Source organism: Poecilia mexicana, unplaced genomic scaffold (genome assembly GCF_051168715.1).
Source record: "Poecilia mexicana isolate PSO_F unplaced genomic scaffold, ASM5116871v1 scaffold_2, whole genome shotgun sequence".
Classification (NCBI taxonomy): Eukaryota; Metazoa; Chordata; class Actinopteri; order Cyprinodontiformes; family Poeciliidae; genus Poecilia; species Poecilia mexicana.
Genome location: NW_028263371.1, coordinates 36974450 through 37262807, shown reverse-complemented (window position 1 = coordinate 37262807; position 288358 = coordinate 36974450). Strand labels below are relative to the sequence as shown.

The 288358-nt window shown below is 39.1% G+C and overlaps 5 protein-coding genes across 7 annotated transcripts; 3 read left to right on the top strand and 2 right to left on the bottom strand.

Annotated features, from left to right (window-relative positions):
• Positions 1 to 8997: 8997 nt before the first annotated feature.
• rnaseh2b (ribonuclease H2, subunit B) lies at positions 8998 to 15945 on the top strand. 2 transcript variants are annotated; one of them, XM_014988276.2, is made up of 11 exons: positions 9154 to 9400; positions 9725 to 9793; positions 11024 to 11131; positions 11822 to 11898; positions 12706 to 12820; positions 13935 to 13999; positions 14086 to 14191; positions 14972 to 15053; positions 15141 to 15186; positions 15456 to 15533; positions 15774 to 15945. In XM_014988276.2, exons 1-11 carry the CDS (start codon positions 9337 to 9339, stop codon positions 15882 to 15884), a joined length of 921 nt encoding a protein of 306 aa, XP_014843762.1. In that variant the 5' UTR covers positions 9154 to 9336; the 3' UTR covers positions 15885 to 15945. The 2 variants fall into 2 exon arrangements, with proteins under 2 accessions (XP_087871650.1, XP_014843762.1); XM_088015524.1 differs by lacking the exon at positions 15456 to 15533 and having other exon boundaries at positions 8998 to 9400.
• Positions 15946 to 18611: 2666 nt separating this feature from the next.
• Positions 18612 to 23151, bottom strand: c9h13orf42 (chromosome 9 C13orf42 homolog). The gene is made up of 3 exons (XM_014988281.2): positions 22026 to 23151; positions 21453 to 21597; positions 18612 to 19148 (listed from the first exon to the last, which is right to left on the bottom strand). The coding sequence occupies exons 1-3, from the start codon at positions 22428 to 22430 to the stop codon at positions 18880 to 18882; spliced, it is 819 nt and encodes a 272-aa protein (XP_014843767.2). The 5' UTR covers positions 22431 to 23151; the 3' UTR covers positions 18612 to 18879.
• Positions 23152 to 24162: 1011 nt separating this feature from the next.
• Positions 24163 to 26632, top strand: LOC106918465 (TLR adapter interacting with SLC15A4 on the lysosome). 2 transcript variants are annotated; one of them, XM_088015508.1, is made up of 2 exons: positions 24163 to 24349; positions 25546 to 26632. In XM_088015508.1, exons 1-2 carry the CDS (start codon positions 24295 to 24297, stop codon positions 26472 to 26474), a joined length of 984 nt encoding a protein of 327 aa, XP_087871634.1. In that variant the 5' UTR covers positions 24163 to 24294; the 3' UTR covers positions 26475 to 26632. The 2 variants fall into 2 exon arrangements, with proteins under 2 accessions (XP_087871634.1, XP_014843766.2); XM_014988280.2 differs by lacking the exon at positions 24163 to 24349 and adding an exon at positions 24359 to 24563.
• Positions 26633 to 49463: 22831 nt separating this feature from the next.
• nr0b1 (nuclear receptor subfamily 0, group B, member 1) lies at positions 49464 to 51276 on the top strand. The gene is made up of 2 exons (XM_014988286.2): positions 49464 to 50495; positions 50655 to 51276. The coding sequence occupies exons 1-2, from the start codon at positions 49820 to 49822 to the stop codon at positions 50894 to 50896; spliced, it is 918 nt and encodes a 305-aa protein (XP_014843772.2). The 5' UTR covers positions 49464 to 49819; the 3' UTR covers positions 50897 to 51276.
• Positions 51277 to 58162: 6886 nt separating this feature from the next.
• il1rapl1a (interleukin 1 receptor accessory protein-like 1a) lies at positions 58163 to 261004 on the bottom strand. Its single transcript, XM_088015492.1, has 13 exons — positions 260749 to 261004; positions 260134 to 260299; positions 227071 to 227174; positions 172933 to 173218; positions 158890 to 159076; positions 156586 to 156739; positions 119642 to 119716; positions 80442 to 80574; positions 73327 to 73472; positions 69623 to 69769; positions 66042 to 66212; positions 64339 to 64383; positions 58163 to 60534 (listed from the first exon to the last, which is right to left on the bottom strand). Exons 3-13 carry the CDS (start codon positions 227150 to 227152, stop codon positions 59813 to 59815), a joined length of 2148 nt encoding a protein of 715 aa, XP_087871618.1. The 5' UTR covers positions 227153 to 227174; positions 260134 to 260299; positions 260749 to 261004; the 3' UTR covers positions 58163 to 59812.
• Positions 261005 to 288358: the final 27354 nt, after the last annotated feature.

The window sequence follows — 288358 nt, the reverse complement described above, 5'->3', positions numbered from 1 at the left end:
CCTTAGAAATTACTGAAATAATTGAAGTAATAATTTTGGTAATCCTAGTAACAGTGAGTTCATTTTATATGTAGCATATGTAAATGTGTGGCTTAACCTGTATTTTTATAGCTAATAAAATGCTGCGGTTCATGAATAAAAACATTATCATTCTGAATTATTTTACACTGATAAAATCCCCTAAAACAGACTCAGATTGTAACAATCTGCAAACAGCAGATTGTTACAATCTGCTGTTTGCAACAAATAAAATAACAAACTGCTGATAATATTTTTAGAGAAGCTCCCTGCTAAAACTTCAGCTTATCCTTTTAAGTCAAATTGGGTTCCAGAGACACTTACTTTTTTAAATTGAAACAATTGCCCTCGTCTTATGTGTACACTCTTTATGAGAGATTAAAAGCTAAAGGCTAATTGAAGAAATGCGTAAAGTGGGGGGGGGGGAAGCTTCTTTCTGAAGATACTGAATGGATTTGTTTTCCTGAGAATCCTATAAGTACAGTGAAAACATAAAAAATATATATATTTCAGTGAAAGCATCAGATTCCTTTGAAGTCGAGGTCTAAATGGCCATCCCAGCGTGGAGTCTCTCTTCTCTGTGCGTCAGCGCTCGGTATGAAGCCATATAGCGATAGCTAGCAAAACTACTACTAACCCTGCACACACCACGAACTCTAACTAACACACGTATAGTCTAAAAAACCCATCGAAACACTCTTAGTAAAATCCACAGCATCGCTGTGCCCTAGTCTCTTGCCGTATCCAAATCCCCCCCCCCCTCGTCTCTTTCCGCGTGTCTCCATTCTACCTAGCAACAGACCGTCAACACATTTTCATTGGTTGTTTCGAAATGTGGTACATTTAGACCCCACAAAATAAGGCGGAAATGATCAATCTTATTTCTGGCTTTATTTTGAAGAAAATAACCACAAAACCAATATAAAAACACCACTTTTATAAAGTTTGAAGTCCGTGCTGCCCAACAGAGTCGAAATGAAAACTCGGTATGCGTCCATGTTATTACGAAGCCTTATTAATGCGTCACATGCTTGTACGCCGCACGGCGGGCAGCGACTCTTAAACGCTCAGCAATTTGTTGCTGCAGAAAAATCCTGCAGATATGTTTTTCCTCCAGATCCCCGATGGGAGCGTTTCAGCCCGTACCCCCTGACAAGGACCCAACTTTAGAAAGCAGAATGACAGAGTGCTGCAATTCTGGGGTCTCATAAATGAACAAATAAACACTTTTTATTTGTTGAGTACTCTAGTTTTCTAATTACAGCCTTGAACTTGCGCAGCGCAGCCTCTAATTTTTCTACCGAGCACAGAAACTCTCGGAGCCGTCTGCGGCGGCCCAGTCAGTCGGCAGATGTAATTACCACATCATCTCTGGTCCCTTGTGCACTGGGAGGGATGAATAAACAGAGAAGGACTGGGAGAGAGGAAGATGGATCCTGGTAAACAATAATTAGGGTTGGGGATGGAGTATTGTGGGACGTCAACGAGGCGGGATAAAGTGAAAAGAGGTAAAGCAAAGGGAGAATCGAGGCGGGCAGAGATGTTGGACAGGAGAAAGTCTGCCTGAGGTTGAAGCTTAAAAAGAGCTATTATATCCAACTGTGTTTCATTTGGGGGCTGGCAGAAAATATGGTTTAATTTCATAAATGATCCCTGGTCTGTAATTTCTTCTAGATTAATAGTGAAATTTATAGCAACCAGTTTTAAGCCTAGGGATAATATATGAATTGTTGAAGCGCTAACAAGAAAACTGTTTTATGGCTTATTCAGGGCTAAATGGCTAATATTTTATAGCTTATTAAAACCCATGTGTAGATACGTTTTAAAAAGAAAAAGAAATCAATTTGTATGTGATGACGTTTGCTACGCTGCACCCGGTCTGCTTCCTCTAGTTTGCCCCTCCAGATTTCATTTTCTTGGCGTGTTTTCATAACCTGCAATTAGTCCTCTGGTGTGAAACCAGTAGTAGGAATGGTTAACATGTGACTCCTTCCCTTTCAAAACATTCCCGACAGACTTCTGTCATTCAAACATCAGAATAATGCACCATTAACTCACTCCTGAGGAAACACATTTTGCTTCATTTTTGTTTCTTGAGTGACATTTGAACACATTTTAATTAATCGTGTCGTTTCTGACCAGCAGCTGCACTAAATAGTTTATTAAAAGTGAGACCAGCTTTAAAGTGCAACGAAGCACAGCTCCCTTTGTTAAATCAGAAATTTACTGTGATTAAGAGTATTTTTGAGAGAGCAAAGTTCAATTACTACCACGCTTGTTGAATCAGGAGATCACTTTACTAGAACCTGTCTAGCAACAGGAAGTAGATTAAAAGATGTCAAGAAGCAACACGTTCACATTTAAGGAAAGTCAAGATAAGGATCCATGCGAAGCAAATCACTGACGAAACTACTCAAAGAGCGTATCAATGACTCTTCCAGTAGGTCATAGATAAACCCAGAGCAAGACTGAAAGCATTGCAGACTTCAGTTGCCTCGGCTAAGGTCAAAGTTCACGTTTCAACAATAAGAAAGAGACTGAGCAAACTGTGGACCGATGAGACGAGCTGCCTCGTCATGTTGCCTCCATGGCACGCTGCATTGATGCGGTTTATTAATGCAACACCCATAAACCGATCAATAGGGGCATAGAATTATATACACATTTTAGAGCCCATTTCTGTTTAAAATATATTGTTTAATAATGGTTTGTAACATTCTACGAAGACAGCATTTAGGGTTTTCAGTACCTGTGCAATAACCAGAATTTAAAGAAATTGTCATGAGGTGTGGTTGGTGATGGTGAGAACGAACGCTGAGACCCAGATGATGATGATGATGATGATTTAATAAAGAGAGCTCAAGCACAGTCCAACACAGGCGGCGCGGCAGAGAGTTTGCGCACAGCTAATACCGGTAGCTACTAATAGACAGGACTGAAAACGAGAGCTGACGCAAACCAGGACTTAGCAGTTCCACTGGTGAGCAGACACGTGAAAACAACTGACATTAGACGTACGACGTACGACAACGATGCGACAAGAGACAAAGACAACAGGTGGACTTAAATACACAGGGAGGGTAATCAAGGAATGAGACACACCTGGGAAGCAATCAACGGAGAAGACGCAGAAACAGAGACTCACAGGAAGGAAACTGAACACAGAAAACCCTAAAAATAAATACACAGAAACACGGATCATGACAGAAATGAAGGCTTAAAATATTTTACTCTATATTTAATCAATGTAATATAAAAGTGTCACTTTCTAAAATCAGTGACAACAAATATTGAACTTTATTCTAACTTTTGGAGCTGTGCTTGTGTGCAGAGATGTGATTTTGGGATGGTTGTAAAGTCCTTTTCCACAGCAAATGTATTTGACTTCTCACAGCAGGACAACACTTTTACAATTAACTTAATGATGGTTGAGTTCACTTTAGCTTCCCTGACAATGAACTGCAGTGCACAACAGCACGACCTCCCCATGGAACAATGTAGATATCATTAATACACTTGTTCATTTCCAGTTGTGACATTTCACAATGCCCCCATGGGAGAAAAAATACTTCCCATTTTAAAAATATGTAGTAGAATAAAATAACATGTTAGTGTTCTTAGTCTTTTTTTTTCTTTTTTGGTGTTACAAGCCAGTGATTGACATTGTTTTTGAAATATTTTCTTTGTTTCACACGTCATCTTTAAGTGACTCTAATGTTGTTTTAGCCACGTTTTACACACTACGCCTTTGCAGATTTGTCAGTAAGCATTTAGTCACAATTTAAAAATGTTCCCCATGTGACTCTGCAGCCTCCTGACCGATCAGCCCACGTCATCGACAAACTTTCTCATTACTTTGGATCCGTACTGTCATGGTTCTGGCACCATGATCAGCTTCTGGTTTAGGTGAAAAGATCTTAGACTTGAGATCAAGATTTGTAAACTAACATTTTAAGAAAATTCATGTTGCAATACATATTTTTCTTTTCTGTACTACTTTTTTTATCATAATTTCCAGAGTCAAAATTTCTGTAAATCTTAACTTCGCCTTTTTTTTTTTCTACTAACAACTTGTTGAAGTGGTTAGACTTTAGTCAGACATGTTGAAAAGTCAATACTTCCCAGGCTCTTCCAATTAAAATTGCATTTTTCACTAAACATATCCAGTTTTTTACAGATAAAACCAGGGGAATTAGGAGTTGTATGTCATCAACATAAAACATAAAGCCACTCTGTTTTACATGCATTACTGGCTATGGGACACCATAAGACATGTTTAAAACATGGTTTTGTCCCTGAGTGCATTTACAAACTAATCAGTTCCTGTGGTTTTGGAGTAATGACTTCTTCCTTGCTGAGTGGACTTTTAGACAATATCAGAACATCCCTGGTTTCACCATCTAACTTTTGTTTTTAAGGAATTTAGAAAATAATTTTGTCAACCTTCACTCACCAAAAACAAGAAAAGTTTGGTCTTATTTAATATCTGACTGCGTGACAAGAAAAAAGTATAAATATTTTCATACATAACGGTTTCAACTGTATCTAACCAGTTCCCACTGTATCTAACCAGTTCCCTCCACCAGCATTCAAGAAACACACCGTCACAAGGTTAAGAAGCTGCAGGCCTGTCGCCCTGATGTCTGTGGTCATGAGTGACTGGGGTTGAATCATCTGAAGGACATTACAGATCCCTCACTAAACCCCCTGCAGTTTGGCCACAAATGATGCAGTCAGCTCAGAACTACACCTCATCCTGCACCACCTCGACCACCCAGGGACTTGCACCGGCTTTCTGTTTCAGGACTTTAAGACCATCAACCCAGAGGTTAGCCTCCTGAGTAATCACCAGCTTCCTGACTAACCCGGTAGGAGCGGGTGAGAATCTTCTTCTCCTTGGTCTGAACTAGGACGGTGATCTTTCTGTTACCAGAAAGGAGGTGGATCAGAACCAAATGGAGCAAAACCCACTCAGGTTTGTAGAGATGTGAACTTTTCTTGTGTCCTTTGGGACCTTTCTTGTGTTCTCACTATTTGGATCAGAGACCTCAGGAAGTGCAACCTGCCACAGATGCTGCTTCTACACTGGCTGCATTCAATCTGCCCTGTATTACTTCATCACTGTGTGGTTTGGCTAATCCACAAAACAGGACAGGTGAAAACTGCAATGAATGATTAGGTCCCCGGAGAAGATCACCAGGACTGACTTTCCTTCCATTCAGGACTTGCAGCTAACATCTCTGCAGACCCCACACATGCTGGACACAAGCCGTTTAGCCTTTTACCTTCAGGTTGTCGCTATTTGTACAAACCAGCCGTCACAGAGACAGTTTCTTACCCGAGGCTGTCTCTTAGCAGCCAGGAAGCACAGATTGCTATCGTTCGTATTCCACTGTACATACACATAGTTACCTGAAAGAAACTGATTTTTAGTTTCTATTTTCCCTTTTTCATATATGTTTATATTTTAAATGTCTCAAATCTGGTGAATAAATCTAATTTTGATTCTAAGCAGAAATACAAAGACCGGAACAAATTTTCAATTTAGCAGTTACTACGACCTCCTTTTTTTTTCCTATCGTTTTTGGAACGAATCAGTTTAATTTATTCTTGATCTGCCGCTTGCTCACAACTGTTGTTTCGAAACGCATCTGTCTAGCAGGAAACGGTTAATGTAATCACACAGTTCTCACACAGGGAGAGGGAAAACACCACATTTACCCGGGGGGCCTCGCACAGAGCACCCGATGCTGGGAAGAAGGACTCACCATTTCAAAGTGGGAGTGTGAGTGAGGGGAATAAGACTTTACGGGAAGAAATATCTCCCCAGTGAGAGGATTGGTGAAACACGCTACATGACTGCGTGTGTGTACGTGTGTGTGTGTGGAGGACAGAGCAGGAGGTGTGTGTGGTGGTGGAGGTGCTGCTGCTGCTTCAGAGATTTTACAAACATGCCTGAGTGAAAAGCATTGCTGCTGGAATTCCTGACATTCCTTCCTGCGAATTTCCAGGCAGTGTGAGGCTCACTGCTCCGTCTGACATCACTTGGGGGGGGGGTTCCACTGCTCTTTCACATTCTTCCACTTGCTTTCTCACAATCCCACCCATATTTGGAAGTGAGAGGAAGGGAATCCCAGATGATGACTCAAAACGCTTCTGCTGCAGTGGGAAACACTCCACATCTGCTTTTCTTATCCCCTCTGCGTGACTGTGTCAGAGCATCTGTCTGGACATATATATAAAAAAGGAGATCTTAGTGTGTCCTAAATTACAAATGTGGCTTTAAAAATCAGCATTAAGAAGAATAGCCGCCGAATTATCTGTGTGGAGTAAGTGACGTCTAAGTGACGTAGCACTTCTATTTTGATCCCACAATCTCTCGGCAGCACCGTCAGATAAGAAATGCCAGTTTTTGTCCAAAAACGCTCGACCCAAATGAAAAGGAGCATAAAATAGACCCGCCGTAAAGCCCTCGCAGAGGGCATGAGCGCTCCAGGCTGGGTTGATGTGCAAGCTGCAACCAGTCACCCTGCATCGGACCACCACAAATGAGGCCACGGTGAATGACAGGACCCTTGGATGTTCAGTCTGCTCAGCCGAGTGTGAATAGTCACAGGAAACTCTCCAGAGAGGTTTAGAGAAATCACCATGTTTTAAAAAAAAAAGAAAAACCCCAGCAAACTTTAAAAAAAAAAAAGAGTAGAAAAACAAGAGAAAGGGAAGGAGGATGGAGTGGTCTCGGACTGTGTTGAAATTCTCTTTATTGGAAGCAAGAATGATACGGATCGCGGAACAAGGTTTGGAGGAAGATCAAGAGGTCCACAGCATGGGGGGTCCAAAGCCACAGGCCTAAATTTAGACCCACTTTGTTCTCGCGTGCTGATGACAGAGCGCTTGGCTCTTGGGGGCTGTCTGTGGTCCACTGCTCCAAAAAAGGCTGCTGTTGTTCTGTCTGACCATCAAAAACACAGAAGCCCCCCCAGCACCCCACCCCAGTCCAAAAAAAGATATAAAAGAGAGCTTTCATGCAATGTTCTGTTTAAGCTGGTCATACTCTTGTGTACGGGGCTCCGGGGTCCCATAAAACGAATAATTCACAGACAATATCTCACCCCACGTTCTTTTTGCCACAGACTACAGCGACATAAATCTAAGTGATTTGTAGGTGGAGCTGAGGCAGCGTTCAAAGGCTGCAGAACATGTGTTGCTCAAATTCAGGCAAGTAGGCTTGGAAGGAAAGGCTGTTCTAACACGGACAGAGAAAAAAAAAGAGACAAAGTGGTGAAGACATGAAAAGGAGAAATGACGAGAAAATAAGACGGCCAGAGAAACAAAACTATAAGTAGTCACGCGCAGATACAGATGTGGCGTGGTGAGCAACAGTGCTTCACAAAAGAATCAATATCCCTTGAACTTTTTCACATTATCCTTTCATACATAAATTGTCAACATATCTCCCAAAATCTAGCTGCTGCGGACAGTGAACCACGGCTGTAAGAAGTCGACTCAGTCATAGCTGGGAAACATGGCAAATGTGGAAGAATGTGCTCTGGTTGGATAAGACCAACCTTTTTGGCATATGCAAAATGTTATGTGTAGCAGAAAAAAAAAATTCCCCATCACCCTAAACACATTAAGAAGCAATGTGGTGGTGGCATCATGTTGGTGTGAGGCTTTTCCTTTCAAAGGGACAATGAAGGTAGTCATAGCTGAAGAAAAGATGAAGTTTTATGAGTTTTCATTAGATGAAAAAGAAATAAGAAACTAATCAAGTGTGATTAGAACTACAGCGACATGACTGGTCGTGAATGAAAAGAAAGAGATATATTGAAATAAAGTCAGATGGGATGAGTTAGACTTTTAAAAATGTTACCATAAAGTCAAATCTAATTAAAGCTATTACAAGGGAAAAATAAATCTGCGCCTCTGCATATTGCAAAAGAAAACTTTAACACCAATCTCGAAATAAGATTTTACCTAGGTGCACAAAAAAAAGTATTTTCTGAAAAATAGAACATTTTTCTATTACTTCATATTTTACTGCATACCAAAACTGAATTATATTTTAATCTAAATACTGAAATGACTAAAGCTAATAAAAATGTGTGCTCAAAATTAACACTGGATGATTAGATGGATAGGATCTGGTACAGTCAAAGTCCAGGCATGAAAATATGTGACAATCAGTCAACTATTTCTTCCAAGAAAAATGGGTAATAATAAATAAATGTAAACTGCTAGAGCAACACAGACTTTTAACTCAAATCGAAAGTGAGCCTGAAACTTTTCTGATTTTTTTTTTTTTGAAAATTAATTTGAAAGTCAAACCGTAATTTTATTTTCATTTTCATAAAATCCTAATAAAATCCTTTAACATTTTCTGTCATAATGTTGACACAATGTGAAAACGTTCAAAGGCGCTATATTTCACATAAAACACTCATCCATCTGTGCTGCACCTATTTTTAAAGAGAAAATACATGGAAATATATAAAAGGTGGTCATGAAAGAAAGGTTCAACAAATTGATAGCACAGTCATGCAAAAGGTTTGAGTCCAAGCTTCATACATAACCCCATTCCAGGCATGCACATAAGCAGTACAGGAGGAAAAAAAATAACAAAAAAAACAAATGAGTCACTGAAAACCAACTGGGACGCACAGTGTCACATCCTGAGAAAGAGAGAGAGAAAGAACGATGCCCTCCTCTCATTAAAGCACAGATGGATCCCTCAATCTGTTAAATGCCGGTGTGCCAAAGGACAAATGGCCACCAAATCTGAAAGACCTCCGAGAAGAAACCTTGAGCTCTAATCGACAAAAACTGATTAGTTCAAAGAATACATATATATTTTAAAAATATATACATAGCTATATAGAGAGAACGCTCCAACAGTTTGGCACAATTGAATGTTAATAAAGGCTCTTGGGTGACCTCTAGTGGCCGTTACAAGGAACACCCGGTGGTGTGACGTTAAACTGGCGCATACCACTGCTTAAAAGCAGAGGTAAATAGGTCAAATTAAAAGTGTGAAATTGCGACTTTTGCTCTCGGTTTTGAGGACACACCAAAGCCAAAGCATTTTATAAATTCAATAGTATTTTTTTCAAATAAAAGAAGAAAAGAGTCGACTTAACAGAGCCGCTATCAACGCCGTGTTGACTTGTATGTGACCGACGCAGGAAGTGGTCACACCGAAAGGCGCCTTTTCTGAGCTCATGTTGTCAGGCAAAAAAAAAAAAAAAAGAAAAAAGAAAAAAAGAACTAGCTACCCCAGGATGGGAAAAGGCAAAGTTAGGCTAAGTGTAAAGAAACAACATGGCTGCTAAAAAGAAGCGCACTCCAAACACACAGAATGACAGCTGGGTTGTTATCGCCGCAGGTAGGCTACTAGCAAAGGAAAATAACACAACTAATAGTGTTAACTTGCCATTAAACAAAACCTACCAGTAGTTATTAAAGCTTAATAGCTGTGTCTACTGCATAGCTTAGCTGACTCTAAGTAGTGGTGCTATTCTTAGTCTTTAAGCTAGATGAAATACTTGTAAGCTTATTTAAAGAGGAAAATATCCTCTAATTCCTGGCTAATGCTACGTTATGAACGTAGCATTAGCTACGTACTGTTGTCAATTCTATCGATCTATCGATTTTATCCTCTTGTTGGTTCTTTACCTGTTGTGACAATGTTTTTATTTTCTGTCCACAGACTCAGTAACTGAAACACAGAAGCAAGACTGTGATCCAGATTTTGTGAAGCTCAGGAATCCCTCTACAGGTTTTAAAGTCTTCACTGTTAATCAGATCTCTTGGTCTGCACTAATGGTTAATTTATTTCTGGTTTGTAAACTTCAAAATGATGGTTCAGTCCCTATTAGCATGAAAAACAAATATATGCATGCCATCTAAATTTAATGAGATTATTTTTTTTTTTCAATTAATATAGCTCTTTTAAGGTGTTCATACAACCTTAAAGTAAATTCATAATTATTGAATCTGTTTCTTCCTCCCTGTTCAGTTCATACATCAAAACAAAGAACTGCTTGTAATCTGTAAATGCATCAACCAACATTATGCACTTTGGTGCACTTTGTTTTGAGTTGAATAAAAATCTGATTAGTGCAGTAATGGTGATAATCCTTGAGTTCCTCAATTTCTGTTGGATTAAAACTACTTCCTTTGTCAAAGAACCCTCAGCACATTTTTTCTCTGTCGTGTTGTATAGTCGTAAAAATAAACCAAACTGGGTTAAAATTGGGATCATCAGGTTGAACCTGTAAGAAAACTGGTAAGGAAAATTGGCCAGTAAAAAAACGATTGGTGAATTTTAACCTGGTTTTCTCGTATCTTGGGTTTATGGTGAGCTTTTTCTATGTTTGGATTATTATGCAGTAGAAAGACCCATGAAGACTTGTTTTTAGTTCAGTGGAAGAGATGTCCAGATTTTTATTTAAAAGTTCCTCGTCCTTGTTAAACTAGACTATGCTGTGGGCTGCAGCAGGCCCAGAGCATCACAGATCCCCCATGACGCTTAACAGAGGGCATTGGGTGTTTTCTGACATCCTTTGTTTTGCACGACACCCACCTGGAATTTGTGTTGCCTGAAAGCTAAATGTTTGTCTCATTTGACCACAGTTTGTAGTTCCAGCTAAAGTCCTAGAGATGTTTTGGAAACACCCCATGTTTATGATTGTGATGGTAGGACAGAGAACACTTTTTCTGCCATGTCCCCCAAATCTGTTCCCAGAATAATATTTATTATCTGTTTTTTTTAAGGCAGCACAAAAATATTTGTTTGATCAGTGACTACAAGTGTTGATGAACATGCAGATTTAAAAAAATGGATACAACATAAACTCTATTACGACAAAAAAAAAAAAAAAAAAAAAAACCTTCCCGAGTTCCTGCATATTTCCCAGAATGTTTGAGGGCGACTCTTTCTATGTTTGTTTACTGCTGGTGCAGAAGTGAAAGTAACGCTGTTCTTCATTGTCCCCTGTTCTTGCAGAAGAGGCGTCTCTGTATTTGCTCGGTGCCGGTGATGCGCAGCTGTACGAGGTCAAGGCGTTTGAGGAAGACTTCCACTCCTGGTTCGTTGGACAGACCGTACAGAGAGGTGTGTCGCATTTCATGTCAGCGTCAGAGTTTGACCGTCTTGTCTTTCATCAGAGTTCGACTGAAAAAGAGTAAAACAGCGAAACGACAGAAAAGTTTAACTGGACTTAAAACACTTAAAGCATCCATTTAGAAAGAGCCCGTTCTCACAAGCACTTATAAAAACCTCGAAGTGTTTTATAAGTTCAAAACCGCTAAGAAACTTATTCCTCCATCTACACATTTCTTTTGTTTTACGTCTTTTGTCACACATTTCATACCAGCAAGCAAATCTTCATATCAGACCAAAAAAATTTCCGAACGTAGTTTCAAATTTTGATTTTATTTATTAAGAAGCCAAAACCTTTCTGAACTATGTCACCCCATATGAAAATATTATTGCCTTCCCTTTTAAATAATTATTTTTATTAACCACATCCAGGGTTGTGATTGTAGCATGAAGAACTCACCTAAACTTAACTTGTTTGACAACATTACACGGGCAAAAAGATCTCAAAAAGCAAGACACAATTTCCTATCAGTGTTTCCCATTGTTGAATTTAACATCTTAAAGTTTCAATGTGTTTCCTCTGTTCATCTAAAAAGTTAAATAAGATGTCTTGCTGTCGTTTAACCTGTTTTTTTTTCTGTTCTGGTGTAAATCCATGTCTAATCCAATAATTGTTCATGTTTTGTCTCTGTTTATAATCAGATGGAAAACTTCTCTTCGTAACACAGATGGACCCTCTTTATCTGATATTGCCCTATATGATTAAATCTGGCCAAGAGGTAAAGAACCACAATTTGTACAACTGTACAAACTTATAAAATACAGGTTGAGCGTGAAAGATTTGAATATTGTGAAAAGCTCAATTTTTTTTCTGTCACTAATTTCAGAGTGAAACTCTTTCGTTCTGTAGATCCGTCGCGTGAGGAGTGAAATATTTCCAGCCCTTGTTGTTTGTAATCTTGATGATTGTGCCTTGCAGATAATGAAAACTTTAAAAACAGTTTCTCAGAAAATTTGAACATTGTGAAAAAGTAAAAAAAATTAAAAATCAATTAGTTGCTCAGCTCAAAACATCTGCAAATGTTTCTGAGCCCCTAAATGGGCTCTCAGTCTGGGTCAGAAGGCTGTGCCGTAAGTCGCACAAATGATCATAGTTTAGGAATCTTGTGGTTCACGCAGTGCCGAATCCAAGCATATTCAAAGAAAGTTAAGTGGAAGGAAAAAGTGTGGGAGAAAAATATAGCACAGTGTTTACACAGTGTTCTAAATTGTTGACATACCTGTGCGACATACTCAGCTGTTGAGCCGTGTTCAGGCATTTTTTCGGGATGTTTTTTAATTTTAAATATTAATCTGGGAAAATCCTGAAACCTTTGCGCAAACGTTCCCCCCTCAGTCTGATGTTCTATATTTTGTCCACTACTTTGCTACAATTTCACGCATATGAAATGTTTGTTACCTCATAAGGTGTTGAATTATTTTGCATGTAGAAACAACAGAAGCAGAGATTTGTCTGACCCGTTGGGAGTATGTGAATTTCCCCCACTGAGCTACGGTAAGGGATATTTCTGTTTTCTGCCGCTCAGGGGAAATTCCAGCCTGTGGATCAAGTTGTTAAGGATGATGAGTTTCCAGCGAGCTCCAGGCTGCTCAGATGCACACGCTCCCTGACCAGCCTGCACCACATTGCAGAGGAAAAAGGTGACGTTTCCTTGAAGGCAGTGAGCGACAATCTTAAGTTACAGCCTTTATTTCAGCTGCTCATTTAGCTGATACAAAGTGGCCGTTGTAGTAAGAGCCTCTAAACCAGGGGTGTCAAACTCATTTTGGTTTAGGGGCCATACAGCTTAATCTGATCTGCAGGGGGCCACACAAGTAAACTCATTGCAAGATTAAATAGAACCAATAAAAGTGGACTTGTTGATTTTTATATTAAACGAATTTCACTTTTACAAAATATATTATGAATAATCTCAGTTTTTAAGAAAGGTATCTGCAATTTCAACAATACTTTTACTCAGTTAAGCATTTATTTAAGTGCATTATGCATAAGAACTGATCTCAGTGATTGTACAATGTTGCAAAACATTTATTCACAGTTTTTGGAACTTAAAAACACTGTCCTGCATCACAAAATACAACAGACAAAAATTAAGAAAAGATTTAAAATCAATTTTCAACATCTGGGAAGCAATTTGAACAAATTATCTGGCTTCACACATTTGAAATCTTAAGTGTCAGCTGTTTTAAACAGACATTTGATTAAGTACATTTGTTGATGCATAAAATGCATACATATAGAAAAACTTCCATACATAACATGTATGTATGTTAGCATGCACGAGAAATATGAGGTTGCCAGGGCCAAAATAAAAAGCTGGTAAAGCATAGAATCGAACTTGTTTACAGAACCTGAAGCTCAGTGCTGCCATCTGCTGTTGCATCATGTTGTGTGCTCTGAATAAAACACAGCGCCCCTCGTGGACAGTATAGGAACTGCAGATTTTCAATTAAACGAAGTATATGTTTTTTTCATGAATAATGATAATGCATTTTGGCCCCGGGCCAGACTAAATCGTTCGGCGGGCCGATTCCGGCCCGTGGGCCGTACGTTTGACACCCCTGCTCTAAACTATGAAACAAACTGCTCCTGCAGCCACTAACACTGCTTGTTTTGTTTGTTGTTGTATTTTTTTCGTTTTTCCTGAGACACTTCTCTCCCCTGGCTTTTTAGTCAACCTTTTTGTTACTTGATTGTTTTTGTGTCGTTTTAAAAATCCCTCGCAAATGGACTTGACTTGTGTGCCGTTTACAGAGGTCGGAGGCCTGAAGTTTCATCGCTACAGTCAAGAACGAACCATGAACTGGTTACAAAAAAAGGTAAACACAGCGCAGGATGTTGAAGCAGCAAGAGAAAACAAAAGCAAGTGGAAAAGTGTGAAGATGTTTTAATACTTGTGCCGTAGGTGGAGAGAACCATCGTTGCCCTGAAGAAGAAAAATATCTGTGTGGGAGAAGGAGTGAAATCCACAACTTATGTCAGAGTCAAGTCTGAGTCAGACGACCGGGAGGGTAAACCTGCATCGCTGTATTTCCCTTTTTAGCCGCGCTTTGCAAACGTATTCAGGCCCTTCGACATTTCGTGCGTGTTGTCACGTTGCGGCCACAAAACTCCAAGTATTTTGCTGGGATTTTATGGGATAAAGCGAGAGGAAGCGGTGTGTAAATGTGAAGTGGATGTAAAATGAAGACGTGGTTTTCAAAATATTTTACAAAATCTCCCACCTTTTGCCGCAGATCCAGCTGCAGGCCTTATGGGATATGTCTGCTGGCTTTGCACGTCTAACATTTTGTCAAATTTCAAGTGTTTCTGCTGGTTCTCAATGGATTGGGGTTTACTTTATTGTTTTTCAATTAAATTGAACTCAATTTGACTATTTTAAATGGTACTAGTTTAATAGAACTAGTTAAACAAGTTAAATTTAACTAGTTAGATAGTTCTATTGAAGTAATCAATCTTTATGTTGATTTATTACATACAATTCCTATAACAGATTAAAGTTTGTGATTGCTGTGTGAAAAAATACAAGGGATATGAATATTTTTTGCAAGGCACCCTTAGTAAAATGCTCATTTTGATACACTGATAAAAAAGAAAACATTCATAAACCTAAATGTACTTTAGCTGCAGGTGCTGATATCAACCAGTAGATGGCAGTAGTGCTGTATTATTTTATGGCGACTTCATTACAGAAACAAGCCTTCAACTTTTTTTTTTTTTATCTTTACATCACAAACTATTTAAATAAACGATCAGAATTTGATCGGTCATCTCTTTTCTTTTCGATACAGAAGACTACCTTCGCTACGCTCACGGTCTGATATCTGAGTACATCAGTGAAGAACTGAGCAAAGCTCTCCTTAAACACTTGGGGCAAGTTAAATTGAATGGAAAAAAAATCTTATTTGCATGTGTTTTTGTGACTTTGTAGACAAACTCATCTCTTTCTAAATGCCACAGGTTACCAGAGCTAAAAAGTCCAAAGGAAACAGAGCCTCCGTCTAAGGTATGTTGGTTTCATTGAAGAAGCTTGAAGTATTTTCTCGGCTCTTCTGTCTTGCATGATACTAAAACCACCGTGCGCTTTCTTTGAGTCTTCAACCCTTCTCTGCTTTTGCGTTCTTTAATGAACCGATCGCCCTCGGTCACTGTTTGTGTGGTTTAATCCTGCGGTTTTGCGGGCTTCAGCTTGTGGTCGGTGGAGCTGGCAGCGGTGGAGTCTGTCTTTTTGTGCTTCTTGTCATGAAAAGCGCCTCTCACTTCCTCGTTTGGCAGAAGCGGAAACTTTCCGACAAGCCGGTGGAGGCTGGAGAAGACTACACCAAATTCAACAGTGCAGACTTTGCCCGGAAAGTGAGTGCACGCGTATTAGGAAACATCCTCAGCAGATTCAGACCTCATTTATTTCATTTTAAATCAGTCAGCTGTTTAATTCCTTTCCAGAACCTCCAGTCGTTGTGTAAATTCGCTTATTTACTGCTGTCTTTAAGCTTTGTGTGTAGCGCAGATGGGCTACTATCATGGTCCCATGCTAAATAATTGCGTTATGCTGTTACTTTATTTTTGTTTTGTCTCTTTTTTTTGTATTTCCAGCCACCCAAGAAGATGACAGCTGCTCAGAAAACATTGGCTAAAGTGGACAAGAGTGGCATGAAGCCAATGTCTTCTTTCTTCAGCCCAAAGACCAAAGCTGAAAAGAAGTGAATGTGTTGTGCTTTTTGGATTCGCCCGACTCATGTTTTGTAATAAAGGAAAGAAAAACCTATCCGAAAGGCTGTTTGTCTTTTTAATTGTGGGAAGGAAAAGGGATTAAAGCGAAGGGGATTTGTTTTCCCAAGTAATAAATAATACACCATAATAAACTTCTTAGTGCTTGTAGACTGATAGTTTAGCTTTCAAATAGCTACAAGATGGCTTGTACAGAGGATCTCTGTATAAATCATGATGTGCTTATAAAATGTATTTACCCACTTACAGATTGATTCTAGTTTTGCTTTTATGTCGCACCTAATTGTTTCTGACCGTCAAACTGATTTAAGATAACGTGAGTAAAAACAAAATTGAGGTTTTCAATTGACTCGATGTATTGACCGTATGTTAAAAAGTAACCTAATAAGTGACTTGAAAGGCATTTCTGATAACTAAATAAATGGTTACGTGAATTAGTGAAAGTCGTATCAACAGAGCAGGCCCAGAACGTCACCCTGCCACTGCCATCTTTGCCGCTCTGACGTTCTTTTCTGCAGCGGTCGTATTTGTTTTACTCCACTTGCAACAGAAAAGGATGCATGGCTTTCAAAATGTTTCACTTTTTTGTTTTTATCTCTTTAACTTTACAAAATGCTATTTCAGAGCTCTTGAAGACGTTGTTTTGGGAAAACCGAGACAGACCTCTTTGTTCTTTTCCGTGAACAGCGAGGTTTTGACCTTGAAAGTTTCCCATGGATGAAATTTTTACCCAGTTGAAGTTATTTAACCTCGGCTGGTGTCAGTGAGTTTGTTTCTTGTCTGTACTTGAATTTCTTTAGTTTGGGACATGAGTTGTTGCTTTGTAGATCTTTTATCCTACTTCATAGCATCAGGTTATATTTTGTTGATTTCTTGATTCTACAGGTCTCCATATTATTCAGCCCTGGGTAATGAAAGCAAACTCGGCTCTCCAGAAAAGTGTAGTCAGTCATGGGTAAATCCTTTTTTTTTTTTTTTTGAAGAGGTTCAGATGATTTTGGAGAAATCCTCATTTAAAAAATGTGTCTGATAAGTGCAAATAGGCTCATATGAAGCATATAAAACATTTAAAAACAGAAAGGGGGGGAGGCTTTTCACAGCTTTGTACACCTAAATAAATTGACGACTCTTAAAAAATTGGTTTATAAAATGAAAACTGAGCCCTAAGTATTTACCGTGTTAGAATTATGTAATAAATCTCCGGTGGGCATAAAAACACAAACCCCAAAATATCTGAAAAGTCAATAAATCTGTACAGCGTTTAAGCTTTCCATCTTTATTTATTCACCCTTCTTGTACAAGGCCTATTTACCTTTAGCATGGATTATTGTGCTGTATTTGAGCTGGTATGAAGCTTTTCACGCAGCCGGGAGGCCTTGACCTCGCCCTCACCGCGTCCACCTGTTAAACGAAACTTTAATTCATGTAGCCGTCTCTGACTTTGAGCTTGAAAGGAAGCATTGTTGCTTTTCAAAAATCCTCTTTGATACCCCGCAGAAGCACACACTCGCGAGTCTGGACTGCAAACTGCAATCAGCCAAAATTCGACATTTGCCGACCCTATTGAAGGTTTCTCTTGCTCAGTTCAGCTCGAAAGCCATTTAGAAAGAAATGCGATGAACCAGGCGGTCAAATTGATCTCAAGATGACGGAAGAAACGGAGAACTTTTAGAAAGGATGTACGTTAGGCCAATGGAGAGTCTTCCAAGTTATTCTCTTGCTGTGCAGCACAGCTAGAAGGTTAAATGATTGTAGAATGTTCATGTAAAACAACCAAATTTGCAGCTTTAATTACAGGTTCCTGTCATCCACGGGTCCATGACTCAAATATTCAGTGGTGCTTTTGGTATAAATAATTAATTACTAGCACAAAAATATTTCTGGACCAAATTTTGTCCCTTTAGAAATTGGTTGACCAGTCCTGAATTCTTGCTTTCTGTTTGCCCAGTTAATCTAACTATTAACCAGTCACTCCAGGAAGTTGTGATGTTTTGATTCAGTCGTCCGAAAATTTTGGGCATGCTTGCAATATTTACCAATCATGTCAGCCTTCAGGGAGTCATCACATCATCTTCTCTGTTAGCCCTTCAACAGCATTTTTTACCAGCATCACTCTGAAAAGTAGCTTGTATAACGAGCTCAGCAGATGCACAGTTTGACCAGTTGTTTGCTAATTGCTGCTGGCTAGTCTGAAGGAGCTGAGTGGGGTAGTTGCGAGGAAGGGCTGCTCTGTGACTTGGAAGCTCTGAAGATTCAAAACTGCAGCTCCGAGGAGGAGATGCACCTTGATGGAGACACTAGATCCAACCAGGAGTTAGACCTAGAGCTAAATGGTTGCCATGGGAGATTAAAGTATTTCTCAAACATGCTTCAAAAAAATGTTTGAGAAAACATTTTTCTCATGGTATGAGGGAATAACATCCCTCATGTTTTTGATGAGGGAATAACATCAGAACGTGATGTAAATGTCAGAAACGTCAATTTTACTTAATACTGTACCCTTTAAACTGTTCCACATCCTGCTGTTTCTGTTTCTTGATCTTCTTTTGTTCACCAATGTTCTCTACCAAACATCAGAACAGCTGGATTCATACTGAGATTCATTTACACAAGGGTGTGTCAATTTTAGTAAGTCAGGTTTCCTCTCAAACTAATTGGTTGCTTTTGGTTTTATTTATCGGCGTCAGAGTGAAGAGGGAAGAATCAGGGTCATTTTTTGTTTATTTGCAAAAAGATCAGCATTGATTTTCTCTCCACTTCATTATTATGCACTACTTTGTGTTTATCTGCCGCATACAAACCGCATGAGACAAAATGTGAAAAGGTCGAAGGGGTACGAATACTTTTGCCAGCCACTGCGTTTGCTGCAGCGTCAGTGTGTGTAGCAGTCTTAAAAAGATGCAAAAACCATTTAGTCTGAGCTCAGTCAGCGTCACGGCAGTGCTGCTGGTTTCACGTGTCCACGTTAGCCTCACTGCTTTTTTAATTTGGGCTTAAAGCGCAGGGTCTGGAAGGCGCTCTCCACCACTTTGGGCAGGTGGATCGGGTTCCTCTGCAGTCGTAGTCTGCTGCTTGTGGAACCGGTCTGCTGCTGCTGCTTCTTCTTCTTCTTCTTCTCCTTCTTTGAAGCGCTTTCCTTGGCACTGTCGGGAGCTTCACTCGGTTCGGAGTCGTCTGTGACCCGCGGGACCCTCAACACCCAGTTGGAGTGAAGGTCGTGCTCGGCCGAGCTGGAGGCCACTGAGGCGGGGCAGCAGAGAGAGAAAGCACGAGGTGAGGCTAAAAGTGGCCAACAGCTTTAAAAAACACAGGATATGGTTTAGTTACAGACCACTAAAACAGTTCAGTTTTAATTCAATGCAAACATGTGAAGGTGCCACATTTATCGGCTCAATCAGTTATTGTGGCAAAGGTTATACAGCAGAGAAAACTTTTAATCCTCAATGGCAGGTTTGGGTTCTGAGAAATCTCTGACGATGTTGAGGAGTTTGTTACTGAGACAAGTTCAGTAGCAAACAAGTTCAGCAGGATTAACCTGCTGCAGCAGGCTAATCCTTCACTAAAATGTTGTTTTTTATTTAAGTTGAAGGTTAAGGAGAGAGGGATATTTGAACCAATACCTTTTGCATAATCTATGTACATTTTCCATAATCAGGGTACTTTTTATGACCGCTTGGTTCAGATCAGACTGAAGGATTCCTAAAGGATTTAGATCTGAGAACTGAGATGAACTTTGTATTTACTGCTGCCTCTTGGCCAGGACTCCCTTAAAAAGGAGGTTTTTAATCTGAATGAGTTTTAATCCTGGTAAAATAAAGATGAAAAATAAGGCAGAACCAGTCGTGCATTGCTTCCAACAGATGCTGGTGTAAAATTTGTTGGGTTCCTGCCAGCGCATTAGAAAAAAAAAAAAGAAAATATTGAACTTTTCACTGAAGAGGTTTGTTGCACAGTTAAATTTGATGTGCTAAAAGTCAAAAAGCAATATATTATACATATACATCTGTTCCCAAAGCTGTGGAGCAAATATCCCAAACCATTACCTGTTCCAGATTCAATCCAAAACTCAGACAAAACAAAGAAACTACAGAAAAAAGCTAGCAACACTGACTTTGACCTAACTTGTAAATAGTATAAAAGCAATGATAAAAACAGGAAATTGTTGAGTCTGTACTATTGCTGTGCATAACAAGATTCTTCAGGTATCCATAATAAATTCCTTCAGATTTACTTTCAACAAAAGCTTCAGTGAGGCAAGGTAGCACATCTGGAAAATAAGCCTGCCTCACAGATCTGGAGCCATGTTTGTTTCTCCCAAATTATGCACACAGGTCTCATTACGACTCAAAGAATGTCCGACCTTGATGTATCCTCTTTATTTATCAGGATTATGAATAATACCTTCAGTTTTCTTGCAAAAACAATTGTGTTCGAATATTCCCCCACCAGGCATTTGAAACTGCTCAGTTCTCGGATACACAGCCATACTGTCTGATCCGGTGTTAGAAATTACAGATATGTAAACCTTGGGGGGGAAATATTTTATTGAAAGTAATTTGTTTTCTTAGGATAAAATATGAAACGTACACTTTGAAGGTAAAACAAACAAACAAACAAACAAACAAAAAAACACACACAGAAGAAAAGGGGTTTAAAATTATGCCTGATTTGCTTTTGAAATCCATATTGTGACCCGAATAAATTGGCTTGTTTTGCCTTATTGTCATATATGTCAAAACATTTACTAAAATCTATGTTTTTGCACTTTGCGTGCACATACATCAGACTGCTCACTGCACTTAAAGGAACGTTTCAAGTAAACTCACATTTCAGGAATGCCTTTATGTAATTGCACATTGAATTCACAGGGACAAGCCTGTTGTAAAAACTGCAGGCACACAATGCAGTGAACGGTTCGTCCCTCAAGTTGACCTCCGTTATGTGAACGCACACATTTTTACATTAACGTGAAGATTTGTCTGCTCGGACACAGTCGACTGCCTTCATTTTCAAAAACGTATGAGGGGTACGAATACTTTTGCCAGCCACTGCGTTTGCTGCAGCGTCAGTGTGTGTAACAGTCTTAAAAAGATGCAAAAACCATTTAGTCTGAGCTCAGTCAGCGTCACGGCAGTGCTGCCGGTTTCACGTGTCCACGTTAGCCTCACTGCTTCTTTAATTTGGGCTTAAAGCGCAGGGTCTGGAAGGCGCTCTCCACCACTTTGGGCAGGTGGATCGGGTTCCATTTCTAACATTCTTAGAAATGTTATTTCTAAGAATCAGAGTAAGGAACGATGCTATCAGTTCAAAAACATTTATTAAAACTCGTTATTAGAAACACGCTGGGTCAACCTACGTAATAAAAAAAATCTGTCTGTAGTCTTAACTGTAAAATCAGAAACATCGAGCACGTACAAATTAGATTTTATTCCTCAGACTTGTTTCTTTGTGCCTATGTCACCGCTCACATTCAGAATTCACAGAACCATCCCACTGGTTCCCAGGATGGGTCGGTCTCTCTCTCTCTCTCGCTTGCTCGCTCACCTATGAAGTCTACGTCTGCGTGGCCGTCGTCCTTGTAGGGTTTACGCAGAGGTTCGCTGTCACAGCTGGCGATGACCTCATCAAAGAACTGCAGCGTGTCCTCCTCTGTGGGGACCGGAGGCGTGGATGGTTTGGGTCTTAATATCTGTGGTTGACAGAAGAGGAATAATTGGCTCTTTCTTTCAGTACGCAGGTGTTTTGAATTTTGACATGTTACAATGACAAATTTGAATGTATTTCATTGGGATTTTATGCGATAGAGCAAAACAAAATAGTTTTGAAGTTCGTGGTTTACAACAAAAAAAGAGAAAAGTATCTTTACGCAAATAAAATCTAGTGAAACTACTTGCTTTCAAAAGCCTCTAAATAATAAATAAAGTCACCATGTGTGTAATACTCTTTGAATTTTTTTTCTAAGTTAAAACATTTTTTATTTTTAATTTTCCTTCTATTTCACAACAAAAATGTTCATGTGCTGATCTTTCTCACCAAACCTCAATCAAAGCCATCGCAGTTTGTGGTTGGAAGACGATAAGGGCCAACATAGAGTACCAATACTCCTGCGCATCTTACCGGTTCCTCCATCTTTGGAGGTGGAGGTGCGGGTTTCCTCTTCGGACACGCTGCGGCCTTGGCATCGTTGCTCTTCAGGTCGCTGACACTCTTCGTGTACTGCCTCCTGAGAGCCACCAGGGCCTCCAGGTACTCCAGACAGTTCTGGTTCTGGGAGTACAGCCAAATCCTGTCCTCTTGCCTCTGGTAATAGTACAGAGTCGACTCGATGCTCACGCTGCTCTTGCTCCGCGTCAGGGTCGACCCCTCGGAGGAGCGGCTTCTCTCCCCCACCACCAGCATGGAGGTGCTGCGGACCAGTCGGACCGTGCAGGCGCTGTGGTAGTCGCCGTGAAGCCCACCGTCACCTCGGCCTCTGTTTCCGTGATGGTTGGGTCGGAACACATTGTTGAGCTTCTTGAACATCCCTCTGAAAGGACTCTTACATGCTTACAGACCTGCTCTTGTGTTCCTCACTTTGTCTGCGTCTTCTCTCCTGGCTTCAAGACATTGTGAACCTTCCAAGAAAACAAGCCAATAAAGCTTCTTGGCTAACTCTGACTGAGCCGTTTCCTGGGGCCAGTCTCTGTCCGGGGTGCTGAAGCAGCCAAACGAAAAGCAGATCTGAAAACAGGTGTCTAACTTGATCTCGGCGTGTCTTTAATGCTATCGGATGTTGCTCAGCAACACTGCTGCGGAGTCGGGTTGGTAACTCTACACTTGGTGTTATCGTTACAGCAGTGAGCTGCTGCACGCCTGGCAGGTATCATTACCAGCAGCAGACTGAGACATAAACTAGGCAAGGCTTCAGATCTTGACTTCGATCACATGAATCCATCTGTTTATAAACATGCATTATAGATGGGAGGATAATTAAACTTCACTCAATATAGAAGAATAAACTCCTTGGAAGTTTTGATAAATTTCTTCTTTCTTTTTTTAATTTGGAGATCAATATGTATAAGGCAGCTTGTCCTAATTGTTTTCACAAACTTTAAAAGTTAGGTGATGCTATTTATGTATAGTGTTACCTCTGTTAATTAATAATAAAGCGTTTTCCTCTTGATTTGATTGGCTGCTGTTGTTGGGCTCCTCCGTCCCCAGCAGAGGAAGTATGTAAGACGCTGAGCTGACACCGATACACATGTAAAGACAGAGGGGCTTTTATGTTGGGAAAAACCCCACAGGCTGACAGCATCAGTCACTTTCACTGGGTAACTAATATCCACCTAATGATGTTGTTCTGGTGAGACACTCAATATTTGGATTTTGAGGTTTGGAGGTTTCAGTTGAAGCATTTTTCTTTTTTTTTTTTTTTTTTTTTTTTTCCAAAGGCGAGATGGTCATGTCACAAATAACTTGAAATATTTTAAACAGAGAATTTGAGGCACAAGGTTGAATTTGTTGTGCGTTTTTTATTTTTTATTTTATTTTATCCATTATACTTGAAAGTTAGGGTCATCGGCTCAAATAGAGAAATGTTCATCTCCCTTAGCAACTTGAACTACAATCACTTTGCTTTGGTAAGATGGATTTAAATTGATTGGCTTGATATGTCAATAAGGTTTATGTTTTTTTTTTTTTTTTTTTTCATTCTTGGACACTTGATTTGTCCACTGAAACCAGCTATGAAGTGTGTTTGTGATTAATATTTCTATCCAAACTTAAACCATGTGACAAAAACTTTCTCCACCGGATGAAACGAACTGTTCAGAACAAAAACCAGGAACCCTTAAAACTCAAATTTGCTGGAACAGCAGCAACACTGCCAGCATATTGGAAAACCATTCAAAATTTGATCATGTTGCTGGATCTGACGATAACATAAACACGTCACTAAACAGCGTTAAGGTAGAAGGAAACTTTAAACCTCTGAATTTTAAAGAATTTTAAGCTACAAGCTGTAAAAACCAACCATCCAGATTTACCTTGGAACCGTTAGCCGCCTTTTTAGAAAAACGAAAAGAGGAATCAGCGTCCGCCGGCTCTCACTTCGTGATAATATCTGTGTTAAATTAGACTTTCTTCTGCTTTTAAACACCTGCTTCCTTTGCATAGGAACAGAACATCTGTGGTTTCTTTTTACAGCTCATATGTTTGTTGATTTCTTTGACAGAAGCTTTAACTTTTGATGACGCAAAACCAAATGCATAGATAGGAACACAAATCATAGATAGAAAACAACAAGGAAACAAGACACTGAAGCTATCAAAGAGCATCGTGGGTCAACATCAATGTCAAGCCTGCATAAGTTAGAGAGATGCTGAGTTGAGAGTTGCACTGAAGCCAGATGCGAGAAGTGAGATGCGAGAGAAAGACGCTAGCCGTCCCACTTCCTCTAACAGGTTGTATAAAACAGCATTCACATACATGCAGACCTAATGACACCGACTGGGAAGAACAATAGGTTTATATAAATGTCCAATACTTATTTTGAAAACATCTGAAATTTTAAAAACCTGCTGCATGCTTCAACAGAAGAAAAAAAAAAGTACATCATCATCTAGGATTAAAAAGCTAAAGCAGATTTCCAGATTGGAAGTTTGATTCTGGTTCAAGGTAGGAAGATGTCTGATTCTGATATATTTGTTGCTATTGTTGACATTTTGCTCATTTTAACTTTAACATTTTAGAGGCTACAGATTGTCTCTGCTGGAGCGATGATGGTTTATTTATATTTCTGTGAATGTGCTTTTCACGAAAATATATTTGATATATTTAAATCAGAAATATGTTCCAGTGCAAAAGTACTCACACCCACTGAACTTTTTCAGATTTTATCATGGTACAAATCAACTTTTTCTTCCATTTTATTGGGATTTTACGTGACTGGTCAACACAAAGTAGTGCGTAATTATTAGGTGGATTGTTTTCTAAATTTTTTGCATATGAAAATCTGTAGTGTTTACTCTATTAGCAGCCTAACCCTAAAACAGGGCTCCTCTCTCACCGGTTGCACTAGCTTACGTATATTTCAGGTTCTTCTACATCCTCAACATTGAGGTGAACAAAAAAACGAACAGACAAACCGGACAACAGTGTGTTAAATGTTACTGACGCAGCATCTGCTGCAGACAGAGTGAGAGGAGGCGGCAGGTGGAAGTGGAGCAAATAACTCACTTTGCGCTCTTTCCTTCTTCTGATTGTTGCATAGACAGAAAAAACATCTATTCATTCGCATCGGAAAGTGTTTTCCCTCCGGTTTTCTCACGTCTTTCATCTTCTCTACCTCGGCCTCCAGGGGTCTTTATATCAAGACCTGTCTGAAGTTTCACAAAACTACTCAAGTTAAGCTCCTCTACGGCTATGTCCCTGACCTATGTGGTGGTCACTGTGACCCCTCTATCCAGGCCGTTACACAAAAGCTTCTGGTTAAAGCGTTGATGTAACGCAAAAAGATTCACGGAGTATTTTGAAGACACAGCAGATGCTGAACGTTTTCCTTTTAGTCCTTTAGTTGTGCTATATTTCAGACTGTATTTAAAACAAACTGCTGAGGTTTTTTCGCTTCCATCTCAGAGTATTTATAATTTTCTTCCAGTGATGCTGTGTGAAGGGAGACTGCTGAGCATGACCTACGGTGAGACGGAGGAGATTGACTCGCTGCCTCCTCCTCAGACTTTCCGTTGCGCTGGTGGGCGACCCAGAGCCTCCCTAACACCCAGCACCTCCGACCCCGCTCCGCTCGTCTCCTACAGCTCCTGGAGGGAAACGGGAGAGACAGTCGACCTGTACATCTCTCCGCTTTCGACCTCGTCACATCTCCAGGGAGTCTATACGGGGAGGCAAATATCTGCAGACATGGAAATTCCCGCACAGCCTCACTGTGACGGGGGTGACGCCGCCCTCTTGGTTCCCTCCTTCTGCCAGACCATCTATGAAAACTACAGCGACCTCCATATTGGAGGGGAGCAGGTGCTGCCTCTGTCAGCCAACGACGGCGATTTGAGGGCGTGTGCCGAAGCGCAGGCCGTGAGGCCGTTCCTGCAGTCCTGCGATGTCCCGCTGGCGGTGGAGGACTCCCCTCCAGGACAGCGAGGTCTGCAGAACCTGCTCCAGAGGGGATCCAACCACTGGAGGCAGGCGAGCGGCCGCGATCGCAGCTTCTTGTTCCAGGGTCGCGAGGGCCCCTTCTCCAATTCCCTGCTGAATCATTACCTGGAGCAGAAGCTCTTGGATCTGTACCAGCAGTACATGATGGAGAACATGGCGAGGGAGGGAGTTCCGGGTCCAGATGGCAGTGCCATTTGCCCGCTGCTGGGTTCGGAGCTTGTTCTGACCAGCCTTGACCAGATCACCCAACAGCTCAGCCGGGAGGGCAACCTGGAGGCCGGCCTGGCCAAGGACATGGTTCTGAGCTGCTTGCTGCGGGTGGCCAGCGACCTGCAGTCGGGTGAGATCAGCACGCCCTTCCTGCAGATTTCAACCGAGGCCTCCGGGGAGCAGCTCACAGAGAGTACGCAAGAATAACCACAAAGCTGAAAAGCTCACTTTCTGTTCTCCTTTACAACTAAGCTCGCTTATTGCTGTTCTGGAGAGTGAAAACCTAGAATTGACGTTGATAAGCAACTTTCCACGTGTTGTGTTTGTCTTTCTAACTGTCAATAAACAGGAAATGAAAACTGAAACTGGAGTTTCCCCTTTTTTTTTTTCCTTTAGAAAACAATCAGACTGATCAACACAGCTTATAGCACCCCACCTTCAATTAAAGCTGCAACTGTTCAAACTGTAAAGCACAGCATTGTGAGATGAAGTGAAGCTAATGAGCCTCTACCCTCGTGCCCAACTAATTATTTAAAGCCATGTATTCAGTTTTATGATCACTAAATAGTAAGTGTTGCACAGCCTCGCTTCAACTGGCCTTCACTCTTTGAAACAATGAGCGGCATTGGAAAAAAAACAAAAAAAACCAGTGCATTATTTACATTTTCTAAAAAAAAAAAAAAAACTTACAATGAATCATAAAACTTTAACTAACAGAAAAATGAAACAAGTTACTGGACCTCAAAGACATCATGTGCGTCAGCATGAATTGCCATGCATCAAACATAATAACATTATTATTATAAGACCGCAACAAAAGTGTTGAAAAGGTAGTCATAATAAAATAAATGTTTTCATAAAGATATACAGTTGATCCCCCTGCCTCTTTGTGATTTAGTATTTGTGGATTATGTGCCTATTTAAGTGATATTTAGTGAAATTTTAATCTAAATTTTTTAGAAATACGCCTATTCAAGGATTTTTTTCCAGAGAACATAGAAAATATTCAAAAGGAAATGCAAATTATAAAGCAGAAGTGCCTGGCTCCAAAGCTACTTGACACGCTTTCACCTGGAGTTTGCAAAGTTGCCAATCCAGAAGCGCCAATATTTTCCTTGGGGCTGATTGGCTGCACCTCTGAGGGTGGTGCACGTTAATGTAGGTGAAGGTATATTTGGTGTTTGAACTTCCAAAATAGGGAGTTATAAGGACTTTTAGATCCAGTGGCAGTTGCGGTCCCTATGCCTTGCAAACACTGGTGGTCCACTGGATATTCTCTTTTTTTTTGCCTAATGATTGTTTTTATGAGTTTGATTGCATCCATTATCTTTTGCTTAATAAAGACTCAGGTTGCGGAGGCAGATTAAGCAGAGAGGCCCAAACTTCCCTCCCTTTCTCTCTCACTTGGGGCAGTTCCTCTGGGGGAACCCCAAAGCGTTCCCTGGCCAGGTGGGAAACATAATCCTGCCCTGGTTCCGTCTCTGGGTCTCCTAATGGTGGGACGTGCCAGGAACGCCATGGAGGCGTCCAGAAAGCATCTTAACTGCACTGCGTTTTCTTATAAGATAAATCTGATGGTTTGATGATGATAAAGTGTATGACACAGGTCTGATAAGAAATGTATAAATACTAATTATTGAAATCAATATTCATTTCGGGGATTTTATTATAAAATTAAACTTTTTTTCTCTTGTGACTGAGGATACAGCAAGTAACTTAATAAAAAAAACATGAACTGGCTGCTCAAGTTTACATTTATTGCAGGTTTTCCAAATTCACATAGATACAAAAATATGTATACAGGCTAATAATAATAATAATAATAATAATAATAATAATAAACTTACTACCCCACAAATATTGAGATAAATGTGCAATGGCAAGTTGTTCAGAAACACATTTTCTGCAATCAACAAGGTCCTGGTACTGTTTATTTTTTGTTCTAATAGATATTCCTCATATCAGAGATGGTAAAGCACATTTAAATATTTTGGTTTTCTGGCGCAGCAAAGATAAATAAATAAAGACTAAAAGTTAAGACAAAAAGAAAAACCCTGTTTATCTATAAATACCTTCAACGTTGACTAAACGTGCTGCTTTCCATATAGACAAGCCAAACGCCTCCCAGAAAACATGTTTATGGTCAGATGAGACAAAGATTAACCACAAGTCAAGGTTAGGTTTCCAAACCAAGAGCACTGATCTGAACTGATGATTAAAGACAAAATTAATGAAATCCAAACTGGGGAAAATATTTTACTTTTTTTTTCTATTTATCTTTGCTTGATTTGTGGCTGGTTTGTTTGGAGAACTGCCTAAATAAAAGTCATGATAAATTTAAAAGGAAAATAATAACAGCTTCGTGGATTACTATTGACCTTTCATAAAGATCAAAACAAAAAGTCGGTCAATGCACAACCAGTCCGAAATGTTTTGTTTGAACAGATTATTTATTATTATGAACAGCTTAAAAAAAATCTGTAACTTCAGCTGTGAGTTAAGCAAAACTTTTGCTTGAGTTGTGCTAAAAATACTCTCTGATCCACAGTGCGTGATTCATTTCTGACATTACTTTGCTTTTTCATGGAGTCAAAAATGTTGTTGAAACGTTTCACTTTACCCATTTTTGTTTGTGTCTATATGACTGTCTACCTAGATTAAGAAAGTTTACCAAACATTTTTCTTTCCAGCGCTTTCTCATTTTCCATAAACTTTGAGACGCTCATGACTTTCTGGTAAACTCTGCAGTTTGACAAACAGTCACAAGGGGGGAGCATTACCACCTTACTTATTAAGCCTCATGATTATGACAAACACCCTCTGCTTCTTCTGCCACTTTTATTCCTCCTCCTCTATCAGCCGCCATCCATTCATCCGGTTAATGCTCCTTATCTTCTGTCGGCGTCTACTCGGAGACTATGATGTCATCCGGGCCGGGCAGTAAATCTGGAGCATGCAGGCGGTCGGGATCTGTGTTTGTGATTCTGGCATACATTTCAGATTGGCAATATCTAAGGCGTGGGAACGTGTCTGGGGAAGACGTCGCACAAATTGCACAAATGAGGCTCTCAGTGGGGTACGTCTGCGCACTAAAAGTGACATTTACTCCTCCCAATTCTGTTTAAAGTGCTTTTGAGGGACTTGCAACCCTATTCCAACTCGGTTTGGCCGTGGCCTTCTGGAGTCGGTGTTTGATCAGCTTCCTCGTTTCCTGTCCAAACAAAAAGCCCGCAGGAGGAAACTGTGTTTACCGAGCCGAGCGCTGCGCAGCCTGAGAGCCGTGTGAAGTCTCAAGGCTGCAAAGACACATGTTTGGTATTTCTGCTTCCATCCGGATTGAGCATTCCAGGTAAATGTTAAAAAGAGCCGAGCCCTTACAGATCTAAACACAAATGTTCAGATATAAATATGATTCACCCAATGCCAAACCGAGCACATTCAAATGAACTGATTTCCGCAGACCTTGGGCAAATGAAAAGCAGACCTGTTGTTCCAGCGCAGGCTGTTTACCAGAATTGTTTAAAAGGGCTGAAGGTAACGCTGCACGCAGCAGAGTTTCTCCTGTATTTATTTGCAAAACCCCAATTTCACCCAGTGTTGACAAAATGAAGCAAATTTCTATTCAGGAGGAGTTTCATTCTCAACAAGTTGTTTATGTAAACTAAAGAAGGGTCAGGGGCAAAGGTCTGAAAATTATTAGCGTTTTAGTAGCTGTTCCTTCAAACAACAAAAACCCTTCGCCAAGTGGTGAAGGAGAGGCTGTGACAGAAGAGCAGGGACAGAGACTGATAATATAAAAGGCAAGGTGGAATGATCCACAGACAAAAAAAAAAATCTCTCTAATCATCTTAGCAGTGAAACTAGAAGGGAGGCCAAAACACTGGAGTGTCTTTCATCGGTTCATAAAGCAATTTCCTTGTCACAAAGACTTTTAACACGGAGGGCAAGCGGAGGCAAGGCCGCAAGATTTTACATCAAAACCAAGGCCTGCGTACACTCTCACTATTGTGACTTTAATTCAGGTACAAATCTGTGATTTGATTTAATTTAGAAAAGCTTTTACTCTGTAGCCTTGCAGATTACATTGGTCATGCATTCTGACTGTGGAAACAAAAACAAACAAACCCCCCCCCCGACAGATTTCAAACCTGATCTTTTACACTTCTTACATTATTAGGCATTAATACATACAAATGTGTGTATCAATGTTTAATGTTTTTAAAAAAAGATGAAAATGTGCAAGCCTTACTCATTCAAAAACCACTTCCCTCTCTAGGCCAACATTTCGCAGGCTCTGAGCCACTTGATGGGATTTACATTTGCTCAGAAGCTGTCGCTTTTCTCCTGTTTTCCATGCCCGGCCTTGGGAGTGAACGTCCTTTGTTTTCAGATTAAATCTACTAGAGTGACCTAATGTCCCAGTGGCAGCGCGCCGGAACATTTAACGACAGCCCCGCTCCGTATCTTACTGATTGACACTAAGACACATAGGTGGCGGAACAGGAGAACGCACATTTCCCGGTCAGTTAGCCTCCCAAGGTTGCAGGGAGCCTGCAGCGGAGCGGCTGACCTTGGTGCAGCCGGAGCAGACGGAGAGAGACCTTGAGAGACAGCGGAGCGGCAGGATCTGTGCTCTCAAGGAGCTGGGAAACATAATGTGTTAGTGTTTGACTATATATCAGAGCACACTGCAGCCATGTGAATGTGGATGGCAGCAGGATGGGAAAAAATATAAATTTTATTCACATGGAGCTTACTGAAAAAAACAACAACAAAAAAACCCCAAATAGTTGTAATAATTATTAAAAAATGACATATTTTATTAAAAACAAGCATATAGTCTTCATTGCAAAGTTTGAGTTGGTTTTTATTATTTTATCTCTTTTTTTTCTGCAAAAGAAACTGCAAATTATGTTGAAACAAAATATTGTAGCTTAGCTTGAATAACATCTCATGTAGATTTACTCTTAGAATTAAATTCACTTTCAGTCAAAGCACACAAAAAGCCAATTCTCGCTTACAGCACAGTCTGGGTTTTCTCCCATTGGCTTGGATTGTCTCCAGTAGATTTAATTGAATTTTTTTTTTAATTTTAACCGGGCCATTTCGCCAACAGAAGGAGAATTTGTGAACAATGATGTAAATGTTCTGCGCTGTTTTAGAATTTTAGTCTGCTTTTTAGCAATGGCAGCGGAGGAAGTGAACATAGTCATTCAGTCCATGCTGGTAACGCTTCCAAGTATTGAATTATTATTCACAGCCGCCTCGTTCATCTCTGCACTTTTCTCTGTGCGGTGAATGATGTTTTTTTTTTTTTTTTTTTTTTTTTACAGCGCAGGCAATTTCCGGTAAACTTCTTAGCATCAAACTTTCATATTACACACATCATGAGAAAATGTTAGCAACTGAGTAAAATTTAAATCCTCAACACAGTCCATATGTCCTGGAAGAAATCGTTTCTCAACAGCTGAGAGCCCAGACCCTCTGGACAAAGCAAATTAATCAAAACTAAATTAATCAGCGTTTACATTGATTATAATTTAAAATTTTGGCATTGCAACATTTTCAAGTACACCTTCATGTATCTATTGGTTATAATGCTAAGGCAAAGTTGTAAAATATGAGGACCTGTTATTACAGTCATGATGCTGTCAACCTGTCACACATGTATTAAAGCCCAGGGCTAAAGGGAAAGATTTCACTACATTCCTCAAATTCTCTGGATTTCTTGATTTTGTATCAATAAAAAATCTTTCTGCACTCATTCATGTCTTTTGTTAAGTTTTTGGGGAGGGGGGGTGAAAAATAAAATAAATCAGACCAAAATGCAAAGAGAGTGTGGGATCATAACTGAGAAAATATTCAACAGTCAACACAATGGCAGGGGAAATGAATCATGTCACAGAAAGAGACAGTACAAAAAAACAACAACAAAGAAAGAAACCAGAGAGCTATATATACACCGAAGAATACTGAAGAATGACCCTGGACGCAGGTGAGGACAGGTGATTGGGAAAATCTGAGTAATTGAAGAAACAGGCAGGCTGAAGATAAAAACAGGCAGGAAATTGAAAAATAAAGGCTCAAACTAGAATCTCAAATAGAACAAAATCTAAAAGCAAAAGAACTGAACATAAAAATAAACGAGGGAACAGAATACAAAAGAATAAACCTATGTGGGAAGATCTTAAAAGTTACAATCATGAACTGAATGGTTAGAACTGATGATAGAAACATAAATGAAGCCCAAAGCTCAAACAACCTCAGGCACTAAAACATTTTGGTTTGATTTCCAACACAAAGCATCTGGGAGACCTTTGGCCACCTTTCATTCTGTGCACTTTACACATTTACAGTCAAATTATTCTGTTGTTTTGAACAATGTCTGGTGCATCTCATTTAAAGAAGGTCAGAGTCAGTGTTAGATTGAAGTTGAAGGATATGTCCACCGCATTTTACAGTTTGAATGTATTTATCTATGAAAGAACAAAATAGTTTGTTTTTTCAGAAATTATGGGTTGTTCTTTACATTCAAGATGATCACAAAAAGCTCAATTTTTCATAAGTCGTAGAAGACGTCAGTAGCAAAAGACCTCAGCACAAACTGCATAACCAGGTAAATAAAATCTGAAAATTTAGAACAAGACACTTAAGTTTCCCATCGCTACGTCAGCAGCCAACATATTTCCGTGAAAGTGGAAAGTTGGCTTTTGCGTTTGTTTTGCACGCAATAAACGTGTCGAGATTTGTTGCGTTGCTCAGCCACATCAATTTACTCGATTCTTCCACTATTCTCTCCAGCTCCTTTGAAATTCCACAGAAAGCAGCAGACAATGAGCCACGCCGACTGGAATAAAAACTTATCCTCCACTGTGTGAAGTTCTGCACTCTGGTTAACAATACAACACTGCACGAAAAAAAGTTATTCAAAGAGAAAGACAGCAAAGAGAAGCTGGGATTCGAGATTCAAAAGTATCAGAGTAATTCCCCCCCCCCCCCCCGCTTTGTTTGGTTAATTAAATCTAGTTTAAATCAATGAAGGAACACAAGGTCTGTCATTGCTGGTACTTACCTTTTTTTGAGCACCATAGTTGCCATGACTCATTATGAAGAAAAGCCTTGTCTCCTAATTGAGTGTATTATGTGTGCAGTCCGTAAACAGTTTTTATTTACCTGATTTTTTATTTTTTACAGAGAACTTATTCACTTTCAAAGAAGCAAGCCTTATATAGAAGGAGAAATATTTTGTTAATTCATCTCAATTCAGTTCATTTCAGTTCAATTCAGTCCAATTAAATTAAGAAATACTTTAGAAATCCCAAAGGTAAATTTAATACATTATATATATATATATATATATATATATATATATATATATATATATATAAATATATATATTATTTTATTTTTTTTTCCTCATCATTCTTTAACTTGCCTATTAATGCTTAAAAATGCTCACTGAAGTAACCAGATGCTGCATTTCGTCTAAGCCTTGAAGAAAACAGAGGAGGGGGTAATGAGGTCCAGTCTTTTTAGACCCTGCAGAGATCATGGCTGGTTTACTGAAGAGGCGATGCAGAAATGTATAAGAACAACGAAAATAATAAAAAAACTCTCATTCCTTTATGCTTCTAATTGAAAATCAAACAACAATGTAAAAAAAACAAAAAACAAAGTATCTCACACACACACACACACACACACACACACCCACACACACACACACACACACACACACACACGCGCGCGCGCACACACATATATACATTTGCAAAGACTAAATCTGTGTGTGGGAGTCTCTTCTTTTCATTTATCTCACACATTTTAAATGATCATGTAAAATAAATAATTGCTAAAGGAAAGTCACCAGCAGAAAATTATACTGAATGTTTAGATGTTGTGGTTCTTTTTACGTTTGATACAAAATAATTGAAAATTAACTTCATTTATTGTTCGGTTATATCATTAGTAGCACAAGACAGACTGTATTTATATTTTGGCTCTATAACTTAAGGACTCTGTTTGTCTGTGGGTTTTAATTTCCAGGCTGATCTGTGCACACTATGATGTTTTTTTTTTGTTTTTTTTTAAGCGTCTGTAAGATTTCTGCCAGTAAATAGGAAGTACAACAACTTTTGCAGGCTTTTAATGAAGGACTTGGCCTTGGCAACAGCAAACATGTATAGGAAAAGCACCCTGAAAAGAGGTAAAAAAGATTTACTGGTAAAAATGAATTGTGTGGAAGAGGCAGAATGATGTGCAGAAGATTTTTCTTTTAGTTAAGCAAGGTCAATGTATAAACTTGAAACGGTAAAAAAAAGTAGACGGCATAATTGGAAAGCAGTTCTTATTACAAAAGAATCAAGGATGCCTTTAATAAAAGTGAAGTTTGACGTACTTTCAAATACAGTTTGTTGTTATCGTAGACGATCCTCATCTCTCCCATTTAGTCGAACAATACTGGTAAAAATGTCACCCGAACTGGTCCTCACTGTCAATCGTCAAATCGCATGTGTAGATGTGATCCACTCCTCCAAATTTTCCCAACGCTGTCGTGCTACTCACAAATGAAAAGAAATTATTCAAGGTTTGATGTGTGCTGTGATTACGGTAGGATCTTTTTTAAGCCTGCACAAGGAGCCTCGTGAGGCAGGTTGCAGTTGTAGTTACTTGCCAGGCAGAGATTTCAATCACCGAGCTCCAGACATGTGAAGCCAGGTCAGATTTGAGAAGCCCAGGGAGCTTACAGGAAAACCGCAGGAGTCTTAAAGTGACGTTTACTTAAAAGATAACATTTTACATGCAGCACATAACTCAACTAGGGTGCCGGTTTGTCCAAATCCAGATTAGTTAGAGTGAGCCACCAATGATTTTCCTGTATGAAACATGAACAGAGGATAGAATAGATAAAGCATTTGAAGTCTCTAAAATAAAAGTAAAAGTAAAGCAAAAATATAATAGCAGTTTAACTGAGTACTAATTGTCCTTGAACTGCCTTACTTTTGTATTTGTGGAGTCCTCTGTCCAAAAATGCTTCCATGTTCAAATTTCTGTTTGTTTCACACAGGAAGATCATCGGTGGCGCACCACCTCCAACCTCCATTATGTGTGTCAATAATTAACAATTACAGGCTTCTGTGAACAAAACAGCCCAATCCAAACAGAGCAATGATTTAACCCATCATTAGATAAACTTCTGTGATGTTTCAGAGACTGGAGTTGTTTCCACGTGTCTGTTTTGGCTTCAGCCTCCTTTGTATTGTCTCATGGACTTATGCAAAATACTGACGCCACTGCAAATACGCTGATAAATGAAGAGGGCCACCGTTTCTGTATTTTACTGACTGTCTGTCCATATTTTTGATTGAAATTGAGCTAAATGTGTTTTTTATATTTGCATTGCACTTATAAACATATTCTGTTTTAATATAGCCAGCAACATATGAATAATTTCCTCAAAATATGTTTTTAAGTTTCCAAAAATACATGTAATAATTATTTAACAGGTAATGTGCCTGGATATATTGACTTTACAGCAAAGAATATTGTGATAATAAACTTTTGCAAATTACAGTTTTAAAGTTTACTTTTTACTGATTTTTGGGGGGTCAAAGTCTTGCATTGCCCTCTGAATTCGACTACGTCATTGCAGATCAACATTTCTCAAACGTTTATCTCGGCAGCCGACATCTCCTCCTCTACATTATCTGTTTCCCCTTCATGTTTGCTCTCTCCAGTTCCTCCTCCCTTCCCCTCCTCCCCAGCATGCCGACATTGTTATTGGTGTCATAATTTACCTCCTTATGCAAACATGACCCTGTCCTCGATATGCTGTGAGGCAAAAAAAATATTCATACTGTATTTATTGAGCGACCAACAAACAATGAGATTGGGGCAACATAAATTATCGCGCCACGACTTCTTTATATTTCTGCGCTCCGTGCATCACGGTCTACCCGGCGTGCATTAATGCATACAGTCTTTGCTGTGTTTCCGGTGCAGGTCACACACACAAAACAGGTGCACTGTGTCACAGAGTGACACGTCGGATCAGCGAGGACAGGCCAAGTTACCGCGAGATAACCGGAGTGAAGGAGTGCGTTGGTGAGCCGAGGCTCACAGACTGAACGCAGAGGAAATCCTCGGGGTTTTGCTGAGGGGAGTGATGCACTGGGTGTATTTGGTAGCACTTGTAGTCTCAGGGATTTGACCTTGGTGAGCCTCTCCGTGCTTTCCGCCCTCCTACATGTCGACCCCCCTCTCCTACCCCTTCGGTCCCACTCAACCTTGGCTAATTAGCTCACATCCCAGTGGCTCATGTTCACCACAACATATCCACAACAAGGACAACACAACTCCAGCGTCCCACATCCGTGCTGCTCCTCTCCTTTTTATTTATTTATGTATTTTTTACTGTTAATGGCGTTTTACCTCCTGCTCTGCATTGTTCTGGAATAAATCTAGCAATTTTCTCTGAATTTCACTGCTGCGTTGCTGCACTATGTGCTCGTATCTGAACCGCTTTGTGTCGCCGCCGTTGCGTTCGCTGTAAATCGAGCAGCGCAGTCGGTCCCTCTGACAAACAGAGAGTTTTCAAGTTCAAGTTTAAATTTAGCGAGAAAAAACAAATACACTTTCGGAGTGATGTGAATAGAACTTAATAATCGTGTTAATTTAGGTTTTGGGGGCAGGGCCACACCTCATTGCTGTCTATTTATACTCTGATCTCCTGTTGAGTTCTGTTTGTTGGGCTCTTTCTCTACCGTTCATTTTTCATTGTGTTATCCCTCACACCTTTTTCTTTCATTCCTCATCCCCACTTCCTCAGTCATTCTCATCCCTACCTTTCTCCGTGTCTTTGCTTCACCCTTTCGAACCCGTGCATTCTTTCACCTACTCGGTTTTCTCCATAATAACAGCATCTGGATCGCTTTGCAATCCCCCGTTCTCAGTCCCGGTCGCCGAAGTCTTTGACATTTTTGTCCAAAAAAACCATTCCTGGTTTTGTCAACGTCTTTTTGTGACAATTTTCAGTCCTAGAAATCAAAGATTTTCTCCTGGAATACTTCTCGTGTAAATTGAAGTTGTGAAGTCTCTTTCTGTTTCCACAGGCACGCACATTCAGATCAGCACCAAAGGCCTGCTCCGGTCGTGACCTTGGAAGGTTTAGATTGGGTTCGGAGTGGAAAAATATAAAATAAAATTGCGGTTCCAAGTTTTTTAATGAAACACGCCTTTGGTCCTAGAGCACTGGAATGTGTGTTTTTTCTGTGTGACGTGGTTGTCTGAAAATATTTTTTTAAATAAAGTATGAACTTTTACAGATTTTTATTTTTTATTTTTTACAAAATGTGTTTTAGTACCTCCAGTAGGCTAAATGCATTGCAACTGCAAACCCTAGTAGGAATAAACACTGTCTTAATTTATGGAGTACGACAAGAGTGGCGGGGTCAGGGGTCGACTTGCGTGTAGACGTCTGGAAGCACCTTTAAAGGAGAGAGAGCTGGTCTGCAAATTTCTAATTCCATCCATGTGTGTGAAGAGACCTGGCAACACCAGGATGACAGGAAGAGGGGAAGAGATTGCATGCAGATGGACTGGGCCTTTTTTTTTTTCCAACTTCACAATACATCACTACTATGTGTTGGTGTTTCACAATAAGATACATTGAAGTTTGTGACAAAATGTGGAGAAAAAAATGAGAAATAATATTTTTTCAAGGTCCATGTTAATATATTAGCGATAATATATGAATTTGATTGGGATTGTATCCTTGCTGATCATGCTTCTCACCTTGTAAACATAGGAAATGTTGGGCCTGGAGGCTCTCAGCTCAGTTTTTCCTTTCAAGTGAAAAAACATGCAAACAATAACTGTGACCAATGCAGCAAGTATCTTCAGACTTTGTGCAGATGGAGTAAGTAAAATCAGCTGTCTGGATTCGTTCAGCTTCCAGATAATTTTTGGGTGAAATCGTTTTTCAGTAAGAGCTCTGCAGGCTGAATCCACTTCCATAAATTTCTGTTGTCATGTTTCGGCGTATTACGAGTCTCAGGATTTCTTTAAGGTCTGTATTTAAAACATCACTTTTGATTTTGACACGAGTAAGAAAACAACATGGGTTTCTGCAAGAAGTGAAAAGTGGATTAAAAGCCATTTGCGTTCCTGCATGATTAATTTGTTAAAAATATCACGCTTCCTGCACTACGAGTAACTTCAATAATTTAGGTTATGCTCTCAAATCTACAATTCAAGCAGAATATTAAACAAATTAAATTACTTGGATCACAGCAAAAGCTGTCAGGCGAAGATTCAGAGGAGTTTTTATTTAATGGACATGGAATAAACTCAAATGTTGTGTAACAAATAGGACAGCTGTAGGTATGAAACATGCTTAAAACAAAACATACCTTGGCTAATTTTCATGAAATACTGAAGTCAAATGGAAACACACAAAAAAGTGAATTTCTACTTTATATATTTGCAGGAATAAGAAAGAGAGGCGTTTTGCTGAGGGTTTTTCCAGTGGCAGCTGGTTGCCAGGAGGCCTGCAGCATCTCAACACTCCCATGCCTGAGCTCAGCCTGACGGAGGGGTTTCCAGGGCACCGTGCCCCAGAGACATGTCACTGTGACTCAGCTCTCCTTGTATCCACCTAAACTGGAATTTACTTCATCATCTGTCCTAAGAAGGAGACAATCACTTGCTGCAAGACGAAAAGTATCCACTGTTCAGGTGTCAGACCTTATTTTTTCCTACATGCTAAAACAAGTTTTACTCATCTTGTTGGTAAAACTCTCGTTAAGAATCTAATTAACTTGCATTTGTGATTACCTGTTTATTTTCATTAACTACTCTGGGACCTGAGTTAGTTGCTATTCTGCACAGGATGTTGCAGTGGTTTTGTCTGTGAGGAGCGCTTAAAAGAATACAATTTACTTATTTTCTTATTTCAAATTGAAGCACTAGCTTTAATCTAAAATAAAAGCTCTTTTTCTTTGCACCAACAGCACAGGAAGAGAGTCCTTGATAACAAGAAGCTCCTGAAGGTGTGAGCTAAAAGGACTTATTGCGAGTGTTTAGTTCGAAAGTTTCTTGGTTTTACAGACAGAATAATAATAATAATGAGGACGATGATAATGATTATCGCAGTTGCCAAGAAATCAGATGTGAAACGCCCTCCAGATTCCAAGGAAAGAATATCTCATTTATGAAGTTTACAAAATGCTGTGTCCTTGGCTTATTTTAGCTTATTGTCCTTGCTCAGTTTTGTTTTGGATGATTAAAGGGAAGTGGAGGTGATAATGGTGAGAGTTTTGTTGTATAACACAAATGTAAGTCTCAAGCTGAAATCCTCCCCCCCCAAAAAAAAACTGTGGAGTGTCAAATTTAAAAATGTCTTCATTTTTTTAAAGGCAGACATGTATGGGTAGCAGTATTGAACTTGACTGGTTTAATGAATATTTTTTAGAAATAAGCACTTAAATGTGAACGTAAAAAATATGTAAACTTAAATTGTTAAGGACTTTCTTTATTTCGAACCAGAATAATCAAACAAACAAGAATCTAGCTTGTGACAGACCACTTGCAGATTTACTTTGTGCCTTTTTTTGAGATCATCAAACAGAATTTAATATCAGACAAAGAAAACCTGAGTAAATACAAAAATCCATTTTCAAAAGATTATTTCATTTTGGGGGCGGGGGGGAATAGAAATCCAAACCAACCTGGCTCTTTGTGAAAAAAGTTATCAAAGAAAAGTGAAGAACCTCTTTTCTTTTATTCAGTTTCAGTCACTCACAGCCAGACCTAGTTTACAACCAGGCGTCTAGAATCAAGACATCACTTAAATCGACTTTCTCTGACAACACAAAGCAGCATTGACGATTTCAAACGCAACACATACCTCGCTCTAAAGAAATCAAAGCGCAGACGAGAAACAAAGTCATTGACCTCAGTCTATCTCAGCCATCTCTTCGACTCCAGTGAAAGCCTTTATGCACAATGGAGAAAACATGGAACAATGGCAAATCTGGCTGGTTTAATCCAAGAGTCCAGGAACTTATCAAAGAAAAATGAACAAAAATCAAACATTTTGAAAAGCGCGTCTCCCCGTTACGTTTGTTGTAAAGCTAACCGAGAATTTCAGCTCCATCATTCTGAGGGTGAAACACAGAACTGGAAGAAAACTAGGTGGAATAGACAGAACGAAGTCCACTACTTTAAAAAAAAAAGACATAAAACAAAATGACGTGCAAATTAAATTAATACCACAAAGAAGAGCCAAAATTCCTCTATAGCCTTTTAACATAAACACTTGATGCCAGAAGGGTGGCAGAATCAATTTAGGTGGCAATTAATTTTCACATGGGACCAGGCTGGTTCCTATGTCCCTGTCCTCTTGGGGAAAAAGAAGAAAAAAAACTGAATTTTGTATTTAATAATCTGGGTGTCTGTGTCTAAAATCAAAGTTTGGTTGATGATCTAAAACATTTAAAGTGTGATTAAAAAAAAAAAAAGCAGAAGCAATCTGTCAGTGGAGCCTTTCTCATTCCTGTCACTCAGGAACAGCAGCCTCTATTGCGTCTGACCTAAAAAGTTGCATATCTGTTATTTTGTTTTTTGCAATCAGGGCGACCTTGTGCGTATATAAACCAACCTTGAGCGGCGTAACGAGAGCAGAGACAAACAGATGCTGAACTGTCCTATCACAGGCATGTATCGCATGTGCTGTTTACCCACACTCAGTGAGAGGATCACAGCTGAGGTAAACAATGAGCTCCACTGTGTTTGTTCACAGAGCGGAGCTGCGTGTCATTGAGCTGTGATTGGCTCACACCTGACACCCAATGATGAAACTGTGCAGCCAGGATTCAACTATTGGATAAATACTGTCACAAATGATTAAAATGGGTTTGGATTTGGAAAACTGATGTTTTTTTGTTTTTTTTCTAAATTTGCTGCCTAAAAGTGAAAAATGTGAGGGTGGAACTAGTCAACCAAAACATGACCAAAGGCAGTCATGTTGGCTGGCATGGCGCTGTTAAGGTAGGAAAACCAGAATAAAACAGAGGAAACTTACAAGATGGCTCATGAAACAGACAGGAGAACCGGCTGGAAACCTACGAGAAAAAAAAAAAAATGGGAATGGGTAACAGGGATGATAAAAGGAAAAATCAGTAGAGGACAAATGAGAACCAATGAACTTATGTTCTGAGGGAGATGTGGGACTGACAATAACCAGAAGGATTAGTCAGAGGTGAATGGAAACAGCTGAGGGAGACTGCAGTGCAGAATTAGGTGGCAGCTAATTGGAGTTGGAAAAACTGAACGATAAACACCGGAGAAGAACAAGAACAGAACCAAAGTGTAAATAAATAATCAAACTGACAGGCCACGATCTAAGGAACATAAATAAACAACAAAGAAATGATCAAAACAGGAAACCAAATAAAATGTCACATATTTATGTCTTTAGATCAGCCAGGCACAAAAGCCTGTCTTAGATCAGGAGTTTAACAAAAGTCATCTTTTAGTCCAATGACTGTTTTACTGTGATTCTTACAGAACTGGAGCTACAGAGGAGTGGCTTACATCAAAACATATTCACATGTTAAAACGGCCCAGTTAAAGTCCAGTTCAGATACGGTGTAAGCATCTTCAGACTGACCTTCACAGACGGTCTCCATCACTGAGCCAGAACTACTTTGCAAAGAAAGATGGACAAAAGTTTCTGTACAAATCTGGAAGAGACAAACCCAATCAGACTGAATACTTAACGCAGAGAAACAAAAATCTGCACAATATTATTTCGTTGGCATCTGCTGAACATGATTTTGCGTGTTCATCCCACATCTGGTGAGTCAAACTCTGACAGAGCTGACTTAGTCTTTTTCTGCTGCGCACTGATTCATTTTACACCGACGTTACGTGTGATGGCAGCACATTTTATTTTTGTTTGTGCTGCGAGAACTTTGATTTTCGTTTAAAAGATGCTGCAGAGCACTGGCAAATCAGCTTTGATGAACACGTGAACATAATCTGCATAAAACATTGTGCTTTTTATGAAAATAAATCACATTTACCCGTTATTTGTGTTAGTGTGGGGTCACGTCGGTTCTGCCCCACATCACTCTCGAACTGTCTTTCATGCACTTTGCTACATCCTTCCACTGTGTTGCAGGTGATATTTGTATTTGTTCTCTTACTTCCTCTGATTTATGAAAGGAGAACGTTCAAAAGCACTTTCCCTCTCATGCATCCTACAGATTTTGCGGCGAAGTGAGCTTGTTTTCTGCTGCCCTTCAAGACACACAAACAACTGGGGCGCGCATACGCATAAACTTTCACTTTGGTGTAAGTTGGTGACATGAGTCCTTGGAAAGTGCAGTATTCAATTTGTAACTATTATGGAGACAAGGACACAGTCCTTTATGTGAGCAGCCATGGAGAGAAAATGGAGGCAGTCACCATGGCAACCGCCAGAAGAGTGCCCAACAAATCAACAAACAATGCAGTACGAGACTTTTCCAGGGAAGCCATTTAATGTGAAGCCTTGAATCATACAAAGTTGTCCTCCTAAGTTTCTGAGACCTGTCTGTGGGTGTCTGAGCTCCAAGTGTTTTGTAAAAAAAAGAAAAAAAAAGACAGAAAAAAACTTGTGTTTTTCTCCCCGAATGGGTTTCAAAGCCGAGGAGACTGAATGTGCCAAAGAGCTGCAGTGTTGGGTCACGGCAACCTCGGGGTTTCATTTGCCTGATCAGCCTTCAGAAAGTGCAAAAAAGAGAAAAAAAAAACAAAAAAAAACAGAAAGTGCTCACTGATGCAAAAGCACACAGCACCAGTCATCCACTAAAACCTTCTGCATGTTTACACCAGCAACTGGCACATTTCTTTTTTTTTGTATATTTTGTATCAGTTGTAAAGTGATAAAAAAGGGAGTTGCTGAATAGCTGCCTTTGTCTTTAATCAGCCTGGTTGAGGAGGACGAAGGATAAGGGTTCAGGAGACTGACATTTTCTTTTCTTTTTGAATATATTTTCATTTTTGCCTAGCAGTTTACTTTCTCGTTTAGAACATTTGAACACACACACACACACAGACCCCCCCCCCCCCACACACACACACACACACCCCTCCCCCCCCCACACACACACGTTTGTTTTGCTATCTTTGTGGGGACTTTCCATTGACTTCAATTCATTTCTACAGCCTAAACCTTACCTTTACCCTTTTCCTAACCCTACCCATCACATACCTAACCCTAACCCTAACCCTAACCAAAACTCAATTCATACCTTAGCCCTAACTCTGACCCCTGACCCAAAAACAGGGTTTCCCCACAACGTAGTATATGTCAGGAAAATCGTCCCCACAAGGTATTACAAACAAACGCACACACACACACACAAAAAAAACCCAAGAACGGGGGGCGGAAAAGCACTTTCATCTACATATCATTTAGCATTCCCTTGCAACGTAATCCCTGTATGTCACTCTCACTTTCCCATGCCCCCCGTCTGAGTAAATATCCTCCTCGGTTCTGACCTCGCTCGAAATTTCACTGCTAGACACAAAACTGCAGCGCGGCTAATGTCGTCTGATGCGGACTGTCTGGGTGCCGCTGTAATTGTGGTTGTTTAAGAAGCGCTGATGACAGCAGACAAGTGGGTGCTTGTGGGCGTGCATTCAGAGACCAGCTGCTTTATATCTTCGGCTCTCATCATGTATATTTTTGCACTGGAGACTTTAAATAACACTCCAGCAACCGGTAGAGTGCCTGAGAAGGAAGAACTTTATTTATATTTATTAAAAAAAATAAATAAATAACAGGAAAAGTATTAGCTAAGTATATTCGCTTATTGACAGAAGCTAATACTCTGTTTAGGCACCTTTTTGAATTATTTTTGAGATTCTAACATTTTTTTTTTGGTGTCTTTCAACATGTCACATTTCAGTGTGGTAAACTTCTCTTGCTCTGTCTAACGAAGGTTTTCCAAATTTATAAGTTCGTGAGGACATCTCTTGTCTACATCCCTTTAAAGTGACCCTATAGACAGGTCAGATTTAGTTCTGGACTCTGGTTCTTTCTAAAAGTCCAATTTCCCTCCAATGAAGCCGTGAGAAACGGCACCTTGCAGGATTTCACTTAAATCTGACTCATGTAAGTGTTAAAAGTTTCATCCATCTTGACAAAAATCCCACTTCCACCCTTAAAAAGAAAACCCCACAGCATGAAGCTGCCACTGCCATGTTCTCCTGTGAGCATGGTGTTCTTTAAATATGCTTTTTTTTTTTTTTTTTGGAATAGTGACACCATTGCTGATTTTATTCAGATTTTGATGGATGTCTTCACTGTAATATTTTCCTGACTTATATATTTGTACAATCAGATCATTTTTATCCTTTGTAATCTCTCAAAAAACTACGGCTTTACATAAAAGACGCACATAAGCAAAACGTAAAAAAATCTCGGATCTCGGAAAGCTCAGAAATTAGATGACCCTAATTTCTGATTGATTAGATTCCCAATAAGTGATGATGACTGATTGATCTAATTGAATCAAAAGGTACAAAGTGTTAAAACATGAGCAATGTAATAAAGATTGAATACTCTGATGCGGAGAGACTTGCTACACCTTTTTGACTTCTGCATTTTTCACAACCACAATTACATATCTTTGTAGAATTAATGGTGAGAAAAGCTATAAAACAGTTTATAATGGCCTAGCTTCTTTTATGTCTCAAAAACCTGGCATTTTAACAGGACTCTGTGCGCTTTTGGGATTTATCTGTGCGCTTTTGGGATTTATTGTATGTGATGGGGCTGTGAGAGCTTTGGTAAACTGGGCTTCGGACCAGCAGGCACCAGGCCAGATAGAGAGTCTGCCGTGTATCAAAGAAATTTGACCTGTTAATGCTCAAAAAAAAAAAAAAAGGAAAGAGGGGGAAAAAACAGAAGAGGCATATTAGATATTTTATTTTTCATTAGAGTCCTCATCCCATAGATTTGCATCAAATAAAATGCATTATGACATCACCTTTTATTGAAGTGCAGGCCTTTCGAAGGGGATTTCAAACTAACTCAGTTGGGCAAAGTGCATTATGTTCAGAGTGATGAAAACACAGATTTAAAACTTTAAACATTTTGGACGCCCTGAAGAGTAAAGAGAACAACTTTACGACCTCTGGGCCGCTTTCATAAATAAACCGGTGGCCAGAATGACCTGATGATGTTATATTTGAGAACACACTCACAGCGTGGTTAGAGGATTTCTGTCTCGTTTAAATGACTGGTAAGCATAAAAACGGTTTGATGAATTCTTATATTTTCAAAGAAAAAATGTATGATCTCGTGCTAAAACACTTTTATATTGTTTTGACCAAAACCTTTGGCCTTTGGTTTCGTCCTGCGGAGCAACTAAAACTAATATGTCGTTTGTTCCTGTGGTTTCTTGGTCTCTCTGTCTGCAGGTTTAGAACTTCAAGGGTGTTTTCTTCTATTGTCTTTATCCTCTCCTCTATCCTCTCCTTCGTCTTTCCCTTTTAACTTTTTTTCCCACTTCTCCTCCTCTCTTTGTTCTCTTTTTCAATTTCTGTTCTGCGTCCAGTGCGTTTAAAATAAACCTAAGCCAATTTCAGATTAAGTTTTCAGAAAGATAATATATGGAAACCGCTACATGAACACTTCAGAAATCACAAAAACCAAATGTGTGTTCATGACTCCCTCTGAGAAGCATTGAGATTTTGGCTCAGCAAACAAATTAACTTTTTTTCTTCAATATCCATCCCACTTCTTTACCTGCGCATACTGCTGTAATCACAGGTAAAAGTCTCCTTTAATTTTGATTTTTTTTTTACTCTTATTTAAGGCACAAATTTACAACCAAACATTTGAACATCTCAGTTGCATTGTTGAAAATGTTTCCTGCAGAATCAAATGGGCTTCGGCTGCACACAGACTCCGTCCACGCTGTCTGAAGTAAAGATGGTGGAGCAGAACGAAGATAAAAAAAAAAAAAAAAACTCTTGCACAAATCCGATAAATAAACAGCAAAATATAAGAAGGAGCCAAGAGCGGAACAAAGGGAGAGACAAAGAGAGACAAAGGGTGACAGAGTGCTGTCTCTTCAGCTCTGTGCTTTTGCAACAAGACATAATGTAATCTCTCCTTGAGACGGAAAGATTTTTATAACCTGTGCAGGCTGGGCCTTGAGCAGGAGAAGAGACTAGCTGAGTGAAGGCTGTTTATCCCACAGTGTCCTTGATATAAACATGTGAAAAATCTCTCCTTCCCCCTCCCCCTTCTCTCAGCTAAATCAATACAAAGACATTTGGCCTCTGAACAATGTTACAGTGCTACAGCAAAAGTTTTTCATCTTGTCTGCATTCATAACTGTGTCCTTCAAAGCAACAGAGCAAGAGACACTGAAGTTGTACTTAATGCTCTTTCATGAAAGTAGAAATGTGCTCAATGGCAAAGAAAACCTTCTATGGAGAGCCTTGCGTGACAGAACGAGGATGGGTCTGACGTGGCCCGCTCGGCACGGGAAGACAGGACATCTGCTCCAAACTTTAGCGTTTGCTTGCAGATACCTTCGCTGCTTCCCGAACTCCTCCACAAACCCTTTCTGTTTCACCTCGTCCTCCTCCTCTCAGACCTGTAATCCCTCTTAGCAGCAATTAAGATAAAACTTTAATTTATCTGCTTCACCCTAACTCGTCTTCCTGCGTCTCCTTCCTCCTTCCTCCAACCCGGCTCCTCTTCATCCTCCTTCGGCGACAGAGGCAAGCGGAGCACTGAGTCATGACATCATAATTCACAAGCTCCAGTTTTCACGGTTAAATCAATATCACCGTGTCCGAGTCAAGGATGGGGGCCGGCCTTCACAGCTCAGCTCTTCCTACTTCTTTCTCATAGAAAATCATATAAATTGTCCCTTAAATAATTATTCCTTCATATCTACGGGTCTATGTTTTGTTTTTTTTGTTTTTTTTACTGGTTCCAGTCTGATAAACAGGACTGCACAGAGATGCACCAAATTGAGAACAGTGGATGATTTCCAATCAGCTTTTTATTTCTGTGAAGATTATGAAATGCTATATATTAATTTTTCAATATAAATTCCAATTAATTGTTCAACTTATTTTTGTAGATCTTACCTTTATGAAGCTAAACATTTTACAGCATTGAGTTGCACAATTAGCATGGCTAAGGAGTGCCTCCATGTCGAAAAGGTAGATTTTTGTCTCTCAGAGAGACAGATGTTGAATGCTCAAAAAGAAAGAACAGAGCAAGTTTGCTGTGCTCTGCTCAACCTTCTTGTCTTCTAAAGTCAGCTCCAGTTCAGTTTGTCCTTCATCGGTTTGACAAAGCGTCCCTAAGGGCTTTGTCCCTAAGGAGCCAACAAACTGAGGTCCAGTGGCAGGCAGAGTCAGAACCAGCTGAAGTCGAGCTCTTCCCTGTCCCAGAACTTTCTATCTTACTCTAAGCATGAATTGTGTTAAGAAGATGTTAAAGGCCTATTTATACTCAATGTTAAATATAAAGACTCAATGGTAAATATATCAATGGTGGATATTTTTGCTTGCAACTGCAAATCCAAACAGAGCAGTACCGCTGGTAATTGTGGGGGGCGCTGTGGCGCAGTAAAGCTCATGTCAAAGAAGTAGATGAAGGCAACGTCAAGAACCTATAGTTGTGTTTAACTGCCACAGAGGCTAGTCAGTCTACTGCGGCGCCTACTCTAGTCTTCATGTTTGTGCTTTCTGAGAATATTAAGAGATTTTTTCCACCATTGCTTATTTGCTGTTGTCTGAACTTTTCCTCTGGAAAGTTAGAACCACCTTCCCTACCAACCATGCCAACTAGTAAACACACAGAAAGCATGACAGCAGCGACGCTCAACAAGTTTAGAAACCAGGTGGACATATTTATGTGTGTGACCCTTGACCTCTTCAGATGATTCTAGTGAATGTGTGCATACATTTGCATTATGATGGTAAACAACAATTAAATGTAAGAAGGGCTGTTATAACTTTATGCACACGCTCTATAAAATAAAAATGAGTTAATCTGAAAGAGAAAAAAAAAAAAAATATATATATATATATATATATATATATACACACACACATACATACATACATACATACATACATACATAAAGATTAGCAGAGTCAGTCACACCAAACCTTTAGGAAATGGGACATAAATTTTGTGTCAGTGAGAAAGGAAACAAGTTCCAGTTGCCAAAATTATATTTTTGACTTTAACCTAATTGATAGTAACACTGCGTTTATAATATTGATCAACTATTGAAAAGTTTTTTCAGATGGAGTATTGTGTCTAAACAAATAAACATAGCCAATTTCGGTCAAATTAAATACATGTTTTAACTCATGGATAAACAACTGTAACTGTAATGGGATTGTAACTTTTACAGCAATGTATAATTTTTGATAATTTCACACTGGAAGCAATTTGAAACTAAATTATTATCCCTTCTAAGTCAGAGGATGTTTGCAATAATTTACAAAATGTATAATATGCACGAGTGATTGAAAATAAATGTTATTTGCAAAGGAAAGCATATCTACTATGCATGTAAGCATAGTAGATACTAGTTACTCCAGGTTAAAAAGTAAAGTTAACAGTTGGAGGAATTTAAAATGAATGAAAGAAAATGCTGGGAGTTGTCAGATAGTTTGATCACACAACCTCATACAGCTAAAGAATACAGACATTTTTGCCATAATTGCTCCAGTGTCGTAATACAGTAGAAACAACAGGGTTAAAATATGGTCCAGAAAAACCTGTAAGTCGTGAACAAGGTTCCTGTTGCTTTAGTCACAACATCCACACTGAACAGCGTTATTACATGGCAGGACTTCAGAGTGATAAGTTCACTGACTGGATAAAAGAGTGGATTTTTTTTTATTTTCTGACCTGTCAGGTGGAGTCAATTTGAAAATCATAAAACTCCATACGTCTGTTGATTTCTGGTGCATCTCTAGTTACTCAAGATTTTTTTCATCCCCAATTCAATTAAAAAATGAAAGCCAAGCTGTGACAGAAAGGCTGAGACTTTGAGGTCACATTTTGTGTTTCGTGAACTTTTCTTTCCTTGACCTTTGAGCAGAGAGGTACAATTACATTTGTAAAAAGTAATTAATTAATTAATTAATTTATTTCACACACATACACATACACACACACGCACACACACCCCCACACACACAAAATGCTTTTTATTTTTGCTTTTTTTTTTCCATTTCTGACTAGGCTGTATCTGTAGAGAGAGAGAGAGAGAGAGAGAGAGAGAGAGAGAGGGAAAAGAGGAGGTGGGGAGAGAGGAGGTGCATAAGCCGGTGGAGGTGGAAATATGCAGCAAGTCTGAGCAATCTCTCAAAGTGCGGGGACAGACGGGAGCTAATATAAACAGACTGCCCTTCACTCGGGGCTATCAGGGGGTAAGGAAGCAGTTACCTCTGTCACTGACCCCCGGCGCTTCAAAGAGGCAGCTCCGGCCCATGTAGAGCGGCCAGCGGTCATGGCCACGCTGGAGGGCTGTCGCTGTCGGAGTGCCAGCACCCGAAACAACAGCAGCATTCTCTACAGCATTCTGAAGAGCGATAGCCTTGTGACCGCCGAGGAGCCACAACAACACCAACAGCAGCATTCCCAACATCAAACCCTGCAGCATCTACTCCTCAAGGGCTCCTCCTCCTCCTCCTCATCCTCCTCCTCCTCTTTTTCCTCCTCCGGGCCGGGCTCGCTGCAGGAACTCCGGCAGCAGGCGTGCTCCTGCGGATCGACGCGCCGCCGGGGCGTGCTGCGCTCCCCGCAGGTGACGTGCAAAGCCGCGTCGGCGGTGCTGGTGAAGACGCTGCGCTTCGTGAAAAACGTCCCCTGCTTCCGCCAGTTGCCGGAGGACGACCAGCTGATGCTGATCCGGAGCGGCTGGGCCCCGCTGCTGGTGCTAGGGCTTGCGCAGGACCGGGTGGACTTTGAGACGACGGAGACCGTGGAGCCCAGCATGCTGCAGCGCATCCTCACAGGTGTGCCGGACCGGCAGAGCGAGATCCTGGCCGGTCAGACCAGGGTGGCAGTCGGGGTGTCCGTGGTGGACATCGAGGCGATCAAAGCCTTCCTGAAGAAGTGCTGGAGTGTGGATATCAGCACGAAGGAGTACGCGTATCTCAAGGGAACTGTGCTCTTTAATCCAGGTAAAAATCGGAGGTTTTAATCAGTGTGCATGGAGTAAAATCTGCAAAACAGACCGTAACAGTATAAGAAAGCTGATTCGGTCGATCGGAACACTGATGAGATTGACCCGGAGTGGTCTGCGTTTGAAAAAACTAAACTTTCCTCTCTTCTTCTCGCAGATCTAGAAGGTCTGCGATGCCTCCACTACATCCAGGCGCTGCGCCGAGAGGCGCACCAGGCTCTCAACGAGCACGTCCGGCTGATCCACCGCGACGACTCGATGCGCTTTGCCAAGCTGCTCATCGCCCTGTCCATGCTGCGGGCCATCAGCCCGCTGGTGGTCGCACAGCTCTTCTTCAGACCCGTAATCGGGGCGGTGAACATAGAGGAGGTTCTCATGGAGATGTTCTACGGAAAGTAGGTCACAGAGCAAGGATGAATCCAGACTAAAAAAAAACAAACAAAAAAAAAAGAAGAAGAAGAAAAAAATGCTCTCAACTTGTATTGTGTGGTTGGTGAAGCTGATATGGACTGGTAACAACGCATAACAACTGAATGACTGGGAACTGACCTGTGTCAAGAAAGAAAGCGTGTGTGTGTGTGTGTGTGTGTGTGTGTGTGTGTGTGTGTGTGTGTGTGTGTGTGTGTGTGTGAGAATGATAGCGACAGAGAATGTTGATGCGGAGAGATGTCATTACAAAGGAAACTTAAAGCAGCTGCTGGAATTCATAACTTATTTGTTTTTATATATATATATAAAAAACTATTTTTCTAAAATAATAAAAAAAATACATTACCACATTACCTTGTGTGTGTTTGTGTGACTTTCTGGTCTCTCAAGACTGACACACTTTCAGCTGGAGAAAGTGTGTCAGGAAATCTTTTGCAGGAGATAACATAAGATGGTAGGTTTGTAGTAGTTAGAAATATAACATCACACTGAACAATCAGATCACAGTGTTTCATGTCAGCTTCAGGTCACAGCAGAGACTGATGAACGCCTGCCACTGTCACATCACCTGCAGATTAGCTGAGCTGTGGACCAGAAAACATTTTGGGTGAAATGTCAAGTTAGGCCACCAGAGGGCGAAAGTGCACCAGGCGCATTTCGGTTCCCATGCGACGGATTGGTGACAATGTTGAAGCACCAGCAGCACTTGTGGAAAAAGAAAAATTATTTTGACAGATGAGTCTAGTCTTTAGCTATCCAGATTACAGAGCAAAGGAGATTTTCCTCATAAACTTTAAAGAACATTAAAAGAAGGAAATTTCATACGTCAAGGAAATGGTTTGGAGATGTTTTATAAGACATCATCAGTCCATCATACATCAGAGGATGCTTGAGAAAACTATCAATAACAAAAATGAAGCTGAAGGATAACTGGACCCCCTCCCACCCCACAAAACAATGATGTAAAACCTACCAGTAAGTCCACCATAGATTTGCTGAGAATTAAGAAAAAATGGAAAGTCCTGATTCCCCAGGCTTCAAAAACGAGGTTGAGAAAGTCAAGACGTCTATATATCAAGGTTTTTTTTTGTTTTTGTTAAAGAACTGAATATTTAATGGATGTTGTACATTTTTCAGACTGTATGTTTTAGGGAGTATATAAAGAGAAAATTAGGTATGGAAAAGCTTCGAAATCTTCTCAAAGTTTAAGGACCTTTACACTGTTCAACCTAATAAAAAAAACAACAACCCAAAAAACAATAGCAAATCTAATAAAAGTTATGATTTACTGGAATGAAGCATTAAATGTAAAAAGAAAATAAAAATGTACCAATCTTTCTGACTTTATCAGTAGAGTATTATTATTGTTTTGCCTCTCACGGTGAATAAAGTGAGACATAAAATCTGTTTAAATAAATATATGTTTTTTTCATTTTAGCACACAATAGTTCATTTGAGTTGGGTTAATCTTACACTGAAGAAAGTGGAAAGAGAAGCACAGACTCCTCAGATCAGACGTTTGAGCAATTCTCGTCTCGCTCCTGCTACAGCAACTAAAAGAGAAAGAAGCGAGAAGTAGAGCAAAAAACAAACAGATGTCAGGCACCTTCTGCGGTCGACACAAAGTTAAAGATTTTTTTTATTTGGGTCAGGGAACCAACGAACCATAAAATAGCGTCATCTCTCCAGGTTGACCTGAAGAGAGAAATCATTTCCATCGGTTTCAGCTCAATAGCAGCAGTAGTTTGTTGGACTGCATGTATGCGTTTCATCTCGCAGTGTATCTATTTGTACGTATATACACTCATATCTAAAAGTGTCCAGTCTAAAGTGGTTTTACAATGAACCTATTTTGACACAAGTTAAAAACTACTGTTGAATTTTTATAGGCAAGTATAATATCTAATGCATATGGACAGATCCATCAACATGACGGGGGCAGTTTTCATTTTCGAGTGGTGGGGTAGAATTTTAATGAGTTTAGACTTTTTCCACGTTTCAAACATAACATTGAGCTCTTATATTGTAGTAGTAGTTACATCTCTGTTGATTTCATATGATGACATAACATCCTGGAGATTGTTTTGTTCTTTGCTCCTGACTGATATCTTTATACAACTTGATCTTTTTTTTTGATCATTTGCAACTTTTCTAGAAATTGAGGCATTTGGCTGAAAGATGCAAATAATCGGACACAATGAAAATTTAACTGGAAAAAGTGATCTTTGTTATAGATTTGATTCACATGTGTTTGATGGCAGATGAGAAATCAAGAAGAATTTAATTAAAAGTAGCTTGAGCAAAGTCTTAGTGTATGGGTTTTGCACACTTATGCAACAAGATTATTGCATCCTTATTTTACATCCCCCCCCCAACAGATATTTGTTTGTTTGGTTGGATTGAGCAGGAGGTTTGTGTTTGTTTTTAAATATTAAATATGTGAAATTATCTGTCAATGTCATATTTTTTTGCATGGCAGATAGTTCAGCAGGAATATGTAAACTTTAGAAATGCACCGTATACTGATCTGGGAACAATCTGAAGGCGTTTCATTTGGAAGTCTGGCAGAAATCATGTCCCCCTGTTATAGACATTTACTGATTTTTGTTTTCCTACAGAAACTTCCAGGCTTCGCAAAATAGTTGATTTAACAAAACAACATAAAAATATAATCGCCTGCCATGGCTGCATTTTGTCTTTGTGTTTCTGCTGCTGTGTTTCTGCGACTGCAGTCCAGTTTTCGAAGCATCCATCAGAACTGCAGGAGCTTTGTCCTTGTGTGTGTGTGTGTGTGTGTTTTATTCCTTCTCACAGAGGAGTGCGCTCAATCAAAACTGAATGCAACCTTCAAAGGAAGGAAGGTGATGTCAGTGATAAACTGGGATTTAAGTTCTGTTTGAAGTTCATGCAAACAACTCTCACGTACGTCCTGGTGGTCTGACAAGGCATAGCAGGATAAAAGAGATGAGGAAAAAAAACAAAAGACCAAGAGATTCATAAACTGGCAACACACACACACGCACATACACACACAGTCAGACACACCGACATTTACGCATATGCCACTGTCTGCTTTGCTTTGATTATGTTCTTGTTCATATCTATCTTCTTTGCATATTCGTTCTCAATGGGCCCTATTTTATCAGCAATTAAGTTCTTAATTGCTCTGGGTAATAAAGAGTCTATTAATCCTGTGATGGCTAATAAAGCTCCAGATGTCTGGCAGGAAGCGGTGAACTGGCAACAGCCACCACCCTGTCTTGCTCTTGACAATATTTGCCTGTGTACAGGTATCCTACATCTATAGAAATGCTTATTTCTAGACTTTTAGCATGGCAGATATGTTTGTGCATTTCCACTGCTCAGTCTTGCCTTAACTGACAAACTCTACCTTCAACCCAGTTTCCTTATCTGTGTATTTTACTCTGTTTTCCTCTTTTTTTCTTTCCTCTGACCCAGTTATTTTTTCTTTCCGTTTTCTCCTGGGGTTGCCAGATATCAGTGGATCCGTTCTCAGCTCCTCTTTGAGCTTTCAAATACAAACGCTTGTAATTAGTGTTTACTCCCAGGAGATGGCAGTGTTTGGCAGCGCTTACTCATCAGCTGTGAGCAGACGACGCCATAATGTTTCGAATTAGACCTTTAAGACAAAATCTTTCTTCCATCAGCACATTTCCTCTTTGTGTTTGGACACTAAAGCTGCGATGAGAGGGGTAATGGATATTTAAAGGTACCAACACACAACAGAACATAAACAAAACCTTGACCCCGTTATTCCAACCTTGGGATTTTGTCATCGTTATGTGATAATTGCACAACTTCACAAGGTTCCGTCATTAACACTGGACACGTAAATTTAAAAGTGATTAAAGGGACAGCGTTGTTATTTTTCAAGCTTGCTATTCGAGTCAGTGTTTATGCCAAACACAATGCCCATCCAAAGCAAAATTAGTGATAGTAATGTCTCCAGTTTTGAGGTAACATTTGATGATTTGTCCAGTGAAGAGAAATCTATGATAATGTGTAGAAGAGAGTACATTGGTGACTTAAATAACCAGCACCCTACTCAGAGATTTAAAAGCGCTCTGTGGTGAGTCCAATCTCCACAATGACAAAAAACAGCTTTTAAAATAAAAATGTTTGGCAGTAATCTGGTAGATATAGTAAGATCTACTTCATTTCGGTCGTGCATCTCAAACTGTGCGATTCCAAGTTGTTTTCTAACATCAAAAAGTAATTCTGCTTATGTTCTACAATAATAGGAACTCATGATCTGCTTTTGTAGACAACACAATCACCGATATTTAGTCATTGTGTTTTAGAGGGGTGTTTTTTATTTTTGTTAAAACTAGTGACATAAAAGTACTTTCAAAGAAATACAGATTGTGGTTTATGTTTTATACTTTCAAAAATTTTAAGCTTTCTGCCTCTAACATATAATGACTCTTGTCCTTTAACATACAACAAAATGCAAACATTTGGGACTCTGCCGTTGGTGTGCATTGTATTTTAACAATCCATCGTAATTTAAAATAAATATGTGGTAATGACGGCTCTCCGTTTCCTCATTCTGAGTCTTTTGTGGTCATTTGGAAACTTTCCTGCTGCACTTTTTGCTTCTCTTTGGTCATTTAACACAGCCTTTTGTAACTGTTAATGTTTGCACTTGTCTGAAATGTATTAGCGCTTTCATTCTTAGACACTGAAATTCGATTTTGTCCTTGTCTGGGTAAATGGACTGCATTTACATAGAGCATTTTTCTAATCTTTCCAACCACTCAAACGGCTTTTACAGAGTCAGTCACCCTTTCACAGTCTCAAGCACAAAAACGTCCATAAACTGATGCACAGAATAAGTATGTAGCCTATGGTTCGATGTATTGCCCAAGGACAATATGCATCAAAGGGAAGAGGGAAGTGAACTTACCCTCCTGATTGTCAGATATTCACTCCACCTTTTCTTTTTATTGGAACAGTTTGAAGTTGCACGACTGTGTCCCTGATATATTTATGGCAGTTTTGTTAGTCATGCCTATTTTTCATAATCTTATGTCTCCTTAGGAACATGGTGCTCATTGGTTGTTTTGAGTACTGTATTTCTGCTACAACTTTTTGTTGTGATCATTAATCATCCTCTTATGTCATGTATAGTTTTCTATCTCATTTCTTTTCTTTAACAGCAATATAATTTCTACTTCTAAACTTTGAAATTTTATCTGTTTTTGCTCTGACTGGTGGGTACAGCAGGATATTTTAGATTTCTTGCCGTTATTTACATGTCTTTTATATGAAGGGGATTTTGTCTCGTCAGGGAACCAAATAGCACAAATGGGGAAAAAAAAAAAAGATTCAAACCTGTCAGGAGAGCAGGTCAGGCATTACAGTGACCTTGAACCAAACTGCAGTAGAGCAGATCAAAAACTAGTTTGGAGAGATATAATTCAATTATGTTTTATGAGGGATTTCCAGATCAGGATTTACTTCTTTTTTTTTTTTTAATCGATAAAAATTCAAGTCACGCCTGATGCTCTGCGTTACAACTCCACAAAGGTGCAGTAAAATAATCCACTAGATTTCATCAGCATTACATGGTTCAGGTTAAAATTGTGTTCATGTCTCACTTAAACCACTCACTGTTGAGGTTTAGGATGCTCTAGTATCTCCAGCTTGTCTTGATAGTGAAAGATATTTTGTCCCAGAAGGAGTTTTTGCAGGACACTCTTACTATGTTGCTTCAACAAAGAGTTAAGGAAAGCTATTACAATGTTCTGTAAACATCGTCACAAATGTGTGATATATCTACATCTTTGTAGCTTCGTCACTTGCTTCTAAAGACGTCCGACTCGATTAAGCTCCTGCTTTTCCTCTGATGACAAATGTTTTCAGCTAGCTTAATGCTAAGCTAATGTTTTAACTCTGTTTTTATCCAACATTGATAACTTGCCTTGTAAAATTATTTTGTTTGGTTTCAGGGAATTGTGTGTGAACATAACATTGGGAAAAATTTTCCGCACTATAAGGTGCACCTAAGAACCTTGAATTTCCTCAAAAGCCGACAGTTCGCCTTATAATCCGGTGAGCCTTATATATGGACCAATATTGAGCCACAACAGGTCAACAACGGTAAGCAGCAGCCGACTTCATTTTCGCCCGAAGAAGAAGAAGCGCGCGGTGCATGCTGGGATAGTTGTCAGAACGCTGGTTTGTTAATAAAGTTTCACTGACCTATCTACCTACCGACCGTCTAGAATCAGGTCGTCTGCAGGTCATTTAGCGCCACGTTCTCCACGAACATGCTGTGCGCGAACTGAGAAAGGTGACCATCGTCCGACCACGCCCCGGCCCAGTCGCGGAAGGCTCTCCTCGCCGACCGGAGTTGGACGGTTTTGTTGATATTCCCTTTAGTGCAGCTCCATCTAGTGGATGCATAATGTCACTCCAACCTCTATTGCAGCGTCTATTCTATGTGCCTTATAATGCGGTGCTCCTTGTATATGAAAAAAAGTTTTAAAATAGGCCATTCATTGAAGGTGCGCCTTATAGTGCGGAAAATATGGTAAGACTTAACATTTTTCTAGAGCCAGCGTTAGCATGTTGTGACGATTCTGTAATTTAACTTGTAGCATATCTCAGTGCAGTTACAATTAATAGTGTAAAGAATAGTGTTTTTCTGCTTCATAAATGTTTCTTAAAGAATTTTCTTCATGTGACTAATGTGTTGGCTGCTCTCTGAACATCTCTCCTTCCTCCGCAGCAGAGAGCATGTCACATAACACACAAAGATGGGGAGCAACAGCAAATACAGCCTCTCACAATAAAGCCTGAATAACTAAATATCAGATGGTTCTGGTCATGATATCCCTGATTTTAATGCATCTCATCGTAGCTTAGGAACATATCAGCACAGAGACCATTTTGTTTTTCTACAAGCTGCAGTTTTGAAAAAGCCTTTTTTGTCCTTGCCTCACATGTATAGACCTTATGTTTGGTTTGTATATTGAGTTGGATGCGTCAATCGCCAAGTGATCAGTTGAAGGCACAGATGTGAAATGACAAATCCATGTGGCACATTTTCCTGCAGCCTCACTCATTTAAATGCAGCTATGCTCGCAGCAAGTGAAAGCAAGTTATAGGAAAAACGTTTACGCCGTCTGTGAGGTTTGTAAAATGGGGTATTATAGGCGTTATGAATTATTGGCAACAATTAGCTAAAGCTGAACACAAAAGGAAACCATCCAAAGGAAATCAATGCTTTTAATGTGCAGTGAGAAAGTAAGGGCAACTGATAATGATTGTGTTTCTATAAAGATAGACATTTCTTTCCAAGTGAAAATTGTGTTTATATATTTATATAAATATCTATATTATATATAGAATACATATCTATTTGCTATGCATACTTAAAAATCACACCTTCAAATATATTTAAAAAGTCTTTCAAAACACACCTGGTTTCTTTTTCCTCTCATTAAAACGTGAACTATCTCTATGAACCAAATAAACCTGAATTTTTCCAAGATGGCAATAAAACGATGCATCAAAAACGAAAACATTTGGAAATGTTTTTTTCTTTTTTTTTTTTTTTCTCGTTTCTTTAGAACCCGGAGTAGTAAGAGGGCGTATTCGTCGGGTGGGATTCAAGAACACCGGCCTCATCTCTCGGCGAGTCGGAAACCACTTTCACAAGAGTACAAAACCAACAGAACGCTGAGACGTCGATCCCCTTTCTACATGGAAGATGGTGAAATGCAAATAAGTATGACCTCTCAAGCAAACTCTTTTCTGTTATAAAAATAGAATTCTTTTCTTCTTTTTTTTTTAAAATAATCTACAGATTTTCTTTTTAAGGTGAGGCATATCTCTATCAGTCTAAAACAGCCAGGCTGTTTGTTTCCATAGAAAAAAAAAAAAGAAAAAAGAAAAAAAACCCCGCCGAAGCGTCAGAAAGAGATCTGCCAGTCTGTCGGTCTGATTGGAGGGGACCGGCGCTTCTCTCCGACCTCTTCCGTCATCTGTGCCCCACGCGGCCGGATGTTTCTAGCCAGCTCCTCAGTCTTTTTGCATATTCTATGATTTTTTTTTTTTTTTTCCCCAAAGGAGTTCTGTTTTAAAATAGATACACCTTGTACAGGCAAACAAAAAAACAGGTTTCAGCTCTTCACATCTCCTGAAGATGTCCAGGTCTTTCAAAAAGTTTTTTTTTTCCCCCTTTCATAAAAAAAAGTTTGCTTAAACTACAGAATGATTCAAAAACAAACAAACAAACAAGATAAAACAAATAGAAAGAACACAACAGCGCAAGTACATGACATACTGGCTTTCCAATCAAGCGTGTTAAAGTAAGATATAAAAAAAAAACAACTGAAAAGAGTAAAAAATATACAACTTTGTGTAACATTTTTAAAGCAAAGTCCTACAGTAGAGAAGGCAACAGACATGATTGAATTAAACAGACTAAAGAACAAAACAGGAAAACACTGATGCTACTAATAAAATGCAAATATATGTACAGACCCTGTTTTCCTTTTGTTTTTGTTTGTATGTATGCACATTTGTTTTTGTGAGGATGTTGGAATTGTGTTTTGTCTTCCTTAAAGCGGAGTTCCTGCACATTATTTGTCCGTTTAGAAAAAAAAAAAAAAAAAACTTTTTTTTTTTATGTTTTCTTTAGTTCCACATAGAAAATAAAATCGCTCGTTAGAAGAGACCGGTCCTCTTCAAACACGGGGGGGGGGGGGGGGGGGACCGTCCCCCTCACAACCTCCTGCGTTTCCCCATCAAGCGGCGAGGCACGGACCCGAACAGATCCGACTTCTCCTTTTGGTTCTCGTCGTCTCCGACCCTGACCTCGGTTCTTCCCGAGGCCGACGTCGAGACCGCTCGTCACTACCAGATGACACTGGAGATGCTGGTTTCTCTCGGCAGCAGCGGGAGCATGGCGTTGTTGGCGTGAGCCTCTTCCAGGCTGTGCTCTCGGCTCTTCCCCGGAGGCCTCTGCCCGTTCAGCAGTGTCAACGGGATGTTGCAGTAGGTGTGCTGGTTCCCCAGAGTCGAGAGAGCTGGCAGGGTGCCCCCTGGGGGTATGTCGTACTCGTAGCTGCGGTAGTAGTGTTTCTGCCTCATGGTGGTGTGGTAGGTGTTGTGGAACGAGGAGCGCAGCTCGGGATGGGCGGTGGCCATGGCCGTGGAAGTGGCCGCCGCCATGGAGATGGCCGAGACGGTCTGCAGCTCCCCGAAGGGACCCTGCTCGCTGACGTCCAGCGCCGGCTCGTGCGTGAGCATGGGCTCCGTGCGCCTGAAGGGCATCTCGTACTGCAGCTGCTTCCAGAACTTTGAGTTGAGCTTGTTGCTTTTGGGGCCCCGCCACTTGATGACGGTGAGGGTTTTGATGGTGTGTTTGAGGGCCTCCACCTCCTGGTAGTTCATGATGCCGCGCAGCTCGGCGCACTCGATCAGGATGACTTTGATCTTGCCGCTCACCAGCATGTTGCGCAGTCGAGTCTCCAGCTCGAAGATGCTCCAGCCTCGCCGCACCACGTAGTTGGGCGTCATGACTATAATGAGGCGCTTGCTCTGGTCTACGCAACGCGCAACGTCCTCTATGTATGCTGCATGGAACAAGAGGGAAAGGCGAGTGAGAGCAGAAATTTCAAAGAAAAGAAAAGATGCTTTAAGAGTTCATCCTTTCAAATCTAGAGTCCAGAACCGCAGAACTTAGTGATGGGTGAACATACAACAAAGACGAGACGATGACAGCTGACCTGTTTTGCCTGTTCAGTCTAATTTAATCTTTACTCTAATTCCTACTATTAGACTGACAAACAAGCAACACACATGAATCTCCAAAACACTTTTTCAAAAAGATTTTCTTATGGTGCAAAAGTTAAGTTTTTATCTCATCCACAAAGGCTTAAAATTATACAGACTGGCTCAAATATATATATTATATAAAAAACCCTCCACTTATATTTGGTTAATGAACCTTTTCAAATTGCACCCTGATCACTCACTTTTTGAAACTATTAATGAGCTTATAGCACAATTGTGGTTGAACTTTTCATCAATCTTCTTGATAGAATCGGTTGTTTATGTTATCTGGTTTGTTTTTCTGGCACAGGCCGAGCTTTTAGGCATATAAAGCCCATAACATTTAATTCAGGATGAGGTGTGGGCTTTTGACAGATTATTTGAAAACCCGAATGTAAGCCTGCCTTATCAATGAAATCAGAAACAGAGACTGGAAAAGTCAAGATGGGTTTCAAAGTTAAGAAAACTAAATTATCTGTAAAATCCTTGAGGATTATTGTCACCTCAAACATGAGTTGTTTTAGGTAAAACGGACAAACCACCTTGTTTAGTGGGACGAATCGTGTACCACTAATTCCCTTTTAATACACATTCAACACATACCAAGGATTATTTTTGAAGAACATCTGGTGGTCAAAATTCTGCCAAAATATGCCGTCCTAACCCCAATTTGGAAACCACATATCTCATTTTATATCAATAGTATGTGCCATATTCAAATAAAAAAAAAATCAATGTGACAGCTTTGACAAAAACAATTAAATATGTTCAGGCAGTGAGAGCTTGAACATTAAAGCGTGATGCTGTAAGGCTGCTCCACTGCCTGGTTCAAAGTAGATCAGGAAGAACTACATCCACACACAAACCAACAGGTAGACGGTCGAGACTTGGGCACGACTGGACGATGATCCACAACATCCATCAACACTGGCTTTGAAATGAATACGGTAGTTTGGATGGCTCAGACTGCAAACCATTTGAAAATTAGCAGAACACAATTAAAAATCAGGCCTGTGCCCATGAACAGCACATAAAACAGTCATTGAGAGTTATATCAGAGCTTTTAAAGGTTACAAAAATATGCAGCTAATTAATGTGCCACAAGATGCTTAAAAAGTCTAAGGATTTTTGGATATCCACTGACATGGGTGCATGTTTATATTTGAGAGTGTCTGTATAATGTTGACCCTGAGTGGGCAAGAAGAAAACAAATGAGAAATAAAAGTTTGCACTAAATACTGTCGCTAAAGGTAAATTAACTCCACCCTGAAAATGTGTTTCAGTTGAAGCTGAAATGAGAGTAATGTAAACGTGAAAAAGGGGACGAATCCAGCAGTAGATGCTTTCAGTCTTTAAGGAATGATCTCTCAAAATTAAGACATTTTCTCTGAAAGTTTATTTCAGTTTTCCTGGCAGAAATGTTTAGGCTCAGGCACATTAAGGTGCAGAGTCTGACAGGAGACGCCTATAATATTTATAGATTTAGATTTCAACTAGGTCTGTGCAGGACTTCAGCTGAGTTTCAGTGAATATTCTTCCAGTTTCCTGTACGACTTCTGACTCCTCTCTCAGATGCCGCTGCTGAAAAATATCCCGACACCTCCGGCACGCTCGTCAGCAGGGATGGTGTCGAATATTTCATTCACAACTCATTAAAAACGGACAGATTATTTCCTTTTTCTTTTTTTGTTTTCCGTTTAGGTTTTCTAATTGGCTGATCACATGTGAGAGCTGCACAGACGTTCTGCAGTAAAGCCGGTTCTGTCACTACATTTCTCCTTCGTTTCTCTTTTCCAAAGTTTGGCTCGTTGGTTAATGGTCTGAACGAGGCCCATCGGCCCCGTCTGCTCAGTTTGACTGGTCAGACAAATGTAGAGGAGCCCTCGGCCGTTTCTAAAGGTCTTTTATGTTACCAGGAGTGAGGCTTTCGGGCATTTTAAACGACATTATCCTGCCTAAAGGTTTTGTCTTGGACATAATTCTGCCTCCCGAGCCTAATGGAACTTCTCTCCATCTAATGGCTTAGTTTTCACTCTCAGAATCTCATTTAGCTGCCAGAGTTTGTTTTAGAAACCTGACTTCCATCTAGTTATGTGCGCTAAACTCGGCTTGGCTCATGTGAGCTTTAATTGAAGACGTGAGATGCAAAAGGTTCAGAGCTGAATACTGGTGCAAATTAGATGTTTTATTTGAAACAAACTGAGGAAGGACTGATTTTTGGATTTTGATTTGTAACGAGTGCATCTCCGTTAATCAGCATATAAACAAAAAGTTTATTTTTTTTCAGTAATTCAATTCAACAAGTAAAACTCATATAGTACTGTTTATTTATTAGTCTTATATTTTAAATCTGTTTTTTATGTAGTTTTATTTAATGATTGTATTTCACGGCTAATAAAAACGTAAAATTCAGCTTCTGCCCACGTTCCTTCGAGAGCAGCTCGTCTCTCACCTTCCTCTCGACGGTATTTGACAGATTCTTCACGCGGTTCAGGTCGGGAAAATTTGTCGGCCAATCAAGCACAGAGCTATGGTAATAAAACCAAGTATTGGTACTTTTGGCGGTGTGGGCAGGTGCCAAGTCCTGCTGGAAAATGAAATCACCTTCTCCCATAAAGCTTGTCAGCAGAGGGGAGGCACACGGCGCTCTAAAACTGCCTAACAGATGGCTGCTCTGATAAAGGACATAGTTCCACAAATCACCACCAGCTGTGGACCTGCGAGCGACTCGGATTCTGAGTCTCTCCGCTCGTCCTCCGGACCCTGGGATCTTGATTTACAAATGACATGCAACGGCCTCAGTTCTGTTTCAGTTTAGTTCAGGTCAAGGCGACTCTGATGTTCTGGTTCAGGAGCGCCTCAGCACGAGGAACTGCGACAGCTGCGGCGTCCGCGATACGCCTGTGTGCTTTCTTTCTTTAAAGCTCTGAGTCCAGCTGCAGATCGCAGACGTGCGAGTCTCCCCTAAAGTCTGGCTTTGCTTCATAATCCACTGAAAGCTGGAGTTTTCCCTGTTGTTTGTGCACCTTTTTGGGCAATGCGTTTTTTTCCCTTCCAATCAGCTTTCCTGTTTAAAAAAAATAAATAAATAAAAAAATCGAGCTTGTTCAGCAATTATTGTTTGAAGCTTTGCCTCCTTGTGCAGGGTGTCGGCGGCCATCTGCTGGAAAACCTAACATGTTGACGTGGCCGTGACATGACTGCTTTAAAACCGGTTTTTGTTTTGATTTTATATACTATTCTGCTGTTTTGAGAAAATAAATTTTGTGGGGGGGTTTTCCTCAGTTATATCACTCTGTGTCGTGAATCTATACAACATATGAGTTTCATTTTTTAACAGAGTTACTGAAATAAATGAACCTTTCCGTAGTAAGTACCATCAGTTGACTCAAAAGGGACAAAAAACATGAAACCATTTTTGACCATAGAGTATACAGAGAATACATATTTTTACTGACACAATATAGGATAACGTGTGTTACATTAACCTTTTCAGGTGTGTTATATTTAGCATCAATGTCTAACGTTGCATTGCATCGCAGCATCCAAAGGTGCGGGTAAATGAAAGCAGCTAAATGCAAGAGGAAAAGATTGAGGGCGAGTACCTCCAAAAAGTCGCGTGTCATCCTGGTAATGCTCATTGGTGAGACCTAAACATAGACATTTTAACATTCAGGTCACAGGCAGTACACAATGCAGACACAAGACACACAACACTGCTCAACACGGCTGCATGAAAGTGTAAGCAGCGCTTCCTCACGCTCATCTTTTTACTTCACATGTAATTAATCACATAGCATGTTTCCCCCTGATTGGACATTCATCTGCAGCGATTCTGTTTGGCACTGATGCTGGCGGCAATTTCTTTTGATTAAAGGATAGAGGCGGCCCCGGCTCGGCGCGGCTCAGAGCCTCCCCACACTTCCCACTGATGTTTAATTCTTTCTGGACCAAGTAGGACGTGTGTTTGCGTTTCATCTGTTCCACATGAAGCCCACAGTACAAACACGCAGCATCGCTACAAAGTAGAGCACACTGTGTACCACTGGCACAAACGGACTGCTAAGCAGGCACGAGCTGGCGGGCATGAGAGTATGTTCACACGGAATTTTCGTGGATTTATTGCTGCATGGATGGAAACCAAAGGGGACGATGAATTTGCTCAATATGTCAGCGTCGAGTGCTCGCTGCATACTGTATTCCCCCCTTCAGCAGTAGCCGGTTAGGGAAGAGCCACGGAGGAGAGCTGTGATCTCCAGCTTCAGTCCAAAGAGATTTGGTACGATGCAAGAAAAAAAACAGATTCTTGCGGAGAGTTTCGAACTAAATATTTGAGATATTTGAAATAATAATGTACAATTAACTGAGATTAGCCATAATCTTATGACCACTAAACAGCTAAAACTGATTATCTGGCTGTGGGCAGGACAAGCATGGAAACAAACAAAAAAGTTTTTGACCTGTAAGTAGACGTGTTAGAAGAGCGTACACTGGAAACTTCATCAACACCGTTTAGGAAATATATGAGATGTAGTCGGCAGTGGTAAAGACTTACTCAGTAGTTTATAGGTCACAAATGACCAAAGTTGACAGTGTAGGTCTTCTCTAAAGAGTTAACAGGACCTGAATTAATAAATATTAATCTGCTAAACAGGGGTAAGCCAAAGTTTGCAACTCCATTTAATTCACAAGGAGAGTCTGAATGATTTGTTTTTCTTTAACTCGGGTATTATGTGTGTTACTAGGAAAAGACCTGCAGATATTTGTGGGTATTTATGCAACCTACAGGCTGGGCAGAGAGCATCTGACCAGTGCTGTTTTGTGACCCAGAGTAAACCATTATTGTCTACTTGAAGCAAATATGAACTGAAAAGTCAGGAGAAGGAAATGAAGAATGAAAGACCAGAGGATCAGGTCAGTCCTCCAGTCAGTTTTGTTGTCCCCTCAATCCACCACATTTGGGTCTTCTTAGCAGAATGTTGTCACATATCTGCACATTTTTAGGGGTTCTGCTCAAATGGAAACGGTAGCTTTAAATGCTGAGTGGTCATAATGTTACGGCTAAGTGGTGCGGTTGTGACAGCTTAGTTTAAATTTGTCTTAACAGCATGAGACGGTGAAGAACACTGAAGACGAGCACAAAACAAGTGTAGACCAAGACAAAGCGCAAAGCAATGTGCTAAACAACAACAACATCATATATGCAGCAAAAGCCAATGTTCTGCACACGCTACTGCAAGCTTTCACCCCACTGTCAACATGTGAATGCACACACACACACACACACACACACAGCCAGAGCGCTTACTGCCTGTTGGAATGAGGTCTCGATCAGGGATGAAGAGCTTGTAGCCGTAATGTTTTTCCAGCACGTCTGGCAGTATTTCCAAGGCGAAGCGCTCCTCCTCCCTGGTCTCCTGACTCCACTGGTCAGGGTCCACTTTGGTGTATGAAAGATATGCATCGTAGTCTTTGTTCTCTGAGAAAGCGAGAGAAACAGACAGCGATTTGTGGAGAATGTGGAGCAGACAGCTCACGGTTGGAGTCATTTAACGCGAACGTTCACAAGCATTCGGTGGAAACGTGCAGACATTTGGAGGGAATGCATTTATTAAAAATGTCTGACCTTTAGAATAGTTTAAATTGTCAACATGTTCTTTCTCAGAGTTTGAGTGCTTTGGCTCATCTCATTGGAGTTTCACATTAAAACAGGCCAAAACTGCAGCGGTCTACAGAGCGAACTATAAGATCGTCTTGATTCTGACTCACAAATATGGAGGTATTGCTTCCCCCCCCTCCCACTGCATTTATCAGAAGATATGAAAAGAAATAAATTATGCCAGGAATAAAATTGGAACAGGTCACTTACAAAGTCCTCGCCTAAGCAGCTGGTATTTACATCCTGTTTGGTATGAATATGTTCTTATGCTAATTCTTTGAAAAGATGTTGCTGCATACATGTTAAACTGACAATGTGAATTTTTTTCATATGGAAATACTAATGACCTGTAACTTGGTGCAAACTTTCAAATCTAAGCCAACTTGTCAATCAAATTCTTAATATTTAACTAATCAGGCTGTAGAGAAGCTGCAAAAGTGGCATTTTTCTTTGATTTACTTCAACGCTTAATCAGTGTCACAAATGTTTAGAGGACATCATCGTCTGTCTCATCTCATTTTATCTTAATCGCCACTTTCTTCTTTTCTCACTCCATCCATAAAACTCCACTGTGGGTTTTCCCTCCTCCTTCCAGAATAGACTCTCCTTTCCTCACTTTTCTGCCTTGCCGTCCAAGTCTGTCAGTCTTGAGACGTCACCCTTACATATTCATTTTGTCTCTGAATTGTACATCATAGTAGATCCAACTACCACGCTGTAACCCGTTCCTTTCACTTGCAGTTATCGTTCCATCACAAGCGGCCCACACACTCGTCTCTTTCACGCCTCTCGTGTGTCTGCGGCTTTGGAGGATTGAACCCGAGTATTTAATCCCTACATCTTGCAGCTTCATTCCACCTTTCTTGCCCAGAATATTATAATCTTCCATCCTTCTACAGACTTTAATTCCTCTTCACTTCACTGCACACCTCCATCTCTTAAGCCTCTCCTCCACCTGTTTCCTGCTCTTACTGTGAATCATAATGTTGTCTGAAACATTAATACTTTCAAAGATATGTAAAAAAATAAAATAAAAAAATGGAGTGGAGGTTCCTGTATGTATGCACAAAATGTAGTTTGTCTTTTTTTTTTTGATGATTATGATGGGAATCTTGGCGTCGAATTTGATGGTAGAGTCGTTTTTGTTTGCTGTATGTTTAGGTGAAGCCTTGACCTTATTTTGTATAAGTTTTTGCTTAAGCGTAAAAATAATGTATCAGTAAATTCTGGGCTATTATTTGATTTTTTTTTATTTGCAATAGCCTATTTGCAGTAACATCTTATTAATCACTTTCATTGAAAGGAAGAGTTAGAAAAAAATGTGCTAAATTATTTTTTTTATCCACCTGCATCCGATCAAAGAACTCGTATATAAACACTTATGAACACAAACATAACATTTTTCAAGTTATATTACCAAGTTTCTGCTGCTGTTGATGTATTGACAACACTGGTGTCTACATTGAGATTTAATTTAACTTTAATCAAATCAGAGCCCAAATAACTGAATTTGCGCTCTCATTGCGCAACTTCATGATTGGATGAAGTTGATTCTGTACGTCTATATGTTATTTAGAGCCGTTTCTCTGATAAAGCATCTCATTTGCTGTGAATTAGTGCTGTGTAAATACCTACACTGATGAATCTGATTTTGATTAGTTCTATAATGAAGAGAAAATCATAAAAAAAAAAAACGCTGTTTATCAAATTAGAAAATCTGAAAACACACAAAGAGGGATTTCAATTTTATTTTATTTTTTTAAACTCTTTTAGGTTTGACTCTGCTTTAAAGCTGTGGTCGAAATGTCAGCAAATAACTTTATTTTATTTAACCAGGAATGAGATATAATATCTCGTCCAGCAACATGTCCTGTTCAGGATGAGCTGCAAGCATTTTACTTTCTAAATAAAAGTTATCCATTTAATCACTACAGATTTTCTGGTTTGTGATCTTAATTTTAACTAAAGTGTGTGAGGCTAAAACTTTCTGATAGTAAAGTCAAGTCTCCTCACACTGGACTAAGTCTAAGTGGATTTTGAACTGCAGCGACACTTCTCCAAAATAACACCCAACTATTTTCTGCTCAGCAGTTTTATTTGGAACAGAAGGGCTCGTCGTAAACAACGGAGTACAAACACTGATTCCCAGTGGCGTCACATCCATTAGGCCATGAAGTGCGCTTCGGAAAAAAAAAAAAAAAAAAAAATGGGTTAGATATAAACACGACCAAATCAAGACTCAAGCAATGCACTGCTACACACCTCAAAATGATTTCTCAGAAGACAGTGAGAAGAACTGAAAAGGCAGAAAATAGAATAAAAGAAGCCCAGTGGTGGCGACATGTTCAGTGAGTGCTAGTCATTATTCTCTGTAGAACGTGAATGTGGGACAGCCAAAAAGGAGAAGAGGGGCTTTTTCAAAAAAAAAAAAAAAACTCTTTGGAGAAGCAGGCGCAGCTTTGAGACTCCCTGGAAAGGGCCAGGCCCGCGCTCGATTGGATCCGAACTTCAAACACTGCCTTCAAATTAGCAACAGACGTCTCAAATTAACCACCGAGCAAAGCTGGAGGAATCAAAACCGCTTGTATCAGCTGTCCCTGACAGTGTGACTTAATCATGTAGAAGTTTGAGTCAACAAAACTGCCTGTAATAGATAATTCATGTATGTGGAGGGGGCAAAAAAAAAAAAAAAAAAAGCAGCGAGTTTCTTGTTTCCAGAATTTTTAAGGACACAGAGAGAAAGAGGGAGAGATACTGGGACATAAACAGACAACTCTTTCGCTGAAGGAAAAGTTAACTATGTTGTGCAAAGAAAACAAGCCGCTGCTCCACAATTTCGGGCCAGTTCTGGCTCCTATTTGTCACTCAGGGAGGTCGTTTCTAGCCTGTCCGGTCCCCATGTGTTGCTACATGGCCTTCGTTGGTGCGGCGCGAGCATCCTTCCCTGACATATTGAGACTGATCTATTTTTAAATGGGCAACAAATTGAAAATCCTTCCCCGTCTTTCCCCCAATGGAGCCGTGGTAGCAGTAGTCCCTGGCCACTTAGGAAAAAGTAGAGGAAGGATTTAAAAAAATCTGCCGTGGAGTAACTGAATAAATATATATATATATATATATATATATATATATATATATATATATATATATATATATATATATATATATATATATGTAGGGAAATCTTGAGCAGATGTTTTGTTTTTTCAGATGAGCTGGGTTGTCCTTACCTCCATCCACATCCTCGCTGCCGAAGTGCCTCCTATAGAAGAGCATCAGCTCAATCTTGTAGCATTTGTGCAGGGAGATGAGGAAGATGAGAAGCAGCAGAATCGCTCCCAGCCCTCCTGCCAGCTCCACCGTGTACATGAGCTCTGCTGAGGACAAGAAACACAGACCGAAAATATGAGGAAAAACTGCTGACAGTCTCAGCTTCAGCTCCTTTCACAGTTTTGCGTGTTGGCGTATTGTCTCTGCACCAAATTGGAGCCGGGGCCCCGTCTCCCTTTTTGTTCGGTGTTGAGCTGTTGAAGTCGGGGGATTCGAGGCGGTTAGAGGGCACATTTACATTTGGCACAAAAAAGCCGGACAAGCCGCAGAAGATTCGGAGCTCAGCTCAGAACAAAGCAGAATCAATCTTCAAAGACACAGGGCTCATAACAAGTTTGAGAAAAATGAGAGAGCACATTGCAGAAAAAAAAAGAAGAAAATCTAATGAGAAATGGGCTTCATTTCCTTTTCATGGCACAGCAATGACACAGCTCTGCACTCTCGCCGTCATCCGTAGTGGGACTGCAACAATCCCGGACATGGATGGCGGCATTTTCAAAACAACGGGTTTCAGATTTCTCATCTTGCTGTCAGTCGCCTCTCCATCTGGGTTCGCTGCCGTTTTTTCTTCCCTTTTCAGTTCATTTCTCTTCTCTATTATCGCCTCCATGTCTCCCCCGAGACCTGGCTTGGGAATGAGTTATGATGTGTATTAAAGCAGCATTTACCTGGTTGGCTCAGCTAGAACACGTTCACCTTTTATCTCTGTCACACTGTGGGCTTTAACAATGCGTGGCTGCCATGCCAGCTGCAATGCTCTCTCTATTTTGTCAGAGCAAAGACACACATCTTCTCGTGCTGCAATAGAAACATTGTGAAGCAAAGAGATTTTACGTTAAATCTCGTCTGCCCTCAGTTAGGCATTCGCGTTTTGTTTAAAATTATCTAAACCCAACGTTTATCTGGACAATATTATTTCAAGAATTTAAATACATTCATTATTTTATGTTTTAATTTGAGATACGTTATATTTTTCAATTCTGTCAGTCTTAAAATTAGTATAAAAAACGTGGTTAGTGAGGTCTTACCAATTAATTTCATGGATCAATCACTTATTGGCACCCCTTGCAACCCTTAAAATAAATACATCCAATAATGCTGTGGCAAAATGTCACTGATAAATTGAAAATAAAACACACCTTTATGTTTCCTTCATTTCTGCAGCAAGGGAATGAGCAAATGGTTTACACAAAATGTCTCCTGCCAGATTTATTAAACCGCTGCTGTTGATAACATGTTCAGCCCACAGGTGTTCTGCAGGATGCATTTGTGGGACTGACACAAAAATAACAGACGGTCGATTTTGTACGTGATAAACCATTTCCATGTTGCTTTGGGCATATGTTTTGGATCATCAATCTGCTATTTATTTGCTATATCTTCAGTTTACTAAGAGATTTACAGATTTTTGTATGAAAAATTCCTTTTATTTTAACACTTTCACCAAGGTCAGGTTGCAAGGATTTTGGGTAACAAAAAAGTATCAGATATTTATCTTTACCAACCTCAATGGCGTAAGGTGTGGGGTCGTTTGCCAATGATTCATTGTTTGTTTCATGCTAGACCCTCTTGAAGTGTTTAGTCTGATCTCCACTTAAAGTCAAAATAGTTTGAGCAAAATCCAAATGTTCGTCATGTTGGACAGAGAATCGTTGTTTTTCTAGTTTAGCACCCAAACGACAAGTTGGCACGTAGAAAACGTCTAATTGTAATGGAGACGTGGTGACTCTAACAAGGCACCTTTTTAGGGAAGTTCTCCAAAAGCAAGCTCACCATTTTACTCACTTTCTGTGGCGTCAAAATAAATGTGGATTCTCATTATTTGTCACAAAGTTGCTTTGAAGCTGCAGTATTATGTATTTTCTAGACACATAGAGCACATAGAGCCATTTTCTAAAACAGTCAAGTAAGTATGCTACTTCAAGTTGTTATAAAAATGTTGTATGTATAAACATGACCTAAAAAAGAAATTTAACTGCAATTTGATGCTTTGAAATTGACCTCTGTCCCTTTAAGAAGCTCCTACTCTTCCCGACTCGCCGCTTTCAGCACATCATCACAGCAATGTTTTATTTTATTGTTTACATCCGTTCGTAGGAGTTTTGGACTGAGAAGTAGTTCCTATGATGAGTTCAGCAGACTCACAGTTTGACCTGGTGTTTGTGGAAAAAGGCAGTACAAGAGTTTATGTACCTTTTAAAAACTACTGCTCTGAACGTAAAATAGATATTACACAAAAAGTTTACTTTGAGCTCCATCCTGACTTTTTGAGATGAATATTTGCCTTTTTTTAAAGGCATATTCTTATATTTATAAGGCATATTTTTAAAGGCATATTCTCTTGTGCTTTCCATTTTGAAGAGTGGAAAAGTAAGAAAAGTCTTGGAGTCGTGTCATATTCCCCCCCTGATCCAGTTGAAAATAAAAATATTTATTAAAGGTGATTTAATAAGTGGAGAACCAGCAATTTTGTAAAAAAAAAAAAAAAAAAAAAAAAAAAGCAAAACAAGTATTTCATAGAAATCGGAAAAACTTTGTTAAAATTAAAGATTAGATTTTCCAAACATTTGCACAATACTGTGAAAAGCTTCTTACCCATCTTTACCATGGGTGCAATAGGTGCACCATTGTGTTCAACAGCCCTATACACACTCCTTTGGTTAAAAAGTAAATCCAGTGAAAGTATATTTAGCTACTTCTATGTGACGATATTTTCCATATTTCTTGTTAACTTTACATTTGAAAAGCAAAAGTATTGTTGTTGGAAATGTGTTCAAATGTGCATTCCATTGTCTTCTCCCATAATTGTAAAACATCTGGCTGATTACCACCAATTATCTTCTCTCCTGGATTTGTTAAAGTCCCACTGACCGACACTCGCCGTCAAATCCTTTGGAGATACACGGAAAGGCAGCCCGCAGTGTCGTTAGACCTGCCGCAGGACTTGTAAGTGATATGCTCTTTGAGGAAAAAAAAAAAAAAAAACAACAACCATGAAATAAATATCAAGATCTGGATGAGAGAGACAGAGAAAGCTCGACTTTGCATCCCTCTCCTTTTGCAAAGAGAGTTAAATGAAGCCATCTGCGGTCCGCAAAGACCACTCAAACGAAACTGGGCCGTCTACAAAGGATGATCACAGAGAAAGAGATTAAAGCGGGGAAACAGACGTATAAAGACTTAAAATGTAATTGTATGCTGGATGTATTGGCCTGTTGGGAAAAGCTGCAGACCAATTTGCTGTTTAAACAGCCATCAAATTACCTCTCTTGTGGGGTGACAGCTAGAGCATGAAAACAGCTTCAGACAAGTCATGCAAGAGAGCCAAAATAGCTACAAAGCTGCTGGTGCAAACACAGAAGATAAGACGGTACCAAACGCAATCATGAAGTTTGGGTAAATATACACAAACCGACGGGAAAAAAAAGGAGAAAATGTTTGATGAAATGATGCAGCCGCCTTTGATTATTTTATTTAAGAGCTGATGCAAAATATCTGGTGCAGTGAGACTGTGAGCAAAAAAAAGCAGAATTGTTTGAGGGAAAAAAAATTAGAAATATATTAGTTTTTTAATTTAAAATGGGAAATAGCCAGTAGTTCTTACCCCGCCTGAAGATCTGAATGGTGGCGTTGATATGGCCGTGACTATTTTCCACGTGACAGGAATAATTTCCTAAATCCTCCTCCTCCAAAGACTCAATAGTCAAGGAAATCGCCACTTCCTGCTCTCCGAGATGTTCCCTGACAAGCCTGCAAAAAAACAAATACACAAACAGAGATCAACAATACGTCCTTCGCTTCACACTTTTGAAAACAGATGATAAAATATTATTTAGGTAGTTTTGATTGATGGATCATCCTGGATTTTTAGTCCAAAGTTTACTGTAACCATGGAAGTAAAACGGAGGGGCCTCCAGATTATGAAACCTTGGGTTCATTTCTGAAGGGGGTCAAGTAAGTTTGCATGTGTTTTAAACATCTGGAGGCAGCTCACAAATGTGTCCCCTCAGATATTTTTGAGGGAACTGCTGCAAGAGTATGGGACCCTGGGGATTGATAATATTGGCTGTATGAATTCAAAGTAAAAGGAGCGTCTACCATCTTAGCATGAAGTTGCTCTTGTTCCCCGAGGTGTTGGACTCAACCAGATCTGCCGCACGTGGCTTATGTTGTTTGTGGTTTTCATGGGCAGGACCTCAAGATGTATTAGTTGAAAAGGCGATCTGGCCTGGGAACCTCAGGCTCACGTCCCAATGGTTTGCGGATGATTTATTTATGCCTGGATCTTCAAGTCATGCATGGCTTTCAGCCTGCATTGGAGCGGCAAGCAGAATGCCAAGTAACCAGAATGAGTTTGCCTAATGCAGAGATTGAAGAACATTAGCCGAGGAGGTTTTGGGGTTGGATGTTTGAGGTTTTGGGGTTGGACCCCAGCAGGTGAAGCCCCTGGGCAGAGGCAGAACCTGCTGAAAGGACTGTATGCCCCTTTTGGCCTGGGCATGCCTTGGGATCCCACAGAAACAGTTGGTGAGTGTTGCTTGGGAGAGCGACACCTTAGCATCCCTCCTCCACCTGTTGCCCATGTGACTTCAGACATTGATGGATGGATCGGTCCTGACCGCTACATGGATCTTAAGCTTTACGTAACATCTCAAGCTATGTGGCACGAAGGCATCCAATTGGAAGACCCCCATTTCTGTTTTGTTTAGCACTTCATGGAATGTTAATTTCTTTGCTCTGCACTAAAAATATGTGAGCAGTGAAAATCAATAAGGGATCTTCCTGAGCTTGAGTGTGTGTGTCGGGGGGGGAATCAAATAATGGCGATGAGAAGAAATTCTTTTTATAGCGGCTGCCATGGTAACGGCAAGAAGGAGAGAAAGTAATATTCCATAAAGTAAATGAGTGCCCCACCATCCTACCCCCCCACTGCTCCCCCGCTGGGCTGCTTGAGCCTGATGGAGTAGAGAAAAGGGAGACGACGCTCGCTCATACCTCAGACACACTACTTAGCCCACTTTTACAGCACCCTCAGCACAAATGATGCGACAAAGGAAACAAAGCACAAATGAGAAAGCGCGACTCCGCTGTTTGTGTGCGTGTGTGTGTGTGTACGTCTGCATCATTCGCCATGATGAGAAGGAGGAGCGGGATGAGGGCAGAGTGTTTGCGTGCCAGCTCGAGTGTATTTGGGAGGAACGGAGTGGGGGAGAGGAGAGGTAATGACTCTCAAGAATCTCACTTCTCTTGCCTTCGAGCCGATAAACCGCACACAAGGACGGCTTGTTGGAGAGATTTTGTCAACTGTAATTGAAAATGTATCACGAGTGAGGAGAGAGTTTAAGGCAGGGCTGCTGATCCTGAAGTTGTTGTGCTGCGGGAAGAAGGGTGGACTTAAGATGAAGACGTAGGAATAATTCATGTCTCTCTCAGGGGAGTGATGCCCACTTTGAAGCCTCTCATTTCACATAATCACACCGTGGGCCTGCGAAGGGAGTTTTCTGTTCTAGGAGCTGGTAGAAAATGACCACCTGGGCCTCAAATGGAGATCTTGTGGGGACTTGACGTGGGAAACAGGGTTGATGGGTTTATACAGAGGGGAGCTAAAACAAGTTTTGCTACTGCACATGATGGTGGAGGTAACAGGTGCAAGTAGGATAATTAATTTGCTCTCAAATGTATTGGTCAAATCACTCTTAACTGAATAAAAGGTGTCAAAAAATTTCAGAAACTTGCAAGAAAACATCAACCCAAGTATCAAAAAAGTTAAAGTAGGATGAAACTTTGAAGCAATGATTGTAAAAAATATTCAGAAGAATTTGATGAAATCAGAGATTTTATTCTGTCACACGCAGATGAGCTGAAAAACCAATAAGTTCTCCCAGAGAGGCTGAGATTCAGACTGATTCTCCTCTTTTTATTATCTCCAAGAGACCTCCGCCCAGCAGTTTGGCAAACACTCTTTCTCTCATATTTCAAGGACTTCTTGGAACAGCAAATCCATAATGCCACATGAAGTGAAAGGTCCTTCTGCTGCCCCCTCCTCCTCCTCCTCCTCCTCCGCAGGTTGTGAGAGCTTGCACTCCAGTGGTGGCCTTTTGAATAACTTTAAATGGTGGTTGTTGTTGCAGCAGATGTTCAAGTACCATTAACAGCACAAACACTTTTTCACAAACGTTACCGTTGAGTTGGGGATCTTGTCCTAATGCGACAAAAGGGTTAGAGCATATCTATCAATCTAAGCTGCAGAATTAACTGAATTGTAATAGTTACTTAAATAACAAGTTTAAATACATAATCCAAGTCATTTAATCTTTTTTTAAAGAGGTAAGATAAGGTAGGGTAATTTCATTTACATAGCACCTTTTTAGTGATGAAACAATTCAAAGTGCTTAATATGAATTGGAAGGAAATACAAACAAAACAACAAACCAAAAATAGACAAACAGGTAAAAGTATAGAACTAAATATCGAGTTCCCCATATTTAGCAAGAATAAGAATAAGTAGTCCGCAATTTATAAACTAATAGGAGGTCCATTCTAAGTTTGTTCTAGATTTGTAATCTAAAAGGATTTTCTATAGGCCTTACAAGTTTAATGCTAAATATTGATCTAAGGTAGTTTCTCTAGATAAACTAATAGGAGTTTCTCTGGATTGTAAGTTTGCTCTGGGTTGAGTGAAGCGTCTTCTGGATCTTTTTGGTCTAATAGGTTTTATTCCTGTTCTGGGTTGAGAAGTTGTAGGAGGGATGTTATGTATTTTTTGCATTATTTGAGCATACTTCCCCCCTATGAGTTGTTGTGAAGTGTGAGCAGCATGGTGTTGCATTGTGCGGGGGGAATGTCAGGGTTTGGGGAGAAATAAGGATTGCTGAATTTTGCTGCGCGATGGTAGGAGTAAGACAGCTCTTCTGATGTCGGAACCGAGTCGTCACGGTTTTGGAGCGAACGGTAGAGAGAGTGAGAGATCCAATTCCTCGATTACTTGTAAAAATATTCTATAGAGTACTCAATTACTAAAATATTCTTTTACAGCAGCCCTACAGATTGCTTTGAGGTGTTGAAAATGCAGCATATTTTAAAAAATGACTAAATACATTTGACTTTGCTTCACAGCCATTTTTCTGACACCTTGAAATTGGCTTCCGTCTCTTTAAAAAACTTCACCACTCACAACAATGTTTATCCTTTCTTACAACTATTTATTTCCATCCATCCAGCGGATCATTTTCTTTATGTTATGATTCATATCTTATAATCATAACCGAGGGCTGGAAAGTTTATGTAAACAGGTCGGATGATGCCGTAGCCTAAACAGGACGATTGCATGACGAACATTTTGTCAACTTCAATTTCCTTTGTTCGAATCACAAACAATACCACAGTGCTCGCTCGCTTAGCGACGAATTTCCACCTCACCCACTGCTTTCATGAGCTCACCTGCGAAACACCAACACAAAGTGCTCAATAATTTATCGACCACCTACTTCATTATGCTGAAGCCAGATTTGTTTTGTTAATTTATTAATCTCTGCATGCTATGCTAATGTCCAGCCAACCGTGCCGCGATAACGGAGGCAGTCTTGTCCTCGTGGCACAAATGAGAATTTATGGGCTCAGGTTACCACAGAAATGAACTCCCGTCTCCAAAATCAATAGGCCCTGAGTTGGGTAAATAAGCGCCTGCAGAAACCCGAAGCAGCTCAAGGTTTGACTGCTGACAAGTCAGCAATAAAACCCGACGTGTCAGACAGATGACAAGATGTTAACCCTTTCGAAGGAGACACGTTATCATATCAGGGGCACAGAGTTTAACCTCATGCAGTGTACAGATTAGTTCAGCTTTATCTTCCATCTTTTTTTCCTTCGCCCCCTGTGGTTTTCCTGGCTTCATCTCTGGCTACGTGTGTATGGAAATAGAATCAAAGCAGGATTCGAGAAAGCCCAGGGTATCAGCTTCAACAACAGAGAACGGATGATTGAATATATTATTGATCTGCTGCATGAAGTCCGGGTATGAATTATTGAGCAGAGAAGCCCTCAGCCTTTGAGTGTGGGGGGGGGGGGGGGAAATCTTGTTGTCAGGGAGTAATAGAGGAAGAGAGAAGCAAAAGGCTCTGCTTAAACTGCAATTTGTTTCTCCCGCGTGCGTGCATCAACGCAAGAGAAAACTCATCATCGCAGATGCGTCTTCGTTAACGTTGCTCCGCAGCGACTTGGAACATGTTTCCTGCATCCATCTACTTCTTCTGCTCTTACTCTGCGTTCTCTCCTACCCTGCTGTCCTCCTCCTCCTCAGGTCCTCACGGCCCATCTGCAGCAATAGGTAGTGCAGAGAAGGAGAAAGTGTGTTGCAAAAAAAAAAAAAAAGGTAGTAGTTAACAATCAGAAGGAGCTGCATCCTCTGCAAACAGCCCTGATGGGAAATATGCACCGGGATGATACACTATAGACTTCTTTACATGTTTTAAGGAGGAGGGATTGACATGAAGAAACTCTTGTTTTAAAGGAAAGAAAGTTTAGAGGCTGCAGTAAAATAAAACCAAACGGTGCGAAGCTCATAAAGAGGAGCTCGGCATTATTTTTTTAAAGATGCGATATACCACTAGTGGAGAGTAGCAAATGTGTTCTTGTTCTGCTTGTCAGAGAGAGACTTTATGACAAAACATTCATCAACGTATATGCTCTGGACCAAATTCACTACAAACTGCACAAGTATTTTTTTCCAGGTGAAAAAAGCAAAAAAACAAAACAAAACTTAAAATTTGGGATGATCTGCTTGCCAGTGTTATATTATGCCGAGATTTAGAAAAATTATAGTTTCAAAACTGCTAAAATACCCCACCATGTATTTCCTGCAGTTTAAAGTGTGAAGCATTTTCTCTGCAGTGCTGCCCCTCCCCCATTGTTTGTAGCACAATGCTAGTCAGCTGGCTTAAACGAGACGACAATTTTCTGTCACTTATGAAAAAGGAAGATTCGGCTGCCTTGAAATGCTTCTGGTCGCAAAAGAAAGTAGAAGAGCGATGAAGCAAAATCTTAAAGAACATTTATCTTATTAAAGAAACACTGCTCAAAGCATCTTTGTTAAGCTGACTGCAGGGTTACACAAGCAGATAACCTGACTAATGAGCCATCTATTATCAGTCTTGTTATACTAGAGTTACTATTTAAATAGAGGAATTGAAGAGACAAAATGTTATGAACTATTAACCTGCCTGGCTTCTAACGTGCAACTAAAAATCTTGACCGCCACCATTTTATTCTTGATCATAATTCTTGCACTTTTTTTTTTCTGCAAAATTTAATTTATGTTATTTCTTTTTTTTTTTTTTTTTTTTTAACTCCATGACATTGAGCTTTGGTCCCATATTCACAAAGAATCCTAAGACCAATATTATCTCTCAGTGATGTCATTTTAGGCGAGTTTCTGCAATTCTGAGATTTTTTTCTTTCTGAATTTTACCTCAGGAGGATAAAAGTAATTCACAAAGAATCTTAAGAGATCGTAATGTGACAAAATGTTACGAGAGGTGAGCTTTTCTGAGCCTAAGCGTTTCTTAAGCTTCCTAGACCCAGGGGAAAGCAAGGTGGATATCACTGCAATGATGCAATGGGTGTTTCCCGTCAGCCTGTCAGTTCCTGAAAATACAAATAAATAATAAAATAATATAATAAATAAATAAAACTCGTAAAAGCGCAAGTGGAGTCAGTCCGACCCCTCCGAGACTCCTGAAGGGTTAACTGGGTAAGGTAGTGAAGAGTCTGACAGAAAGGAGAGATACTCTTCGTTACCTGGACAGAACTGAGCCAACAGCAGGCACTGCTCCTTATCCCGATTGGTTTTCACGTACTTGCCACTTTTTTCTGTTGGTCGTTTCACCAGATAAACACAGTGAACTGCTGACAGATGAGCGTCGCATGAATCAAATGTAAAAAACGGTTATGAAACAGATGATGTAGTAAAATGACCAGCATGGCGAAAAGTTGCGACAAATATATGAGGATATAAACAAGACGTGATCAAAAAGTGTTGATGCTGTGTGGCAATTCATTTTATTTAAGTTTCACCGTCATCACATTTTTCTAAGTCAACTCTATGATGGGTAAATTTCCATCTACTGATTACTGCGGGTGTATTTGTGACATGAGTAAATTTAATTATTGAAAGAAAAAAAAAACACGAGTGTTGAGAAATAACTGTTAAATTATTTCTTAAGGTAAAATTTGCTCCCCACTGGAATTAAAGTTGGGATTTTCTATGAGAAATTACGCCACATTTTAAGATGTTTGACACATTTTCATCAGGATTGCACGGCATGTGACCTCAACGTGTAAGGATCTAACCAGCATGGCGCCACATCAAACAGAAAGTAATTTCCCCTCCTTATTCATGACTCTTTTTCAGTTTATAAAGAACCAAAAAAAAGTGTCAAAACAAATGAGTAATGATCCATGACGAGTTTCAAGTCTGTGCACAGAGTTCACAGCATAGAGAAACAAATTAAAAGCAGAAGCTGCTTTAAAGGCGGGGGAATAAATCTCTTGTCGGTTTACTTTGGTCTACGCAATTTAGAGCTAATGGGCTAAAACGTGCAAAAACTACTGGTATTGTCATTTAGTCCTTTGTGGCAAATTTGTCCACATCTGCCTTTAATTCCTCATTACTGCTGAGCTGAGGGAGGGGAATGACTTGGAGCAAAGTTGTGTGTTCCTTACTTGATGTCACTTTCCTGGACCCTCTCTTCGTCCAGGTCCTCTATGAACTTCTCGCCCTTCATCCAGTAGATAAGCGGGCTGGCGTCTCTGCTGTAGCCAAAAAATGCTCTGCATGTGAGGTTCAAAGCGCTTCCTGCGGAAAGAGGAGACAGGCTGTCACTTTCGAGAGTCCTGCTGTCTTGTTACAGGTGACGTGTTCATGCGCAGCCTGAAAAAAAAAAAAAAAATCAAAGACAGTGTTACTAACACAGATGCTCATTGTGATTAAGAGGTTTGACATATTTTTTTTTTTTTTGTTTACACCCACGCATGCTTCACAAAATTATTACACATGGAGACAAACTGGTGCACAAATGTCACATAACTTTCGGTGGAGACAATCTGTCTTTGGAAAATGTTTTGATTTTTCTGACGTAAAAAAGAAAAAAAAAAGTAAACAGCATTGACCACACGGGGGCACTCAAGAGCCGCTCAAATTCCCCCCTTAGAGACCGGTGTCATACGAGAAAATAGGGATTTGAGAGAAGACACACGATAACATTATTTTATTTGGAGCTGCTGCTGGGTGCGAGGGAAGGTCAAGAGTCAACAACTGCAGTTTGCAGGGAGCTGATCTGTGGAAGAGGGAGTAATTGTCTCTGGCGAGTCAATGGGATCTTTACTCTATGAATGAACGGCTAAAAAGAGAGAGGGCAAGTATTCACGCGGACTGTCACTTCAGCCCCAATTAAAAAAGTTTCACGAAAACTCCTGGTATTGTTAAGTTAGTCGGGGGAGAAGAGAGATGTTAAAATAAATAATGAGTCCAGGGTGAAGAAAATGTGATAAATTATAAAACCATATTTCACATGAAGCACCTCTGTGAGCTGATCAGAGCTGGCATTAGCAGGACTTTTTTTTTTTTTTTTTGCCTCCGCTCATGCTCGACTGTTAATGCACTTGAACTAACTATGCACGGTTGAAACAGAGCATTCGCATGTTCGCCTTTTATTCCATGAAAGGGACCTGGGGTGCAGTCAGCACATGTTGCATGTAAACAACAGCTGATGAGCATCGCCCTCTGTAACGTTTTCAGTGTAACGTTTCCCGTACTCTCCTCTGGGAAAGAGTGAGGGATCTGAAATGCTTTTGAATACATACCTTGCAAATCTATTCCTACTTCAAACCTCTTGACGTTTTGATACACAGTAGCGAGATTTCGTATGGTAGACCAACACAAAACCAGCACAACTATTGCATTTTCAGCTGCTGCTGTTCACTTTTGCACTCCAATATGTCAACTAAACCAAATCTATTGAAAAGCCCGTTTACCCGCTCACCTGGTACTGTACCAAAAACGCTAAGTGCAACTTCCTTCTTCACGACATGTAAACACAAATGGAGTAACGTCAGAGTTTTGCTTTTGGCAAAAGACCATGAGCCGTTTTTCCTGCTAAACTCTAGACTGGCGTGTTTGTTTTAGATGTGTTTAAGCAGAATGCCCCGCGCTGCAGCCCTCCTTTTGGAGCGGTCTCTCCCGTCTTCATATGTGCATTCAAACCTCACCAGAGTTCACTTCAACCATACCAAGACCAAGGATTCACACCGCCCCAAATTAACTTGTTTCTTTTAAACAATGCCTACCTTTGTATAAATAAGCTTGCTCACACTTATCACAGGTGTTTTGGATTCAGGTTTTTACAGATGCACTCCATGTTGGGCTGCAGTCAACATAAAATGAATCTTGTATTGTGCTTTTCTGAAACGTATGTTTGTCTGTTTGATTTCTCTGTCTTCCATTATTTTCTCTCTTTCTGTAAGTTTAGAAGCAGACTTGTTATATTCACTTTCATGCATTATATTCTTCCCTCTTTACAATCATGTGCTACTTTGAGTTCAATCCCAGTACAAATACTTTAAATTGTTTACTGAAATGTGACTAAATGTGAATAGTTGGGAAACAATAATCATTTTGCAAGGCACTGAATAGACATATTGATTTTACTTTATTTGCTGTATTACTTGGAATCAGTCACATAAAACAATCTATGGTGGAGATTTAATTATTTCCTTTTGTGTTTTATTTGAAGATCAATAGCAACACAACGTGGAACAAAGAGGAGAGAGAAAAATAACTCAAACATTACAAAACGTAAGGAAACATTCACAGCTTAGTTGGCAAATGTGCATATATAAATGCACAGACATTTTCACTGTGCAGCTAATAGGGCTGCTGATTCATGATCAAGTCCAGTTGTACGTTTGCCAGAAAAAAATAAAATAAAATGGGAAGAATTGTACACCTACATCTGTAGACAACACATCAGTTTAAACACAGTCTTGTGCAACAATAAAAATAGTTATGTAAACACGCCTGATGAATAATCAATAAATGTGTTCTTCAGGTCATATATTCCTTTTTATTGGTCAGTGCAGACCAGTGCAGGCTGAATGCAGAGTCGTGTGTTCACTGAAACCCAAAGGCCCGCTGCTGTAGCCCCCAAACAAAGGCAGAAACAAAGAGTAGCCACCACAAGCACCATGTGCCTGCCATGCTCTTTGAGTTATGATCACTTCTCGACTACAGAGATTCATAAAAAAAAAAAACACACACGACACACACAGTGACTGAACATGTGCACGTCATGTTACCCTTTGCTGCATGAGATATGATTTTTATTCATTTTGTTGTTCCGAGTCGTCGTAAATTAAACAACCAGAACCGCAGAGACCCCGGCCGAGATTCAAGTAAACAACACATCGGAGCGTATACCTGTGTTTAATTCGAATTATTCACACTGCGGTGAGGACTAAATGTTTAATTTTTTCTTTACAAGACTGTTCCACGGCATTACATTACAAAAAAGGGTCGGCACAGTGCTGACAGCAGCATCTTTTCCCCTCTCGCGGTGTACGCCGTGGCTGTATCGCTGGGTCAAACGCCTTCAGAGCAACAGAGGTTAGTTAAAAATAAATAAATAAATAAATAAATAAGAGTGTTCGTGTTTGAACCGAGGCCCCGTGTCCTCTGAGCTTTTCCTGTCTGCGACCAGGAGGTAGCTTCAAACGACTTCAGGAGGTCACCGGCAGAGCGGGGAAAGTTTTAAGATGTGCACGGAGGACACTCAGGACCGAAGAGATGGTACTCTCTGCGAGGAGCAAGGACTGACATTTCCAAAGTTCAACAGCCACTCTCAGCTTGGTATTTGTGCACAGCCAGGCTCTACAAAGGCTACATGCAGCACCTACAGAGTAGAGGCTCCCTGCACACGAGCACAGCTGCCTAATTACTTAACCGGACAATTAAACTGCATAAAATGTCTGATGCACGAGACGGGGTCTAAAAAAAAAAAAACCGAAACAAAACACTGTGCATCCTCTTTGATAATAAATCTGTTTGGTTTTCTCAACTGCAAATTAAGAATGTCACGCCGACAGCAGCAGCTGCTGCCTGCAGAGGAAGTCTCCACTGAGCTGCCTGGGAATCACAGGAAGCAGCAGAAACCCTCCTGCTGCCTTATTCTAATCCATACACATCACTTTCTAAAACACCCTCATGTCAACCTGTGTTAATACCAGTGGATGGTGATCATCATTACCTCTCACGAAAAACACACAATTACAGCCGGGCACTCTCTCTTCGAGAAGGTGGGTGTGCTTTCTCATAAGTCCCTCTTACTGATTCATTTCCTGTTATTCCAATTATACAGCCCAACACGAATGCCTTGTTCTTTGCATGAAGCATTTTATTTATTTATTTATTTATTTTTTTTTTTTACAGCATTTCAGAGAAAATGCTAACACGTTTTTCTTCAAGCTAATTGACTGTTTAGCTGTAGTTTAAGAACGGTGTAGAGAGAATACAAACTTTCACGCTTAACCGTAGTGAAGACAGAAAAACAAATCACTGCGAGTGGAAACCAGCTGAAGTTGATGACATGATTGTTAGTCCATACTACGAGACTGAAGAGAATAATTCAAGCTAAAGATGAGGAGGAGTAAAAAGAAATCTCTGTTGTGTCACACTGTCAAAGCCCCACAGCGGTGTCTTTATTATCATGATCTATTTTTAGCCTCAGAGCAGATCGTAACCTATAGTAACTCAGAAGAACGGTGTCTGCGTTTGCTTCGAGTGATTCTGAATTTTAATGACTTCCTGAGACTATTGATTTTCAGACCCATAAAGTTTCAGAAAGTATGCTCGGCTTTGCAAAAAAAAAAAAAAAAAGCAAGAAAAACAGACAAGTTAGAAATGTCTACATTTGTTTCTACAAAACAATCTGAAAAGAGCCTGAAGTACTGGTCATTTCACATGAAAATTTTTCTTGTGTAAGAATAACAAAAAAAAATTAAAAATAAAATATTTATGTTATGATTGTGTTCCTCTGGATGCTTCTGTGAGCATAGTTGAGTCGAACCTTTCACAGTAATCTTCAATTTCTCTTCATTCTTGTCTTTATTCTAGGCTCACAGTCGGCGTCTTCTCGTCGTTTCCCTCACTGATGCTCAGAAAAATACTTGGCAGGAAAACAGTGTGAAGAATTTAAAATTATCAGCCGCTGACTAATATAAGCACCCCAGCATGATTATGAGTTTTCAAGAGTTGGTTTTATTTTATTTCTTTTGGTGAATATCTTTGTGTTGTGTTTTTGCCCATCACACAAGCAGTGAGATGTCGAATCCATTTTGGAATTGGGGCAAAAAAAAGAAGCCATCAGATGAGGAGAAGCTGCTTGGATCAGATGATCAGATTTACAAAACACTAGGGATCGAAGGTGAGAAGCCTTGAAAACAACATTTCCATCGCCTACATGCTGTAAGGAGCCGTTCCTACAAGAGGGAAAGGAAAACTTGTCAAAGTTGATGGAAGATTGACAAATCTAAGCTACAATGAAATGGTTTTCTATACAATTATTTGCTACTTTGAAATAGTCTCTTGTATAAAATCCTGCGAAACACATTAAAGTTTGTGTTTGCAACTCGACAATCTGCAAAAAAAAAGAAGCTATGAATACCTTTGCAGCAAGAAACTATTCAAGTTATAAGTAAAGCCTGAGTAAAAAAGTGCTTTTATGCTAAAAAATTTAATTTTTATATTTGCACCTCATACTTTCAAAAATGATTATGTTAAAAGCATTTTGCAGCATAACATTACGAGTCCCACAAGTGCGGTAAATGCATGCCAGGATCTGATTTTTCCATATGTAAAACAGAGTTAACTTTGAGAAAAGCTTAAAGACGTCCACTTACTCACTTCCTAACAAAGTGAGCAATATTACGTTTCAGAACTGTAACTTTTTCCAGCCACACAATCATTGCACGGACGACTAACGAGCCTCACTTGTGTTACCTGTACGCATCCCCACCTGCTCCATGTTTGCAGGTATTTCAAAAAGCTCTCGCACCCGATGCATCTGCAGGTGTCTTATTGCAAAGAAGCCTGAAGGTTGTTTATCACAAGTTGGTTTCTTTGGATAGAAAAGCTTGCTAACTGACAAGATGAAATGTAACGTTACTAAGCAACTGGCAGCGCTTTCAGGAAGTCACCTCAGCCTGCCAACAAATAATCCATCACATAACCTTCCACTGAAACAAATACAAAAAAAAGTTGCACAGTTAATTTTTGAGTTGACAAGGAAAAGATGGTACCGTTTTTTTTTTAAATTAAATTACAAACTATTTTACCGATAAACTGTCACATAAAATTCTTTCAGGTGACAAAACCTATTTTCTACTGGCAGTTACTTTTGTGTAAAATCCATTAAATCGTGCCACATTTTATTTGGCAGAAGCGAATGTCTGAAGGGATTTACAAAAAAAAAAAGAAAAAAAAAAGGCCTGCATGAATGATGTAAACGTATTCACAGCAAACACAGACAATTTGGGCATTCATGCCAAATAAGAATATAAACAGAGAGCCGTATTATGCGCTTTAAATAACCATAGACCCTTTCATCGGATGATCCACAAAGCAATAAATGCTGGTAGAAAACAAGTGACCTCTAATGTGGGGACAGGTCTTCCCTCGCTGGAAAATAAACAGATACATTCTGCTGCAGTAATTAGGGGAGCAGGCATCCCGATCAGGTTTAGAGGCACTTTAAAATGATCATCAGTTTGATATGCATGGACTCTTGCTGCATGTTCTGCTGATTTCCCTGTATTTTTGGGATAATTAGACCTCACAGAGCTGGCGCTCACCATCCACACAGAGGAATACTTTGAGCCAAAGTGGAGAAAAACAAACCTTACACAGAAAAAAAAGGCTCTGCAGATGCTGTCCAAACTCGGCACAGATGCACACAACACACAGTGAGACTGACAGAGAGAACACCGACAGAGGAGCAGATGAATGAACAGACTGGCAGAAAGTAAAAAATAAAATAAAATAAATCAATAAACAGCGGATAGACAAACATGAATGTAGAAGAGTCCCGTGCTCACATATTTATTCTTCTTTTTTTTGGTTTCATCATTTTTTCAAAAACACTAAGTAGATTTCCAGACACTTTAACTTCAGTGCTTAGAGAAAAGTTGGATTGTCTGTAGAACCTGTAGAAGTTTCAGCAGTGAGGACCTTTTTTTTTTATATATAAGTCCTTGTACATCTAGAGTTGGACTCTGTCTCAACCCTAGTGTCCAGAACTGTCTTATCCTTCAAAAAGGATAAGACATTGACATGAAGGCAAAAGCTTGTAAAAGCTTGTCCTAGCATAGAAAACACTGAATTCCACACTGTTCATCCCAACGTACATACACTATTCAGGACAGGAGTGTATCAAAAGCAACACACATACCTCAAAGTAGTGACAGGGCTTGATGTAGCACAACATTCATCCAATTTCTTCAGGCTTTCTCATTTTTTAAATACAAAAACCCAGATGGCAATACGGTGAGAAAATTGGTTTACAGTTCTGCCACTTGAGGTCCATCGAGAGCATTACAGGTTCATCAGGCAAATCAAACTTGGAATATTTTGTACAAAGTTATTGCTCATGTTTATTTTGTCTTTAAATAGACCCAGACATGCATATTTTCTAGTTTGTAGGTATCAAGAATCCCACAAGAAGTTTGCATCACCACATTCCTGCAGTTTAAACTCGTTTTTATAAGACGCCAGAGAATCCAGTGTTTTCCAGTTTAGAGACCCGCAGATTCAGACTGATTTTAATCGACTCTTGAATAAATATCTACTGCTAAGGTTGACATAAAATCACTCTAATGAACCTATGAAGTGTCGCCCTGTTTTACATAACTGATAATTGATACTTTCAAATTGTTTTGACAATGACTGTAGCTGGATTTCTGTTTTTGAATATGAGAGCTATTGTAAACAACGTTCCGTATCTTATTAACCATATGGGCTTGTTTAGTCAGTGTACATAAATCCAGATGCCTAATTTGAAGGAGCATGTGTTTAATATGACCTGTGAAGTTGATGTTTACTTTCTTTGGAAGATCATTACACCGTAAACTGAACAGACCAATCTTTTCCAATAATACAGAAACTAATAAAAATACTTTTGACGAAACTTCCTGGTAACGTCACAAACACTCAGTAGGAAAACCTGCACATGCACTGATCATATTATATATATCAAATATAGTAATTTAATATATAATGTTTATTTTTCACCTCAATTGAGATCCCATAACCATGTATCCATTTGTGCATGTCCTCCCAGGTTTACAGTAGCGACCTGCAGTCTGTAGACTGAATAAAACGTAAAAGAGGGAATGCAACAAGTGTTTTGGCTCTTATTTGAACTCTATATTAAAGTAAGGAATATATCAGCATTACTTTTATCACTGATATGACTGAACCTTTCATCCTTTAGAAGGGAAACATACATTTTTAACTTCTGTTCTCATCGCAGTAATGTCAGACTACATAAAGCATGGGATGTCATGTCCTTGTGTCTTCAAATTGAGGACGTCTCTAATATTGTCTTTTGGAAAATGACGTGATGGCGTGTGAGCGGGCCAGCCTGACCCATAGTATAAACGGCTCTCGCCGTGCTTGATAGCTGGTATTCATTAAGTCGAATAATGAACAGTGGGCCAGCAAGTTCTGTGTTCCTCATCATCAGGGAACAGACGTTGGAACAAAAGTATTAGATTTGTGACCATGAATACACAGTAGTTGTAAACTGAGCGACATGGCACGTAGCAATACTCGGTTAGGTTGTGGTATAAAAGGTACTGAAAGGTCAAAATTATGCCACGCATCGCCCACGCCGTTACACCACCAGCAGCCGCCTGAACTGATGCAGACAAAGATAGATCAATTTTTTCCATTTTGTTTATCCCAAAATGTGACCCAGACATCTTAATTTTACAGCTGAAAGGAAAACTGAATACACCAGACAACAGATTCCAAATTATTATCCTCCAAGTTTTTTTTCTTCTTTTTTTGGTCAGCCTGGACAAATTATAACCTCAATCTCCTGTTCTTAGCAAAAGGAAGATGCACCGTGTGACCTTTTGCCACTGCAGCTCATTTACTTCAAGCTTCAACGTTTTGTGCATTCAGATACAGTCTTCCAAAAACATCAGCAGTTTCTGAAATACCCGGACCAGACACTTTGGCACCAACAACTAATTTATGCTGAAATATGAAATCATCTTTCCTTCTCACTCACATGTGCAGTTTTAATTTCAGCAAGTCATCTCTGAAACGTTTATATGCACCGAATTGCTGCTACGCGATTGGCCGATTCGCTGTTTGAGTTACGGAGCCATTGAACGGGCGTTCCCAATGAAGTGACTGGTGAGCGCAGAGCAGTGGTCTGATGGAACAACCCGGGGTAAATATATGCTTCAAGAGAAAAGTAAATTTAGAGCCATATAAAAAAAGACGGAGAGCACAGTGGTTATATGGAGCCTCAGCAATCTGCTTTGCATAGGCGAAAGTACAGCAGCTTTGTTTGCAGGAAATTTCATAACCACCAACTCATTTCATTTTGTTGAAGACATGCAGCCACAGGAGCCAACATCCTAAGTTCATCCTGTTTTATTAAAGAGTTTCAGCCTAAACAACCGATTGGCAAACATCAAAACAGGACGAGTTCTAGTTGCAGACTAGCACTGAGCAGAATCCAAAAACTCAAACACTCAATGTCCCTCAGAATTATTGTTGATTTAATGCTCCGGAGAAAGAACTTAAGTTGTTGGTAAAACACCAAAAGAAGGACTTAAATTTTGCCCACAGCAGAGCAACTCTGGTCAGCTAGCATGGAAAGTAGCCGGCTATGGGAGGCAGGATAGTCTCACCTATTGTTGAAAACTACCTCTGTTTGGTCAATTCTGACAAGATCATGCTGGCAAATATAATCTAGAGCTAGGATAGTGCCAGCAACTCCAGGTGATTGACCCGAAGCTTGGACTAAGCCATCATCCATTTCTCTCATCCCGTCATCTTTAAAATAATCAATTCATGCAATTTTCCTTCCAAACATGAACTCACTGAACCAAGACTGAGTCACAGCGAATCACACTGTGTTGTCCGGTCGACGGGTTCGACTCTAGAGTCCCCCAAAAAATACATTGAGCCCTTCAGAGAGAGAGCGAGAGAGAGAGAGAGAGAGAGAGAGAGGTCTCTATTGTGACTGGCCAAGTAAAATAAAAGGGAGTCATGCTGTGCAACAACAGTCCATTTTAGCACCTCTCTGACAAGGTTGCACCCGTTTTTTCAAAGTTGAGTGTCAAGGCAGATGACAAAACAACAAGCCCCTGGCTCGGTCAATGTCCTGGTGAGGACAATCCCCAGACAGATGGAATGTACCCTGTTGCTGGGTTGTCATAAACCATACGGTGAAGTCACTTTCTGTTGTAAAAAGGCAAAAGGAAAAAATAAAAAAAATAAACCTTCCTTTGTTTTAGCTCGGTGCTCGTTGTGAGAAACTGAGCTCGTCAGTAGAACAGAAATCTCAAAGTCAGCTGAGGGAACAGCGGCCAACATGTGCTACAAATGAGAGTGATGAACCAATGGAAGCCTAAGAAGTGAGTGATTTATGTGGCGAAGGATGGATTTACCTCTAGCATCGTCCCCTCAATTATAATTAAATATCAAACTTAAATGAGCAGTTGAAGATGTTTTTAGCAAGTTCTTACAAGAGAGTGAAATCATACAGACCCTGAGCACAAGTCAGATCATTTGAGTTTTGCTTGGTGAAATTTTCACTGTAATTTTTATCTTAAACGGTGCAAAGTCCATAATTATTACCTGCCTTTGGAGATCCTTGGTAAACTATAAATTGTGTTTTCGTGTGCATCATTTAGAAAATGTTTTGTTCTAGCGTTGATGATACAGTATGGAATGAAATATGGCGCTGCCAATACATTGCAATCCAGAGAACACAAAGGGAGAACAGTGACACAACTGGGATAACTGCACTGCAATAACAATGGTTTAAAAAAGAATAGCCCTAGGGTGGAGAAATTCAGGTGTTATAGCAGCAAGTTGAGGTAAGTGCATATTCACATCAAGGTGGAAATTATAGAAAAGTAAGAATAAAAGACTGTGCAGTAAGGACAATTTTACAATAAGAAAACTAATACTGCGCTGAGCATACTCTGATTAAAAGTTATGTGCAGCTGAGTAGGTTAATTTAGAAAAGTTAAATGTACAATATGTGCATGAATATATATATGTGTGCTACAGTTACTCTACCAACTCTCTTGTAATCTAGATAATTACATTCTTCTAATCTTCTTCACACAGGATGCCAATTTGTACAAACTGTGAAAGTTTTACTTAAAAAAAAAAAAAAATCCACAACTTTCGTGTCTGAGAAGACTTCGCCATTAGTTTCGATATTTTAGTCTCTTGTTAAATCGGCCAAGCAGGAAGCACTACCTCCTGCATCTATATATAAGACTGTGAGAGAGAGAAGAGAAGGGGAGTGTTTGTGAATATTTCCTGTGGATAACGCTGCAGGAGAATCAGATACAAGTCCTGTCAGTCATGATGCTTCCCCCACAAGGTGTGAAACAAGCATGAAAAAGTGCATGTTTCTGTGTAATCCTTTTTCTGCACACAGGAAGGCTCAGAGTGCGAACAAGACATGAAGCAAGCAGACATCTGTAGCAACGGAGAGAAGATTTAGGATGTATTTTAAACCACAAGTGGAAGTAAACCCATTTGTTTTTTTTTGGGTATAAGATGCATCAAAACAAAAAAAAGGGCCAGAGACGAGAGTCCCAACGGTGCAAGTTGCTGCATTTTTGTGTGTACTCCTCTACATAAAGCATGTAAAAATACACATGTGCACTGGCCAAGAGCAAGAAAGAGATGAGCACCGAGGAGGCAGGAAAAGATGAAAACGGAGCAATACAAAAAAAAAGGGAGATGAATGACAGTTAGTTGGCATCTACAACACGAGATTTCTTGAAATTCTCATTCCCAATCCCAGCGCTAAATGTATTGAATCGCGCTTCCTGTCCAAGCTCATCTCTCAGTGCAGGAGGAGGAATCTCCAGAGAGCCGTAAACCGTGCAGGTGTGTCTGGTGTTTTGTGGTCGTATAAGGAAGGGGGGCACAAAGCTCAGAAAAGTCCATGTCTGCCTGTTAACATTTTTTTTTTTTTTTTACTTCAGCTGCCTGCAGGTTACCATGACTACATCTACTGAACTGGCTAGCAGCAGCTCTGCAGGCTCTGTCAAGGCAGAAAGTGTAAAAAAAAAAAAAAAAAAACCTGTTACCGTAATAGATTAAAAGAACGTTCATAAAACATAAATTGAAGCTACCTATACGTAAAAAAAAAAAGACAGAACATCGTGTCCGAATATACATTTTAGGGAATTAAAAAAAAATAAAATAAGAACAGGATCCGCATGCAGGCCTTGTCCCTGATACTCTTTTGTTCCCAAACTTAGAGCTGAGCTAGTGTGAAACAATGTCGACAGACAGGACTAATGAATTTCATTCTGCATTGCGGAAAAGTGCAGGTCAGGAGTGAGAGCCAGAAGGAAGGGTACAACGGCAACTGGAAAAAGAGAGAGAGTATTTGAGGATTTTTGGTATCATGGGCCAGAATGGAAGAATAAAAAAGGGGCACAGAGAACATAAAGGGAGTTGTGGACCACCCTTTCTACCATTCTAATAATGTCCCCCATCAAGAGGTAAGGCTTTAATTACCACTACAAACTACAGCGCTTTTAACAGAGGAGAATCCTATACTTTCTCTTTTTTTGTGTTTTTCCTCTGTTGCTTCTTTTCCCCCATTTCATTCTGCGGCCGCTGATGATCAGACAGGGAAATGTAAGCCTTTAATTACCGGTAAAAATTATGGCCTTTGTGAACAGGTAGTTGGTGCCCTTGCTTTCATCACCTCTTTTTAGTGTGCTAATCGTTTCCTTTTGATGACATAATAGGTGCTCTGCCTTAGGCCACAGAAGACAGAGGCCCATTGTGTCACAGGATGTACTGTGGAGGCGTTATGACGATGTGATGGCGAACTTCATCTGCTTTTCCTCTTTTTTTCCCCTCTTTCTGAGGGATAAATGTAGCTTCGAGAACCAGAAACCTCATCTCTTTCTCAGCAATCGTTCGTGGCTAAATACAGCGCCTTGCAAACGTACATTTAGTCATCAATCGAGGCCGCAATAATTGTTTTATTGGGATGACTGGGAGTTTTGGTCCACTCTCTGTTGCAAAGTAGCTCAAGCTATTGAAAGGAGATCATTCATATAGCACAGTATTGCTATTATTAATTAATCAGTGCTCTTTGAGACATTCAAACCTCACACTGATTTAAGTTTATTATGAGTACAGCATGTTTCTTGGTGTTTGTTCACTGATTTTCTTGAACAAACCTCTGAAGCCTTCAGAGAACATCTGGATTTAGGCTGAGATTAAATTACACTCAGACCAACTATTGGCTTTTATTAATTACGGTGGTTCGAAAATCAGTTGTTTCCTCTTGTTTTTGGTCTTAATAGTGAACGATACTTCAAAAAACACTTATTAGTTTTTTGAAGTACTATAAAAACCATTTCACTTCCCAGTTGCAGTGTATTTTGCATTTATACGTCATATAAATCCCAGTTAAATATACGAGGTTTGTGTACAGCATCACATTCCTGCCAAAAACCCAAAGAGTATGTTGAGCAAGCACAAGAGCACATAAAATGATCAAGAGAGCACCTCAATTAATCAAGAGACCACATAGCTCTGATCACGGCTGCGTTTCCATTTATTCGCAGGCCCATGAACGCCGCACGGGAAGCAGTAAAACACGGTCTGTCCACCCATCTGTGTGCTCCCGCCAGAAAACTGTACTCCCTCTCCGTACTCAGCCAGTTGGAGGAGGTAACTCTTCTGATCTCATTGGCTGGATTTTAAGCTAATATTCGGTAAAAGCCTGCGCCGGACTTGGTCTCACAGGAGAAGGAGAGGAGGAGCTGGAGGAAGAAGAGGAGGAGCTGGAGGAAGAAGAGGAGGAGCTGGAGGAAGAAGAGGAGGAAAGGAATAACAAACCAGTTATTCTTTTCCTTCACCTTTTCTCCTTCCCATAGCCAATTTCTGCGATAGTTGTCGCTGCATTTTAGCCGAAAGTCTGGTCAACTAGATTAATTAAAAAAGTTACGACCCCCAACAGACAAAGACGCCCACTAAGCAAGCAGATCATATGGGTGGAGGAGGCGTGTTTTACTGCTCACCTGTTGCATTCAGAGGCCAGCAGATACATAAAAATATGGTCACAAGCAGAGCTATACATTCTCTAAATTCTCTACTAATGTTTTTGGCAGTGATGTGAAGGCATAGTTGTGGGATGTGAAAACATTAAAAGCGAATTAGCACTTTTGCAGGGCACTGTATGTCACCGTGAATTAGAATTAGTCAAAAACACTGCATCTCATCCATTTGCTCGACTTTCAGACAGACACTTCATAATTTACACTGCAAAAAAAAAAAAAAAAAAAAAAAAATGGTTGGACTTTCTCACCGAGTGTCTTTGTTGCTCATTTCATATCTGCTAAAAGCTCAACGCCCTCCTTTTCTTTTATGTTTCTGTCATTTTTAAGCCCGAGGGTTTTGGGATCACTTTTCATGCTGTTCTATGGGTCCATGTAAAAATCTTCTTTTATGGCCAAAATGAGAGTACAGATAATGTAATTTTTTTTCCTTATGTGCTGTGTGCTATCTGAAAGCTGCCTTTCAGGCAAAACTGACCTCTTTGAAAAGATTCGCCCCTCATTTTGAGTCCTTTGACAATCTCAATAAGCGTTCATTCAAATCACCACAAAGACAACAATGTGAAGAAAAGCGGAGGAAGTGGAACTGGCAAAGAACACGACGTAATAACATCATAACCGAAAGACAAGTGCAGGGTAAGCAAAGAAATACGGATTTGTAATTGGTTCCTGTCCAGGGGTCTGGAGCCTTATTAAATGGTGTGATCTGAACACTTGACAACAAACACCACTTTAACAACAATTTAACAACCTAAGAGAAGCCTGGCTGCAGGCAGCAGCCCGCTGACCAGAATATCAACTCAGGTCAGACTAACGCAATAAAGACCAGTTCTGACCGTTCAGTGAATCTCAGCCATTACTACTAAATCCACATATCCCAGATGACTTCATCCAATCCTTTTCCACAACCTTGTATCGTTTAACTTGTTAGCAGAAGCGCATTCAATAGAGTGGTACAGTATCACACATCTCACCTAAAATAAAGTACAGAGCTGCCAAAGGTTTCTTAAACTAAGTCTCTGAAAAACACTCAAACGTGGAAAAAGTTGGATGAAATGGTAGCTCGCTTCTACAGTGTGAATTTACACTTGTCTCGTGTACACAATGCACTTGTCAACGTGTCACCATCGTCATTTAAGCTCACACTTGGGGTCTTTTGAGTCTGTACTGTACTTTTGTAGAGAAATATTTTCTCCAGCTTTGCAAGTCAAATGAGCCCAATCAAGAAGTCCTAGCTGGTTTGAAAACCGCAAGTTTGTTCCAACTTGCATTAAAAATGCTGATAGTTTTACATGACCTATGGAGTTTTACAGAAACCCATAACTTGCATAATGATCATTTCAGCTCATCTCCTCATGCAACATTTCCTTTTTCTCCATTACCAAAACACACGGCCTGTTAGTGGGGAGGGTAGAAGTGAACTCAGCTTTGCTCCATTAGCAAACAATCAGTCTGATTATGCTTTCGGGAAGTTTAAGCATTTTAACCTATTCCGTTCCCATTGCACTCAACATTTTATTCAACGTGCCTCTCTGAAGATGCATTTGTTTGTACGTGATGATCAGAAAAATGTCTTTATTCATCTTGATGTTTCACAGTACAAAGTTCGTTCACCCGTTTGACGCTACAGTTCTCCGGTCGCAGGTTGCACTGAAGAGGGGCAAAAATTACATTTTGAGCTTCCACTGGTTTTTTTTTTTTTTTTGTGAATTATTTATATACATTTTTTCATGCTGGTACAAATAAAAACACAGGACACTTCAATGGTTAAAACAAACATGAGTTGACGACACATTTTCAGTAATTGGTTTCTTGCCAAATAGCCAACTTTTAAACACAAGCCATACAATTTCAACAAAAGCAGAAAGATATTGTTATAAAAGCAGTTTTGATACAAATGTATGTGAATGATGATACATATGAGCTGCAAATAATTGTTTTAGTGATTGATTATTCTATTGACTATTTGGACAATTAGTTGAATAAAAAAATGCCACTTTTTGCAGATTTTTCATTTAACCAGTTTAGCCTTTTTTTATAAATAAAAAATAAATAACAATATAGGATCAATAGGAAGTTATAGGGGTGAAATTCTGGGCATTTATGTCATTAATTATGGGTTTATGTCCTCTCAACTTTGCAACTAAAACTTTGTTTTTTGAACATGAAGCGATTTATGTTCTCTGAAGCTTGCCAAACCGCTGTTTTCACTGTTCTTCTTTTATGTTGTCCTAAAAACAGATTTCTTCACATAAATGCCCACAGACATGAAATCTTTCATTCCTTTTGCCTTCCATCACACCACGAGACGCCCAGCCCTCTTCACCTTGACACCTCAGCCTCTTATCACACCTCGACCACTCTGTCCCCACTCACCCCTCGGTTTCAGAAGCCAACTCTCAGATCTCGGCGCACCTCTGCAGATTGACTGAAGCCTCTCAGCCCTTCTTCTCGTTTTCCTTTTTCTATGTGTTTTCCCCTTACACTTACCCTCACCAAACTCCTGCACATTTCAATTTCTGACACTCGCCAACGTGCGTTCAACCCTCTCTGCCCTCGTTGCAGGATCCGCGGCGTGCGGGTCCGGTAAATTCTGGGCTCGTCGAGTGGGAGGGCAAGATTGAGCTCCCGCCACGGGGACTTGTATGTTGATAAATCTAAATCAAGGCTGACAAATGACTTGTGCCGGGGTGGGCTGGAGACACTGGGACGGGGTCACCAGGGAAAACAGCGATGTTTACACACTAACACAGGGTGATGGCGTCCCCTGGCACTCGGCAAGCATCGGGATGATTTCAATCTCGCAAAAATACCTGTGGGAACGGCTCAGAAGTGATTCTTAGGATGAGTTTCAGCCAATCAGAGAGGTAACGAGGGAACACGCTAGGATGTTAATTACCATGATGATTTCCTCTGAGATGCCAAGTGTGTTTGATTTGTGTGTGTGCGTGCGCGTCTCTCATGTGGTAGGTTAGCGCGAGGCATCAATCAGAGCCTCCTTGTCTCCAAAAGAGATTAAATAAGCTGCACTGCATAAATTCATGCCGGATCGACACATCCATCACTTTTCCCCAGTCGCTGTCACTTTTTGACCACAACCACAGCCTTTAATGTCCCCTAAATACAATGATGTCACATGCTCTCACTCAGAAATCTAACAGTGCCTTCGTCTGATGGTCCGATCCACGACTTCCTTGCCCAGGACTTACTTTTGAAGATATCAAAAAAGAGCATTTTCACTTCCCTCCTTTGCTCCCTGGGGATCATTACTTTAAAGAACACTACTGGGATCCGGTTTCTATAGAAACTGAATCATTCACTTCCCATCTTATCCACAAAGAGAAGAAGAAGAAAAAAAAAAGAAGTATTTCAATTATCACCAGAAGATGAACGTTGCATGCTTGTAGAAGTGTGTCGTCTTGAACACACAGATGCATGCAAATTAGGTCAGGGGGGTTAAGCAAAACAGACAGTGTTTGTGCAGGTGTTGTTTCAGTGTGCACATTTACCCCACGGTGCATTTCAACCAGGACAACAACAAATGCAGTTAATTTACTTTCCTTTTTTGCAACAATACGGAACATTTGAAGTCAGGTTTTTCTTCAGCGAGTTTTACACAAATCCGTGAATGATGGAGGTAATTACATCAATGTGCAACTGTCTGCAGTCTTTGTTTATAAAGCTCTCTGCTCATTGTTAACCTAAAGATTTAACTGAGTGTGGAGATCCGCTTTGTGAATATGACATTTAAATAATCACACAGACATGCCTTGACACGCTGTAGATTCAGACAGGGGTGTCGTGCAAAATCAACTTATTTAAGCTTTATAATATCATTCTCTCATCAAACACATACCCAGAGTTGCTTTTGCTCATTCATTAGATGTTGGAGAAATCTTTAAATCTCCTGTTGTAGCCTGAACGCCCGGTCAGACAAAGCGCCGCTTATTTCCACAAAGCTCCTCCCTGTAGCTGCAGCCTCCAGCTGAGCTTCGGCCCCACAGAGCCCCCCGTAGCCGCTCCTTTCCCACACGGCTCCTTCAGACTAGCACCAGTGAGACATGAACAACATGTTTAAAACAACTTAAGGTAACATTGTCACCTTACAGTGCCAGGAAAATACTCAGTACTGCCACTTTAACAAAAGCCATCACTTTGTGTGTGAGTGGTACTGATATGTTAAGTAGATAAGTGGGTTTTTAAAAAATGTACCTGCTATAATTTTTTTTTGCCAAACATAGGGATCTAAACTAACAAGTAAATATGATCTCAACCTAAAGGCTGAGGCTCATGGTCGGATCTCTGCAAGCTGCAAAAGAACCTGCTGACCACAGACATTAAAACCTATCCCTAAATCTTTAATCTGTACAGTAAAAGCCTGGAAAGCCGGTCGGACTTAAAACCAGGACACATCAGCAAATGTTTCAGAACTGTCTGCAATTTGGGCCGATAAAGATGAAGCTGATGGGAATAACCCCTGGGCAAGTTTCTGTGATACATGCCTGGTTTATATAGTCAGAAAATTTGTATTTGATCTATTGTGAAGAGTTTATGTCTTAAGAATAAAATAAATGAAGGTAATTAGGAGTTGTTGTTTTTTTTTACAATTTCTTAAAAAATGTGGACACTTAATGTTGAATTTCTTTTGGATCAGTCAGGAAGAATTGTGGCACAAGGTTTCTCAATAGTGACAAAATGCAAAGAACAAAACTTTAAGTGATCCGTTTTTAATTTTGAGACTAGATTTAATGTCGTAAATAGTGTCATAACTAATTGAAGGAACATGTTAGAAATGTTAGAAGCTTATTGACAGCTAAAATCAAAGAATCGACAGAGTGAACTGATGTTATTGGTAAACTACAACACAAACTAATGGCTTCCAGGCTTATCTCACATTTTGTAAATGCCAAGCACACTCACACAGGCATTACTAATCTTTACCAGATAAGTAAAGATGGTCCTATTATTAGAATGTATGAATGATTGGCTCCGACTGCGAACACATGTCTGCGTGACAACAGAGATTGAGCTTAATACTAGACTCCTTTGGATTGCACAAAAAAGCAGCTATTACCAGTGAGTCAGCTGGTAACTCATCTAAGAGACTCAGGGACACAAAGTCATCAAAAACTTCAGAAGGAATTTATGTTTTACTGAAATAAATCTTAAGATGAACACATGGGAAAAAATGTTACCTTGGTTTGAGTGGATATCGTGTGTGTTACTTTGTGTTTTCAGTCTTTTCGTTTATGGCCATTAATGGTCAGTACTTTTGTGGTATAAAACCATAGACCTGACAACAATCAGATGTTAAAGAACATATTGTGACTTTTCATTTTTCTATTGTTGTTTTGTTCAGTATTTCTGATGTGTTCCATGTTTTTATATTCTTACAATAATTAGAGCATAACTTTTCCCAACACATTTTACATGGGAGCTCCAGTTGTACTGTAGTTCTGATTAAAGATCAAATACATATGGTATATATATCAAACATTTTGTAATTCCTGTTAGATGTTATAATAACCTATTACTAGGCCATAGCCACAATGTAACCTAAATCTAAAAGCAAGCTTGAGAAGGAAATGCAATAAAGACCTTTACTGCAGTAAGCTTCATTAGGAAACCGATAGAAATGCAGATGTGATTGTGTCAGAGGAGGATGCTAGCGGCAGGGTGAGATGAAAGCACATGATTCGCTGAAGCAAACCCTGAAGGGAGAAGCTGAGCAAAGAATATCTGAAGTAAACAAGTTTGGTCCCTAAACCTTCGACGTCATCGTCTGAATCTGAGCGTGTTGGTCTTTAAACACGAAGAGGGAAAAGAAAGAAAGAAAGAAAGTTGTTAGTTCTGTAATTACAGCAGCTGAGCTACAAATGAATCCATAACACACTGACAAGAGGGCTCGTCTTATGCCAGAAAACGGTCATACAGCAGACATGGCACTGTATAAAAACAGACTTCTCCCCTCAGATTATTGCATTTCTTCAACACACTCCATATTCTAGCTTCCCTTCTTCTTTCCCATGCACTCTGATGCAGCTTCTAGTCGGTAAGGAATGCTGCTGCGAGCCTGTCTTTAGAATGCTAATATGCTCGGCTGATGTAGGTCAGGACTTAATCCTGTAGAAATGATTATCGGCACACAACTGGAACTTCTGTTGCAGGATATCATTAACATTCAGCGCCTTTCCCACTGTACTCCGCAATCATCTTTGCCAAGACAAGAACATCACCGCAGAGGAACTGCAACAACCTAAATGAAAATTATATGTTGTGGCACCCAGCTAGGAAACGTTTTTCACTCAGATTGTGTATTTATGGATGCAAAGGGTGTGTGTGCTGTGTGTGTGTGTGTGTGTGTGTGTGTTGGTGTGCCTCTGTTTCAACTCTTAAAGAATCAAGTTAAACTCACAGCAAATACTTAAAAAAAAACAAAAAAAAAGCATTTATCCCAAACGAAGTCACATAAAACACACGGAACATTTATTCAACACAGAAAGTGTTGAATAAATTAAGACAGAAAATGCTTTGTGTCGATTTCAGGCTGAGGTATAATTCAATCCAACCTTGACTGCTGGACTGTGAAACTGAGAAACACAAGTATATATTTTGAGATAAAATATATGGTCAAATTTGGTTTAGAAAAAAAAAAATCAGTGAAGTTTTACATTATCAAGAATCTTTGAGGGTTAACAAATACAAGATTTAAATGCTGTAATGAGCCTCTGTACTTCGTAAACAGTAAATGTAGTACACTTATATAATGCTTTATCAAGTCAGAGGACTGCAAAGCGTCTTACACTACAGTCATTCACCCATTCATCCACTGATGGCGGTTAAGCTACATTGTAGCCACAGCTGCCCTGACAGAAGTGGAGCTACCAGTCAGTCGGCGCCACCAGGCATTCGGACCTCCACCAGCAGGCAAAATGGGTGAAGAGTTTCGCCCAAGAACATAAAAGCATCGTGACTGAGACGGTGGAGCAGGGGTTTGAACTGGCAACCCGTCGATTACAGGATGAACTGGAGGTACTTCAAAGAGAATCCACATCTTATGATAAACCAAAAGCTTTTCCATAGTACCTACATAAACCTTCCCCACAGAATTTAAAATAAGAGTGCTTCAATGTACACGTCTCCTGATAAGACACAAACCCAATCTTTGTTAGTGTGAGTTTTTAAACCAGAGGTGGTTTCAAAACTCACCTCTTTATAATTATTTCTCTTCTCTGCCCTACAGACGCCCTGGAGAGTGTGGTGGTGTGGAGAAATGGTATGTTTAAAAAACCCCCACAAACATAAACCCTGTAATCAGGCAGTAAGTGTCTGCCAGCACACACATTGGCTTTCCTCTATGCTTACCAGCTTTTTTTTTTTTTTTTGCAGTCAAATAGGGGAAAAGCCAAGCTACCTGCAGAGCATGGGGAATCCTTACAGTAATGGAAAAGTTGAAGCCAAATGGCAGTAGTGTTGTTCTGTTGGAAATAACATGAGTGCAGAGGGAGCATGGAGAAAAAAAAAGAAACGACTAAACAGTGCAGACACGGTGGAAACTGCAATTTTCAATTCACCTGCTTAATGGAAACAGCACTCGTGAAGACTAGCCTTGCGCATATTAAAATACGTGCTTGCTTTCAACATGTTTTCAACGTAAGTGACTGTATGCAGCAGGAAGGAGCAGATTCCTCTGTTGAATGCATTAAAATATTCACCTAAATTCACAAAGCCGTGAAAAAAATTCCTCTTAACCAGGCTGGCTATGTGAATGGCAGCAACAGCTGGTATCAAGAGTTTGCTGTAACTTGGATTTAACCCACTGTAACTTTGTGTGGATGTGAATCTTCACTAAATTTGAACTATTCCAGACATTCAGACGATATCCATGTGCATTTTGTCTCCCCGCATATTAATTAACAGCCATTTATTTACACGTATTTTAATCATAACAGAATGAGTAAACATATTGGGAATTTCATGAGGTACTAAACTTTTACTCGTCAAATAAAAATCCATTAGAGCTGGTCTGCACTGGGAAATCTAAGCTCGATTTAATGGATTTACCTCGATTAAGAAGTGCTGCGTCCGTTTCCCTTTGCATGTTTGTGTGGGAGTGCATTTCTATTTGTCAGCTAAGTCCGTCAGACGCGAAGACGTCCCAGCATTTTCCAGTGAACCAAAAACAGAAGGCCTACCCCCAGTGCAATCAGAGAAAGACTAGCAAAGTCTTTATCAAGGATGGATGAAGTTCTGTTGGAAAAAAAAAAAAAAAAAAGATGTTTTCTTGATAATGTTGTGAAAAAGCAACTGAGAGCTGAACTCAAAAAGGCAGAGCCAGCAACAAAGAACCCTTTCACATTTAGAGTTCGACAAACATAAAAGCAACAGCCTTTCTGTTGTGCTGAATAATTTGTTTCAGTTCAGGAAACAGAAAGAAACATTTTTTTTTTTTTTCCCCAAAGAGACTGTGCTCAGCGTAGTGAGAAACGTTCAGAGATCAGACTCGGGGAAAAAAAAAATACTTGAGACTTAAAACCACAACAAAAAGGACAGGAGCAATTTATATAATGATACCCCTGTAAAATATGCTTTAGAGAAAAATCAGTGAAACAAATTCAAATACTTCACTTTAAATACGAAGCTGAAAGCAAACATGTACACATAACACACTATATAGCACACCGTCTGACATTAAAATAACCTAAAGCTTTCTGTTTTAAGTCAGAATTACCACCACTAAAAGAGACCAAATAGAGAAATGCGGATCTCAGTGTGTCAGGATTATCATTGGGTTCAACCTCCAGACACCTGGAGGAGGCCATTTCATCTGTTCAAACAGGAAAAGGACAATGGGAATGCCCAGCCATCAGATTGTTCAAGAAGGAGTTCTGTGTCTCAGAGATTGAAGTGTTTTAGTGCAAAGTTTACCCAGAATCAGCCCCAGAACAAAGATAGTGGCTGCGGCTGGTACGAGTGGCATCAAAGTCATCAAAAGGAGGCAGCTGTCTTAGTTATCAGGCGCCTCTCCTGTAGGAACTAGCTCAGCATTTAAGTCCGTGAGGCAGACATGCAGGCTTTGTCTGTTTAACATCGTCTATGTATTTTCATGTCGTTTTGCAAGTTTGAAAAGCCCGACTGCAAAACTAATTTCCCACCAATAAAGGAAGTGAACTGAGCCGACACTCTGTCTACTCTTGATGCTTAAGAATTTCCCTTTTCTTAATTCTTATAGTTAGAGCAGCTCAGGTTATCCTGACCTTTCTTTGTAATCATACTGCTGTAAGATTAGGCTACTGGAGGACAAAGTGACCGCTTCTTGCTTTGCTACATTGTTTTTCTTCTCTCCAATTTTGCATGGTCTGCTGTTATTTTGAATTTTAACATCATGTTCTCTTCATTATTCTACACTTCCCTGAAGCCACAGCTGGTCTAGAGGCATCAGCTGATATAAAGCTGCTGACAAATAAATGTACTTCTTCTATGAATGATGCACTTGGCCCCGTTTTTCAGTGTTTAACCCCATATCTCTCCAACACACAAAGGTATAGAGTAAGCTTTTGTTCTTTTAAAGAGCCTTGAGATGACGAATAGTTTGCCATGTAAATAAACTAAATTCATTTTAGCTTATGATTCAAAGTGAAACAAGACATGTGCCAACATTATATAGTGCAAAGCCAAATTTAACATTAAAGAAATGAAGGTGAACTTTAAGAAAAAATTTGCTCTCTTTTTATTTTGTCATTTACCAAATAGAAATAAGCTTCAAAATGTAGCCTGATTTTTTTTTTAGCTGCTTCAACTCTGCCCATGTATCACCTTTTCAGTAAGTGCATTAAGAAAACAAAAATACATTTTCCCCTTCAAAATAAAATAAAATATGAAAGAAGAAATCAGGCCTGTTTGGCTGCACTGAATGAAAGCTTGCAACTCTTCAATTTCAGTGGAGCGAAAAAAACAAAAATCATTTAAAATGGACTTGACAGATTTACTTTGAAAAGTTGACTCTCTAAAGGAAGAGTGAAAAAAAAAACTGGTGGAAGCAGTGAGAAGAGAAAAAAAACGGAGGAGACCGAAGCTGATGATGGAAAAGGAAAGTGATGAGGACGAATACTAAGAACGAGCGAAAGTGACAGATTACTTGTGAAACCTGACGCGATCTGGTCGGCCTGTTCCGGTGAACGGGACGACGGATGAAGTCAGAGGTGCTTGACTACACTTGCGTGTACGTAAAGGTGACTAATTTTCTCATTTTCCAGCTCAGGACAAAATGTTGTAACGGCCCGCTCCCTCTGAGTCGGTGACGGGGACCACTTTAGCAACATATTAAACTCCACTCAAACCACATCTGTTCTCAGTCAGCGCCACTCTTAAAGGTCACGCAGGAAACTGCCAACACATAAAAGGTCACGTTATCTCTAATAGGGGAATGCATGCGATTAGAAAAGCCACGGGGTGGAAATCGGAATTAAATGAGAAGCCAGGCAGGAAATGCGTACAGTTGCAACTCAGCAAAGTTGAAGCTTTGTGCTTGAAAGGTATAACGTACGTCAGCATTACCTAAAATTAAGCAGAGGCTTGAAATAGAAGAGTGATACTCTGCCTTACGGCACAAACGCCACGAGATATAGAAAGGGCTGCTCCTCCTCGGCCTAACCCAAACACAGCGAGAATCAGAAGTTAATGAGTAAGTTATGAAATGATAAATAAATGTGCTTTGAAGGGAGCTCCAAACTGCCTGAATTTATCTTAGTTTGTGCTTCTAAAACATGCATGCTTTGGCAAAGGGCTGCAAACACATCAGTTTCAAATCGGAGTCACTGAAAATCAGATACTGTGCTTCAGCACTTATTTTGAAAATCACTCTTGCCTCCTGAATGAGAGCAAACATGCTTAAAAATGATTGAACGATAATTATCAAGGATTCCTTTCTAGATTTCTTTTTACACGCAAGAAGACACCAAGAATCTAATCAGGATCTGAGGAAATAATATATTTCATGAATTAAATATTTAAGATAGATGAACACTTTTGCAATTTTTTTTCAGACGTAGAAATTATGACTGCAACAGAAATAACCACAGAAATAATAAGTCAAAGTATGGTGTAAAATATTTATTTGTGGTTATCTGATGCAGGATTTGCTTAACTGGCGTGTTATTATTGTTTATGGATGTTAGATTTTACAGATGTCTTTGGCTCCTATTTGCCTGCTGATGTCACACCAGGTAAAAAAATTTAGAACAACCCATAAAATAAATCAATATTTTACAGCAGCAGCACAGCCGCATATTGAAAATGGTATATTATTCAGACTTTTCATTTCAATAAGTTTCTTCTTTAAGAGTAATATTATTTTTCCTTTCTACAAAACAGGTCAAACAGCTGGACGTGGTTGACCAGAAGGCAGTTTTTCCGAAACACCTTCGTTTCTGAGGATTTATGTGCAAGACTAAGCAAGGTTATCCATTATCTGGGTTTCTTATCGTGTTTCCTGGAAGATCAGAAATATTTTCGACTGGGTCTTCTCCTAGTGGGATGAGACCAGAATACCTCAAAAACGAGGCAACAACAGGCATCCTGGTGTTGTGGCAAATTTTATTTCAGTCTAGTGTCTTGTGACTTTGTTCCTGTGTCAGGTTGTGATTTTTGTTTTAATGTTTATAAACTTTCCCAGAGGGATCTTGTCTGAGCCAACATGCTGAAGCGTTTCCCTTGGAGAAATAACTTTTCAGTCGAGCAAAGATTGAGACAGTCTCTCAGCGTTTATGATTTCCTTCCCCTACACTCTTCCTATAAAACTGACGCGTTGCCTCGGCTTCTGTCAGAGCTTCTCGCTTTGCGGTGTATCCTTTGTAAACTCTCGTTTGAACACGATTATATTTGAACTGTTCTGCTTGATGCAGAGGCTGACCTCTGACCCAGAAAGGGAAATCTACATTCTTGTGGTTGAGAACAGTGGCCTCAACCTCAAGGGCCCTGGATGGTTGGGTCGACCTGCGAAATCAGTCCTCATTGTCGCAGTTCCATAACGAAAACTGCGTCATTTTGTTCGCAGCCTCATTTAGTCCACCTGTTTTTGTAAGAAGCCCCCTGGTGAACTTTTCACACACCACTGTGCATCAAAAGCCATCATGTTATTGGTCTTGATTTCATGAGTGTGTCTCGTGTACCTTGAAGGGTGTGTGCATAACAATGGTCCCGCAACCACGTGACCTGAAGTTGTTGAGCGTTTGACTTCGGCCCGACCGTGCCGGGCCTTTCAGAGGAGCCGATTCTCATCATTCACCTCCAAACCTCTCCACTTCACACTGACAAAAGAACCACATCGTCTGCAAAAAAAAAAAAAAAAAGATCTGGCCTTGAGGCCCCCAAACTAGACGTCCTCCTCATCACAACTGAACCCTGATCTTGTCTTGTTCTTAGCGGCCCTGGAGGACTTCATCTTGCATTCAGCACAAGTTCAACTTTGCATCACGGGATGTAGCTCTTGACTTGGTAATATAAGGAGACCAGATAGCCTATAAAACCAGTGTGTGCTTTGTACTCCTGCAGTACCCCCAACAATGTTCCTCAGGGAACGCCGTCGTAAACCTTCTATAGACTGACTAAACAGATGTGGACTGGATCAAACTGCCAAAAACCTGTCAGGAAATCTGTGAGGGCTGAAATCTGGTGATCTGCTCCATTCCCATGATGATGGCAGCACTTTGTGTCCTTAATTTTAGGTTCGATAATTGGTCTTAACCCTCCTCCCAACACCCTGGAGTACAATTTCCATAGGAGGCTGAGAGGAGTGATCTGTAAATAGTTTGTATTTGGTTCATAAAAACTGGGATACGTGGTCTGCTATGCTTCAAATCAAGAAAAAGGGAAGCAAAACCATCAACTGCTAAATTACCGTATTAACTACATACATATAGGTAACATTAAATACACCCACACACACACATAACCCACTCAGGCCCAGCTGCGTCCTCATTGCATGGTAATTCAAGAAGGGCTTTTTTCTTCTGCTTCAAAGGGGGGTAATTATTACAACAGAGGGTGGGTATTAAGGGACGTAAAGCTGGTACTTAAAATGCCCATTCCCCCATTGTTTAAAACTAATAACACATTGTAGAGGTTGAAGAGAGTAGTTAATGTAGGAAGGAAGAGGGTGGGAGTAAAAGACACTGACAAAGATAGAGGAAATTGGGAAGATTAGCCAAAATAGCAAAAGGAGTTGCGACTTTCTTTCATTATTCTTATGAATAAACTGCAAATAAGTTCATACAGTTTTACTTTTGGAGGAATTCACCCCAACTTAATCTTTATTACGGCAACAATCAATTTAGGATGTAAGGATCCTAAAACAACCCATCAGACTAGTTTGAGCAGTGTGAAGACATTAGGTTACTTGATAAAACTTGAATCAAAATTATTGTTTTGTCTGTGACACTTAAAAAAATGGTTCACAAATCACATGTATGCTGTATCTGTTGCACTCCTCGGCAGTATATTTAAATCCGTGTGCATGATTGTAGAAGCGTTGAGCAAAGACGAAGGACCAGTACAGGAAGGCAGTGGGGGGGGAGAGAATCGTGGAAACTACTAAGACAAAGACAGAAAAAGTCCATTAACACACTTGTAAATGAGCTCCAGCTATTTGCCCCACGCTGGGCCTCTTGAATTACAGACTGCGCCCGGGATGCAGATTGCGGATGGCAATTAAAGATGAGCCGTGCGCGCAGACACGGAGAGAGGCGCGCGCTCTCTCTCTCTCTCTCTCTCCCTGAGGCAGCCGCGCGGAGCGGATCTACTGATCTCCATAGCAACATTCACCGCCGTGGGCGATGGTGGCATGAAGACTGATCGTCATCATAAAAAAAAAAAAAAAAAAGCAAAAGCGGAGCGGTAAGAGAGCAGCGTTGATAAAGGTGTTTGCTAAAGTGCACCGGCGTTCCTCAGTGGGGTGAAGTCATGGCCTGGAGCCAGGAGTCTTCTTTGGCTAATGAAGAACTGACATAACTGAAGGGCAACAGCTGGTCTCGTCTCGTCAGTGAGGATGGAAAGATCTGCTTATGTAACACGAAGAAAGTAAAGGCGAAAGAAGGACTGCAGATAGCTCTCTGGGGTTCCCTCCTCCTCTGTCTTATCTTTTTCTATCCGACCTCCTCCTCTCAACCCTTCTGTCGTCTTTTTCTGCACCAGTAACTCTTCCAACAGCCTCAACCCTCGCTGATCGCGGGAATCTGATAAATTATGGCTGCTAAGTCCATCGTACATCCACAGTCACCCGCTTACCAGAGTTTAGAACTTCTGTCTTGCTTCTTCCTTTCCTCCCTCCATCCTGCCTAGTTTTTTTTTTTTTGGCACTTGTTTTTCTTCATTTTTCTGTTATGTAAGGGAGACAGAAGTGGAGCAAGCTTCAAAGTGAATGGCAAAGCCGCCTTTTCCCCTGCTCACTTTGCTGTTCATGCATGTCATTCCAGTGCCAGCCGTTCCCCGCTCACACCCCCCCCCAGTCTCTGCCTGTCCTTGTTATTATTTTATCACTTATTCATCCTTTCTCGCTTCTCTTTCTTATTGCACACTCATATCTTTATGCGTAATGGGTCAATACCTAAATATCCACTGCGCCTTTTTAAATTTGGCGTCTCTCTGAGTTGGGTCAGATCTTGCCATTGCCATGAATGCCATTCGAGGATTCAGTGATGGAAAAGAGTGTCAAAGAGCATGTTTTAGATAAAAAAAAAAAAAACACTTCTCATTATATTAGCCTCCTCCTCCTCCTGTCTTCCTTTGTTGCATCAAATACAGAGTGATGCAGTGATGAGCAGGGTGCTCCTTTTCTTTGATTACCTGTCAGAGAGCCTGAGCGTCAGAGGCAGATGAGGTAAATGCTATCATCAACTAAATTGTCTCTTTAAAGACAGACATGGGCTCAAACATGGAGAAACTCTCATCAGCGTCTGATACAACATAAGAGCTGGCTGCATAACTGCTGAGTTAAAACCCGGGCAGACACACACATGCACACACACGCACAAACCACATGACTGACTGACTGACTGCATACACACACTGACAGTAGGCATAAAGTTGAGCTCAGACCAGACAGACATGAAGCAGATCTGTTGGCCTCGTTACGGACCAGACACACCGAGTCGAAACAAAAAGCGACAGATATGTCAGCTCGCATTGCCTCACATCAGCTAAGCAGCACTTCCACAGAGTGCGGCACATGATCACCTGCAAGTTTGTGCACACACACACGCACATCCTGCATGTGTACATTAAAAGCGACTAGTTCGACTGATCTGCTGTGCATTTCAATAAGTTGGAAGAAGTGAATTCAATTTAGTTAGTCCATTCAAAAAACGATTACGTTTCGATTCATCACATATTTTGAACCAGATTCAGTTTCTCAGAAACTTATATAGCACGCAGTAGTTATTCTTTTTCTACCACACCGTTATCTGCCACTCAACTTTCTGTTGCTTTTCTTTGATGCAGCAAAATAAACAACCATCCTGGCAATCACCTGCTGACTTAAAATAAAATATACTACATAATTTAATCCTTTAAATTGTGTGTTGATGATGGAGGAGTAACATTATAAAATAATGTGAAGCTCAAAAAAGTTGATTTAACAAAACTGCCCCTTGTCTTGGCCCTTTGTAATATATAAAAAAAGATAAACTTATCGGTGTATTCTTTATTTTTAAGCTATATACATCAAAATAAGCAGAAGTAAACACTTTAGAAAGATTGTGCCGTGTGTAGTGACATATAGCATGTAAGCTTCAGTTTTTAAACTCAACTATTGATATCAAGTAACTTCATTATTGGCTTCAATCGCATTTTCAACAACAGTATATTAATTGTTTTGTCAATATTTTAATTCTTTAATCATTATTCCACTTCTGCAGAATCGTAGATATTTTCTTTATAAAGGACCATTTAGAGACAAGTGTTGCAAATTAACTCACGCTATCAGCACCATAACAAAAGAATAGGATTCCCGCTTTGCTCGGTTTGTCTTTTGAATGCCTGCAGCAGTGTTTATTAAGCTATTAAAAAAATTTAAAAAAATAAAAACACTGCTGAAATCATTGATAGTGCCACTTTTCAAAGAAATACAAAACAGAACCACAGTTATCAAACTTTTGCATTTTCCCATATTAACTCCTTTACCTTCAGCATACAATGGAAAAACGGCACTCGGCCGTTCCGCTGCACGTTAAAGGGTTAATAGGCAACTCATCTTCTGGAAGATGCATGTACTCTGAAGGTTTAAATGTATTCAGCAAAGATTCTAAAGTTTTGAAGCTAATAGCTTATGCTCTGTGTATTCAGTGATTTTCTTGCCAAGCTGAGAAATGCTTTTAGCGTAAAAGCTACACATTATAATGCATGGCCGAATAGAAAACTTTTCAGTCCAAGTCATTTCGCAGATTATAATGCTCTTATTTCACCACCATGTACGTCGACGGCGAATGATGGACGTCATTGTCCACATCGGGATTGAGCCCCAAAGAACAGAAGACACCAAGATTGTTTCACTAATTGTTTTAAAAATGTACTTTTTAAAGAGTCAGTGAATAATCATGAGTGTGATTGTAATAAATCAATTGTATATTTTTGTATCCAAATTTGATTTAGCTAGTTTTGTATTGTGTCTTGAAATTACATTTGTTGTGAATATACACTATATGAATAAACAAAATTGAGTTAAATTGTTAAAAAAAAAGGGAAAAAAAAAAGACAAGTCGATTCAATGTGGTTTCACTGTAATTAATATTGACTCATTTTCATGAAAACTATTGCACCAACATGTTTTTTCTGATTTTGTGCAGCTCTAGTAAATCTGTGTTCTCTTTGTGTTCAAAAATATTTTTTTTACAGTTCAGAATATTATCAGAAATAAGTCCACAAGGATTTTGGGATTCATGTCTTGCTTAAAATATTAAGAGCATCAATGATAATATACTTGACCTGCATCTTTGCATAAATTCTTGCACCCATATCTGCCAGTCAGAGCGCATGGTCACAAAATCAACTCTTGTTGCGCTTCGTTTCATCCCAAGTACAAAAATGGAGGTGAAAAAAGCTTTTTCGTTGTTGGCGCTCAATCTGTTGAACAATTTGCTTTCGCCAAAGCTGCACAACCCGTTCACCTTTTTAAGCTTCTCTGAAGTATGTTTTAGGACAATTTGGGCAGAATATGTATGTTTTAATTGCACTAACTTGTCAAAAATCATTTTTAATAACTTATCTGTATGTATTTTAATTATTTTACTGCGTTTTATATTCTGCTTATAAAGCTAACAGATTTTATGCTTTGTGCTGTACATTGGTAAACTTTGGTTTTGAATGGGCTTTGCAAAAAAAGTTTGAACTTTTACTAAGATTTTTTGAAAATAAACATTTTCTAGCCAATTTTTTGATGATATTTAAATTTGAATGATTAGATCTTTAACTAAAATGTATTCACTCACCAAATATGTTATTTTCTCTGCTCTTTTGTTTACTGTAAGTAATTTCATTATACCAGTACTCTCCATGACAAACAGCAGCTCATTGTGTTTGGCTTTATAGCATGCTACATTATGCGGCGCTGCTCCCGTCTCTGCCGCTGTATTTCCTCTCATCTCTTCGCCTCCTTCCCTCTCTTTTATTTTTTCCCCTGTTAGGCATGTGTACCAGCTGTAAGTTCATTCATCATTCTGCAGACTCCTGCCCTCAGCCCCAGACTCCGTGATTAATGACGACCGCTCACAGACTTAAACATTTAGCTTTGTTTCGCTGACACACTACTTACCATGCTGGTCACCATTGGTTACTTAAAGCTGGGTTACTGTGCGACTGCAGAAGCACGGTGACGTATCAGTGGAGTGACCTTTAAAGGCTCTCTGTGTGCGAATTTTATCTCCGTACGAGGATATAAACGTGTCATTCATCATAAAAAAAGATTTGCATACAGCCAATAAGCCTGTCTTGTGGCCTTTCTCTCCATTTATTAATGCACATACATTTATTCACTGTTCTTTAAAACAATTTAAAAACATTTTTTCCCAATATTGTCCTGTTCCTACAGAGTTTTCCAAATATATTTAGAAACTTTAATCTTTTTTCCAGATTTTGTAGATTTTACAACCACAAACGTCAGTGTATTTTTGGTACTTTCCAGCCAGATAGTGTATTTTATAGAACAGTCAAGTACCTATGTTACCATTAATTGTTACAAAATTGCTAAAACCTAAAAAGTAAAGTACATTATTCTGGAAACAGACATTATACAATTAGATTTTCAACTTTAGAGAAATTCAGTGGGGAATATAAATCAAACCTTCAAAAATATACTAACCCTGTGATTCATCTCTTAGCTGACAAAAAAGATGTGACACATACAGAGGTGAAAGGCAGTGAAAGGAGCCGCAAAAGTGTGCGTGTGTGTGTCAGATACTGACTGACAGACAGAAGGAGACAGAGAGTAATTTTTAATGAAGTGGCTCTGCGTTGACCTTTAGTAACTCTCTAGAGCAAAGTCAATTTCGCTTTCATCCTTCCCCATGGAAAGGTGGCGTATCTGTTGTCACAGCTAGGTGTCGGAGCTTGAGATTGTCCTTGCTATTGTATAGATCTGTCGAATCCTCAAATCTCCAAGCACACACGCAGAGGTCAGGGGGTGACGTGCCGAAGAGAGACGAGAGGCAAGGGATAAAAACGGATGTAGGGACAGAAGGAGGAAAAAAGGAGTACAACAAACAGATAAAAGGCCAGGCATAAAGGAGGAGCACAGAGGTGCTGCGCGGCGCCTGTTAGCCGCCTCTCATAGTTAATAACTGTGGCATACCTGCAGATAAAGGCACCAATTATACAGAATATTTCCAGTAATTGGATGAATAATCAACTGAAAACACTGTCTGGCTATTAAAAGCCCCGCATTGTTGTTGTTCCACTTGGCAACGTTGAGGTCGCAGTGTGACAGAAGTAGACTATAATCAGATATTATAAACATGATTTACATGTAAATCAAGCAGAAGGGCAGAGGCCATAGAGTCACGGCCCCTGTCTAAACAAGAGCAATATTTCTCCCGTGCAAACAGCCCCAGTGACGGCTGATCAGAGTCGCTAAGCTCTGCCGCCGTCTGAACCAAGACGAGGAAAACGGTGCGACTGTGGAGGGGCGTCGTGAACTACAGCTGCTTAGCAGCAATTTCAGATCAAAGGTCATAAAATCTCAAAACAAAGAGCTGGATGACTGGACATAATGAGGGGTTTTTAAGGAATATTTCAACTGCTGTGCAGAAGATGGTCTCCCCCAGTTTGACCGTACATTCGCCATTTGAGCCTCCGTCTGTCCGTCTGCAGTGGGAAACAGACAGAAGAAGGCTGACGCAGTGCTGTGATAAAAGATTTACCCCAAAATAGATTTCTTCTGTTTTGGAGTCGCACTTAAATGTTTTAAATCACCATACAATTTTTTATTATCAAAGATAACCTGACATAAAATGACATAACCCTTCCAAAACTACATGTACTGTTGGGATTGTAAATTTTTCCATTTTGTTTCAATGATAGCATCAATAAATATCAAAAAATTTGAAAATATCATGAACAATAAAAAGCAGCATAAACAAAAGGTATAGCAGTTTACAATTTTGTTGGTAGATTTTTCTTTGGAAGACTGAAAAATACTTGGAATTAAATTTTGGCTATCAACCTGAAGAGACTTCCCTCGTCTCATTTCTCCTAAGAATCAGAGAGCAGACACTGATGCAACAGCCATGTGCTCGATTCACTGTAGACAGAAATCCTGGCTGACTCTGCACATAGGGTTATAGCAATAAGAAATAAGGTTACATTTTGGATGGGATGAAAAATAAAAGCATAATTAGCATCAACGCTGCGCACATAAGCGCATTTTTCTTTTGACGCCGTTGCGTCATCTAAACCACTTTTCAGCAGCCTTCACATCACACCCGGTCCTGTCTGTGTGCTTGCTCAAAACAATGTACCACACCAGTGAACGAGCTTGTATTTTACCGTAATAGCCAACACTGTGTGTTTGCGGTAAGGCTTAAACTGTTGACCCTATCAGTAGATTGAAATGTGTAATGCTTATCACAGTGATCAACATAAATTTAACAGCGTGCGTAATACCTCTTTATGCTAATGCGGATTCTACTGGAAGGCAATCCTCCAGGCGGATGGTGTAATATAAACCATTACAGATCCTTGGAGCCTGCAATTGTTTGCTTGAGCAGGACAGGAGGAAAATAAATGGGCCCAGAGAGGGGCGTCTGTCACGCAAGCTGAGACAATTATCTATATTACAGATATTCGTGCCGGCCTCAGATCAGACAGTTTATGCAGCGGCTAAATCAAAATAGCTGACTTCAGTAAAGAAATGCATTAGGTGAAAATAAATAAAAAAAGAACGGTCCCACAGGAAGGTTACGGTATAAAACTATTTTGAGCATTAAACATATGAAGCACTGTCATGTAAGCCCTAAGCAAAAATAAAGATGTTTTAAATCAAAGCATTTCCATAAATCATGTTTATTTTCCATCAACCCCAATTATATACTACATAACGGTGTTAGTCTGACTCTCTAGTATTACATCCCAGTAAAATGTACTGCCGTTTATCATAGTGGAAAACATGGAAATATTCAAGGGCTATTAATGGTTTTGCTTGGGTCTGGTGGCTTTATAACCGTCAGCAGTTTGTTGATCACAACTTTTGCCTTGCAACTTATTAATAAAGTTCCAGTGTGTAACACGTCTCCTCAGTTGGGGAAGATGATGAAGAGGCACATAGTCTGATCCTGGATAAAATGCTTTCTAAACAGGAGCGCCTTCTACATATAGCAGGCTCCACTGAGTGTATGTGTTCACTTAAACGTGAGAAAGTCTTGCACAGTTCAGGTTAGAGGCATAAAGAAATAGCCCTTCTTCTGTTGCACAGTGCCTGTCTAGTCCTGCTTGCTGAAATAATGGATTTTAATTCATTTCCAGAAGAGTACACCCATCTGGTGGCTTTAGGGGACAGTAAAATCCACTATCGGTTACAATTATTCCTAAGGAGAGCAATGCGCTCCGAGCGCGAGTGTGACCCGTCCACCCCGACTAGTGCAGGGCTGTGCAAATATCTGCTCGGGTGATTAAGAGGGAGAGCTGGCGAGATGCTCAGAGTGGTTGTGCTGCGTAAGCACGAGCCGGATCCCTCAAGCACGCTTGCCGCACTGGTGCGTCCGTGACAAATCATCCCGAGGGAATCAACACCAAGCCAGTGACTCGATTTACGTGCGATTCTGTTTTGAATTTGTCGCTGGAGTGTCTGTAATATTCCACTTAGTGTAAGGGTGTGTGTTTTGAGGGCTTCCATCAAATCTTCCACCCAGAGGTAGATTTCAACAGCCCGTCACTTGGGGGCAGTAGAAAAAAAAAAGAAAAAGAAAAAAAAACCTAGAAAACGATAAAACTGAGGTTTTCTTCAGCCAACTTGCACAAAGGCAACCCTGTTTCCTGCAGAAACTAGATGAAAAAAATGTCAGGATGCCCTGCAAAAAAACCCCCAAAAAAACAAAAACTATTTGCGATAAAAGCACATAGCCGATGATTCCTGCAGCGCTCACACAGAGCACACACACAATGGTGGCATTGAGGCACACACACAATACCTTGTTGGTGGCATTGAGGCTTGTTATGCAAAACAGAGAAAATCTGTTTCTGCGGGAATTTGGCAGGACAAACATCCAAGGAGCCGAGGCTTCAGAACGGAAAGGGGAAAATCTGACAAAGTCCCTCTTAAAGTAAAGCAAACTCCAACAAACACAGCTTCAGTCTCTTTCTTTTCTAAAAAGCTCTTTAGCGATTCCCTCAAACGTCGCCCTCCTCGTGGTGCAGCTTTTTCTTTTCTACTTCACTCCTGTTTTTGTGGTCAAATCTTTGCGCCAACATCTCTGGGCTTTTATCCAGCACACCCCTGCTGAGAGTCTTCTGTGAGAGCTTATGTAACATAAGTGTTTGATTTACATCTGCCTGCGTGCGCGGACGACGCATGTGCGCGCGCGTTGTGTAAAGCCAAGATGGAGGCTGTCTGAGACCTGCACGGTTTGCAAGAGAAGAAGAGATAAAGTGGGTCTGGGTTTCCCGGCACTGTTGCAGATTTATCTCTCTGCTTATGGCCCTGATTTTATTGCCCATCAGTCGGCCTACGCTAGATACCATTTCTCCCTCTCTCTCTCTCTCTCTCTACTTTTCACTAACCATAAGGGACCGGCTTCTTTCTATGCACGTTCCGGCTCCTATAAATCTGCCACCCTGCTCCATAAAGCTGCTCAGGGCATGCCTCGACAAATATTAAGAAAGAGAGAATAAATAAATAACAGCTAAATAAATGAGAAGCTGCTGTTTAGAGGCAGAGTGCACTTCTGCACACAAAATGAAGCCCTACTGTAAAATATTTACCTCTGTCTTGGTGCTTTGGACCCTCTGTGAGGAGTCTGTGGGAGCTCACTGCACAACATCACAGACTTTCTCTCCCACTGTCCCTCATGTCTCGGCTGCTCTGCGTGCTCATCTTTTTGTTGTTGTTGTTGTTGTTGTTGACGTTGACGGGTGTGCCAATCCCTTTTACACCATATAAAACAGATGAAGCTGTTCTGCTGTTCTTTTAGGATCACATAAATTTAAGCTTAACATGTCCAAATATTTTTGTTGTCATTGTAGCCAGACAGCACAGTCTTCATCCGACCATGAACCATTTCCACACAAGGCCATTTCCTTGGTATTTTAGTGAAAAAAAAAAGGAGTTTCTGGGAGCATCCTCTTAGTTCATGTTCACTATTCATGGATCCGTTCCCCGTGAATAGTGACACCAGCCTTTTAAGCAGTGTCCACTTAATAGTATGCTTCATGCTGGATGGTTCTTGTGTTAAACTAGCTAAAGCCAGTTTCCCTGTATTTGAGCGTCGGCGCAGCTTGGCTCAATCTTAGATTCATCTTTTAGTTCTTGTCTCGGCTCTTTCAGCCTTAAAGAGATTCTGGTCATCTTGCAGTCCGCCGTCCTTTCAGCTCCAGCCATGAATTTGTTTTACTGATATTTAGGGTTCAGTCATCGTCCCTTCACTCCTGACTTTCCACATGATTTAGGATCATTATTTGGTTGTAGAAACCGACCGGTTTTATTTCTACAGCTGGCGATTTTTGCTTCCAAAGATTACCGGTGTTTAATTTAATCCACTTGCCCTTCTAACAGTGAAATGTTTCCATATTAAAAAGCCCACTATGTTTGACTGCGTAGGCCTATTGCTTAAGAGTTTGAAAGCTCTTCTTTTCAAAGGATTCTCGAGTCTTTCTCCTACAATTTTTTCTGCTTTAAACAGTCCCATTCTAATATCAGTCCAGAGGACTCGATTTGAAAAAAAAGACTTCTTCAGATGTTCATTTGATGGCTAAACGTGGTAAGGGAGTAATTAATGATTAAGAATACAAATTAATGTCACTGTTATGCAAATCTCAGAAGCAAATATGCTTAAAATAAAGAGATGTAATCATCAACTCATATAGTCAAACTAATAAGGTTATTATTCTGCTCTCTGTTAAATAAACAGTATTTCATTGCAAATCAGAAACTGGCTTGTTTCCAAATGAAAACACTGAAACTTGAGTGAAGCAAAGAAAACGTAAAACCCTTCTTTGGGCTTTCTAAAAGTGTTTCAGATCAAACACGCATGTACGAACCACCACTTGGCGGTTTATAGTTAAAAATGTTTTCTAATTCAGTGACGGATTGAATCTTTTAGGTTTGCTTACCTTTAACCTTTAATTTTTTCCAAAAAAGAATCCAAAAAATCTTCTGACGTGAGAAGTTAAACACAACAGTCGGATTTCTTTATGCTGTCTCTTGTGAAAAGGTGGCTTTTTGTTCGATTTTTATTTTTTTTTTAGCAATTTCTGTTCACTTAGCTTTTGCCGGAGGTCTTTTGGTATCAAACTTTTTTTGATTTTTCCTTTTCAATCCAACAATCCAAGTTAGGAAGTTGTATATGTTTAAAACATGACAATTTTTCCAAAAAGTTGACTTATGAATTATGGTGAAACTCAGTGACCCGACAATATAATTTGTCCACTGGGTCTTTACGCATTCTGCTAGTTTTGTTTTCCCAAAACAAATGGCTAAAGAAACTCATCACGTTTATGAAATGGGTCTAAAGAGCCAGGACTGCATGCGAGTTGGCATGCTCTGGTTTCACTTAATATTTATCAAGTTCAACCAAACAAAAAGTCTAAAACCCTTGGTAAAACTTGACAAGCTAAAAAATGCTGAGATGCTAAAACCGTGAAAGGTGATCTTTTGAGATTTGAACAAACTAAACCTTTATAAAACACATTTTTTAATTAAATGTTAAAATCATAATTATTAGTGGAAATTTTGACCTGCTGTAACCAAAAAAAGTTTCTACATGCAAGTTCACTTTGACCTCCACTGCTCCGTTTCCTCATTAAAAATAATTTCCAAAAAATACCCCAGTTTCACAAAAGCCCGCAGCCATTTACTGCACACATATGCAGAGCGGGGCGAAAACAACACAAGCAAACAAAAACACACAGTCACGAAGCAAACAATGAGGATTTAAACAATTGTGAGACGTTTTCATGGGAAAAGCCAAACCTTTCCTGAATCTCAGTGGAGTAAAGATAGAGACAAATGACACAAATAGCTTGAGGGCCCGCATTGTGCAACCTGTTCATGCATAGGTGCGAGTCGGCTGACATGTGAGGCTGTGCCTGTCAGTTTATCAACAGCAGCAATTTTTCACCCTTGATCAGCCAACCGTGGAGGCATTTCAAATGAACTACCTGCATTCCAGCAGCATCAGATTGAAGACAAAAGGCAGGCTCTCTGTGAATTATTGGACCTTCTTTGGGCTTTGTCTTCATACCTCCCCCTTTCTGTCACAAACTCTTCCGATCCTTCTCCGATTCTCCGGACCCCTCAGTCTTGTCTGATTGGCTGCACTGTGACAGACACATTAGCCATTCACAGCGTGGCAAGCGCCATGTGGACAGAGGACTGTGCCCAGAAATCAAGCAATATGCTGTCACAGAAAAAAAAAAAAAAAGAAAGAAAAACAAACACTCGCTCTTGCATGCGTGCCCACATGGTACTCCCATTGTGACCTCACGTCAAAAAAGACAAACAACGGCGACAGAAAGCGGCCGCCTCTCAATGTGGCGAGCCAGAGTACGGAACCTCGGTACCATATGGGCTCTTCATTGTTGACAAAACAGCCTTAGGGATAGTAGCACCCACAATTAGCATATACAGAAACCACTTTTTCATTTTCACCATCTCCCCAAGAAATGCGTGCCATCACCGATCTGCATGTATTGCCCAGAGGTGCGGGGAAGACGATTTGTAAAGTCATCAATTTCCTTTAATTTGGGAACAACGCAGACGACAGTGACAGCTGCAGGGGGAAAAAAAATAAAATAAAGACAAATAAAACACCCTAAGATGCTCTTACCGAGTTGCGTCTCCATGTTTGTCGTCTTATTTTCTGCCGGAAACAGGATCTTCGGCGGGTCGACGGTTATAGGAGCTGAAAAATAAGGAAAGAGACACAAATTGAGGCCAAAAACCCCCCCACAAAAAACATGTTTGCCTTTCAAAACATAACCATTGGCATCTTTATTGCAACAGTTCAAGCTTCTGCAGGTATAATGTTTCATTCACCTGACCTACTTGTAATTAATGCATCAGCACTTTACTAAAAACATGGCACCAATTTATTCTGTCTAAGTGTTATGTACGTGAAGAGCCCTCGTACAGCGCAAGACTGTGCCTCGGAGAGAGGGAGCAGCTGATGCTCTAATAATGCTAATCATCCATATGGCGGATGTCAGACCTGCTGCTTAAGTCTCTACTCCGGGGAATGCCGGAGCATGCTGCAGTTTTATGGTTTGTATAGAGGTGGCGGCACTCTTTAGGGCTAAAAGGGTTTAAACATTGTCTTGTATCTTCAATGAGGAAGATAAATAAGAAAAGGGGAGGCCATGATTTTACACAACATAATTGGGATTAAAATCAGGTATCAGGAAATTGTATGATTGTGAATATTTCTGAATATTGTGATCCAGATGTCAATTATTTCATTCCATTATCTCACTATTCACCATTAACGTTAGCATCGTAGCCACTGAAATCTATTTCAACTGTAAGCATCACAGTTACTGTAGAACATCTTGGAGTGCTTTTGTAGCACTTAGAGTAGTTATGTAAGAAACAACATATATTCTCATTATTATCAAGGGCAGTGAGTCCATACAACTCATTAAATATATAATTGGCAAACAGAGTGGCACTTAAAATGTAACACCTTACCAAATACTGGATTCAAGTCCTTTGCAATTGCAATACTGCACAAACTGATACATGTTTAACGACTACAATATCGTGCAGAGTGCAGCTTTATTCATGTAGGTACACAATTTGTCACTTAAAACCACAAAAGCAGTAAGTCACAGGTTTGGAACAGAGTTGCACCATTTCCCATTTGATAGCTAATTAACGTGTCTGCAACACCAAGAGTCGATGTTTACAAGTCAGGGACTCTTTCACGTTCATGTAGTGCTTATACTTTCACTTCAGGACGCAGTGTTGGATGTTTTAAAACTTTGAGTTTGAACAATAATAATCATGTTTTGTGTGTGGGCACAATACTCGTAGTAGTATGTAGTACATTAATTGAGGAATGCTAAACTCTTCCTCAGCATTCTGGAGGAGTATTAAGTCCATTTCCTGCTATACTTCAATTAATACTTCCCATTGTTCACCAAACACAAGACACACTCTTTACATCACTAATAGAACTACATTAATTAATATATGTTAGGTAATAAAATCATGTTTTTAAATACATCAGAAGCTATCATGAAAGAATGATTGAATATAGCTTTAATGCTGAAAATCAGAGGTCTTTTTCTTTCTTTTTTTTTGAGACCTTCCATGTAGTTTTTGGAAGTTGGATGATAATTACAGCTGAAGAACTGATGCAGGTTTTTGTTTAGGTTACACTTAAGCTCACTTGGGTAAAGTATCTTTCCTACGCTGCACCTTCAATTCAATCAATCTGATCTCTAGCTGGTGAAGTAACTGAACACATCTGGAAGCAAGACAAACTGTATGATGTCCTTATTTCTCAGAAGCAATGGTATTTCAACATAGGGCCACAGTGTGGACCAGTGGCACACAGGCAAGTTTCAAGTTTTTGAAGTGTGGGCACCAACGACCAGCATATTGACCTAAAACTCCCAAAAAGCCATTTAAATTTGATCACGCATTTTTAATAACAAATGTAGCAACTTCAAAAACTAAAATAAATAAATAAATAAATAAATTTTACTTTCTGTATTTTTGCAAAACAAACTATTTCATACCAAATATTTTGAATCTTTATCAATAGAAAGCTCTTGTCTTAGCACTCCCCGATAACATAATTCACCGCAACCAGAGATGATTTTCTGAAAACCGTTTCAGTTTCATAATATCAGATCGATCAGATGTCACACCTGCTAATATGTAAACAGTGACTGAAGCTCAGTGATGTCTATGAGAGGGGCGGTCACGGGTGTTTAGTCACGACTGTTTGCACCGTTAATAGGTAATCAGCACAAATTACACTAGATACGGAGGCAATTTTAATTACATATCAAACTGCTATACATAATTACACAATGGGTGATCCTATAGCTAATTATGAACCAGGCAAACAAACGAGGGCAATCTGTGTATGCAACACAAGAGGGGAAGCAGACGTGGTAAAGAGATGGACGATAGGACACAACAAAGAATAACGTGCTAATCGCGTAAAGAAAAAGTCGAAATTCTCCTAAAGATGACATTAACAAGCTGCAAGAGCATAACCCACATTCCCTTGCCCTACTTTTGGCATACTGTGGTTACTTTAGAAAATCTCATCATCTCAATTACCACTCTTTTATGAGGAATACATCAATTATCATGGTTTGGGAGGGACCACCATTTAAAAAGTGACGGACTCGAATCTGCTCTAGACAAAAAGACTCTGCTTACATTGATAAGCTCCCACTGACTATAAATGCAATTAAATATGCAAATATATATGGAAAACTGTAATAAAATGGTTTTGTACCTCACAAGAAAATAATGGTGACCTCATGTGTCTTGTATTTATACTGGATTTCATGATTGTGTGTTACGTTTGTAAGGGAGAACTTAACCATGAACACAATCTTGCATGTTTAACAAGTAAATTTAAGTAAAAAATAAAGCATTAAATCAGCACAAGCTTTTGGAAAACCTTCTGCTACTCAGAAAATGTTTTTGCATTCCAATTTAATGTTACAGAACATCCCACCTTATTTGACAGTTCTGTGGGTAAAATGTGGGAATTATTTAAGTTTCACAATTCCGATGGAGTCCTGGATCTGCATCTTTTGAGGGATCTGATGGGCTCATTTGGGATATCTAGGCACATTTTAAGCTTTTAGATCCCTTTAAACATCACTGTAAAACACAGTTTTTTTAGTAGCCTAAGGGCAGAGAGATGCTGTATTCTCTGTGCTGAAAAAGCTGAATAAATTTCAAGAGCTGATACAAAAAATAAACTATTCCGCTACATAATAAAATACAGTGTATTCAACCTTCTGAGTAACACAAGAGCTAAAAACAGACAAACTAGAGTCACAGAACCAGAGCTTTCATGCCTGTTATTTTCCTTTCCTGTGTAAACCAGATATCATACATAATCATATTTTTTTTCCCTTAACAGATTTTTTTTAAATCCAGCTAGGCAAAAATGTATCCCCTGCTTATGCTATTTTGCACTTGTAAAAAAAAAAAGTATATATATATATATATATATATATATATATATATATATATATATATATATATATGAAAGCTGGGACATTTTTAGAGGTAGTTTTACCACATTAACCTGATAGTTTTCTTCACTGCAGCATGGTGTAGGTATTTTAATTCCAAAACTGTCACACATTTTAACAAATTCATTCATATTAAACGATCCATATGTGACTAGGATACAGACCCAGTTACACGTATTTTAAATAAATAAACTGCTTTTATGCTCCAGTTGCTAAAAGGTCTCAGGCAATTTCCAAATTCTGCATCTAGAAACTTGTGAATGACCGATTAAAGAAATACTTTGAATTAAAAGTATTTCAACTGTAATTTCTTTCTCTAAAGCAGCTGTCCTGGACTGTTCATAGCCTTATTGTAATTATTTGACTATGACATATTCTGCCACAACAACGTTTCAGATATCATTTAGAACAAGCTATGAACTGGTTATTTAAACTGTTTTTTTTTTATCTTAATTTCATATTGCCTGTTTGTGACAAAATGTGTTTCTCAGAGAGCTCTGTATTGAGATTTCCTTGTAGCAGAAATTTGGGGTCTGCTCCAGTTTGATGTGGCGAAGAGTAAAAAAAAACAACAAAAAAACAAAAACTAAAGCTCTAGTTGATGATCTGTCATAATCTGACAGAGTGTCGCCTGATCACACACTAATTGCATAGCTTGCAATAATGTACAACAGGACCTTATGTTGTCCAGTTAAATTCAACTGAAGCATTTTATATACATTTCAATCACAAATGTTTCTTTTCTTATTTGATAAATTGTATTGTTTTCCATTTATGTTGTTTTCAGTTGAAAGCCATGTAATGAATACAGTCTGATTTGATACATTGTGTTTAAAGGAGGCCCTTTTTCAAACTGATATTCTGCGTCTCAAAGATTTACTCTTAAATTAAGGTATGATAGTAATTCAACAGACTTTATGTTTGTGCTAAAAACAAAAGTAAAACCCAGTGATTTCATTGCACTCAAGTAGGTTTTAAGTGAGATTAAAGAGCAGCTAGCGTGTGCTCTGTATGTTTGGATGTGTGCGAACTGGACTACATGTCGGACATATGAACAGAGCGTGGGGACTGTGTGGGTGTAAGCTTTGTGATCAGTCATCCAGAATCCCAATTCTGCTTGGTGGCAAAGCTCAGTGGACTTTCCAGATGGATTATTCCGGGTGACCGACTGTAGGCAAACAGCAAATTAATGAATTAAGGATAGAGCTAAGATACTTGGATCACTGGGGTTTTTCTGTCACTGTTCTCATTTGCGGGGCTGCTGTCTGGGATTTGCATTAAAGATGTCAGAAAATTGGTTATAAAGGTGAAAGTGAGAAGAAATCGGATGAATAAACTACTCTAGCAGACACATCAACGCACGCATAAAGCATTGAGACTCAATACAGATTTAAAACATTTATTTTTAACCACGAAAGGGAGGTAAGCTTGAGAAATAAAAGAAAAAAAAAATAGGGGAAAGGAGACGTGAGCATAAAGTCCTTGTATGTCCCTAAAGACGACTTCTCCTCTATGGCTGATAGACTCCTGTACTATACTGAAGGAGATCTCCATATATTAAGAGTGACCTTCCTTTGTTTTATACTCACCTTTCAGCCAGTTTCATTTCAAACCTGATGGCGCAATAACCTCCCTGTATGATTTTCTTATAAAGTCACCTTATTGCATAGAGAATTTGGTTGCAGACCAAACTATTTCCCGCATGAAAGCAGCTGAGCAGTGAATTTGTTGGTGTCATCTGTGGGGAAGATAATAACAGCACTTATATTCATTCTTAACCATATCACACAGCATCACTGTTCAGCTCTGTTGCTCTCTCAAAAAGCCATGGAAGAGCCGAAAAAGGACAGTGAAATTCACTCCCCCAGAACAGCTTTGACAAGTTTTTGCATCAATATCAGAAAAACACACACAAAAAAACATATCTATTGTCACAAAAAGAGAGAAAAACTACCCACTTTTGAGCCAAATGGTCATTTAAGGTTTTATTACCGCGCTCAGATTGTCTAAAGATGAAATATGTCGATAATCAAGATGCTCAAAGTGGAGTTCCAGCTGTGGGACTTTAATAATACACACTTTTGTGAAATAAGAATAAAAAAGAAAATTAAATGTCTGCCCGTCAGCTCACTGCTCATTTCGAGGCTACGCTAACAAATGACTGGAAGCTACATTCAAGAATTCATTACCTAATAAGTACGACAGAGAGAGCAATTAAAAATATATCTGTTGATGGATGAAAGTGACAGAAAAGCCAGAAGATAAAAGACCAATGAGAAATGACAAAGACAGGAGGGCTGGGAAAATGTATGATTGATTACAGAGTTACTGTTATCTGCTGTCTTCTCTGTATGCGAGTGTGTGTGTGTGTGTGCGTGTGTGTGCGTGTGTGTGTGTGTGTGTTTTTGTGCACCTCAGGTTCTTTGGTTGAGTCATGTATTTAAAATCTGCATGTAAAACTCAACTGGAGACTCTAAGCATTGGAGTTAGGGAGGAAACGAGGATCGTCATATAACATGTGAAAAGAAAAGCTCCTTTGTGTGCAGCCATACGATCAGCGCCACCAGGTCCTCTGACCACCACCAGCACCAGGCAAGGCGGGTAAAGTGTCTTACAAAAGGACACAACAACGGAGGCAGATGGAGCACATCAGGAGTAGAACTAGGGATGGTGGTATTTTAATAATATTCCAAATCATGGAATATGACTGTACATTCTATGCTATAGCCATGAAAAGGGCGGACAGTCGCTTTTTCCTTCTTCTGTTTATCATTTCAATCACTTTTTGGATGTATGCTGGGGTCACCGTTTGAACGCGATATTAATCATTCAAATTAATATTTTGAGTAGAAATGTCTGGACTGAGCACAGACGCTCACAAGAAGTTCCTGGAGATCTGTAACTTGACACAGCCAGACATGTAGAATGTTAAAATGATAGACAAGTGCAATATCTCTGGTAACTCTCCTGTCTGCAGGCTAACCCTCTGTCCATACTTAAGTAAAAAAAAAAAAAAAAAAAAAAAAAAAAAGAAATCTCAAAACATGAAATTACTTGGCTTGTACAGTCGGTGAATGTCTAATGCTATAAATGTTTCCAATGCCACTTAACGCATATGAAAAATCTTATAACCTAAAAGTACTCCAAAAGGCAACCTCATTCAGTCAGATTTTCAACCTTCAAAAATAATTACATTTTATGAATAATGATGAAACACCTTGTATTCAGTCTAAGCGGTTCAATCAATGCGCATCAAAAGGTGAACGTTGTCTTTAAAAAGAAATGAGCACGAAGTATGTCTTTCATCTGCAGAACAGTAAACAGGGAAGGAAAACAGAAAAAAAAAAGAGGTTCAGGGGAAATCTCTGCAGAATTTAATGGACTCCCTTTGTGCGTCATAGCTGAGCAGATAAATGAAAACATTACAAACTCACTTGCATATTAGCACATAAGACTACGTCGAAACGCTGATTTGAATTAGATGAAAAGATACAAACATTGTTTTTTTTTCTTTTCATGTGGCAATAATAAACTGAAATCTAGACTTTCAAAAGTGAGAAAATAAACTCAAATATTAAATAGTGTGCATACAACTGATGTTACAACTGCAGTTGAATTTCTCTGATCTCATTCGCCCACACAGCCAAATACAAAGCTACTACACAGCACACATGCCAAAGACTTAAATCATCTTTTCTTTTGGTCCATACTGCTGTGGCGTGTGTGACATATAATATGCAGCACTCAGATATGGTACAGTTAACACATGCTTCATGCCAAGTAATTTACTTTTAAAGCAAAGACCAAGAGTAAAATAAATGACACATTAAATTGTTTTTAGGAGCTTTGAATGCAGAGTGTTTATACTCCAATAATCTCAAATAAAACGATCCACTTTTCTGAATTCAAGAGGGAATTCTTTGCTGCCAGACTTGTGAGCGAGAAATCAAAAGAAAGACTGTGAACCTACATATGTAAGATACAAATAAAGGTAGGAGAAAAATAACTAGCAAGACAGGATTATGTCTAAAGAGGGTTACATGAGAGGCGATCGGGTATCGAACTAGAATGTGAACTTAAAATATGTCTAAATAATGGTAGAGCTTATTGTGAGTCAGTCAGATTCAGATTCCATTCAGGTTTTTCTTTGCATATTTTAAGTGTAACTAGACCCCAAATCAATGTATTTTGTGTGTTTGTGTGTGTGTGTGTGTGCGTGTGCGTGTGTGTGTGTGTGTGTGTGTGTTGTGTGTGTGTGTGTGTGTGTGTGTGTGCGCGTGTTGATAAACTAAAGTTATTTAACGTTCTATTTTTATGGTTCAATGCAAATTTGTTTAGTTCAGCCAAAATTTCCCAAAACTGCCTCAGCACATTAATTCACCATCACAGACTTTGTAATTCATCCTTATGTCGAACGGTGGATACTGAAGTTGAATTCTTCCTTTGTTTACAACAATACAGCTTTACATTGCAGCTCAGTTTGGGTATAAAAGCATCTCTCTCAGACGCATGGCCCCACGTGGTGGCAAGTCAGGAGTGGGAATGTGGCAGTGGCACTTTGCACATGTGATTTATGTGCAATGTGGCGAGTTGAGCAGGTCTTCTCTGCTCTGACTGCAGGTGATGGCAGGACGGATGCCTGACGTAAGACTGTTTGCTGCGGTTAGGATGCAAAAGGGGTGCACACAAATTTACCGTTTGTCAATTTCATACAGATTTAACCCCTTAAAAGTTTAATTTAGTCAAGACGATGGACCGTAGCCTCTCTCGCAATGAATAAAATCTGCTATTCTTTGTGGGGTTTTTTTTTTTTAAACTTGGTGTCTTTGTTTTAAACCACTGTCCATACAATTGTCTTTACAGAAGTGGACAGGTGGCAAACACAATCCCATTCTGCTCTGTGGTGCGACGTGTGTGGATATTCCTTGCTGTCACATTTCTGTAATTCCCTCCATGTTTTCAACATCACAGAAACCATTTGGCAGTAACTTTGGTCAGGCACGGAGAAGAAACAGAACACAACAAAAAGTGAAGAGGTGGATTTAATATCACTTCATCGCTTGCACCTTGCAATCAAAGTCTGTCTAGACGATGATGAGTTCAGCTCGGTTTTTTTGATGAAATATGAACACACAGGATGTGAAGTGTGTTTGGCACCCTTTTTGAGGTAAACCTCTAACTTGATCATTTTCACTGCTCACTATATTTTCTTTTTGGAAAATGTTTTCTTCTCGCACCGTCATCTTTTCCTCATCTTTGGCCCTGGCACTTTCACTTTTACATCTCAGTAAGCTTGGCCTTTCTCAGCTTCGCTTTGCCTCCACTGAACCCAGCCGGTGCCCTCCGCCCTCCTTGGCAGCGTGCACAATGCAGTCTGTGTACCTGTGTGGTGCATCTCGGAAAATATCAGTCTTGAACTTTAATGTTTTATAATGGTTAGAGATTGCGCTACAGTGTTCTTCCATTACGGTACAGCTTACAGACGGAGCGCTCAAATTCAATAATGCAGGTCAGTGCTCTTGTACGACTGCCAGACTGTAACCTTAGTGCAAACCAGAGTATAACACACGCTTCCCAAACACACACACACACACACACACACACACACACACACACACACACACACACACACACACACACACACACACACACACACACACACAAACATCTGCACATCCCGGGGATCCACGCATACACTGCAGAGAAACACGTGTCGTCTTGCAGGCCGGCATGCCACACACCCAAGCAGCGCAAAACACCTTCCTGTTAGCCTCAGATAACAAAACCCAGTGGGGTAGCGGTGAGAAAGGAGACATTTCTACTAAATAAAAGACCAAAATGTTAAATTGATCCCCGCATGGAGTTTATGCAGATAAGCAGAGCAAAAAAACAAAAAACAAAAAAGAAAAACAAGGGAAACGTGACACAGGCATGAAAGAAAAAGGAAAAAAAAAAAAAAACAGAAAAAAAAAACAACTGACCACTAAAGCGTCCAGTCGCTACTCTTACAGAGGATTAGCTCGTAATCAGCTCTGATCTCAATGGGTGATTCAGAGAGAAGCCCTAGTGACCTGGTATCCATTCTGTCACTCTGTTGGAGCAGTAGCATAAGGCCAACCCAGTCAACTGCAGCCGAGAGCCAAGGCAGGTGATACAAACCTGAGGGACGGGATTAACACAGTCCTGGCACATTACAGCCAGCATGCCCCGTGCAAAATCCCTCTGGAAGGTTACATTTATTTGTTCTTTTTTTTTTCTCTCTCTCTCTCCCCTTCGTTGCTATTCTGCCCACCAGCCTCAGGTCCGTCCAGGTGTGTAAACACAGTGGCAGTGCCAGTGGGCTACCTGAATATGAGGCAGAGCTTTCCATGAAGCAGCAGAGGAACAGACACTCAGGCTGCGGGGTCACCTCACCACCATCTGCTCCCTTTGACCCGCCTCCACAACAACCTCAGCAGTTCAACTGCACCCCCGCAACCCCCCCCCCCCCCCTCCCTCAGCTGTACATATTAACGCTGCAATAAAAAGGTACAAAATGGACTCGGATATGAAAAAAAAAATAACCCTGAATTTTACATTAATTGAATTATTGTCTAATGCAATTTCAGTCCTGGAGTAACTGGAATACGAAAAGGAGATTATCTAAATTGCTCTTCTGGAAAACTAGTGCTGTGTGTGTGGTTTTTTTTTTCAAGGAACTCCACTAACATATCTAATTTGTCTACATTTCTACCCATTCAGCTATTAAAGTGTCCATGAAAAGTAACATTTTTCATTCAGTTTCAGATTTACCATCTACAAATTATTTCTATTCAGTGTCTGTTATTATACAGTAACATTTAAATCTTACCATAATGTCTGCAACAATGACTTTATAGGGAATTTAGAGGGAGGCAATGACTTTGTCTCTTTTTTATAGCCCATTAAATAAAGAAATAACAGTTTTCAAGCAAAACCAAACATAAATTAGGCTTTGCTATAGTTCTTCAGATGTTATATTTGTTTTACATTTTTCTGTTTGAAATTATGATTACTGATTTACCTAAAACTCCTCTTCTAATGATGTATTGGACTGCACTGCACACTGATCGAGTTTTTCTATGAACAGCATTTCCCACTGTCCTTTTAAATAGTAGATTTAAAGTTAAGAGCTCTACAGCTACATATTTTTATATTTATGCATGCCTGTATTTTAGGTGCTTGCTATAACTTTAGGGAGTGGCTTGGCAAGAAGAAAATCAAGTTGCTTTGAAGGAATGTGGGTAGTTCATTACATTGATGAGTAATATACTAATTTGGTAATATTTCATCACTTAAAAAAAAATGCGAGCTAAGTTCATATTTCTAACTTGAGCAAGTTGCCATTCAGTGTTGACATAGACTGAAAATCAGGCAGGACATATTTCCAATAAAGATCCTTGTATTCAAATATATGTCTGTTAATAGAGACAGAGAGCGAGAAAAGTTTGAATTTCAGACACAACAGACTTACCTATTTTTTAAGTCACTTTCAAAGCATGCCTAACTTTCTGCTCCAATTCAATAAAATATTGACTTTATTTACATATAAAGTAAAAACCTAAGTATAAATTTAACCTGGATACAACATATCTAGCAGTCAGCTAGGATAATTTCAGGCTTCCTAGTTTAAAAACAAAATCCTTAATGCTAAGTTCACAGAAAATGTTTTTTTTTTTCCTGGTAACCCATTTCCACAGAAAATTCTTTCTTCTGAAAGTTAGCGTTGTTGCACTCAAACAGCAAAGGTAAGAAAATAAATAAATAAATAAAGCAGCTGAAAACTTTAGTTGGAGAAAGGCGAAGAGAAGACATTAAACACATACTGAGTTCTGGCATGAGAAGTCCCACTAATGCTACAGCACGTCTGGCCTGTGCCAAATTCTAATTAAAGATTCATTAGTCTTATCTGTGAATATGCCCACAAGATGTTCACATACATGCTCGCTCATAACACTCCAAGTTATAAATACACAGTCGCACTTACATAGACAAGCGCATACTAAAACATATAATATGCTCTGGTATATTTAGACAGTGTAATTGCGTACCGTTACACAAACACTCTGGATGGGGAGAAGCGATCATTAGGGTGATGCTTCTAATGGACTAAGCTGACCTTGAGAGATGTTTCACCAGCTGCCTCAAGTGAAGCTCTTCACGTAACACATGGTGCCCGACAAAGGTCTGCGAATCACGAGTTTGTTTTCTTCCCCTTATTCAAAAGCCTAACAATGTTCTTCTGTCTCAGCCTTCAAAGACAGATGGAGATCATTAGCTTTTCTCTCCCCTCTCCGCGCTACGATCTGTCAAGTCTAAACCACCGGTGCTCTTCATCTTGCCTTTTCGTTCATCCACCTTACACGTTTGCCCCTCACTCACCGTCTCCGTCCATCCCGCTCTGCACAGATTTATATCCAGAGGTTTCAAACTCCGCCGGAATCTTACAAGTTTAACAAGTGCTTCATCACTCTTGTCAGAAGTAGTTACAGGAGTCATGACACACACTTCTCCAGACAGCAGGAATTGATGAGAAGCCATTAGACTCTGCTGATCCCACAGCGAATGAGGAGGCCTCCATCAAGGCTTTGCTCTGTGCCGTGACATCGAACCTCTGAGGCTAACCAGATTTTCCATTTCTACAATATGTTTTCATGTATTTTTACTTGTAAGATAAGAGAAAGTATAATGTTAATTTCTTCTGACCAAAAAGAGTTCAGTCTGATCACATTTCCTAAGGTATTGAGTCCGTCAATGTCTGTTAATGAATCTCTGTCCTTGTTTATAGAATCAGGAAGCACAAGAAACAAGAACTATGTCATGTAATCGGTGTGAGTACTCGGCCAACAGTGTCCCATCTGCATCCAATTCATGGTTAGCTATAGTTTCCACCACTTGTATCCTGGAACTGCTTATGGCTGAGTGATGCATCAGGTCCATCAGACTCTTAACTTGCACGAAAGGTCTACATTTACAGTACCTATTGAAGTTAGGCTCTGAAATGTATGTCAACTGTGATTAATTTGTAAAAGTAGTTAGAGGGGTAAAAAATCCAAAGGGGTACTCTTAGCATCTATGAGGGGAGCAAATTAAATGCAGTTCCGTGACTCAAAAGTGTGGCTTACTAACTTTTCTTTTGTCATTTTGCATAGAATGACAATTCCTTAGGGCTTAAATTTAAGCATGCATGTTTTCTTACCTTTCTCCAGTATTTATATGATCCTTGATCATGCACAGCATCTGCAAAATGTATAACTGAAGTAATTTTCTTAGTAAGGCTGAGCTGCCTAAACTGTGAAATTCCAGGGTCTCAAATTGTGATTGCCTGCTGGACACAGACCTCTGTGTGTTAGCTAAATGTCATACTAATTGGTTGCAGTTGGTTCATTGTTTCTACATATTTTAGATGTAATTTCAGTGTGATCTGTTTTCAGTACCGGTCCTCATTACTGAAAACACAACAGAACGTAGCTTCGTGTAGCGATAAAAAAAACAGCATCCTGTTGTCACTGCTCAAAAATCGGAGCATTTTATTATATAAATTATGCAAATATCTTCCTCATATATTATCAGGTGCATTCAGACAACGAAGTGCACACATCTACTAGACCCCACACTTGACTGCATTATTTGAGCAGCTAAAAGTAGAAGAGCTGATTTAGTGCTTTGACCTCCCTGCGGTGGATGAGGTTAAACGAGAGCAGAGCTCGGTTCTCTTTCTTTGCTTTTAAAAACTTGACTTGCTCCCTGGAGGATGCCTAATCCTCTCAGACCACAAATCAAGTGGCAATTACATCTCTGTAAAAACCTACAGACTTTTAGAAAATAAACCTATATAAACCATGCAGCGCTGCTGCACTCTCTGAGAAAGCTGCGATATGAACCAGAAATGAGGAAAAAGTAAACATAATTTTCTTCAGGGAAAAGTGTGATATGAGGACAATCGAAACAAGGCACAGCTAGTAGGGGGAATAACAGAGATGAAGCATATTTATGTGCAATTTTTAAAACTTGCTTTTGCAAAAAACTAGTCTGTTCCAGCTGGAGTTCATCCCTCAATATGCTGCTGGTTAACTACATTAAGAGAAACTGTAATATTTAGTTTGCTTTTTTGAATTTCACAGATTGTTTCATTTTCCACAAGTACCATCAGATAAATGGTAGAATTCATTGCAATGATAGTGAGTTTCCCGAGCTTTGCTTCATTGCTAAACCATGACACTTCCACCTCTAGACTTCTCATAGGCTGTCCACGTTTTTCCTCACGACTGTATGTTTTTCACATTTGGTTCCACTCTAATCACTCTAAACCATGTTTAATAGGCTTGTAGCCCATGATGCAAGTTTTAGACATCCAAACTGATTTAAAACAAAACAAAACAGGAATTCAAGCAAATTTCACTCTAACAACTTCAAACCGTTGGTTTCCTAATAAGTGTCTTAAAGAGATTTTAGGCTCACATTTTCTGAAAATTTGTAATAACCACGTTATCATCTATTCGAGCATAAAATATTAATCAAAAGCCTCATATAAAGACCTTCGGCTGGGATAAAAGGGAATCGGCCGACAGGTACATGGTTCAAAAGCGTCTCGGAACGGACAACTGGCACCGTACTTTCACATTCCCTTGGAATGATAGAGAATGTACGGCTATCATGAATATGTGCATTTCGGATTCAACCACCTGTTCGTTTGAAAGCGTAGCAGCAGAAGGAAACACAGAGGCTTTGACAGTAATGACTAATCATGGACCAGTGATACAAAGCGAGTCTCTTCACAGGGAGTGCTTGCTGCAGGTGAGTCACATCCTAAATGCACTTATTAGCAGGAGTGAGGGAGGAGAGTGTGGGAGACAGGGTGAAGAAAGAGGGGGGGGGGAGAGAAATTTGTTCCGCACGTTAGCTGGCATGCTTGGGTGCACGACAACAGAAGGCTGGCATAATAAATTTTGGCACGCAAACGGCTGTTAATGAAATAAAGAACCCCACCCCGACAGAGGTGCGAATGTGTGTGTAACATTTATGTGCAAAAAGACAGAGGGAGAAGACAGAAAAAGTTGAGGTGTCATGCCAGAGCACCGTTACTGTAGACAGAACATAAAAATAAATAATTCATTATGCCGTTGGCTTTTCTTATTTATTCCAAAGTATTCAAATTAATATGTTTTGGGGAAATAAGCAATTTTTGCTCATGTGAAAATAATACATTTTGGTTCGAATTTTACTTGTTTACCATTAAGAAAACAATACAAGGCAAAAAGACTGCAGTTAGGTTTGCATCTCCTCGCAACAGTGTCTGAACTCACGATGACTTGTAGAAACAGGAGCTTAAAATGCCATCACATTATAGCTCCAGAAGAGTGAAAACACTGTAAACTTAAGGAATAAAGATTGGACTCATAAAAGCTGTTTTTTTTTTGTTATTTTTTTTTTTTTTTTTAGTGATATTACAGTAACTCTTGAACTAAGCTGCTCTTATACAACTGCTTTCCTGGAAATGAACAATGTGTAGAGAGCACCATATGTATAGAAAATGGGGTGCCAGAGGGGCAATCAAATAAATGACTTCTCCTCTGGGAAATATGGCCTTAGAAGACAGTAAGTCTAAAAACCTGACTAGAAAAAATGTATCATAAGTCAAGAGAGATTGTTTCCAACTGGTTCTGCTGAAGAAGGTCAATGCTGCGCCTGAACTGTGCTAGCTGCAGTCAATTTCGTCACATGGTTGTGTTACTTATTGGAGGCAACAGCTGATGCAGTTCTGCAGCCAAACTTGTGCTCAAGGGAGTCAGAGAAAAGCCCCTGAGGTAAGAGAGTCATAGCAGCTCTGGACTGAAACAACAAATATCTCAGAAAACACAACCGGAGAGAAGAAGAAAACCACAACGTTTTGACATTCACTATAACAAGCAAAACGTATCACAACTCAAAAAGAATTAGAAAACGTATAAATGAAATGGAGGCCAGCGTTACATCATACGGCTTTGATTTTCTCTTTTCTTCCATTTGCATGTTTTTCAAAGAATTTTAAAGTACTACATTAAGTAAAGATAAACTATTTCATACTCGCGTACTAAATCGTTGTGTTCCTTTTTTTCTTAGTTAAGTACATGGAAAACTTATTCAAATAATCCCCTTGGTGGAGGAAAAAGTGATGCATTGTTGCATATGGCTCCTTTTTGGTCTCAAGACGATCCAAAAAATGCAAAATGGTTGCAGAGGGGCAAAATGAGCATCCATCCATCTTCTATACCCATTTATCCCTGTAGGCCCACAGGGGGCTGGTGCCAGCGGTAATTGGGCAAGAGGCAGGGGACACCCTCGACAGGATGTCAGTCCATCACAGAGCAACACAGGCGCACAGTACAACACTCACAGAAACCATAGTTCGAATAGACAATTTAGAAAGACAAATTAATCCAGCATGCATGTATTTTGGACTGGAGGGAAGTAAGTATACCTGGAGAGAACCTGAAAAGCAACACAAAAGAAAACAAAATTACCAAAATTACTTAAAACTATAACAAAAAGTGTTAGAGAAGAATAAATCTCAGCATAAATCTTTTTAGTAGTAAAATATTAATATTAGAATGTCCATTTAGATTAATTGCATGCGTTAACGCGTACAAGTTGACTGCTCTAGTTTAAACCCAAACCAAGTCCAGATAATTGACGTTTTTGCATCTGTCTTTTTAATGAGTTCCTGGCTTGCGCTCTCCACCATGCTGCTTCCAGCTTGCTCTGCTTTTATGCTAGCCGATCACATAGTCAAGAAGCATTACTGCAGTTAGCCAACAGACTACAGATCTCTATCACAGGCCAAATGTCTATCACTTCAACAGTGTACCATATATACTGTATTGTGTATTACAAGTAACCAATGAAAACATCGACTATATGCAGCAAGAAAAATAAGTATTTAACTTATGAACATTTTTTTTCTCAGAGAAGAAAAAACACACAAGTTAAAACTGTGTAATGCTAAATAGGCTATAAAAAGGTTTCTCATTATTAGTCTTTAGCAGAAGAAACATTGTTAGACGTATTATCCAGTGAACCCCCAATTGGGTCATGATCTGGAATTGGAAAGAACATTTAGTCATTAAACAACATCGATCACAAGATTTCTGACAGAGGAGTCAAAAAATAATCTTGAGTTGTCAAAGAACCAAGGTCCACTTAAAGAAAGACGTGCAATTAGCAGGTACAGTTCTTACAAAATGAAGCAATGGACTCAACAACAATAAATGTTTACTGCGTAAAACTCCACTGCTGAAGAAAAAAGAATGTTAAAGCTTGCATAAAATTTGTAGGAGAAAATTTGAACAAGGTAATGAACTATTAGAAACATGGTCTGGTAACAAAAAAAATGTGTATTTTTTTTTTCTTTTTTAATCATTGCTCACAAAACAGTACATCACCAGCAAAGTAGGAAGATCATAAAGCAGGGTCATATGTCAGCCAATGCTAACAGCAGAGTTCATCTCCACTTTTTGTTACCCACAACTTAATTCAGACCCTCAATTTGCATTTGAATTTCTTTGTGTGTCTGGATTGTTTGAGTCGTTACCAACATCTGGTGTGGATTTCATGTCAAGAGTCCCATTAGAAATATACTTAACGACAAAATATTAAAGCTCGTTTTTCACTTTGTAAATATTCGGGATTTTGTACATTTTATGATCCAATTAGATTTTATGCAGTTTACATAAAGTGTGTTCTCAGCAGAACAGGTGGTGGATGTGGCTCTGATGTGATTTATAAATCCTCTAAAGATAAGTCTACCCTCACCCTCTCAACACGAAATGCCTAATTGACTGTTAATTTGGTGCTAATTATGTAACATGTTATCCCAGTGAGACACCCCAGATGCCACGAGACGAAGGTGTTTAGAAGAGTGTTCAGGGCTGCAACGCAAAAGAGGGCTTTATGGAAACACTTTATGTGAGAGCCATCCTGCATCCGTCTCCACAAGTTAGTATAGAATGAGTTGGAAAACATGCAAGCCAAGAAAAAATAACACTACGATAAAGTTAAATGGGAAAACTTTTAACAGATATGAAAGGCACAAAAATGACCTGCAACTTACAGTTAGAAAATCATGCTAATTTTCTTTTCCTTATAAACAAGACTTTGTATAAATCATTCAACAATTTGCAGAGAAACTTGGCATATTAAAAATTAAGCACCTATTTTTCATCATTACTGGGAAAACAAACATCGAGACCCTGACTGTGCCTTTGAGTGGTTGAGCCAGGGACATTTTTGTGGAGCTCTAAAGCTCTCTTCTTTATCTGTTGTCACTGTGCTTTTGTATCGACTCTAAAATTGTAGGTTAGATGTTTACCTATTGATAATATTCACTGCATCAAGGAACTCGGAGTGGAATTCAAAACAAATTATCCTGCAGTAAATCAAGTGCAGCATATTTTAGAAGTCATTTGCAAAACAGAATTTTCTTGTATAACCTGAAAATGGTGAAAAATCTTATTTCTGACAGTTTTGAGCATTAATATGTATTATGTGCTATGTAAAAATGCTTGTTTTAACATTGGAAATCAAAGTGAAAACATTAACAAAAACAATAAAACAATGTTTTGTTTTTGAACCGTCTGGCTTTTATTGCAAAATGCATCAGCTTCTCCACATGGATTCTCGATAAACTCAAAAGTGGAATAACTTCCTTGCTTTTCAATGTTTGAGACTGGTTGATCTTTAGCTTGATAACATATTCCAAATAGTTCAAAAATACTCAGGGGGAAAAAACCCAGACATATTGACAGACATACTTCATAGCGTGATGTAACCTTAAGATGTTTATTCTGTCTATATAAACAATAGAACTTCAAATACGTGAAGCTGAGATCAGGTCATGGAGTCGACAGATCCATCCTGGAGGATGTCAAGGCATTACCAGAAGAAATATCTACACAGTGATGCTGTTGGTAGCACTTTTGCTAAACACCAAGGATGGTTTTTGAGAAGCAGTTTCTTGTCCTTGTATCAGTGAAGAGCAACACACGCACACACATCTGCCTCACCTGACTGTCTTTTCTTTGCTCGTCTGAAAAGGCTGAGAGAAATCAGCCTCCAGTGTTTACTCAGAGCCGATTGTGAGCTAGCTTGTTCCAACACTTGCAGAACTTTTCAATTCCTTGTTCAACTGTGAGCCTCGACTGAACCCACTAATAGATTTCCTATTCTTGTCTAATTAAAAAGGGGAGCCTTTTCCCCCTGAAAGGCTCCCAGAGCTATATTGGGGGGGGGGGGGGGCGAGAGCAGGGTCATCATATGTGATGCAGTTAATCAGCATAATGCCTGCTTCAGTGGACTGCTAAATAACAACTGCAGGAATGAACCTAGAGCTTACAGTGAGTCACGTAGAAGTCACATACTTACCCTGTGAGAAAACTTTAGGGAAATCACAACCATTTTTCCTTTCCCAACTGCTTCATTAGACAGGACAGTTTCACACTGCCACGCAAAAGTATTCACATCCCTAAAACTTTCTCATATTTCGTAACATTATAATGACACACTTCGACGCGTTTCAGGGAAATTATGGAATGTGTGCTACTTTGTGTTGGCTTTATTGTGAAGTTATGGGCAAAATTAGATTCATTTTAATAATAGAAATCTGAAAATCCTGTCTTTAGAAGTTATGTCAAAAGTAAAAGCATCTGTCCAACTGTGTTCAATCCCCAAGTTGTTCTGCAAAGACGTCTGAGACTCTATGGAGAACATTAATGAACAAACATCAAGGAGATCAAGGAGGTCAGTGATAGAGCTAAAACGAAGTTTAGATTTATGAATTGTTTATACAACAATATCCAAAGGTTTGACCATCCCACTGAGTGCTGTTCAATCCAAAATCATAAACTGAGCTATGATGGATTAACAGCATCGCCGGTCTACAGATTCTTCAGGTGGCAAAACCTGTCGACAAAACCAGTACAAAGTCTAAACTTCACCGATTTGAAACTTGTGGAAAAGTGACAAAAAGCCAGTTTACCACAGGCCATGTAGGAAACAAAGCAAACAGGTGAAGAGTAAGGCGTTCTAGTGATATGAGACATAAGCTGAAAATCTTGGCCCGTTTGTAAAACACATTGTGTGAGGGCAAAACTAACAGCAATTCACCCAGAAGACACCACCTGCCACGCAAAAAAAACATAATGGTAGGATGAAGGGTGAGGGTGTTTTTCTTCAGGAGGAACAAGAAACTTGGACTGAGTTGATGGGAAGTTGGGTGGAGCTGATAACAGGTCAATCCCGGAGAAAAAGATGTTTAAAGGCTACAAAAATCTTCAGATTTGGATTGAGATTCACCTTTCAGCAGAACCACCACCTCACGTTCTGGCTAAAAGTTTGATTCTGTTATATTTTACAAACAGCACTGCAGACGCAAACTAAAGCCCCGCCAAATGTTATTACACAACATTTTGGGAAACTCTGAAGTTGAATTTCTGTAATATTATAAGAACTATGCATAGAGGACTTGTTAGCCTAAGAGAATCCATGAAAAAAGTTTAGAGGGAGAAAAACATTAAACAAGTGGGGAACAAGTGTCTAAAGAATGGAAAAAATTACAGAAAACCACCAGCAAATATAATCGCTGTACCAAATGTTTCACGACCGGATTAATGACGTTTGCTATGACTTTATAAAAAAAATCGTCTGAGCACAACATCCACAGTCTATAAAACATCTCAGGAAAACACAGGACCTTCCAGAGGCAGCAACAAAGGTGCCAAAAACCTAAAAAAAAATAAAAATAAAAACATTTTCAACAGTCTATATTTCTGTCAAGAAGCTTCACAGCAGCAAAACCGCTGAGACACTTCCAGGACACGGTGCTAAGAGGTGTGCAAAGATTGGTGAGGAGTGTGGAGAAATACCACACAAGACATCCAACTAGCTTCAGGGTATAAAGCTCAGGCAAACAGAATAGGTCCAGGTTTCATTCTGCATCATCTGCTGCTCTCTAAAACAAGGAAAGGGTAAGATACTAACACTTTCAAACATTTATATGTCTGTTAATGCAAAACGGATGGAAAATGACCAAATAAGTCCTTAACGTGACGAACTGCATCACCACACCAAGAAATTCTTACTTGCTCACTCTTATAAGATCTTTGCTAACCAATGTATTACATTTTATTTATCATAAATATATTCTGATGTATTTGTGGTGCATTTCGAATACTTGAGATACCCAAATTCCCAAATTCAGAACAATTTTATCTGACAACTATTGGAGGGAAGAAAAATATAAAATTGGATGGAAATGGCCCGTAAAATCAATCACTAACCTTTAAATCCTGCCTGTTTTGCTCAAAGCAAATGAATGGATTAAAAACAACAACAAAAAAAACAAATAAACAATGGAAAGAGAAATAATGGAATCCAAAAAAGTGGAAACAAAAAGATGGGAAGAAGCAGAATACTGGTGGGCATTTCCTGAGAGGAAGAAAGGAAATGACATTTCTCACATCCCCGTCTCTTTAAAAGCAAGCTAGCAAGTCAGTTAACAGAATGACCTCGTCTCCATCGGTTCACATTTCTTCTGGAGCTTTCCTTTTTCCATGCACCTTTGATTACAGCAGACAAGGTATCTGACAGGAGCAAAAACTCTCTGAAGATGAATCATCGCGATGGAAATCTGAGTTAAAGCTCACTAAGGTGAACGTGTCAATCAGAGATAATAATTAGCATAATCTCACCCACATTTGTCAGCCTACATATCCACCGGCCACCTGTATCTTGGCTATCTGTAATTACAGCAAATAACACTGGTATGTGGGTGCCGCTGACAAACCCCGGTAATCATCAGCCTTGTTGGCGTACTGCCTGTGTCAGGGAAATCAGCTTGGCAAACAGGAGACCTTCACCTGTTTCGCCAGACTTTGTAGAGGAGCAAGAGCAAGGCAAGAAGCTTCACTTATCAAAAGCTCAACGGTACAGTGGCTGTAGCCCACGCAGTGAGACTTTGTCAAATGAAGAACCAGGCAGTGCAGATGAGGTAAAGGTTGCCATCAAAACAACCTGGGCTTCCTCAGCTGTGCCACAAGTCAATCATTTCCAGGCCTTCCTGCTTTGATTTTATGTTGCAAAAGGATCTGTGTCCAAGTGTTGATTCCATATACTGTACAGTAGATGGACAGCATTAAAAATCCTTTTTAATTTTATTGTGATATTCATGCCTTTTGAGAACCAGAATATTGGGGTTTCATTATCCACGAGTTTTATTTGTCAAATCAGCAGAATTGATGGCTTGTGTGTGTGAAATGAATCCATATATACGATATAAACTTTTCATTACTCTCGAAATTGCGGGAAATTCACCTGTAAATCTTCGTACAGTTTCGCTTTAGCAGAAGCGCAGAACACACTCTATTTCCCCCCCTTCACACCTTACACACACACGCACACGCACACACACACACGCACACTCCCTGTATATGCTGACTCTGGCTTCTTGGATAGCTTTCTCTAACTGTGCAGCAATGCCAGCGGAGGAGGATGAGGAGAGAGAGAGAGAGAGAGAGAGAGAGAGAGAGAGAGAGAGCGCAATGGAAGCAGAGATGCTGCTGTAAAGACATCATTTTCATTGTGTACCATGGAAAGTGGTGGCAATGCAAAATGGTAATGACAGTTAAGGCGTTTAGTCACGGACTTACTGAAAGGTACTGAAAGAAAACACCATCAATTTGACACATTCAACATTCTGTGAGCCACTGCCACTGGGCCTATAAGAACAATATAAGACAGCACAAAACTCGGTGCACCTGATGTGTGTGGGCAACATAATGCAATCTGCACAGGCATAAAAATAGTCCAACACAGAGACACACTGATGTAATTAGGAATGCAATTCTACGTCGAGCTGTCATAGCTCTATTTGTGTTTCCACCGGAGATGCAATGATTACATGCTAAATGTATGATTAAGAGTATTGATTGACAAGGAAAGGGCAAGGGTTGCTTTAACCATATGAGGATCAATAACTCCTGGGAGGAAAAGAGGCAACAGTGGGAGTATGGAGAGAAACAAACATGGAGGGAGAAAAAAAACAAAAAAAAGCAAAGAGAGAGGACCTCGCTGTAATTGAGGCTCGTGTACGGATGCATGTCTAATCTCTGCTGGTGCTACACTGACGAGAAAACAATTTCCCCCTGCTACAAGAGGAGAAAAATATCAAGCATTTTATTTTCCCCATTCCACCAAAGATTCTATAAAAACTACTATATTCTTACACCATAGGTATGCACAGGCATATAGAAAGTGAGCAGTCACAACACTAAAATTTCCGATATGTTGCTAAATGACTGGACTTGCAATATCTTCGGATACCTGAAAGCATGAAGCCAGTATGAAATGAGAAATATAACTCTTATTGGAGGTAGTAAGAATGACGACATTAAGTCTCCAACACCTACAAAAACAAATATAAAGCACATCAAAAAAAATCAAAAGGCTACATAATAAACAGTTAACTATTATGATTAAACAAAACCAAGACAATCTGGGAAGAAGGAAATGAGATGCACATATCTGAAACAAAGCAAAAAGAAACCAAGCTGATGCAACACTCAAACAGGTGCATGGCAACAAAACAGAGACCAGGTGAAAGACACAGACTGTTCGCTTTACTGTTAGCATCAACAGCTAATTAGGCTACTGATATTTTCAGACTCGCTGAAAATGCCAGGTAATTCCCCTGACCACTGTCAAGTGGTTTGTCTCCACCTCATCCTGACTGGAGGGTTTGAGAACATTACTGGAATTTAGGTTTTGAAAGTGTAATAAGAAACATTCGTTTCTTTGCCTCCGTCAATGAAAGGCCCTGGAATCATGTTTTTGCAATTACAAGCAAAACGAAGGAAGAGAAAACACCAAAGGCAGCTTAAGGTTTGTCATGCAATTTTACCATATTCCCCGAGAAACAAATAATTTTAGGCTTTAGGGATTGAACACCATCAGCCTCCAGTGAGCGGTGTGCAAACCACACACTGATGTTCTGTAACAAGGTTCAAAACTGACCATTTATTTTCAGATATCAGTAAAATCGTGGTGTCCTTTGCCTATTTTGCCATTCCACTGTGCTCTGCTTGTGTCTACTGATGTGACACATAAGTGGGAATAGTTAGAGATGAAGGCAGTGCTTGAAATGCAAAAACATAAACAAAATTGGCACATGCCGTCTATCTTTTGCTTTGCAATTCCTTAAACACATTTTATGCTCCTACCCCTTTAATTTGGAAACACGAGGACATGCTCAAGAGTATGTCCGTCATTCCTCTGTGGCTGAAATCAAAAGTGTTAGAATCTCTTTTTTTTTATATAATCTGCGTCCCCTGTGGTTGTTAATGGTCACATCCTTATCTTTTAATTGGACAGATGGCTTTCTTGAATTTCTTTTCTTAAGGACACTGTTTAATGAGAGTGTTATTTAGAGCTTCCCAGCTGACCTTCAGACAGTCAAGTCACGGTAATACTCTGCAGCTAGCCGTGCTCAGATTGAGGAAAGGAAAGCGGGGAAATAGGTGTTGGACATGCCAATATTTTACTTGCATTAGTTGTCAGCACCAAGTCAAGAAGTCTAAGATATAATAGTATGTGTAATTAAGAAATATATCTATCTTGAGGGGACAAAAGTACATATATATGTAGAAATATTTTTGTTTCCCTGCAACATTTCATATGTTGAAGGTTCTGAGAATCTCTGTCCTCTGATCTTAAGCTGTTTCCATACATTTCCAGTTGAGTTCAAGTTTTCATATTGGATGTATGATTTATTTTCTTTGAAACCAGAAGGTTTTCATGCCTGTGTGTTGTATATCACAAGCCCTTTCAAAAGACGCTTCCAGGTAAGAGTTAGGCATCTTTTTGATTGTGTGACTTCCAAGCGTAAACAAGACGCAGAAGTTATTTCTGATGAGAAGAGTCTGAAGGGGAGATAAATTATCCAACCTGCAGCATTTGTGCAACCAACAACGGAGTCCTTACTGTGAATTTGTTTGTCATTACTGTCTTTAGAAGAATAGCAAGATAACTATCCATAAAACTCAGATTTTATGCATAGTTGTTGAGGCAGCACACCCGCGGTCTAACACTGCTGGCTATGTATTTTTTTTAAGTCACAGCTGTGCAGAAACTTCTTATTTATGAATGAGATATTTCAGAGATGGTTTATTTTGCAGGCTTATGACACAAACGTTTTCTGACAAAGGCTACTTACTATCTTGTGATGAGTCAACCATTTCATCTTTGGATCACCTTTAAAAATAACCTGACTACATTTTCCCATTCATCCTCCCTTCAGTTGTACGAAATCTGACAGTATCAATGCAGAAAATACCATGGTAACACACCGTGATATTTTCATTTGAGTTTCACTGTTGGTATGTGTTTTTGGGATGATGTGCAGTGTTGTTTCTCCTTCAAACATGATGTGTGCAATAACAGAGTTTTTTTTTTTTTTTTACACTTATGGATTATATAGCACCAATGATACTCATCAGAACATTGAGGAGTTTAGAAATCCATCTAGAAGCAATGCCATCAAAGTGTTTTGCAAAAAAACATTGCAAAAGAGAGAGCTTCTTATTTTCCACAACATACCATGCTTTTTTTGAAGCATCTTGGTAATGAGAAACGTTTTTAAAGGCCATCAGTTAGAATTAACTCAGGTGATATTTGCACTGATAGGGACAGGATTTAATTTTTAAATACTGCCAGATTTTAGTAATTTACTTGACTTTCCCTGAAGTTCTGAATTTCCTGTTTTTAATACTTTAAAGACTTAATCATCCTGTCATTCACCTGTAATGGATTCATTAATGTACATATGATTACATGTATTTGTGGCTTTATTGGTCTGTTTGTGTAAATCCGGTGCAAATTCCCATTACGAACACACATGCCGAGAAAAAAAATATTACATGTTCAAAACTTGAGCTCACCTCTTTATGGTGATACTTACAAATCAGAAAAAAAACTGACTCATAATCTGTGCAGAAACAATCAACATGGCCAACGTGGTATTTATTGATGAAGACAAAAATAAGAAGGTGGGCACAGAGAAAATGGGAGTCAAAACAATTATTTGAAGTACATTGTGTAAATTCCTCGCTATTTGCTCAAATTAAGACTCATCCTGTGACTACCAGAATTCAGAAAAGGGACAGGGACAACTAAAGAAAAAAAAAAAAGAAAAGAAAACTTGTTATTCAAGGACAGAAATTAGACTCAAAACCGGAGGCCAAATTTCAGCTTTGCAGAGGCAGTTCAGGTTTGCATGGTGAGGCAAAACTCGGCATACTGTACAAAGAGAGACAAAATGATACATGGAGAAAAGACCCAGATTTTACCTCTCCAAAGACAAGACTGGAAGCACTTACATGAGTGATTTACATCAGTCGGAGTGCAAAGGACAATACAGCTTTGTTTTCCTACTTGCACTGAATGGTTTGCAGCAGCAAGCGATGCTTAAAGGGGGAAATATATTTCAGGGCATTTTTTGAGCATTTGTGTGGTCTGTTTTGCGGCGGATAATTGTGAGAAGCTAAGATTTTGTGTAATTTTAAAAAAATAATTATTAGCAATATACAGGTTTATGTACATTTGGGGACAGCAGGGCCTTTCATTGACATCGACATGAGAGAACCCCACTCAACAAAGCTTTATCTCTTTTTAAAAAGAAATGCACTCGTACAAAACATGATTTGTGGCCCTATATACTGGGTTCTATTTTCCGCCATGCATCTTTTTTATGATTCATGTGTAAAATCAGCAATAAATTGAAATAAACTGCCTCTCTCTCTCTCTTTCCTCGCCACGCTCCAAGCCTTGTGACACACATGGTACTTCTGTTTTGTTTGTTATTTTTCTTTCTTTTTTTTTTTTAACGAAGAGCTTTATGTTTTAATCAGGCCATCTCTGAATACGGACAACGTTCTTTTGTGAGTCAGGAGAAAAGAGAAGATACGGACAGCATAACAACATTCCTAGTGATTTAAGTACTGTGAAGAAAGAAGATTTATCCCTCCAAAAACATGTTATTTATTTAACCTTTTATTTTTATTAATTAGAGCCTTACTTCAAAGTGTGCATGAAAAGATGTGTGAAAATAGCTCCTTCTGGCTGTGCTTTTCAACTGGTAGACTAATGCCACCATTCATTCACTAGGCCAGTGCATGAGTTAGAAAAGCAATTTTAAGACTCATGCAACTGTTCAAAATAATAGCTCCTTTGACTTGCACTAGATTCACTGAAAAGAAAGTATGAGCTGTGAAGAATCAGGCCACTGTTTTCTGCTTTTAACAGGGGGATTGTGGGCAGTAGTGGTTCTCCAGCCCCCTTTGCCACCACAATTAAAACAAAACCCACTCCAACAACTAATCTAGATGTTCTTTCAGTGCAAAATTGACAAAAAAAATGTTTGACTTTTAAAACTTTTCATGTTGTTTGGCTCCCTTGTCCATTATAACTTGGGCAGAAAGCTTTGTAGCCCCTATCAGAAATCAACACTGACTGGTTTGATTATTATGTTGTTCAACTGAAAAAATAAAAATAAAAACACTTTTTATTAATATTACATTTATTGAAGGCATGTCAACTTCGGGGGTCCTGAAAATGCAGGTTTGCTTAAATTTATAACCAAAAATATCACTCTTATGAATGGAGCGATTGTTCCAGATGAGGATCAATAATTGTGAGGACTTTGAGGCACATGCTGCTGTATGTTAGTCATCCAGCTCAACTGAGAGTCTCCAGGATTGACAGCGACTCCTCGGTAGGTGTTGAAACGTCTTCAGAGAAAAATGATCAAAAGTCCAGCTGACTGTTGTCGTGATCCAAGTTACAGTTTTCTCAAATGCCACCAGTGATGTATTTGACTTCAGTGCACTTTAAATTATTAGAAAGCACATTATGAAATGAGAAGCATGACTGTTTTCTTCCAAGGCTTTGACCTGCTTGAAAACTGGGTTTTAATATGCATTTAATAAAAGCAATCATTCATTTAATTTCGAACATAGTTTTCCTGCGATGTGAAACTACAGTACCGAACCTACATCATCTGGAGTTACGTTGCTAGAGGAAAATCTGAGCATTTAAGCGGATGAAAAATGAGTCTTTTGTTACCTTTGGACCGAGCCGGACAAACTGTTTATGTATGCTGTTCAGTGCAGAAGCCATTACACTCAATCATTATCACCATCGTTAAAGTTCAAATTAATTTTTAGACAAAATCAAAGTGCAATCTTCTTTGAATGAGCTCTTGAAGGAGACAGCAGGCTAATGGATTTATAAACCGCAAACATGCCTGACGAATAAACCGAGATCAGGCACTTGTGAGCATTTAAAGGTCAGGCAAAGTCATTCCTGTAATGAGCAAGAGGGGAGTGGTAGCCAAGATGCAAAAGAGCTGAAACCAATAAATAGCCTTTAAATCTCACCGAGATGGAAAGCAAGATTTTTTTTTTTTTTTGGAAAAACCCTAAGTAGACTTGGATCTCTATTAGTGCTTCTGCTGGTGTTTTAAGAGGAATTCAAAACTCCATAAATTATGCTATTTTTTTTCTTTCCCCCCCTCTCGATCTGTTGCTTCATTTTCATCCCATGCTTATCACTCGATTTTCCTTTCTCTTTCCACTCCAAATGCAGGAGGCTTATAGAGACGTAGACCCGTGACTTTCAAGCAATTTGGCAGGCGTAGCTGTTGGATATGTCATCTCAAATACAGAGCTTAGTTTCACTAAACTCACAGGACTCCCAAATACAGCAGGAGTTTTTCTCCAGTCGTTCACTTTCAGCTTCAGAGAAACACTGTTTAATTATTAAGTCTCACTTCAAAAGGCTTGAAAGAGGCAGACTTATAATTTTATTTCAATCATGCCCTCGTACGAGGACCGCTCGGCCTAGATAATGATAATCACCAAAGACCGAGGGTGAGTGTGTGGGTGGAGTCGGGGAGGTTGGGAAAGATTAATTGCGGAGTATGTAAATTTGGATTCGTCACATGCAGATTGATGTCACTTTTAATTGAATTTAAACAACATGAACTCTGGGCCGGCTTTGAGTCTGAAGGGACAGCTGGCGGTGAATGGCGATGAGGTGAGCTGGGGAGACCAGGGACAAGAGGGGGGTGGGAGGAAGAGAGGTTACAGATGAGGGAAACACTTGAGATTATTTAAGGGTGAATATGATAGTGGATAGAGGTGTAACGCCATAATAAAAGTGAATAGATCAGCCTTTGAAATCCTTCCTTTTCACGTGAAAATCATTCACTTGTGGTCCATATTAAGTGAAACTGCAAGGCTTTGGTTAGAATTCCTCGTCACTGTAGCTCCACAGACCCTCTCGTTTATCCCTGTTCTGAGATTCGTTTTAGAGCAAATCATTTTGCTGTGTTTTTTTTTTTTCTTTAAATCTGAATGAAACATTTCACACTTTTTTTTTTCCCATGTGTCTGACACCATTGGAAAACTTAGACTCCACACTGTCAGAATCTGTAAAAAACTTGAAACACCCCCGAGGAGTAGACTTCTTCCAGGTTTTGTCCTGGCCAGTCATGAATATCTAACATCCTGAGCTTCTATGCTCTGGAACAAACCCTGACTCCCTTTGAATCTAGACTAAAAACAGGTTAGTCTGTTTAGAGTTATTTTTGAAACATTGACCAACATTTTAATATTTACTGGTTTTTTCTCAATTGTTGACTGTGTGGCATCTTCTGTGACTTTGTATTTTTATGTTTTTATGATGCAACAAACTTCGAACTGCTTTGTTGCTGAAATGTGCTACACAAATAAACGTGGTTGATTAATTGATTTGTATCTTTGAATCAACTATTTTAAAGAAAACACTGCTCCTCTCTCAATCTGCAGCATCACTTACTGATTCAAAAATGCCACTCTGGCATGAGTCTTCTGGTCAGATGTAGTTCTTAAAGTTTTGATGATTCATTTGACAAGACAGGACCCACAGTTCTTGATTAATTATAATATTTATTGAGAAAAAAGGTTCATATTACTTATTTGATCACTTCTGCATCTGTTGTCTCTCTCACTAGAGAGGCGATAACTGCAACCTGACACAAAGTCGGGTGCAAATCGCTGACATCTGCTGCACTTGCTTTGCTGCGTTTGCTCCTGTATGTATTCAGTGCAGCCTCCTATTTAAATCCAGTACAGCAATTAGGTAACAGCGGGGGCACCTGCTTCTGAACGCTTTTCACTCAGAACAGTCAAACCTGAACTGTTTGATTCAAGATAATCCTAAAAAATGTTATTAGAATCTCAGCCTGTCTCGAGAACTCAATATTGTGTATCATATTTTCAGGGGAGATTTGGTGTGTTAGAATATTTGACCTGAAACTAATGAGTCATTAGAATCCTGGTCTTTAATGTAAAGGCTTTATGTGAGCATTCCCCAAGGCTATTCTCATACCCAACGGTTTTTTTTTTTTTACACACTAGATGAGTATGACACTGACGGACAGTAGGTTATGCTACCCCGCCGATGCATCAAATATTTTACAGTGTGTGCAGCAGCCTCCCATGGGTGTGATTTGCACAAGCAGGATGTGTATGCCACACTTGTACACACGTGCGTACACGTCGATGCAGACAAGAAAAGTCAACAGCTCGAACAACACTTATCTCAGGCGAGGTTTCACCATCTCCTCTCTGAGGACCTTTGCAGAACACCATCTCCTCTCTGAGGACCTTTGCAGAACGCGGAGCGGTGTGTAAGGGATCAAGACTGGGCGGCACGCTGCTTGACCGTAAACGTGCAGCATCTTTACTCATTCCGGAAATGGAAAGGAATTCAGCTAAGAGCGAATCCATCTCTTTTTCTCTCATCTCTTATCTTTACCCACTTTCTCCTCTTCCAGCCCTTCACTTGTGCGCCAAAAGTGCTGATCGCCGCCTCTCTATCCAGCCATCAGTCCTTCTTTAGCCTGAAATATAAGGAGGTACAACAGATGGACGACATGTGGATGCCACAGCTCTCTTTCCCTGTGTCTCTTTTGACTGTCTCTTTCTGCAACATCGCCTGAGATTACATCCAGCTGCCTCGGTAAAAATCGAGTTATCACTTTAATAAAAAAATAAATAAAATAAGACAAGATACAGAAAGAAACGCATCATATCCTCATGCTCACATAAGCAGACACAGGCAGCAATGTTTTATAAGGGTGGGAAGTGGTCATGTTTCTGAAGGTGACCCTAGGGAAGAGAAACGGTAAAGAACCTCACACAGCAAGGAGATCACAGCTCTACACCCTAACTCCACTCAGATCCGTACACACAATATCTAAATTTAACACCAATACTCTCAGCCCATGCAGCATGCATGCTGTTCGGTTTGAAATAAAAGATGGAAAGTCCTGAGATACAAAGCAATCGATACCAGCCGTTTCTGCAGAGGAAGCTGAATTCATCTGCAACACAATCTTGTACAGTGAGTTAAGAATAAAGCGCAACCCCCCTCGGCCCCCCCATAAATATACATTTATAAATAAACTGTCAGTTATTTTATTTTCATGCGTTAATATGTTTATTCACAACACATAAAGCCAGGTTCCTGAGGGTCACCCCACTCGATGCAGATGCTCCATGAGCGGTAATGTGTGGCAGCCAATTTCTTTCCCCGAGCCCGATTCCTCCTGCCCTCTCCACCTCCGATTCACTGTGCCAAATGGTACATTTACATTGGCCATAACCTCAATAACCACGCTCGCGGGCGATGCTGAATGTGCAGGCAGACGTTTCTGCTGTGAGGGGATGCAGACAGAGGTATAATGGGAGCAACGGATAGGAGCGTACGCCCGAGGCATCCATCAAACCGAACGACTCCATTACAGTAAGTCCGACAGAGGCAAACGGTAATGTGCACTGTGATAAACACTGGGATAATAGTCTGTTTATGGTCGCGGACACACCGTTTCTGCAGGGAAACACTGGCAGGGAATACAGATAAGAAGTACCAACCTCTATCATTTTTTTTCTACTTCTATCTCTTCTCCTCCTTTTGCCGTTATTGGTTACTTTCACTGCGTTGTTCTCTTTATCCTCATTCTCATTCTCACTGTATTATATTTTGCTTTCCACTCGACGCGCAGGGGAGCTGCACACATCAGCGTAACTGGGCTTTTATCTGCTGTTATACTATTGTAGCGTGGTCATCACAGCTGGAACGAGGCCTGAGAGAACCATAAAAATGAGCAACGAATAATTCAGACACGCAATAAACAACAAACACATAAACCCCCAAGTTACGTATGAAAAGGAAAAACGAAATCGCGCAAAAGTATTTAGAAATACGGTGGTTCGTAAGCTAATTTACAACTTTTATCTGAAGTAGGGGATATGCCTGTGTTAATAAATACATGTTTTTAGCACAATCAGTAGGGGCACAATTAATACGGCTAAAAATACTTTTAAAAATAATCGTAATTGAAACTTTTATTTATTTATTTTTTTTTTTTATTGATTTGAGTTTCTAGGAACCTTTTGTTTACATTCACAACTTTCCATATACCTAGGGAATTATTATAACGTTGCACTCTGACTTCCTGGACAAACCACAAGACCATTAGAATAAACCTGAACTTTTCAGAAAGAAACACTCAAACTGGGTCTGGTGTGAAACAAAGATGGAACATGTGGAAAAGCAACTCAAGCTGATTGGAAAGTTTGATTTTAAGTTGAATTCATCAAACAAACCAAAACCTGATGTGGGATAAAACTGAAAGGTAAAAGAACGCATGTATCCAGACAGGCACATGCGTATCTGTGATTTCAGTTCAGGGATTAATCTTCAAGTCCCTAAAAGGAGGAAGGAGTAAACATAAATGTGAACTAATCTATGAGAAACAAAAGAAAGAGAATACACAATAAGGCAATATCTTTAGAGTTGGAAGGTAAATGTGAAAATATGTACAGAGAAAGCAAGGTGAAACAGTTTTACTAAATACTGACTTCATAAAAGTGTGTGTCGACTAAACCTTCCAGTGTCCTGGTAAGAGCATTTTAAAGGCACCATGATGAAAACATAAACTACAGCAATGAGGCGTGGCTCCCCATTTGCTTTAAATTTCTATTAACCTGAGTCACTTCAGCACTTGATTGACGAGGTTCTGGATCAGCCTGATCAGCGTGATCCTTTGTTTATGCCCACAGTTAACCTCTATTACAAGGCTGACCTCGTCTCAGATATAGCAGCCCTGTCTCGTCTTTTATATAGTCGAGCAAAATGAGAACAGCAAACACACACACACACACATATATATATATATATATATATATATATATATATATATATATATATATATATATATATACTCAATCTGGAGCAAAGCAGGGTCAGAGTAAAGGCTAGTGTTTATTGCACAAAATTCAGGATCAGTTAAACTTAATGACCTCCTTTATCCTCCTGGCCTATGGAGGAAGGAAAAAAAACAGTAAAACATTAGTACCTAGATCTTAAACATAGTTTGGCCTTTTATACTTGCTGTCTAGGCAACGGTGGTTTAACAGGATGTGATAAAATGTGGGTAATCGCACGCCCACTTGAGGGGATGATGGTGTGGGTTTATTAAAAGAAATGAGTCCATGGTGAGGATGAGCTAATCTGATTCTATCCGGATACCAGAGCTGTAAAGAGGAGGTAGCCCACTGTTGTAATAAGGTAAAATGCTATATAATAAGGCAAAATGGTAACAAATGGTGTGTTGAAAGAGGAAACAAGACTGCTGTTGTATGTGGTTATGTGGTTATATATATATATATATATATATATATATGTATATATATATATATATATATATATATAAATCATACAAGTTATATATATATATATATATATATATATAAATCATACAAGTTTTTACATATTTGAAAAAAGTGCTGGTTTTAGTTTAGATGCTCTTCATTTACACTTAGCCTACTTTTATATCGCGCTGCTTTGGTAATAAAACCTTTACATACATTTTTATTAGCTGCCACGTAGACCAAGATTTCAAAGAACTGATTTTAATCAACCAAACCTGAGTGAACAAAAAACTCTAATTTAACAGTTAAGGCCACAAAACAAGCGCCAAAAGGTTGAGCTGAGAATATTAAAAGCTAACTCAACACTGCCGTTTTCTTCTTGTTTCTGTCTCATGTTTATCAAAGTAGCCGCTCTCCCATAGTACTTTCCATATCTTGCATTTTACATTGGATTTGCCTCCCCTCTTTTTCCACTGTTTTTGTTGCATCACATAGAGCTAATAAAGCGTGGAAATGAGAAGGTCCTTTTCCTTTTACATCCTCTTTTTCTACCTCCTTGTATTAAAAATGTAGACAGCATATTTATACTTGTATAGTTTTTATGACCATCCTCATAATAAAAACTAAGGTCATTCCACCAAGCCAGTAAACATACAGCAGAACAGCCAAAGGAAGCATAATATACTGTTGGGGAATCTCAACAACTCATCATGTAATTGAAAAGGTAATTCAATTGAAAATGTGCAATTCTTTATGCACAGTGATATATTTCAAGAGTGAATTTCTTTAAGTTTTAATTATTATGGCTTGGAGCTAATGAAAATGAAAGCTTTAGTTTCTAAGAAATTTTAACCTTACATAAAAGCAATAAAAATTATTTTTATTACACAATCGTGGAGGAGAGGGTCAAGCTGATTCGACACATGAGCGACGGACAGACATTGACACCTGAAGGGCAACAAACCAGAAAAGATAACCGCAAGATAATCTGGCTGTCTATAGACCATTTTATGCAAACATGGTCAAGTAAAATTGGGTGAAAATGCATGATAGAAAAAGTTGATCAATACAAGAAATCAGCAGAACCACAGAGTGCCAACAAAATCATGACAAAGCGAATGTCAAATAGTCTAGTGAAGGGATGGAAAGACACAAAGTACAAGCTGCTTGACATCTGGTGCAAAATGTCTATATTTGTCGACCAAGAAGTTTTACAGCATGTTTCCACTCTGTTGACAACCCTAATATATTTGCTGACTTCTTCCCCCCCCCTGCAGGACTTGTTACCCTGCCATCAACCTCCCAAAAGTACCAGTACCTGCTTTAATGAGCATGAAATCACTGTGCTGGATTGATCATTATACTTTGGCTAAAACTGAAAACTGAGAGGCACCAGACCCAATAGCCACCGGTTGATCTACTCTATGCAGCACTGGTGTAAAGATTTGTGCAGAAGGAGACCCAGTGCATATTCTGCACATTACACACAGACATACTATTAAGTGTGCCAACATTTCTGCACTTAAATCTTTTTTTATTGGTCTCATGCAATATTCAAATTTTCTCAGGCATTCTTTTGAGTTTTCATTAGCCGTAAACCTTAATCCTGAAAAGCAGTAGAAACATGCTTGAATGAATCTATATGAGATTAAGCTTCAAAGTTGAATAATAAACTATTTACGTATTCTAATTTATTAAGATGCACCTGAAAATGCACCATGTCAAATAACAAAGACACAAGATATTACTACAAACAACTAATGCATTCGATCTGTGATTGTGACAATAGAGAAAGTAAGAGGAAAAATGTCCTATGTCAGAGTGTAACACTGCCAGCCACTGCCAAAAAGTTACATTTCCTCATTTGCAATGAAAGCATTTAATCCACATTTAATCAGTCACAATCATCTACCATTTGGTGTAACCGTAATCTAATTTCTGTAAATTACAAGGTCTGTGAATTATTTTTGGACAAAACTTTCATTGTGGCAACGACTGCTAAGTTCTGGTAAATGCAAATCTTTACCAGTAACGTAGCAAAATTAAAGACACACGCCACATGGGGCAGGAAGGACAATATTTTCCTGGTGAAATATAAGTGTAGCGACCTTTAAGATGCAACTAACAGACCTTGACGTGTGATAAAATCCTGCTCTCCCAGGTATGAATACATGTCTGGATACGTTTGCTGCTCATATGGAAGCAGTGATCACTTTGCAGACTTTGGCATGATGGTAAAAAGACCAAAACTAGTATGTCTGCCCGGATTCAGCCATCCTTGGTGTAAGTAAAATTCGGGTGCCTGAGGTAAACATTTTTGATCCAACTGTATCAGCTTGCATAGATGAGATGTCATTTAATCACAAAAGAGTAATAATCAATAATAGGATGAAGAAACATTCAAAAATAAAGAATATATATTTTAAAAAATGCTGAAATTACTTTTGAAGTCTGTACATTATCTCAGGATCTGGCATCCTTATTGCTGATAAATTCTCTCTTCTAGCTTTGTTTTTTATAGACTAGCCAGCCATGATAATTGGACAAAAACTGTGCTGTGATTTATTCTGTGACTGTACAGTTACCCAGCCTCTGCATTAAACTACAACAGTACAGTAAGTACAGGATCTACGTTCTCCAAAGGATACACACAGATGTTTACGGGTGAGGATGTTAACTGTGCTATAATATCCTGAAGACAATTAGAAATTCTCAACTCTGGGGGCAGGCTGCACAGTGACGCAGTTGGTAGAGCTGTTGCCTTGCAGCAAGAAGGTCCTGGGTTCTATTCCCAGCCTGGGGTCTTTCTGCATGGAGTTTGCATGTTGGGTTCTCTCATGACTGTCAGGTTAATTGGTTTCTCTAAATTCTCCTTAGTGAGTGTGTGCATGCATGGTTGTTTGTCCTGTCTGTCTCTGTGTTGCCCTGCGATGGACTGGCGACCTGTCCAGGGTGAACCCAGCCTCTTGCCCGAAATGTTTGCTACAGATAGGCACCAGCAACCCTCCCAACCCCAGTAGGTGTTAAGAAAATGGATGGATGGAGCTCTGGGGGTGGCAAATGGTGCAGAGGCGTACAGTAGGCCCCTCATATTCAGAGGTTATTAGGCCTTGAAGATGCAATCTAGAGTTCGATTTCCAACTTTTGGACCACAGCTGCACGTCCTCCCCACTTGCCTTGCCCATTTCTTGCCTAACTACCAAGAATAAAGGTCACTAGTGCCACAATACTTTTTTATTATTAAAACTGCAATAATTCTCTATTTGTTTTAAAGCAGACTGCCATGTTGCAACACATGTAACTACCACCACCTGACTTATGGATGTATTTACTTGTTGCATGTCCTCCTTGCACCTGTACAAGTAATGAGGGGAAGAGAGAGAGAGAGATAGACGGCCATACTCAAAGAGTAAATCTCTTGACCTTGCGCCTGGCTCTTTAGCTCTCTGCATGAAGGCCTGTAGCCTATAGCCTTAAATATTTCAGCACTGCTCGGCTGACTGGAAATTGCTGAGCTGGAAGGAGAAATGAGGGCCAGGTAACAGCGTTCAGCCTCCCCCAACAATTAACACAGCAGCAGGGCATCATTGCTTTACACAGTGGTAAGTCTGCAGGTGTGTGTGAGCGTGTGTGTGTGTGCATATATATATATTTTTTTTTTTACACCACTTTGTTTTCCTTGAAGTGTTTAATTTTAATTCTGTGAACAAATATTACGAGCAGTAGATTGGGCGTCTTCATACCAGTCACTGTGAGTTCCGTCGTCCTCCTGACAACAAAGCCGCCAAACTGGATTTCGCAGGTGTAATTCCCAATGTCGTCCTCCTTAACTTCTTGAAAGAACAACTTGTCTCCCCTCTGGAAGATAGTGGCCCGCCACTTTTTTGGACGGCACTCCTACGTAACGGAGAAGGACAGCCAGGTTAAAGCGTCTCACATTATCTTTAAACAATGATAATACCTCACTTGGAAACTCGCAATAGAGAAGCACATCGAACCGCAAATGGCAAAAACAATTCTTGTTATCAGTTTGAAATATGAGACCCAAACACTGTTTGCAAACTCCTGAAAAAGTATTGATGCCAAACACTTTTTCCTCGTTTTGTCACATCACAACTCCCGACTTCGATGCACGTTATTGATATTTTATGTCCTAGATCGCCACAAAGTAGTGTGCAATTTTAAGACGGAAGGAAAATGATGTATGGTTTTCTAAAACCTAAAGAGCTAAAAATCTGTAACACGTGGCGTGCATTTGTGTTCAGGTGTCCTGAGTCAATAATTGGTAGAGCCACTTTTCACTGCAATTAAAGCTGAAGGCTGTGCAAAACAGTTCAAGCTCAGTCAGATTGAGTAAAAAGCTTCTGGGAAAGTCAATTTTCAAGCCTGGTCTCACATCCTCGATTTGACATAAACTTAGATATGGACTTTAACTGGGCCACTGTAACACAAAAATCAGATTTGATTTAAACTACTCTATTGTAGAACTGGCTGCATACTGTTTATGCGGGCCCTCCTGCTGCCAGTGACCCCATGCCTCAGTCTCAACACAGTATTTGTTTTCTGGCCCACACAGTTATTTGCATGAAGACCAGAAAGTTCACCCTTTATCTCCTTTAAATGGATATTCTTATTATATATGTGTACCGTGTCCTGTCCATGACTTAAGCCAAACTGCAGACAGACCTGTTATGGTTTTCATTAAAAATTGTTTTCTGCATTGCCTCTCTCACATTAAAGCAAGATCGCTTGATTTTATTTAAGGAAATCAGAGTAAAGGGGACTGAATCCACATGCACACCACACGTTTTTAAAATGTCTGAATATCAAGTACACAATACTTTGTGCCGGTCTACCCAATAAACGCCCCCCAAAGACACAACACCACATTTGATTTTTAATGTGACAAAATGTGAACAAGTTCAAAGAGTGTGAATAAGTTCGTAAGGCACAGCAAAGCAGAGTTTCATCTTCATCACTGGTCGTTTTTCAAGCTCGACACAAACGCCACGCAGCTCTAAGCCACTGGATAAACTGTTGCAGATGCATGGATTGACACTGACAAAATAATTCCATATTGTAAAATGATCGGGCTTTGCCATTATCCTTCTTATCTGATTATGATTTATTGCACTGAACTGAATATTCTCCTTTCAATATTCTACTAAAGCCACAGAGGAAGGGGAATTTTATTTACAGAAGTCTCTTCTGGCACAATAAGTGTGTTTGTTCTGCTTCTGTGCAAATGCGAGCGTATCCGTGTGCAAGCACAATGAGTAACTATACGACACGATCCGCTCTCCAGCTCCTTGACGCTCTGTCGGGGAGGACGACGATTCTATTCTAGCCTTGCTCCCGGCAGCTTCTGAATTCAATCACAGAGGCTCCACCGAGGTCCAAATAACTCTGGGTCCCAGCACTCCCAGTCATTACCCAGATTGTAATTGAATTTTCGAGAGAACTTGAGGTCAAGCCTGGCCAGTTAATCTACTGCTGATCTGCCTGTGATTAGTTTGGCCTCCACCCCTTGGTTGGGATGCACTTTGTTGTCCGCAGGCCGTGCCTGACCTGGGAGAGACAAGGACCCAAAAGAGGGGAGGAGGGGGGCGACTCAGGGTGCAGGAGCGTTTGTAGGGCATCCAGTCTTTCCACAGGGCACAAAGTGACATTGCACAATTTTATTCTCATAGAAGTTTTGTGCTCATTATGAAAGTCACCGCTGTGGCTGCCATCTGCACAGTGCTTATTCTCTCATCGTCTCAGAGGGCTGTGTGGACCACTGCAAATATAGCTTAAGTAATTGCCCGCATACATAATCTGCCTAAGTGATTTGGAACTGCATTTGCGACGAGGCTTTTAAATTTAAATGGCAAATAAATGAGATGAAATAAAAAATTTAAATAAAGCGTTTAAAAATATTTTCTAGTTGTATGATCACAAAGACTGTTGTTGCTCGTTTCAAGAAAGCATCGATATCCATATAAAAAATTCAACCAATCTTGAAAGATGAAACGTATAATAACTCCCTTTCGCTCACTGAAGCCTACCTTGTACCACGTGATTTCAGGCTCCTTCCCAGGTTCAACGTAGTCATCTATTTCCGGACAGAGGATGTGGAACCTCTTGCTGAGCTCAGCCTTCTCAGTTATTCTCATGTTGGAGTTGTAGCAGAGGTCCGTGTCATTTTCAGCCACAGCCAGAGCCATGGAGACCTTCATGCAGTACGTAGAGTTCCTGTTGGTAGAGGAAAAAAAACAGCAATTGAAGCATAAACTTCGGAAAAATGATCATCAGTGACTGCTTCTTATTTAATGGATCGGACCTCTACACTGCCAGTCACATTGGTTGGCATGTAGCCAAATCAATGAAGACACAAAATCAACCTTCTTCCATTGCCGTCTGTTAAATTTTACAAAAACCTGAAGAGTCACATGAGGAACAGAGACTGTAGGAAAGGACTCAGAAGTCTGGATGACCTACGGAGGTTATGCAAACAGCAATGGTAAAAAATCCCTTTCTAGAGCATGAAATGTTAGAAGACAACCAGTGAATATTAAGTTAAACATCTGTTTTCAGTGTTAAGCTATGCTACATCAGAAAAAGATGTATTTAATTATTTTTAATATTCAGATCTTTACCAGGGGTCCAAATAAATGCCTCCAGTACTATATACCTCGCATTACATCACCATGACTACAATTACATTCTGAAATAAAAAAAACTGTCTTTGATGTCTTTTTAACCATCTGTATTGCTTCAGTTTATTTTTTATTTTTTTTTTTTCCAATCTCCCTCATGCAACCGTGTGAGTGTGGGCTTAGAGATAATGACGCATTCAGCAGCCTTGTACAGTCAATGCCCAACGCTTGCGAATACTGTTGGATTTATGGAGAGAGTCGGGGAATGCTAATCAGAGAAGTGAAAAATGCAGAGACGGCCCCGCGTAGAAGGGAAAGCTGCTTGGTCATCACAATGAGTCAGTCTTCACCCCTTGTCATCCCCTTTTTGTTTCCCAGCAACCATCAACACTCAACCCAGCTATCTGGCTTCGCTATCTAGGAAAGAATAATGACTCTCTCTCTCGTTGCTGTTAATGTCGTCGGTGTGTGTCACCAGTGACACAGTGCGATTCCACAGCTCCCACTTTCCCCAGCAGTGCCACTGACAAGGCCTTCCCTGCAAGATTTAAGCTACAAGGCTGAAGGCATGCACACTGCTTTGCTGCCATAATGCTTCCTGCTTCTCTAGGAAGCATTTCCTCAAGATTTTGAGGCATTAATTTGGGCAAAGGTTCCCGTTTGGCTTTACGGCCTGAAGCAGTGGTAGGGTTATAGTTTTCAGATTACAATTCATGCTAGAATTGTAATCTGAAAAGTATAACCCTACCAACCCATGGGGTTTATTACAAAGTAATAAAACCCATGGGTTATTATTATTTTCTTGGGTTATTATTATTTTCTTGGTAAGACAACTTTCTATTTTTCAGATTTAAAGATGTTGAAAGAAACATTTTTTAAAAATTGTTTCACCAAACAGCAGCAAATCTCCCAAGGTATGCATTTGCAAACTGGATTTTTTTTTTCTTATTTTACTTTTGAAGCAATGGCTTCTTCCTTGCTGAACGGCTTTTCTGCCTATTTTAGTTCAGACTTCCTTTTGCTGTGGATTATAAAACCGTTTTACCAATCAGAATCTTCACATCTTTAAAAAGGACATTTGCTTTTGGCTGAGAGGGAGATATCCACATTTCACACAAACATGCAACCATCTCTGGGAACCCCAAGATTGGCTGGATCTGTAGAGGTCCAAAGTTATCTTCTAGATATAATGCCATTTTTCTTTTCCAGCATTTTTGCACTGATAAAATACAGCTACAGAACTGCATCAAAGTAAGTCAAACACTGTCAAGTGATCTACTGAAATCTCACAAAGCCAAAGCATTGCGCTATCCCAAAATTTCTAAAAATATATATATACTAACTTTAGTCCATGCAAACTTTAGACTTTAAAGAAAGTAATACATGATCTCTAAACTATTTTTCTCTGCTTCAGAAAATGTAAATAACTCTGTTTACCCCGACTGACAAAACAGCAAAGTTAAGTCTGGTGTAATTCTAGGAGGAAATTAATATATTTTCATAAACTGTACATAAACATCTGTTTTCATATTTATATTGAGCTCCAGTTCTTGATTCTGACTTTGGAGGTCAGAAGGTTGATGGCACATAAAACAGGAAAATAGCAAAGAGCATGTTCATGGATCAGATAATCGATATGGAGGGGAGCCTGGTTAAAGACGCCCGAGTTATGGATGCTCTGGAGTATATCTTTGACTTTCTTCTCAAAAGATGCTATTCCACTAATTGAGTCTGGAGGTAATGCAATACTGGAGCAGAGTGTCAGTAGCAGTAGCTGGCTCCATATTATGAAAAATAGATCAACCCTCAAAGAGCCCGTACTTTTGCCTCCGTCGCCTGCCCCCACTGGCTGTGATGTGACTCGGTCGGTCTCTTGGTCGTAGGACTGTGAGAACAGCCATGCAGGCTTTCGTTTCATTTCATTAGATTACATTTACAGCTGACCAGATGCTCCCATTCACTGTAAATGACATGGTTTCATATGATATACTCAGGTTATAGAAGCAATAAGGGAGTCACCTCTCCCATATAAACACCTCTGACCCCCTCCAGGGCCATAAAATACAGACACACACACACACAACGATTCACGCAAACGCACTCACACTCAAAAGACAAATGTAGCTTTTGTGTAGCTATGGAAGATTGGTTTGAGATAGCAGTGAGGGGGAACAGAGGGAGAATAGCTACTTGAATGAGGAGAGGAGATACTGTGTACCTCCACACAGGAGATGACTAAAAGGGCATCTGGAAAATGTAGGAAGAAAAGTAAGATGGAAGATATTGCAAAAGAGCACTGCCCTCATAGAGTTGAATTTGAACATGACTGACTCAATACCTTCTATCTAGGGAGGAGAGAGTGGGAAGTTGCAATGTAGGCTTGCAGAGTACTCTTGGATGACATAGACGAGAACCAGGGAACAGAACTTTGTTAATACACACCAACGTAACATAAACCTCGACACCTACGTACAGTTAAGTGGAAAAAAGAAACAAGAAAATGTCTTATTTAGGTGTTGGGTCACCAAATGTTCCCATACAAGTAGCGCCTAAGCACTGATTAGACAATATTTGCCCCCCCTGCTGGGCGTTGAAGTGCAAACAACCTTGGGATAAATTGAGAGAATAATTAAGTTGAGTAAAAGTATTTAAAAAAAAACAAAAAAAAAAACCAAGAGGCACATAAAAGCTTAAAAAACCGAAACCAAACATTTCCCCCACACTTTTTTTTTAAACCTACACACATGCCACAGCTCCGGTCTACAAATCTGAAACATTTAACACTGTTTCTTTACATCGGAGGGAAAAAACACACAGATTTAATAAGCAGCGAAGTCCTGAATCTAATCCAACAGGTGCCATTTTAAATCTCGGAATAATTACAAGCCATTCATACGTTTTAAAAGTGTTATCTGAGAGAAGAAAAATAATTAGGGCTCTGCCGGAAAACCATTACTCTCACAATTTATTCTCTCTTTTGAAGCTGGGGGAAAATGCAGTATCTTCGTCTAATTCGTTTCTTTTTTTAAGTTTGTGTTATTCTGGTTTTCTTACACCACCAAAATAACAGCGATAAAGAAAATAAAAGCCCAGCATAATAGTTTTCATCACATTATCTTTAAACGAGCTAAAAGCATCCTGAAAAACTATTTGCACAATTGCAGATTTCTTATGTTTTTTTTTTCCTCACACTAAATTTTTATATCAAGCAAATCTTGAAATCACACAAAAATAAGGCAAATAACCACAAAGAGTTGTTCTTACAGTGTAATTGAATTTATTAATGAAAAAGAAAAATACAAACCAATCTCGCCAGGTGTGAAAATAGTAACTACCTCCAAGTCATAATCACTATTTGTTTCGTTATTGGTGATAATCGTCACTAATAGTTTATGATAACAGGTAATGAGGGATCTCCATACATTCAGAAATGTTTAAAATCAAGCACATGAGATCCTAAAAGCAGCCTCAGACCATTACAATACGACCACTTTTGACTAAATATACTATTTTACTCTGAATTGTTGTAGTAGTTTTTCACCTGATACAACAGGACAGTTTCCAACACAATCCATTTTTGCTTTCAGTCGTCTACAGAAAATAAATCTGTATATTTTTTTTTAAAGTTGTAATAATCATCACGGTGTTTTTGGCAAGCTGGAAACATATTTTTAGTTGTCATTTTTGGTCAAAAAGATGCATCAAACTCTTATTCACAGCACTGTAAATTAATTCAGACAAATCTAGATAGTCTCCAAGAAGATATCTGGCCTAGATCTCTGCTTTTTTTTAAAAAGTCTGTCCAGATACTTCAGATTATTCCAAGTATACACCTGAATTTCACAGATTTTCTCACTGCTGCTTCACAAAAGCCAAATTTAAACTGCTTCAGTCTAAAAATAATTTTTAAAAAAGCCAATCAAGGAAATTAAGATATGAAAAGATTTGAATTAAGGGAAAAAAATAAATAGAACACATTTGACCTTTTTGCAAAGGTGTTAATACAATCAACCTTTTCCAGAGAGGAAATATGAATTCATGCTCTCCAGACCATGCAACCCTTTGCCCTTAATAACGAACTGAATTTGTCATGCTTTCTCTAATGTACTTCTTGATTTGGAAGTGGTTTTCTAATGTTGACCTTTTCTTCCTTCTTTTCACCATTTGTCAGTTAATTGAGCAGTGTAATATTTTAGAGATATTTATTCCATTGCCGTGTTTTTGCACCGTGTTTTCCTTAGAGCTTCTCTGCTCTTACATGTCTGAAGTGTGGACTGCACACTATCCTTATGATTATCTCTGTTATTTCATGCCTGCTTTATTTTTGCTCCACATGCAGATGTAGATTTCAGAGTGTTCGTTTTTCACCACAGCCTAAAATCATGCATGTTAAAGCAATTGATGAAACCTAATAACTTGGAGTGTGAGTGTGCCTCTGTGTTGGCCCCAGGATGGACTGAAGCTCAGTCCATAGTGTACTTCACTTTTAACTTCAATAACAGGCTCCACCACCCCTGAACATGAACAAGCATCTATTTTTGCCATGCAATTATATACCTTACTAATAGTTTTCACTTATAAGTAGGGCACTTGCTTACCGAGATCAGTGGTTTGGGATCCGACGTGTAGGACTTTGCCAAGAAGGAGCATGTTGCTTTTGCTGTGATATCATGTCATTTAATTATGTTTTTTGTATTAAAACTCATATGTTTGAATTCTTAGGGAAGACCCAGTACCATTGGTGGCAGCCCTGCTTGTGTGGTGATCAAACTATGTATGTTAAGATGATTAAGGCAGATGTAACAGAGGAATGAAGGTTGATGTACAAGTCACATCACTGACTTGCTTCAACCACACCAATCCCAAACCATACCTCTTATTATGCACTTATCAATCAATCAATCAATCAAATTTTATTTGTATAGCACATTTCAGCAGCAAGGCATTTCAAGGTGCTTATGTCTGAGCATTAAGGCATTGTAACACCAGGACTGCATTCAGTCCACAAGGGGCAGAAGGGGCAATAATGCTCTCAGTCAGAGGTAGCGCCAAACACGGAGCCGATGAAGGGGGGATCGAATGAGGAGAAAAAGAAAAACAGCAACAGAGCTTGTGGACAGCTCTGCTGTTTCCCCAGTGTGGATAATTTATTGTTCGGGAAACAACATGGACACAAGGAAAAACTGCATTTATATTCTTGTGATAATTATTTAATTATTTCTTCTTCTCCTCTTCTGAACAGACTTTTTTTAAACCAGCAAACCACATTATTGCCCCATAAATAGCCCATACTGCATTCACCCAGTCACACACAGACGGTGGTAAGCTATATTGTAGCCACAGCTGCCCTGAGGCAAGGCTGCCATACGATCGGCACAGCTGGGCCCTTTGACCACCACCAGCAGGTAAGGTGGGTGAAGTGTTTGGCCCAAGGGCACAACGGCTGAGACCGACAGAGAAGGGTTTGAGGGCATAGTGAAAGTTGTGTACAGCTGAGAGGAGGACCGAATGCTTGTCCACAAGGTTGAAGCAGTTCACGTACTGAGATGCAGAGAGGCATGCGAAGACTTTGAGGGAGGCACTTGATTCCCCTGACACTAAAAACAAAAATGTCCAACTTCTTCTTCAGTTTGTGACCTGTCTGGACATGAAGCTGTAGGTAAATTAAAACAAACTAATCACAGTATGGAGATGATCAGAAGAGAAAAAAAAAAAGTATCTGCACCGATAGACAGGAGATGCATCTACGCTTTAAATATGCATAACATGGCTCCCTGTAGCATTGTGGGAAGGTGTCGGTGGTGCCGCTTGATTGACAGCCAGCTGAGGGTTTGATGCTCGGTCCTGTGGTGTCTTTCACATCTGTCACATTCTATTTGAGTGTGCCTACTCTGGATATTTGTTAGCTCTTCATGGTGGCTGTAATTCTTCACACATTATTACCCAACATGTGGGATAATGTAATCATAGGAAGGAATTACGCATGGTTTCACCCACTCTGAAACACTGACTCATTAGCGGAATTATTATAAAATAATCTATCAGGTGAAGCAAAGAGAGACCGTAATAATGACAAAGGAAGTGAGGAGGAAAGACGGATGAATCTGAAGAAATGCTACAGACCCTAATGTGTGATACGCCGAGGGAAAAAAAACAAGGCCGAGAAATAAAGGAGATTCATGGTGAGCACACGGAGATTACTATGCAAATGAAGTCACCTTCACGTAAAAACTCACAATTAGACTTCAATTTCAGGGAAGGCAGACAGAGAAGGACAAAGATAACCATTCACACAAAAGCACAAATACCACACGCACAGCACAAACATTTCAGTAAATCAGTTTGCTTTCAAGTCTTTTAAGAGAGAAAAATGCTAATTTGGAGACCTTCAGTGAAAAGATTACTTAAATTAAACATTACTGCCACAGGCAGTACATAACACACATATAGCTAAAGGTAAATGGCACAATTTATCATCAAATCTTCTGTATTGAAATGAATACAATGAATACTGCTGTTTTACAAATTCAAGTAGAAGTTAGGAGATTAAAAAGCACTTGGCAGTCAAGAGCTACCTGACATCTCTTGATGCACAAGCAGTGGGAAAAATGTCTTACGTCAGCAATGACTCTCCACGAGCCAACGTCTACAAAAGAACTGAACACATGCAGAAGGCAAGTAACAACCAGCTCCGTTAGCTATGGCTCATGTACTGACATGAAAACCACAGAAACAACTTGGACAAACTGCTAAAACTTTGTGAAAATCCAAATATGCTTTTTTGTGAAAAACTGACATCTCCTGTCACTGGATATCAGATGAAATCTGCATTAAAGTATATAAACTGCCAGAATGACTAGTACACATTCAGAGACTGTGCTATGGAGTCAGTCAAAAACACAGCAGTCTCCTATCTTATCCTGCATGTGTTTTTCAAGTGTAAATAATCCATCCTGTTTTCAGAAGGATGAACATTAGCATAAAAATGCAATGATGCACTCGTTTCAATCGGGTCAGATCTAAACTTGACTAACAACGCTGCTGCACAGTCTCCATCTCTGAGTGTTTTGCAATCCCTGCAACCCCAGTCAAAAAGCTTGGTCAGCTTCCTTGGCAATTGGCCACAGAGCTTCATATACAAAGATTAAAGGTTGTCTTAATCTGTCTTAATAAAAAAAAAAAAAAAAAAACTTAAACGAATGAGGCCAAAAATAAGCTCTCTTTCTGAAGCAAACGGCTAAAGGGACAGATAATAGAAAAATGTAGTTTATCTTAACATTTGTAAAATAAACAACACCCATGACATTAAAGTAAATCTGCTCCATTTTATATTTTTTGCTCACATTAAAAGTTGGGCTATAACACATGATCCAAACAGTTAATCAATTTTAGATTTTCAATTAATGATTTATTAGATTAAAATTATATCCATTTGATTAACTAATATGTCTGTTTAGACCTTCTTTCAGTGGTGCAGTGTGAACGCTTTCCAGCAGAGGGCAGTGCTGGTCATCATTAAATGGAGCCAGTTGAGACTGGGATAAAGATGGAGGGGCCATACCAGAGCAGTGAAGTGAAAGAAAAGGCACTTTATGCAGTTCCGTTTTGAAATATAAACACATGACAAGCTATTTAAGTTTCACCTTAGAAGCACTCATTCAGCTGTGCTGTATGATCAAAAATTATGATGTTATAATGAAGGCAAGGATGTGAAGACACAGTTCCAGAAAGGATAATGCCAAAAAACACAGTTGATGGTGAGAGCTCTGGTGAATAAATCACTTCATGTAGTCACGGTTTAAAATGAATTTGAGAGCCACAATGGCAGCCTGTTTAGAAGTACGCTTCAAGAAGGTAGCTAGACTGAAAGCACAGCTAACAACAAAATGTGTTGTTCTCACCACTGGTTGTAGACCGACCTGACAGCAGAGAGCTAGAATACAGTTTCTGTTCACTTGATTGAGATGGAATCAACAGAGAGTATGAAAAATGTAGCCCTTTGTGTTATGGAAAAGACAGTCGACCTTCTTATTTAAAGAAAATCACCGATTATCAATTAATTGTTAGTCAATTGATGAGATCAATCAACTTGAAAGAAACTCTTTGATAACTTGCATCCCTACTTGTAATACAGAAAGCGATATTACATGGATCGTGACTTTTATGGTTTGCCAACAACATCTACAATTTTTAAGTAAAACTCAAGGGATAGAACCAAGAAAAAGTAGAAAAGTAAAATACTAACTTTTCATAAAACTGACACAGGAAATCATTACAAATAATGACAGCGTGTAATAAATGTAACATTTTCAAAATTTCTCCACTTTCCTTAATAACAAATAATCTCACTTGGTTTTGTATAAAACTCAATTGCCGTTTCAGTTTTGGTTGATATTTTTGCAACACAAATTATATCTGCCTGTCTGGCAAAGCCCTGCGACTTATTTCTATAAATTTAATGTAAAAAGGCTCAGTTCTGTCAAATCTGTGTTCAGCCCTGTGTGTTTTGGTTGCCCACTTTATTTCAATTCCTCTCATTTTTGGACAGATCTCATTTGCAGTTTGGCCATCACCTCACTGATCCAATGGAAATCCCATCACTGCTGTCCAAGCAAATCCATCTCTGATCTCAGTTCTTTGAAATTCATTGCTTTTGTATTTATTTATTTATTTTTATTTTTTTGTATTTTGAATTATTCCATCTCAAGTATCCTCAAACACATCGCCACTCCTGGCTTGTTTTGTCTGTAAAGGGGCACTAAAATCAAATTCTACATCAATCATTTGCAAAAGTAACTCCACCACTGCTTACATTTAAGCATGATATCATGATTGCTAAAAAATCCTGTTTTCCTAAGCACTTGTTGATGGAAAGAATTGCGCACCAAAAAATTGGTCTCAGTCACTCGAACAATAAATCCACAAGCCATTTGGTTTGCAACCAGCAGGTATGTCTGAAATTGTCAGCAGTGGGCATGTAAGGTGAAGTTATGAATGGTAAGATATGATGTTGAGGCAGGGCATTTGAACTGTGGATTTTCTTGAGAACAAATGAAAGTATTGTGCAACTATATGGAATAAATGCCTCCATGTAGGTTCCCCATCAAACCAGTTCCAGTCCTAAACTGGTATTCATGCTCATTGTTGCAGGCTCTGACTCTATAACCAATAAACCGGTGCTATCCTGGCTCCAACTATGAGTTGGACATAAGGAAAAAATGACTTTTGTCCCCAGCTGGAGACAGAATCACCAACAATCATTCAAAAGGTTTAGAGTGCCTTTTTTAAAACTCTGGAGTTAATTTAATTCTTGGTCTTTATAAGTTGAGACAAAAATGGGAAAGCATAGCAACTTGAAAGAGTCTGATTAGCTGGTGAAATCACACAGGCTGACCAAATCATGCATCACAGAGTTTAGAAAAGTTAATTCGCTGTTATTTACAGCCATCCTGCTATAAATAATATGTTTGTGATGACCTGTGATCTTGTTGCCATTGTGAAAAATTGAAAAACCTATTATTTTTAAAACATCCATCCACTCTCTATACCTGACGCCTATCTCCAGCGATCATTGGGAGAAGGATAGTATGCACCCTCGACAGGATGCCAGTCCATCACTGTGCTGCACAGAGACACACCGGACTATTCGTGCACACACTCACATCCAAAGGACTATTTTAGAATCACCACTTAGCCTACAGTCATATTTTTGGACTGCAGAAGAAAGCAGAAGTACGCGGAGAGAGCGGCTGCATGGAGGGAGAGAACATTCAAAGTCCATGCAGAAAGACACCAGTATTTGAATCCAGGACCTTCTCGTTGCAAGCCCAGAGTATAAGGAACTGTACCACCTTGCTTGTCATGCGTTTAAAATGGTGTTAACAAATTAAAATGGGAATATAAGGACTTCTATCTTTTTTACAGAAATCCAGTATAGGTGAAACCAAAGAGTGTGTTAAAAACTCCAGGACTGGAACTGGTTGTGTGGAAAATAATAACAGTGGGTTGATGATGGAAATTACATGAGACAACATGTGTGGGTAACTTTACATAGCTGCTCTATGTTTTGATGTGAGTTTAGACTCACATAATGTTTGTGCAATTCTTTTAGTTTGGCATTATTTTGCCTAAAATTGTCTCGCTGCTGACCTCTCCCGTCAAACTGTTCTTAGACTGTTGAATTTTCCTACTGGCTGCTGCGGTTCAGCTTGGTACAACTTCATAACTTTGGCTATATGAATGTGAATGGCTCTGACTATTAGTGAAGGTATGGTGGTCAACTGTGTGAGACTGACTGCAGTGCTGAGTAAGCGAGACAAGCTAAAGATGGCTAATGGCCTCTACTGCTCATCAGGACAGACAGCTACAGCCGAGCTGCAAAGCGCTGTCGCCATAAAAGCCACCAACGACAGAAAAAGTCACTAGTTTTGTCACCAGTTGTTTTGAAAATCAAAAAAGTCACTAGTAAAGTCTGAAAAATAGACAAAGAGGATAAATGAACAGGGCTTCTTTCCGCTCATCCTCACAGTCAGAAGTTTCTCTTGGCTCCGCCCACTTTTCTATAATTTCTCAAAATTTGCCAGTGGCGAGGTTTAGGTTTCAGAGAGGGTCAGTTCCCTTTTAATAAGTCAAGTTGAGCGCCGTCAGTGTTGCTAAGACATCCTCTGTGAGTGTATGCTGGATGCTCTGGAAAAGGCCAGATGTCACTTTGTCTGCATGTATAACTCATTTCTAGATTCCTAATCCACCATTCTTTTACGATGTTCAATTTGACATTTTAGATTTTGGCGGGATTATGTGAATCAAATATTGTATGTTTCTTGGTTGGGAAGGGTTATGCTTAGAGCTGTAGCGGTTTATCAGACTTGGATTTGGGAGGTTTACTCCTATTGAGGTTATTGTGTGAAAACCAAACAACACTCCCCCCTTTTGCACACTTTTAACTGAAATGTCAAGTCAGTGTATGCCACAGGCTGGCTGATAAAATCCCTGCCCAGTCAGGGTAAAATAGGAAGGAAATGGAGCATTTTACATAATGCTCAGTTCATTTAAATAAGCAATTGTGAAACAAACATTAAAAACGCCACTTACAATACTGAGCAGGATCCATTTACGATGAAACAGCAAAGGAACACACATACAGTTAAAGTAAGAAATGCCTCAGTTTCAGTAATGTGCTTTGTAAAGGGTTGAACAATCCCTGATCACAAATTCAGAAAATAATACTGCTGTCATTCAGTGAGCATGTTAGATTTGAAAGAGATTAATGTGTCTGCCTCCAGCTAAAAAGAGAAGAAATCCAGCCTCCTGGTGTTTACTTCATCTCCAGTCTAACTTGAATTATTCTGCATTTACTGTACCTTGAAAATGGTGAAGTTAAATTACCTCTGTTTTGTAAAACTGTTTTGTTTTTTGTTGCTGTTGTTTTGGTATTTCTCTAAAATAATAAAAAGAAAAGTCATGAATCCTTTAATGGATTATTTAGTTTGATTCTGGGTTGATGCATCTTAATCTGACTCCAGCCAAAATGAACTATTAATGGAAGTGAAGACAAAATTGGAAGAAATTGTACTTTGAAATTAGCCATGCAAAATTTCCTAACTTTAGCCTGCGTAAACATGAAGGATGTGAACGCATCAGGCCACGGTGAGGTCTATATGTAAACAAAATCTGCAACAGATGGATCGATTATGACAAGTGCAAATATTAAAAGTAAAAGGTGTTTGGCTGAAATAGTTCTTATCTTTATCATGCATGAAAATAAAAAACATAAAGAAAATCTGGATAATGTCACACAGAAATGTAACATACCCAGTCCAGACTTTATGAAACACCAAGTTCAACCCAACTGATCTCAGTGTGCATGTGCTATTTAGAATCAAAGCCCATCATAAGTCACACACATAACATGTGATAAGACTCGAAGTTGCAAAAAGCTGATAGAAAATAATATAACAGAGGCTCTCATTGAAATAATTGTTGACCAAAGGTTCTCTTCAGGTTGAGTCAGTGTGTTGGTTTAAACCCTTCCCCCAAAATAAATGTAATAATTTCCTTGGAGTCAAAAGTTCCCAGCATTCTGGAATTCCCCATTAAAGACTAATGCATTATTATGTAAAGTACTCATGTATGGAACTGTGATTTCCCACCTCTCCGATCCCCATTTTCCTAATACAAACTGGACATCTTCCCTTAACTGATTTTGAGCCGTTTATAAAAAGCGGTCTAAAATGTGAGTTCTGTCTGCCTGTGGTTTTGAGGGAGAATTTTTACTTACGTGCCTCAATGTGTGACTCAAATGCGTCTTCTCAAACAGAGTAATTTATTTCAGCTGGGAGGTAAATGTCTCAGTGTTCTGATTAGGGTATCTGAGCGAAATCCCTCTAGCTCAACAAATGCAGATGGAGAAACACAGAGCTGGAGGCACTTTTTACAAGTGCAGCCATGCACAGAACGATGGGATTCCCTGAGTTTTACACCCAACATTTGATTAAGGCTGAATATTTGTTTAATAAACTGTAAAAAATGTTAATTTAGCATTTGGCACTACCAAAAAAGTATTTGCTTTTATGTCGTATCACGTGAAATCGCAATAAAATAAAATGAAGTTTGTGGTTGTAACATACAAACTGCTGTTTATATTTCACTTTATTATTAACAATGGACATGTCTAAGTTACTACCACTGGGTTACTGTCATACACTAGGCCAAAAACATAAGAATAAAGTTTCTTTTGCCTGGCAGTGTTAAGAGTTTTTGCGCAAGTAAAATGTCAAAGGAAAAAAAATGGTTATCATTTTACACAGGCCATTCAACTTTTAACTATCCTACACATTGGGTTATTGCAAACAGTTTTAGGTATTCTTCTCAGACTAGCAGTCCTTTCTGCTTTCACTTTAACTGTTCACCTTACATGATGTTTCTAAGGTCAACAAAAAAATCAAATAAATTTAAATATTTTTAAACAAACATTTGTTATGCTTCGATTATGGCTATTTGAAATTCTTTGGCTCACTTGACCTGACTTGTAATATCTTACTAAATCATCTCACTTTTTGTTTCAATGTAAAAAAAGAAAACAAAACAAAAAAAAACATTCTGCTATGAAAGGAGGATACAAAAAGATGTTCGGGTTTACCAAGAGGACTAATCTACATCTGACATTTTTTTGTTTTTACTAAATCTGAACAGAAATATTCCAATGAAAGTCAAACATTTTCCTTTTCCTATTGACACCGATATTTAGAGAAGGAGGCTGGTTGTCGTATTTTATTGTACTTTTTACTTTTACTTTTTATCCCATGTATAAAACTTACAGCATATCTTTTTAACCCTGCTCGAGTCTGCTTCTTGTGAAGATGGACTTGATGCTAACCAAGAGCCCAAATAGGAAAAGTAATCAAAATTAAAACAAAGCAGTATATCTAAAAAAAAATAAATTCTTACTCTTACCGTAAAACACATGAGTAGAGTCCCACGTCTTGAAGGTCAGCAGGTCTGAACCAGATGGCATCCTCCTCCTTGCTCATGCGCACTCCATCGAAAGAGATTGGTTCTTCAAAGTCGGTGTGGCCGAGGCCGGAGCTGCGGTACCACATGAGGCTCAGGCCCCCGCTCTGGGCCTGGCTGTAGTTGCTCCGGATGTAACCATAGAACAGAGCGCACTTCAGACGCACTGCCTCACCCTGAAGCACCTGGTACTTCTTGTAATCCACTGACCAATCTGTGCAGCCGTCCACTGAAAAAGACAATAAATAAAAACACATATGGAAGACTTTCAATAGCAGGTTATAAATGTGAAAAAAATAAAGTAAAATAAGAGGCCAAACTCCAAAAAAATGTTTAAATAAAGAAAAGACCACATTGTCCTTTATCTAAAAGACAGAAAATGTGAAAGTAAAAAAAAAAAGTAGAAGATAATTATATAAAAATATCTATTAATGTCTAAAAACTGTGTGACAAAGTCGCTATGGTTACTTTAATTGCCTTACAAAATCTGGCTTTCAAAACGTATGTTTAGTGTAAATTTAGAGAAGCAATATTACCTAAAAGTGTGGCAAGTTTTGCTAATTAATCACCATGTGTTTCAAATATACTTTTCTGTCATTTTTGTCTTAATTAAAAATAACAGCAACAGAACAAGACAAGTTTGTTTGCTTGTTATTCTGTAAAAGGACATTTAAACACTGACATACACAGAGTCAGCTCTCCTTTGTGTCTATTTGTAGCTTGTTATTCACTTCCCTTTTTTACTCCCTAATAAACCAGTTCATATCACTGTTCAATAGTGGATGTTGATTTATTTACTATGGAGTATTTTTGATGAATTATGATAATAAGTAAGCATAAAATGTTTAATTAGCTGTGTAATTTTATTTGATCACATATTATTTCATAATACAACTGAATTGCGTTAAGGTAAGGTGAGGGATGGGGTACAGGTAGAGCTCCTACCGGTAAATGTTCTTTATGAGTTGATTACATGTCATCAATATCCATAGCAGGTATAAAATTGCATAGCAAATTTGCTAAGAAAAGATCAGACTTCAGCACTGCAAAAGTACAGAGTTGAAAAATAAACACACCAGGATAAAAAAAAAAGAAGTTAAAAACAATGTTTAAGCTTAGTTGAGCAAAAGTTAAGGAAAAAAATTGCAGCACTTTTTGACTGCATTGTTGACTGTAGGTTTATTTCTATTGAATTTGTGTTTTTGTGTTTATGTGTTTAGAATTTTGCGTCATTTATAAATTTTTGCCTGTTTCCAGAACGTTTCACCGCTTGCATCCATCTGCTACGGTAGTGTAGCGACAGGCTGCTGCTAGACGGAAATGCAGCCCCTGCTGTTTAAATCAAACACAGGCCTCTCCTTCTCAAACTCCAAACCCTCGACTGCGGCTTGTGGGTTAATCAATAATACATGCCACTTGGAAGTTACTAATTTCTTCCCAAAAGAAGCCATAAAGTGTTTGGAGGCAACCGTCACATTTCCCAAACTATTCATTATTTTCTTGTTTATTTTTTATTGATGAATTCTCTGAAACTGTCTCAGTAACAAACTGCAAAGCTAAATAATGTATCCTTTTCAAAGCATGTCATATGACATTTTGAGATAAAAATCCCTTTATGTTACATAGATATATTGCATTGACACTTTGGGAGGATTGCAGTTTTACTGTGTAATGATGTGCAAGACACATTTTATCCCCTCACCTTCAATCTCAACTTTGCCAGCACACTCGGAGCATAAGATATCTTTACCTCTGCAGAGAAAGCTTACGCACTCGCATGCAATATTCAAACATGCAAGCGCTGTGACACTTGGGATTTAACTGTACAATATCCTCAAAAATGGTGCCAGCCACATTTAACTGCTGTGGATATAAATAAGATTCGAGTGGGGTACAAAACAACCTCGGTAAATGGGAATATGCCACGACGTCTCTCAAGCAAGATGTCTACAGCTTGATGTTCACCAGCTCAGCAATTATGCATAAGAGAGTTTGCCCAACATTTTTTGGTTGGAGCACTGCTGCAATGAAAGAAGAGTAGCTGATGCAACACAAATGGAAAAAAAAACACAACTTATGTGACACTTTAGCTACAACAGCATAACAAGACGCATAAGAAACGGCTGCAGTGGCTAAACAGACCGCGACTCCATCATAATGAGAAAATGACCCGCTCTTTTTCATGCAAACATGGCTCCTTCACATCCCGAGCGACTGGATTTTAACCCACAGCCAGCTATCACTCTCCGACTAATTAGCTAACATTTGTTTATCCAGCAGGTGTGTATCAGAAAGCGTGTATAACCAGAGACTAGGAGAGGGAGACAGAAGAGGCGATGCTGTGGCGAGATAAAGTAATAAGAACCCCACTGCGTGCCGTCTGTGAGTGATACAGAGCCTCACAGGGACAGCTATGCTAGTAATTAATACTGTTAATTACCAGGGAGGTATAATATGTGTGTGTGAGGGAGAGATAGAATGTGTGTGGGGGTGTGTGTGCGTGTGTGTGTGTGTGTGTGTTTGTGTGCGTGTGTGTGTGTGTGTGTTTGCATGAGCGTGCATTCCCTATATGAATGGTTGTCTGCCTAATCATGTCAGTAATTACTATCGGCTTTGCCACAAGTGTTTGTGTGCGTGGGTGCGTGCACTTACACACACAAGAATGTGAAAGAAACTGAAAGCAGGTGTGTGTGTGTGTGTGTCATAATGTGAAACACTGATTATTCTCCCTTACATTAAAGCAGATGCAAACATACATGTGTCATGTGTTCACCTTATACAGTTTCAATAATTATGTTCTGATTAACTGTCGCGTGTCCTGCTGGTGAACACCATCAGCAATATGGAAAAGCCATTATTTCCAATCATTTAGCCCATGAGACAAGATGTTTCACTTGGCCAGGTTCAAGATTTTAGCAATATTTTTTGGAAAAATCTAAATGTTCATCTTTGTGTTTGTTTTCTACAAGTAGAATACAAGCTTCACAAATCTCATCTGATGTAGGATGTGTCAGTTTTGGGTTGATGGTAAACCGGTTGAGGAACTCTCAACATTTAAAAAAAATGTTCACATTTTCTCTGCGTTTCGTTTTTCTTTTAGAAACCCAAAATACTTTTGAAAAGACAATTTATTGATTGTCAACACTACAGGACAACTCAAGACCTACTACTGACTTCAAAAGACCATTCAAGCATCGATAAAGCAGAGAGATGACGATATAGCTCCACCTTCATATCTACGGTGAATTATAATAGTTACAGGACATTACACACTGGTGGAGTAACATGTACTTCTAAAAATACACCTCTATTATGCAACTCAGAGCGGTGGCATTTGATGGTTGCAGACTCTCCAAAGTGCCCAGCTCCAAAGGCTCCAAAGGCATCTCCGGTTCTGCTAGAACGACTGAAGTCTCGTGGTCTGTTTCGTCTTTGCGCTCTTACAAAAGACAGAGATGGTTCTTAAAGCAACGTTTTAAGTTCTCGAATGAACTAGATGCACCGTGGTGCTCCTGATATACATCCCCCATTAGACTTGCATCACAACAAGACAGAGCTTCAAAAGAGACTCAACTGTGACCAAAAAAAAAAAAAATCTAGCCTTTTAATATCATAAAATCTCTTTACATAATTATTACTCTTATAGAAGAAAAATGAGATTGTCCTCATAGAGACACTGAACTGAGAACTACCATTTCTTCTGATATTGTGGTGAATTTCCTCTAAAGACAGCAGGTAATTCCTCTGTTCTCTCTGCATACCGATCTTCTAATCAGCAGCTAGGGAGCAGAGACTTCATTCATTATTTCCTTTATTCACTTTCTATCCATTAATGGATATGACCTCTGCGTCACGTTTACCAATCTTCATTTTTGCTCTCAGTGGCAAGCAAACCTGTTTATCCAAAGAAGCTTCCCTGCTAATTCAAAACTGAAGAAAACATTTCATTCACTGACAAACAAGTCAGGCATTTGCTTCCACCGGAAGAGGTGTATAGTCCAACAAAACAACTCGGCATGCACTGAAGGTAGACACATGTTAATGCACACACAAATAAGGAGACCTTTCATTTCTTATGGCCATCCCAAGTGGAGTTGTGTAATGCAATGGCATTTTGCGTGTGCGTGTATGTGCGGGGGTGTGGGAGGGCATATTTACGTCTGAGACTCAAAACGGTTTTATCAACTCAATTAGAGGCTGACATTTCCCACATCCCCATGCCAGGCAAGAAAATCAATGCTTCCCGCTGCAGGAATACTGCAGTCCCCACCTCTCACTCTCTCTGCTGCTGACAGCTTGCATAAAACTACACACAAATACAGGATCTCATGCTATTCCACCCTGGATTCCTGGGACGTTAAGGATTTGTAGCAATTCTGCTCAGACGTCCAACAAGCCCATGGTGTGAAAAAATGTTTCCATATGGACACGTTCCCCTATGGCTGTCAGTCTTCAGATTCGTACTGCAGCGCTGTTGGCTGCAATGCTCCTTTACCTGTGATTGCTACGTCCCATGATATATAAGGTATAGGTGGAGTGCAGTCGGTGCTCAAAAACTCCAAGGTGGGGACGTCATAATTCAGAAAAATGTGCAGGCGCGTGAGCGCTGCAGAAACCTTATTACATTCAGCGGCAGGACAGACCTGTCCGTCACTGTGTGACACTAAACCAAGCCAATAAATACATACCCTAGAGCTTGTATAAATTTAGTCCCACACACACTCAAGGAGTCGCACAAAGAAAATGTGAACCCACCACAGCCAGAACTCCAATCACAAACTGGGTTTTGTGTCTCTTCGGTCAAGTCCAGCTTTCTCATGATTGTTATTTTTGACATTACTTATGCAATGTTCCTGTTGCATTGTTCCCTGAAACTTTGATGATGCCCTCAATAGAAATTCTCTCTTTTCATTCTTGCTCTTCGGTTAAAGTTGAATTATCAGATGTTTGGTAGGCAATTGGGCTTTTTCAATTATCTATAGCTGAATCCAATCCAGAGAATTATTTTCTGTGTCATTCTTTGCATCTTATTTTCAGTGTATGTACTCTACCCCACAGACTTCCAGTCTGATGTTTACGTACACTCATCATTGACAGGAATTTTACATAAAATTTGGGGTTTTAGCGATGCATTTATACTTCAGTGACGAATGATTAAATAAACAACTCAAGATCACAATTATCTGAGCTTAATGTGTGCATATACAACCCCAATAATATTTTTTAAATACATAGCTTACCAAGCCTTTCGTAGCCATCAGGAAACTCCTACGTAATTTGGCTTAGATATCCGGTAAGAGTTTTAAAATGGTTTGCTTTTTTCCATTCATAGGCCTAAATTTTTAATAGCTGATATACTTCCAACAAGGTTTAGGCCAATGTTCTCCAAAACCTTAACGTTAGCCTACTTCATCTGACCTAAAACCCATTTTGAGCTGTATTTGGAATCACAGCAGTCATTCAAGCAAGTTAATAGGAAATGAACCACCCATGGCGAAACTTGTCATGAACAGGAAGCTACTACATTACTAGTATTACTGCACACAGTCTCATCATGCATCATACACTGATGACAGGATTCTGACCAAGACTTTGAAACATAAGAGCAAACATTGTTCAGCCTGAGCAACACTGAAGAGAAACACCTCAGAGAAACGCCGAACTGTGTCTCCTTGACGGTAGTACTGCTAAGTTCAGTAATGAAAGTGGTTGACTAACTACTTCCAAATGCATCGCCTTCTCCTCAAAGCAACAGTTAGACGCTGGAAACTTAGGACACAATGAAAAAGGCTGGCATAAAACCTCTGAAATGGCCTTCCCAAAACCCCTCTGTTGGAATATGGTTCTCTGCCAGAAAACCAAACAAATTAAATCTAGCCAAAAACAGAAGTCAAATATCAAACCAGAACAAGCACCAGAACCTTGTTGAAGGCTACAAAAATAGGTTTTCTCAGCAATTTGAAGCAATGGACATTTGACTGCAAATTAGTGGGAGTGCATACATGTAAGCCTGAAATGTAGACTTTGCAGATTAGAGGAAATTAACAATACATTCAAACTCATTTAGTTCTTTTCAAAGATCACTAAAGTTGTACTTTCACTGAAGAGCAGCTTGATTAACTGTAGATGAGCGTATGTACAGCTCTTTTTCAATTATTCGCTTTACAGCGTGAGTGTTTTGTTATGGTGAGACACTCTTGGGGATTTTTGAAAATCTAATCTTTGGAATATTTTTTTTGTCGTTTTTGATGAATTAATTTCCATGAGAATGAGAACATGATTTTATAAAATAAACATCTTACATAAGCAGCTACAGAAATGGCAACAAAAAAAAGACCATTGTTATTCGCAAAAGAAATTCAAGTTTTGGCAATGGCTAATTATGAACAATAGAACTCAATTATATTCTTCCTCCACAAGTGTTGGCATGAAACATGACCACCACTGAAGGTAATTGTGCAGAACTTAGGGTAAATGACTCGCAGAATTAGTAAGCCTGGGGATAAGGTGAAAACCTCTACAATAATCTTTCTGCAAATTACTTGATTCTCCAGCGTTGTCGAAATTCACACAGAGTTCTTTGCACAGACAATGTGACAATGTGCATTCTCACATTAGTCTTTAAAACAGGCTTAGCTTCCAATCACACTTTGCTGAATTAGGCTTGATATCGTCTCTTTGTCTTGCTCTTCTTACTTAATCCTCAAGATTACTTAATCACAGATCAATAGAGGTGATAAAAACCGGGGCCTAAACCTGCAGAATCCCAGCTGCCTTTGTGAATCACAAGCTCTAGGCTTTATCTCAACAGGTCCTCTGTGTGCCCTGCCAAGTTGAATCTGAATGTCAAGTTGAATCTGAATGTGTCTTTGTGGCTTCTTGACCTTCAAATGAAGGTAAAAGAAATGGTAGAAGAATAAAACATGGGCATTAAGATGATGATATAAAAAGATTTGGACTCCATTCTTTAAACCTTTAAAGTGAACTATAAATATCAGATTACTTCACAATGTTAATCTCACCTAAACAGGTTTTTGTATTGTTACCTGATTAATGTTTAAGTTCAACACATACACATCAACGTGGAAATAAGGCCAATTTTACAATCATTACTTGTTCACAGACAACTGGGGGAGACCAATGCATGGATATGCATGAAATATGGTTTTATCCAAAGTCACTTAAAAATAATTTTATGCTGGGCTGATGTGGAACAGGGAACAACTGTAAACTGTGACAAAATGCACAGGACAGAAACTATAAATAAATCAAGACTTACAGATATGGAAAGTGCAAATAAATAAAACAAGATTTTTGCTCATTGTGAAGTCGGTCCTCTTTGCGTCTACATGGTTACAAAAGATTCACGATTACATACCAGGCATCAGAATGTGAAAAGTGATCTGACTTCTATTACCAGGGATGCAGTGATATATCCAGCTAATGGAAGGAGACAACTGGATTTACTAGAAAGACACGAGCTGAAAGTTTTGCTAAATTTTGGGAATGTAAATGAATCTCTCTTTCACGGTTTTCTCAAACTGAGGTTTTTCAAATTACAAACTGCCAAGTCCAGGTTTCACAACTCTATATCCCTTTGTTTCCCCACCTGAATTTCACTTATGAAGACGGTAGAGCATAATAATATATAATTATATCCTTGTTTATAATTTATTACTCTCTTCAGTTTTTAAGAACGTTAACTACAGAGGATAAACCTGCAAAAAAAAAAAAAAAAAAAAAAAAAAAAAGAAAATCCAGAATAATAAAATCAATTCACCCAAATCTAAGTTCACTATTCTATTTGCTTCTTCAGTTTTGGATGTTTGTTTATTCATTTCATTTGCAGTTTAAAATTGACATGTCAAATGTTAATATGAACAACATTTTTGAATGAAAAGGAAAAGACAAATATGACAAATCTCATAATCTACTCCTTCTCTCAATATTCCATTTAAAATAAGCAACACAAATCCAGTTCCATCCCAATTTTCATATTCCCGCTAAATTAATGAACACAGAAAAAATCTTGAATTAGGGACCTCTCTCTCGTCTTGCTACTTTATAATTTTCTGGGTAAAGAAAAAAAAATCTTTCACAGTTTACCACGGTTCATTTATATGCAAATGGGAATAGTAGCCTACAGATAATTTCACTCCAAAGACCATAAGCGACCTTTGCTCTTAATCTACAAAATACAGGTAGATTAGGAACATTAAAATACTTAGAATATATATTTTTTCTATATCTTGGTCTTTTATTCCAAGTGAATGACAATTACGGTGATTAAAATATATATGAAAATTTAAATGATATTCCTAAGAACATATCTAATACCACTGGACTATTGAGAGATAAATGTTTTTTTTAAAAACCAAATCCGTTAAGATGGGTCATATAAACGACATGAAGGTATCGCAAACACTAATAGTTTCCAAACTGCAACATTTTTGTAAAGCTTAAAGCTATTTAAAATTACATCTTAATCCCCACGAACCTTCAGCTCCATTAGGAATAACTGTTGCCATTTAGATCACATTATACATTTTTGTTTATTTATTTCGTGCAAATACCATGATACAATGAAACCTTGTCATTTTAACTGAAGGTAATCACACAAGAACTTCATAAAGGCCAATACCTAAAAACATGGAAAGAAAAATCAAATGGAGACAAACCAATCACATTTGTGTACGCGCTGCTCATATCCTCCCCCTCGCTCTCTGCTGAGCTACAGCTTCTTTTTAAAAAGTAAATACAGTCCATAACTCATAATAACTGTAATAAGTGAAACGGGCCAAATAATGACCTTGTTAACAAACAACTCCTTGTTAAAAACATTTTATTTGATCTTGTTCCCCCCTTTATCGTGTTTACAGCACACTCAAAATGTGCACATATGGATAAACAGAAGGGTAATTAAATAATTAACTGTCCTGTATACATGTTGAAGCTCAGCTAGCATCATCTACCGACTGCAGGTTAGCAAAAGTGCCAAGCAACAATTGGCATCGGTTTTCTGGTTTCATCCATTGGTGCAACATTATCCCCCTGTGTTTACAGTCCAAGGCTGAAGCTAGCGTCTCTCGACTTCCTGAAAACGTGACAGCAATAAAGTTAAAATTGTGTTTGGTTTCCCACTGCTTATCTTCCCTCTTTTGAATGAATCTGTGTTGTTCTTCACTCTATTCTCTCCTCTGTCCCACTCATTATTCTTTGATATGCTCCAAACAAAATGAAGAATGAAAACCTAAAAATTTCTCATAGAACATTTACTTACTTTGGTGAAAAAACAAAGACTATGTCTATGTTAAAAAAAAACCAAAACATCGAAATACCATGATCGTGCTCATCGCCACATTAGTCAAAACTCCACCCAATGCTGTGATACATGACATAAATCAAATCTTCCATTTCTCTTCAAGCCTGCTCTGTTATTTTCTTCCCTGGTAATATTTGTTGCGCTCGCAATCCAAATCGTGCTGTAATGCAAAACAATGCTGCATTAAACCACTGAGCCCGCACCTGAGGACCACAGGAAAGATATCAGAGAAGTATGGGGAATTGCTGTAAATCTAATTTCTGTTGGTGGATGTTGACATTTGCATACATATTGGCAGAATAATTTTCAAATGCAATGTGGAGTTTTAAGGGATAAACCAAAAAGAAATAATACCTAAACAGAAGCAAATCCTCAGCTGTGAGCTTGAGCCCAGGGAATCTGAGCAGGTGCGCCGAAAGCATCGGCAGGGAGATGCGTTTGCTGCTAAAACAATGACAGAAGTGCAATAGCCTGGAATTGCACACTGGTCAATTTATTAGGTACACCTTTCTATTAAAAATAATGGACCCTTTCTGTCTTCAGACAGATAGTTTGTAGCATAATTTTAAGAAGAGTTGAAGAAGTTTAATTTCTTCCTTATGGTGAGTCTGTGTGGTCTGTAGGGTTAGTTTCCTGTTTTTAGCTTACAGGAATGTGGGATTTTGCTTCTGGAGTCCATCTGACTGGCTGATTGTGTGTTCAGTGAGGGTATTTTGCATACTCTGCTTGTAATGAGTGCATACAGGAGTGATTGTTGGATGTCTATCATCCTGAACCAGTTTGTCCCATTTTATTTGAGCTCAGGAGACAATAAGGCAATTTTGTAGCTGGATATTTTCTCCTTTCTGGACCATTCTTAGCAAAAACATCATAGAAGATTCAAGCTTTGCAAGTACTCGAACCAGTCCATAGATCACCAATAACTATGCTGCATTCAAAGTCACTTAAATCACATTTCTTCCCCGTTCTGATGCTCCGTTTGATTTCCAAAAACTTCACTTTGATTTAACAAGCAGTTGAAGAACATGTGTACCAAATAAAGTGGCCTCTGAGAGAGTGAAAAGAATTGGAAGCAAAAGTGGTTTTGTGAAAGATCAAAAAAGAAAAAAAAAATCCTCCAAGTTTGCATGAAGGTGACAAGCATGTCTCTAATGTTCCATGCAGAAACCAGGGTGAGTTTGCTGCCCTTGACCAAGTTCAGCGCAGCTCATTCAGATCCCTTTTAATAACTCTCCAATTGACTTCAAATTAACCAGAACCCGTTATAGTACAGAAATTCTCCCTGTTGTGCGCTGAAAGGGTGTCACTGTGATATTAGCTTTTTGACTTCCCCCTCTCTCTCACTCTCTCTCTCTCTTTCCCTGGCTCATCTTTTCTTTCTTTTTCTTGGTGATAAAAGGTTTCTTTTTTTTATAAAAAAAAAAAAGGAGAACAGAAAGCTTGTCAGGATTTGGCCAGCCGGAGAAAGTCATTTGAGGCCCAAATTGATGTGCTCAGGACTCTCAATAGTATCTCTCCGACAGTGGGGGCAGGAAGGCGGGAGATGCGACGGTCCGGATATTGTTCCTCGTAAATGGTTCTTTATTTCATCGGGCGAAGTCGGAAAATGAGCAGCGCCGCTCGTGGTCTCTGCTGTGCCGAGAAGGACGGCCATGCGTAAAATGGAACGCTAAGAAACGGGATCCCCTAATATTTTAACAACTGAAACGCCTACTGCTCTCCTACATCATGTGGAGTTTTACTGGCAGTGAGAACGTATGCAAATAAGGTCTCAATAAGTTATAGAGTCAAGGCTGTGCATGAACACAATCTATCATGTTGACAGGGTGTGGGGCAGACTACATGGACATGAATCCATGCATGGGCTTGACTGGCTGAGACTGCAGGGGCCCCCTGGACCACAAACAGGGAGGAGGGATCCAAGACGAGAGCCGTTTCATACTACTAAAGTGTCTTCAAATACAAAGTGTGTGTGGTTGCTTGCATTATTCTGCGGGGAAATCTTTGTGTCTGTTTATGCAGGTGTCGGTGTGGAGTTTTGTATTAAAATGCCAGTAATTTGTTCCCTCTGAGTGGTGTGTGTGCGTGTGTGTGTGTGTGTGTGCCAGCGCCTCTCCATTGTGCAGCTGTGATCCATGAGATTCAGGCTGAGCTGTCACTCCGCTAATCTCCCCCAGTAGAAATACAGCTTGGAAAATGTCATCTGAACATCCTGAATTGTGTTTACACTCGCTGCAGGTTCCGTCGCTTCTAATTTGACAAGTCATTATCACCCTTGCTTCTCTGCCTCTCCCCTCTCGTGGCCAGAGAAGCACAAAAATAAAGGGGGGAAGAGACAGAGCAAGACGAGGGCATTAACTTCACTTTGTGCAAACACACAAATGTGCACATCACTGTCTGTTATTTCGGCATCCCGAGTCACAACAGTGAAGATTATTGTTATTTTGTTTGGTTAAATTTTACAAATGCCATCCCATGTAAACTTCATGTCTTTCAAAAACTCGTTCCCTGAAGCCTTGTTATGGTCTTAGAGTGAACACCCAAAAAAAAAAAAAAAACCTGCAAAGAAGTTTTTTTTGGCTGTCTGACGGAAAGCTGCAGCTGGTGGCTACCTTGTGGGTTTTGGAAAATGCACAGAACATTTTCAAACCCTCCGGCCCGAAGCAAAGTCAGAAGCAACTTCTGCAAAACAGGAATAATGAATAGAAGAAATTGCCTCAGATATTAGTTTAGGAATTATTACACAACCTCCTGTTTTCTATTGGACAAAGAAATATCGATTATGAATGCACAAACAGCACATCGTCACATAATAATAAAGATAATTCAGATTTTTTATTTTTTTTAACATGAGGTTCTTTGAAGTCGTCATCATAGTCTCCCTATTTGATAAGGAAGTGTCATACTGTACTTAGCTTGGCAGAAAATTACACAAATTCTTGGAAATGAAACGTGAGGTTAACAGTTAAAGTCAGACCAGAGCCGCTCTTTTAACTGATTGGCAACTTCAAACTACTCAGACTTTATATACCTTGTATACTCATGTTTTTCTCATCATTGTTACTGAACCAAGTCAAAGCCTGTCTGCTGCATCAATGCACCTAATATACTGATTGCTAGTGAAACATGTCTGGGATCATTTGTGAACAACTACAAGACTGGGCAATGCAAAGGAACGCGCCATCTTTGGTGCCATTGCACATCTGACAGACTGTTGTAAAATCCACGTTTAGTCCCTCATTGGTGGGCTTGAAGTAGACTGATGAATCACTGCTGTTCAGAGGATTGATGCAGCCGAGCAACACAGACACAGTTCAGCTGAAAAACGACAATGCAACAATGGTCTCTGATGAAAATGTACACATTTAATATCCACTAAAATGGTGCTGTGTCCAATAAGATGGATTGTTTTCAGTTTGATTTGTTTTACGTTACAGAAATCTGTTTAATTAGCATTTAGCTTTTCATCACTCTCGAGGGTTATTTAGCTTTTTATAAACTTGTGACAAAATGACATCTGTCTACTAAAAATAAAAGAACCATGACAGAAAATAACTTCAGAGTCTCACAGCCATATAAACTATTTGTCTTTACAGCCTTTGGTGAAGCAATTTTCGTTGTTTGCCGACTTCATTTCATAGTCGAACAGGTTCTCTAAAATCATCTAGAATTAAACATTGTTCATAACCTGTTATGCTTCCTTTGACTCAAAAACACAGGAGACAACATTGCACACACGCACGCACACACGCACACACACTCTCACACACACACACACACACACACACACCCCCACACACACACACGCACACACACACACACAGTTGCCTCAGGGACATTAAGCCATTAACCCAATATCTACCTTGTTGGAATGTAGAAGAAAAGCATTATGCAAGGGGAAAAAAAAAACAGCACTCACAGGCACACAGAAACACCCCTGCTGAGATTTGAACATGCTGCCTACTAGCTGTTAGGCAACAGTGCTCTCAACCATATATTCAAATTTCATTGTGCTGCGCTGTTCTTGTGTGGGATACTAGATGGATTACAGAAAATGTATGAAAGTGAACCTAAATAAGGAAAAATTACTATAGCCATTGTTGGATGTATTTGCAAATCACAGTGATCCATCCATCTTAACGATGTCTCCCGTGTCTCTCGCACTCCCAATGCACTGTATGCTTAATCCATGCACTATTTGCATGGGAAATAAAGACTGACACAATGCCATTACGGTCTCACAATGTGGCAGGAAGATCTATTCATCATCTTTCATGACCGTCTGCGGAAAGCAAGTGACTTATTGCGTGAAACGTGTAACTGAGACGACATTCTGCTGAGGAATTGCCAATTTTCATTGACCTGCATCTCCTTAAATGTTTCCCCTCGCTTCATCTCGTCTTCTTCCTTTGCTCTGTAGCATCAGTCCAGCCAATACAACCTGGTAAATATTACGGTTTCTTGAACCAATCAGTCATTTACTTCAGTTCTTTCCGTCATGGTTTTCAATTGTGCAGACCTTAAAGTATTTTCCAAGGGTCTTCCTTCCCTTAATTCCTTCCATCCGTCCATATTTATTGCTCGACTCTGAATATGTTTTAGAGCTTATTCTCAAAATATGGATCTGGATGGACTTCTCTCTCTCTCTCTCTGCACATTTTTTCTGGGAAAAAATGTGGAATTTTGAAATAAAAATGTATGAAGCATGCTTATTTTCAATCCAAAGTTGTAATTAGTAATTATAATATTTGCAAATATCCATGCACATCATTTTACTGGAGTGGGATAGACCAACACCACAATGTGGTTCATCCAAGCCCCATCCCTCCACATGCCGCCTAAAACCCCACCATCAAAAATCCTGTACAATCGTGTAGCGAGACTGAAAACTGAAACGAAAATGGACAAAGCACAGGCTTGCTATCTGCAGTTAGTGTTGTAACACTCGTGTTAAAAGAAGGGATAATGAGCATGTGCTGAAGATAAAAGAACTTTTCAATTAAGAGGAGTATGCTGCCGCTTCATTAATAATGCAGAAATTATTACCCCATTTATTATTGCGTCCCAGTTTAGAGCCACTTTATATGTGCATGTGTTTTTGCTTGGCAGCTACTGCATGCACGGTTTTCTACCGAACATTAGCAAAAAGGATCAGTCAGTTGTATTATTTTCTCAAAAAATGGCAAAGGAAGGAAGACAAGCAATACAGCAACTGAAAACCACGGACAGCTTACTGTGTGGTGGAGTATACAAGCGTAGCGAGCAAGAGAAAACAAGCGGAGATTTGAAAGGGACAAAAAAGAAAAAGACAGAACAGGACAAGATTGTGCAGCGCTGTTGAATGCTTTCCCTCTAAAATATTTATGCAGCTGGAGATTTTTGCTCCTGATTCTGTGCCCAATTAAAGCATTTCTCTAAATGAGCGTGCTTGTGCAGGAGATAGCGGAGGGAAGCTGTAGCAGGAGTGGAGAGCAAGCAGCGATTTTGTGAAACGGGAATAAACTCACAAACGCAGCACATTTGCCCTTGATGTGACACTTCCTAACAACGGAAAATAATACCCTCATTTGCTGCTCACATTGACTGCGCTGACATTATGAATTAATGCGCACATTTAATAAGACAACGGACTCTAAACATTAACCTGGCGGCCACAAGTGAAAGCAATCCTCTTTAAGTCTGAGGCTTCAAAGTAATTCAGTGCAAAGCCAATAAGGTCCAATAAGGAGGGTACATTTGCGTGGGTATTTTCCAAGACAAATGACACAGATGCTACCGTGTGCTGCTCTCCAGCGGCAAACGCGTCGGACTCATGAAGCAACCTCATAAACATCCATAAAAACAAACGGGAGACGAGAGGTTTTAATAGAGATGAAATCAGCGGGAGGAATTAGCAGAAATTATACCGACTAACAAAACATAGATTCCTCCTCCCGCCTTTCGCTCTGCGCCGCCTGCTCTCCCTCCGGCCCTGAGGGTAGGGAGGGCAGTGCCTGTGCGGCAGCTTTAAATAGGAATTAGCAGCATTTCATTGTGATAGTGATTGAGTATGGGTCCCAGGGGTGGGTCTGCTTATTGTTAGCACGACTTGTAAATCTACAGTAATCCTCCTAGTGCCGTCCAGACACACACACGTTGCACAAATATCATAGGGCCACACACGCATGAATAAATTCACGCAACATTAAAACGGTCGAATCATAAAATATCCACATCGCACCATCTAGTAAAACACACGATTCAGGAGAGAGCATGAGACTTTTTGCATTTTCAGTGCAAGCTCACGGTGGTTCAAGCGTACTCTAGATGGACTGCACAGACTCTTGATCTTTCCACCGACGATGGTCCATCCTGCTTATTCCTTAACATTTGGCCTCCACCCACTCATCTTCCCACATGAGCACATGCATGGGAAGACACTGCAAGAGTGCAAAATATAATTCTATTACAGGCTCTCCTCCCACAGTTAGAGTTCACCTGTTGGACTCTGCACTTTGATATTTACGAGCAGCAGTGTGTGAACTTCACGCGAAAGGTCAACAAAAAAGCCTGATCAGCTGAGAATGTTAGGCACTTCAAAGAGGAGAGAGGAAACTGCTACGCGGACCCCCTTTTTTTTTTTTTTTTTCCAACGGAGCATGACAAAACTTCAGAAGCATAAAGAAACCACATCGATTAATCCCCAGCTGCCACGGCATACGGTTGTGGACACGTAATTAGTATGCTGAGCTTATGTATTGAATTTCCCAAGTGTCCAACTTAAATATATTCTAAAGCTTGTGATAAAAAGGGTCAAGATGAAAGATGGCCATATGGAATTTTGGCTTTTTAAGTTCCTGCTTTTAAAATGTCCCCTGAGAGTATTATATTAGCTTACAAACACAAAACAGATGGATAACAGTAGAGGCGTGTTATCTTGTAAGGACAAAATAGTGCTTAAAACAATTTCTTCATTGCAATTAGTAATGCAGTGATATCAGATCTATTAAATATTTAACAGTGTAGAGAAGTTAGAGTAAAGAGATACGTGAGATTATCATTCTGTTGTTGCTTAAACTATACTTGATTGAATATAGTTTATATTACTTCCACACTAATATTATTGGTTAAATATTAGAGTATATTTAATGTCTTGATGAGTGCTTTTCAATTTCTAATGATGAAATACAGGCTAATTATTACATATTCTTACTCTATTTATGATGGCATGATAGTTTGGTGTTTTAATGATTTATATATGAACCATCCTTTAAGGCTGGACTGGAACAACAATAGGACGTTGTTCCAGTCCAGCCAATATTTGTATGGTCTGTAATACACATTGTTAAAGTGGTTGATGCCAAATCAAATTTGGCATCAACCAAATTCCTTGGTATCAAGAAATTGGTATTGATTCCTTGATACTGTTGTAGGGCATTAACCCTCCAAAAGCATCAACCTGCCAAGGTTGATACCTTGGTGGGTTGATGCCCTCCAAGGGGTTTCAACCAACAAGCTGATGTTAAGCTTCCTTCGCTGTGGTCAGTAACACTGACATTCAAACAGTTTTAGTTAATGGCTTATTTCTTGGAGATTCCCGGATTGCTCGACAATCCTAACCAAAATCCGATCACTTAAGGGTGACCTTTTACATCACCTTAGAAAACACTGGATGTTTGGATAGGACAACAACAAATCGCACATCAAAATCTATTTTTCAACGGCTATAGAAGGCTTACATCATGTTTTTGAAAGGAAATTCTAACCCTATTGAAAATGTGCGGACTGTCCTTACAAGCCAAGTCTGAGCCAGGAAATTTATAAATGTAAATGAGCTCTAATTCTGTCAAGAAGAGTGTTCAAATATTCAGCCAGCATTATGCCAACACCTTTTTTGTTGGCCCCAAAACCATTTGGTTTCTCTGCAACTTGCTAGGGGACAATTGACCAAAATATTTCTGGGTGTATGTTCATATATGCAAGCCTGTATGTATGTGAACTTGTGTGGAACAAGATCCAAAGTTTAGGGGGTAAAAAAGCTATTGTGTGCAATTCTTCTTCTGCAAATTATCTTTGTGTTGCATAATATTTACATATTTCAAAAGGAAAGCCTGACCCCGTTCTCCCAAATTATAACATCCATGACCATGCTAAGTGAATACAAACATCTATCCAGTAATTCTGTTTGAATAACAATGGTTTATGTAAAGCAGACAAAACATACTCGGGTTGGAGAAACTGTTTTTGTTTTTTTTGTTTGTTTTTCTTTTTTTTTTGGGGGGGGGGGGTTAACTTAAGGGTTTTCTTCCCTTACAGCATAAAAAGGGCAGTAATTTAATGCCTTCCAGTGTTGTGCATTGGTACACTTTAACTCTGCTCAACTTAAAAATAAACATCCAAAAGTACACCTGTGGTGTATGAAAACAAATTATAATTTGTTCATTTTAAATATACAAAAGTGTAGCATAATTTGCAGTCATGCACTGCCCCCATTTTTATCTGCGTGGACTCATCTGTGCCCACAAACACAAGCTCACGCTGAGAAATTGTATCTCCTGCTCTCTCAGGCAAGAACTTTATATACTATTTTCATATTTAAGGCCACAGTGGATAAAGGCCCCTCTGGTGCACTGTAGGTGTTGTGGAAATAAATATTTTATAGGAAAATCTAATTGCATTTTGTGGCCCTGAGCACCCTACAAGACAGTTGACACAGCTGGTTTAATGGGCTGTTGCTGTATGTTTGGGAAGCAAAAGGCACACACTGACACACACAAAAACACTAAAACACATGACAAATATCGCCTTATGGTCCACTTTATGAAATCACTTTTTGAAAGGGGTTGGATATTTCTTTTACGCTCCTTGATAATTTATCATAGGAAAAATGTTCCAATTATACATATGTGTTTGCATGTATTTGCATTAGTTTATGATTCGAGACTCGGTGAATGAAAAGGCGTTTTCACGAGGGACTGGGTATAATCTTTCTTTTCTGACCTGAAAGGAATCATATTTTAGGCGTAAAGTGCACATTCATCAATATTCCAATAAATCATACGTAAACTTAATTTTACATATGTTTGTCCAGACTGGAAACACTAGTAGGAGTTTAAAGCAATTCATTTTTATAGATCCAGGATAGATTTTTTTTTTTTATTAATCACTGAGAAAGGTATACCTAAATTCATATTTTTAAACATGTAATAGATCAATTCAAAGTTGACTCTATGTTGTTTTCTTACCTTTTGAGAGATGCTCATCTAATTTCTAATTGAAAACAAATTAACATTTGCATCTAAATACACCAGGAAATTGAGAAATTATGAGCTAGACTGTGGGAATATTTAATCTTAGGAGGTAGCGGCATCATTTTTCTCTAAGCCTGTGAAGGACAAAAATGTGCAGCTACAAAAACTTTCTTTTTTCTTCTGTGAAAAGTTAAATATAACAAATAGTACAGTTAATTATATAAATACATATCCAGTTAATGGTCCAAAAATATCCTTACCTGTTGGAAAACAATAAAACGGAGCATTTTAAGAAGATTTTAACAGCAAGGAAACAATATTTTTACAATATTAAGTAAAGTACGATTTACTTTTTCTTGAAATAAAATATTTAATTATATTTTAACATAATTTGACAGTGGGAATGTAAAAAAGCTTCCTCTAATGCTAACGGCATTATTATTATAATGGTCTAATTCATATGATGTTGATCGTTTAATGCAGAAATAAATTGATTAATTTTCCCCCAGATATTATTTGTTTAGCAATAGAAGTTATAGTAGAATACTTTACTTTAAATACATAAAAATTAAAGTTCAGTCACGTTAGCCTAAGCTTTGGGTTGAAAGTGTAACCTAGTTTATTTGGTCAAATTTTTACCTGGACCTTGTGTTAAATAAACCCATGCCTGAATCAGTTTAGATTTGACCAGCACTGGGTTTTCAAAATAGCCCACATTAGGTTGTTTTTAAACTCAGCATATTTTAGCGTTAGGGAAAATGTTATATTTAGTTTCAAGAAGTCACACCAACAGACATGGAAAGCTAGACATAATGAAACCCCTCCTCGGCTTAAAGCCGCAGAGCACAGACACTGTCCTTCGCTGATGGCCTCATTAAAAACCAACAGTGCCAAAGTTGTATAATCCGAAAGTAAGACCAAATCAATATCCTCCACAGGATCTAAGAACTACCACTCAAATGAAGATTTAACCTGCTCAAAGAAAATCCTGGGAATGCTCTAATAGCTACCAAACATTTAGCCAACTCCTTGCTTTAATAAGGGACAGAACAGCAATCAGGCTGTTCCGTCGGCTGCGTTTTTTTGTCTTTCAATATGAGCTGACATATACGCCAGGCAAGCATCTCTTTAATTCACGGTGAGAGGACACCAGCAGCTAGTCACCTTGTCAAATGTTATATTTTAAAGGTTGAGCTGTTAAATGGCTCAGAAACTAAACACAGCAGTAAATAGCGGAAGCAAAAGGGCCGCCTGTGTCCCAGCCGACAGCAGCAGGGATGCTGAGGTCCACAGAAATCCTTTAAGGATTACCCAGGATGGCAATGTACATTGGTGATGCGCAGTCACAGGGTGGGCTCAGCGCAGCACACTGCTTCTAATATGGTTTTCTGCCTGCGCATAGCCAGCATTTACATATGAATGAATAAGAAGGGAAAATAAATAAATAAATAAAAGGGATAGCGTGGAAAAATAATCCTGTTAGAGATCAAAAAGCAAGCGCCTTTTCCATTCCTCAAACCATTCTTTCACAGGGCAATTTTTCTCCAATTTAAACGTATATTCTTCAGTTCATCTTTACTCTAACCATCGGCATCGTCGTCACTTTTATCATCCGTCTTCCAGGCAACTACACATCCAGTGCTAATTTCTGCTTCCCACCGTCCCCTCTCTCGCCATCTTTTCTCACTTTTACCCCTTTCGCCGTCTCATTTTTGATTTCATGGCCCGTCGTATCTTTAATCTCACTTCTCTTCCTTTGACTCTGTCCGGCGCTCACTCGCTGGCCTCTCTCCCTTCATCTCCATCCCTCTTCCCCACTGTGAACAACAAAATGGAGATTAATGGAGGGAAAACGATACGTCTGTCACACAGTCTGATGCAGTCACCATGGCCTGTAAAGTACTGTGATCATTTTAAAAACACACCAGAGAAAGCTACAGCTGGCGCCGTGCAAACACAAATCATGCCACTGACACGTGCTTCCTTTTCAGCACTGATATGGAGTATTTTGAGTCACTTTTCTTTCCCTTCCCTCTCATTTATATGCCATCATTGTAGAGCTATTCAGAAGACACCCCGATGTCTCATTTCCTGCCTAAGTTTAAATCCTTGAAACCGATGGCCGCTCGCACGCCGGCGAAATAGCTCCGATAAGCACAGCAGGAAATTGACTTATATTTTAGATCTCCCCCATCAAATTCTTCCACCAACCATCACGCCCTTGGTTAGAGGTCAGGCTTCTCCCACTAATCTCGCATGTAAATTTGTGCATGTTACAGCGTGAATGTGAAGATGATGTATGAACCATATCCATAATTCATGGTCCATTACCAGTGACAAGTTACAGAGATGTCTGAGGGAAACTTTGCGCTGATACTGGCTTTCTTGGTGCAGAGAGTCCTGGGCCAGAGGATGAAATATGGCCTAAAAGTAAGATGATAATTGAATGTACAGAGGCCGCTTTTATGCGTGTGTGTGTGTGTGTGTGTGTGTGTGTGTGTGTGTGTGCGCGTGTGTGTGTGTGTGGGTGTGTGTGGATGTGTTCATTGAAACTAGAACGAAAAAGGTTCATGGTTGTGTACATTTAACAGTTTTTTCTCCTCTATATCGCAATATCGCAATATTTAAATGATGATTTTGGCTTGCAAAAATATTCACAACTCCTTTAACTTTTTTTTTTTTTTGACAGGTCACAGCAACATATATTAGGATTTTATGTGACATACCAATGCAAAGTTTTTTGTAATTAGGAGACTTTTTTTTTTTTTTTTTAGAAATAAGTGTGGCATGCTTTGACATTCAACCACATTGGATTTATTAACAGTTATGTTGGTGAACACTAGTGAACAAACGGCATCATACCTACCAAGAAATCCACCAGACCAGTCAAGGATAAAATTGGGAATCAGGGTTAGGTTAGAAAACAATTTCCAAAGCTTTAAACATTTCACAGACGTCTGTTTTGTCTGTCATCTTGAAAGTGTATGTGCCACAAACAAACCTACCAAGACTTGTCAGTCTATATAAACTGACAGGCTGGGCAAGGTGGGCATTACTCACAGAAGCAGTCAGCAGACCCTTGTAGTCAGGCAGTGGTCATCAGTAGTGCAGTCCACTGTTTTATGGTAATCAGAATAAGGAAGCTATTATTTAAACAGAGGCATAAGTTCCGTTTAAAGAAGGTGAAAAGTTCTGGTCAAGCGAGACCAAAATGAAAGTTTTTGGTCTGCATGCAAAATGCTGTGCAGTACAAAATTAATACCGCACGTCACCCTCAACAGAGGAACCTTCATCCTGTGAGGAGGGTTGTATTCTTAATCCAATTAAGAATCTGAGGCAAGAATCTAGGTTCAATGAGTTAATTCGCTAAGAATGCGTGAAAATGGTTAGTGTAGAGCTGGTCAACGCATACCTAAAAAGATTTGGAGTCATTATTGCAGCCAAAGGTCGTTCAAAATAGTGGGTTGAATATAAATAAAGGCCACAGTTTTCGTGATTTTAATATGCAAAAATAATCGTATATGTTTTTACATTCACTTCCAAACTATGCAACACTTTGCAATGGCCTGTTATCTAAAATGCTAATAAAACAGTTAAAATTGTAACTGTAACATGTTGTATACCATATTGTTTGAAGTGTTTGAAGAGTTTTTGTTTTGTAGCATCGAGGTTGATGAGCAAAGATTTAGTTGAAACTGGTGCATTCCCTCTGGGATTAATAAAGTATATTCATTCATCCATCCACCCATCCATCCGGCAAAAGTTATAGGAATCTATTAAGGTACAAGGTGTTTAATAGCATCAAGGAAAACTTATTTGAAAAGGTGAAGTCAGCTACTTGAACACACGCATGCACAAGCGCACGCTCGGTGGGGTGGTGCTTTCGAATCATAGACACTTCCCCTTGAGATTTTCTGCAGTTTTGCGCACAGCAGCCAGGGGAGCACAGCAGGAGGAAGGTGCTCATGTTCCTCCCTTTTACCGGTGAGAAAGAGGCAGAAAAGTGACAGCCAGGCACACACAGCCAGGATTCCTGTAAAGTTGACAGGAAGACTCCTGTGAGGCCATTGCAGATATGCTTGGAGGAGTTAGATTAAATGACAACATGTGCTCAGTTGAAACGGATTCTGTTTGTGATGAAAAAAAAAAAATAAGCTGATTAAAAATAAATGGCACAATTAAAGACAGTCACTAACTGAGCTTAGCCGAAAGGCATCAACAAATAGGACACGCCATGCACCAGTATGGAAACAAAAAAATGGATGAATTTGTCTAACATTTCAGCTGTAATATGAAATTAACAGATTACTACTGGTCTTGACCTTCTTCACTTGCCCCATAAAAAAAAAACAAACACTTCAGCTGTCACCTTCCATTACACACTCAAATGCAGGTTCACACACACACTCGTAAATCCTCCTCATTGTTGTTGGCGTATCAGTAATTTTTGCATAGCAAGATCTTTGAAATAAGAATCTAACATAGAGATAGAGAGAAAGATCAATCACACCATTACACTGCCATCACCAAACTGGTTAGCCGATATAATGTGAAATGGAGACATGCTTACATGTTGTTTACATCAAATTTTCCAATCTGTTGTCCAAAGGTGGTGTGCTTGTGCGTTTCCTGTTGCTAGTTGCTGTGCTGCTTAACTCTGCTTAATCATGTCAAAAAGACAATCATGTCCATTATCCTTTAATTTAATGCTAAAAAATCATTTGGGTGCAACAGTTTTTATCCTGGTTGCTAATGCAGGGGAGTGTTATCCAGAAAGATGCCATTATTTCATTTAAACCCTTGAATGCAGATTAAATCCATCTGCAAGTCAGAAGAAAGCCTTGGCATTACTTTTACTGACAAAAATGGACAGAAGTTGCGAGGTTGAAGCTTCATAACGCCTTGAGAGAAGGTCAGAGCATTTGGTTTATTTACAGTTGTTGCACTTATTTGATGGCTTCAAGGTCCACTTCAGGGTAAATGGTGAGCCAGTTGACAGAATGCTGTAGCACTCTGCACCAAAACTCACAAAAACTAAACTTTGTTTACAAAAGTCAATACAGTGAAAAATATGTCTACACAAACATAAACTCTAAAATGTTTTCCAGTGTGTGGATGTTTCCCCAGACTAATGCATTTGTGAGCATAATGCAGAATGCGCGCAATAGTTTGTTGTGATGCAACAAAGACAGCGTGAACCGGGAAGCACAGCAGCTGCTGTATCCTATATACTTTACCTCAGAATTCAAATGTGTCTTGTCACTACAACCCAAGTTTGTCGAGTTTGGACTGGGGTGAAATTTCTCACCACTCAGAAAAACAAAAAAACATTCTGGGACTGTTTTAAATAAAACTGAACTAAAACTAAATAAATCTGACGAATACCCATATTTTTTTCAAATTTGCACCCTTATTTTACAATACAACTTGGCAACCACTGACCAACTAATAGCTTTCAAGCTATTTTTTGCAATACAAAGTATCTTTTCAAATGTTTAGTTTATGGATTACAAAAGAAGTAGCTCTCATATTTTTGCACATAATTCACGTAACTGCCTATTAAAGTTTGAGTTGGATAAACGTGTCTGTTTATTAAACTTTTTTTTTTTAAATTATCTGTTCCTTTCATGAAAAAAGTCCATTGTTATATGGAGATATTTCTCCATATAACAAGTCAGATGTTTAATTGGTGTTTCAGCTCAATCTCTAATTGTTTCAACATGATGAAGTGTGATACCTTTGTCACAATAATGTTAATCATAAATGTAATGCCAACATTATTACAATAGCACCGGCATAATAATGTTAAAAGTAATCATTGTAAAAGTTAACATTAACAGCTACCTTTATGACTAAGCATAAATAAAAATGCTCCACAATAATTGCCTCGCTACTTAACAGCTCGTCTCCTCATCAGGATTTAAAAATTTAACATGGCCATCAACATACGAGACTCATATTTTCCTTGAATTAAAATGTTACCTTCGTATTGAATCTGTTCTTTATGTACGTTTATTTTTCTGGCGCCCTACGCACAGTGTGACATGAGCGTGGGCGGAGCTACAGAACTGAAATACACCATTCAAGTTGAGCAAAAACGATAGCGACCTTTCTCCGCTTCTTCGGCCTTTGCATCGCAAGCATAGCAAACAAGTAATCGCTGAAAACATACCTAATGTTTGGCAAGATTGCTTAGAGGCTGACAGAAATAGCAGAAGTGTCGCTCAATATGTCATTAACAAAAGAGAATTGAATCTTAAGGGCAAACAGAAATTCAGAGGGAATTTTAGACTAAATTAGAGAAAGAACGGGGCAGCAGGTTAATGATGGAATGTTTTCTGATTACCAAAGAAGCCTTGAGAGCAAATCTTAAAATCACTTTAGCTCGACTGTTTTTTTCTGTGCTCAATCCTACCGCTTTCGGTCTGTCATTTTCTGCATCACAATGCAGCCTAATTTTCTTTCATTCACTTCACATACACTCCTGCCTCAGTCCCACTTTAATCCGTTATTGCCCTTCCTTTTACTAGAGAATTCATTTCTTTTCTTCACTATGTTAACATTGGCATTTCTCCTATCTTTCTTTGTCTAGTCTTCCCCTCCTCTTTTCATCTAGAAGCTGAATTATTCAATCTTACACTGGCTTTTAATTCTCTTGATTGAGCAAATTACCTTCTGGCTGGATCAATGTTGGAAAGGTAATGATTTAAATGGCTGCCGCATAAAACCACATAACTACTTCAAGTGGTGCAAAAAGAAAAAGGCGGAGAAGGGGAGGTGGAGGAGGAGGGAAAAGCAAAAGGAAGACAGTTTAACAGCGGTCGGGAAATGAATATCCTCTCTTTAACACGAACATGGATGATTCAGCTTGTACATTTAAGTGCTTCATTTTGTGTCCCTGGCTCTACCTGCTGTACACCACAATGTAAAACCATGCAGGGGAGGCAGACTGTGAAAACCCAGTTTCCTCAGGGATTATCTAAAATGTATGGGCTCTGTGGAAACTGGGTCAGTCTGATGTGAAATGGTGCCATCGTAGCAGAAACGCGCTATGTCGATATCCCTCCGTATTCCTCTGTCTTCCACACGCCTATCGTCTTATCTTTCACACGCACGTCTAGTTCATGCCGCGCGCACAATGCCATGCACACGGTCACAAACTGCCTGTGTGCACAAACAACCAACCATTTTTTTCCCCTCATCACGCATACTTGTTATCTTCTGTTGAGTGAACTGTCCAATCCTATTTGGCTTTCCTCCTTCATCCTACTATCCATTATTGATGTAATGGAGCATTGTATCTAAATGCAGCAATGCCTGTGACAAGCACTTCAGCCTGGAGGCAAGCAGCAAAGCAGGCCATTGGCTCTGAGCGCCTATTCGACTGTCTGAAAGGACTGGTCAGGTGGTTAACTTGGGCTTGAACTTTGCCTTGCAGATGTCTGTCGCAAATACTTTTCTTTATTAGTGTCGTTCAATGACAACTGCAGGAATTAAACGTTACAGAGCTCTCATGATAATGAAAAGGAGAATTTATTTAAGATGCGCTTATGTTAATGTCTCATTTGACTGTGTGTTAAAGGTGCGCACAGCATAAAAATGGAACAGGGTCATAGCAACATTGGTACTCTTATGGACATCACCTTCAAAATTATTCTCCACTTAAATCCTATAGAAATAACAAGGTTGAGCTAACAACAGTCCATCTGGGTTTGGATATTAGTCTTTGGCAAGAAAGCCTTTGTACAATACAATTGCTTTGTTTTATCATGTAACATTGTCTTTGATTGAATACATTTATCTGCGTTTTTCCACACACAGCCTGTCCAATATGACTTTGTTTCCACTTAAAAGTAACTGCAGGATGAAACCTGTAGTGCGTTTCTCTGCACTTGAGATTATCATAAAACCCAGTAAAACAAACAGATGCTTTTTAAAATTTGCTAAAACATTAAACACCAGAATTACGAGAGAGGATAGGGTACCCTGTTTTTTACTTTGATTGCATAACCTAACCTTACACTTGAATCATGTCTGCAAATGTACCCTCAATTTTGCCAGGTCTCCATCTTGATCCCTTTTCCTCGTTGATAATGAGAGCCACAACTTTGTGGGCCATCTAAAGTTCAAAGTTCATCAGAGCTGGGCCACTTCACTGAAGAGGAGGAGACCAACAAAAGATTTGGTTGCCGCAGCAACTAGAGACGGATTCTGTTGGATGGTTTAGTGCTAATCGGTTCCCTTCAAGTGAGATGATGCTTGAAGAGAGACCGGAGAATCGGGATCAGACTGTGTATAACAGCCTCTGAAGCCACTTTCTCCTCTCACGCTGTTGAGCAATACTCATGGCTTTACATCCAGAAGTGGAGACGGCATTTTTAGGACTCAACGTCTTCCTTTTTTCTTTACGTCTCTCTCTACAGTAGCCATATCATCATGATTTTAATAGGTTTTGCTAAAAACTGCATACATTTTTATCTTTATCTTTGTGTTACACAAAGATAAAGATAAAATGGCTAAAATGGCTAAGATGGCTAAAACTAGATGAAATTCAGAAAATGTAAATATTTGGACAAAATAAAGCAAACAAGTAAGCGGCATAGATTTAGAGAAGAATGATGTTACCACTGTTGAGGTAATTATGCCATTTATTGCTCACCGAGATATGCAGTCAAGGTCTGGACCAAGGTAGCCCAACTACTTGATTTAACTAAACAATCTATGTTTTATTACAGAGTAGAACATAAAGCAAATTGCTTGATAATAAATTACAGTTACACATAAATAAATTAGAATATCAAAAAGCTAATTCATTTCTGTATCTGTATCTAATTCACGTCAGTAGCTCAATTAAAATAGCGAAAAACACACATTATGTTGAATCATTACCCACAGAGTGGTGCAGTTCAAGCAGTTATTTCTGCTCATTTTAATGATTGTGGGTTACAATGATCATGAGTTGAAAGAAAATCTGTTCTAACAGCATAAATAAACCTTCGCATAATTGCAAAGCGTTAATTAGCGAAAGGTGTGGTAATTAGTACGTGTGTGTGGTTTGAGAGCCACAACACACTGATGTGCCCAGGTCAGGGCCTACAACTATCATCGTGTTCATTAACTTCACCTTCTCCACAAGCAAGAAGCATCTCACTTGAACAGATGCTCAACGGTCCAAAGTCGTCAAGTCAGACGAAAGTAAATTTAGCATTTCATTTGGAAACCAAGGTCCCAATGTAAAGGAAGTGAGGGGAGGCAAAGCAGCGATCCTGAGGTCCAGCGAGAAGTTTTGACATTCAGGGATGATTTGGGGTGTCTTATCATCTGATGGTGTTGCTCCACTTGGATGTATCAAGTCTAAAATTAGAGCGGCCATCTACCAGGCGATTTTAGAGCACTTCATTCTTCCCTCTGCTCTCAAGCTTTTTGTATGGTGATGTTATTTTCCCAGCAGAACTTGGTACCTGCCATCATGTTTGCTTTAATGACGATGGCATTGCTGTGCTTTTTGGCCTGAAAACTCCCTGCGACCAAAACCCGTATGAAGAATAAATTTAGCATTTCATCAAGTGGAACACGAGAGACGGCAGATCAGACGGACTGAAGGCTGGCATTGAAGCAGCCTAGGTTTCTATTAAACCTCAGCCATGCTACACTGGCATGGAAATTCATGTAAAGAAGCTCCAGCCATTTATTGAGCACATATACTATACAGTAGAGATAATTTACAGTAAGTTAAAATTCCTTTTCTACAAATATTTTTTTTTCTTTTATTGGTCTCATGGATATTTTTTTTAAATTTCCAGACAGAATTCAAGTACACCTGAATTTCACAAAGAGTAAAACAATAATTCTATTTAATTCTGTTGAGATCCACCTGTTTACCAAGCATGGAGCATTTTTCAGTAAGTCTAATTGCCACATCAAAGTCGAGTGAGAATGTCTTTAACATTGCAATGTATGACACTTACTTTCAGCAGAAACAGATTGGTATCCCAAAAAAATGCTCTTATTTTTCTTGCTAAACATATTTAATGAACTAAGCCCTTTGTGAAACTAATAATTACATCTGGCAGCTTTGATGAGAAAGGATGCTCTAATGCAGATAAACATTAAATATCAAAGACTATTTGAAACAAATTGTAAGGTCTATCCATTAACAAGTGTTTTTTTTTAAACAAATCAACAGTTCATCATCAAACACTACCTTTCCTTAATATATGCATTGTTTAATTACATTAATTAAAGATTTTTCCTTTGTGTGGATTTCTCTCACTTTGTTTGGTCTTTTTTTTTATTTGTCCACTCTGCAATTTTCAGCTTATTAACTTTTTTCCTCTGTTCAGCATCAAATAATCCCACACCCCACCCACATATCATTTCTTTTTTAAACCGTCTGCCTGCCAGGTTTGAATTTACCCCAATTCCCAGCTTCCCCCTGTCTTGCTGTCAGCTCCTCAGAAGGCATAATCTGTGTCATATTGTCCTATTACAGGAGTTCAGATGCTAATGGCCACACTGCTAATCCAGCTGCTGGCAAGGCTGGACCTGAGCCCGAATTTGCTCTATCCAGCAACAGCTGCGCCTTGCTCAGTCATGCCATGCCAATGAGGCACGCGGGATCATTCATATGCGACAGACGGGCTGGTGGTGGGAGGACTTGGTGTTGAAGCGAGCATTGCAGGGAAAGAAAAGACCACGAGGTATTGTTGGGAACGGTGTGCAAAAATGCTCAAAGCTAGAAAAAATGATGGAAAGAGTAAGGTTGGTGTGTATTCGGTCTCTGTGTCAAGTTACTTCTGCAGAGGGGAGAAGCAAAGAACAATTTTTAAAAGGCTCTTTACAGTGTTTAAACAAAAAAAAAAGAAGTGTGTTGCTGTATTCTCAAGAGAGAAGCGCAGATACAGCAAGAAGGGTATTGAGTTGTGGATGTGAATGGGCCCTGTCAGGCAATTATGGTCATTACTGTCTCTTTCAATCTTACAGAAACAGAAATTTCCTATTCTGTGGGAAATAAGGTATGTACTTAAACCCCAGAGCATTTGGTGTTGGCTGTGAAGTTGCTCCAACAAGGCAACGCCACCTCCTCCCTGTCCATTAGGCCGGGGGAAACTGGTTTGCCCATAATCCAAGTATAACACTACTTATCAAAAATTTAAAGTGAATTAAAACCTCCTCCTTTTCAATAAAACATCTGCCCAAAAGCACCATTCCATTAGTGAAAAGCAGGCGCTCGGCTACTTCAAAATAATTCAGCTAATTTGACTGAAACCTCTGGGTTAAATTATTGATGGTGAGAGCAGGGCATGGAGTGGGATAAAAAAAAAAGTGAACTGAATACATGATCAGGGATATAAGGGCTCTTTGGAAGTCGTGACGTGCATCTGTGGAGAGGTGCCATCCTTCATACTTTCACCTCCGACGTTAAACATTGCTTTTACACCCATTCACTTCTGCCCGTCTTTCACTCAAACAATGAAAATACAGGTGAGCTTAGAAGGCGCTGATGAAAAGCATCTTTAAAAGGAATAATCTGTTGATGTGTTGATATTTTCTGCACTGAATATGTGTGGGTGAAAAGTGGCACCAAGCAAATACCCTCTAAATCACACAAACATTAACTCATAATTACACTAAGCTAATTGCTGAGCTTTATTTGCCGTTGATTTGATTGCTCTGACCCGATGTGGCGTTTTATTTCAAAGCCAAAACCTACAATTGCAACAGAATTATTTGGATGGCATTAAATTTTAATTTCACACTCAAGACTCTCATCGCAATCTTCTAATGGGTAAGGAGGGATACCTTTGACCGTCCTAATCAAACAGAGCTGAGTGGATGCACAGCTTGTGTAAAGTATTCAGCTTTTGTGCACACAATGATCTGCCTCCTATTTGTGTTCTCATGGTGTGTACCTTCCATCAGACAAGGATTTGTGTCACACTACAGCCGAGCTCAGTCACGGCAATGTACATGTCCTATCTTTTACAAGATTTTAAAATATGCACTTCTAAACCTATAGACATTGAGACTTTAGGCAGGCAACATTTCTACTGTCAAAATGTCACTTTATGAGCTACTACTAATGGGTTTGACCTTATTCTGCCCTAAGAACACCATTAAATCTTCATGGTACTCTGTGGATTCAACATCCCTTTAATATTTTGGTCTAATTTGACATTATGGCATTCTACATTTGCTGCCGATTTTTTTGACTGCAAGATGCAAATCTCTTATTTCACCGCTTCTCATCGAAGGTCTTTAAGATTGATATATTGGACTTGGTGGCTGTTGAGGTCATTTGTGTACAGTGAACTAATTGTCATGCTCAGGAGAACAGTTTGCATCCTGGTGCTTTTTCAATGTTTTAAAAGTTACACATTCAGAGACGGTATGTTGCATACCTTGGTTATAATGAGTGGTACTTCGAGCTACTGTTGGTTTTCTATAATTTTGTTCCTTCTGCTCTGATACCAACGAGGCATTTTTGTCCTCACCAATACAATATTTTCTACTTTTGTAGATCAGTCTTTCTTTGGAAACTCAAGAGACGGTTATTTGCAAAGATTCCAGCAAATCATGGCTGAACAGCCTCTCTGACATCCATAACCGTTATCGTGATTTAAAAGTACGGCTAAAAAATTCAGTAATTTTTGTCACTCGTTTCAGAAAGCAATGCTTGTGTATTATTTGAATACATTACACAGTGTAAAAGTTCAAGTCTATTTCTTGTTATTTTGATGACTGTGAACTGTACTGTACGGGTCTGTCTCAAACCTGGTAAATAATCTATGGGGTATTGTCAACAGGAAGATGAGACACACCGCAACAAACAATGCAGATGACCTGGAGGCTGTTATCAAAGCAACCTGGGCTTCCAAACAGCTCAACGGAAACACAAGCTTATAGCCTCTATCCACACTGCATTGATGCAGTAATAAACGTGGAAGGAGCAACAACCAAGTCTTGAGTCTACAGAAACTGTTTCTGAATCCTGAAAATGTCTCAAATATCCTTTTTTTAGTTCAATCCATTGTCATATTCTGATTTTCTAAGACATTTAATTTTTGAGTTGCATAATCTGTAAGTCATATTCATTACACAACACAATAAAGGCTCAAAATATTCCACTCTGTGTGTAATAACTATGAGTTTCTCTTACTAAGATGAGTTAGAAAACATATTGAGAATTTTCACAATGTTCATTCTTGAGGTGTATTGGGAAATTGATTCCTTTCCCCAATTTGATGTTAAGTTCAGCAAATCAGTTTTACATCTCATAGCTGCATTGAGCTGATGTCCTTGGATTGGTGGGTTAGCCATCTATGCTTACAAACAGCTGAACAGCTGTATCTAATAAAGACTGGTGAGTGTATTTGTGCAAGTACTAACATACAAACCTAAAGATACAAACTAACTTGTTTGTTATCATCACAGTTCAATGGAACAGTGTTTAATAATTCAAATTTTCTACATGTGTAATAGAGTAGATTAATTAAATTCATATCAGCTTATTTGCATAGCACCGATTCACAATAAATCTTGTCTCGAGGCATTTAACAAAAAGATAATTTAAAGTACAAGGCAGAAACCCTTGTACTTTAAAAATGCAAAAATTTGAGCAGCACTCCAACGTCAAGATAAACAAATCCCGTTGTGACCTATCAGACCTTAATGGAATAAAAGGAAAAATGGCTAAGAAAACACACAAAGAGAAATGGAGCGAACTTTAAAAGTAAATGTTGACAAGCATCAAGGTTTCTGGAAGAACATCAATTTTCGACTGATGAGACAAATTTGAATTTTTACAGTCAGGCACATTAGTCTTACATTCAAGGAGAAAAATTTAATCTGTCAAAGACCAGAGCACCATCCTGTTTGGCAAAATAACTAAAAAAAAATGTAATTCCATAAATATGATTAATATATCACGGTACGCAACTATATTTATCATTGTATTACAAGTCTGTCATTACACCGACAGAAAGCATGTGCTCTGTAGCATCGTGCAGTTGGTAAAAAAAAACAAACAAACAAAAAAGGTTACACATGCTCTTAGAAAGTGTTCTCAGAAAGCTTACTGAGCCTCTTTTTCTTTTGAGCAGTTAATCTTCAAGTTCACTTTGGGCTGCTGAGAGAGCCCCAAGCTTACAGGTAATGAATTCACCCAGCACACAACACCAACGAGTTTCTCAGCAGGATTTTAAATGGGAAATTCCTGAGAAAATTTTACTGAAGAGACTGAGGCCAAACAGAACTCTTTTCCTTTTCTTGTTGAGCCTTTCTTCCTGTTTTGAAGAGAAGGTCCCAAGGTCAAAGTGGTTGTAAAAAGTGTACTCAGAAAGGACTGAAAGAGGGAAATCCGTGGCCGTAATTGGCCAAGGACAAATGTTGACCGTAAAAGAAGCTTCTAAAGCTAATCTGTCATTAGCATTCCAGGGAAATTACAGGAAATGGAAAAGAAATACACACAAAAAAAGGAACTCTTACTAGTTTTCGAGAACAAACATTTCTACATTTGTGAAAAATGTGTATTTCTCATGTAATCATCAAAAAAAAAGTACAATCCTTGGCTGCTATTAAGTTTACTTATTAATCTAAAGAACCCACTGCAATCCATCATACATATGAAAGAAATAAAGGATAGGTTAAAAGGTGTTCAAGTCAGGAAAACAAAAATTACAGTGTAATTCATTTTTGTGCTGCTTCTACTTCTGACATTTGAACAGAAAGAAAGTTTTCAGCAGTGTTAGTTGTGGCAGGATCTATACAACCAAAGGTTATGTCAAAGGAGATCCAACACAGACTAAACTGAATAAGAGAAACTGATAGAGGGCAACAGAGAAAATTATTTGCCTCACTTTAAGCTGCATATAAAGAAAAATTGCTTACCATTTTATTTATTTTTTTAGCTTAAACATCCCCAAGTCTGATCTATTCATAAAATAATCTTAGCAAGCTAGCATGCCGACTTCACCTCATCAGTTATGGAAGATTATTGGAGCATAATCCAGTATTGCAAGTATAAAAGAGAAAGAGTCCTCTAAAATCAACAAAATACAAAAAAGCCTTGGCTCAACAGTGATTATTGTAAAGTACTGATTACATGAGGCACGTAAACAAACCTCGACAAAATAATTTGTTGGTTCATATTCATTTTACTGTACTTAGTTGTGTTTTTATCTCCCTTAAGGCTGTGATACTAATCTGCCTTGACACATTTAAAATCAGAGGTTATGAGCTGGAATAGCAAAGAGTTTCTCAAATCGGAGAAAGGTCTATTAATGTCACAACAATTATTTTGCTAGTTTTTGTTTTCTGATGCAAAACCATTAGTGTTGTGGTTCATCTTGATTAATGTGCAATATGAATGTTGGATGAGACTAGTTACACAGCATGGAGAAAAAAACTTCAAACACTTGACAAAGAATGGGGTGCTTCAACAAGCTAAATTTTGAAGGAATTAAACTAACATTCCACATGAATGCAGGTATTCAATTTTTTCCACCATTAACTTGTCAAAAAGGAGAGGTTTTAATTAGGATTAGAATATTATCAGCCAATTGCTACATATTTTTTCACAGCCACTTAAGAAAATGGTAATACATTATGTGAAAAAGTTTAGTTTAAGTGCAAGCTGCATCCAATCCTGATTACTGACCTGTGGAATTGGGAAATCAACTGCATAAAGCATGACTGACAGGATGGAGTTGGTTGTACATTTTAGAAAAGCCACGAAATATTTATCACTTTAAAGAAATTCAAGAACAAATAGGAAGCAAAGTTAGTGACATCAGATGGAAATGTTCATTTTGAAGGCTTTGGAATTCCATTGAACCACAAACAGAGAAAACATGGAACTGAGTGGCCACACTTCCAACATTATACAGACAACAGGGTTTCCCCCAGAGTATTATAAGCCTGGCGGGCCACCAGGCTCCGCATTGCTTATTTATTTAAGTCTTTTTGAAATGTTTGCATTTTTTAAGACTTCATAGTTGGTGTTCAGGTATTAATCTTCCAGTCTTTCAATAGCACATGAATATCAAGTGATATTTTCAAATTTCAACTCAACAGTTTTTTACTCAAAACATGGCGGGCCGCTGGATGAATGACTGCCGAGCGCCCATCCACTGGGCTTAGCTAGTTTTCTGGGGGAAACCTTGGACAACTTAGAGGACTTCACAAAAAAAAAGGCCAAAAAGCATCAAAATCACTTGACTAAGGTCTGTGTTTTTATTCAATCACAAGAAAGAAATCAGTTTAAAATGTTACCAGAGCAGAAACACGGGTGACCAGAACAAGCACAAAACCTCCATAACTTCCGAAAAAATATTCCACATGCTGATGAGACAAAGGCAGAGCCTTTTGGAAGGTGCACATCCTGTTACATCTTAGGTACTATTGTTGCATCATGCCTTATTATGATACAGATTTGTTACTATTGCAAATGCCTTTGAAATGAAAGACGGTGAAATTATAGCAGGAGGTCTAAAATGTCACTTTTGTAATAATATTAAATGCCAAAGATATAAAAGTGGGGGGGAAACAAATGAGTGGGAATAGAAAAATTAAAGAAGCAATGAGCTTACCATCCACTCACACACATACCAATGAGCGGCTTGATTCCAGTTCCCTACGTTATGGTAAGCACAATGAGATCTAAGCCGGTAATGAGGGAAGCCAGAGCTGTATTGATTACATGGAGTAGATCAGAGGACCTCTGTCAGTCCCTCAGAGCCCACTTTAAACAGCCAGAGAACGTGCAGGAATGTCCTCTCGTTTACAACTTTCTGTTCCTTTTTCCTCGCCTGTGTCACCTGAGTATTTTCAAGGTTCTCACTCCTTTTGTGCTTTTTTTTTTTACCTCATCTTTTGTTGTCTCCTCTGTCTCTCCCTTTGCAATGTATCAGCCTCCTTATTTATGTAAATCCACTTGCTGTGAGAATGAAGCTTGTCTAATGTACTGAACACTGCTGGATTTCATGCCATTTCTTCCTGGTAGCAGTAGAATAATGAAAATGTAAATAGCGTTAAGCTGGGTAGCTTAAGACAACCTCTACGTGAAGGCAGAAGAGGAAAGGGAAAGAGAGGGGAAGGGTAGGCATTTTTAGCCTCGACAACACAGGCTGCAGCAGAGCCGGCTCTAGGCATTTTGGTGCATCAGACAAGATTGTGGTTTGCCCCCCCTGAACCAAAAATGTTGGGGCGTTCAACTGCTCTTTGTATGCAAGGTTTAATTATGAGAAGCTAATTGATTTTTACTATGTTATGTAAGGAACTGGAATAAATACTGTTGGTTGCCTTTGAAAATTACTTTATAATAAAAGAAAATGCATTTTATTTTGCAACATTTAGCTTGGTAACAGAAGGTTATAATACTGTTTGTAATAGCAAATAGCGTTTATTTTTGAAAACTGAGTTCTTTGGAGATAATCAAATATGTGGCAAGATTATTAAAAAACAAACTGAATCTGTGAACACATTAGAGAAGGTTTAGCAATTTTATTGGCACATTAAAAAATGTATTATAATCAATTGTGTGAAGTCAAGTATGGCACATTTCAGCAACAAGACAGTTCAAATGTTTTTGCGTGATACTTAAATGAACCAATGTTATCAGTGCACCTGTTCAGGACAGAGGCTGATGAGATGGACCTGTTGCTACGTGGTAAAAACAAAACATGCAGATGCAGCAGACTACATGATGTGCTCGACATAACATCATTTAAGATTACGGATATTTTCAATAAAGGACATTGCAACATGTTGCACACATATAGTTTCTTACTGCATCATTATTAGGCAACCAGTCATTTACCAACTATTTTCTGAATAATGCATACATAGCATTCACTCCCAGGTATACTACAAATGTATTTAAGCACAAAATGTGTTGCCTTTTAAAAATGTCTTTACCTTGTGAGATGGCTGTCGCACAGTGGCAGGTAGATTTAATTTAGCTTTTGGGGGACTTTGAATGGCAGTGGTGGGAGGTCCATCAGAATGAGGAACAACAAAGTACAAGGGGGTGGATTTTTAATTTTAATACAAAGAAAAGTTCATCAGTCAGAACTGCACGTTAATGCTATTCATTTGATTCTACGGTTCTTTTTTACGAGTTGTTGCAGCAGCGCCCCCTTCAGGAGCTGGTGATCTAGACAGCTGTCTGTGTGGCCTGTGCTAAGAGCAGGACCCGGCTGCAGCCTCACCTACTGTAAGCCAGGTATGCTTCAGCGAGACACAAGGATGTGATAGGAATGGAAAATGTGGGGTAAAAGCTTAATTTAAAAGTCTTATGTCAGAAGTCATTTTAACTGGTATACTCCATTTCTTTATCACTTTGTGTTTAGCTTTGATGTGCTGCCAGTCAAACACAATGAGGCTGTCCCAACTTTTCATCTGAGAGGACAGTAATCAAGCTTTCAGCTGTCAGCAATAAGGATGAAAGCAATATTTTGTGTAAATCAATGATATCAACTCTCCTCCCACCTTAACACTCACGTTGTGTTTTGCACACGCACATATCCAGGAGAGTGAGTGGGTGGTAGTTACATAAGAGGGCCCCAGGAGGGCTTCCCTTGAGCTTTGGATAGAGGATGAGTGGAAAGAGCAAAGGAGATGAACGTAGTGAACAAAGAAACATGATGGGAAATGCAGCAGAGGTAAGCAATGTTGACCTCACGTGCAACAAACTGCTTGGTTAACAAAAAACACCTAATATCTAATCCGAGCTTTGGTTGCTATACCCAACATTACTGAGTTTTGCAGCACACTGGGTTTACCTAAAAATGGGTCAAAGTGTCCAAAGTCTAAAGTTATAACTATCAAAGATAACCTAAAACTACTAAGCAATTATTGAAGTTAAATTGATTATATTTTATATTTTAAAGGTCTGCACTGAGAGAAAAAAAAAATATCCCCAAATATGAACATTGCTCTCCAAATCAAAATAATACAGACTGACTGGTCTTCACCATATGAACTTATGAGCTCACCAAACGTGGTAAATCACTGAGTAAACTAGTCAGTACAGGGAAAATAATAATAATACTAAAAAGTGATTGCAAGAAAATCTGAACTACAACAATTCTTTTCTTTGCCCGTTTTTACTGACTTTATGGCCAGTGGTCAAAGTAAGAGAGCTGAACTTAGCTGGCAGTAACTTGGGGTTGCTGACATTCCTACATAGAGCTGCACGACTGAGTCACATCAGCTTTACAATAAAACGAAGAAAGTTTCCTCTACTGTAGCTTGAAAATAAGTTCTCGTTTTGTACAGTATTACTTCAGCCTAAAATCAACTGGAAAAGAGATCCTTACGAGAGTAATGTCAGTCCCAAATCAGTGTTAAGGTGCATGTTATTTTGCTTTGAATGCCAGCGCTTTCCTTTTTTAGAGAGATTCTCTGGTCATGTGCATAAGAAATAGAGCAAAATATTGAATCTTACTCCTGAGGAATAAGAACTGGCAACCCTGGATAACTACTTAGCAAGTACAAGCCTAATGTTTTCTTTAAAAAAAAAAAAACTGAACTAAAATCAATAGCACAGCCCACTTTCCTTACGTAGGGTTAGAGTATTGATTACTGATTAAAGCTTGGCTCTCATTCAAAAACAATGAGAGCTTGCAACATTGAAGGCAAAACTCCAGCAAACTTGTTGTATATAGTGTGAACTAAACTCAACACAGCTCAGTGGAAATTAAGATTATTATGTAACAAAATAATTTATAATGTTTCTATTATTAATTCATCCTGTGGCAGAAATCCAGTGACGTTTCAATAGGCAGATCAAAATTGTGGTCTGTGAAGAACAAGGACTTTTTCTAGCCTCTTCTTTATCCGAACCAACTGGGTCACAACTTGAGACCCAATATCTCAAAACTACCCAACTTCAGTCTCAACAGCATAAATTAATCTGGGTTAATTGCATGTGCAGTTGGTGAAACGATTAAGTTTCCCTGTACATCACAATATAGATTCTCAACTATGAAACAGCTTGTGAGTCCTTGCTACCCTGCTCAACCTTGGGATAACTCTGAATTAGCACATGCGGCTGTTGAGTCAATCCCAGAGCAACTCAGCCAAACAGACCATCGGCTCGGTCTTTGATTGTAAAAGCCTTCCAGGCCAGGCAAGTTAATCCCTGAGCATAGTAGCCCAATCAAGTCATCAGACCAGGCCCACTGTCAATAACCCATTCAGGTCGAACACAAAGGCCTGAATCTTTTCAAGACAAACCTCCATTCAAGATCACGTCACGTCAATCGACAAGACTCAAGTAATCAGGTATGCAAGGGATCCTTTTGGAAAGTATTTTTAAGCTTATATCTTTTTAAAGTATTACGTCAATGTAAGGCTTAGGGACTTTTCTGGATAACTTGTTCGAGCTGCTTTTTGTATTGATCGTCGTTTGAACTCAGGCACTTGACAATGTGAGGCAGCCGAAAGGGTATTGTGCAGTCATCAGAACCACCCACATCTGCAGTGGGATGAGGGCGGGGGGGGGGGGGGGGGAACGGAGCTCTGAACCGTACAACGACACAAAAAAACGGAAGAAATGGTGGCAAAGAAAGACGTCGGCAGTGATGTGACAACAAGATGAGTGGAAAGAGACTCAAGGAAAAAAATTGAATGAAGCAAAGAGTGATAGAGAGAGAGGTGGAGAGAAAGAAAGAATGTGACATGGCAGACAGGGAGGAAGCACTATTTACGGTAGATTAGTTGTTATGGTGATAAGCAGAACGGAAAGGAAGGGATGTAGTTGTCAGGGTGATGGGGTTGCACTGCACGGCTACTAATGATATGTAAAAAAAAAAAAAAAAAAGAAGAAAAAAAATACTGCTTACCTAGAAATCACCCTACATTTGCCAAAAAAAAAAAAAAAAAACAACTTACTAAAATACAGCACAACCAGGCTAGAATGAACACACAAACACAAACAGCAGTGAAGAGGCAGAGGCTCATCTCATTTGCATACGAAGTCATACTCTCTGCATGCAGTTCACTTTTTTTTGCAAGTTTTTTGCCTAATGAGGGATAGAGAGAGAAGCACATAACTGAGGATGTGCGTTTGTGTACTTATTGGAAGCATGTGCTTCTAAAGGTCTAATAACAGCAACCTTTACCAGAGGAAGATGACAGAGGACTGTGAGTAATTCTACTTTATAGCCTGGAGGGGTTCCTAACATTCTGGTCTTTGTTGTTTTGCTGCCTCCGGTGTAACCTCTGGGTTTTCCAAAGTCATAAAGTAATCACTGTCAAATAACAGTCAAACACGACTCCATATTTCAAGTGACAACAAATTGAATCTATAGAAGATGGTGGAAATAGAGAAATCCTAAGTAATAATAAAATCCAATACAACTTTTTTTGAAATAGCTTTTTTATAGACTTTCCCTTACATTTGAAGGAGGATTATCTTTGCCTCTTAATTACCTGAAAAACACTTATTTCTGTACCCAATAAATCTTTGTGAGGGTTTCAATGGGGTTCTTGTAGATGCACAACACCGACTGTTGCATGCATTTTACTTTTTGCACAACAAAATTGACCTTGGTTCATAACATGGTGGCAAACGGAATCGATGGTTTTAACATTCAACTCTAACTGCACAGTAAAACCTCACAAGTGTTGCCTTTAGACAGTCTTTATGTAACATTTTGCAAGGCATCGTCTTTTAGTAACTTTATCTATGCGAATGACTAAAATGAAATTTCTTTCAAACATTAGAACATTATTTAAAAATTACAATGGAGAGGCTAACTTTGTCTTTTCTTGCTTACTGACTGCATCCCTCTCATTTTGTTCAAACTCAGTTTCCATTCAATTCTACATGTAAGATGAAACAGTTCTTGACATTAAATGGGTAAATGATGTAAAAGAAGTCAGAGCTGCAATTTCTTATTATCTTTAGCCTAGTACAGCTTGAGCCATGCTCAGTATTATCTTTTTAATTTTGATTTTATTGCCATCATTAGCATGACGCACTTATACTATACTATTACGGAGTATAGGCATTGCAGCTTCTTCCACTTGAACAAATCTAAGAGGGAAAAAACCAGATCTAAAGAATGTCCAGTTTAGTGTAGCTGAGGCTTTAGACTTGAGTCCCAATCCCCCATCAAATCATCAGGTCCTTATTTTTAATTGTCTTAACTTAGCTTGTTTAGCCAGCTTAACAGTTAAAGATTAGCTTAAATCCCACAGAAACATCTCTTTGAAAAAGTAGGCCACATAAGTGTTTGAACAAAAATTACATATCACACAAGCCTTTCCCAATCCCACGCAATGCGCTTGTAAAACAGGTATGTTAATGCAGAATAAGTTGCCTTGATGTCTCGGGCAGTCTTCATTCATCATTATTTAATTACCTGACAGAATATTTCTGCAGGAGATTTAAACCCACTCATCTAAGCATTCACATTCACTTCCATAGAATATTCTAAAGGCTACATTTTATTCTTACATGGACCCAACATGATTTATTGCCAAGGAACATTGCTTCATTATCAGCAGAGACCAGAACAAACATGATACAGTTTGCATCTCACTAATCACATGTTCATTTAGGAATAAGCAGCCTTCAACCACACACGCATACGCACACACACGCACACACACACACACGCACACACACGCACACACAAACACTGCTTCTCCTGACCACAGATTAATTGAGGAAAATAATTACTAGGCTGTGGTGGTCTTTAAGTGGGAGATGTACCATAAAAATAACTGCAGAGTATTTTATTTAATATATCTAACGCTTCAAAGCAGATGTACTTTATGTGTGCATCACTAAAATGTGGTCTTGCCAGCATAAGTAAAACAAGTTCACAGCCATGCTTTACTTATTGGACTCATCAAATATGTTATGAAAGCAAAACATTTTGGACCAGTAACCAAAAATTATTCTTATTGCTACAGGCTGGGGTAAAAGCACCATTGTTTTCAATAAAAGATTAGAGATTTAACAAGCACTTTGGTCAAAGCCCAACAGTTTTTTCTACATTTTAGGCCAGCCTTAATTTTTCTGTACCATCCTAAATCCCCCAAAATTCACCTGAAAACAGCAAGAAGTGGATAAATCCCTAAGTAGTAAAAATACAGAATAGAAACATCAGAACTCCCCCTGAAATGAAAGCAACTTCTGTCTTTCCAGACTTTTTTTTTTTTGTCTTTTTGTAATAACGCCTCAGCTGAACACATTTACTACATGTTGCTTTGTACAGATTGAATTTTCAACAAGTATTAACCGGAGGCTTTTTGTAGAATGGCTCACATGGCCATGGTGGTGTTTTTTCATGTTGTAGGAAGAGCACTCACAGGGGAAAACCTATCTGCAGACAAGTGTTCAGTCCTTCATCATCATGTTCTGTAAAAGGGGTGTGGGCGTCTCCTGTACTTGACTAATGATGGTGAAGTTGGTGTCTGATTTGTCTAACAGTGAACACTTGATTTTAAAAATGGAGATTTAAGAAACCCTTAGTCTACTTGTGGAGAAAACATCGAATAACTGAGCATTTTCAAAGCTTTTTGGACTTAGGACCACCCTGGTTTGAGACGTATACAGACATAATCAACATACATTATCATATACAAATGAACACTACTGGTTCAAGTAGTTAAAACTACTTGAATTACTTGAATGGCAGTTCAAGTAATTCATGAACTGCCATTTCAAAGCATCATGTTCATTATTTAACTTGAGAGATTGGCCTCTGATCATTCTCACTATTTAAATTTAGATGTGCCTCAGTCATGATTATCAAGAATAAATCAATGGTGGGGAGCATAAATATATTCACCACAATAACCTTGTTTTCAAGCTCTGAAATAAACAGACTCAGTTCCCCCTGCCTATCAATATTTTAACCCTGGCATCAATACTGAAGAGACAATGAAAATGTTTTGTAACATTAATTTAAGGATATGTCAAGCTGATTTTTAGTATTTATAATGATAAATACTAAGCTCAGCCCAAACCTACTTGGGCTGAGCAAGGTAACAACTTACATGAATCAGATAAAAACACTTCTGAAATAAAATATGGGTAAATCTAGCATAACACAAGTGTTACTATTTGATATCAACATCAGTCCAATTTTTCAAATTTGAGTAATACCAGTTACTTTTCTGTAGCTTAGAAAATTCATTTGCAACAATAATAGCTCACTTTCTACGTTAACCTGAAGAAAAGTTATACAAAAATCTGAAATATTAAATTTAATTATAAAGAGGCAGGCTCACAAATACGCTTACGTAAAATGTCTATACTCCAGCTTTTGTATTCATCTTCAGTGATTTTAACAGATGAACTCTCACATTGCCCAAACATTTATAGCTCTTGTGTTCATGTTAGCGACGGGATTTGACACCTTCTTTGTCACACACACAAACATCTACCAAGTATGTAACGTCACAATTTGTTGCGACCGGGATGATATGAAACTTTTTTTCCTGTCAGTCAGTAAAGCTAAGCATCTAAAACAGGGGTGCCCAAGTCCAGTCCTCAAGAGCTACCATCCTGCAACTTTCAGATGCATCCCTGCTTCAACACACCTGAATCAAATGAATGGCTGGTTATCAGGCCTCTGTAGAGCTGATCCCGGTCTGTTGGAGTAAGGATACTTCTAAAACTTGCAGGATGGTAGCTCTCGAGGACTGGACTTGGGCACCCCTGGTCTAAAGCATAGCCGCCCGCAGTGTTTAGTGTATCCGCTCACCTGTATAAATAATCCCGCCTTTCGGTCTGAACCATCAGCTCCGGGAGGACAAAAGCTGCCGTACTCCAAGCATCGCTCCCGTCAATTTTATGATGCTTACTGGTTCCCCGAAAAACGATAAAACCCGGACATTATCGTGAATCAACAAAATCCTCCCAGTCTGAGCTTGAAAATTGGAAGTTATGCTGCCAACTCTTAGCTTTTGTCAACAACTCAGGCGGAAGTGAGGGCGCTGCGTAACGCAAATAACGATCCGGCCGGAACACGGCGCATTAAATAATAAAACATAACTTAACGAAGCTTAGAGGAGATAAATTTTCCGAGGAATTTTAATAATCGAGGTACTCGAATCATCCGAGGAATCATTTCAGCCCTTCACTAGATGCTTCAAACTGTTGCTCCATTAATTACTTAAATATTCATGTTACCATTTCACAAGGTGAAAGTCTCAAAAATCTTCTCGACTTTATTTATGAAAAAAATAACTGACCAATGAATCAAGAACTAACTGGCACTTTATCATTACCCAGTGATGAACTCCTTGTGACATTTTTGTAAAGGGCTAATGGTTAGGTGATAATTAAAAGTCAATCTGATATGAACAAGGAATAAACGAGGGACAAATTGGCAAAAATCTATTATCTAACAATAAACTTCATCAGATTATAATTAGTTAAATAACGATATGATGATAGTAATTAGTCAGTGGTTAGGCATCTGCATTAAAAAAGACTGCAAAAAAATAATGTGCACTTCTCTGCGTTTTGTTCTTGGCTCTACTGTCACGAAGCTAATTTCATGGCCCTCATTGTAAGGTGCTACAAATCTGTCTTTTGCAGGGTTCGCTGAAGATTTTAAGAGACAGTCATAGTTCTCTTCTGTGAGCATGTCTTTTAAGGGGAATATACAGTAAAAAGAACCCTCACTATTCCATTGACACCTTGTAAGAGCAACCACAGCAGACCAACACTCACCACTAGTATACCTCAAAAAATTTGAATATAGCATAAAAGTGCAATATTTCTTGCCAATCATCTCAGAAAGTGACACTTGTAGAGTCATGCGAAATATTCCAAACATTTTTTTTCTTGCATCTTACATGATTATGGCTTACAGTTTCAGACAATTAAATTTTTTTTAGATGTAGAATTAAACCAGTAACACAGTTGATTTGAACACTCCTAAATATCCTTTGTCAAACAGCACACTTACTCCAAGTAATTCAATAAACGAGCTCAAGTTATTAAAAAAAAAAAAAACAGAGAGTGCTTCATAATTTTTTGATTTTCTACTTTCTAAGTTAAATAAGAACTTCCACTGAATCAAGAAAAAGAAATGGCAAAAAACATTCAGAATATGTGGAACCCACTGAATGTAGCATGATTTCAGATAGGGAGGCAATAAACAAGAAAAGAGCCTGATGATATCTTCTGAGGTGAAAAGGGGATTTACTTTTGCACAATCTGAAGATCTAGCCGAATAAAACATGTTGAAACCTAGTGGGCCAAAACAAAGAAATAAAGTTGTGTTTTCATTTTTTTTTTGAGCGTGGCTTTTAATGTCATCTAGAAATCTAAGCTGTCAGAAAAAGTGATATTCTTGGTAAAAACATCCCATTGAAGAAGCTGATTTTTGGTCCTTCAGCTTTTCCTGAACACACAAATGTTCCTTCTTCTTTCCGTGAATCAGGGAAAAGAAACAGCTTCCTTTTTCACAACACATTGTCCAGATGCGCTCAGGCTTTTTACAAAAAAAAAAAAAAAGCCACTCCATCTCAAGTAGTCTGCATGTGATCAATCTACTGGCACTGTGTTACTGCAGTGCAGGTCATTTCTCATCATTTAGAGAGAGAGGTATTGACCAGGCCAGAACTGCCTCTGTAGTGAATTGGTGTGGGTAGTGAACAAACAGGAAACAATAAAAAATAAAAAAAATCTACAATGCATTTCTTTTGGATTTTATTTTATCATTCACATTACAAGTACAATCCCTGATATGTACAATTTTAATATGCCTATGTAAGGATAAACCAGCATGGACATTTCCTCTCATTTTCACAAATCTTTCCCTCTGTTGCTTTCTTTTATGATTGATGTCTTACACAATAGCAAAGGTGACTCCACCTGTCGATACATTCTTGATTTGTCATTTCTGCTTAGAGGAGAGACATGCAAAAATGATGAGCTTGGAATTCTTAAGCCACTGTGACACAGTTTCCGATCTTGTGTATCAAAAAAACGCATATTACTTGGAACTAAATGGAAAGAAATGAGTGCATTTTGAGAAAAATAATCTCCTGTCAAGTCCTTGAAGTGTTTCTTTTAACACACCTACACGGTTTTAAAGTGTGTTTGCTGTGGGATGAATAATTATAAGCCTAACTAATCAGAAACCAGGCTGTGCTGACAAGTCAAAAGTTCCACATAAAGACAAATTTGACATTAAGCCACTTTCTTCTCCATCAAAAGAACACACTAGCTTTTAGGGCACAAATAGGCTAAACAACGAGGTACTTGGTACAAAATGCCAAATAAGCCAACTGATTTTCTTTTTTCTAAGTTTTAGGTAAAGCATATTATGATAGACATGTCAAATATCTATATGCTGTAGATACCGGTCGGTATTTAAGAATATTATGAAATTTGAATGACAGTAAAGTTTGAAGTAAACTGACTAATGTCTGTCACTTCAGGCTGCCTTCGTTGAAGGGAATAAAACAATGTCTGGATACAAAACAACCTCATGAAACTGAGGTGGTCTACAATTACTTAATGTCTATTTAATATGCAACTTCTTTCTCATATAAAATAGTGAGTGCACCTCATAAAATGAAATACATCAAGTTTAGTGCAGGACTTGAATAATGCAACTATGGTCAACTACAGGTAACATAGGTTCCCCTGAAAAAATGTAATCTGCTAGCTTGCTTTTAGAAACATCAGCAAAAAAGCAAGTCAACCCACAAATAAATAAATATAGAACAATTCTGAAAATTCTAAGGAAATCAACAGAAAATCATCATAATATTATGATTTAAAATCACATTTAAAAAATGGCTGAACTGAATATGTGTTAAAGAAAGTAATTTGAAATACTGAATATTTAAATACTTTCTTGATGCCATTTATCCACTTTAAGGAAGTTTTGATGAAGTAAAAAAAAAAACTGGACACATTTCTTTAAACTTCTCTAAATAGTGCAGAATTAGATCAGTCACTGTTATTATTGGGGCATCGCAACAGCATTTAAGCAGCGTTAAAGTAAATTTTGTAGGAATCCATATGTGAATGACGGAGATGTTTAGGTGTGATTATTCTAAAGTTGCTTTTTTTTTCTATACCAGATATGCAACAGTGTTAGAGGGCTGTTGGTGAACATTAAACACAACCAGTTTGGCTCTCTGATGCAAACAAGAAGAATGGAAAGCAGCTGAATCTAGGATGCTGTTTAATTTTAAGCATATTGAGTTAAAAGGTTCAGCGTGATCAGTCATTTTGCTTGCGATTGACTGCAGCCATAAATTAGTGTGTTTGGATGTCAAAGCAGACAGTTGATCCGTCAATAAACTATTAGGCTCATGTCCTGCCCTAGAAATGAGGGGAATGAATGTTCAATACAAGCATCTCGGAGGCCTCTGGGGAATGAGATGAGCATGACAAGCAGAGACAAGGTCTCTCTACATCTTATTTGTGTACGTCATTTAGCTCATCTACTTGACAGAGGAAATGTATAGAGAAGCACATTTCAGTTTTCAAGTGTCAGAGAAATTGCTGCAGCGTGATTTGTGGAATGAATCGAGAGAACCTTGACAAATAAATTAACTGACTGACAGACGGGCAGGATTTTTGCATTCCTTTCCTCGTGCTTATCGAGTGGCTACTCAAGCATCCTCTCCATGGACTTCATCTCCCACATTGCCTTGGGGCCATGTCAGATTCACTGTTATCTATGGCACTCTCTTATCAGAGATTTGGAACGAGACGTTGCAGAGTCATTTAGAATATTGGCCGCATCGTTTTTTTTATTTTTATCCCAGCTTTGAGAAACAACAAGGGGACCAAGGTCTGGATGTTATGGCTCGCATGAATTTGAAATCTTACAGACAGTGAATACACACATACAAACACACAAATGTCCCCGATGTCTTATGCTGCCAGCACTGTGTAGCAATAAGCTGTCATAACAGAGTGTGGAGACAGCTGACTGCAGTGGCTTTTGCCACAGTCACAGCTAGTAGCACTTTGTGAGCATCCATAATTGTTTCGTTATTATGGCATTTAGTGTTTTTCAAACAGAAAATTTAATTAAACAGCTGTTCAAATTAGATCTTTTTACAACTATTGACTGTGCAAATACACCAGGCACATTTACCAACTATCCCCTCATCTGTTTTAAGTTAGTTCTTCTTTTTTTTTTTTTTGGCTTACAAAAGGCTCTACTTGCTTACCAAACGATTTCTCATTTAAATACCTCTTTCAAATTAAGTTACAGAAGGTCCAAGGCCCTGGCAGATTTAGATTAAGGGCAACTGAAATATTTTGAGAGGCCCAGCAAAAGTTCAAATAGAAACTGGGAAAGAATCATTGAAGAGAGCTAAAGATTAGGGTGATGGCAACATTCAATGTTGAAGATGGTATACATGTTTTTTCAAAAGTTTCCAGTGTCAGATTCAGATTACAGGTCTTGTAAGGAGTGATGATGTTCCCCGGACAAATTAGTTGCACATTTGAAAAATCTGCAGCAGACAGTTTCATTAAGAGTTCCTAACGAACTCTGAATGTGACTTTTTACCGACTTCTGCTTTTGTGAGGTAGCAAGGAGCTGCATCTGTCTATAGCCCATAATGAGAGCTATTGTCTAGAAAGCCTGGGGTAAAACACAGCACAAACCGTTTCCTGGGCACCATCCTCATGGCACAGCATTAAAATTCCCCTTTCGACGAGGCGACTTTGATTGATTGACAGTTATGTGCTGCGCTCATAGAACAGATTTTGTCTTTGCCAAGCAATTTGACTCGTCACAGCAAGAGAAGTACAAGTTTATTACTGTTGGCTCAGTTTCAGTTTGAGAAGTTCCTGCTTGCTGCTGTGGAATCAGATTGATTCTCCTTTCTTGACGATATTTTATTATTCATTCAAAATGCTTATTCGGTTCTGAACACTGGTTATCTTCAACAAATAAAAGAAGTTCTTGTGCTTTCTACCGACGCACTTCAAAATGGGAACAGTGAGGAACATGAAGTCACAAAGAATTAAAGTATTTTAATTTTTTTTTTGTTTGTTTTTAAATATGATTGAAATAGTTCCCTGAACACGTATCTAAAATATTTTACTTGAACAGACATCTTGTTAGACCACAAGTTCCTTCCAAAATATTAAAGCTTCAGGAGCCTTTTGCCTTTTGTTACAATAGATTCATCATCATACTTTATTCTGGATTAAAAACACACACTCAAATTGGAAGGGGGAACAATATCAAGTAGCAACATTTACCGTGGTGCACCTAAAAACTAAAATTAAAACAAACTGCTCTCAAAAGTCACCAAATCATTGAAGTCTACATCTGTGTAAATTAATCCCAGTATAAAAGCAGTATTTCTGTGAGGGCCTTAGAGGTTTGTTAGAGAACAGAGAACAAACAGCATCATGAATGAACACACACAAAAACACAGTAGACAAGTCCCAGATAAAGTTGTGAAGAGGATAAAAGCAGAGCAAGGTGATAAAACAACATTCCAGACCAGCTATGTTTCCATCCAATAGTCATGGGAATTTTGGCCAATTTTTTCAAATGTCACAAGAAAGAAAATAGAAAATGTGAATTAGACATGCTTCCATCATATTGTTTGGAGCGCATCAACCAAGCTACGCAAAACTTAAGTTTGTCAAATGTTAACGAAACACGACTGCAGTAAAAAAAAAAAGTAGTAAAAGTTGCATCTCCCCTTTAGCACATTAATTCTAAATTCAAGTGAGTGTCTGCAGTGATACTTGAAAATTGCTGTCTAGAGATGCTCTTCAGCCAACCTGACTGGCTTTGAGACATTGTACAAACAAAAATAGACAAATACATTGCAGCTAAAACTGCAGCAAAAAAAGTAATTTTTTTTTTTATTTTACAGCAAAACAATAAATACCAATTTTTGAATTAATAAAAACAGCATTTGTCTCCTGTGTTTCAGGTTAATGTTAAGTCATGTCAAATTTATTTGTATAGCACATTTCAGCAACAAGGCAGTTCAAAGTGCCTCATTGACCACTGTGACATTATCCTGTATTACTGACAGGTTTCTATAGAAATGAGATCAGTACAAACCGATCTGAATAAATCTTTACCTTTTTGTTCAGTTTCAGCATAAAGCAGACCATCAACAAAGAGTAAAAGTTTTTTTTTTGTTTTTTTTTTTTTTTACCAAATACCAGACAACTGGTCGAGAATGTCACTCACTCCATCCATCTTTCAGCACCACTTACACAACACATGCCAGCCTTGTTATCGCCCCCTCTGTCACGCCAAACGTCTAACGTGTTGTGGTGTGAGCACCACTGGAACAACTGGATGCTGATGGATGAACACTGACAGTGCATCTCTGTCAGAGGGCTGCTCCCAGTCCCTGGGAGTGAATCTCAAGCAGTGTCAGCATGGCCGTGGTCAGTCCACTGAACAATCACGCAGGGCACTTGCAGCAGAAACCCTCATTTGCAGCAGCGCAGCATATGCACACAAGGATGTGGGTCAAATGCAGGAGGTTGATACACACATCCCCTTTTCTGTGTGCAGAGACAGCAACTTTGAGAAACCCGGAACAATAGTTCAACCCAACTGATATCTAATTCCAATGAGATTCCCTGGCCATTAAAGATTTCAGCGGCACCAAGAATGAGACAAAGAAAACGGGAATGAAAGGCATATGAAGTCTGCACACCTTAGGGAAAGTCATTATTGCAGGCAGTGCAAACCCACGCAGACTCAACATTGAATAATTACTGGAATTTTTGGGGGTGTTGCAATGCAGGGAATGCCACTCTTACATTAAAAGTAGAAATCAATGGAACAGTTGCTCCATCGAGGGTCCCTTGACGGCTAATAAAGCCTTTATAGGTGATTTCTCATTGGTATCTATCAACACAATGTTGTGGAGTCAAATTCCAAACTCTTTCCTTCAGTCCAGAAACAACAGAGTATTCCCATCTGAAACACAATACCCCACAAAAACACCTCGTTAAAACAGTTATCCAAGCAATGGTCCACATCTCTGTCTAACTTTTGGTTTTCAGTTGTTCAAATTAAGCTAGGTTAAGAAAAGGTAACAGCAGTCAGGGGAGGCCTTTCTGCAGCACTCATGAAGACAGATGCCCAAAATCCAAGAACCAAAAACCAAGCATCCACTAAGGGGATAATCAGCCATTTAATCTCCTTTACTTAATGAATCTTATCCATTTCAGCCATTTATTTTTGTTCAGTTTAGTGAAGGAAAAACAGGGGGGCGCATGGGGAGGGAAAAAATAAGTGTGTTTGAGAAAACTCATTTATTGAAAAAATATTTTTTCACATTTCAAATATATATTTCTGTAAGAAATGAACACGTTTTACTTCACTTGAAAAATTAAGACAATAAGAGGCAACTCTGCTGCTTCAAAATAAATAAAACAGCAATATGTTGTGGCAAAGGTAATGTTTGACATTGTATATTGTTTTACGACTTTGTATTCTTCTGCTTTTATGATGTAAAGCTCTTTGAAGCATCTTGTTGCCGAAAAGTGATACACAAATAAAATGAATTGATTCATGGATTCCAATTCAAAGTCATTTTGTAACTCGGGGAGGTAAAAACTATACACTTACTTTTGATTTCAGACAGACGCCCAGGTAACATGGCAGTCATATTGGAACCTGTTATTCTTTTGTGCTATATTGCAGGTTCTATGTTTCTGCGTCATTTAAAAACTAAACCAGTGCAAATAATACTAGGAATGAAACTACTAATACAGTGCATTCAAATAAATAACCCTGATATTTTTGCAGCTGAAGCTAAGGTAAGTTTTAAGTGTCTAAACATTTCAAATACCTTCTGGACTCAGAATCGGACCAAACTAAAGCACACAATAATTTCACTCTGTAACCACTTCACCTCTGACCTGTCCTCACAAGGCAATATTGACTTTTTCCTATCAATACAGGACCAAACGGACCCAAAAGAGCCACCTAATTCATCTGCTTTTCTGGACTATCTGGAAACACTCCACTGAACCAAACAATCCAACAACGAGGGTAGTTGCATGTGTTGACAAGTGCAATAAAACGCACAATCGAACGTGACCACCACAACAACCACTGGCGTTGGCATATGCATGGATTCAGAGTCCCAGTTAATTGTAATGACGCTACAAAAACGCCATTATGCCTAATGTGAAAGAGTCATTTAGTTATTAAATATGGCTCTGCTCATAAATACCATATATTGTATTTAATTAGTCTCGCAATGAGTTACTGTATTCAGTCCATAAAGCTAACAGCTTGTTAGTGAGCTACTGTTGCCAATTTATTATTTGATGTAGACTGTAATTATGCATTTGGTTTTCAGCAAAACTGATAATCAGTTATATCTCGCTGCTCTTTACACAGTATTCATGAAAGTCTGAGCAAACACCCGACTGAATCATCTTTTTGATTTACTTCGAGACATAATAGCTTAGCCACTTACACATCACCATTCGGTTTCTACTACTTTTGCACAATTATAGTTAAAATAATAATATTAATTTACACTTCAAGCACCATTTTGTGACCGTTTTCTTTTAGCATATAAATTTCCCCCCATCTCACTGGCACAAGGAAAACAATAGGCAGTGGAAGTGAAACTCTAAAATCTAAATTTTTATCGAATTAGTCTTTTTTTTTCTCCATGCATCTTCAAGATCAACTTTTCAACTGTTTTGATCATGAGGTGATCATATTACTTTTTATACAAATACAAAAAAATGAGGCAGCATTCTAAAAATATATATATCTATAAATACAGAAATTTGTGTTTGCAAAACGAACACACTCAATTTAAAAAAAAACCAACTGAATATGAGGTTACGTCCTACTAGAAATGTGCTTTGAAGAGCATCATAAAAAAATTAAAAATCGAGTGTTTTTTGGTAATTCACCCATACCGCTGCACCATTATGAAAACAGGATGTGCGAATTAAGAATACCAGGCATTTCCCTTTCACTCTGACTGGCAGCTTGGACTCACGTTGGTGGTCCCATCGTTAACACACCAGTATTTATGTCATGAAAAGTTTCATCTCCAAGTCTTTTTGCACTCTATTTTCTTTTTTGACCTGTGCATTTGTTCAGAATTGATGTTCAATTTTCTGGCATTTAGAACCAAAATGAGTTTCACATTAACCCTTGGTAACCCCTCTCACTGAGAAATTGGATCTTTCGGGAGCCGCCACTCTCGGTGCGTATTGAGTTAGGGTGGGCAAGTTTAAAGATGTACACTGTATATCCTTTCATTAAGTTGTGTACTCTTCACCCAAGACACAATTAAGGAAATTAAACTGCAATTATAGCCAAATTGCAAAACGGCGCTTCTATTGTGGAGACGGTAACAGTCTTTGCAATTACCTCTCAGCTTTCTAAGCATGTGATGCATGATGACTATTTTTAACCTCAATTGCAGAATCAAAAGATGGTTTTCCATTGTCAAGTCTCACTCTAACTGGTTAATATCTGGTTTGGTTCTACCCCAGTTTGGAGAGTCTCTATTACAGTCTGTTCTTCACTACTGTGGGTGTGAACATGGGCAGCAGTGGGGGCAGGGCAGGATTTTGACCTCTAATGATTTTATTTACGATGGCACTTGGCAATGGACAACCTCCAGGTTGTGTTTTTGATTGACTCAACTAATCCCAGGTATTTTATTGTGCTTGATAGAACTTGATTGCTGGTCCAAACATAATAAAAATAGTTCAGGTTCAGATTGTTATATCCATGTGATTATCTACATGACACTTTTTTATTTTTGTAAAAATGAGCAATCGTTTGGATTCAGGTAATGCAGTCAAAATGTGTAATGCAAAGCAATGAACTTTAATTAAAAGAAAATTTCAAATAAAGTTTAAAAAGCACATCACAACAAATTAATAGTACGTACTCCGGTTGGGGTGTTTACATGACAAATTCTTTTTCCGATTGGTTGTTTATCCTGAATAATTGTTTGTCCAGTGGATAGGTTTACCATTCTCTGTAGACTAGAGAGACGTTGTGAGGCGAGTCTTAACCACAGTTGGCTGTTTCACTACATGGTTTAGAATAAGTGTACCTAGAGAAGTCTTCTGAGAATATAAAGGAATGACAAAATTCATTGAGACATGAAATACTTTGACTGTAAAAACAGTGAAGCAAAAACAATTTTCCCAGAACGAGGTCATTTTAGGTGAACCTCCACACACGGCATTCTGTAACTATTAGAAAATTAACTAATATTTACCATTTCAGGACATGATTGGTACTGCATGACTTCTTGCCAACAAGAAGTCATCTACGAAGCTCATTTTACACTTTTGACATTAAGCAGCACTCCTCTAATTTCATTTTAATTGAATGGATTAAATAAAGTTTTTATTTTTCATTTCTTGATCCTCTTACCACCTTCTCTGAACACCTTGAAGGCTTTGATGAGAAGCGTTATGTAGTAATTTATAAAGCGTCACCAGTATAATTTTGCAACTGTGTTAGATGTAACAGATTATAACGTAGCATCATCAATGCACTCATGCAAAGGCTTTAGGTAAGGCTCATTAAATACCTGAGCCCCTCTTTGAGACCACTTTCACACTCTTGGACAGGGTGAAGTACAGCAGGATCAGGAGAGGGCTGGGAGGTCTCATCTTCCTCCCCCGTCCTCAAAGCCTGAAAAGAGAAGAGTAAAAGAGGAAAAGGGAGAAGGGGTGAGGTGTTGGCAGAAGAGAGAGAGAAACAAGAGCCGTCAGTCACGTGCCAATGTATGTGATCAAGGCACTCTCTACACACACACACACACACACGTACAAATATTTGCACAACCACTTGTCAACACACGAACCTGAACATTCACCCAACACCGTTTTCCGACGCTGCCCTGAGGGGTCTTTTGTGTAACGACTTTCTTTCACCATTGTAATTGAGACAAGCGATGATTACACGGATATACTTCCATCGGAAGCCGTTTCCAGGAATGCTGACAAATCAATAAAGAAATAATTACACGTGTGAGAAACGTAGCTTTTAATCACCACTTCTGTTACAAAATAAAAAATAAAAAAAAGAGGTGAGCGGTGGGACACTTCACAGCATCATCTCGTGACTTACAGAGATCAAGCAAATACACGGCCTATTCCCCCAATCGACTTATCTTACATCAATTGACGGCGGTGGCTCATTTTCTGCTCCTCATCTTCCCTGAGTAAATGACATAATCTAACATGAAGTAATTACCCTGTAATAGCTGGCTCCTGAAATAGAGCCTGTGCTGCTGTATAAATTTGATGTTAAATGAAATAAGAATTCACTCAAAGAAGCCGTTTATTGACTGATGGCATTACCTTCCAACAACCCCCATTTACCAAGCAGTAAAACAACACTAAAGAGTAGTCAGTCGCATGTAACGGGTTTACACAGTGTTAAACGTTTTACTGGTCGAAATTAAATTTAGCTACATTTTTTTTTAACACTTTCGTTTTTATAGTTTCGATTCACGTGTATTTTTTTTAGCACGACACAGAAAAACGCTCATTTGTTCTCAATCAGAACTGAAACAATTAACAGATTCATCATGATGAGTCGATTAGTAAACCAATCCTCCGCTAATTTAGTAATCAAAGTGAGTGGAATACATAGATTCTAGAAGAGGAAAATTAGTGCAGCAATGAAGCCAAAACTGTACAAACAATACATACACTTTAAGACATTTTGTCTGTAAATATGATCTCAGAACTCCTCAAGTGGTGCAGGTTTAGTTTCACAGGGTAAAAAAAAAAAATCTCCAAATAAGCTGCTTTTTACTGATAAATTTTAATTTTAAGAAACTAAATAAAATAACCAAGACTAACCCTGCACTGCCTTTGCTGCAAATGATCAAGCGTTCACTAAATGAACACCATATTATGGCATTTTAGGAGTAATAAATGTTTATTTGAAAAAGGAATAATTATTTATTTGTATTGTTTGCATATTTCAATACCATCTAAAATTATCTTAAATTGATTAATGAAAAATCTGCAGAAAATGCAATTTTTCTTATCCAGGTAATCGTCAGACTAGTCAAGAGAATAGTTACTAAAATAATCAGTAGATCATTAGATTGACTATTTTAAATAAAATCTTCATTCAAGTTTGAGCTAAGTTATTGAAAAACATTAAAACATTCAAATAAATTAAATTAAATGCAAAGCCAACGCCCTTCTACTTTCTAACCTTTATCACTTTGCCTTAGTTTTATGTCTAACACAGAACCTTGAAAACGTATCCAAAACCACATTTTCAGCCTTAAAACGATAGAAACCATATTTTAACAGATTATTATCACTTATCAAACTGCTTATTTTCTCTAATGAACTCTTGCTTATCGAGTTTCTTTCCTTCCAAAATAACTTGTAAATGTCTAAACCCTAAAAGGTAAAATATTAACTACATGAAATTTAATCTTCAAAACAAAACTATATTTATCCTATATTTTTGCTCAGATAATTGGCATATTAGGAAAACCAGTGATTCCATCATTTATGCGCTTTATTAGGTTTATGTTTTCTAGATTGTGTGGATATAAATGTTCTATTTTTAAATTACAATCTGAAAGAAATACAATTAATCACCCATTTTATTAAAATATATTCCAATTTGTTAAATATCTTGTTCTTACTAAATGTACTGTCTTTATTAAAAAGAGAAGTCTGTTCTGCCTTTCTAAGGTGTCTAAAATTATGGTGCGACACAATCAGTGTTCTTTACAGGAGGTGGTACGATGCAATAAGATAAATTCTTACTCTTCGAGAACAATTATCAAAAATTGAGTAGAACTGATGAAGAAAAACTCGACTACAACAGAAAATTCAGAACATAAACTAGGAGGGAGAAAATGGAGCTCTGGTCTTTGAGGACTGAAACTAGGAGAGACTGAGCCAGAGGGGACCTTGGAATATGCAGAAAGTCACGTGCTCTCTAGATTTGCATACTTGATGAAAAGAGCCTCTCTCAGTGTGCGTTTCCGAGGTACTCACAACCCTCCGCTTAAAAAAAAAAAAGAAGATATCTTTCTCCCCTGGCTGTGTGCTTGAAAACAACTTTTGGTTGGTAAAATACCACGTTGCCAATAACATTCTGCTAAATGACGCTGGATTTGTGCCTCTTTGTATGGGAGAAAAAAAAAAAGGTCTGGAAATTTGGCAATGAACTTGTTGAGGCTTGAATTGATGGTGCCTTTCTCTGGATTTAGGGTTATCTCAATTATGTACAGACAAATAAAACTTCTAAATGAGTTCTCAGTCCTCTTAAAACATCTGCAAGTGGCCCTTCTTTATGTCTAAAATGCCAGAATGTCTATAAAAAAAACATAGGCTTACAAGAAAAAAAAATAAATCAATGATCTAGAAACATTTCCACAAATCAAAAACATTGGAGAAAATTAACTAGGAAGATCACCACATGTCGCAGCAGCATGTCTAAAATCTCTTGATACAGATAAAGGCTCTGTGGTCCTAACAGGGTCCCTATTGTACACCATCACCAAAGCATTACAATACTATGGTCATTAAACCAGATATTGGTGCTACAAATCTGGCTTAAAAATGAAATTAAATCAGCATCAACACAAAGGGAGAAGCATGAAATGCCCTTAATTTCCTGGCTGTGCTTACTTTGCACTTCATTGTATGCATTGGACAAACACCAGCAGATGACATGGTTCACAAAACCATCAGTGCCTGTGAAAAGTTCACACTGGATCACTAGAGGCTTGGATTCTGCGTCTCTTCACTCCTCCTTCAAATTTTTGATTTCCAAATGAAATGCAAATTTTACTTTCGTTTCAAGCAATAGCCCAGTCCATTTTCCTATTTTCCCAAAGATGCTGCGTCTGACAAGAGCGACTTAATACAGTGGATGTGAAAACTTGCATCCCATGTCGTGGATGTCCGTGTGTAGTCACCCTTGAAACACCATGCTTTCCATCCCTCCTTTGTACACCTTTTCACATCAACACCCTCAGATACGGTGGTTTGAAAAGCAAGCTTCTGCAGCAATGATCTTTTCTGATTTTCACTCCTTGTAGCTGTCAAGTCCGCAGTCTTCCCTGCGTTTGTGTAGATCATGACAAGGCCGTAACATCACATTTCTGTATGAAAAATTCTTTACACCAGGGATGACCAAGTCAGTCCTGAAGGGTTGGTGTCCGGCATGTTGTAGTTCTGCTACGACACACCCAGGAGATCAAATCACGGCTCATTAGAAGTCAGTGAACATTGACATGCTGAGGAGGCAGCGAACATCACCAGGGAGAGAACCGAAACATGAGGACCAACTTTGGACTCCTCTGCTCCACATCGTCCTTATGATGAATTTGAGGTTTTCTGTAACAATCATTTTTAAAATTGACAAAAAAAAACTTTAAATAAGTATCAGTAAGATAGATGAGTTATAGTTTTTTTTTTAATTAACTTTTTCAATGATATTCCAACTGACTATACATTTAATTTGCTTATTAATGTCATTCTCTCACCACTGAAGCATCACTCCAGCAAAGGAGTCTTGGGTACATCGCCTGTGGGGAAATCCTATTTGAGTTTATTCTGGCGCTGAGAGGTTTTGTGAAAATACAAATACGACGACGATGTGGAATGAAATGGACAAAATAAACCGAGATCATTTCACTTCAGCGCAGCATCAAGTCAAGATGGGCAACATGAACTTAATTTTTTTTTATAATCTATTTTTGCACAATACAGGAAAAAAAAAAAAACATTTTAAAGGAAACAATGGAGTCTGTTGACACAAATGGATGACAAGTGTAAAGCCTGTAGATGATTGTTAGAAGCTTTCCCTTCCTGTCCCTTAGTTTACACTTTTTCAGCAGTCTGACGCAGCATAGCAATGTCAGCGACTCATTCTCTTTGGTCAGATGATTTCTTCATGCCTTCGTGAGCTCGGAGTATTTATGTCCCGCCAGCCATGACCTCTGTCACTTCCTCCACAGAGAGGGCATCGCGTATGTCACTGGACCACCATGAACACAAACTCTTTTGCCCATCCACCTCTCTTTACCGCCTCGCTTTCCAAGACTTTCTGCAATCTCACCACAAAGCAGCTGCCGCTGACAGACATGAGTGCTAAAAAGCAGCTTGTAAGAGGTAAAGCCAAAGTGGTCAGCACGTCAGACTCGCTTCTGGCTCTCGGGAAACGGAGTGTTTCTTGATGTACCAAGTTGTGGAAAAAGCATCAACAGACATTAAAACAGCAGTTTTTGGACTCCATAAAGCAGCGGTTTCAGCTACTCATCGTTAACCCTTGTACTGAATGCTATTATTTACAGCAACAATTGAAGATTTGTGCTGTTTTCTCTTTCCTCTGTCACTCAACTTGTAAAGGTGCTTTTAATATTATACGACGCTTAAACAAAACCCACACAGCAGTTGGATGACATGCAAATCGCCTTTGCAACGGCAGAAAGCTTTCCTCAAGCACCTTTACACAGCAGGTTTCTATGCAGGACCAGCATGAATTGTACATAAACGTGACTTTAGCTTTCATGAACATATGTCATTGTTTGACAAAAGACCTGCAGGCTTTTTAAAACTATGAAACGTTAATTTTACCGATTGTTGTGCATATGGTGTCATTCGAAATTTAGCTAATTATTATGCAAGCCCACGTAATGTCATGCAGCCATTTAGGACAAAGGCGGTTGCAGAACCTGGTGCTGGTTTAGCAGAAAGCAGTAAAGGTTTTAGTTTTAGCACAGTAGTAAAAAAAAAAAAAAATGATGTTTTCAACAAAGCTGTATTATAATCACAATCAAAAAGTGATATTTAACATTATAACCTTGTTTATTCTGTAAATCAACCTGTCCATCTGCACACTGATTTTAATCTGAGCATGCTATTTTATTAATGGCTGCACAGTATTAATTTTACATTGTAAATTTCTCATTTATATATATTTTTTTTACCCATGTGTGGAAATGCATGTCTCTACTTATCTTCCTGCTACAACACTTGCATTTGCCTGCTGTGTGACAACAAATTATATTTCTATTCATCAACTCTATAGTAAAGAAAAATCTGTGTTTAAATTCTAGATCAAGTTTTGTTGAAGAGGCTTTAAACTAGCAAATAGGTTTCGTGTGTTTAAAACGTCACAATATTTGAAGGTCAATTAAATTAAACAGTCGTACGGTAAAAACTAAGGAAAAGGCTTGTAAACATTCAGAGCAGCGAATACAGAAAGTGATTGAAATAGTAATAATTTATTTGGCAACCAACATAAAATTTCAGATAAAATGTAAAACAGGGCAAACGCAAGAACAACAGCATTTCCATTTACTGCACTAAAAAATGAGCAGTAGACATAAAACATTTAGATAAGACATTTTCAATTCATCATCCAAGCTAAAACAAAAAATTAACTAAAAATGAATGTCTTTCAACCAGATTACATAGAACCAAAATGTAAAAAAAAAAAAAAAAATGAAGTTAAAACAGAATATGGATTAAGTTATATAAAATTACTGAAGCTGTGAAGACATAATAAATAAACAACATGTCACCATGAGTTTCAGTTTTTAGTCTTTCCTCAGGACGCCAGAGGGGTCAGAAGGACTAAAAACATTCAACAACAGATCCAGATCTTTGAGGACACGCTGCACAGGGAGCCAGTTGTTAGCAATTTTGCTTCATGGTAGTAAAATCTCATCTTTTAATCCCTCCCAGCTCCTCTTTGTTGAGTCTGCATGCATGTTCCACCCATGATGTTTGATTTCTCTGCAGGTTTGTGCTACACTGGAGATTCTAAATTGCCCTCTGTTATGGGAGTGAATGGTTGTCTAATCCATCTGTGGGTTATAGAGAGGCAGTCTGTCCAGGGAATACACCCTGCCTTCCACCCTTTGACCACATGGACACAGGCAGCCGCTCTAATGAGTAGAGCAATGAAGGTAAAAACAGGAACTTGATCAATCTCTCCAAACCCATGTTTCACCAGCCTCCACATTGACTGAACCATAAAGATATGCGACTTGGAAAAAAAAAAAACAAGTACAGCGCAAACAGCACATAGCACAGTCCCACACAGACATGGTATCGCCTGGGTTGTGAACCACGTGCCAAACTCCTTCTCTGAGGCTTCAGGAGCAGGTGTGTTTGAGAAGACACACACAGGGGCGTTGCGTGATATCAACGATTCAGCGATGCATGAAGCATGCACACATCACCACACACAGCAGCACCCATGCAGTTCGCCTGCTGCTTGTAAACCAGAAAACGAGGGGCACGGCCCAACCACGCCTGCTGGCTTCCTCTGACAAAGAAGTGGAGGAATGTACCTTGTGTTGCAGCAGAATATGCGACTATCTCCAAGAATATCTGGGTCTTTCCCCAAACTCAATTACCACATTGTGCATTTTGTTAGGAACGCACGTTTCCTGCATGTCTTATCCAGGTATGTTCGTCTCGCAGAGCATTTATCTTCCCCCCCCTCCTCATTCATCTCTCCAGAGACAAAAGATTCACACTAGATTGAGATTCAAGGTCTGTCACAGTTTCTACAGCGTTCCGCTGTGCCACCTTGAGAAACTGAAAGATTGTTCCACGATTTTGCTCTGTGAGGCAGTGGACGACTGATCATTTAGTGAATTTAATCCAATTTCAAGGTAGCCTCCACTGCAGTTTTAGGCAAAGCACCTCTTCATAGAGAGAGTTGGCTCTCTGCCTTACCTGGACACAAACGACCTCAGCATTCAATAAACAGTCATGGCGTACGTTTTCTCTTTTGAAGAAAAGAATGAACCTCGTGTATATTATGTCCTGTGTTCACTTCACACATTTAGTAAATGCGACACTCAAAATATTGTTTTTTTTGTTTGTTTTTTTTTTTTAAGAAAAGCTTGTACATTACAGGTCAAATGTTAGAAGCAAATCTGCGCATAAGGTTTGCATGTTCTTTTGTCATGCTGCAGTACAAGGTTTAGCATTAAAGGTGTTTAATGTAAGAGGTAAAATAATTATGACTAAACACAAGCGCAAAAACATATGATGAAACTGGTCGTCTCTCATAAACAGACCAATACTCCTTTTGTGCTCAAAATTGCATGAGAGAAAAATTAAAGTTGAATGAAAGGTTGTCAGGTTAAAATACTTCCCTCAGTTCTTCCAGTCATAAGCTGGTGTCATGTCATATGTATTCATGGTATTTTTCCCATAATGCTTTATTCTAGGACAGTGGTCCCCAAACGTTTTCCTGTTAGGGCCACATAACTTTTCCCTTCTCTGGTGGGGGGCCGGACATTGTTGACGGGGGCGGGGGGGTGCGTTTCTCACAATTTATTTTCACAATTAACAAATACTTACGAACAAATCTTGTCTGAAACACAACAAATAAAGACAATAATCAGCTACTCTGGTGTTGCGTTCCACCATCCTTAATCTATTTTTTTCTTTTAGCATCACAAAAGCAACATAACAAAAATATCCACCAGGGGGTGCTCTAGTGGGGTTTTCAAAACCCCACTAGAGCAGCTTAACTAAACAAAAGGCAGCACAATTATGTTTAAGTGTGTTTAAAGTTCTAATTTTGAAATTGGTACAAATATACTTTTAGTATACTTCAGATATATTTTAGGTTGTACACTTAATACTTAGTTTACTTAAAATGTACTTTCAGAAATGTAAGTATGTTTGAAATATACTTAAAGTATACTTTTTTCACCTGGGGCGAGCCTCGATATAGCCAAACTGGCATTGTTTTTATGCCATATTAGATTCGTCGTGTTGATGCATTTTTACGTGCTTCAGCCCCGACACCGAGGTAATTTTCCACCACAAAACGCAAACTTCTCCATTTACTCAGTGCGTTATAGTTCCACACGACATCGCTTAGGATTTGTTGCTGGGCGGGGGGGGGGGGGAGGGGCTGCGTTTCTCCATTGATTTTTACCCAGAAAGCACATGGGCAAAACCCATGAGTGAAACGGTGACTGGGACTGACTAGTATATATTCCATTGAAGGAAATAACATATTAATTTCTCATATGTTAACATAAAGGCTCGTTTTGAAGTATAAGCTGCTACTTACAGGCATCGCTTCTGCAACCTGGAATGCGGCGTTCATAACAGACACGTGCGTTCATCTGCTCTACCGCTAGCAAACAACCGTACTGATTAAATAACATAAAAGTCAAGCAGTTCCCTAAAAGTCCAACAGATGGCAGCAATGCGCCATACAAAACACCCACAGTTTACAGGACACATTTCCTGCTAAAGAGCCCCCTGGTGGTTGAGTAAAAATCCACATATAAACCGGAAAATACAATAAATGAAAAAAAATCTGAATCCTCTCTGGTATTGTTCAGGGGGCCGGACCAAATGTGGAGGCGGGCGGGATCCGGCCCGCGGGCCGTAGTTTGGGGACCCCTGCTCCAACAGATGGCAGCAATGCACCCCACAGTTTACAGGACACACTTCCTGCTAAAGAGCCCCCTGGTGTTTGAAGAAAAAATCCACATATAAATCAGAAAATACAATAAATGAAAAAAAAAAATCTGAATGCTCTCTGGTATTGTTCAGGGGGTCGGACCAAATGTGGAGGCCGGCCCGCGGGCCGCGGTTTGAGGACCCCTGTTCTAGGACTATAATGTTACTTTTTAACTCGTCCAGAGACATATTCCTTGACAAGTTAACAATATACAGCTGAAACCAGATATTTGCATATACTGTAAAAAAAAAAAAAAAAAAAAAAATCTCACTGCATTAAATCTGAATAATTCTTTCCTGTATCGCATCAGGTAGGACCATCAGTTACTTTTCTAACTTTTTCTGCTCTTTTTGTAAACTTTTAGAGACATAGACATTATACTTTCTCTCTTCAAAAGAGCAGCAGATGTTGAAACCTGATCTTCTCTCGCCCTAAAGCTCTCACAGTCCCAGTTAAACGACGTTTAACTGAAGCCCTAAAACGGGTGCGGGTTTTAATGTTTTTATCTTTTTTTAATCTTTTTCAAAACCTCTTTCTCTTTCTCACTGTTTATTCAATGTCCCATGCCATTTTTATTTTAATTATGTAAAGCACTTTGAAATGCCTTGCTGCTGAAATGTGCTATACAAATAAAATTTGATTGATTGACTGAAGGCAACAAGTAAAGTAAGAGGCAGAGAGAGGATAAAGAACGAAAAGGAAGAGGAATCACTGGAACGCACACAATAAATGAATGAGTCATAGGTGTTTTGCTTGTGCCAAAGACTTTCATGCTGAGAGCTAGCACAGGGCACAGCACACTGCTACAATCTTTACTGTACGTCTACCTGAGCTGATGTCTCATCAATGTAGCATCTGCGTATTCATAGGCTCGGCTGTTTGTCAGATGTGTCAGGTTGTGCCTCGCGTCCTGTGAGGATTGTTGTGCAGCAGTATGGTGAATCCTTGCCTCAGAAAAAAACAAAACAAAACAAAACAAACAAAAAAAAAAAACATCGTGCCTGGTGGTGGGCTGAATGTGCTTTTGCTAAAACGCATTTGACCGCATTTGACCGTGGCAGGACCTGGCTAACTCTCCAGGGGACGGCCATAGGTGGTTAGACTTAACGAGCAAGGTGCTGTGAGCTATGCCCTGCCTCAGTCCCAACATGCACCTCTTCACTGAGTGAGATTAATTACCGCACAATTCTGAGCCAATCTGCCGCAGCGTCGTTCTAAAAAACACACACATGCATGAAGAACACGTTCGGGCTTATAAAAAGCAACACTGTGTAAGTAATTAACTGAAACAGCTTCGGGGCAAACTAAATCCATTTGCTCATGATCGGTCATGAGCGGAGAGCTTAAGCTGTTGCAGAGGTCTGGGTTGAGAAACTTTCCACCAGCAGTGAGGCATTTTCCTCCAGTTGTTGTTGATTGCTCTCAGCTTCGTCCCCAGTGCTCGGGCCATTGTCAGCTGTCCAAGGATGACTGGCTGCAGAGACGCTCTCGTGCTCCCGGTCAATGCAGCCTTTGATGGAGAGCAGGGGCCAACGCTCTCCTCGACCATTTAGTGCACACTCCCCCACTGGGGGCAGCTGGAAGACTACCGACACACAGGAAGACTAAAAACACTGTCAGCCATCCAGTCACACACACACACACACACACACACACACACACCCACCACGGGACGTTTAACATTTAACATTCATTCATTGAAGTCTTATTTAAGGATCACATTTTAAGCTGGTGTTGCCATCTCTCAGCGTTTTGTTTTCCTTAAATTTGTGGCATCTATCTTTAGTGTCAAGTACATTTGGATTGCTGTTACTTTTATTGCTGTAGTGCAAGAGATGGCTAGAGATACCATGGTATTATTCTTCGACTTGCTAATTGAAGAGTCATTGAAGAAATGGCAGCAGACGTGCCGGTCTATTCAAGACAATTGCAAACTTAGTTGTAAGTTATTTGACATAATAATTGGATTTCAGTGTGTGCATAACTGAAAATATTGAATATCTACAAATGTAAATTCACTTATCTCTTCTATATTTTAAGTCATGAATCTGAGCATGGATAATCCACATTGATTGCTCTACATTCACTTGCATGTCTATAGCAGCAGCTGAAATGGACAACGCCTTGCACAAAATATTTGTCCATTAGTGTTTTTGTTTTTTCATGTTGCAACCACAACTCTGCATGTGTTTTTGAGGACTAAATGCAGTCACTCTGAAGCTGGAGGTGGCACAAAATGATACATGGTTTATTTCACACACAGTCCCAAACAAAAAATCTTCAGAATTTGCCTGCAGCACAGCAGTGTGGGTGCTTTATTAAACTGCCTTTCAATTGCAATTAAAACTGAAATCTTCAGAGATATGTTTCTACATTTTGCATCTAGAAATTTTATATTTTGTCCATTACTTTTTGCACAAACACAATTACATGTCATATTGGATGGAGTGTCTCTGAACATCAATTTATTTTCAGATTTTGGAAAAGATTCTAAATTGAAGTTAAGCCTAAAATTTGACTAGGTCATTTCCTACTGAAGAAAAGCCTTAATTCAGCGTTATACTGCCACCACCATGTCTGACTGTTTAGATGGTGTGCTTTTGGCTTTACTGCAGCAATAGTTATTGAGTTTAGCTTGTATGGAAATGCGATGCACATGCAGTGATAGTGGACTGGTGACGTGTCCAGATTGTATCACGTCTCTCACCAGATGACCTCTGGAGATTCGTACCAGCCCCCTTGTGACCTGGCAAGGATGTTTAGGAAATGGATGGGTGGATGTAGTGATAGTCACTTTTTAACTTCTGCATATAGCTTAAAAAAATTAAATTAAATAAACACTACACCATTCCAGAAAAATAAGGTAAAACAATAAAGGGACACTTTTAAGAAATAGCTTTAGCTAATTTATGACCTTGCCGAGAGCAGTCTAGCCAGTACGTAGAGACTGCAGCATTAAATAAACAAGATAAGAAATTGTCAGTGATTTGGCTTGTGTTCATGACATTGTATCACTTTGAATCGTTTGAAGTGTGTCTATTTGAAGTTGGAGTGGATTAGCTTTGAGAGCATCAGAGCATACCAACACAACAGCTTTCTTGGTTTGTTTTTGATGGGCACTTTTAGTCCACTTCCATTAATCAAACCCCTCCTTGTAATCACAGACACTTGAAGCTGAAAGAGAACATTCAGTCTCTTTAGGTTTTTATATACGTCAGATCTGCTGAGGTAGAAGAACTAAGGAACGTAGTTATCGAATGGATAACTATGTTCCTTACAAGAATAAAAGATAAATTATTACTTTAATTTCAACTTCCAAACCTTTGAGAACAATAGTATTACCAGCCCAGTTATGACAAGGTTATCCTACTGCCGCATTATAATTTTTATGAACTTATGTGATGGCTTATATTATTACTTGTAGAATAAGTTGAAACAGAAAGCTGATGGGTGACCTTTTTTAAGTTGACCTTTTAGTTTTGATCAAATGCAGCTGGTTCACATGGACTCTAATGACTACATCTGCTCTACCAGGTCAAAACTGAGGTTTGATGATTTTATTGAAGTGGAGGTGAAAAAGTCAAATATCATAAAACTGTCTCAAAAACAAACACAAGCGTTATTAATAGAAAAATTGTGCCATGCTAAAATTACTTGGAAATAATCCTATTTTGTATGTTTTAATTTTTCAAAGTAAAACCTACAACAACAAATATTTAGTTTTATATGTGGAAATATTAAGGTGAAGGAGTCTCGTCGGCCACTCTAGGTTTTCGAGTGACTGCTTGATTATGTCCAATATGTTTGTCTATGTGAAGAAAAAAAAAAGTCCTAATATTGGTTTGACTTCATACCAAATGATTTCATTTCTTAGGGGAAAAATATATCCAAACCACCTTGAACATAATTAAAAGAGTTATCTTGTTAAATGATGAGTTCATCAAGTTAAATTTACAAGTAAGAATTTGCATAGACCCAGCCTTGCAATGTGGAAAAGCTAAAATATCTCAAAAAGCAAAACATCATTCTTTGATCTAAAGAATTTAACAGTTAAATTCATTAACAAGCTTCAGTCAGGAAAGGATTACAGAGTTATTTCTTAAGCTCAGAGACTCCTTTGAACAAGTGTGCCAATATACACAAATAAAAAAAATAAAAATACATGGGACAAGTGGACCTTGCCAGGAAGCCCCTAATTTGAACATGATACCAGGAGTCCATTGATGACACATCCAGGAGAACAAAGAAGAACCCAGAACAAATTAAAACCACTGCAGGTCACATTTGTCCCATGACTCAACGAGCACAAAAATAGGCAACAGTAAGTTGCATCCATGGAAAGGATGCAGCCTCTGTTTACCAAGATCAACACAAAGGACACGACTTGCATTTACTCAAAAATGTCTTACTGATTCCCCAAAATCTTGAAGGAAAAATATTCTGAAAATTTGTAAAAGAAAAACAGAACCTATATTTAACTGCCTTGCAGACAATGAAGCTTGGTGGGGGGGTAGTCTGATCTCTACTTAAGACATCAGAAATCACACAGTATCATTATCCATGCAGTAAGTTTTGCTCACCCCAGGTCAAGTGCTGACTTCACCTAGAGTGATGTGTCTGAAGTATCACGACAATCTTGGGACTCTGAAATGTACCAACTTCTACCAAAATGTAAAATCTGTATTTCCAGAAGGTTTGATAGTTTACATGGACTCGGTAATAAAGTTTAGGTTTCATTTAGCTTCTGTTTTATTCTCACTGTTGAAAAGGCGTCATCTAGCAATCATTTTGCCTACACACAGCTGCGTAGGCAAAATGATTTATTAGGATTTTCAGGGTTGTCCAGAATCGCATCCCAATTTGTTCTGTGTCGTTTCATTTTCAGTCTAAAAAACACACACTCCTAGAGGAAAATGTGTGATCTCTGAGCTTTACTCTGAAATAAAAATGGCCTTTTTGAGTGAATCTTGCACGCTGGCAACGGTGCTTTGCAACGTTATTGATTTGCTAAATAATATCTTATCAGCTTAAGTGAACAAAAATAACCACCAAATAGTTATTGATTACTTACAATGGATTATTTTCTTTATCAAAGTGAGGGCATAATGTCCCTCATTTACAAAACTGCTGTCTGATATCGACATGTCTTGTTAGAGCACATCCATATATTCAGTCCACTGCCCACACAATTTTCTAAATCAGTGGTTGCTGTTGTATCAGGAAGCCTCCAAAATAAAAATATTTTGGCCACAAGAGATTAATATGACAGGCATTTACAGTATTTGTTTTTGCTGCAATTCCTCTGCCTCAATAAAAACAATGCAGATCTGGATTTCTCATCCTCATAAGTCCTTTTAGAAATCTTAGGATTCCTCGAAACTTTTAATCCTAGATAGAACAACATAGCTGAGTTTGGCTCTGCATGTGTGAGCTGTCAGATAGCCGTACAGCTGCTATAGAGGAGCTCAGGTCCCAGATGAGGTCTCAGCAGTCGCTGTTTACAGTAGAGAAGCTCTACCATATGTTGCAGACTTCACAAAAAAAAAAAAAATAATCGGAGAAGCAGAAGAGAGAAAAGCTGCACATAGTAACTAGCATGCAAAAATAAAACCATACATTAGCTATATCCCCATTTATCGCTTGCAACTGTGAAATAGATGGCCGCATTACTGGTGTGCGGAGAAGCGGTGCTATGGTCCTCTTTAAATAAAATAAATAAATAAATAGAGCTCTAAGACGACAGGAAATGCTGGCTTGAGCGGTTTTCAGTTGGAATGTGCATTTACGCTTTGGTGTCCATGACAGACTCTATCCTATTGTCTTGAGAAGCCATCGCAGTGGCAATGGAGCCTAAATGAGGCCAGTAATGGCTCTCCGCTCGGTCCCTAGAGCCTTGCCTGTTTAAAAATCGATTCTCTGCTTGACTAGGGACAGCCTGGAAATAGAGAGAAGCGGAAGAAATTGAGAGGAAAGTGGGGGCAAAGAAGGAAGAGAGTTTGGGATTGGTAACAACAGATATGAAAGAAACTGATGAAACAAATTCCCACTGGTTTCATCAGAAAATATGTCAGTATATAAATGTTTCACTGTGCATTATCCTAATGGGATTACAAACCGGATTCCAAAAAAGTTGGGACACTAAACAAATTGTGAATAAAAACTGAATGCAATGATGTGGAGGTGCCAACATATGATATTTTATTCACAACAGAACAGAAATCACAGATCAAAAGTTTAAACTGAGAGAATGTATCATTTTAAGGGAAAAATATGTTGTTTCAAAATTTCATGATGTCAACAAATCCCAAAAAAAGTTGGGACAAGGCCATTTTTACCACTGTGTGGCATCTCCCCTTACAACACTCAACAGATGTCTGGGGACAGAGGAGACCAGTTTCTCAAGTTTAGAAATAGGAATGTTCTCCCATTCATGTCTAATACAGGCCTCTAACTGTTAATCGTCGTGGGCCTTCTTTGTCACACCTTCCTCTTTATGATGCACCAAATGTTCTCTATAGGTGAAAGATCTGGACTGCAGGCTGGCCATTTCAGTACCCGGATCCTTCTCCTACGTAGCCATGATGTTGTGATTGCTGCAGAATGTGGCCTGGCATTATGTTGTTGAAAAATGCAGGGTCTTCCCTGGAAGAGATGACGTCTAGATGGGAGCATATGTTGTTCTAGAACCTGAACATAGTTCTCTGCATTAATGGAGCCTTTCCAGACATGCAAGCTGCCCAGGCCACAAGCACTCATGCAACCACATACCATCAGTGGTGCAGCTTCTGAATGGAGCGTTAACAACTTGGGTTATCCTTGTCTTCTCTGGTCCGGATGACATGGCGTCCCAGTGTTCCATAAAGAACTTCAAATTGTGACTCATCACAGAACAGTCGTCCATTTTGCCTCACTCCATTTTAAATGACTCTGGCCCAATGCAAACGGCTGAGCTTGTGGAGCTGCTTAGAAACGGCTTCCTCTTTGCACTGTAGAGTTTCAGCTGGCAGCGGCGGATGGAACGGTGGATTGTGTTCACTGACGATGCTTTCTGGAAGTATTCCTGAGCCCATGCTGTTATTTCCTTGACAGTGGCATTCCTGTTTGAGGTGCAGTGACGTTTAAGGGCCCGGAGATCACGAGCGTCCAGTAGAGTTTTACGGCCTTGACCCTTACTCACAGCGATTGCTCCAAATTCCCTGAATCTTTTGATGATGTTGTGCACGGTTGATGATGATAAAAGTCTTTGCTATTTTATGCTGGGTAACACCATTCTGGTACTGCTGCACTATCTTTCTGCGCAACAATGGTGGAATTGGTGATCCTCTTACCATCTTGGCTTCAGAGAGACACTGACACTCTAAGAAGCTCTTTTTATACCCAATCATGTCGTCAATTGACCTAATTAGTGTTAATTTGTCTTCCAGCTGTTTGTTATATGTTCAATTTCCTTTTTCCAGCCACTTATTGCTACTTGTCCCAACTTTTTGGGGATTTGTAGACACTGTGAAATTTTTAATCAACATATTTTTCTTTTAAAATGTTACATTTACTCAGATTAAACTTTTGATCAGCCATCTATGTTCTATTACGAATAAAATATTGACATTTGCCATCTGAAACTGTTTTATTGATTTATATCGTTTTAATTTTGCATGCATCCTAAACATACTTTGGCATTAGAATGTCAAACAGAAGATACTTCTGTTTAAAGCTGAATTACAGGTTCCCAGTGCGACTCCTGTCCACGCAACTGGACAGGAAAACAATTTGGGTTAAGTTAGTCCTGCTTTTTGTAAGTTAGCAGGACTATAACGCGACCCAAGCCAAGTAATTTAAAATCATCTTTCTACACAACCTTCACCCAAACGTTCCTACTGTTACAATAATTACTACTCCACTAACGGAGCCTTTTTCAAGGGTAAATATATAATTCATTAAATACGGGAGAAGTGTGTGTGTCTTAGGAAGCTACCCTGGCACCTGAAAAACATACCAATGGTGAACGTGTAGTTGAAAACATTCCTGTAGAAATATTCTGATGCATGGTTTAGCTAAACAATTTTATGTATATAATCATCTAAAGCAGAACTGATACTGACATTAACTTGTACAATTACACTTTTGCGTTAACCATTATGAAAATTAATTTATTTCAAGTTACATTAGGAGAAGAAAAACACATTTTGGAACTAGATTTGACAAGGCATTAGCTCAACTCTGTTTCTGTCATGTTTGGTATTTAGTTGGATCCAAATGCAGGCAAACCATTGAAAAATTAAAAGATTGCATAAAGACTTACAATCATGGCACAAAGAGAATAGGATATGCAGCATGTAAGCTTAACGGAGGAATACGGCACTGAACAAAGGAAGACAGGGAGCTAAATACTGAAGCGAGGGTGGAGAAATGGCCTTGGAACCAGATGAGCTCAATCAGAGGGAATGTGGAACAGCTGCGTTAGAATTAGAGCAAGGAAACCGAGAGAGAAAACTAATTAACACAGAGGGAGCAGAACACTGATCTAAGAGAATAACTCAAAATGCGCAGAGCGCGAGAGGACAAAAACTCAAGACAAAATAAGTTATATGGAGAGACCTTGCAACGACCAAAAAGTTCAAACAAAACCAAAGCAGTAGAGAATCATGACAATTTATCCAGAGACTTTTCACAGAAACCTACAGTGCCTTAAACTATCGCCACAGCCTAGCAAGTACATTTTCCGTGCTACTTAGGGGACTACTCCATTGTTTAGGTGTGTTTAGTTTGTATTCTTTAGAGTTAGTAACCAGATTTTGTGCAGCTTGTTCATTAATTACATGTCGGTACAATGATGGTGCCTGGCATTGATACTGGAAGCTGAAGACAACTAAAGAGGATGAACATACTAACCAGTAATCTTTAATGCTATTTAAGTGTGATTGGAAAACTCTCAAATAAACAATATTTTTTGAACTTGATTGTCTATACAAAGATAATTTATTATTAAATATTTTGCTGTTAAGATATTTGACCCAGTTATTCAGATTCTAGATGCCGACTCATTTCCCATTTGAACTGTATTGTTACCCGCATGCATCTATATAAAACAGATATAGGAACTGTTGAATTATCCAGCAGGAACATTGAGACGGACAAATTTTGGTGATTGATTACGTAGGTGAACTCAATAAAACTTTAACTGAGAATATGAAGTCACAGAGTTGCATAAAACACTGGAAGTTATGAGTGAGCAAGCGGCAGAGGAAACATTGAGAATATGTAATAAACTCGAATAATTTAAAGTCGAGACGTCATCCGTGATGTACGCTCTAGGCGTCGTGAAGCACTTTGTTCAAATAGGAGAGGAAAATAAATCAAACAATGTAGTTTGCAGAAAACTCATCAAAGTGTGGGTTAGTCAATTGTACTGAAAGCATATTGTAGACCTGAAAAGAGGTGAAAAGATCTTCTTTCATAAAACAAAAATGCACACAAAGTAAAGGATGGATACGCGAGCGATTGGTTTTACAAACTCAGCAGGGACGGACGAATGGATTGCGGATGCGTTGGGAATGTTTAATTAACTGAGCATGTGCTGCTCTTATTTGTACTAAGCCGTAGTACTCCAGCCCCCCTGTGTGTGAATTACACTCCATAAGCACATCCCGATGACCTTCACTCCTCTCTCCTCCGCCCTCGTCTCTTCAGGCCTAGCCGTTTGCCTCGGCACATTACAAGTTTAATTATCTATGGTGTCTTGGAAGGCTTTACATATCCTTTAAACTTTTCCCATTTTTTGTCATGTTATAGCCACAATTGTCAATGCATTTCATGTTATTTGACAGGCAAGCACAATGCAGTGCATTATTGTGGAATGGACAGAAATGTGTGGGTGGTGTACAACATTTTGAACAAAGTAAAACCATGAATCTTCATGCAGACCAATTCAATACGTCAGAATTGAAAAGTTAATTTACTATTTTATTCACCGTGCAGAATATTGGGAAGTTTTTTTTACAGACTGATGTTTTCAAGGCTGTTAATTATAACAATTTTCCAGCTAATGAAAACATTTAAGACTGGAATATTATAGAAAGCCAATTAAAAACAAATCTACGTAGTGCAGAAATTTGGGCTTAGTAGAATATATGTGTAATATCTGCTTAAAGGTTATTTTCTAAAGGTACTTTTTAATCAGAGAACCAAGTTTAGTTTATTGAAAATCAGTACTCTGTTGCTTCATTTACATGGACCTTTCTGATTCTCTCTTTCCATTTCCGGATGATGGTTTAACTTTGAACAGCACTCAGATTTTCAAAACTTACAGTATAATGCTATAACTTAACCCCGCTTTAAATACTTCTAAAACTTTATGTAGGATCTCTCTGCTGCGTTTCTTATTCATGATATAGTTTGCTCACTGATATTCTTTTCACATTGCCTGTGCAATTTATTATAGACTCTACTTTCTAATTACGGCGTCTAATGGCATCCATATGCCAAGGAATTTACTTTGGCGTATCAGAGAAAGGAATACAAATGATCACATTATTTTAAATTTGTATTTGTTAAAAAAAAAAGTAGGATAAGGGTGTATGATAATAGATGTATAAATGTATATTTTCATCCCAAAGTACAATTATGCAATATTTATGTTTTACTGTCACATAAAATCCCATTAAAACTCACTGAAGTTTATTGGTTGCAATGTGACAAAATGTTTTCAAGTGGTGCAAAGCATAGCAAACAGTTATTACAAACACAAATTGTTGCCTTAGAGTTTTTCTGTCATTGGTTGGTTTGGATTTTAGAGTACTTTTTGTGACTTCACTTTTGTTTTTGCCAGTTTTTTTTTTTTTTAATACTTTGCCTTTTTTCCCCAGGCAAAATCTGTATACCACACACTATGTACTTGGTTGTACTCTAAATTTATAAATGCAACATTCATTGTAAAAACTGTGGTTAAAAAAAAAAAGACTGCTTCAAAACAATCAAAGAAAAAATGTTTGGCCATTTCAAATCTCAGAAGGGCTGTTGAGGTTTAATATAAAGTATCCACTTCATCTAGTTGTTTCAGAAGTAATATCTAAAAGATTGGATAAAGACACACACACACGCGCACACACACACGCACACACACACGCACACACACAGTCAGTATCATTGATTGTTCTCCAACCATAATGCAGCAGCTGTGGGCCTCAGAGTAGCATAAAGGCCCTGCAGGGAGCTGTCCAGTTATCTCAGATGGGATCTAATTACAGGATTTTTGTGAACAAACAGACAGTGCCGCGTTGGTTACGCATGGCTGAACGTGCGCATCCCTGCTGCGAGGTTGCTCAAGGTGTTCAAGGTTCGATTGCTGGTCCATCATGTAAATGGCAACAGCTCTTTTCAGCAGGTGTGTACAGCTACATCATTTTTTTCCCATTTTACTGACATGGTGTCAAAATCACTCAAAGTGGAGGGGATGTTTGGGTTAAACCTGTGTCTTCTCTCTTTTGTTTCTTGAAAACGAGGAAAAATAAAAAATAAAATTTGCACCAGTTTAAGGAAGGAGGGGTAAGAAAACAGGATAGCAGGAGGTGAAGGAAGAGAAAGAAAAGAGGCAGCAGGAAAGAGAGAGACGGAGGGAGCGATGCATTGCAGGAGCTGCAGGACTAGGAGAAGTGCCAGATCACTGCTGGAGCCAAGAACAGGACTGACTGGGCTTGTGTGTCAAATTAGTAAACACACACACGCACACACACACACACACACACACACGCACACACACACACACACACACACACACACACACACACAAGCATATGTAAGATAAACAGACACATTGATGTCACTGACCTTCGGCAAACATGCACCAATGTCACAGCCTCAACAAACTGAGACATCAGCGGTCATACATCATTAAACCTCCTTACAGACGATCTGCTTTCATCCTTTAAAGAAATCTGCCCATCTGAGAGTTTTGACTCCAACATATCCTCCAACACGGAGGCTTTCTGTTGTTGCCATTGTTGCCATGTGTCTCGGTCTGTGTGAGCTCGATTGGAAGAGTGTTTAAAGACCTTTAACAGTTGGCTGGGACTTGGTTCCCACTCATTACCGGCCAATGGCGCTAATAGCCAGCATCCTGTACACAATCGGCTCCCAACATCAGAGACGGCTGTTCAAAAACAGTGCAATATTTATGGCAGTCCCCACTCCCTAGAGACTTGCTGCTCCATAACACAGACCACTGCAGCTGACAACATAAGAGGGTGGAGTGTTAGAGCTTAAGAAATTGTAGAAATGCTTCTAGCTCTCTTTTTCTCCCACTGCAGCTTTTCGCTCTGTCTCTCTGTTGCCAATTCTTCCATGACCTTGTCTATGATTTAGTCTTTCCTTCTCTTAAATCTGTGTCATCTCACTGGATTTCGGCAGCATGTGGACAAATCAGGGTATGAAAAAAAAATGGAGATAAAGTTTTTTTTGTGTGTCCTGTCTGTTCCTTTTATGAACCGGCTGCCTTTAAAACAGATCCTAGCTCACAATTTCATTGCTGTGACCAAATCAAATACCTAAAACTGTAACAATTTTCCGGCATGTCACTGCCAGCTCTGGGATTCTCAGCATTCAATGTCTCCAAGGAATCCTATCCACAGTGATTCACTTTCTGCACCAATTCTACAAAAAAAAAAAAGAAAAAGAAAAGAGATGATTAAATTACACCTTTAAATGCAATCTCATCTTGTATGACAAGGCAATTTTCCAGAGCTAGTCTTGTGTGCAAAAAGTGTTATGTGTCAAGGAGGAAGACAGAAGAGTGTTTCTCCGTTCCACATTCCTGTGCGTGAGTTGAGCGTGCGCACGAGTTGCGACAGTTCATATTTTATCTCTCGTCCCACGGGACGTTGCTGAGATTTGCCCAGAACCAATGCAAAGTGACAGCCGAGAGAATGATTCCATTAGAACTGGTGTAGTCCAGCCTCCGCGTTTTATCGCCAGCATGTGATCAGGGCTGGAGAGATTAATAACAGCAGGGTCAAAAATGAGATCCGTTGAAGCTTGGTGTCATGTCTGACACAATCGCATTAGAAAAAAAGCAAAATTGTCCTTAATGGGACTGGAATGCGTATGCACGGAGTACCTGGAAGGGCAAAGTGTCTTTCAAACAAAATGACTCTATACATGTTAACTTGGAAATCTGTAAAGGCCCGTATGACCTTGATTTTATCTTACAGGTTTTCTTTGTCCCGACTGCAACACCTCGCCAGATTTCTGACTTGTTAAAAAGAAAAATGGTTTGCATAAAATACACTTGCAGTGGATTTTTTGTCTACAGTCACTGTGGTGTTATCTGCCTCCATAAGTTTCAGAAAAGCCTCTTAGTTAACCTCAGTTTATTTCAATCAAGGGACTTAAGAACTTGACTGTTGACATTGAACGTCAATTATATTCAAGAAGACACACAAAAAAGTTTTTATAGAAGAGCCTAATGAGCAATTTGATGATTCTTAATGGAAAACAACCACAAAGATTTGCTCACCTTGCCCAGAGAAGGGAGACTGACACCCTACTGAAGGAAGGTCTGGTGGGAAAGCAAGGAGTGCCTGCAGACTAAGCCTTGGCGTTCAGGATTTGACTGGGTTCAACCTGAAAAACTATTTGGCTGCTCACATTACACAGGCCCACCAACTGTTGGGAGGTGCATTAAGGTCAGATGCAATTTGAGGGATTGTTCGAGTAAAGCCAGAGGCCTGGCCATAAATGTTGATTGCCAATGTCATAATCTGGGTCAAGGGACAATAAATGTCACTTCATTGGTGGGAAAGAAGGCAGAGATGCTGTTTCAGAGCTACCAACTAGAATAGTTGGATTTACCTCCACACACAGCTTGGGCTCTGGAACCCAATCACATAGACTGGAAGAGCAGCGATGGGCGAACGTGTGTTTATCCATGAGCATCCAGCTGAGCACCTGAGTGTTGGATTCCGCCCTAGTGAAGCAGAGGAAGGTCGTTTCTTTGTGTCTGAGTCGCGAGGTGGATGGTTTTGAGAGTCGTGTGTGCTTATGCACCAATAGTTCAGATTGCCCCACCCTCAATGCTGCTGGATTGCTGTGTTTGTCGTTGGATGTCCATAACACTGATAAAGCACAAGGTTGTTCACAGATGTAATTGATTGTGTTTTTCTCTTAGATAAAGCCTTTTTGGTATAATAACTTGACAACCAGGACGAATTCTTCAAGGTAATATAGTCTCTCTTGCAACTGAGAAAATGTTTGAGCAAAAAAAAACAAAAAAAAAAAACAAAGAGGAGAAAGACATTTTTGCAGATGCTGAGCTCCATTGAGGTAATGAAATGCCACAGATTATATTGTGCGAGGATAATGTCTGTGATCAATCTCATTAAAGATGTGCTCACATTTGCCACCCAACAATAAAGGCTGTAATCCCAGAACTGAAAATGATGAAAAGCCTTTCTGAGACAATGTAACAGGGACCCATGAAACTGGTTTTACGTTTGTCAGCTGTCTGCAGTGGGTATTTGGCAAGCTTTTCCAGACTATTGTAATATTAAATATATAGAGCACTAATTTAACTTGACTAATAAACACAAAAGAATCAATGAATACTTGATATATTGATGTTAGATCAAGTATTCAAGAAGAATTGCTAATGATTATAAGCTCTGAGCTCGTAAACATGCCTCAGTCCGGGTATATCTTTGTGTTACATCTCAGCAGAAAATATTGTTAATCTGTCTTATAATGTTTGAATACAGACATTTATATTTTGAAGCCTATTTATTTTTGGTTGAACCATCTGATAAAATGTCATGATTTAACCTGGATTAAGTGATCTGTCAGATTAAGAATAAAAGTAAATCCCTCACTAAAAAAAATATTTTATTCAAGTTAGAGGCTCTATAAATATTCTCAAACTGCCGTCATACTTCAAATCTTTCCATGTGCATAACAAAACAACTTATTACTGGTAAACGTGTAAGGAGATTATACATTATTTGGAAACTCTGGTTCTCTGGCATCATTCAAGTATTTGCTTGCATTGTTTGGTGTTTGTATTGTGATGAAGAGTGCTCCGTAAGTGCCCTGAAGGGGTCAGATAATGACTGGCTAATTTATCAGAATGTAGGTAGGGGTGCCATCAGCTGGAGCCACTTGAATTGAAATCTTCTGCATGGAGTGTCATTAGTGACTCACTGTTGCACTTGTATCTCTAATACTTGCTTACATTCTGCAGCAGTGAAACATATTTACAATAAATAAAGCATATTTTGAGTTTATACAACATAAGTTCAGGACATGTGGACAACCTGACCTGATGACTGAACTGCATAAGCTGCAGTGTCAGAACCCTGGAAAGCGATGGAAGAGTATTATTGACTTTATTGAAATAAGGCAGATATACAACACCATAATGAGAGCATGATGGTTATTTGTAGATGTGATGGCCAGGATCACACTCTGCTTCTTTCAAGTCCCATATACTACAGATACTTTTCTTTTTTTTCCAAATAGCTGTTCAGATAAATTATATAGATAGGATTCTAAATTTCTGCTTGTGCATACTCTTTCCCTGCACTCGTCTAGTTTAATCCATTTTTACATACTAAATCCAAAGTCACAATAGGTTCATTGATTTCAACTACTAAAATGGTTAATAAAAGTATAAGGAAAACTTAAATGTTTCACCGTCATGTTCAAACCTGACTACCCATTTTCTTACACCCTTATCTCCAGCAAGACAAACTGCAATCTGTCCCCACCCTGGACAGGTCGCAGGGCAAGACAAAGACAGACAGGACAAACAACCGTGCACTCACACCTTAGGAGAATTTACCTGACAGTCATGTTTTTGGACTGTGGGAGGAAGCTGGGATACCCGGAGAGAACCCATGCTCGCACTGGGAGAACATGCAAACTCCATGCAGAGAGACCCCGAGCTGGGAATTGAACCCAGGACCTTCCTATTGCAAGGCAACAAGCGCTACCAACTGCACCACTGTGCAGCCCCAAACCTGACCAATGCCATGATAATAAATTGTTTGATCTTCAAAACAAACAGAATGAACTAGTTGTCAGAGTGAATTACTAATCCTAAATGAGTGTCTGGCCTCATTTCCAGCAACCCTGTTTCACCTTTTTGACCTATATTTTTCCCACATTGCCCTCTCATCCTAGTCCTTCACTTATTTATAGGCGACATCTGACATTTTGGATGAATCCTCAGTAGATCCTCAACTGAATTTGCTCACTTGTAAACTGCTTTCGATATAAATATTTGCAAAGTGAGTGTGATGTTATATTCCTGCACCTAAAATTACAAAAAAAACAACAAATTGTATACTTTGTGCTTTCCTTCATCGACAATTAAATTCAAAGCAGAACAATACAATGATAGGTACTTCAAACACCAACATTTGAATATAAATGAATGACGTAAGTGACAATGTTACAGTTCACATTATTTAATGTAGTAGTTTAGTTGAACGTTACTAGCTTAATTAAAAGTTCTTGACTGAAGTATTTTCACTGAAAGTTGAAGGATTATATTAAGTTCTTGTACTTTGGAGAAAGGATGTTTTTATACTGTGTGTGTCTGTGTGTGTGTGTGTGAGGGTTGCTCTGTGAGAATTTACCCCATCTATTCTTTTATAGTACCACACACATATTCAGAAGACAATGACTGAGATAGAGAGACGCTTGGCTATTAATTTCTGATAATCAGGTGAATTCTGATTACAGATACAAACTTTATTAATAATTGCCCTTGGAACTTAAGTTATTCACAGTCAAACCAAAGCCATTGTTGCAGGGCACTGTAGTTAATTAAGCAGCGTTTTGTATTCACTTTATATTCTTGTCTTGATGTCAATCAACGAAACAAAAAGGAGTCAAAAGCAACTCTGTTCCAGATGCATGCGATTGTGTGTGTGCGCGTCTGCATGCTGGTAATTAATGAATTTGCACTCAACCCATCCCATAACCTCTTCTGCAGCATGGCCACAAATCACTGACCTGCTCCCGCTGCTCTGATCTTTTGCTCTCAGGAGCTTCCCCATTCACTCTGCACTCCACACGCGTGTGTTATTAAAACATGCTCAGTTGTGTTGGTGTGTAATTGAAGATTTTTTAAACTTGGAGCCAATTTGCCTGAAATAGCTCCCCGGCTCCCGCATCACAGTGATTATTTCTAAACAAACCATGTTTAATCGACTGCATGCCTCTGCAGCTCTCTCCATCTGGAGGATGCTGTGTGACAGCTTCCCTTAAATTACAAATATCAATCTGCCACAGTGGGAGCTCAGCTGCCAGTGGCCTCAAGGGGGTCCACGTCAAAGCAACCAGCCTTCAAAACAAAGCCATCAAAAAAGAAAAAAAAGAAGAAACAATCCTTGGCTTTCAAGATGCTTTGGCTCCTAATCTGTTGTCACCTGATCACAGTTCTGCTAAAAAACTGACCAAATCCAAAAGCGTGAAATTATGATTTAATGGCATAAAAAAAAAAAAAAATTCTACCAATAAAATAATATACAGCACAGCTACACAGATCTGGTTTCTGTATGAAGGCTGACCTGAAGTTGGCCCAGAGTGTGCTTCTGGGTCAGCTCTGTGTGGCTCCACCCAGTTCTTCCCCTGCGGCAGGGACCGACAGACGTTAGCACCAAGGGCTCCCAATCTGCCGTGTGATCAGGGACTCTCCCTGAGCGAGTTCTTTCCTCATCACCGGCTGTCTGCCCACGGGGAATACCAGCACTTACACTCCAACCACCCGCTTATTGATAAACCTCACTGCAGGATTGCTTTCTCCTCCTTGGGAAAGCAATGGGTCTGCAGGGTGGCCTAATTCAATCAATGTTAGTAGGGGGGCGGGGGAAACGCACGTTGTCCGTCAATTTGGTAGGTCTAGTTCTGGGCACATCTGCCGCATATTCTATGAAATGAAGTGACCAACAACAATGGGCCCCGCTTAGCATCGGTAGTCCCCAGTTACCCTCTGCGAGCTCCAGCACGCTAACCAGTTAAAGACATTTTGATATACACTCAGGATCATGCACATTCGTAGATATTGTGCAACAGTAATCACAGAAAAGCATCGGAGTCAATTATTGGGTTCACAGAAGCTGTCACAGCTCCCCCAGAGTTAATTTGATTTCCTCTTGGGCGGTGTATCAGTTCCCCAGCTGTGTTTATAGCAGACACGGTGAGCAGTCTGCACACACTATCAGACATTATGTCTTTAACCCTGTGGACTCTACACTGTATCACAAAAAACTAAATGCTTTAATTGAAGAAAGTTGTGAGAATAAAAGCCATACTGGCAGCATACTGGAAATGCTGCCAGTATGGCTTTTATTGATGCAATGATGTCTACTCTTCTTAATATAGAGCAGTCGCATATTACACTATGGTTATTGTGCTGTTTAACAGAATGCCGATGCCCATTTGGTGCCAAAACAGCCATAACCCATTGAGGCACGGACTCCACTAGAGCTCAGAAAGTGTGTTGTGGAATCTGGCACCAAATGTTTACAGCAGATCCTTTCAGAGTAGTAAGCTGTAGTTGAGTTGATGCCTCCATGGATGAGACTCATTTACCCATCACATCCTATAGATGGCTGATGGGACTGAGCTCTAAAAGAGTTGGACTTCCTCTTGTGCTCCTTGAAGGAGACGGGGGTATCATCTAAAACTGTGTTGTCATGTTATTCCCTCATCAAAAACATGCCTGGAATGTTGCTTTGATTCTTTCATGCATGTTTGAGAAAACCTTGAATCTCCCATTCGGGGTGCCTAAACACTTGTTCATACAAAGCGCCACCAGTTTCAACACAGCTTCTCCTTGAAGGGGCAATATCCAGGTGAGCTTCTGCCCCACAGACCACCCCTTCCCCATGCTTTCCCCCACTCAGCTCCTCCAGACTAGCAGCAGCAGCAATTAGCAAACAGCTGGTAGGGCTGCAAGTCTGCTGGGCTTACTATGCAAACTACTACTAGAACGGTTGTAAAGTATATAATAAAACAGCACAATTCAGATGCTGTGCTGAAAGCGAAGTGTCAGAAAGATCAAGAGATTCTTAAAGAGACAGAGGTCAATTTCAAGGTGTCAATTTTGTTATAAGTTAACAAAAAGTTTTGTGCTATAAATTTTGTGCTGAAAAACGTACATTAAAACCGTCGCTGAACTATTTTTTGCTTTGTGGTATCAAGTGCCCAACTGCAGTGTTGCAGTCAAGCCTTGATTTCATGCCTCTCAATGCTCAGTCTTTTTCCAGCTCAGAAACTATTTTGTCTCACGTGCCAATCTCTAAAATTAAGCTTATTCTTCGACCCAAATTTGCTTCTAAGTCATAAAACTACACATAGCTCATTATCCTATGTGCAATCCTGAATAGGAAGAGAACTTGGAAAGGTTTTCCTTTGTGAATGAGCCAATGGGAGATTTTGTCACGTGAAACTATGGGTCTGCAAGAATTATACAATTAATCAGGACAGTATTTTAACTTCTGCAATTAGGGGAACACCAGTAACTAGTGGACAATTCAACCCTTTCTAAGAAAAGTAATAATTTAGATGTTGCTTCCTTGTTTGGTAAAACTTTTTGCAAGCTAACAGTACAAGTGTTACAATCCTTCGTGGAAGTATGAACAATTGATTTGTTCGTGCAACTATTTTATTTTTTTTGTAATTGCTAATCTGTGAGCCACCTTGTGCTTCCATTTCCTTGTTAACTTTATGTTGATTCTCCTCAGGGACAAATAAAGAATCATTCTATACTAAACTAAATTATGTTTCATAACAAACATGCATGTGGTGCATACAAAAACTACTTTTACAGAGTGAAAAAAAAACTGGTCCATGCAAAAGGATTCCTGTACAATTTCTGTCTTTCTGCTAATTTTGCTGAATACGTTTTCTCAAGTGACCAACCACAACAGCAAGGTAGGTTGCCATGGGATCCTTTTCTTCTCCTCCAATTGTCAGCTTCAGTCTGGCTCCACCATGTACCTTTGTTATTATTTGCCACATTAATCTCCAATGCCTTTACAACTAAATGGTGGAGTAATGGAGGGGGTACGCTGGTTTGTTTTGTTGCTTCACTAATTAGTAGCCAACTGAGCCAACAGGGGATTAACGTCATCCTGGATCAATTTGTACCACAGCAGAAAGGAGCCTTGCTTGGTTTGGGACTTTGGTACAGAACACAGTCATTGGCTGAACACATCTGTGAAGCAAATATTTACAAAAGCCTTAGTCCATCTTGTTATGGAGGTTTACCATTTCACTGTTGTAGCTTTTCTAACCTTCTTACATTGCTCCCAAACATGCGTCATAGCATTAGTGCATACCCATCAAGTCTCTTGTATTGGCCAGGAAACTAACATACTTTAACCCCCTTTCCTGACCTCCTACTGCATTACTATTTTCATGTAAATATCCAATATCATAATAATAATAATAATAATAATAATAATAATAATGATAAACATTCCTGTCCCTCTCCAAACTGAAATCTTTCACTAGCCTCATGAGAACTGCCACCCGGGTTGCAGCAGGAGCCGACAGCAGGAACAAACATGGTTTTCCACAAAAAGTGTTGGTCTAAAAAACACTGACAGGGTGAGAATGTGTGCCCAGGACCACAATCAACCAGCAAGAGTGTGTCATCGAGTCGTTTTAGATGTTTTTTCAGTTTTTTAAGACAAATTATATTAGCACCAATAAATTCACACAGCTTCATGTCCAAGATCACAATAAAGGTTAAATCACACGCAAGTTTTGCATGAACGACTTTGTTTCACTCAAGGGAATATAGATATGGTTGAATATGTAAAATAAATAAATGTTTTTTGCTGTTCCCTTTTGTGTTTTCATTTAGGCTCTGTTATGGAGCTTGTGTAATTAAGAATATCCACGACATGTCAGTGTCAACGCGGGTAGGCCTTTCAGAGTATGAGCACCTAATTGAAGTTTGTAAGTGATCGACATGTAGCTATGTTAGATTTCTTCTAAACCCGTCTTAAAATGTAAAGGATACTGGACCTCGATCGGGCTGGTGGAACGGCGGGAAAACTCCCCTTATTTTTAAATCCAAAACTTGTAAGTGGCATCAATTGGCAATCATTTTTTCCTCTCTGTGTGCCTGGTAGGTAAAGTACCTCTGAAGATCTTTTTTGCTTGCCCCATTGACAGAAGACGGTCGCGTATGCATTTTTCTCTCGATGTTATCATGTTAACATAGTTTATAGCTTCCAGCTGTAGGTCATTATTTTGGTCAGGTGAGTGGCTGCGGGGACAGGAGGAGGAGTGTCTGCTACTGGAAGAAGAAGCGATACATTTTGGAAAATGAGAATGGGTCAGTTTGTATCAGCTTCGACACAAAACAGTGCCCTTGAATAATTAACTGTTTCAAGTATCCATTGTATTAAAATGTTGAGTAATTTCACAACCGCAGCATGTTGTACATAATTTACAGTAAAAGAATGTATGTTGTGATATGACATTCAGCTATGAGCATTACAGACATCAAAGTGAGCCCTCTGTGTAATAATAAGTTACCTAATTAGATTACAAGCTCACATTTTAAGGGTTTTGCCATTTTATTTTTAGAGAATCAACATTGTTTCTTCCATAAAGTCTGTTTTCACAAATGACCCGTCAACGAATTCTGATTGCACACACAATGTCAGAACAGAAAAAAAAAAAAAAAAACGCAAACAATGATGTACACAAGTTAGGCCTCACATTGAGACCTCCAACATGTGAAGCAAATAAAAACCGTCATTTCATCATGACATATTTTGCATCAAGTAAACATTTAGTCTTCAAAGTTGATGTAAGAAGCAGGTGAAACAGGAATTGTTGGGACCACATATACTGTATTTCACAAGGACTGCTCAGTCAGCAGTGTTCAGTGTCCAACAACGAGTTTCAACTCCTTCCCTCAGGACACAAAAGCACATTAGTGAAAAGCAATAGGATAAAAAAAAACTAATTTATTTTCCATACAACTGGGTTTTTAAATCAAGGATATGTGATTGTCATTTTCCTGATTTCACTGAAAAGCCACATTGTTTAATCAACTTTGACACTTTGGATGAAACCTTGTTCTAAACAAAGTTTTCCAGTAAGGGTCAATAAACAGAAAAGTCCAAGAGGAAATTTTATTCACTGGCAAACATTGTCTTTTTTTCCACTGAATATTGTCTGCCACAGAGGTTCAACAGATTCCCCACATCTCGATTCAATCACATCTGTAGAGGTTGGCTAATAAACACTCAGGGCTGAAGAGACCCAACATGATGCTGCTGAATACTCCAGGTCACTTTCAGGGCTCTAATGAGGTCCAACCCTCTACAGGTCAGGCCTTTCCAGCAGCCAAAGTGGGACAAAACACACTAATAAACAGGTAGTCATAACAATATGTTACTTTATCAAAAAAGGAACACACACACACACAATATATATATATATATATATATATATATATATATATATATATATATATATTGCGATCAGCATCAGATACTCGCATGTTTTAATCTTTAGTCTTGCAGCTCAAGCATTTTAGAGACGGATTCACGGCAGAGTTACCGCAGCACCAACTCCACAAAATGAGACCAGACTCGAACAAAGGAGCTGTCTGTTTGAGCACCACGGACAGTTCCCGTCATCTTCCTTCTGACTAGGCGCTGCCGGCGGGAGCGACGAGCTGCCAGTTATCTGCCGCACTTTGCAACATCAGACACAAGCGACTTTGCGAATTCATTAACGACGGGCTCTGTGCTCCAAGCAAAGCAAAGAAAAGAAAAGAAAAACCCCGCACTAATCATGTTTTAGAGAGAGAAGACATTTTTCACTCATGATTTTTGTTTTTAAAGCTAACAAAGCTAGTTGAAGATGTGGCTCACCTCTAAGTGGCCCCTGAAAGCGCAATTAGATGTAGGCCTATGACAAGCTTATAAGGAAGGGACGGGTGGAGGGAGGGGGGGTGTCTGTCAGGTACGATTAACCGGGTTTATGCCCGAGCTGGGTGTCTGCTAACATTCACAGTTTTGGTTGAGTTTGACTTTTTAAACAATGTGAACGGCCTTGGCAAACCAATGTAAGGGAGAGGCAGCGAGAGACTTGACTAGTGCGTGTTGGCTCGGTCAAAGCACGTGCTCGCTGACGGACAGACCACCCGCAATTTCCCTGAACCGGGCTTGAACAAACGCAGCCTTAGAAACAACGAGAAATGCGGGACATCAGCAGAAAACACACAATCCCCGTCCATCGCTCCGATCCCCTGCGTCATGCGTCGGTATTCCTACGGTTCCACCCAACGGACCGCCTGGCTGTCATCCTCGGGGGACTGGTACAGTAGATCGGGATAAGCCTGATCGGTTGCTCCGACATGATCACATTTCTGTTGTCCCTTTCATTCCCTACAGGACAGAAATCCGTACGACTTTTTTTCTTTTTTTTTGTTTTTTTGTTTTTGGTGGTTATTTGTAACAAGTGACGCAAAGCCTCATCCAGTCCTTTCAAACTGCATCACAAACACACACACACACTCACAGAGACACACACATAAGTTTTAATGCGTGTGTGTTTTTAAAGAGTCTGCTTTGTTGCTGAACCTGCAGCTCATATAAAAGAATGGATTGTGTGTGTGCGTCTGTATAATAAGGCTTGCCTTCGGGAAGAGCTTCCGTTTCGCTTACACCTTTATCTAAATCCTCTCCTGAGTGAGCTCCAGTGAGCCCGGCGGCTCGGTGCATGTACGAGACACCGCACTGCAGAGGGCTCCTCCGGAATCTCCATGATTGAGCTCAGGAAGCTCCAAACAGTCGCTGAAATTTCACTCGAAAAATAATCCAATTCTCGGGACATTTGTAACAGCCTACAGATTATTGGCGCTGATATCATCTGCCAGGTGCTTAAGTTCTCCTCTCCGAAGCGTCAGACTGATTACGTTCCCCGCACCTCCATCACCGTTTTGTTTTTATACCAACTTCAATTGTCCGAGAGAACCTCAGAGTGAGACAGGAGAAATGCGTCGTGTGGAATAATCATAGAATCAGTTTTTTGTTGTTGTTTTTTTTAATTACGTTTGAAAACTTTGCCAAATTGCACCATAATACGTAAGTAAGACCAAAAGAAGAAGAAGCAGCAAAAACTGGCCTACCTTCAGTTCTGTTCCAAAATGGTTCGACGCCGAGTGTCAGTCAGCGGGGACGACTCTGGACATCACAACTCCCGGTCAGTAGAGGAAAAAACCGTGCGTGTACAGTGGCTGCAAGCTGGAGGTGATCTGCGTTTCTGCGAGGTCACCCATTCAGCCAATCGTCCGACTGTAATTCAAACAAGAATGAAGATTTGTATGTGCTTCCGTCCCCCTTTTCTTTTCTTCTCTTTTTTTGAGGAAAAGAAAAGTGCACTGGGCGCTTTCTAGCGCAGATGTCACTTTGCGCTCTTGGAGATAAACGTAAAGACCGATGAAGGAATGGGGGGGGAAATATTTCTAGAACCTAAGAAAGATTATGACAACCTCACCCCCTTTCTTTTTTTTCAAAAGACAACAAAAAAAAAACATCTAATAGCTGACTTTTACGCTATCTCGCCGAATTAGAAATCCACTCTTGTGTGCTTCCTGAACACACTCGTTGGTGCGATCCCCGTGGACGCGAGAGAGGTGGTGGGGAGGGGGGGAGGGGGGAAGAAAAAGAGAAATGTATGGATATAATCGCCAGATCCAGTGTGTGTGTGAGGGGGGGTTCCCTCTACAGCTCCAAATGCTCACGATGAGAGTAGTCTCTCCCTGGTCCTAGTGCACCACACACCGTCCCTGCTGGTTCTAACGCACGCCGCCGCTGCACCTGCAATCTGTCATCCCCATCGATTAAGCAGTGAAATGGACGAGGGGAAAAGAAATTCCAGTAGACATCTATAACTCAACTCAGAGCCCCGACGCTGAACAGAGAGCGGATGGACGTGCAGAGCTGCTGGTCCTCACTTGTTGTTGGTAGGATGGAGAAGATTGAAAAGCGAGAGAACGAGGGGAGAGAGAGAGAGAGAGAGAGAGAGAGAGAGGGAGGGGGGAGGGATAGGGGGGTGAGAGCAAAACGGAGAAAGAGAGAAGGGTAGGGGCGGAGCTTGATATAAAGCAAGATTTAGATTTTTTCTTTCATATATTTTTATTTTCAAAATGCATTTCAGAGTGCCATTAAATAGTTTATGTATTTTGGTACAAAAACTCGTTTTATTCGGTGAATTCTTTTAATTTTTGTGATTGTGACTTGCAGCTAATAAGCACAAAAGTCTAATAGTATGTAGGTAACAGGATGGAATAAGCCTTGAGAAAATAAACAATTCAAGCTAAAAAAAAAAAATAAATAAAATAAAATAAAGATTTGGGGGAAATTACAAAGGCATGGATTTGAAGCTACAAGTGTCGTCATATTTGTTGTTGGCAAAAACCCAAATCTAGATCAAACATTGGTTGAAAAATTAAAACTTTAATAAAATAATAAACTTACAGAGACGGAAGAAGCATTTAATCACGGAAACGCATAGACAAGTTTAACCGATGCGCACATATACTGAGGCAGGGGTGGAAATGACAAAGCAATCAGGAGAATTAATCAGGGCCAAATGGGGAACAGCGGAGAGGACAATCAGCTGGTAAGGAACAGCTGTGAAGGGGAGCATACTGGCAGGATGAGGGAAAGTGAATGAAAAATACCAGAGAGGATCCAAGACACAAGAAAACACGAATAACAGCAGAGAAAAAAAAATCAATGAAGTCCAAAAACCCGGAATAAATAAATTAACTCAAAGGTATGGACATATGTGGCAAGACCTAAAGAGTGTAAATAAATAACAAGGAAATTGTTCAAGAACAGAACAGAAAAATATCGCTTAGAAACTTAATAAGAAATGAGCTGATCAGGCAAGACATTAATGACAATAGTAAAGAAACTTAAATGATCAAAGTACAAACATCAATAACTAAAAACACAAACACCTCACTGATCATGACAATTCTCCATATCCAAAGTATTGTCAATATGAAATCCAGGTAAAGTGAATGTGAGTCAATATTTATTTGTAAAGTCAATTATTGTGATATTTTCCATCTGAGATTACTTAGTTGTAAACTACTAAAATAGATTGTTGTAGGATAATCATTTAAAGATGGGTGATGCTATCGATGTTTAGTTTAGCTGTGCTGATTGAAGTCAGTTTTGGATCCCAACAGTCTTTGCGATTTTAGGCACATTTTGATGTGGAAAAGCCCAAACATCACTTTGAGTTCATGTTTTTTTATTCATGAACGCCAGAACGGTGAGTTACACACAGCTGCAATTACACACAAAATATGTTCAACTGAAACTAAAAGACTGCTGGGTTTCGGACCGACTACACAGGACATCTGGATCCGTGGAGAAAATACCTCCAATCATTAGGCAGTACAGAAGTCAGTTACCATGGAGACTCTGGTTGCAGGTTGGTGGGCAGTAACCAAAGAGTTACTCTGATTTGTTTTGTTTTTTGGGGGGGGTTTGAGGGAGGGTTCCCGTTTTCATTTTACACTTTTTGGGTTGTGGACAGCATTGCTGCCCTCACAAGTGTTGCTTAATCTCCTAATGTAATAAATGAGGCACAATGAGGCATCAATCATGTTCTTAACATGAGAATTATTTAAAAGCTCTAAGTTACAGCCAAAGGTCATGTCCATCATCTGTGGGTAATTATACATTTTTCCATCTGGGTTAGACAAAGATACCAATACGGATTTTATTTAGGGATGTCAGAGTAAATAGGATGAATTTAAACACAGATAGTAACCCTCAGATTATAATTTCCTTCCTCTTGACAGTACAACTTTGTGCTCTTCTGTGATGGAAGATTAAAAACGAAAAAAAAAAAATACACTGAATTTGTTCTGGCAACACCTTACGGAGGTAGTTCAGGTTTTTTTTTCTTCTTCTTATCTGTATTGCTTCAACTGCATTGATGCGTTTATTATGTGTCACCATGAGGACACATGCCTTACCTTGTCAAATCTTATCAGAATCTGTGTCCTCTATAAAATAGATGAGGAAGTTGAGCGCTTCCTTGTATAACCACTCTCGCCAAGGGCCCAGGAAACTAGTCACAGACGTTTCTGCCTCCACAGTTTTTCTTTCAGAGCGTGAGTGGGTACCTGACCATCATTCCGCCTGCAGAAAATATACAGGCTGACTGATATGACACAAATCCTCCTCTTCTTTCGTCCTAGGAAAAAAAAAAACAAAATTCACTCACTCACTCACTCACTCACTCACTCACTCACTCACTCCTTTCGTATTAGGTGGATAAATGGTCCACGAGTGATGCCATAGAAACTAAGAGATCACATGACTCAATCACATCTCACTCCCACACTTCTTCTTCTCTCTTATTTATTTTATTACCAGCAGCTGCATTGTTCAGTCTCTCTCTCTCTCTCTCTCTCTCTCTCTCTCTCTCTTTCTCTCTCTGTCTGTGACAAAATGCTCGCTGCTACATTCGGAAATGTTTCATGATTTCAAACCGGGATAATCTCCACTTTAATAAGCGATATCTTAATTCAGAATCATTTCCCAATTTCTACCACCGTAAGAGGAAAAACTCTGCAGTTAGATGTTATCAGATAAAGAAACAATTATGCGTTAGCTTAAATTGAAAACTGTAGGGCAAAATTAGCTGTAGGCCACACAAGAACAACTGCAGCAGTTGATTTGTGAGTTCGCTCCACTGATTGTGTTTATAAATGGATTCTATCTGAAATGTTGTTTTTCTTTTTTTTAAGGGAACATGAAATGTTTCACTGCACATATTTTTGAGTTCAGACGGTGTGAATCTGCCAGCGATTCTTCAATAAACTAAGTGTACTTGCACTGATGATTTATCAGTCAAAAGTGTGAATCCTTGTGTCGACATCAGAGCCTTACACTTCCATTTACATGTGCATCTCTAATATATTAGGCTATCAAAAACTCATACAAAGTCACTTGATTAAAGTTTTTTCATTGATATGACTGAATTTTGGGGTTTTATGTTAGCTGTAATAACAGAAGTATTTTAACAGTGCGGTGTGTGTGGTGAAGCTTTGACTTCAGCCTCAGTCGATGTCTCATGTTTCTCTCTCAAATCTTTAAATTGGCTTTGCTTTACAATCCTCTCATGGTTGCAATTATCCATATTGCTCGCACAGCCTTTTCAAACACACTTTCTTTTCTCAGGATTTTCTAATAATTTGCTAGGATGCATCACTCTGTGAACAGCCAGGTTTTTTTTTAGCAATAATCTTTGTTTTTTTTTTCTCCTTGTGGATGGTGCAATGACTGTCTTCTGGACATCTGTCAAATCAGAATTATTCTCTGTGGTTGCTGCAACAATTACATAACATTTTATTTTCTTTTAAAAAATGTAATGTTTCAAGTTTCCTAATAATCCTGAATTTGAGGATTTTATCAGCTGTCAGATGCAAACACATGAACAAATAAAATAAACTCCTCAAACATAAAAACTGGAATGAACAGTCTCGTCATAACACTTTTGTCATTTTTAGTCCTAACAACGCTCAGCCTCCATCTGCAGGATCTTTCCACCTGTTTAAAGGAAGTTGTTCCTCTCCACTGTTGCCACATGCTTGTCTGACTGCAGTATCAGTGACTTACTAAATGAAATCTGCTGTGCTATTTTAGACAAATTACCTGTTCGACACAAGCTGCCGGTACCGCACCAGTAGGACTGAACTGGGCTATGTGTAATGCAAACACGTCTCATGTTCCATCACATATACATGTGAAGAATAAGTGATAAAGGAAGCCTGTCTTTTCACCTGATTTCCTCCGGTGAGGGTTCACAGGGGGCGAAAGATAAAAGACGGCCTCACCCCAAACCCCCAAATAAATCACTCTGGTGGAAAGGGAGGCTGGTGCTGCTGCTGCCTAGCAGCCAAAAAAAAAAAAAAAAAAATCACAAAAATCAATTTCTAACTTGATTCTTTCTCTGCGGAGTTCCCATGGATTTTGTTCTCTTTGTACAAGTGGGGATTTGTTTCTCCAGGTGAAACGGCTTCCTTCACAGTAACGTGCAATTATTTGGTGATGTTTTGTTTAGGACACAATGTAAATAACTGGCCTGTGTAGGCTGTGCCCCACCTCTGGTCACCCTATACGGTCACCCTATACAAACTTGAATGGTATAAAGTGGGTATAAGAAACAGGAACCCGACACCTTTCTTCTTCATTGAAACTCACAGTTAAGTAGCTGATTCTGGTCTGCTGACGAAAATTCAACACTTCCAACCTGAAGGGCAATGGTCTAAAACTAACTGGGTAAGGATACAGACACATTAAAATCCAAACTCACTACCCTTATACACAACCATCTACTTGTTGTGTACAGTAATCTGTTTTGTGAGCTTCTATGGGCAATGGTGCTGTTTTATAACAGTATTCATGTTCCTTGAACTTTACTATTGTAAATTTAGAAAGTTAAATACAGGTGCATCTCTGTAAATTGGAATGTTTTGAAATATCTTCCTAGTTGTTAAACAGCTGCATTTAGTCCCACTGGGTGCACCAAACCCTGATTCTTGTGTCATCAGATGAAAACATGCGTTTTTGTTGAGAAAACAAAAAGATCAGTAAGTTATTCCAATTGTTAGATAAAAGACCAATCTACTTTTATGATGACCAACTTTGCATACATGGAGCAGATTTCCAATCAGACTTGCTGCTTCCACAGTTTTGAGCTAATTTTTTTCTCGTGGATTTTAATTTTGCCTCCCGGCAAACACACACACATTGGAGATGGACAAACGTACACACACACACACAAGCAGATGTTTCGCAGAGTGTGCTGACTGATACATGCCCGGTGCCTAATTGCAGGTTTATGAAATCTGCAGGTTTCGGGTGCCAAGCAGCTTCCAAATAGATGCCAAGCGGTTGCCGTGACAGCAGGTCGTGACCTTCTTGTAATTGTAGAGATGAAGCCATTTTCCCTTGCTCATCTGGTATGCAGATTTGTGCCAGCACAAACCACTGGCAGCAGGGGAAAAGAAACACAGTCAAATTAAATAAAAACAGCATAAAGGGAAAAGACAGAATATTGATTCTGTTTTTATAAGGTTTTTCTTTCTTTCTTTTTTTTGCCTGGACAGTGTAATCAAATAATACTGATGCTGTCAAAACACAGTACCAATCTCTATCCTTGAAAAATAATAGTTTCCCAGTCAATGTGAAGAAAAAGATATTTCTCTGGTATTAAAAAAAACCTGAACTTGTGCATCCTTGTCATTATTTAGACAGTTTCTCATGCGGATGCTGTGATAAGCTCCGAGGGTGACTGGAAGCAAGCCATCTTGATCAAAGCAGCATATTTCCACACTACAGTGCCATGACCTTTGAAGCTGACTGGCTAGCTCTGATGTCATAATCTGAAAAGGCATCAGTGTCAGATTTTCACTTGATCAGCTGGTAAAAGTTGACATCGGTCTTTTCTTTCCCCCTTTTGCCAAACAAGGCAGTAAAGACTATGTTGGAATACAAAGCGGATTCAGATTGTTTGGTGCTGTTTCTTTTGAGAAAAAGGGCAACATTGTGAACATTTTTCACCGTCTCAATGACCCCAGTGCTGAGAGCTGCTTTCATAAAGTACTTTGTGGTCAAAGAAGTGAATGCTTGTTGAAATAGTTTTGTTTCAGAAGGAGAAACTGTTCGAAATCTCGGACAGGTCCAGAAAGCAAAACTTGGTTTCAAACACTCACAAATCAGCAAATGTAAAACTACTGGATGTGCTGAACAAAGCATCATGTCGAAAAAAAAACAAAAAAAACATGAAAAAACATTTTATATTTTTATATATAAATTTGCAAATTGTATTGAAAAAAACCCACCGATAACAATTTCACATAAACGTATTCTTTGTTTTGCATTAAAATGAATATCATATCTTGGTGCAACACAGAGAGTTTATACCTGTACAGGAAGGAAAACCATTTTTATCGTATCGTCTTTTTGGCATGATGATTACGTCTTTTTAAATGACTTTTGAATTCCAGTGTTTGTGTGTTCTTCCGTCAGCTCAGAGACATGTTAGCACCATTTGTTAGTCTCATTAGGTGTTCCCATTTCATCTGAATTATACATCAAGCAGCCAATCGAGAGCCTGCATGTGGAGCCGCATGGGAACATCACTGACAATTCCCAGTCGAGGCTTTTCCTTTTAATCAGAGGACTCAGGCAGGATCTGCATTTTTCTATGTAAAGGATGGAAAGATGGAGGAGTATAGAAAGACAGCGAGATATGAGGAAGTCTCATAAGTGGGACAATGTTAAAAGTTTACATGTTTGCAACATGCGGCGTGTTTGATGCAAAGCGTGGCACTAAAGAAAATACATCTGGTCTTTTACAAATGCAGCTTTTAAGGTTAGCTGTTCATTCATGTGTATTTGGAGTCTTCATATTTGGAATGTAGCCTTCAGGCAAAACACTGAAAAACAAAACTGTTAACTGTTCTGAAAAAGCATTTGAACAAAATATTGTAAGTAAAAATAATATTTGGGTTTCATGATAGTGCATTTGTTTGCACTGTTACCTTGCAGCAAGAAGGTTCAAACGTCCTTCTTTCTGAAGGAAGTTTGCATGATCTGTATGATCTGCAGCAGGACAATAATTTGTAGCACACAGGCAAATCAAAATTTATATTAAAAAAAAAGAAGTGGGAAATTGGACGGCCTAGTCAAAGTCTTCTCCTTCTTCACAGATTGAGATACTGTGAAATGAACTAAAGCAGGCTATGCAGAAATGAAAAATTCCTCCAGTGATGTTAATCTGTACTTCCTAATCACTATCTGTAATGCCAAAGGTTTGACAGCTGATGTTGTTGCCACAGGAACCTATTTGAAACCTTTTTTTTTTTTTTATATTTGAGTGGTGTTAACATTTGTTTTAGGATCTGCATCATTCATGAATGAAAAAAAGCAATTCTTACATGGCTAATTCTTTATATGGCAAATTATTTCCCACTGCTCTGGACAATCTAAGAAAACATTGAACTGTGCAATAAAAACCCTGCACAGATCAAGCCACATTCACCTAGCTGCACGGTGATTCAAAATGAGATTTTCTTTTCTATACACTGACACGCATTTCCACACTTTCTCACACTGAGCAGTACAGCAGGTGTGTCAGAGGTGGTTAGTGTCTGTCTAGCCCAAGGACACTTGGTTGAGCCACTCAAACGCCTGCTCTTTGGAGACAACAGGGATGTTTCCTGAGTTACAGCTACTGGTTTTGTCCTTGGGGGCCCACGAAAGATGTGTCTTCTCTCATACAGATTTATTTCTATCTCTTCTAATTAAAACTTAAGCCTGGAGGTCTTTTATGACAAGATTTTCTTGGTATAGATTTTAAAGTGAAAGCACAACACGTTACAAATTGCCATTAAATGTTTTTCTTTTACAACATTAAAGCAGGATTTTTTTAATTTTTTTTTTTGTTTTTGTCGCTGGACGTTGTCATTATACCCTCAAATTGTTCCAAGTCCTACAACCAATGAAAACAAGTCTTTTTTTTCATTTTCTAGTTTGCCTTTTTTCCAAGTTTACCGGCAGTTGTTTCAAAGATTAATACAACACATTTATGCATTGCAAAACAGAGCTTTTATGCTGAAAATTTTATTATAAGTGGGAAAGAATTAACAGTTACTACAGTAACATTTAACATGAGTTATGATTCCACATAATGCATGCTATGCATGTTAAAAAATATCTTCCTATTTGCTTCTAATATTTTGGAAAAGACAGCATGTATTTCACCACGTTCCAATATTAAGTTTGATATCTTGCACCTGCTTGTTAGATAAAAATAATACGCTTGTTACTGTACATTTTTAAAGTGGCATGCATTAAAACCAAATGTAAGAATCCAAAACATTGCACCTCCACTCCTCTGCCTGGATATTTGTTTATATTGGAATGAAGAATGTAAATGTGCTACAGTGTTACTCTATCAGGACAGAGTATGTTTTTTCAATGACATTTGAGAAACACTTGCATAAATTATAAGCAGTGGAGCGTAATTCTGGTAAGAGTAAATAATGTTCCAGCATTGTCTTAGTGATGACCTGTAAATGGCCTCACTTTTTTTCTTACTACTTTAAGCGAGCACTCTGTCTAAACTGATGAATATTCACTAACATCGGCATGCTTAATGCTTGAAATGGTTCACACAATAGGGAGTCTTTTTAATCTTTGGATTAATTTTCTGCTAAATACTATTTTACCAGTTGGGAACATTCAAACTGTCAACAGAGAAAGGAAAAGTTTTTTTTTTTTTGTTAACAAAAGACCAATTTTTAACTCTTTTTTTAAAATTGGTGACCTCGTTATTCGTCTTTACGCATTTGTCAACGCACTTCTCTTGTGCTTTGCAAATTCTCTTTCAGCACAAGGTTACATAACACAATTGTCCTCTTTAAAACATCCGCTTTGTCAGAAAACAATTATCCCCTCCTCACGCCTATAGTGTTGATTTACATAGAAATTGATGAGCCACAATTGATGCTTTAAAGCTACGTTCGGGCAGCAAGGTTAGCCAGGAGTCAGTAATTAAGGAGGTCCTCTAAATGTGTCAGTTTTGCAGGCAAATATTCATCCACTCAGAACTGAAAATGCAAATAAAATCTAATTCATTCCAGAAGATGCCTGCAGGATTTTAATATGTAAAATTGTTGCAGACAGCAATGCTTGGTGCAAGGGGCTGAACGTGGACCAGGTCTCCTTGCCTCTAACTGCTTCTGTCTCTCTGAAGACAAACTAAGAAAAAAGAATTTGCATTTAATTTTGCAGAGACGCTCCAAAGAGGCTACCGACTCGCAGTAACAAGAAGTTCTAGTTACAAATCCACCAACTCAGCTGACTAGCATTTCAATCCTAATTCAAACCATCAGATACAAACAAAAATAAAAGATTTTCCATGAACTTTTCTATAATTATGAACAGCTTTCAACAAGTAAATATGTTGTTTGAGTCATTTGAAAGACAGAAATGGTAGCAGATAGAGTCAATATGTTAAAACCCAAGTTTTAAATCCCGTAGGTGCTGAACAACATCAGCCTTTGCCCTCTTTCTTTCTCTTTTCTTGCGTCTGTCGCAGCAGTCGTCCGCAACGTCTTCATGATATTGACACAAGGACATAACTGGAGATTTTCACGCTATAGGTCTTCATTAAATTAGGTTTTAATCCCAGGGAGCCTCACTTGCCCAGCTCTCCTGCTGAAATAGACTGCTGCACGGACCAATTTAATCCACTCTGACCCTCTTTGAATATATATATAAAAGGAGCATAAAGACTGAATTATGTTGCTGAGATTTGGAATTCATACAGAGAAAAAAATAAAGATTTTGGTCACATGAAATTCAAGGTATTTATAAGTACATGTCTTCACTTTAGCTCAGACATGAAGTGTTATACAAGATAAAGAAATGGCAAATCTTTATGAAGAGCTTAATACATCGTCAAAAGCATTAAGAATAGAACCACATGGTGATAGACCATCACCATCGTCTACTGGTATCGACTTGTCGGTTCAAATTGGCACTTGTAGAGTTTCCTTGAGAGCTTTATGTGAGCTTTAGTTTATCCAACAAATTGTAAAGTCTGCAATTCCTCCCCAAGTCTTTCAGTCGAGAAACAAAGAGCGATCTGATGGAGGGAATACTGCGTTTTCAAAATCTGAGATGATTGTGGAAGTCTTGTAGTTTGTCCCCAGCTTTAAACGCTTCAAATAAAGTGTCCAGTGAGTGTATATGAATATATACTGTATGAAGAATGAAAGGCAGTTTTGAAGCACTCATTAAATATTCTGTTGTACATTACTTCCACTATAGCTATAGTGTGTTACAAATCGGGGCACTGCAAATGTAAATGCAGGAGCGACTCTGCAGCAGCTGGCACCAGCTATCCCACACTGAGGGCCTGTCTCTCTGTCAACAGATACCCTCAGACACTGTGATAAAAGCTCTCAAGAAAACTATAGCTGAGACTTAAATTAGTCCGAACCGGCCACTTAATGCTTGCCATTAATCTGTGGGATCCCAAGGCTAGCTGTCCTGACTATCTGCCAGGTTTCCTTCTTGTAGTTGGGGCTCATGTCTTTTCATCTTCTTGCTTCTCTTTGATTTGAATTAAACTGCACTTATCCAGTCAGAATGACAAACCCGTTTTTGAAGCTGTGTCCTGATGAGGGGGATCAGTCATTTGATGTCTCACTCGGATCTGGCATGCAGTTTGATGTCATCCACGTTGGAAAAATGACTGTGCGTAAGAATGCTCTACTCTGATACATTGCAGAGATATAATGCTTAAAAAGAAAAAAAGAAAAAAAGAGCACCCGAGCATAATGATTTTTCCCATCCTATGAAACCTACAGAACACCTCATGATATTGTTTATGTACACCCTAACACCTAAAGGCAAATTTACTTTCCAGGTGATCAAACATGCAAGCTTTAGGACTGTAAGACATTTCCTTTAAGGAAACAGACTGCTCCCACATGCAGTCTGTGTCCACTTAAATCCTCTTACAAAAAACATCAGAGAAATTCTAATAGAGTTTCCGATCCAATGTGTGCAGAAATGTCCAAGATTTCAAAGCATACACAAACTTTCATGTACAGTAGTGCTTGAAAGGAAAGGAAAAATATCAGCGGAATGATTAGTGTAATTTCTACTCCCATCATCTACAAAAACAAGTGCGTGCGCAAAACTCCGCAAACCCAGCAAGGTTTTAAAAGACACATGGAAGGATAAGCAGAGAGCACTATTAGCCTAGAGTGACATGAAGGAGTGTTAGATGTTTGTTAATCATCATTGCAATGAATGACTTTACATTAATTTGTATAATGATTCATGATATGCTCCAACTGATTTGCTCTGCAGCAATATGCCTGTAATTAGTTGCTGCAAGTCAGAAAAGTCTTAAAAACTGATCATGTGAATGACTTTCTTTAAAAGTTAGAATCGTTTGTTGGTCATCCTCCTTTTAGATGTTTTAATCTAAGTCAGTGTCCCAATACAAACATCTTAACATGTATAACAATTTGTAAATACCAGGGGTCTTGTCCTCTTACCTAATTGTGGGTCTTAAAATTGCCCTGATTGGTCCAAGTAAGGATTCCACTCGTCTCCTTAAGGTGTGTTGTGGTATCTGGTTCCAAGAAGTCAACAGAATATCTACAAAACCAGAATGGTTAATCGTTCAGTTAACCATTCAGGGTGAGTCCCATTTTGTAGCAGCTGGTTCAGTTGAGCTGCCAGTCGCTCATGGAGGGCAGTGAGTTTCTTCAGCCAGTAGGCCTGGATCATGTCAGGTCCTGTCCAGTTTTTCATATATATATGCGCACAGCCACTGTGCGCATATATTTATCTCTTGTAAATACTGCAAAATCTTTCAGTTTTGCAGTATCTGATATGTTTCTCCCGACTTTATATTTCACCAGCCTGCTTTAAAACATAATGGTACGGCATCGGATCATCAAATCATTTTGTCTATCCCTAGGCTATTTCACACAGGCCATCAGTTTTCAAGTTATTATGCTACTCTGAGAAATAAGTACAATACCCACTACGGGGCCATAGATCTGCGGAAAACTTTAGATTTGTTTTTTTTTTAATAACAAAAAGAATATTTCTTGCAGGTATATTTGAAAAGAAATAAGTAATATTTCTGACTACAAGGTATAAAAAAAAACACAGTCATGTACACTTTGTTTGGGGTTTGCAAGTTATACAGTGTCTCAGTGAATAATCCCTCAGTTTTCCTAGATAAACTACCAAAACCAGCTGGGAGAACAACTAATGCAGCATTCTTTCTCAATTTCAACTCCAAATCCCCAAATGAACTAATTGTTTTACTGATCTGGGAATTCAATTCCTATTTTCCTAATTTGTTGTCCTATTTTCTTTACATTTGCAGTTTTTATAACAACTGGACAAAATGTTTATTTTCTTCTCAACACCAGCCTTTGATCATTTAAGATCAACTAACCGTTCCAAAGTCCAATACACAAAATCATTCAAGCCCAAAACCAAAACACAGGAAATCTGACTGAATGAAATCATTCTGTTAAACAATGTTTTTGTACAGCCAATCAATGTACACCGATCTTCAAAGTACTGGAAACTGTTTCCACTAAAACATTTATATGATTTTTATGTTTCAGTTTTACAGCTGCCTGCAAGCAAACACACCACAACCATCTGCATGAGTCAGTTTTCTTATTGTTCAGAACATTCGTTGTTTGGGAGTGAAACGTCATCGGATGTCTTCTGCTTCTAAGACATCGTTTTTGTTTTTTTTTCTTAACCATTAACAGTAGGAGGTACGGTAAAAAAAACAAATTTACAGAAGGAGTACAAATGTATACACAAAAGTAAAAATACAAGCAAATATGTGGCATCTGATGTCACACTGCAGATATGACCGCCTGGAGTGTCAGATCCACTCTTGGTAGTCAGGGACTATGAGACATAGCATGTGAGAGAAATAGTAAAATTCATCACTTATCTGTTTCTGGATTTTTAAATATACTTGATCATTTATGATATTACATGTTTACAAATCTGAAATAACCTTTCAATACAAACGTAACCACCTCTTGTTCTATCACTAACAGCAGTTTTTATCTGTCAGCTGTGTCCGCTATTTCAGTTTTTTGTATTTGCCACAAAAAGAGGCACATATTACAGCTATTCATCACAGATGGAAAATGATAGACTTTGTAGCATTGTAGAAACTATACAGTTCCATAATGGCATGAAGCTAAATAGTGACTCTCCATTAGTTCAGAATATTTATGTAAATCAATGCTTACACAATAAAGGTCCATGTTCATGTGCAAACCAGTGGAAATGGGATCATAAATAACCCTTTTGCTCCAATACACCTAACTGGCTGAGGAGCCTGCACGACTTCTGACCTTGGAAACTCCTTCCTGAATGAAAGTTTATAAAATGGAGATGTCCACCTCCACGCTGCAGCCCACACAGCCAAACCTTCGCAGCAATTTATGTAACCAGACAAGGAACGGAAGAAAGGCAGAAACACAGAGAGGTGGCAAGAAAGAAGAAAGATCATATACTGCACAGGAAGAATTGGATTCAAACTCTTATTAACTCTCATAGTGCTGTGTAATCTCTCATGATTAAAAATTATGACAATTAGGGTCGTATCAGAGGATGAAGTGGACAGATTTGTAAATTTATCTCGTTTGCCTCAAAGCATTAAAATGAGCCCTCAAAAAAAAAAGGATTTAGAATAGGTAGAAGGTAGGTAGAAGACTGGGATTGACTAACATTTAAGAGAAATGCAGTCTAGTTTTAGACAAACATGACTCAAACAGAAATAAAGAGCACATCCGGGTGGGACTATTTTCAACTGTGGATATGCATATTTGTTACACAATTGAGTAAATACACAATCATACAGCGCATGTAGAATTGATTTCAAATATGCTCAAGTGTCTGTAGACCACATTTCACCAAGTGGTACGTAATGGCCAATTAATGCCATTAGTGTGTCTGACGGATGACTGCATGAAAGAGAAATCCATATCCGGCTCTAACTGAGCAGGCAACAAACACAAGGGCTGTGTTGACGGAAAATTCTAAGAGGAAAAATGCTATTGTCCACTCCACTCAAACTTGTTCAAAACAGACTGAGAAGAGATGACCCAAGACTTTCCAAAGTTTAAGGTAATTTCCTGTCACACATTTAGTAGGCTCCTACACAAACCTATTTTAACTCGCAGTCTGAACGGTGACAGGGGTGTTGGGATATGGGCTAAATGCCAGACCTATCTCTGCCTGAGGAGATAAACTCAGTCTCTCCACTCATGGTCTCTTCACTTATTCCTCAAACACTCCTAATGATCCCACTGCGGATGAAGTGAGGTAGTGTGTGTGCAGCAGAAGTGTATGTCGCTTTTCAAGAGTGGAATACACCTAAATTTTTCTACTGTACTTGGAAGCTCTTCTTTTACCAAAAATACTTATTTTTGAGTAAATAATTTAATCCCAGTCTATTTTGTACGTTTGTTTAGACGACGAAATGTACATCTTAGAAAGACATTGGAGAAGGATAAAAATACAAAGTGAAAAGAATCACAGGCAACCTGTTGAGATAAATAGGTTTAAGCCCATAAGTATAGGCCCCGAAACATCTAACCCTGGCAGATTTAGTAAAAAAATATTTATTTATTCATGAAATAATGTAAAAGGAGTATGAATTTAGAAAAAAAAAAAAGTGTATAATTTAATGAAATTGTTTGAAAATAGGCTATGCTTCATGGATGGACAAACATTTTTCTTTGTTTTGATTTGCCTCTCTTCTAGCAATCTTTCTAAACAAAAAATGGCAATCAATTTCCAAAATTAACCTCACAAACTCTAATAAATAACATGCCAATGTCTGTAGCATGTACTATGTCTCTGAGTACAGTGTAGTTTGATACCTAGAACATTTTTGAAGAAATTTAAACAGGGCCTGCTAAATTGTGCCCGTTGGTTGGAACTCAGCGATCTGATGCTAAAAATTAGCATCAGTGCTAACGTAAGCTACGATGTACTCAATACCATGTAGAGCGCAACAAGCATGTTGAGTAACATGGACTTACTCCATTCCATCCATATGTAAAAATTAGTGTATAAGCTAAAATTAGCCAAAATGCTAATGTTAGCCTAAATGCTGCCAGTGGCTTGTGGGGTATAACTAACATGTTGTCTCAGAATGACTTCCTCCATCCAGTGTGCTAAACATTGCTAATAAATTTTTAAAAAGTAGCTAAACAGCTTATTTTAGGTAAAAGACTACTGCTAATGTTAGCAGTAGCTACATTAGCAATGTTTGTGCATGATATTAATGCACTGCCTTCTGATTTTTACTTTTGCAACAGAAAAAATCAGATGTTTACTTCGTGGCACTTGGTTACCAGAAAACACACTCATCTCTTAACAACAGATTTACAACAAATATTGTTATTATTCAAAAAACATAAGATTTCTTGGGTCTTCTGCCCTTTTGAAATACTACTTATTTTACAATACTGACTACTATTGTGCAGTTGGTGAATTTTCCAGAAAAAATAAATAAATAAATTTAAAAAATCTATATATATATATATATATATATATATATATATATATATATATATATATATAGATTTTTTTTTTTTTTTTTTTTTTTTTTTTTTTTTTTGTCGTTGGTGGTAAACTATAATACATATTCAATATTCTCCTATGCTTTGCTATGGCAATTCCCCTATAAGTAAATTTGTTGGGACATCTGATCTGGGAAGTTTGGCTGTTGTCAAACATTTTTTCCACATGTGAATATTCACTCCACAATGAAAACCATTAATTTGGTTGGAAACCATGTTTATAATGGTCTTAAATATACCAGAACTAGAACATTCAAAAATCAAATAATTTTCTATCTTTTGATGTAATGTAACATACTACTGACTGGTTAGATACTTTTGATGCATTTGCATTTGAATATACTATGCATACATCTACGTATGGTATTAGTAGATACCTTTTACCTCCAGTGAAGTGAGAGAGAAACTTTAAGTGAGTACTTTCAGATTCATTGCTTCACCCAGGAGCCCTTTGACACACGGACGGGAGTTGACACGAGTTTAATCCAGTGTCAAACGGTGAATTACCATTTTATATCTTGCATGCAGACACCTAGAGTAAACGATTCACGAGGTGTGTTTCTAGATGCTTTCAAGCCGACGTCTTTTCACAACCTTGAGGAGAGGTGAAGTGTCAACTCTCTGCGTTTCACTCTTCCAAAGCACTTCAAGATTTGTAAAAGCGGATTTTGAAGTGCAGGAATCATAGTTTCCAGTACATGGAACAGAAATATTGTCTCCACGGAGCCCCAAAAATAGGTCATGCTCTGCTCTCTGATCTACTTCATAGTGTTACATAAAATATACTCTGCTTTCCATCAACTCCCCACTTCATTCGCTCACTCTCACACAGGAATACAAAAAAAAAAAATACAAAACATTTGCAGCCATTTTTTTTTTTTGCTATAAATATAAATGTAAGACATCTAAAGCAGGACCGTCAAAATGTGAAAATTCAAAGTATATATTATCTTGTTTGGGTAGTTTGGGGAATTGTAGCATAGCGGGAAATGTGCTGCTCTGTGAAACAAGACATTTTTTTTAATTTCATCTAATAAATTAAACCTGAAAAGCTTGTCACAGTGAATCATGCTGATATCTAACAGGATCATGACGTGAAGTATCTTTGGCCTTTTATCGACCACAACAAAGACAATGTTGCCAACGGATCTGTGGCAGACGCGTGCTTTTCATGATTCTGTCCCTCCTGATTTGTGCTTTGATTTTATAATCAATTCAGATTTGTTTTTCAGCAACTTGCTTCAGACAAGTTCCATCTGCTAATCAAAGCCGTTACTACTGATAATGACTTTGTCTCCTTTTACATGAAAGTCAGTGCAGTCAGTTGTTGGCATTGTCAAAGGATCATCTAGACCTTTTGACATTTGCTATTGATTTCATACCAACATGATGCCATTGACTATCAGCGCTGCGATAAACAAGCACAGCATGATATCATGGCAGTGCACTACAAAGAAATGAGGGAACTAAGATTGGTGTATTATGATGCAAGATCAATTACATTGACTTAGATTTTATTGCATAGCATCTAATTAGGGGAAACTTAATTTTCTTCCTTTGCTAAAATGTGTCTACATATTTAAATCTTTAATATGTTAAAATGTTTCCATGATTCTCTGTGTTTTTTGTGATCAGCAATTTTTTTTCCCCATATAGACAACTGTTTCTTTTTTATTACTTTCAGCAAGCTGATCCGCAGTCACAGCAACTGGTTGGAAAACATCAAATCGGTCTTTATCTATGTCCAATACATGATTAATGATACTTTAATGTACAGCAGTGTTTCTCAACCTTGGTCCTCATCGCCCCCCTGTCCTGCATGTTTTAGGTGTTTCCCTTCTGCCAAACACCTGAATTGCATCTCTGGGTGATTAACAGGCTTCTGCAGCACTTGATGGTCATGCAATCATTTGAATCAGCTGTTCTGGAATAGAGGCTCATCTAAAACATGCAGAGCACCAATCTTAGTTCCCTCGGTGAGGACCAGGGTTGAGAAACACTGATGTACAGGAATGATATAAAGGGACATTTAGGTTTGGAAAAAAAAAATGTTTAAAGCATTGGTCAACTGTCCCATGCTTAACTGCGTTGTTCAAAGTTTTTCAGAAAGCGGCTCAAAAAGATTTTGTTTCATGTTGGGACCATTTTATGTTGATGAGAAGAAATCCATCCATGGAGAACATGGATGATTTCCACATGGGAAAGGAGTCTTTCCTAAGGCTCCTTTGGGAAAGTAAGGCTCCTCATTTCATTCATTTTTGTGTTGCCAGTGAGCATTCATACATCCATTCGGCGTAGTCCTGTTGGAAAGCTCTTTTTCTTGTCGGGAACAAAAATGTTTATGTGTCATAGTCAGCCCCCCTCTGTACTTTCACATGACAAGTGATCCATACGGTCTCGCTCTCCTGTTTTAAAAGCATTTGGCTCCAAATAGGACACATTTCAATTCAATATTTTTGGAAATAATTGAAATCTAAATGACAAACTAATCTCTGCACATTGATTTTCTCATCTCACGCTGCAAGTTAGCCGTGTGATGGATTCCATATTAGTTTTGGTTTAAGTAATTCCCATCCTACTTTTACACACTGTGTTACGTCATCCTACTGAGGAAGAATCGGCATCATGTGTTGGCATTTTTAATGGCCGCCATCTTAAGCCTCTTCAAATGGCCAACTCCAAGAAACGCCTCCCCTTCCCCCTTTTCCTCACTTTTAGACACAAGTTTGATTAAAAGTGTTCACTTTGTTCTGGTCCCCTGGGGTTAGTGCTATCGCACAGCACCTTTCTGTATGCATGCGTGTGTGTGCATGTGTGTGTGTGTGTGTGTTTGTGTGTGTGTACACACTGTGTATGACAGAGAGTGAGTGGAGTGAGGCCCGAGTAGAGTAGAGAGTCTTTGAAGAGCAAGAAGAGGGAGGAAAGGTGCCAGAAGCAGATAAACATGAGAATACCAAGGGACAAACAAAATAAACCAGTGAAGTTGAAGTTATTTTACTTAGAATAAGGGGATAGTGAACAGTTTAGGAAAGATAAAACTTTTTCATAAAGACATACAGTAGTGATCAGAAGTTTAAATAGACTGATCCTTGAGATGAATATTGGTCATTTCAGATTTTTAATACAAAAATAAAGGGAACATTTCACTTTAATTCTCCAAATCCAGGCCTCCGTTGGTTAATAAATTTGATTTCCATTGATGATTTTTGTGTGATTTTGTTGTCAGCACATTCAACTTTGTACAGAACAAAATATTCAATGAGAATATTTCATTCATTCAGATCTAGGATGTGTTATTTGAGTGTTCCCTTTATTTTTTGAGCAGTGTGTATATATATATATATATATATATATATATATTTTTTTTTTTTTTTTAACCTCTATTGCAAGTTCACAAGTTTGAAGGAAATAACACATGAGCTGGGGCCTCTCTCTGAGAAACAAGTCAAAATTATTACTACTTTTTTTAGTGACCTAATCCTTTTTCAGAACAACAGACATTTAAACAAAGCCACACTTTAGAGAGAGTGTTTTTAGAAATCTGTTTTTAGTCACCAAAAAGTTCAGTTTTTTACAGGAGACACAAATCGTTTTTTGTCTTCCTGCGAATAGCATTGCACAATTTTACATCAACCCTATAATTTTTCTGATTCTGTATTTGACCAAATTGTGCTACTGCGCCTGGTATCAATGGGCTTGGAAAATCCAGGGTTGTGAGACAATGTGGGGGGGAAAAAAAAAGAGTTGAAAGGAGTTGAAATAAAAGCTCAAAAGAAATCAGTTTTTTGGAGGCAGAATGTGCTTGTACTTGGTTCAATACAATCCCAACGCAGGGAGCTTCACACTCAGAACATCCTCTTTTGTTAGTGCGTGGCCTTTATGTAACTTAATGCACAACCTACATTTGGATCGGCTGAATCATTCTACTCATTTACATGTTCCCAGTGACCTTCCTTGCTCTTAGCAATCCCACGCGTTCCTAAATCCAGAGTACCGTGTCCACACATGAGAAAGGTGGTGCTGAATCGTGCACAATCACAGGCAAAGAGCAACGTTGTGCTAAACAAGACGTGATGTACTCAAACGCTGATCCTATGCAGCGGCTGTATGAATTCCCTCAGTGTCCCAGCTCAAAGCGTGCATTAGAGGCTGTGCATGCATCCCCGGGAATGCCTGTGCATAATTCCTGCCGACACACTGGTCCTATGTTGCATATGTGTGTTATCACAGCTGGGCCAGCCTGGTAGAGCCTTGTCATAGGCTGACATTGTGTGGGGATAGAAGAAGTAATCCCTGATTGTGTCAGCGCGGATAAGTTCAAAAAACTGTTTTTCTCCTCTGCCTCAAACATGGGGTGATATAAGACTGCTAAGCCATCTCGTGTGGGGTGTATTTCCCTTTTTGTGTCCCTTTGGCTTTTCACATTCTACCTTTTCGCCCTCTCCTCCCTCTTTTTTTGGCTTCTCTCGCTCAGGCCTATATGCTTGATGACATATATACTTGGCTCTTTGGTGTTCTCTTTGAGCTTTTCCTCCTCTGTGTTATACTGTACCTTCCCTTTCTGTGGACTCTCTAACTTCGTATTAGGGCTTTATTTCACCAGAAGGACTCAGCCGAATACTTTCCATTAGAATCTGTGACAGGGAGATTAGTGTTGTATGAGTGAATACATGTGTGTGTGTGTGTGTGTGTGTGTGTGTGTGTGTGTGTGTGTGTGTGTGTGTGTGTGTGTGTGTTTTGGGGGAAGTAGGGCCCGGAAAAAGGATTTCCAAAGCATTCTTGGTAACGGTAAGACGACAAGCAGGAATGTCATTTTTCTCTACAGGGGATTGAGTCGGACGTGGAAAAAGCCCATGATTTTCTTCATATATTTAAAAAACGTTATATCTATTTCATGTTGGTTCTGTCACAGATTACCTTCTGCTGTCTGTTTTTCTTCCATTAAATGATTCATGCAAAGGAAAAGTCCATCCATGCAGGTTTCTGTACAGACTTGCACAGCTTATAGAGGCCATCAGCCCAGGGACATGTGTGTTACTCAGAGACCAAGAGGTCAACCCCAGAACAGATATCACACAAACTAGGTGTGACATCTGGTTCAGTGCTGTGGCCACTTCCAGAACCCGGAGTCCTGCAAGCATGCAGCATACAAATGTAGAACAGATGCTCAAAAAAAAAAAAAAGCTCAATAGCAAATTGGTTTGTAACAAGCAAATTTTTTTTTTTGAAGCATTACTGCTTTTACTCCCACTTCACAAATCATTGATGTTCAGGCTTAACTAAATCTGCTGTACCTTGTCTGAGTGAAATTTCTGAGTGAACTAACATACAGCTGCTGTATTTGGATATTTACGACAGGGCTGCTGTAACATTGTACTCCAATATTTTTACTCAGTTCTCATCCATTCACTACTTTCACAAAAGTAAACTGTCTATAGATGTCTCACAGTTCAAAAGCAACAATTGAAGCATTTTTTTTTATATACTTATCAGATCTTTTCCCCAGCTTCCAAAGGCAAATACAGAATATTTTGACTGTAGAGACACTTCGTCATTTCAGACGTACACATTTTTTTTGTTTCGTACAAAAAGTTGGGCCATCATTTCATACAAATGGTGAGCTACAAAGTAACAACTAATGCACTTGTTGCACCTAAATATCTAAACTATTTTGACAATAGAGAGATTACTGATGACCTCAGAGGTCAATGTGCAAAGAAGTGATGAAACATTTGATTTCATTTAAAGAAGCAAATTAATATAATCATCTCAACAAATTAAATTATGTCAAACGTTTAGGCACTGTCACTAACACAAATAATTTATTGTTGTTGTTGTTGAAGATTTTGTGCGTAAATCTTGGTGTGTCTGGTGACCATAGTCACTATTGTTGGATTCTTGTGTGTGAATTTTTAATCTCTAGTCCAAAATAAGTAAATGAAAAAGAGAACATTAATTACTACCTTAAAATTAATAAATAATCTTATAAATTTAAAAATAAAGATGGAATTAAAAAGGCCTCAGTTACGTTTTTTCTGAGAATTGATAGAAATGCACATTATAACACTAGAGACTTTGTAAAACATTTTTTTAGATGAGGGACATATTTATCACACTAAATCAAAATACTTAAAGCTAGTTTAAAAAAAAAGGTTTGATGTATGATTATTCTGCTGTAGTGTTTGTAATAATTTGTGAGATGATTTGGCAGTAAAAGTTAAAGAAAAGAGCAGGAGCACATTAACATGTTTGACTTTCCACTCCATGGTTACAGTTAATGCACCATGATTTGAAATTAATGTGCAGAGAAATAAAGATGAGGAGGCAGAATATTTTTGACTCTGAGCTGCCGAGGTTCAGCCTAAAACTCAGAAAATGTGACATTTTTCATAATGCATGCCCTCTCAAACTTTTCAACTCATCAGGCAGTGCTACATCGTCTGGCTTAGCTTAGCTTTCATCTGCCGCACATCACCAGCTGCAGCTCTGCTAACGGCTCAGATGTGCTTCGCCCTCCACGTTCTACTTTCCATCAACGCTGTGACTGTGCATGGACTGAACCGCACGTGTTAGCATTTTGCACGGCTTCATATCGGAGGATCGTTAATATTAACGATTACATAATGCAGCGGTTTTCATCAGCAGCTTGAGTTAACGTGCAGATTTGTAGCGAGCTGCTTTAGTGTGCTTGTTAAGTAGAGCAGACATGGGTAACCACTGCATAAATTTAATACTAAGAAGTGAAATTTTGTGCTCTTGTTAAAAACTTGAATGAGCCAGTCTCTCTTTAGTTAATCATGTTTATGTCTTTGAGCATTAGCAAAAATACTGGAAAAAGGCTTTATTTTCCTTTAATGCACTGGTTGAAGTGAGATAATTTGCATAGCAAACAAACAAAAAAATCCTCCCTCCCTAAAGTTAGGCAAATATCAGTGGCAGTCTACAATTGCATTTAGCATCTGCTTGAGTTGCTGAATTGGCATGATCACTGAAGCATTTGAGAGACATACGTCTGCAGCGGCTCTCCGGAGCAGCAGAGTGAGACTGCAGTGACAAACTTGCTGTCATACAATGGGTAACTTCTAGAAAAAAAAAAAAAACAATACAGGCAATTACATAACTCAAACTCACAGATGTGGCCTCTCAAACATTTGTTCTAATGCATGCTTTCGCTCACTCCTCGTCTTCTTGTTCGACAACTCGCTCGACAATTTCTGACACAATTCTTGACAGCAATTCAGAGAGACAGAAGGAACCCTTAGATATGGGTATTTTTGGCAGTAAGCTGAAAACATTCACAAAGTCTGAAGGGAAGACTTCAAAACTGCGAATGCTGGTGAAAATGTCATGCAATGCAGTTCCTTACAACAGAATCCATCTCCCCTTAAACTTTTTCGTGTTCTCCGGCATTCAAAATCAAGAAGCAGGGTGCACACGAGATGGACTGGCAGAGCAACACAGGGTAAAACAGAAAGATGCAGAATATCCCTAAAAAAGTCCAATTCAACCTTCAGAGTTCACTTAAAAAGTAGATAAAGTCTGCCTGTGCCTGATTTAATTTTACTATAAACAGACCTGTTCTGTGGAGGAATCCCAAGTTTTATAGAATCAAATAACAAACAAAAAGCCCCATGAAGACCAAGGGAGGTTGAGGCATGGCAATATATATATATATATATATATATATATATATATATATATATATATATATATATATATATATATATATATATATATATATATATATATATCAGAGGCTTTAACACTTCATAGAGAACTGTCCAGTACAGCTGAAAATGGAAAAAATATAGCATAACTGCAAACCTACCAAGACATGACCGTCCACGTAAACCAATAGGTTGGACAAGCAGACAGTCAGAGAAGCTGCCAAGAGATGCTCGGCTACTCGATATGTCAACACGACAACTATTAGCTGTGGATTCCACAACTGGTTTTGAAAGAAAGGCAAGATGAAAACCATTGATGAAAGAACACCATTTCCTGTTTGTCAAACACCATATGTAGGAGGCAGCAGAAACGTGGATAACTTAGTCTCATATGAGACTTAGTTATAGCTTTTTGCCTTACATCCAAAACTTTATGTGTTGTGGAAACTGACACTGCAGATCGTCTTGATCTACAGTGTCAGATCAAGACGATCTGCCTATTCTGGAAACATATTCTCGTGTTAGAATGTCCAACTCAAAATCAAGACCTACATCCGACTGAGAATCTGTGGAAAGACTTTGAAAAACGTTGTTCAATGTCTCTGAGCTTGAATTATTTTGCAAAGAAGAATAAGCGAAGTTTTCAGTTTCAGATGTGGAAAGCTGGTAGAGACATATTGAAAGAGACGTGAGGCAGTAGAAAAAGTGAGTCTACAAAATATTGGGTCACTTGGGCTAAATACTAACACACTGCAGGTATATCATTTATTAAGTGTAAAACAAAAATATAGTACTTTTCTTCCACTTCACTTCACTTTTTGGCGGTCTATTCCATAAAATCCCCATAAAATACATTGAAGTTTGTGGTTGCAACATCAAAAAAAATGATGAAAAGTTTAAAGGATAAGAATACATCTTCCACCGTCTCTGAACACAATGATGACACAACAGAAACAGAATAACATTATGAGTTGAAACTAGAAATACTAATCACTGGAGAACAGAGATACTGGAAGAAGTGTGTGGCTATTGTTTGTAACTGTTGTTTTAAATAACTCTGCTTCAGCTGCAGTGCAGCAGTGAACTTCAAACCAACACAGTTCAGATATTCAAAGATTTTCAGCAATTACAGCAGAAACTAGGTAAATGTGGCTCATTGATCCAAAGGCAGACTCCTCTTAGCGAGGTTTTAGTGAGCACTTCTGTTTGGCCTTTTCCAGCTTTAAAAGCTCGGTATAGATTTAAGTAGGTAATTGCAGGTTCTACTCTCCTTTATTTGTCCTTTCTCCTCCTATTTATTTTAAACCATCTTCTCATGCGTTTGTCTTGAATAAAAATGTTGCGGGACAAAAAAATTACCAATCTGAGGATGTACGAGGAAAGCGATATTTTGACCTCCCTTCCTCCACCTTCTCTTTCACAGTTTGTTTTGTTCTTCCTTTCTGCTACGTGTTTTCGTCCGGCTCTCGCCACAACATCAGACCGGGGCCACCAGGTGACCCCACAGATGGCATTTTGACACTCAGATGTGAAATCAGGTGTTGTCCTGTACAGATATGCATATTTAGTGTCACATTATACGGTATATTAACACGGTGTGTTATCCATTCAAGGTAATGTCGAAGTCACCAGTGGCAGGATAAGGAAGAAGAGAGAGAAAAGAATGAGGAACTTTGTAAATAATTATTTGTCTTGTTACTTTTCAAGGGTAAGGCTGACTTAAGGGTCATAAAAAGAAAAGGAGAACAGGAGTTGTTGATGGATTTCTAATCAAGGCCAACAAGATTGAATTAATCAAATTCTCTGTCTTTCTTCTCCTGCGTACATGCCTACTAACTGCATCAGTGCAAAGCATCCACAGTTAAATCTAGAGAACAAAAGAGAGTTTCCTGAAATCAAGATATAGAGACGAACTGACAAATGTACACAGTATCTACAGTGGACCCCCGTCTGTTCAAAATCCAGAACTTGAGGATTCTCCTGATTGTGATTTAATTATTCCTGTAAAACCTGGTCACTTGTATATTTTTCATAATGCATGTCTAAGATATGCCAAAAAAAAAAAAAAAGCAACTTGAGAAGCTAAAATATCTTGGCGTAGTACGACTTAATACACAATTGGCTGGCATTTGCAAAACAGCCAATCCAGGAGCAGCAGCAATTTTCCTTGGTTTTTATTGACTGTACCCTCAAGAGCGAGATAATGTGGAAGTAAACCTCTGTGGTAGATCCAAGATGGTTTCCACTCTGCTTGTTATTGCATATGAAGGTACATTTGGTCTTTGGACCATTAAGCATTTTTAAAGTACCAGATGTTGTACTGTATGACTTCTAACCCATTTGCCACTGGGGTTGGCCTCAACCTTGGTCCAGTTGTGTATGGCAAATGAATAAACAAATAAATGACAAAATACTAAATGTGTCCATAGGACATGAAACAAGCAAAAACACTAAAACAGAAAATCCAGATTATGTTGTCAGGCTTAATGTCTATATTGTGATTATTAATAAATTCTCGCCTGAACACCGCGGTGGTTGATTAGCTGATTTAAACAGCTGTTCTACTGATGACTTGGTGGGCGGGTTGTTTGTGCTAACGGAACCAAAAAACACCGAACTGCGCAGCACATGCTAATGTTATCAAAGTCAATAGCAGGCTAACAGTTAGGCTAGTATAATTGACCCACTGCTCACTTGTTCAATGTTTTCTTTAAATTAAAAAGTTTTCCTCACCTGTGAAAACTGAAGCCCTTATTAGCATTATCTATGGTTGAATTAACTGCTAAACATTGCGTCCGTTCTGATTCTTTGCGTGGTTGTAGTATTTTCCTGACCACCGATATTCCTGACTCAATGGACAGCAATGGCGCATGTGTTGTGTGACTTACGATAAATCACGTAATGTCCAGTCCAGTAACATATATAACCATCAATGCTGCTGGCGCTCTGTCCTTCTCTCGCACTTCCCGCTACTGAGCAGTGGGTGTCAAGTTACATTGTGTTGCATTCAATGTTGTCGGAAAAAAGAGTTTCGTACGCTTAATGTCCGATTTGCCATAACTGCTAGCTGGGTTGGCAACAGGGGTGGCAAGGCTCTCGTTTGGGGTGGCAACTGCCACCCCAGTAGATCCGCCCCTGTTTCCATAGTTGGTGCGTATAGGAGATCATGCAAAATGTCTCTAAATAATTTTAATGAAAGCCAGTGGAGTCCTTGCATCAATAGAAAGATTGGGATCATATTTTAGCCTCTTGCTTGGCCACTCTCTATTGTCTCCTCCTGGTCGGTTGTATATCTCCGTCTCCCTGTAGGTTTGTAGGAGGCTTTAGAGATTTACATGAGATTGTGAGCTGTTGGCAGCACCTCCCAATCACACTCCCACTGGGCGCTCTGTCCACAGCAACACTTTTCCATAAGCGCTTCATCATCAAAGTACCTAAAGTGGTTCTTTTAATAGGCGGTGCGATGCGAATTAAAGCACGGAAAGAACGAGAAGGCTGCAGACGTGAAAGTTAACGGTTACGTGTCAAGCTAGAACCAGACGTCGCACTTAGGGTTTCAGCAGCTAACTCCGTATTAATCCAGTCAAGCAGCCACATGGATGGTTGGGTTTTGGTTTGATTGCAACCTGTCCTTGCCAACCTGAACTCCACAGCAGTGTCACACTCTGATTCATGAGTTTGTGCCTGCTGTCATTCCAGTTTTATGGCCAGCACTGGCAAGCAGCTTTTTCACACACGCAGAGCCTTTCTAGAGTTCCTTCTCTTTCCGTCTCTCCCTCCCTTCAGCTCGGTCCATTTATGCCAGCATGAATCAGCATCCCCCCCCCCCCCCCCCCCCTCATTGTAAATGGTGATGTTCTTTAGGGTAGAGGAAAAGAGGAATGAAGAGGCACCCTGTGGTCTACGCCTTACGTTCTACCGAAAGAATAACTTTCTGAGTTCTAAGTATCAGTGTTTAAACATTTCCTCAATAATATTAAGTGCACTTTCCTACAGCACACAGCAGCTCTGAGTGTTTTTTGCCAGCACATAAACACCGACACAGCTTAGACCTGCAGCTTAGCTTTTACTGCTGAGTAAAACTTAACACTATTTTAATGTCTTACGCATTCTTAATGCTCGTCACCTTCAGTGACAGCACTGAGGCCGCACGCACAAACACTTGCTTGGATTTTCAACCAAAGATTTGTGAATGCTGAAATCAAGAAAACTCTTTGCCCACAAAAGAAATTCAGACATGTGAATCTGTGTGTGCGTGTGGACCCGGCTACATTTTCTTTGCACGTACCAATTAAGGCAAGTTTATCTGCACAAGACATTTCAGCAGCAAAGCATTTCAAGGTGCTTTACATGATGAAAACATGAAAAATGCAGTGGCATGGTAGAGGAAAGTAATGAAAAGTTGAAATACGAGCTAAAATTAAGGACGCTCCAGCAACACGAAGCAAATGTGTTTTTAGCCCGATTTGGTAAAACTCAGTATTTCA

Bases quoted from the DNA above. Each gene is read 5' to 3' on its own strand.
- rnaseh2b (XM_014988276.2), top strand. From the start codon at position 9,337: ATGGCTGCTAAAAAGAAGCGCACTCCAAACACACAGAATGACAGCTGG. The intron at 11,132-11,821 runs GTGTGTCGCATT...GTTTATAATCAG, and splicing joins TGGACAGACCGTACAGAGAG to ATGGAAAACTTCTCTTCGTA. The intron at 11,899-12,705 runs GTAAAGAACCAC...TCTGCCGCTCAG, and splicing joins TGATTAAATCTGGCCAAGAG to GGGAAATTCCAGCCTGTGGA.
- c9h13orf42 (XM_014988281.2), bottom strand. From the start codon at position 22,430: ATGTTCAAGAAGCTCAACAATGTGTTCCGACCCAACCATCACGGAAAC. The intron at 21,598-22,025 runs GTAAGATGCGCA...TGTCAACCACAG, and splicing joins CTCCAAAGATGGAGGAACCG to ATATTAAGACCCAAACCATC. The intron at 19,149-21,452 runs GTGAGCGAGCAA...GCCCCGCCTCAG, and splicing joins CGCAGACGTAGACTTCATAG to TGGCCTCCAGCTCGGCCGAG.
- LOC106918465 (XM_088015508.1), top strand. From the start codon at position 24,295: ATGCGAGAAGTGAGATGCGAGAGAAAGACGCTAGCCGTCCCACTTCCT. The intron at 24,350-25,545 runs GTTGTATAAAAC...ATTTTCTTCCAG, and splicing joins CGTCCCACTTCCTCTAACAG to TGATGCTGTGTGAAGGGAGA.
- nr0b1 (XM_014988286.2), top strand. From the start codon at position 49,820: ATGGCCACGCTGGAGGGCTGTCGCTGTCGGAGTGCCAGCACCCGAAAC. The intron at 50,496-50,654 runs GTAAAAATCGGA...TTCTTCTCGCAG, and splicing joins AACTGTGCTCTTTAATCCAG to ATCTAGAAGGTCTGCGATGC.
- il1rapl1a (XM_088015492.1), bottom strand. From the start codon at position 227,152: ATGAGACCTCCCAGCCCTCTCCTGATCCTGCTGTACTTCACCCTGTCC. The intron at 119,717-156,585 runs GTATGAAGACGC...CTTATTTTTCAG, and splicing joins GACGGAACTCACAGTGACTG to CTCCTATAACCGTCGACCCG. The intron at 66,213-69,622 runs GTAAGGACAACC...TCGCTTTCTCAG, and splicing joins CAGCGAGGATGTGGATGGAG to AGAACAAAGACTACGATGCA.